The sequence below is a fragment of the Epinephelus lanceolatus genome, chromosome 7, assembly GCF_041903045.1.
Source record: "Epinephelus lanceolatus isolate andai-2023 chromosome 7, ASM4190304v1, whole genome shotgun sequence".
NCBI classification, from domain to species: Eukaryota; Metazoa; Chordata; class Actinopteri; order Perciformes; family Serranidae; genus Epinephelus; species Epinephelus lanceolatus.
In genome coordinates this window covers 22218916-22437035 of record NC_135740.1, presented here as the reverse complement: position 1 = coordinate 22437035, position 218120 = coordinate 22218916, and the positions used below count along the sequence as shown (strand labels likewise).

Sequence of the window (218120 nt, the reverse complement as noted above, 5' to 3'; positions counted from 1 at the left end):
AATAAAACAAAAACAGAACATTTTATATTAATAATATTTTCTTAAATTGTCCATATTGTCTCAATTTCCAAGTTCAAAATTGTTTAAAACTCTCTGTTTTGTCAATGATGCCATACGTGTCAAGCAGTGTTAAAAGCTGCTTAAAATGTCTGCTGATCTAAATGGAAAACTTCATAATATACACGTTCTATAATCTCCAAAATCTTAATCTATAACTTGGCCTAAAAATGTACCAAAAACACTAATTCAGCAACATACGTCTTCAAGTTAAACACTTACCCTCCGCTCAGCTCAGCTTAGCTGTTGGTAATGACCATCAACTGCTGACTCCCTTCAGTGTCTTTATTCTCACCTGACTTCTGATTTTCTGCTACATATGTTCCCACTTCCTTTCCTCTTACTCACATCTCTAAAAGAAAGAGGAAGGCCCATGTTCTTGGACATATCTACTTCCTAAAAGCAGTTAATTAACTGTACCTGTCTGATCTTTGTGTGCCATCAACACAATGGTTTTCTTCTTTGCTGAACAGATCATGGTAATTTCATTTAATTGATTTGATGATAGGGTGCAGCAGTCTGATCTGACCAGGCTGACGGCGAAGGCAGACAAGGTCAACTCATCCACTTTTAATGGAACTCCAGATGCTCCCTTTTAGTAGCAGATATAGGTATCCTGAGATCAGAACTAGCCAAGCTGAAATGTCATTTATTCCTGTGGCAATTCAACCCAACAAACTGCTGTAGGTCGCTGGGCATTATGGGAGGTTGTGCTAACTCATAGATGCAGATTGTGATCATAGACTTTCGTTGCTCTGTTCTAGCTGTGTTTACATTATGCTTATGTAGTTTACTGTGCTGTAACATTGCCCCTTTGGGGACATTCAAGTTTTCTAAGTCTAAGTCTGTCTCCCCTTAATGATAATGTTAGAAAATGTATGGGGAAAGAGGGAGGGAGAATAAAAGCTCAAGGACTAAAGGATGATTAAATAAATGAGCTATTGAAACAGCTGCCATAAAGGGACAGTTCTCCCCCACATATAAAATACATATTCTTCCTTTTACTTGTAGTGCTATTTATCAGTCTAGATTGTTTTGGTGCGAGTTGCAGAGTGTTGGAGGTATCGGCCGTAGAGATGTCTGCTTTGTCTTGAATATAATGGAACTAGATGGCACTCGGCTTGTGGTGCTCCAAGTGCCAAACTATACATTTGTTACTCAAGATAATCCACAGACCTTGTTGTGAGCAGTTAAATGTACAACTTTTTCTTTCTACCTAACTACACCCACCAACTGTATCACAGAAGGAAGTGTGCATCTATTATTAGCTCACCTAGCACCCTCTGAGCTAGCTAACGTTACAGCTCAGCCGAGGACGGCATTGGTGTTTGTATGGTGCATAATCAAAAGCGAGTGCTTCCTGTCCATGAGTAGATGCAGGTTCCTGTTGCATGTTGATACATTTGGCAGGTGTGGTTCAGTAGAAGGAATCTGGTTCCTACATAACTACTCACAACAAGGTATGTGGATTATCTTGAATAACCGGGTCATGGTTTCTGCAAAGAGACATTGTTGTTGAGTTTTTCAAATGTATTTTTTCATGCTTTGAGCACCACAAGCTGAGTGCCATCTGGTTCCCTTATATTCAAGACAAAGCAGACATCTCTACATCCAATATCTCAAACACTCAGCAACTCACACCAAAACAGTCTAGACCAAAAAAGCACTACAGGTAAAAGGAAAAATATGTATTTTTGTTTTGGTGGTGAAATGTCCCTTTAAAACCAGAAACAGATGGCAGAAAATCCAGGACTAAGTGAGCAGCATCAGTGCATCTAATCAGATTTATTTAGGCCTTATTCGTCTATAGCTTCAACAATTATTTGACGTAACATGACCAGGGGTTGAACATATATGTATAATAAGGCAAACAGTGTTGTTAGGAAAACTTTATTTAGCCTTCTTAACACAAACATCTTCATAGAAAAGTCACATCCTCCAACGTTCACAGGCTTTAAACGGTCGGTTCACCCAAATTACAAAAGGCAAAACAAAATACAATATTTTCTCACTAAAGCCATAAATATCTTGCCAGAGTTTGAGTTTTATTTAACTGAGGCTTCTTTGTGGTGCTCACAGCTTTGGCAAACACTTTAAAAAATGTAAACAGTCAGACTCCTTCCAGAAACAATGTCCTTTGTCACTCTGAATAATCAACAGACTTCACTGTCAACAGTTTTTGTTGGAACTACTTTCTATCAGAGAAATAGTTCGAATGAAAACTGTTCCCACTGTGGTCTGTGGATTATCAGAGTCACACAGGACATTGACTCTGTAAAGAGTCTGGCTGGTTATATTTTTAAATATTTGTCAAAGCTGTGAGCACCACAAACAAACCTCCATTTACTTCCATTGTTGTGGGTTGGGAGCAGACTAATCAGAGACGCTATCTTCAAACCTGAACAACTTCCATGTCTGTAGACTGGTAGAGGTGAGGGAGTAGATATGTAATTTGGGTGAACCGACCCTTAAAGCTTTCTTTCAAGACAAATACATTTAACACACATACCTTAATATACCATAGTTGATGTATCTAGTTTAAAATGTCAATGAGAACACCCCAAGATTGTCTGTTATGAAACAAAAAATTAAAAGCAATAAACTGTAACAGGTCTCTACTGATTTGATTTAAAGCAGCCAGCAAAATGGTGAAAATCAAAAGATTACATCGAAGTCCACTAACTGATCGGGAGTCACAGCATTTACCAACTGTCTGTACCCAGCTGAAAATACCTAGTTTCTCATTTCTGCGAAGCTTGATGAAAGCAAACATCCAGTGCTTTATTAGTTTGTATCATCTGGAAAAAAAAGAAAAACACAACATGTGAGGACGTGTGGCAACCAACAAAAGCTTGTCAATAAATATCCAAACTATGAATCCACTAAAAAAAATCTAAATTTGAAGCACTTACCATCAAGGCTGAGGGTCTTCTGCATCAGCCTGGGTGCAAGCATCACGCGGCGAGGATACAGTGAGGCTAAAATGAACAGGGGAAAAAAAAAGTAATTAGAGTAATCATCCACGACAGCTGAGCATGGAAAGCTACAGATGCACCTTTGAATCAAAAGTCCTTTAATCTGTGTCTTTTACCTCTCTGACAGTCAGGGCGGCCGCGCATGCGGGTGCCCTCGATGACAGTGCCAAACTCGTCCACACACCAGCAGAAGCCGGTGGCGTGCCAGCACTGCATGGGCTTGTAGCGGCCCTGCTCGTCACACTGGGGCTTGTAGGAACCGATCTTGGAGGGTCCGGGTGCTGCCTCCTGCTGGCATTTGGTCAGAGGTGCAGAGGCTGAGGGAAAGAGTGGAGAACACTGGGATGTTAATGGGTTGTTTGGTGTTAATAACTGGTGACTGTGGCAAATTAAAAGTAGGAGTGATTTTGGGGATACACACTTATTTGCTTTCTTGCCAAGAGTTAGATGAGAAGATCGATACCAGTCTATCTGTTCAATTCATGCAAAGCTACAGCCGCTTAGCTTAACATAGCAAAGGTAACAAAATGCACCTACACACGTTAAAGCTCACTTTGCTTACTGGTGCACCGAAAGCGCTGTGTTTAAGGTTAACAAAAGCAACAACATTATCCCCGCCCATTTCCCCAAATGTCAAACTGTTCCTTCAAAGCAAGGCTAAATCTTTGTTTCAAGTTACACCCTGTCCTGTGTAGCAGATAACACTTGTGATAAGAGAGATGGTTTCACCCTTTGCAAGACATAACAACCTCTTTTATAAACGCTCCTAAAACTCGCTAACAGTAGCAAAAACAATATCCTGAAGGCAACTGTTAACCTTTCTACACCAAAATAATAAGAGCTATGGTAAAAGTTATCTTAAACAAGCCTCTGGTATGCATCTGGTAAAATCCTGATGGCCAGACTCTATTTTTGCTCAGATCTATCTTACATCAAGTGACATATTAGAGCCATGGTCCTTACTGCCTTTATTGGGAGCGTAAGAAAACCAGCAGCCACTGTCACAGCCCCAGTCTGGATTAAAACATCAGCCACACTAGGCTTGGGTGGTATCAAGATATTATAGTAAACCAAGGTATTCAGAAATCATGCAAGTATGATTTTCAATACAGTTAAAAATGCACATGCTCCTCTCTCTATTAAACTGATACAGAGATGCTGTATTAGGCGATGTGTTGTAATACATGACACGCACCACCAGAGGTCAGTCTCTACTGGTGGAACAGGTGGCTGAGCTGAGAGATGGCAGTTTCAAGTGGTGGGGATAACGTTACAGGACTACTTTAAAGAAAAATGCCTCTGCCCCCGTTTGGAAATATTGCAGCAACTGCCAGTCTACAACCACCATCCGCATTTCATCTCTGTTCAGCCGATATGTCGATATCTGCCACAGGAGCAAATGTCATTGGGTCCTCCGGCAAAAAGGACCCTTATTTTCTATCTATTCATACTTCTATGGGCCCTAAGTATTAAAATCCAAAGACTTGTCTCAGTTGACTTATTGTTTATTAGAAACACAGCATTGTAGGCTAGACGATGACATCATGCTACAATGATTTCTATTACCAGTAGCTCACCCAAGCTTGAACAACACACTCCAGTGTAAAGGAAAGAAAGTTGCACTAACTTGGTTCAGCTGTTGGGGGAGCAGGCGTCTTCTGGGCCATCTGGAAGATCAGCCAGTAACGCATCCAGGACTCAAAGCTCTGCACAATACAAAATGTAAAAAGAACAAAAAATATCACTGACTAATTCTATTTATTTCTTTCTTAGTTTCAGTAGTGTCCATGCAAATGCGCGTGAGCCCTTACCTTCCAGTCGGTCTCATTCACGTGCTGCTTCATGCCCTGCAGGTTGGCCAGGAAGGTCTCGTTGAACTCCGGCAGCTGAGAGTCCTCCTGCGAACATAACCAGAGCTTAGTGACAACACAACATCAGTAATGAGAGGACAAACAGGATGCGGAGTGCAGCATACCTGAAGGAGCTCCTTCAGCTGTGCCTCCACACTGACAACAGCCTCCTTCAGTTTCTGATGAGAGGGAACAGAGGAGTCAAATAATTCAGTATATTAAATTCATGTTGAAATGTACTTATTTTTTATAAGCTATCCAGGAAAATATTGTAAGTCTGAAACAAGTTTGTTGCCACAGAGAGCTAAAAGATTTTTATTCCCAGGAGGCAGGTGTGAACCTACAGTCAGGGGTGTCTTTTTGGGCTTGGTGTCAGCATCTGCGTCGAAGTCCATCAGCAGGGGAAGGCTGTTCATGGGCATGTGCATCCTCACTGGGGCCACGGCTGTAAACAAAAAAGCATATTAATTAGCAAAGAAAAACAAAACAAAGAGAAATGGCACTGAAAAAAGTGTAAAAAAAAAAGTGCAAAATGAATTTGGGAAGAGAATCTGTTCACTTTTACTAACAGCTAATTAAAAAAGAACGAGTGCTTTTCATCACAGCAACTCCGGATGTGTTGAATGCTGGTTAATATACAAAATCATGGTAACTCTATGTGACACTTCTTGGAATGATAAGATCATGACAAGAACAGCAAACAGCCGATTCTTCCCCCTATGAGTCACCAGCAAAACTTTCATTTCTCTGTCCTCAGCTCAAGTTCCTTAAAGCAAACTCTCACTTCCCTGTCCACCTCCTTATTCCTACAACTGCCTCCTCCTCGTCTGACGAAGACTATTACTCATTAATGACACATCCCTACTGGGACCATCCTGCCTGATCATTTCGGACTGTAATGCCTCTTTTTACCCTGGGATGAGCGGGTCAGCTGTCGGCCCAGTTTGTCTGAGTTCCTCTGCAGCGAGTGGATCTGCTGCTTCTGGTCAAACACCATGTAGGCGGTGAAGACCTGGCTGGCCAGCAGCAGACATGCTAGGGTGGTCAGGCCTGCGATCTTCAAGGCACGGCTGTTGGAGCCCCTGAGAGAGAAAAATGAAAATGATAAGCGAGGATAAAGCAGCAGGGGAGAAGGGATTACATGACACACAAAACCAAAGTCTGACTAAAATTGAGATGTTAAATTATCCAAAAACTTCCAAGGTATTAAACTTGTCTGGGGGGATTTCCTCAAGTGCTGTTTGGGCATTTTTAAAGCAGATGTGAAATGAGTTTGGCACACAAAAAAGCCCCATATGTAAACAACAACTTTGGTATTAAACGTATTCAAAAGAAAAAACAAATAATCATCTCTTCAAAGTTATGATAATGTTACTTAAAGTCCTGAAGACAAAAAAATACAGTCAGCTGCTCATAATCAGCCAATGGAATGCGAGCGTCACTTGTTACCAGGCAGACAACTTCTCCTGACGTTATGAGGAAGTACATCCAGCAACTATTTAGAGCTTATTTAAGAGGTATAAACAAGTGTAAAACTTTATTTTTCATCATAAGTAGGTCAAAACTGTATACTTACTTATTTCATAAATAGTTGCTACAAGTGAAACTACAAAACAAAGTCCATATTGCCTACTGTATGTAAACAATGTCATGAAACAGTATCTAATTGTTTTTTTAAAGTAAAATATTAGTCTGTTAGCTCTAATTTATCTTAATAGACTATTATTATTAATTGATGATTGAAATAGGCCTGCAGAAAAATAAAACAGTCAGTGATGTGAGGTAAACAACACACCTTATTTATCACTCACATTTTTTTCATACATTAAAAACACTGTTAAGTTGTAACACTCATGAATTATGTATATTTTTATGCTGAAATGTTGAACGCTGGCTAATGTTTTTCTTTGTGGTAAATTATCAACCAATGGTATGACAGCATCAATAGTTGCTAGGCAGATGTCTTCTGTAAAAGAGTCCAACTGAGGGTTGCTGAAGATGCTTTGAAATACATTTAATGCAAAAACAGTGTGTTAACATGTAAAATATTGGAAAGCACTTATGAGATGCAAAGAAAACATTAGACTTCAGTATCATATCATTAAGGAATAACAAAATATATAAGCACAATTTAAAAAAAGAGTTATTTCTGTATATTAGCTACTAAACTTCACAAAGTTTTAATTGTGATTATTTTGTGCTCATTTTAATGAGCAGTGAGAGCAGAGATTAGCATTTGGAGCCACCACTGAGCAAACAGCTGTTGTTTTGAGTATAAATTCATAAGACAGGTTCCTCTCACCCTCTGGGTGCTGCAGGAAGAACAAGGACTTCTTCGCTGCCCGACAGACTCCCAGCGGCCAGGGGAGCACCTTCTGCAGGTTCGGCCATCTGTCTTGCAAGATTTTCCTCAACTTCTTCAAAGCAACAAACTGGAGAGACTCCGGGAGGTTGGAGCTGATAAATGGTCCCAGAAATGAGGAAGGAGTACCAGACAGGTTCCTCAGAAAGGTGAATGGATGTGGAAAGTCCCCCTGTCTTTAAAGCGCAGTGGGATGTGGCTCAGTGAGGCTGAGAGAGGCTGCGAGCTGTGATTGGTCAGATTATTACACCATCACTTGTTGATAGAGGCAGACGATAGAGAGGATTGTTGGGTTTTTATGGCCTGAGTTTCATCTAACTATTTCTACTGTATGATTTTATCTATGGTTTTTGCCAATTTTGATCTAACATGGTCTTTTTAATAAATGTAGGTTTAAAAATGACCCATTAATCATATTTTTAGTAGCATTATACTTGTATTAATTCTTAATAGAGATACTCTACTAGAGAATAAACTTCATTTGTAAAGTGCTTTTCCTATTAGCAAAGTTATCAAGTGCTTTATAGTGAAATAAAAATAAGCAAACAGTAAAGCAAAACTAGAATATCAAAAGTACATTAGTATTAGAGCAACACATATCTACTGATACTAAAATGCACCTTTATTCTGAAACATTCATCAGTATTAACTATGCAAACATGAACTGTGTTAAGTATTTTTACTTCTGCTATTCAGCATTATTTCTCACTGCAACACCTTTATTTATGTTGGCCCCTGTATACTTCCTGGAGCAACATGGGCTGACTGCTCCCTTGGTACATTTTGGTGTTTTCCCAAACACAGAATTGAAATTTAAAACACATGAGCAACATCTAAGTCCACCTTGGGCTAGGTGAAACATCAGAAGTATATTTTGCTGCTGAACTGTGTAATTTTGAAAGAGATTTGGGTCATTTGCTTCTTGAAAGTTCCTCATTGTGAAGTGAAACCAAAAGACCAAGCAATCTTGTTTTTTCAAGCCAGGTTCAAGCCAGACGGCGACGCACGTTTCTAGAAATCTCTGCACAAAGAGAACCTGCTTGCTCTGAATTCAGAGTGACACTCAATTATACAAACGTTTATCGGCTGTCCTCTCCCCTTCATGGAAGAGCTGTACAGTTCCTGCTGCCTCGAAAAAAGCCCAGAACATTCTGAAGGACCGATGTGACCCAGGACAGCATCTGTTTGAACTGCTGCCCTCGGGCAGGAGATACAGGACGGTAAAAACAAGGACAAACAGCTTTTATCCAAAAGCAATAACTGAATAAATGCAAGGTTTGACTGTGGAAGTATGCTTGAGTGTAACACATTTCGATTTGCGCAACAGGCTGAACACCCTGCGTGTGTGTGACTGTTTTACTTGTATTTTTTTACAATATAGTTTGCTTCTATAAGCTCTTTTTTTACTTATATTAGCACTGAGGAGGTTGCATTCATTTCTGTACATGTACAATGACAGTAAAGATATTCCATATTATAATAAACAGGTAGAAATTCAACTAAGAAAAGAATGGAAAAAAAGATCCAACTACTGAAAAATACAGTGGTGTTTTATTTGCAAATTAAAAAGCACCGACAATATTAGTTACACTGTAAAAATTATTGACAACAATTACAAATCTTTATCATACAGTCCAGGAGATTAGTACCATCATTGCTGTTATGTGTTATCACTTAATACTTTATATGGAGAGACTCAGTACCTGTGTACAATAGTTGGCAGTGAGAGGACATGAGAGGAAACAATCTTAGCGACACACCTCCGCACAATGACGTGACCCGACCTCCCCTCAGTACAGCACTGACATTTCACACTATGGGAATGGGCTGATGGAGAGTGTAAACCCAAACACATTCAATAATTTAGGTCTACCGAGGGTTGCGTACCTATTATGTACATTACAAAGTCAGGAAATAAAGGACCAACATGTGCATTGTTATTACATCAGAACATTGTACAAAACTATTGCAGTAAGAGCAGCTTTTTGTTATCTATGCTTGACATCTAGTTGCAGTGGTAACACCTTGACCAACAACCAAACGTCTTGTGTGGTCTCACTGGGCATACTGTTGGTTTGCCTGGCAACTTTTTCCCAGAGACAGCTTGTTTTTTTTCCTCCACCCCCCCCCCCCCAAAAAAAACCCTTAAAACTCATCTAATAAATGAAATAAAAACAAAATTATAAGACAAAATATACAGTTTCGACAAATAAAAGCCAATGCTGAAAAACAGATTTGAAATGCACAATCTTGTTCTGTACACTATGTGAATCTCTACGACCAGAGTGCGGAACTAAACATACAGTAGCTAGCTTATGATCTTCTTCACAGATTGTAGTAGGATGCATTGTGTTAGTGTGCTTTCCAGTAACCTGTATGTTCAGAATCCATGTTCACTTGAGTGCCTTAAATATTGTGCTTTCAACATCTATCCCGCTGTTCCTGCTTGAGCCGCTTTAATGGTCATGGAACTGACTACGGAGGAGGCTGAGCCGAACAGTTTACACAAATCAGTCTTCTGTACACCTGGCCTATATGAAAGAAAACTGAGCTAATATGGTTTAGTTTTGGTACATTCTACAATAATGCATTGCCATCAGCATTATAGAAACGTTAAAACAAAGTCTGAGAAAACATAAAACTTTAACCAAAAAAAAAAAAAAAAAAAAAGAACCCTCAAAAGTCCACATGGTAATATTTTAATGAAGATTCTGTCCTGGGCACTTGTAAATGCGATAACTAGATTCTACCAAGGCCTATCGAGTGAGGCTACAACATGCAGCCTGAGTCAAGACTCCAGATGTCCCGTTCTCCTCTCATACCAACACTTAGAAACACTTAACTTACGTCAAAGGCATTTGCAACCAATGTCTCTCTGTCAGTCAGGCTCTCATCCATTTTATTCAATGTTATGTCGCCTGTTTAAATGTGCGCCAAACACCGAAACTCACAGCTGGAGACACAGGTGATGCTGTTCATCTCTTCCACTTGTTTTCCCAGAGCTGAAACGATGAAGACTGCTCAAGCTTCAGATGTTTTTTTTTTTTCCTTCCTTTTGATTTTTCAAGATGAAGTTCATGCGAAGAAGAGAAGGTTTGATTACGGAGAGCAGGGATGTGATTATCAAACACTGAAGGTCCCTCCTGCGCATCGCTGAGCCTTTCCTTCTTCTGCAAGACACAGCGGAGGCCGGCGTTACGGCGTCCATTGTCCTGGTTTGTCCTGCAGGGGAGTAACAGCATCTCGAAGCTCAGGGAGAGAGGGTAGCGCTATCTGAAAACAACTACGCTCTCTTCTTGCTCACCGTCCTCAGAGTCCCTGTTTGTTTGAGGAAGATCACAGTTAAGTTTTGAGTTCTGGTTCTTGATTTATTTCAGTCTCGTTCAAAACTATGTGGGATCTTCAATATTTCAGGCCACTCGGCCAGAGTCCCCCCCCCCAGCAGGGTGGAGCAGTGGTTCAGTGTGTGGAGCTGTGGTCTCCCCCCTGTGGTGCTGCTACCTGGTGTGGACCAGCTCTTCTCGGAGCCAGCTGGGCAGCGGCTGACCCATCCTGTAGAGCAGCTTGGACAGCTCAATGTTGTGATCCCTATAGTACTCCCTGAGGACACTCTGGGACTGGAGGAGACACAAGGAGGTAAGATGGAATTAGAGCTAAAAAAAATACTCTGCAATTGTGAAAATTAAAAGTATGATGGCCAGATGTCAGGTAGATGATCATACCTCAGGGTCCATGTCAGGGTACCTGCGCCCTTTACTCTTTCCCAAACACTTGGTCTTTCCTCCCTCCAGCAGCTGACACCAGAAGCCTTTCTTAGGGTCAAACCTATACACAGTAGACACATAATAATGTACCGTGAACCAGAGTCCACAGGTCTGATTTTCAGGTCCTGCTCCTGAACCTCCACTACAAGTAATACTGCCCCTGCCCTGCCACCCTTACATATGTTAGCTCTGCAACCTGACCTAACCTGCCGAAACAAGATCCGCTCACCGACCTGAAACCGCAAATCCTACAATGACTGTGTTGAAATAATATGGTTCAGCAGCATGTTTAAATTGATCATTTTGGGACATTTTTTACATGTGAAACGATGCAAATACAATTCAAATAAATATATTTATCTTATTCTCATAATATTGTGCAGCACATCTCTACAGTTAATGTGCCTGTTGGTACTGCACCTAATTGAAGCAGCTCTCATATTCCAGCTGGCTCCGAAGACAGCACTATCACGACAAGTCAGCAGTCAGAGGATTAAATCATTAAGACATCAAGATTATTATTTGCATTTTATTTCAATGTAATCATCATTCAACACCCACGATCTGATCTACATTTTCCTTCTTTACCACAGAACTGAACCCGGATAAATAAAATAATAAAATAAATAAATAAAATAAAATGAAGACAAAATGCCACCTACTAATCACCTTCTTTGTGGATCACTGGTCACATACCTGCAAGTACCTGTGCTGATGCAGGACTCTGTCGTGAACTACAGAATACTTAGGGTTCAAATCTACTGTTTCCAATTACAACCTTCCTATAGGTACATCTAAAAAAAAGTATTTATTTATGGCCATTTTGTGCTGTTATTAGGTAGCCACCGTAGAGAATAGACCAGAAACGAGGGAGAGAACAAAGCAACAAAGTTCCCCAGGTGGACTCAAACCCCTACAGGAAAGCCTTACAACAGACTAATGGTTTCTACAGCAAACGAGCAGAAGCGGACTCTGCCTCTCTGATGAATAAAACCAAGTCCTACATATTTGCCTTTTTTTATTTGCTTAACATCTGAAACAACTTGTCTGAAACCGGTTTTGTTGCACACACGTGGTAAAAAGTGACAAACAACGACTAATGTAACCTACAGAGACTAAAGCTATAAATAAATCTGTAAGTTACTGCACCATACTCACGCTAGGATCTTGTGGTAGTTGATGATGTTGGTCAGGGCCAGATACTTCTGGATTTTATCCATGATTGAAGCAGGCTCAGTCTTCAGCATCTGTCCATCCAAGACTAACAACTGGGTGAGACACAAACAGTACCCAAATGTCAGAACGGGAACAGAACAGTCTTGTACGTAACAGCTGCGAATCATATCACATCATCATCACGATCATTTTACAAATTTAAATGTTCCTAGTTAAGAAAATGTTTTTTTATTACACAACGGCTCCCTGAAAAGCTCAAGTCTGACTTAAATTATCTGCTAATAGACTATACAACCATATATAGATATGAATTTGGTCAACAGGAGCTGTTTTTCGGAGACTGTCCCTAAAGGGCAGCTCCTGTCTCTCAAGGTCAAGTGGATTTAACACACAAGCCTCCTTTACCCCAAACCCAAAACCTGCTAGCCACCCATAAAGCTCACTTTACACAGGGGGGAAGTTTTCACATCCCACTGGCGCTTACTTGGCTGCTCCGAAATACTTCACATTGGTTCATTTACTGCGGACAGCCCACCACTATGTGCATGAATACACCCGCGGTACCTGGCTGGAGTGGTAGTAGTTAAGCCAGCGCTCCAGATGAATGGCGTACCAGCCTGGCACCAGACATCGATTCTGGAGGACCCGTAGTTTGACTGGCGCGTCATGGCCTGCGGTGATGACGTCGTGGAAGGAGTATTTCAGTGCCACCGGGTCATCGTGGGCTCTTTGGTGCTGGGTGAAGAGAAGTGAGGAGGGTAAGTCTAAAATAAACTCCTAATTATTAGGGCTGTACCAAATGTCTTTTTTTTTTTCTTTTTTTTTTCTTTTTTTACATTCAAAGCTTCTTTTGAGGTTTTCGAATGCTTTGAATGCCTGTTGTCATTTTATTATGACATCATCAACCTAAATCATAAACCTTTTTTAAAATCCTCAAACAAAATCCTCAATTTGAATGAAGTGATTCATTGGATTAAATGAGTCAGGCTCTACAGTTGGTGTCGGTATGAAAACGATGACGTCTTAATGAAGTGTGGAGCGGCAAGCAAAAACAGATACATAGTATGATCCTTTTTTTAACGGCTTAAGTAATTTACTTTGGTAAGGTTAGAGCGAAAATACATTTTTTGTTATTGTGATTATAGAAATGTAATTTATGATGCTGTTATGTTGCTGCCAGACCGCTCTGTTAATTCAGGTGCGTGCCTCCTTTTGTGTGCGACAAGAGCGAGAGCAAAGTGTTCTCTGACAGCAGTGAAAATGTTGTTTTTGAAAGGCTTAATTCCCCAAAAAATACAAATCGAAGCAGAATATTTCATTAAATAAAAACATGTTAATAATTCTGAAAATGATCACATCTGTCTTTTTCAATTAATTTTGACTTTTGGACTTTAAAACACTCTGGAGTTACTGGAAATGTTTGGATTACATGAGTCAGAAACCACTGAAATCTGATTCTACAAATAGTACAATACTAATAATATAAGTGTAGCCTAATCTTCATCTGCAACTGTGCAGGAATGTCAGGTTTCAACAGTGAATAGACATGCAACAATAAAGCTGCACAACATAACGAATTAAGCTTCAAACTCTTTGGTACAGCCCTACTAGTGATGTAATAGTGGCCTTTATTAAAATGTGCCTGTACATAGATCACAAGAGGAGTGGGTGGTGTGAAATGACACACTTTTAAGAGTTAACACACTTTTCATTACGAGTTGTAAGTCTAGTTTAGGGTCTCCTGTGACATACCTGGTACCAAGAGTAAGCTCTGTCCGCTGGGTTGATGAGGATGGTGATGATCTTGGCTTTGGGCAGGAGAGCTGCAGCCCTCTGAGCAGCCACCTCGGAGTCAAAGTAGTTGGCACTCTTCTCAAAGTAGTAGTCTGAACTGGTGTTAGAGGGCAGAGGGAAATACTCCATATACCTGCGGCACAGCAAACACAAACACACACAGTGTTACGAGCAGCCGTGGTTGATCTGGTCATATTTGCTCTGTGTAGATAAGGACGGTTTCTCTGTGCGCTGTGTGGGTGATCGACCATGTGCAACAGCTTGTCACCTCGCATACAAAAAAAAAAGAAGAAAAAACATCTAGCGGCACGTACAATGTTAATATTTGGGCAGCCCACTCACATAAATATCGAGCCTGCCAAGTAAATTTTGTGTTGGACTCTTTGTGCTCTGATGCATGAAGCCGCTCATTGATGCAGATTTTAAATCAATTAAACCTACAGGAAACTCAAAACAGTGGATTTCAAGCTAAATAGGTGTTAACAGTGGTGCTGGTCTCGCTCGTAGGAATTTCACTAATGAGTGTATTTGTTGTTGTGTTCTTGGCATCATTTGCATTTTGATTCTTGATTTAATTTGCATTGAATAAAAACACCGCGACCATCTTGGGGTTTGACATTTAACGAGAAAGTCAGAATAAACTATAATGTTTTTAATTGCTATTTCTTGTTTTTGTATCTTTAAATGCTCTGCACAATACTTCACCCACATTATTGCATAAGGATATGGAAATGTGTTGCCTGTATATTTACATTTTACTGTAGCAATTACTAACTTTAACAAACATAATTATTTGCATTTGTGGAGTGCATCTTTCCTCCATCTGAAACACTTCAAGCCCCCATATGTAGCATTTATAATTATAAATTATATAATATTAATATTACTTTATAATATTAATATTATATTATATTATAAATTATATTATATTAATATTATAATAATTATATTATAAGCAGTATGCAAACATTGAATAAATGGTTTTTAGCAGGACTCTTAATTTTAACAATTACATGTTTATTAAAGTACAGTATTTATCAGCATTTATACCTTCTCCTATGAAGATGTATTTGTCATTCATTATCTGTATACACACCTACAATAGATAGGAGTTTTTACAACTAAATTAGTGTGTTAAAAAAAATGCTATGCTGAATGCTAAATAAGGGGAAATAAACACACCAACACCAAAAGTGTTACTTCCTCAAGCCACAGAGAGTCTTCGCCTTCAAACTTAGTTTCAGACTTAACCCAATTCAAATGCTTGCAGGATTGCTGGAGAAGAGAGTTAATGAACTTGCAAAAACAAGTATACACCCAAAAATATTAAGCCCAGAAGTCATATCTGAATATACAGCTGTTTAAAAGGGGTCAGTAGCTGGTACCTGCTGCCCAGCTGCATTATAAAAGACTGCGGTGTGTGTGAGGTCTCTTACCAGTCAATGCCTCTGTGGTAGTTGTGCCCATTAAAGAACTGGATTTCCTCAAAGGTCTCCTTGCTGGGGTAGTTACTGGTCAGGTCTGGGTGCATGCCGAGAAACAGGTAGAGCGCTGTCGTGCCTGAGAGGGGAAAGAAACAACACATTGTGCAGACAAGATGAAAAAGGGGGAAAAAAGAGCAAGAGGTTTAAGGTAGTGCAAATCCCATTACAGTGAAACCTTCAAAACAAATTGCTATCTGCTCTACCATCTCTGATTTTCAAAGAAAAAATCAAAACCTCATTGAAACCACTTTGCTATTACATGACACGGCTCCTGGCTTTGAACTGAATGATGACTACCAGAGTCATCCTGTAGGGGGTGTCGAAGCATCACGTCTCACCTGTCTTCTGAGGCCCAATGACGAGCAGTTTGGGGAAGCGGTCACATGTTTTCTCTTTGGACCAGATGTCCTTGTGCCTTTTGTCCTCACAAGGATCCTGTGGCCGCAGAAAGATAAACAATCTTTTGTTTAAAGTGTGGTTTCTGAATGATTCTAACAAACATGCCAATTACACAGTACAAGACAAAGCAGGTTAACCTTTGTTCTTCAGACACAGGCGTATTTAATGAAATATGTGAGGATGGGTAACGAAATTGCTCTCACTCCAACAATAAAACAATGTATTACTAATCACCATTGTATTTTTACTCATTACTCATAAAAGAATTCAATCATCATCACCTGCCACAGTGGATCTCTCTCGGAGGGGAACAGGCTGAAGTACTTCTGAGCAAGCTGAATAGGTGGCAGGGTCTGCATCTTCAAGTTGGTCCACGTCTGGAGGAACATCACCAGGCTCTTAAAGGTGTACAGGCCGAGGCGATCATTCCCATAGTTGGACAGGTGGGTCATGAAGATGCTAATCTGTGACAGGGAAGGAACAAGCAGAATAAGATTTACTACAGGGGATGAGGGCGGTATGATCTGTGCAAATGACACTCATTAGAAATATGTGCTGTATCAATTTAGCTTGAGCTGAAACAATTAGTCGACAACTTGATTTGTCTATTGACAGAAAAATGCCAAACATTTGATTGTTGTGGCCTCTAAAATGTGAGAATTTTATTCGATTTTTTTTTCTTTATTCTGAAATAAACTAAACAATAAATTGATTAATCAAAAAGCAGATTAATAAATAATCACAACAATCATTACTTGTCCACCTAAAAAAGACAACCATTTCCATCACTACACAGATTTAAGCTGCCTCATCAGCATTAGGGCAGCACAACTATTAAAGGTTAACATATATTAAGTCTGGTTCATATATTCACACTGCATTAAGAGCTCATTTCCTGTTGATTCTGTCCTTGTTTGTTCCATCGCTGACACTGTAATAGCTTTAGAAACTGATCTCTTCAGAGTCTGTATGAACAGGAGGAAAGATTACAGCAAGATAACCTGTTGCAATGTTCATATGTGCACCTGACTACTGTTTTACGACAGACATTAAGATGTGTGAACCTGTTCCTTAACTGAGACGGTGTCACTGATAAAGCACTAACAAAACAGTAGGAACTGTAGATAGGAACTTAGATAGGAACTGTGCAAATTTGCAAGAAAGCCCAATCAGTCTTTTTTCAGCATTGGCAGTATAAAAACAAAATCAGGGAGTGCGGCAAAATGGCGCCTGCCTACTTTTGTTAATACAGAATGCGCCTTTTTCGGGGCAATGGGGGGCGTGAGTAAGTAACAAAACATGTAGCTCAGCATGTGACGTAAACAGTGACGTGGCAGGGAAGCCGCAGCTGGTCAGGCAGCGATTCTCTAATAAATCGACCTGTTCTTCACCGTCCCCGTCATCTGACAGTTAATGGCCTCTTCGTTTGTGAGGACAAGGAGGGTGTGCAATGCCTTGTCTCCCCAGTCACTCATCTTTACAGTGTCTTTACAGTTTCCCTCTTGCTACTAGCTACTCGCTAATTCCTGCTATCAGCTGTTTCCTGTTTATCCACCGCCAGTGGGTCACACGTGCGGCGTCATCAACAGCTCCTCCCACAAGTCTTCATCAGCCCCTCCCGTTGCTGAAGGCTGCCTTGGGCTGTTTAAACTAAAAGGGTTCCGCCAATATGACTACCCTCCGAGGCGGAAAATTGGGCACCTCGGATCAACTCGCCAATCCGCCTCTCTGTGTCTAAACGTTCGCAGCTGGCCGGCAAAACAGCCCAACATTCGCAGAAAATCTGGCAGTGTAAAAGGGGCTTATGACATCATACTGTAGCGAGAGTAGAAAAGACAGTTGGAAGCAGAGTATTCAGAGCTGTCTGAAGCCTGAGGTGTGCGCTCACAGGGATTACTTTTACATACGCTACTTCATTGTTTGAAACTTTGGCCACACTTAATATGAATATCTGACATTGTAAAATTGTATATGACAGAAAATAAGGGAAGGCATAATAGGTCCACTTATTAAAGAGTTGTGGAGAAACAGATATAAGGGTAAGATCAAGCAATTATGAGACTGCTTTAACAAAAGATGCTTAATTCCACAGTTTGGATGTTTGGTTTCAAAAGGTCTGACACTGAAAGAAATACAATCATTTGCAGACAAACAAAACATACTGACGAATGCAGCGTCAATAAAAGAAGCTTTTACAGTAGTGTAAAAAGAGAAACCACGATGCCGACTATTCCGCTGCGTGAGTCACTGAGTAGTCATTGTCCCGTCCTTCGTTTCTATTTCAGTTTACACCACCAGTTAAATGGGTTTCCAAGTGTGCAAGACAAAAGCTCTGCTGTGTTTTGGATGCGTGTTTTGACTCACAGGGTTCAGCAAAACAGTGAGGAAGAGTTCTCCTCCATTAATGAGCTTGTCCAGTTCATTCGGACTGCCTGGGTAGTCTTTATAGAAGATGGTGTGTGTGAAAAGCCCGCACGTCTGCCTGGGCAGCACCTGTAATATAGACAAACACTAAGTTACCAAAAGGACAAAAAAAACCAACTGAAAACATTCACACACACATTAAAAAGAAATCACAAAGTAATGCATTCATACGTATAAACACACACGTACACACACACACACCATCAGATTTCCACAGAGAGCAGAGCTGTCAGTACTCCAGGCGGTTACCCCACACATTGTTTGCTCTCAATAACATTCATATTATGCAGCTCATCTAGCCAAAGCAAACCTCTTATTCACTCTGAGTCTATATGGAAATTCATGGAAATGCGTTTACAGTTTGGAGTGTCTGGGGAACTGAATATCAATCATCAGTAAGCAGTGGAGACTGTCCATTCAGACTGCGCTATCTCAAGGACGAGAGTAGAGCTCTGAGACCACACAGGCCGACTGAATGCCAGTACTACAAAGGAACTGGACTGAGGCGGCACTGTTTCCCATCAGCGCTGAAGGTCAACCTGGGAAACAAATAGATAAGAGTTTTTCTTCTTCTTTTGAACCTCTTGAATGTAATCTATTCAACTTTAATTCTGCTCTCGTAACTGTATTATTCAGCATCGACTACAGCTCTGAAGTTGAATAGAGCGCAGGGTTTTTTTTCGGGGTGTTGACATTTCAGCGATTGGTTGTGTGCAGACACTTGCTCGGCCGTTGCCAAAGATGTCAGTCTTCGTTACGGAGCTGAGGCCTGCTGGGCAGCGCTGCTCAGACAGGTGCCTCGTGCAAGACCGCACTATCATCTCACAGTCTATGGAAGAATACAACAGCCCAGCAAGCCTAATGAGATGATTGCCTTTTTCAGGACTTCTGTTGTCTCAGTGTTTTACGCTAAATGAAAATAAGACTCCGTTCAGTATCTTCGGGGACGAGAAAGCAGAGGCGGAGAGGATGGACAGGATGCAGAGCAGCCGCTGGCCATGAGAGAAGAATAAGTACAAAAGAACTGGAGGAGGTGGAGATGGAGAGATAATTAATGAATGAAGGATAGCCTATGTAGATGGAGATAGAGAACCCTGAAAGGGATTATTAACTGAGAAGGCAGTGGATGTTGAGAAGCCAAGAGGAGGCAAAGCAACGGGCCAGAGGTAACAAGATAATGAGGCCTTACGGATGCCTGCTGTGTATGAAAAGTAGCCTTACGCTGATGCCGCTGTGGATGAAACCTCGCCGGAAGCGGGCAGGCTTCAGGTGTGGGTATTCCTCTGTGCTGGTCACCTTGATGCCCCAAACCTTCTTCCAGGCATCGTACAGTTGCATGTGGACAGGGTAGACGCCAGAGTGGTGGGGCGCCACTGCATAGCCCATGTTAGTGGGGATCCCATGCTCCTAAAGATTGAGAATACATGAGTGAGAGTTAGGAGGCAAGGCAATGGAGATATAAAGTTCAATCCATTATGTTCCTGAGATATTAGTTAAATAATCGTTAAAATTTTCATGAAATCAAACCCCCCCCCCCCTTTTTTTTTTTTTATCTCCACCAGTTTTACGCCTGGAGGGGGTCATTCATTAAGTGGTGGGTGACCTGCATATGTGTATCTGTCTGTCCGCAGCTAACCTTGCAAACTACTGGATGCATCAGCCTAATATCTTTTGTGCACATTTATGACTGTATGCTAAAGGACCTGTCATGGTTACGGTTATTCACAACATCACTTGCTGCTGACTCTTGGTCCTCTTAGTCAGCCGATTCAGGCCACAAGTGATCGATAAAATCACACAACAATAGGCATTTCCAGCAAACGGCTCAGATAAAAACAGTCCTTAACATTTGTTGCAGGCCACATTTTGGCCTTTGTCATGGCTCAAAACCTGACATCCATAGAAAATTTGGTCTCATTCTGAACTAGAAGATCTGCAGATTAATTCCATACCCGATATGTTATAATCCTCTAAAGTTAATCACAATACGAGATGTATAAATCCCTGCTCTCGTTATCTCCACCCGATCTTGACTGTAACCCCTGGATTCCACCGGGCGCAGCTGTACTGCATTCCGGCTGTGACACAGTCGCCGGAGCTAATCGCAGCAAATCTATTAACTCTTCTTTGTTTGGGAGGGGAGAGGGAGGTGGGGAGGCGTTTTATTGGACACTTTGTCTGAGGTTTTATAGCCTGTCAACTCTGGTAACCTCGATAATGTAACCTGCATTATTGTCTCCTCTTCATTCCACTACTGTCATGCGCACACGCTGGACACACAGCCTACCCTGCACTCCCTGCTCCCCACCCACATGTCCCCAGACACACCTGGCAGAGATCTGCACTCCGCTGACTACACTTTCCTAGTTGATATTATTTATGCTCAAGCAGATTTTCCACAGCCATTTAATGCATTTACATTAAATTATCTCTCTATACAGTAGTTTTTATTGATAGTGGCAGAGTCCACCACTCCCACACTGGATTCAGATTGTCTACATAAACACAAGGGATTCACAGGAAAATGATGCATGCCTGTGATCCAGCATAATTGCCCCACTGTTTACTCTCTTACAGCTGTAAGCTGTATTAATTTACTGCTAATGCAAATGGAACGGCCTGCTGTTGCTACTTCATGTTAAATGCGTTCAACAGGCGAAACACGGAGTGAAAAACATGCCCATGTTCGTCCTCTCTCTGTCAGCGGATCATATTTAATAATTGCAGAGGGAGTAATGGAACAAGAAGGAGCAGCCACAATGAGCTGTTAGATGAGGAGCTGCAGGCGACAGGCTGCACATCTTCAACCTCAGCAAGCTAACAAACTCCACTGTGTCCTCCTGTTGTGTGGAAAACTTCTTGTTTTAGGCAGAAAATCTGATCGCAGTTGCAATTATTTTTTATTAAACTAAAGCATTTAAAACGACAGACTTTGTTAGCTGCACTGCAAACAGATGTTCTTCCTGTTTTACTGACAAAGATGCTGTTCAAGTAGTGTTTTCTGTACTTTTAAACCACTTGCTGTTACCTCGGTAACCAGAGGCATTGCCAAATCAGCCAGGACAGAAATCTTACAGATCATAGCTTATTAAAAAGTGTGAACACTTTGCTTAAAATTGCCTATTTGAACAAGGAAGATAGGATAAGCAAGCACAGCTCTCATCACAGTGCTCGCTCAAAGCTGTGATCTGACCTTCGCCCTCCTGTGACTCACCATGGCAAATTTCTTGTTGAGCAACATCTGCTCGGCCAGCACGGATTGGTTGTGGAATAGATGGGGCTGCATGTGGCTCCACATGTGAGGAAACCACCAAAACTCTTTCACGTAGGAAAGCAGCAGGTCGTCTCCCAGGTCCTCCTCATCAGATCCTGGACATGGCAGAGAGCGTGCAAGGGAGGAAGGAGATGGACGGAAATGAGAGAGGTTAACAGAGAAGCGAGAGGTAATGGGTGAAAGGGAAATGGAGGAGATAAAAATGGCCAATGGCAGAGAGGAGGCAGAGGTGAAATGGGGTCAGGGAGGAAATGAAAGTCAGAGAGGCAAAGGGAGAAGTGAAGCATGTGGGAGATTAACAGCAGAGGAAATAAAGACAGGGCATGAAGGAGAAGAAGAGGAGTAGAGAAATTAAAATTATGTGAATCAATACATAGAGGTGTTATCTCTTTCAGTTTAGTGTTCTTATCTCTGCTTGAATTAACAGTAGCAAAGGTTCTCTTCATGGGCTGCATCTCACCAGCGTGAAAGAATTTCCCTGAGAAGCCCAGATTGAAGGTGAAGTTGGGCACATGGGTGCGCAGTTCCCTTTGTGTCTCCAGAAGGGCCTGAAACGGTGGGAGGAAAGAGAAGTGAGTCAATACACGTTGTGCTCATACTGGTGCACGAGTGCATTAATGAGGAAGCGTGAACACCCAGGCGCACGCGTGCCCACATACATATTTCATTCTGCAAGTTTCTTTCAGTAAACATCCAACATCCACTCCCAGTTGCCTCACTCCTCTCCTTCATTCTGTTTGATATTTTTCTCTCCTCTGATTCGGGTGTTTGTTTCATTTGATCTCCACACTGGATGAGACTCCCAGTACACACCCTCTCTCACGCTTGCAGATTTCTCCATCTTGTCAGGGTGTGATTCGTTCCTAAAAGCTTGCTGTTGCGCTGCCAGTGAGGAGGCTTGATGCTTCTTCCATATATCTTTTTCGTACACCCTCTGCCTCCACATGTGAGGGGGGTCTATTCTGCTCTGAGGGGACGCAAGCAAGGAGGCTTTTCAACATTCTTTGAATGTCTCTGGGCCCCTGAAATATTCATTGCTGTGGAGCTTCTGTGACAGTGTGAGCAGTGGGGCCTGTCAGCTTTGAGCGGCCTACTGGGACGAACGCATTCAAAAGGAGAAGAGGAGCAAGAAGATGGGGTTTCTGTATGACTGGCAGAGGGTAGCACATGCCATGTGTGAGGCAATTTTTTATATTTTAGCAAAGAGTTGTTGAAAATACTGGTTGATGCATACGTAAGTGGAATCAGTTTGTAATCTGATAAAGGTTTTGTTCACTCAAACTCATGCACAAACTCACCTTTACATCAGGCACCTTCATGCGTGTGCCCTCTTTCCCCACAAAGATGTCGTCTATATCCACCAGGATGTAGCGCTCCAGGGACAACGAGAGCCTCTTTCCTGTCAGAAAGGCCACAGCGTCCACAAACACCAGCTTGTGCAGCCAGAAGACCAAGTTGTTGCCGAACAGGACCCTTTGGATACCATCATGGAGCCCCAGGTCCTGCACCACTGACGGGAGCAGAGCGGCATTCTGCCCCATCGATGCAATGCTCTCAGCTGATTGGGTCTTGGCCAGCAACACGGGCTCGTACGTTGAGTGGTTGGACTGGAAAACAGTCCAGTCATCCCCAGGGAGAGGACCTGGCAGGGGCTGCCCGGATCGTGTGATAAAGAGCAGGGGGGACTTGGGGTTGACAGTGCAGTCCTTCAGACCCAAGTTAGAGTGAAGAAAGAGCGGGAAGCCTTTCAGCTGCGCACTTAGCAGACTGTTTTCATTGGCCTGATCAACACAGAGAGACAGAGACAAGAGAGAGAAATCACACACATTCATCATACACCAGAGTGATGAAGACAGAAATGTATTGGATACAATTCCCCAATTTCTCCAATCATGTGTGAAATAAGGAATGTCAGGCCTACTCAGACGTGAAGGCATGCGGCAGCTTCTACCTGCTAAGCTCAATCTGCTGAGCTCCGAGATTGCAGTCAAAATGAATAACCTCCTGCTGTGTCCTCTAACATTCAAACACCCAGGGTTTCAGTGATTATTCATTGAAATTTCCTCTTCATAATGTGTCATTCTCCGATCCTCTCACATCTCTACTGCCAGGGAGTCCTACTTTCTCCTGCACTTTTACTCACTTGAAATTTAGATACAGCATCATAAAGTTAAACTTTACATGCACTGGGTGGTGGGCAAGAATGTCCCTAGCCCAAAAAATATGAAGAAAATAAAAAAATACAGGCAGAGGGCAGAGTTTCTGCAGAAAAATACACTCTCACACACACTTCTAGTGGGTCAAAAGTGATGATGGAGAGGGAGTACTTCTGTGTGAGTCTATTAGTTGATTTTTTAAATATATTTATTTTTAGGAAAATCTTTAAAAGGCATATTTAAAAAAACTAAATCAGCTATTCTTTAAACCTTGTTTTTTTGCAAAATTTACCAATTTAATTCGATAATTATCTTTTCTCCTCTTCTGACCTTATCAAAACATAATGTTTATTATATTACATAATATTTTAATTGCCACAAATATGACTTGTCTTGGACATTTGGACATTTAGAAAATTTGGAAATGACCATAAAGCACTGTTAATTCACCAAATAAGGGAAAATTTTGTATTTTTAATATTTTATGGGCTATGTGTTAACAAAATATATTCTTCTTAGACAAAACATAATTCACAGACAAAAAAAAAAATCTACGTAGTGACATTATTGTGTAGTTAATGTTTGGGTTCAATTAGACTGAGCTCTTACTCTTACTAAAGCCCTACCCGGACGGGATTAGTTTAACGTGGAGACGTGGGTTAAAGTAATTATTACCAGGGATTTTAGTCCCATCGAACACCCCATGTCTGTAATCATTTTACCTTCTGTAAAATGGTCCGGAGAAAATACCTTGGGTAATAATAATCCTGTGCGAACACGATCCTCTGTAAAAATGTAAGTAAATATTTCGTCACGTCCTGTTTACAACAATTTTTTCCGCGTTTACGACTAGTTTTCCGCGTTTTTTTGATGATGGAGGCGCTTGAAGAAGCATTTGGTGTTGTTGGATATTCTTCTAATGATCGTATTGCCCTACGTGGGAGACCAATCAAAAAGGTCGAGAAGACAGCACTTTTCAGAGCCATGAGACTTCAGGTTGTGTTAGGTAGGCCTAATATAAATCCATATTGCTAATCGTTGTATACACACAATCCTGGGCAATATTTCATATTGGGCTTATCATTCATTATTATTATCCTTCAGCTGATGCTAACAGGAAGCAACATGCCGACAGGGAGGTGACGCCAGGGCACAAACCGAGTTACCATTCCCATCTCTGGTAGAATTACGGAGATTTCTTTTCCTGTGCGAATCGGCCATTTATATTACAGACATCCTGTGGTAAACTGACATTAGTCCACATCCCCATGTAAAACTAATCCCATCCGAATAGTACTTAAGAAACAAATACACTTGGTGGGGCACAGATAGAGTATATGAAGGTGTATTCAACCATGTTTTATGGCTGGGATCCAGCTAATAAAACAATGATACATATGGTTTTTGAGCTGGTAACGAGGTCCTACTGTGTTTACCATAAAACATGGTGCTTAACATACACGTTTTGGATGCTTAAAATCTGCCAATAAGAATTGTGACCAAGGTATGAACCAAAGGCACTATCTTAAAGTTGAAAAATATCCCTGTAGTGGCGACACTGTTTACCTCAAAAGTATCTGCTGCATTTCTGTACACAACTTCTTACTTACTTATCGGCAAACACACAAGCTGTAGAGATATCTGTAATAAGCTATAAGCTATGGGCGTACAGGTATCAGTTGGCCTCCACTGCAAACAGTTTGGTTCAGATAGCTGAGCAGCAGCGCTGTGTGTCCAGGTCATTGGGATGCACACCCTCGCTCTACTTCCTCCGCTCCCAATAGCCGGTAAATCCCACCAGGCTTTCGTTCCTAACCTTCACCTACACCGCCTAACATCAGTGCACCACCATCCATGCCTCCACATCTCTTTCTATATTCTTCCCATGGCTCAGAGATGGTGATTAAAACCATAAGACCTGAAAACAGGCCTCGGGCAAACAGGCTCAGCTCGGGATTACTGAGAGAGAAAGAGAGAGAAGTGAGAGCGAGAGATAAAATGAGAGAGATACAGAAGAAGAAAGAGGTACAGAGGCTGCAGACTTTAGACAAACTAAAACAAAAGGAGAGAAAACAGAAACAAAAAGAGAAACAAGAAACTGGGCGAGAAGAGTGAAGGAGACCAGATTACAGAATAAAGAAAAACAAGAAATAGATAGAACACCAGAGAAACAGTGCAGTGGGACTGAGTGATATTAAACCAGGCAGGTCTTTCCAACCCTGTGAATCCCATCTCCTTAGAGACGGTGGAGCCAGATGGACAGGGCAGAAGGTGTGAGTGAGAGGAGGGAGGAAGGGAGGGGAGAGAGGGAGGGAGGCAGAGGGAGTGTGGTGTTGTCCTAACCTTGAAGAAGCCAATGATGCCCACTCCATATTCCACACAGTATTTGTCCAGCAGCTCTCGGTTCCAGGCGTCCAAGTTAACGTACTTGAGAATGTTCTCATAAATCACCAGTGTGAAACGCCCTCTCTCTTTGTCTGTCAATGTGGGCATGTCTCCTTTACCGGGAGAGATCTCAGTCCGGTACCTGAACCGGCCAGACTCCAAGATGGCCACGATTTCCTGACCCAGTTGAGAATACTGACTTTCCACAAACACCAGAACCACAGGATCTGTCCTGGCACCTCCGGGATCCACCCCCGGGCCCCCTGAGACGCCCCGCAAAGGTAGCAGCCGGGACGGAGTGACCCTTGGGTCGTCGGAGTCGGCGGATGCTCCCTCGGCCCCGGACACACCCCCTCCCGAAGGCTCCAGCTCCCGCTTGACGCCATAGAGGAAGTAGGCTGAGATGAAGACGCTGACAGTGCAGAAGAGGAAGAGGAGGAGGAGGGAGGTCTGCAGGGGGAGGAGACGGACCAGCCGACGGAGGCGTGTCACGCATCCCAGCATCGTCTCGCGCCACACCGCTCCGCCCCACCAGCCCAGCAACACGGGGACAGTCTCTCTCGGTGTGGGTAAAAAACAGCAGGCAGAGATTATTCACGACAAGGTCAGTCTTGTTATGGAGCTAAACACAAACGGCGTTAAAGTAGCAGCTGCAGCAGCTACTGGAGAAAGAAATGAGACGGTCTCACGTTGGCTCTCCCTCATATTGCAGTGCCGCTTATGTCACCATGGCAGAGAAATGGGGGGCCTTGGACCGCTGGTACACACTTATGCCTCAGAGGGAGGGCTGGCAGGCCAAGTCACTGGTGGAGAAAGATGATGGAAGACTCCATCACCTGTCCATCATGTTAACCCGCCAACCATGTCCCGCGTAGATTTCTCTCCGCTCGTTTGATTGGAGAACGATCTCTTGAGAAAAGCAATGTCGCACAGGTCATCTCAGCAGCACCATTCCCTCGGGATCGAATCTCCTCACCTAGAAAAACAGCAAGACAGAAGAAAATGATGTCAAAATCTGAAAGCGCAGCAGCCGCTCCTATAGAACAAACGACATATTGCATTCTTTTGTTGTGTGGGTTTAGCTGTGTGTGGGAGACGTGTGTATACTGTCAGTGCCAACACTCCAAAAGTTCATTCCAAAGTAGTCCTTGCATTCACCTACACAAAGTAAGAGCTGCCAATTTCCCCCTACACACACGCTCCTAACCCGTGTGCGCAAACATAAACGCACACACGCACACACAAAAACCACTCGCTCACGCAGCCTCCACACAATCAATAGGCAGAATGTGATTGACAACAAAGCCTCGAGGCGAGCCAATTCCAGATTCAGTCCAGTAGGACTGTGCGACTGCATACAAGTGAAGCCATCACCCGCGGGGACACTCGCCTTCTATTTCCCTCAAATCCTCAACAGTATCGAGACCGAAATGGAGTGCGGCAGAAGGGAGAAAAGCAAGCTGATAGAAGGGAAACGATCCAAGAGCAGAGGAGTGGAAGACAGTGACAGACAGACCTGGCAACAGTGGTTCCTTTACTCTGGGAGAAAACCCCCTCATCACACTCAATATACATCCCCATACCCTCCGCAGACCTATCATAATATACCAGCCCTTTAGTCAGTCTCCATCAAGTGGAGTGAGAAAAGTACAAGATGCAGCATGAGAACAGTGTGAGCTAGTCACTTACAAATACATCATTTCTCCATTTAGGGGCCTGGTGGAGAACCGAGATGGAGCATCATTACCTTTGCAAGGAAATGCTCTGACCATTAAGCTGGAGAGCTATCGAGATGCACACACACACACACACACACACACACGTAAGCCTTTATAAAACCCTAGATACCACATTAGATTGAGTCACAACCCTCTCAACCCAAAGACATTAAACAGTGACCACCAAACCCATCAAGACTCATCAGACACAAATTAGACATAAAATGGATTTGATAATGCCATCAAAGGGTTTATTAGCAACACTATAAACCAAGGTTTAATTAAAGGTGAGTAACATTAAAAATACAAGAGAGGCCATACTATGCTCAGTGCTGGGAATCTTATGGGCCGCAATCATCCATCTGATCGCATTCTAATCAATAAGTTATTGATTTTTCACAGCCTTATTGGAGATAAACTTCACATCATTGCATACATTAGTTCTAACAGAACTCCCTGCAGGTAACGCTTTGATTATTGAAGTTATCGTTCATGTAAACACGGTATTGCATGGGAAAAAAAATCCAGCCCATATAGTGTCCTTTTAATGTAATCAAGGTCAGCATTCTGGCGAGTAGCGCTGCCCCCTCGAGCCTCCCAGCTAAGCTTAACAGGACGCCTTAAATCTCCCTGCGAGTGCGGTGGATAAAATCACACTTCTTTTTCTCTGAGTCGTGTCCAAGTTTCCTCTTTGCAGGGAGGCAGAGTCTAATGTAAAGAGAGGCCGTGAAAAAACTGTGGGCGTTCAGAGAATGTATCGCAGCCGAGCAGACAAAAACCAACAGCCCTGGTCGCTTGAAGATCCCCCTGGTACCTTGTTTGTTCGTTCGAGGGAGCCAGGGTTCGTGTCATGGCATATCAAAGTATGATTAGCCACAGGAAGTGACTGCTGCTGCAAGCAGTCAAGCAGAAGAGGAGACAGGGCAGACAACTTTTAACACGACACCAAGGCCTAATTAACTTTCATTGATGAGGTCTTTCATCACCAAATGCTAGTTATAAGGGTTGGGCATGAATTTGTATTTTATATATATATATATATATATATATATATATATATATATATATATATATATATGTATGTATATATGTATGTATGTATAAATAATAAGATATCGAAGCAGAATCTGAGGATGAAATGCATAATTGTGTAATCTGTTGGTATTTTAATTGAGTAATTAATCAATTTATAGGGATGCGCAATAATATCAGCACATCATCGGCTGAAATTGGCTCTTTAAAATCAAATATCGGAAACGCGCTTTTTCTTATTTTGCACAATGAATATATATTACATGAATTGAAAAGCATTGTTTTTTATGTCTTTATCTGCGGGTACACCATCACGATAAGAGTATGCATGCATAATATAACATTAATTCCACTACAGGAGAGACCTGATGATCACTAAAATTAGGTAGGGATGAAGGTGGATATATCAATATCGGTATTGGTTATCGGCCAAATAAGTTGTAATATATCGGCATATCAGATACAGCAAAACTTATTCAAACTAAAAGGTGCACTGTAGATTTTTCTTATAATCAAAGTTTGTTGAAATTCAATATTTCCGACGAATACGCACTGTGTGCATATTTGACATCTAACAAATCAGTTGAACATATTTCCGTCCTTATAAAACATGACGTTAATGGAGTAAATGGAAGAAATAACAACCTTGTAGATGATAAAAAATATGCGTTTATAGATTTAAAAAAAAAAATGAATACCGTAGATCATGACATATCACTCAAAACAGAAAGGTATAGCATCAGAGGGGCTGTGCTGAACTGGTTCAAAAGTTGTATAGGAATCCGGCAACAATTTTTGCAGACAGGTGCAGTATAATGTCTTAAATTATTTGTTGTGTACATAAATGACATATATAATGTATAAAGAATATTAAAAATTGTCTTATTTGCAGATGACACCAGTATTTCCTGTTCAGGGGAAAACATCCAGCAGCTTTTTGGAGGTGGTCAAAACAGAAATGAGTCAATTCAAAATGTGGTTTGACAAAAAGAAATTTCATGAAATTTGAAACAAAACTTAACTCATGTTTGGAAATCTTAACACAGCATTACAAGTTATGATTGACAATGTTATCATAGAAAGAGTACATGAATATACATTTCTGGGTGTGATGTTGGACCACAAAATCTGCTGGAACCTTCATATAAAATATGCACGAGCAAAGTTGGCAAGGAGCGCTCCAGTTCTGGGAAAAACAAGAAACGTTATAGATCATAAAGCATTGTACACTCTGTATTGTTCACATGATTTACTATATCTGAAGTACTGTGTGGAGGTATGGGGCAGCACCTACAAAGCACCCTACAATCATTATGAATACTACAAAAAGAGAGCCATAAGGACAGAACACAATGGTGGATATTGGGAAACATTAACAGCCTGTTTTTAAAGTCCATTGAAATTAAGGGATCTGGAGGAATTTAAGATTACACAAATTATGTGCAAAGCAGGAAACAATTCACTTCCTGGCAATATAAAGAAAATGTCCTTGGACAGAGACGGGAGCTATAACTTAAGAGGAAAATTTGATTTGTGGTTCAAATCAAGAAAAGTATGTGCATATCAGTTTGTGGGGTGATCTCCACTGCCTCTGCTGGTGCACTGCTGCATTTCTTGGCGCTCCACCGTCACCTGTACATCAATGGAATGCTGTAAAACTATCACAGCATGAATGTGTATCATGTCGCAGAACAGTTCCCCACTCACTAAAACATCACTCAATAGCACTAGTAAGCTCTAAACTCTGTAATGCCACAGGGGTATTGATGATAGATTTCAGCACTAGCAGCAGAATCATATCACGCCATGCCATATTCATTTCCTCTTTGGAAACTTTCTTTTGTTCAAGTTAATAATTATGAGCAAGTAACCTTTTTTGTTATTCACAAAAGAGCTTGTCTCATATTAGGCACAACAGTGAGCCGTGGTTTGTTACTTTGGTCATCTGCTCAACAAGCTTACATGTGATTTTGCATTTTGCATATTGTATATTGATAAAGGAGAATAATTTATTGATAATGTAAATACATACAGAACATATATAGACCCTATAATTAAACTCCAGAAAAGAGTTATCAGAATAATAAATAAAGCTTCCTATCGTGAAACCACTAACAAATTATTTACAGAGTCTCGCATCTTAAAATTCTTAGATACTGTATACTTGAAAACATTAGAAATACTATTTCGAGTAAAGAATAAAAGTCTTCCCACCTGTATTCAACAATTTTTTAAATTAAGAGAAAAAATATATAATTTAAGAGGGTTGAGTGTCTTTGAAATTAGTAATGTGAGAACTTATGTTAAATACAGATGTGTTTCATTTTTGGGAGTTAAATTATGGAATGGGGTTAGTGATGAGTTGAAATTTTGTAGATCTCTGTTGAGTTTCAAAAAAACATTGAAAGGTAAAATAATTAAGGATTACAATGTAAAATGACTGAATTGTGAAATGATTAAGAAGAAGAAGAAGAAGAAGAGTAAATTTTATGTTTTTTTCTTTGTATTACTGATATTCTGGGTTATCTTATGGATGGTACAGGATAAGGAAAAATAAGCCTCGGCTTCAGCCTATTCCTTTTTCGGTTGCAGAGCTTGTTAAATTTTGCTGTGAGAAAATGTGTAGTGCAAATATGTATGTAAATGTTTTGTCAGTTGATTGCGCACAATTTAAGTATTGTATATTGTAACTGAAATAAACTATTCATTCATTCATTCATAATGCAATAATGATGCACTCAGCTCCACTCTTTAAGAAAAAAAAAGTGATCTTAAAGTCATTTTCTGTTAATGATTCATCAGAATGAAGACGTGCTATTTCCGTCTGCGGGGAGACAATGAGCTCGGCCATGACTCTAATGACACTGTTGACAAGGCTCGGCAGCAGATTAAATAGTGACACAACACAAACAGAGCAGAAGCACAGAAAAGCCTCACTTCTTGCCCAATTCGCAGCAGCGATGACCGCCTCCCAATGTTGACCTTCAGACTGAGATACAGAGAGCAACTACCAATGGAAGGGAAGGGGGGCGAGGGTGACAGCCTGAGAGGGGGAGTAAAGGAGCAGCTGACACAAATAGAGGGAAAGCTCAAGGCCCCAAGTGTGAAGCTAGTGTTTGAGATCAAGCCAGCTAAATAGAGAGAGTACAATACATTAGACTATAATGGAGATGAGAATATAGCACTGACGGAGGAGAATAATGGCTAATGGATCTCAAATGTCTGCATGCCCATCTCGCCTAATGTGTCTCTTACTCTCTGTGCCATGTATACCTTAGAAGAAGCCAAGATACAACCGCAAACATCTCCGTCCTCCTTCCGCCAAAATAATTGATGCAAAAATGTAGAGGAGGAAGAAAAGAGAACATGAATATTTCATGTTTGGCTGATGAGAGGTGTAGCCAGTAGACACATCCGCAAGGTAAAGAGCAGCCAAAAGGTGCGCAGAGACCGGAGTGTTTCACTCTGCCAAAGAGAGTCAGTGTCTTAACTCATGCATAAAGGGAGAGGCAGATGGAGACTAATGCGTATCTGTTCGTCAACCTTTTCATTCTCAAAGATGGAAAGAGCTCAGACTGAATATTGAGCTGTGTAATTGCACACGTGGACTAAAAGTCTCCCTAAATGGAGGTGGCAGACAGACCAATAAGGGGAAAAACAAAGAGCAACAAAGGGAGAGGAGAACATGAGTGGAAGGGTGACAAAAGCAGAGGAAAAGACAAGATGATTGACTACCAAACCTTGATAAAAAAACAGATTGGTGGGAGAAATGAGCGAGAAATTCAGCCCTGAGGCGACTATCCATCTCTAGGCTTTGAAAACATCAATTAAAATAGTCCCCTCGTTATTTTATAGCTGCTGAAAGATGGTGACAGAATGAAGTGGAGGCGTAAACAATAGCAGGTGACGGCTGAGGGGATAAACTAATGCTTTTCCTCGGGGTGGGTGGTCACTAAAACCTGCTTCCTCTACATCATGGGAAGCAGGCCAGAACCATACTGCTAGATTAATGAGAGACGATGAGGAACAGGGGGACTGGAGCCTGATCCTCAGCTGTAACAACTCTCTGGATAAACAACGCTAAGGTTGGCCATATGTAGCCTTGCACGTCCTGTTCACTCTTCCCCCACCCTCCCCGACACTGCTGTTGCACTTCTTTTAAAGTGTGAATAAGACCAAGTGTCCCGGGGCTTGTGAGGAGAGTCGGTACATTAACACTGTCAACCAAAGTCAGACTGGCCGTGGGTGATCCCTTCGACAAATAAACTTGTAAAGTAGAGCTGGACCTTTGGAGCCCCTCGGGACCCAACAGTATCCCCTTCTCCCCCTGCTGCCCCCTCTCTCCCCGAATCCGTCCCCTCGCCACTGACTGACAGAAATAAACGATGACCCTCTGTGTTCAATCACCACAGGCCTTGGCAACCGCACGTTCTCCATGGAAACGCCGGAGTTGCGTTGTGCTCAGAGGCATGGAAACTGTGCAGAAGGAAATAGAGGGAGGGCAGTAATCCATAGGACACTCATCAAAAGGCTACTGTCACTTTCCTGTCTTTGTCCGTGTATTGATGTACGTGCACCACGGTGGCTCGATCACAGCGGAGACAGACCCGAGAGACTCATTAGAAGAATCCAAATCACCTCGCAACAAAGCACGTGGGTTTTGTTTGTATTTATTCCTGAGCAAATATTACTGAGCTTTTGTGCAAACACTCCAGGTCTTAACAAAAGACAAAAACAACTTTGGCCAAACCATTTGAATTGTTCGCCGGGAGTATGGGTCAAGGTTAACAATGGGTAAGAATGACGCCAGTGTAATCCCTAATCTGTAATCCTGTTAATCTCGACACTGCAAACAGTACCAAATGTGCTTATGCCAGCTCTGTTACTGTGTGAGATGCCTTGAAGGGATTAAGAAACGAGACACAATAGAGTGACGAGGGCGAGGATTGAATGCCGCATTGAGACAGAGGTCGAAATGCATCTTTACTCTTAGTTTTGTAAGAAAATGGTGCATGCATTACTCATCCACCATCAACAGCTACAAGACCAGTGAGCTGGAATTCTCCACCACAAGCAGCAAGAAGCAAAGCTAAAGCAAATTTCTGTATTTGCATTCAGCCTCCTACCCTTTCTTGGGAGAGATTAAACTTCAAAAAGCGAAAATTTTCATATTTCTTTTGAAGCACATCTAAAGCAACAAACAGGCACATGAGAGGAGCAAGGGCTCGCCTTCTTAAAGAGGTTACATTTTAAAAAAAGCCACAGTCGCAGTTTTTTTTTTTTCCCTCGTTCCTTAAGCCAGCCTTGGCATTCATCAATATAGAATCAATCATTCTGAAATTTGAATTCCATTTTATGCATCCATTGTGGCTGCTGCGATTAAAGGCTTAGGCCATGAAATAGCGTGGAACGTGGCGCCGTATTTTCACTCCAGCTCGAGCCTCCCACCCTTCAGCCAATCTGAATGCACAAGCAGGTAGCTTCATTTTAGCTGCAAACATTTACACCGACACTTCCCTCTCCCTCTGTCTCATCAATTCATTTCATGCCACTGCGTGAAGGACAGAGGACTCGGGAGGGAAATGTAGTTTTGCCTTCTAATTCTCCAGAAAGTGACTTTCAGACCATTTCCCCTACCAAACCATGCGGCTGAATTATCACATCATTTTTCAGCACCTCAATTTACTGTCCCCAAGACTGAGGCAATTTCACAGAAGAAAAATGCCTTTCCTCAATTTGCCCGTGCCCCTCCAATTACATCTCAAGGCCCTACTTGAAGACCTCGGTCCCGGCGCTGTCGTAATTGAAATGATTGCAATGTTATTCGTTGACACAGTAATGGGACAAAGAGGCAGAGGCTCCTCTTCAAATCCAGACAACGGAGTGCAATCTTTTTCCTAAGAGCAATTATGAGCAGAATGGAACGACAGCTAAAGTGTGTTCAATGACAATTAGAGAGGATTGGGGCATTTCTGTACCACGGCTGTACTGTATATTCAGCACCACAAAGACAAAGATCCCACTCTTAGATTCCCATTAGGGGAGATCATGTCACATCCCATCAACACAGATATCATCCTCCATGACGATAACCTGAGCGGGCATGGCATAATAGCATGATTACACATTCACATTATGTGGGGACGATTAGGACCGGGATGAATAAAAACACAGGGCAGGGAATGAAATATACATGGCGCTCTCAGAGTCTTTTTCATCTTAGAATAGGCTCCCAAACCTCCCGTCCTCTTTAGATCTAGGATCTCAAGCAGGAGGGATCTGAGAGCAGCAGGAAGTGTAAAATGGATTACCTCACAGTGTGAAAAGCAGTGTGGATGAGCTGTGGGAGCCATGGGAAAACTGTGGCGAGGTGGAGACCTAGCAAAGAAGAGTCATTAGGGAACGGTGGAGCAGAGATGTGAAATGGAGACTCTCCTCAACGGTATTACTCCTCTGGGTGGTGGGTTAGAGTGGCGAGAGCGGAGCCAACACCTTCATCAATAGCCTCGATCACCTCCACGCAGCACATAAAAAGCACAGCGCGAGCACACACACGCACACGCACACACACACACACACACACACACACACACACACACACACACACCCAACTGCTGCTGGTAACCACCGGCAGCTCGCTACCACAGTGTATCTATTTATAGACACTCTGTGCCCCATTTACAGGCATGGGGACACTGGATCTGTACAATAAAAAAAAAACAAAAACAGGGGAGACCATGGAAGATATAATTTGTATACTGCAGACTTTTATTAGCAGCTGAGAAGGAGTCAGGGACGGCACGGAGAAAAGACACAGAGATGCTTCAGGAAGCTGAAACTCCATTAAGACAGAGAGTCGACCCATTATCACTCACAAATGACGACAGATCCAAACAGCCAAGGTGTCACGTCTAAATTAACTGCAATCTTATTCATGTTACTGAGCGGTGGACAGATTAATCAGAGAAAAGAGAAATCACTGACCCCACTTTGGAGGCTCTGCATATATGATTTCATCTTTGAGTGGCATCGCAGGCTATTAGCCAGCAGCCACGGGAGAGGAGATCCTACGGTGTGCGCAGTTGAAATACATAATAATTTCCTTCATTGGTCTTTTTTGATGGTTTGACATCATACATATGGATGTCCTGCAGGCTCGAAATTACAGCAGTGGCATGTTTATGTGTGGAAATTATAGAAAGGACCTGAGGCAATGAACAACCACTCCTACAAAAAAAAAAAAAAAAAAAAAGAAAAAGCACACTTCCGAGGAAAGGGGGGGCCCTCAGTCTATTGGATTTCTGAGAGGAGAAATAGGCTTGTAGTGCATCGGACAGCCAACGCGAGGCACAGGGAGGTGGCGGCAGAGGGAGGAAGGGGTTGATCATTTATCATTTTTGTCAGTCCTGCTAGAAAAGGGAGGTGGGGCACGGGGGCTTTCATATAAATTGAGTGTAGGTGGAATCAATGTGGCGTTGTTGGTGAGAGGAGGGGGGGGCGAGGGAGCCGGATCAATGCTGGTGGGAGTGACTGTTTGTTCCCATTGTTTATCTACTGTCATCTCAGGACGCTGCTGAAGGACAAGGGAGCATGGCAGGCAGCACAATGTCTCCATTGGGACTCAGGATTCGTAATGGGTCTCTCCTTATACACACAATGGACATCACTCTGAGGTGAAAGTCATAGTGTCCATGGATAAGGCACGTCTGTTTGTGTGTTTGTGTGTGTGTATAAGTGTGTGTGTGTGTGAATGTGTGAGTGAGCGTGGGAGTTGGGGTGGGGCGGTGGGGCGGTGGTGGGGTTCTGAGTGGAAGGGGCGAGTAAAGATAACAGTACTTGTCAGTGTGGTTTCATGCTGCAGGGTCTGCCGATCAAATCAACTGCCTATTCAGCGGAGAAAACCTATCCTGAGCTGCACAGAATCTCTGACTAAAGCACAACAGTTTTATTAAGACTTTTATACCTGCAGCGGAACAGCAATAACAGATCTGCTGACCTGACTTGAACCAGAGATGCTATCAAACAGCAACGCTCGTGATGACCGCAGATGAATAAAAGAAAACTATCAAACTAATAACAAAATCCCCAGGGCATGTTGTAACACGGGCTGTGGCGTGCACACACACACACACACACACACACACACACTAACACTTTAACTGTCTAATGTAGTCAATCAATCTGGGAGAGACTGAGGGGGGCACAGCCGAGCAGGGCATGTATCTCGGAGCATAATTGGTATAAATACAATACCTGCTCATGAAATGATGATGAGCTGGATTCAAGATGCCGCCCAGTGAATTTCAGGTATTATCCCTCCCAGGGGAGCCCTGCCTCACTCCTTCTCTTTCCCTTTTTCTCTCCCCCTTTTTCACACCTCCCTCTTCCATCTTCCCTTCTTTCATGTCCAGATAAGAAACGGCCCGCACTGATCTGACTGTGATTCGCACAGCAGAAATGCGTTCCCATGGGAATATCACGGTGCGGAAGAATAGCTGACACAAGAGATGAGATTCTGTTGTGCTGCCCATATTTTGCCTGCGAGATCAAACGGATAGGATTTTTCCTCCTGCATGAAAACGTGCTCGTAATCATCAGCTTGCTTTCAAAGCACAATCAAGAACAACAGATAAATGGGCGGCGGTGGAAATTTGTCTGGAGGGCTGTATACAGTACGTTTTTACATAAACAAACAGTGCACACTTGACACGTGCCCCCATCGCGGTAATTTCAGGCATTAAATGTGGGAAAACTCAGACTGCGGAGAAATACCCAGCCTCATGATTGGTTTATCGCAATAACAATAATTACACTCCAAATTGTAGCCCCGTTCATGAATCCTATTACAAATCCTGTGTGTTTTTTAAAACTGAGGCTCAGCTCCAGCTTTTCTCTTCTCGCTCTCTCTCATACTTGCTGCCTCAGTCGCGGTTTTTAAAAACACAACCACAGTCGAGCTCCACTACACTCTCCAGTTATCCAACGTGGCAGTACTCACCCCCCTTAAACCATTTCTTCTCTGTTGTATGACACTAATTAAACTAAAAACAAAAAGTTTTCAGAAAGTCTACAAATTGATCAACAAATCTAAGATGGCTCAACAGCACGACAAGCTTAATGAAGGGAAGGCAACTGGTACGTATTAACTCTAAATGTGGTATGTTGATAGGTGTGGGAAAACCGTTACAAAACACACACACGACTGATTTAATTAAACATAACCAGTACATCCAGTTTTCAGAGGATGCATAAAATGAAATGAGAGCAGCTGTGTGTAATTAAGGGGTGTTAAACACACCTGTATCGACATGAACAGCTGACATTTTCCTGTTAAAAACTACATTATGAAATGTCAAAACAAAACTTTAAACAAATCCAAAAATACAGTGGAACATAGACGCCGAATTATCTCTTGTAGTACAGTAAGGTCAGTCATTAGAGGACTAAATCTGCCAGCTGTGTACTTGCCAAGAGACAGCTAAGAAAACTGAGCATCTCTGCATTGAAGGACACAAGTGTGACGGCCACCGAGAGGCCTCCAGCTCTACATGGTTTCACGGCTGAGAGATGGGAGACACTGTGCATTCAAAAACTGCTGCCTGGGGAATTCACCATCACAGTTTTACAGCACACTGGTAGAGAAAAAGAAGCCACTGTTAAAAAAAAAAACCCTCACATGACACCTCAGTTAGTGTTTGCCAGAAGGCATGTGGGAGAATCTGAAACAAAGTTGAAGAAGGTTTTGTAGTGTGATGAGACAAAAATGCAGCTTTTTGGCCGGCATACTAAAAGCTGTGTTGGGTGTACGCCAAATATGACGCATCACCAGAAACTCATCATCCCCATAATTAGGACGGTATGATCCATCAATCTGGGGTCGATGCATGGACTGAATGATCAATAATCCAATATCATTGACGCAAAATTAAAAACAGCGATCCATGACATCATCTTTTAAATACCCTTTATGTTAGAATTCCCATCGCACGTCTGTGTCTGTCAAAAAGTGCCAGGCAGATAACGGCAAGCAGCCAAGAAAAAATATAAAGACTATGAGGATATTTACTCCCCCTCTCGGGAATAAATCAGTAGCGCCGAAATATTTTGGATTTGGACAAAAAAGAGGGGTCAACAGGCAAAGCACATGCAATATTCAAACAATGCCGTTATGAGACGAAATACTCAGGAAACATGATGAACCTGGCCGGGCTTCTCACTCCGCTAACTTGTTGCTCTCACTGTGGCAACATTAGCTGCTCTGCTTCAATGATATTAGGCTGAAATAAACATGCATGCAGGCTGAAATTCAACTGTGCTGTTTCTGTCGGGTGATGGAGTGACTTAAACCAACTGTTAGTAATGCTGTGTACACACTACCAGCAACATAGCAACAGGCTACAGGCCTTTCAGCGCTCAATCATGTTTTTTTCTTTCAGCTGTGGCGCTGAGATATTTAGCTTCGTTAGGTGATGCTATGCTAGCTTACTGTGCATTGCTTTGCACAGGGAGATACAATGGGGCAGGTTAATGTGTTGCTAAAATAGGGCTCATAGTGTGAATACAGCATTAGAAAAAGTACAAATATTACATGTAGTTTGTTAAGTGATGGGTAGAGGGAAAGTCAGCAACTACCAGGGTAATTTATGTAATTTAAAAGAGCTTAAGCCAATAATGGTGATTGTCAATTTAAGTAAACTTAACTGCGCATAACTGGTTACAATACAGTTATTCATGGCTTGTTTTATTCTTTTAGCCAAAAGCAAAAAAGGAAAAGAGTGGCAGCTTCTTCTGTAGTCAACTGTGTTAAATGGGCATATGACATCGTCTCACATCGATCGCAGGCCCCCGAATTAAATCACATCAAAATCATATTGTGACTTTGTGATATCAGCGAATACTGTATCATTGTCCAAAAAATCAATATAATATAACAGATCATGTTGAAACTAGTGATTTGCACTCCTGCCCTGCAGCATGACAGCGAGGAACTGTGGAGAAAGAGTAAAATAATTGCAGCAGGAACCTATAAGAAGGAAAACCCACTGAAGACTGTGACTTGGAAGACAATTTATGTTTAAGCAAGACGTCAATCCTAAACACAGGCCAAAAGCTGCACAGGAATGCCCTTAACACAACATTGTTAATGTCCTGAAGTGGCAGGGTCTGGACCGTAATCCAATCCAGGATCAGCTGCAGGACTTCAAACTTGCAGCTCATGACGCTTTGCAGGGCCACACCGACACAGATCTATCCCTGCCGCCAGACTTTAACTACTACTAAACATAAACTTGAGGTGGATGAATATTTATGCAATCACTATTTTGTTTTTTACATATTTGTGTGTATTTTGATTACCGTTAAAAAAAACGCTGTATCCAATACATCTTTTATGAACAGTCAAAGGAGAGTGAATAATTTCTTAGGCATTGTACCTGCCAGGTCTCCTCTCCCTTCTCCCTCAAGTCTCCCTGTGTTCCCCGAAATAAACACAGCTCCGCCACGGCTCACCATTATCCCTCTCCGGGCTTTAGTCTAAACTCCGCAACCGGTCGAGAATCTCTGTCTATTTCAGCCCCTCGCTGAGGCGCTCTACCTGTCGCCAGCCAAGCTGCTTTCCTTTCCTCTGTTCTCGTCCTGGACCAGAGGGTGAGGCATGTGTGGGTGTCATGGAGCTGACAGGTCTATCTGGGCTCTGTCTACTGTGCTGGCTCTTCCCATTTCCCCTCTTTACTGCCACCTCTACAGCTGCTGTGTATCCTACCGTGACACCCCAGCGCACACACACACACACACACGGATATCAGTTTACAGAAGGGGGTAGCTGGGGGCCTTTGCACGGGGTCAAGCCTCCACAGGGCTGCATTCATGGTGTATGTCCTGGAACACAACACTTTGTGATCAAAACAGAATTTCATTATCTTTTTTTTTTTTCAAAGAGAGGAACACAGGCCAGGGGAGAGACAGGGAGACGGAGAGAGGTGCATTTATGTGGGAAGAGAGCTATGCTTTTCCCTGTCAGTTCAAGGAAAGCCTGTCAGAGTTATGGATTAAATGTCACTATGCGGCATTGTGTACACACACACACATGCTGCCTGACAGTTTAATGGTGTGTATATACATATGTGTAGTCATGTGTGTAGAAGTGCACACATTTACGCAGTGCTGGGTGCATCCAGCTTGGCGTTGGGTTATGGGTCCAAACACCCAATCTGAAAAGCAGACTGTCATGTAGTGTGTTAGTCATGTAAAATCTAAAATGTGTCTCCTGCCGCCCATCCATAACCGACCAGCAGCTGCCAGAGTCAATGCGGTTCAGGCACACGTCGTCACCATAAACCCTATGTAACACATTTCTCATTTGCTACGCCTCTCAGCCATTTGCTCTCCTGAGCACACAAACAGCCGTTTCCAGTCTCTCTCTCTCTCACACACACACACACACACACACACACACACACACACACACAATCAATTTGCACACACACAGACACAGATACACAATTCCACACACAGATTGGTGGGGTGTTTCTCCTCCCGCTGGCTGTAACAGGTGTGTGGGGGTAGGAAGTAGTAAGCTGATCCCGCCATGAAGACCCACTCCTTCCCCTCTCTTGCCAAAACATCCACAGTCCCACTGCTATCCTTCACCTCCTGAAGGGAAACTTCCAATCAGTCCAGCAGATCAATACGCCCTAGCCTCGGGATATGAGGCTCTAAAGTTAACTAGAAGCACTTAAGGAAGAGGGGGATCTGTATTGATTACAAAGGGTTAATGAGACCTTTTGTGCTGGCTACGCTTTTTTTTTTTTTAAGATTGGAAATGCGTGACTGTCAGTTAATTGATACAAATTGGTAACACATGTACAAACTTGACTGCTGTTGAGGATTTAATGCGACTATTCTGCAGTCTGTTGTTTGTGTTTTGACACTTAACAGTATACACAAAGGTGAAATAAGGCTGAATTAAATAATGATAATAGCTCCTCGGTCAGCGGAGAGCACGGTGCCGCGATGAATCAGTGCAGACTGAACTAGACGGCCAGAAAGAAAGCAAACTGGTGAATCTTTTATCTGCACTGCAGGTAAAAAATACTGAGTAGGATAAGGTTCGGGATGCCACGACATCTTTGCTCCAATATCAATTATTCAGCATTGCCTTTTCTAACCCTTTAATTATACATCAGTGTTAGAATAACAAAGGCTAGGGACGCTCACTGTGTTCCTACTTACAAAGGCCACAACAATGAAACCGGATGGGGGTACTTTAGCCTTTAGGTGGAGGTTGGTGGAAGACGGAAGCAAAAAGGCCTTCGGGCTGCTTTGCCCTGCTGTCGAGCTGTCATTTATGATGTGTTCGCCTCACCCACTGTGTGATCAGAGATCAAAGGGTTAACTGAAACTCTGGCCTATAGCCTCCGTGCTTACATTATTCAACAGCTTGTTACAACAGCCTGCTCCCTGATCTCACACACAGGGAGACGGGAGCTGGAAACTCCAGGGAGGGGAACACTAGGGACGAATAGCCGGATTAAGAAACAGGGATGACAGAGAGACCGAGAGGCTGGAGAGAAGAAAGATGAGGGGTGGAATTGAGGATGTTTATAAAAAAAAAAAAAAAAAAAGGTGAGGCATGAAGAAAATGGGTGATTCAATAGGATGAAAAGAGGTATTGAGAAAAGGGAAGGATGAGAAAGTGGTGAAAGATAGTAAGGGAGCACAGGTGGACAGAAGAGGAGGGCTGTCCTTCCAAATCTGCCTGTTACTACGGGAGACTGATCAGAATCACTGAATATGGACGCTTAACCTTTGACCACATACCTCATTTGTTAGCTCAGCTCCACATTTTGTCCGAGGGAAGCAGAGGTTTTAAACATCTAAAATGTTTTATCCCCGGCCCTTTCACAACACAGTGGCAGAAAATGCCACAGTCCATTTACTCACATCTCAATTATGATGTAACATAATGGTGATGGAAGGCCTTTTCTCACAAAAAAAAATTCAAATCTATCTTTTTCTTTCGCTGCTAATTCTCAATAAGAGACAGCCGAACACTGGCTGGTCGTGTTTTCAAAAAGGTAGCGCAGCAGTATCCACTCGCTTTAGGCTCCTCTGAAGTAGTACTCATAGATACGCGCAAAACAACAAAGCAAAACAACATCCATCAGATGAGCACTGAACTGACAGCGACCATGTTTTGGGAGCGCCCTGTTTATAGTCCCAGACTCGCGCCGCTGCTCAGTGAGCGGGCTCCTTTGTTCATTAATTGATTGGCCTCCCCTGCTGGGCCTCAGTAACTAGGTTACACAGATCCATGAAAAGAAGAGGGCTGGCTCCCCCGGTGAAAGGCGGAGGACAGATAGACGACTTCGGGGCAGGAATCCGAGTGTTAATATAACTAATGGAGTGAGGACGACAGTAACTTTATTGAAATCACCCTCATCTAATTAGAGCAAGCAGCTGATGAGAGCAAAGAGGGACGGGAAGGAAGGTTGGATTCCATTATGCAAGGGTGAAGTCACCGTCGTGTCAACTGAATGGGCGAGGCTGCGGAAAGGTGAAGCGATGGCTATGAGAGAGAGAAAGAGAGAGAGATGCCGTGATGTTCATTATCCAGCTGTCACAGGCGGATCTCCCACTGGCACTGTCACTGTCAGTCGCTAATATAATGGAAGCAGGTGAGGGAAAGTGTAGAGACTGTTGTGAACATCGCGCTGAGGTCACCGTTCGCTCTGGCTGAAGCAGCGCCTGGTAACATATTATTAGCTGGGACAAAAGGCGCATTTCTACTGATTCACTTTTGGTAACAGGTCCATTTCTCTCTTTTGTTTCACACTGCCGATAGTACCCCTCAGTGTAGGCAGGAGTCTCAGCAGATCATGTGAAACCTCTGTGATGTCATCGTCCACGCAACTCTCACTGAATCCTTTCATCGGCAACCAAACAGAGGAACGTCTGCACTTCGTCAATTGTATGGTGTGGTGTACGCTGCACTATTGCGGGCTGACATTTTTTTCAAATCTGGGTTGAGTGAATTAAAGAATTAAAAAAATGCGGTCGCGATTGATGGTAGCTTGCTAATTTAAAATGGCAGGTTTGTACAGGATTTCCTGTCATACAAGTGACAATTCTCTCTGCAGTGTTTTAACTCTAGTCTACTGTCAAAACCACTGATTTATCAAAACTGTTTTTTTAATATTTAAAATGGTTTCAATACTCTTTTTCCGCTGTCTTGATACACCGATAACAGCTGAACATTCACACCCTCTTACTATTATTGTGTACGACAGTCATTTGTTCTGCTGTTCTCTGAAACTAACCAAGAAAAGAAAAATTGTTGTCATATTATAGCCTTATCTTTTAATAAAAAAAAATAATTGTATGCTTTCAATGTCATTTTTTTCCTAACGGTATCAAAAATACTGTTTATATCGCTATTGTTCAAGATATTGTATCAAAGTCAAATATTCCAGTATGGTGACTTCACTACCTTCTAGTATCTGCTCAGCTCGACTGAGGTGGTACCACAAATAATCCCAGGTACTATAAACAACTTTGCTAATGGAAAAACCAAAACATCGAAAATCGAGAATTGAGTTGAGTACAGCTGTGTCGTACCATGCAGTAGAAATGCGGCATAAATGACCTTCAAGATGAGGGGGAAAGCACGACAGCCAGAACACAAAGGTAATCATTTCCATTCATCACTAGAGGTTTGACCAGTCGTCTCAGTGATCAGTGAAAATTTGCCCTTAAAAACTTCCTGAACACTAGTGAAATTAAAAAATAAAAAGTAGAAATGCTGGATTCCCTTTCATCCTGTTTATCTAATAAATCGACCTGTCGCATAGTTTGTTAATGTACAGTATGATTTCCATTACTGTGACTCCTGGGAGCTCATCACTGGCTGATTTTGTCCAACGTGTGGGTAAAAAAAAACCAACAACAATTTTGTTAATTAGTTTTTTGGTCAGAAAACGAGCGTCAGTTGTTTCAAGTGTAGAGCTTTAAGCAGTGGGGGGAAAAAACTGGCACCCTGCCCTCAGCAGTACAAGTGGGCTGACCTCAAGCCACCATGTCCAACAAAACCATAACCACCAACCAGTGTTTTCAAAAAAATGTCACACAAGAGGTTAAAGATGGCTGCTTGGGAATAGACGATACAAAAAGTCCTAGAGGCTGAAATTAAATGTTAATTAATATATAGTTAAATTAAAATGCCCTGCAAAAGCACCACCATGAATCTAAATTCTGATTTAAAGAGGCATGAAAGCCTCAGAGCAAACCTTAAATATCTCACCCAGCCCTGTAACTCCTGCAAAAACAGAGACGGAGACATGATGTGGCCTCCCTGCCGGCACAGGGCTCAACAGCTGAGCCAACGGAGGGTCTGCATCTGCCCCGCATACCTCAGAGGATACAAGTTTCCACCACAAACTTTATCCCTCAGGTGACAGGACTGAGATTCCGCCACTAAGTGAGATGGACCGGGTGGCGGGCAATGTGGCAAACAGCGGCGCTATCAGCCTGATGAATACTGGCCCTGTGTGTGCTAACAGTCAATATGGGATGAGTGGTGTGGATGTCATTGGCAATAGGTCGAAATCCAAAATAAAATCAAACAAGGCCTCAGGCAGCCTCTGGAAAAAAAAGCCTATCAAGAGTATGACTCTGCAAAAAAAAATTTGCTGGCGTAGTACTTCTCAACTCAAGTGGGGCGTGACAGCTCGCAACATAATCTTAATATATTATTTGATCCTCCCACCCCTAAGCGATGGAGTCATAATGCATTACGAGCTCCAGTGAGGCTCGAGACCCGCAGCGGCATAACGGTTGACCACTCCTCACAAGAGATGACTTCTAGGTCACACGAGGACAACGCAGCAAAGATGAGGTTAATATTACTGTCACCGGTAGCCAGAAGGAGAGAGAAAAAGAGGCAGAGGAGTAAAGAAGAGAAAATGAAAAAGAAATCTAAAGCATTTCACTTGTATTCCTTTAGACTGCAAATTACCTACTCTGCAAATTGCAAGGAAAAGGCAGTCCACCTCCTCCCAACAGCCTCTCTAATGGTGTTGTCTTTAAAACCTTTATCACTAATTCATTACTTCTGATTTTCCAGCAGCAAGGGTTGAAGCTTTGTCTTGTGTCTAATTGAGAGCCGGTGGCTTCAGGCCCTAATCAGTCAAACCTACTAACAGCTTTCCTCGGGGGAGGATGAAGTCAAAAAACAGCATTATTGTACCAGTAGGCCATTTGCTCTGTGTGCAACTTCAAATGACTTTAATTTCAGACTCTCCAAGATGGTGTTTTGTGGAGTGGGTAAAATGTCAGGCAGTAATGAATGTTGAGGTTTCCCCCCAGTTGTCCCTCATCAGATGCTGTCATTAAGCGGCACGACATTCAAAGAATATGCCACATATTCGAGACAGGTTTTTGAGTTAACTTTCAGTGCCCATTCAATCACTGAAAAAAACTTTCAAAAGGGGAAAAAAGCCATTTTCTCTACTCGCTCCATCTCCCTTCACCCCCACCTCTCCCCTCACACATGGAAGCGTACACAAGTCTAATTAGCTGTGTCGTATCCCTTGATGACTCCGCCATTTCCTCTCACTGGGAAGATTAACCACCACCACCACGCTAATATCAGCCTCCACATCAACACAATTAGGTGAAGAGTGAAATGCGAGGCATGTCGTCACATCTCCCCGGCTTCATTAGGGCACACAAAAGACAACTTGACGACAGACAGGCCGCTGTGTCTGCAGGTTGGGGAGGCGCTGGGCAGGTGTACTTGGCAACCCAGACGATCGCCATGGGATGTGGTTAGAACTTGTCCTAGATAATACAATGTGGCCGGGTTTATTGTTGGAGGTAGAGGTTACAGAGAGAGCTCAAAGGCCACTTCAGATATGAAAAACGGACTCCTGTAGTTTTCACTTGGCTTATCCATTAAAAAAGCACAGAGCAGTGACCAATTTTGATAAGTAATGATAACATTTATAGGGGTATATATATGATTCTATCAGATCAGTTAGATCTTTATACTGTAAAGCTGTTTTCTCAAATGAAATCCAGGCAATGTCTAGAGAACCAGGTCCAGACATTGTTGGGAATTGCCCTTTCACACACGTAGCACATAACAGGAGACTTCCTGTGTCAAATGCGCTCTCACCTACTGGAAATACTTCATTTGGTTTAGGTGAGGGGTGGCACCAGGGTGGAGCGTTTAGGAGGGAGAGCATGACACAAAAAGTACACTGCTGAAACGGCACTGTTTTATTTGTGAAAGTGGTTCGTAATTTGGTCATAAACAACCCAGTCTCTTGTCGTTTCTTGTATTTGTCTGATGATTTCAGCAACAGAAGTTCCTGTCTCTCCAGTTAAAACATTTTCATTGCCATCTTTGTGTAAATGACCCTTCCTCTTCACCCTCGGATGTTTGTATTCTTCCGGTCACGCCACTCGCATGACAGAAATGTCATCAACACGCCCACTCCCTCGATGTGAATTCTCCGGACAATGACCTGCTGTATTCACACATGGCCTCAATCGGACATTAGACAGACTTTGTCCTAGGAAGCTGGCAGGATGAAGTCCATTTAACGTCCAGTCCAACGGATTTGGACATTTGCGTTCTCACATACAGCTCCTCTGGGTAATGTCTAGAGAAGTTCATGGATGCAGTGCATGAGCGAAAAGGGGCTTAAGTGACTAGATTATATCATTCAGTAAAAATCCAATATCATTAGGCCAATGCTATTCACAGCTGACACGACTGGAATGAGGATATGATTTTTTACTCTGTCAGGTTTTGGTGTGGGAGTCTATAAAATCCTCAAAAAAACTGCCTCCTTCTGCCAATCCGCCAAAAGTTTTTGAGTTTTAAGGTGAATATCGAATCAAAGAACGGCAAGTCAATCTTTCGATGTCATCCAACTCCTTCCCAAGTTTGTCTCAGGAGGCTGAAACTCAGGAAGGAGAAGCATCCATTCAGTTTGACATGGAGCCTGCTGAAGACAATCCATTGTTTCAAAATGTTTCCAGATGCTCCGTACTCTAAGCTGTTGAATTTTCTGGCCAGGATTTGTCATTCTTTCAGTCAATCTTGGGGCTTCCTATTAGTTCCCGTGAGCCAAGTCACCACCCTATGCATCCTTAGCGAGCAAGTGGACTTCTGAGACATTTGGGTGCGTTCATCTTTTGTTTCTGTTACGAGAAATCCTTCAGCTACTACTGGAAATTAATTGCTCAGATACACAACCTAAGAGAAACCCACAATTCCCCACGGTCCTCATGCTGTTTAATAAACAGCTTGTTTATGCCAAGAATACATTTCTAAAAGAACACTGAGTGTTTGTCATTTCAAGGATTTGTTTTTGGCATGTTAAATCGTCAAAATTACATATGAGGCTGAGAAAGAAAAATCTGAAAGACAAAAAGGAACTTCAGCTGCATAATATCCCACCATAATCAACTTGATATATTACAAAATATGACCAGTTTTGCTAATGATGTCGTTAATTAAAGCCACAATTTGTCATCCAAATGTAAACCAAAGACTAGCAGCCCCATCATTAAACATCAAAACACGGAGCTGGAACCTATAACTCATCAACTAACAAGCCATACACAAACTACAAACAACGGCAACTCAATCTGACCCATTAATGTTTGCTGATGTCATGCTTTTTACATCATAAAAAAAGGTATATACATATATACAAAGCTGAATTAATGACAGTAATTTTGACAATTGATGAATTGTTGAAGTCGTTTTTCAAGCAGAACTGTCAAACATTTGCTCGTTCCAGCTTCTTAAATGTGAAAAATGTGTCACAATGTAGTAAAATAAACATTTTGGGGTTTGGAGCAGTTGATTGGAAATCATTAGAGACATTAACTCGGGGTTTGGGAACATACGATAGGCCGACCTGTGACAAATGTCTAAATGAATGAAAATAAACAATACTCGTCACAGAGCGCTTGCTTTCTTCTGACGGTCGCGGCTATAGACCGCAGGCGCAGCTAATCCAGTTAATACGGCAATAGCTTTACTCAATTAAGCCAATCAAAATCAACTGTTTACTGTGGATGGAGCAGCGTACGCGAGACGTGAGAGAGATGACGGCATGGAGCATGAAGCAAATGCACTTCTACTTTCCGGCTGCGACTGTTTTCTCTGTTCTAACCAAAGTAGCACTACACACCATGACCATGTTTGGAGCGACATACAGCTGTGAGTCAGCTTCCTCTGCTATGAACACTATTAAAAGCAACTATGGTTTCAGGCTCACCAATGAACAACTATAGGCACGACAACGGCACTGACAAGATTCAAACCAAAATCCATACAACTGGCAGGGTAGTCGCAGGCCTTTTCCTCTCACTGAGAGAAGAAGGAGAAAAAGATCTAAGTAAATTAATAAATAAATAAGAGAAGGGAGCTGCTCAAAGCTCAGTTTGCAGTTTTTCTTTAAAAGAAGGCACTTGTTATTGATTTTATTCAGAAGATTCTGTCTTGCTTTCTTTTACTTGCAATGTAGGCCTTAAGTTTGTTGCACTGGGACTAGTTTTATTTATGGTAAACATACCTTTTTGTTGCCCATACAAGTGCCATACAAGTTCAGTTTGTCTGTATGTTAAAAGTATGCTACTTTGAAAATTGACATTATTGTTTAAATGATATGACAATGCATGTTGCTGATTTCATTTGATAGATGTAGGAGTAGGCTATAGTACACAGTTTACTAATTATGAGGTTCGCATGTTTGCTGGGAGGAAATTTAAGTCATTGGACCTCTTTCCAATTTAGTTTAATATTCCTGTTTTTCATCCAAATGTTAAAAAAAAGTCCAGGTACATTGGAATAATACTTGTCATTAAAGATGTTCGTGACAGTTTTTTTCCCCCTTTTCCTCGATATTAATACCTGAACTTGCATATCAGTTGATACCGAGTACCAATGTGACGGCACTGCCTGGAAATAAATAAAACTAAAATTCACAGCTGTATACTACTGACCCTGTATGGCTGTCAAATGATTGCTATCACTATTTTATGGCATGGCTCAGGATAAACTCTTTGTAAAACATGAACAAATACATACAGAGAATGAATGCCGTAAAACTCTCTTTTATTCAGTGTAAAATACTGCCAGATTGCTGACATTTTGCTAACGGCTAACGACAGACTATTGACCAAAAATCAATTCTTCTTCACTGCTCTAAAACAATAGTTGCCAGTGGCTGCAAATCCTAACTTGCTGTGTAGGCAGCTGTTTTAGAGCAGCAATAAAGAACAGATTTTTGGGGAAAATGCAGTTTTATTTGGGTGTGAAACTATGTTAAAGTTTGTTAATAAGTTACTGGTATTGGATCGGTTAATAGAGTGATCCAGCATTTTAGGCTCCGATAACGGTATTGCTGTCATTATCAGTCACTCTACTTGTGATGTATATTTTCCAAAACTAAAATGCTTACTTGGATGTTTAAGAAAATCTCAGACTTGGTAGAAAGTTTGTTCCTTAGGGCACCAAAAAGTTCAATCTGAGTATATGCAGCGAGGTGCTCCAAAACAAAATCAGATCATCCACCTCTATCTATAGGGGGAATCTTTGCCGCCTCGCATGTTTGTTTTTCAGCAAAGTGACAGAAACAGATGCCACCATGACAACACAAAGTCCTGCCATGTGCTGTGATGTTAACAAAAATATCTGGATCTGCCTTGAAAAGTTGACGTTGTTGGGACCTTGAGTGATGTTTTCATTTAGGCCTTCAGACCACCTAAAGGTTTCCTGGCGGGGGAAAACTCTTTTTCACTGCATGAAGAATAGACACGGACATGAAGACAGAGATATCCTTATGATCGGATCTGCTGTCAACTGACATTAGAGCACGCAGCGGATATTTACAGCTTTCTGGAAACATCTGTAGGCTCATGGAGGACTGTCAGGCAGGCAGGGTAAACAACATGCTTACTAGAATCTCACACCCCCATGCTAACCAGGCCTGTCAATCACATGAATCAAGCTAGTGGCTGCAATTCAGATGTGGATGAAAGAAGAGAGCTGCACAACGGATGGTGCAGGAGCCCGGCAAGCGGCTGCGCCACATGAGCAACAAATATGTCAATTAATTGCAAAAGACAAAAGAGAGAGTTTAAGTCTCAAAGAAACCAACAAAAACACAACAAATACTCCGCTAATTGAAATGTTTTGCTCAAAGGACTGCAGCAGATCATTTGGTGATAGCTTGAGCAGCGAGTTCAAAAATATGTAACAGAAGGGAGAAAAAAAAAAAGATGCGAAATCTGCCACTGAACACAAGCACACAGAACAGAGCAGAGAGGAAAACATGCAAAGGGGAAAACAAGAGAGCTAGAACAGAGGAAATCTAACAAAAGACAACAGAACATAGACGGAACACAGTGGAGCCGAGCACAACACACCAGAACAGGCTGTAATTGTGTTGTGCGGGACTGACCCCAGCGCATCCCAGCAGGCATTGCATGATGAATGGGCCTGGCGATGACTACATCCCACATCCCTCCTCCTCCTCCTCACATGCTCTTTTCTCTCCCTCTCCTCTCTGTCGCCACTATTAGCCCTCCTTCTGTCCCTCCCTTTGCTCCCCTCCTTTCCCCAAAACCACACTCTATTCAGCTGCTGCCATCCCACAAGATTAATTTGCATTCAGTGCACTTAGTCCTCGTATTGTGCTCTGACACAATGACATATTACAGTGCATGGCACACCTATTAAACATATAGTCTAGCTCCAGGGTCGATGCTTTTTTTTTCAAGATGGTTATGGTGGAGTACAAATGTGTAGAGCAAGAAGCATGAGGCTTGATCAGCTACGAACGCAAAGAGACCCTGACATGCAAGTCACAGCAGAATCATTACAGGAACAGTTAGATAACCTCGATTAATGATTCACTAGACCCAAACTAATAAACTGGGTCAGATTGTGTTAGCAGTGGTAGCAAGAGCAGGGAGACCTTCAGGTTAGGCTGCGTGAGAAGGAACAGCAGCAGCGAGAGCGAGACGGGGAGGGAGCAAGAAAAAGAAAATTAAAGAGAGGAAAAAAGGCGATAGAGGTGTTGGTGTTACTCCACTATAGACCCTGAGGAAAGAGACAGTAATGCATGGGAAATGGGCTTTTTCCTCCAGATTTCTTTGCTCCTGCTCTCCTTCTACTGTTCTATCGTGCCCACGTCCAAGGGGAGCAAAAGAGGGAGACCAAATTTAATTTGCTACACCGTCTCTAGCCATCACCCTTTGTGCCTGGGGACAAAAGAAATGGATTCTGGAATTTAAAAAGATGAGTGAAATAAAGAAATAAAACAGGGCACTCAGGAGAAGGCATGAGAGACAATAGCACAGAGGGTGGCAGCGAGAAATGAGAGCACAGTTTGTGGGGAGAGGGGGGTGGGGGTGGGGGTGAGAAGCTGGGCGAGCGTTATGTGGGCCAGATATTAACTGTATGGTTATCATAAACCAGCTCAGAGGCCTGGCCATCTGGAGAGGCCACAGGTTTACTCAAACAATCAGATCAGGGTGGTGATAGCGGCCACTGCTGACGGTATGACGTCCAAACACAGAGGTGGCTGAGGGGTTAACAACCCATTACCTCACCCTGCTGCGCTCCCCGGGGAGACACAGTATGGAGTTGTGGTAGCAGTGTGAGTGTGTGTGTCTCCTTCAGAACCCAGAGCGCACCTTTAGGCTGTTACTCAACAAAGGAGAGCACGGCACAGTGACATCACCAGAGACTACGCCTGTGTGCAGGAGGCAAGTGGGAGACAAGGGCGTGGAGGATGGAGACTGTGGACTATGTGGGAGTCACATTACTCGCCTCTAGCTCTTCTCTACCTGTCATATAAGCACTTTGAGGACTCAACAGTAAAGCCAGAGTCTTGACAACTTCAAACGCCTGATTTGCTGGAGTAGATCAGAGGCAACGGAGGGATAAAGGGAAGAATAAAGGAAGAAAGAGGAATCTAAAAAGCACCAGGCTTGCTCAGTGTGTAGCCTCAACATTGTGTTGTGGGATGTCTTGAATTTCATTATCAGATTCTTGACTCAAGTTCATCCATGGCCCAGTCCCACAGTAGAAGAACAAAAAAAAAAAAAAAAAAAAAAAAAAAAAAAAAAAAGGAGGGGCCTCCACCCCGGCCCATTGAGAGCCAATGAGCTCTGGTCGAGCTGCAGCAGAGAGTTGGGGGCCATTACGGAGAGAAAACAAACATAGACCTCTGGCCAGGCACACACAGCCCGGCCCAGACACCTGTGTCCCATTCACCAAACATATCCGGCCACTTAACACTTCACAGAGGGGGTAGGGTGGTGTTTGTGTTTGCAGGCTTGCACACCCCACTGTGGTTCCTTTAGTTTCGCTTCTTTACCAAAACAGCCTCCCGAGCTGCTCTGCGAAGACCAAATGCTTGCGGCTGTGGAGCCTCCCGCTGAGAGCAGCCAGCCGTTACACCACCTGACCATCACAAGTGACCCCGTTCGAAGCTGCACTGTCTGAATAAAACTGGCCAAAACCCGGCAAAACAAAGCTCATTCATCCTGCTGTCACCCGCAGTCTCCAGCTGCCCTCCTGTCTAGGTGCCCCAGCTGCATCTGGACTGACCTCGGGGTTGCCAACACCTGTCCTGCACAGACAGGGACAGGCGTGTACACACAAACACACACACATACACACACACACAGCTCCCTACCACCCAGGATGGATGAGAGACAGCAGGCTGGGCAGACACGGCACCGCCTCGGATCAGTGGAGGGGCACACTTGGAGCTGCCAGGAGCTAAACCTCAGGTCGGCACCATTACAATTCTTTCCACCTCAGCAATTCAAAATGGAGAAGAGGTATGCCATCAGCTGTGGTCAGTTTGTTACGGTAGATTCTCAACGCCTCCATGCAATTTAATGAATTGAAATGGAGATGACCCATAACCCTGGCAATGCACTCATAGTTTCCACCCAAAGATTAAGCGAGATAGCAGAGCCGAGCTGTTTAGATGTAGCGAAGGCCACTCGCATGCCGCAATGCTTTGTTTGCAGTTTAGCCAAATCACAGATGGGAGCCGACTGGACACCAGATGACTTGCTGTGGTGTGGTGGTGTGGTCTGCTTTGAGGCTAAGAGACAGGAGAGAGAGGGGAAATAGAAGAGGACAGGGGCACTGGGCACCAGATGCCCTGCTAAAGTTTACCCAGTCCGGCTGCCCTGGTGGGACGCCACGGTGCTCCAGCCTGGTGACTGATCTCAAGGCCGTGTCACAGACGTGCCTGTTTTAATGTTGCACCATTATCCTGGCTAACAACCGTCTCTATCATCACGGGCTAACAAAAGAAAAACTGAAACCTCTACGTGACCTTGTGTAGGTGTTCACTCCTCTCTTTCCTGCAGTATCACCACGTCTCATGACAGCACTGTAAACACAAACTGTAGTTGGTAAACACCGAACATGGTCCTCGTGACAGCATCGGGCCACAGCTGTGATGTTGTCTAAGCTTCAGGGTGAACAGTCAAACAGTGCAGGCAAAGACAGCTACACTTGTTAAGAAGATAAGTACACTGACTAAACACTTAGCTGTCAGTTAGCAGGTAACTTAAACAACAGCTCTGCAGAGGCTCCTACCTTCATGACGGTTTTAACGTTGTCTGAATTGTTCATCTGAAGGTGTAACAGTGGGTCTACAGTTCATCTCGGCAAGGTATGGCTGAAAAACTGTCACGTGAATGTATATTTTGATCAATAAATGTTTCCCAAAGCCCAAGTTGATGTCCTCACAAATTTGTTTTCCCCACAACCCAAAAATATTCAGTTTACTGTGATAGAGAAGTAACAAAACCAGAAAATATTTACATCTAAGAAGCTGGAAACAGAATTTTTACTTTTTTCCTCAAAATATTACTCAAACACAAAAAATGATTCTCAAAGTAGTTGGCAGTTAAATTAATAATTCACAACTAATTGATTAATCATTGCAGAGATGCGTTAGTTAAAGGGATACTTCACCCACACAATGACCATTTGTATGTTGATTAGTCACGCCGTGTTATCTCAAAGTCATGTGGAAAACAATTTTTCTCGCAAGCCTCCACAGAAAATGGCGAACATATTGATTTATTGATTGTTTGAGGACCACATTTAGCAACAAAACTATGACAAAACATCCATTTACAGACTCTCGCACAACTTGTGCAGCATAATACAAGTCTCATTTATCCAGGTGTACATTCAGTATCTCCCAAACACATGCATTTTCACTCAAACCTTAACCTTTTAAACTTAACTTTCTTCAAAGCAAGACTCCACTACTAAGCTGTTTTAGTAAAAATGCATGTGTTTCAATCAATAAATCAATATGTTTGCGGTTTGCCGTGGAGGCATGTGAGAAAAACAAAGTTAACTACATGAAATCAAGGTAACACTGCATCACTAATTTACTAACAAATGGTCATTTTGTGAGTGAAGCATTCCTGTTAGTGTTTTTAAGCAAGGTATCATTCATAATATACTATAAAAACTACTGAGAGTTTTGTTTTTGTATGTCTTCAAATATGAGTTTAAACATTACACTAAGAAACCTAATTTAATACAGTGTGTTCCTCAAAGGAAAACTTGTCAATAGTTTACACTCTCCACTTATATACTGTATGTATGGTAAACAACTTGAGGCGTGCGTGACTGTGGGTGTACACACACCAGCTCTAAAGTAGGTGAGACTATGTGTGTGGTATCCGTGGTGCAGCCAGACCCCGCCGAGGCCACCAGACAACTGGGCAAACACACAGACACCCCTCCCGCACTCCCCTCCACCTGTCTGCCCTCCATGCTCACATCAGTGAGCTTTAAACAACAAGCCATAGTAGCAGTGATGTAAGGCTGATGGTAACATTTACACTGAACAGTCTTTATCACAGATTTCCTGTTCACCTAGTAATGGTACAAATCCTTGACCCAAATACAACAAGCTCAAAGTTCCTCGATATAAATGATATGTACTGGATGTTCCAATGCAATACAAAGGCAACACAAACACATACCTCTGCAAAAGAGCCTTCCGCATGGCTAAGTGGACAAAGGAGGAAAAAACACAAACCTAATCATATCCGATGACTGATAGCACTTATGATGAGGACAAGGGGTTAGAATATCCCACAGTGAAGTGGTGCGTTCCCATTACTGCATCTCTCCATCTCTGAAAATGGCTTCATTAACAGGCCAGCGCCGAGAGCTCCCTCGCCGAGTGTATGAGCGCGCTGTACCCCGAGGGTCCGCCGGAATGGCTGAGGTGAAGTCCATTAACACCCGACAGCTTGTTTTTTGACCACTAAATAAAACAGGGTATTTTTCTGTGTCTGCAGTATAAATAGCCTTTAGCTTAGGAGCTGGCGGGCACACATTTCTGGGGTTGAAAACTCCGAGAAGAAAATTAGATTGGGCTGCCGATACGGTGTCATTGCCGCTGCTGAACTACACCCAGGTGAATATGTAAAGACTACATGAAGCACAATGTCACATCGTTCTCAGAAACTCCTGGACCTAGAAAACAGTTTTGTGTCATAACTTGTCTGAAGAGTAGCCGAGCAGGTTCTAATGACTTTTTGGTTATTTGTCAGCAGTCATTTAAATGCCAGTTAAACTGCCTGTGTGGGTGTAAACAGAACACAACTGAGTATATGATGTACCAGAAACAATTGAGAGGTTTTTCCTACGCCCTGTTTATTGTAACTTGGATCAAAGCGTCACCGGAACGCCTAAAATGATGTAAATGTCTGTATCTAAATGGTGGCAAGTGGGCGGGGGCGTGATAAGTAGAAAAGCTATAAAAACCATGCTGTCTTCTGCTGGGGATAAATCCATATCTCATATAACCTGTCCCGTTCTTCTGGCATACTTCCCGCTCCCTCAGGCAACCAGAGCTGGCTACCTCTGAGCCTATGACATAGCTCCTACTTTCCCAGCACTTACGCTCCAATCATGTGTCATCTGATGAAACGCTACACCCTAGTCACCATTATTCGTCTGGATACAGGAGCCTCTGGAATGTATCGGATTCCTGCCTCAGGGGGTAGGCACCTTGGAAACATGGGCCTACCTCCACAGGCTAGCCTCTCCCACTTTTCCTCTCACCCTCTGTGTCTCTCTCTCCATCTATCTTTCCATTCAGCAAAATGCTTGATTTACACTGCCTCATTGCCCATCTGACATGTGTTCACATTTTTGACACAGTAGAAGGACATGTGAGGGACAGTTTGGAGTTTTGGGACTGTTTTCCAGCTGTCTGCTGCCTCCTTTATGTCAAAGTCCCAGCCAAAGAGTAAACATCACAATGACCGTTAACCCTTTCCTATAGTCCTACAGTCACTCACTACTCTAGAAGCACCAGAGCTCGACTTTAAATTCAAATTAGAAAACTATTTTGTCCTCTAGTGCAACAATAGCACAGCCACTCTCAACCTATCTCCTCTCTCCAGAGAGCAACAGTTATGCAGAGCAGTACTCAGGCCTGTAGTATTGAGTATCTCTGAGTCACTGGCCTGCGTAATTCAGTCTAGGGAATTATGACAGTGGAAAATCATTTCCCTGGGCCGGGGATAGGAGGCCATGGCTAATCGTTCAGTAATCTGATCTGCCTGCATACTGTAGCATTCAGCCGCGCCGCTAGCCTAGCCAGCCAGTCACACATGTGGACACCCCCAGTGCCTGCCAACTATCTGATGGAGGCTAGCACTATTCAAAAACAACTCTCCAGGTTTTCCCGAGGATTACAGATGCTATCGGATCATTTGCTAATACTCGGTTGTGCTGTGCTGTTTGAAATGTATTTACTCTGCTCCTGCTCTCCAATACCCCTCCGATAGCACAGCCTAAGCCAACAAATGCCGCAGCCACATTCCAGGCAGAAAAAAGGCACTTCAATGCAAACTACCTTACAGGCTACAATGGTACAATCTGCTTCTGGCATTCTGGCGTATTAATCCAAAAGCTTGACTTAATGAGGAAACATCTGAGTTTGTCTGTCAAACAGCAGGCTATTTTGGGTACACTTCCAATTGTAGATTCCAGTATCTAGCGGAGCCAGTGGTGTTGTAGTAGTATATGAATAAGAACCATAGGGAGCAGTACTGTGGCACAAAGCAGTGTTTATACCCAGCAGAGAGGCTTGGGAGGGGGGCTTGAGTTTTGGAAAGATGCCTGGCTTCAGCGCCACTCTAAAGAGAGGTCTGCCCCCCACACACTGAGTGTGGATACAAGGGGCACTGACATGGAAAAATACAAGAGATGGCATGTTGTTGGGCACTGAAGTTCCCAACAGTTATCTTGTGAAGCATTAAACACGATGGTATAGTTAGTGCTCTACAACGAAGATTACATCTGCCTCCATGTGCAGATAAGTAGCAGTAAAACAGTCAGCGCTGTGATTGACATTCTTCTTACTCTTCCCCATTCAAGCCTAAAATCCAAAATGACGAATTGTGTGTGATCATGTCTCATTCTGATAAACGGCCAAACACCGCTTGGTGATGCGATCTGTCATACTCTGTCATGCCTACAGTATTTTATCAACCTCCATGTGTAGGCATTGTAGCCCAGTCGCAGCGTTTCACAGGCATATCTAAGTGAGGAGATGCTGATATATGATCAAATGGCTGCGGCAGCAGTGGCAGCCTTCATCAACTGAAAGCGCTAGATCACAGCATGTTTGGCAGCCAGTGGAAGCAGTCAGATGGAGGGTTAGAACAACCAGACAAACAGTTGGCACAGATAAATAGAACGCAACTTAAGATTCAGCTCTCCACAAATTTGACAAACAAATGACAGCAACCACACTCTTTTTTTTTAATCTAATCTGCAAATGGAATAAGCCCCTACATTTTTTTTTTTTTTTTTTTTTACAAATGATGGGTGGAACATGTGATAAACAACACATGGCTTGAGAAAAGCAAAAAAATGTGGAGCACTGGTCAAATAAATCTCATGATACATAAAACCAGAGGGACAGCACTTTTCAGTCGCAAGAATGTCTTCTGCAGCTGAGGCGAAAATGCAGGGAAAGTCCTTATGACTTTACCAAATACATGCAGAGTGTGAGTCATTCTCCTTTAGTAATCTCTTACTCACAGAGGTGCACGCTTGCACGCGCACACACCCCAAGGCAACAGATTTCAGGCAGGTCTGGACTGCCCCTTTTTCTCTCTCTTTTTTTTTTTGCCACACAGCGGAGTCAAGTGTTTATAATATTTAATACATACAGCTACCTCTGTGGAGACACAAAACAAAGAGCAACAAAGCGGCCTCTTGCAGCAAAGAAAGATGTAAAAGAAGGGACATTGCATCATTGGTGCATTGTGCCACTATGCCACATATAAACAACATATAGCCTAACACTTGCATATCTCTGTTGAGTGCATCCCAAACTGCCCTACTTTTTGGAAACTAGAACTAGAGACTGATATGGCATAGTCAGCAGTATCCTTTTGAGTTTATGGGTGGAAGAGACAGTGTAGAAATCTTCCTAAGGAGCAATATTAGTGACAGTCAGCTTGCAGATGATCCTACAGGTAGCTACATAATAATCTGATGCATCAACACAGAGCCTGTCATCTGATAATTACCAAGTTCCCAGAAACCATTTGGACGAATTGAATAATGTGAAAGCGGTCGCTGCATTCCCATGGTGATCTTTTATCTCCCTCTGTCATGTGTGCTGCTGTTAGATTAGGTGGCAGACAGTCTTATCGACCTTTAATTATAATTTGCACACAAAATCGTTTGGCCTTTCCATTGCAAGACTGTAGCGTTTGTGGCTGATCGCTATACTGTTGTCAAATTGTTGAAGCTAACTTGATGCGAGCATTTTTTTGATAAATACAATGTACATGGCTACAAAGTTACACAAACAAGTTCCTCGCTCGTGGCTGGCACCGGGCTGCAGCACGGTATCCGGCTGGATAAAGGAATTCCGATATTAAATCACGGAGCGGAGCAGTCGGACGCAGCTCTCTGTCTATCCCGAGCGCAAACTTCGACCTGACCTGCTTCAAAAATAACGTTAGCCTGCTTCCTGTGCTGCCAAACGGACGGGCTGGAAGCTGCACCGAGCCTCCACCGTCTCACCGGGGCTTTGTGTTTCCTGCCAGCGGAGACTCAGGCCGAAAAACTGGCCTCATTCTCCGTCTGCGCCAGACAATGTTCACTAGCCTGGCCTGGGAGACCGAGCGGCGGCGGGGCTCTCTCGCGGTCGTGTTACCAAACATGTGCGAAAACACCGCGACCACACTCGGGTTTGTGTCGATGTACTCACCTTGTTTGAGTCTAGGTGGATTTGGGACAACGCGGTCCGGTTGGGAAAGCGGCGGGGTTGAAGCACGCCGGGCGCATGTCGCCGTCGTCGTCGTCGTCTCGGTTTGCTGTCGGCCGTGATGTGGAAGCGGCACAGCGGACTCGGCTGGGAGAAATCGGGAAATCTGAGAATGCCCCTGTCTTTCTGCAGCTCAGTGCACCGGCAGTGGCCCATAACTGTCGACAGGAGGCGCCAGCGCAGCACATTTTTGCCTCTGACACACGCATGCATGCATAGTACACAACTCCTCAAAGAAATCACTGTGCGATCATATTCCTGCAAGAGCTTTATCTGCATCCATCCTCTTCAGTGGGGAGATTATGGTGGCGTTGACGGGCTGCGTGGCACTGCACTGCTCGGAGTTTAATTGTGCAGCGATGCTGGGATTATCCCGGAAGTTTTTATCATTCATATTTCTCAGATCAGGAGCTCAGGGGTAGTCGTGATGGTTTTGATTAGTCACCACACCGTGCAGATTATACAACACGGCCCATGCAAAAATAACACTGCTTTAAAATTCTAATCAGTGTTGCATCAAAGAGGCAATCTGATTATATATATATATATATTTTTTAAAATCACTTTGATATTACAACCACAATGTCATTCATACTCAGTCATAGTGACTTTACAAGAGCCTACTCAAGGTACTGCTATGATTTTCAAGAGAACTATGCTTTTATTGGATATTTTCATCATCTTCTGAGGGGAATATCTCCAATTGAATATAACACAAATATAAAATTGATGTCACTAAACAAACAACTTCAACCTTGACTTGGATAGAAAACTCAACCCACTTTTACCAGCTGTCTTTTTCTTACAGTTTCAGGACAACAAACAGCCTATAAATGAGTATGAAATACAAGTATATTTTTAAATCAACATATAATTTGTGCATACAACAGACTTTATGTCACATTGCACCACATACAGGAATATATAACAACAGAGCCATCCATAGGCCACAGCTTAAATGGAGCACTGCAACATGGAGCAGCTGTGAGGTAACAGTACACCTACACGTCCTCTGACCTCGTGACTCGTGAGGTTGGTGATTCTGATTACAGAGTGGCCAAATCTGAGACAAAGCCGTCATTCAAAACAGCTTTAGCTGTCTCATCTGCATCACATGATGAAGGAGATAGGGTCACACGACTCATTGACACAAAGACAGAGACGGCTGGAAGGTTTACCTCGGTGTCCCACTAAACACAGGGCAAGACATAGATTGTGCACCCAGATACAAGACACATGGGCTGTTTAGAGCTTTCTCATGGAAATATGATCCCACGAGCAAATGTCAATCAATAATCAGTGTCACCCAGCTGATGAGCACAATGCAACGAATCTAACTCAGACATCACAAGCTACAGGAGAGACTGTTTAACATTGAAAGTAGCCTTAAAGCACAGCACACATACTTTTCTGCCTACCTTAATGGCAGCTGCATTTTGAAATAGTTTGCCAGCTCTTCCGGCCTGGATCTAATCCCTGTCCTCTGACTCCTCCACAGCCTCACCCTGACCTTAAATAAACATTAGGGGCTTAATGTCCATCTCAAACATCCTACTCCCCGCTAATTGGAGTTTCACACAGCAAAGACACCCTGACCTGAATTGGAACAGGTGGATAGATAAACTGTAAGTGGACTACACAATTGGCTTATGGGCTACAAGCTCTCACACACACCAGCCAGTCAGCTTCACACACATGCGGCGGTGAGAGAGGTAGCCTACTTACATCCTTCATTTTAATTAAAAGTAGGCCTAGGCTACGCTACCAGAATGTATAAATACTCTGTTACAGGGGAGAGTCCTCAAAATCTATCTTAAGAAAAACCCCAAAAGCATTAAAAGCATTTTGAAGAATGGCCACTCTTACATTGCAATTTCAAGGTGTATTAATTATATTAGGCTTTTTTTAACGGATGCATTACATATAGGCTACATGTTAAAATTTAGATATTGTAGCTGGTCAGTGTGGAGGTGTAAGTAAATTGTAATTCATGACAGAACATTGCATTATATTTTATAAACTGATAATATGTTGTGTATGAAGGCCAAATAACTAGAAACTATGACTTTTAGATGAATGTGACAGAGGAAAAAGTACAGTTACCTCTAAAATGAAGTGGAGTAGTAATGTAAAGTAGCATCAAACACAAAATAAGCCACACTAAATCCCTCTGTGTAACCTATTATGAGAAATAGCCTGAACCTGCTTCAGGAAAATGGTAATTTAAACACTCATGTAAAGACACACACGCATTTATACGTAAACTGCCAATGCCAGAGTTATTTGTGGTGCAAAGCCAATATTCACACTCTCCTAATATTTACATTTGCTTCTTATATTTACTTCTTTTTCCTTAATTAGATTATGCGTGGTAGTTTATTGAAATAGGGCGACACCCTAAGGTGGAAACGTGGCTCTCTCCGCCGCGGTGCATTGTGGGCTCATTTGGCTCACTCTCTGCAAAATGGCGACATCCCTAGGATCCAACACCTACAATAGACAGAACTGGGAAGACGCGGTAGGTTTAATCGGCTTTATAGCTTACCGGGTTGGGAATATGACTGACAGAGTGTCTTTTTCTCTTATATTCAGTGAGTTAACATGATTATGAAACTGCCAGCTTGCTACAAATCTGGCCGGTTTGCTTGTTAGCTTGTTAGCCAACCGTTAGCTAACGTTAGCTAGTAGAAGCGTGGCTGCTGCCATTATAAAATGTTTCTGTTAGATTCAATGTAAACGTTAATTCATAAAACAGAATAATATCATCTGAACACAACAATAGTGAGCTACAGAAGATTGTCAATAACGTTAGAAATTAGGCTCAAAGCAAACACTCGGCTAATGTAACATTAGCATGTTTTATGCTAACGTTAGCTCCATGAGCTAGTGAAGGCTAGCACAAGCAGGCTAACAATAATAAAAGTGAAGTTACCTCACGTATGAGTTAATCCAAACCGAGCCAGTCCGACACATACGTTTTGCCTGCTGTTTTAGGTCAGCTTGGTTCTTGGTGTGTTAGTCATATTTCTGTAAACCTGTATTATAACGATTTAATTGTATCGTTAGATTAGCAGGCGCTCACAGGAAATAACCAAATCCGCTTTCCTGACAGGTTAATCTCAATTTTATTTTACGATTTATGAAATTATCAGAAGAAACATGGTCTGTGTTGTAAACGGCTTTCAGTTGTTTTATTATTTTAACCATGCGTGTCGCTGGTCATTGTGGGGAAACGAACTGATGTGACTTCGCATTTGAGCCATGTTAAAGTTAGCACAACTACCAGATTTGAACTCTTGTATTTGTGCATCAAGCAACTGTATTTTTGTTTCTCTTAAAAGGTCTACACATTACTATATAAGGTATCAAACCCGTTTCCTCTCTTATACCATGACACATCAGGATCTTCAGCCAATGTTGGTTTTAGTAAGACACCAGAATATAAACTTTGCAACCTTAGACTGCGTCGTTAACGCTTGAGCCCCAAGAGCTGCTTATATTTAGGTGTTTGGCTGATGCTGTCAGTTGGATGGATTAAGGCGAGGTCATTTTCAGCAGCCAGCACGTAGATTGAAACAGCATCCTTTGACAGATGGAAAAGGAGTGAGCAAGTCCCATTTCACTCCCTGTAGTCACACATGCAACATTGCCAAGGCAAAGAGAAACTGAGAATGTTACTGCTTGAGATAACTTGTACCAGGAGACCATTGGGTGGATAACAGATTTGGTGCTTGGATTTTACTAAATGAATATCTGTTTGTCTTTTGTCTTTGCAGGATTTTCCAATTCTGTGTCAGACATGTTTAGGAGAAAACCCTTACATCCGTATGGTGAGTGTCATCATAATGATTTGGAGGTTATTTTCTCGTACTGTTGATACCAGTCGATATGCAGATTCAAATTTATCTATGCTTTCTTTTACAGACAAAGGAGAAATATGGGAAAGAATGCAAGGTATGTTTTGCATTGATACTTGAAAATTTATTTCCACAGAACACTACATGACACAGATTAAACTCTGAACACCATGTACCCTGCATAATAATTTTTTATTCTTTGCATGTCAGATCTGTGCTCGTCCCTTCACTGTGTTTCGGTGGTGTCCAGGGACACGAATGCGTTTCAAGAAAACTGAAGTCTGTCAGACTTGCAGTAAAATGAAGAATGTTTGTCAGACGTGCCTGCTGGACCTGGAGTATGGTAAGTCTCTGCAACTGACTCCTTTTTGTTGTTATTTGGCCTGTGTGCATTGTTTATGGCTTGCTGAAGTATATGTAATAGCTGTGTGATTTTTAATCCTCTTGTCACATCTCTTGTTTATCAGGTTTGCCTATCCAGGTCAGAGACACAGGGCTGTCAGTGAAAGATGATGTTCCCAAGTCAGATGTGAACAAAGAGTACTACACACAGAACATGGAGAGAGAGGTAATAATGGCTCTCTGATTCAAACAAAGAATTTTTTTTAATGTTTATTGTGATTTTCATGCAGATACAACAGCTAAAACTAGTATAAATTGAGTATCTGCCTGGCTTGATTTTTATTTTAATGATATGTCTTTCCTAACCAATAGAAAAGATATGGACAGGGTTGAACATTTCTTTAATTTCACAATTAATAACAAACTGAAGTGTGGATTTGAACCGTCAGTAGCAGTGGTTTAGTGGTTTGATTAACCTGTAAGATTTAACTTAGATAGGGGACAAAGCGGGACATCTTTAAGTAGTCTATGTGTCCCTCTAAGGTTTGGATTTTTTTTGTCACTGATCTCTTGTGTCCATTTGGACCTTTGTGTTCCCAGATAGCCAATTCTGATGGTACTCGGCCCGTGGGCCAGCTAGGTAAAGCACCCAGCTCTAGTGATATGTTGCTGAAACTTGCCCGGACCACTCCATACTACAAGAGGAACCGGCCGCACATCTGCTCCTTCTGGGTGAAGGGAGAGTGTAAAAGAGGGGAGGAGTGTCCCTATAGGTGAGTGACAGGCCACAGTTTCAGTTCATTAGGTGTCAAACTTGGTGTTGTGGGGTCAGCAGTGTGCGCTTATTGTTTCTTGTCTTGATTTGAGTACTTATTACTATAGGAAAAATAGAAATTGGTATGTCCTTTTTGTTCTGACTGTAATTTCCTTATATTTGTCACAGTTGTCGCACTGTCAGCATTTTCTCAATATGGTTCTTCATTTCACACAGGCATGAGAAGCCAACAGATCCTGATGACCCTCTAGCCGACCAGAATATTAAGGACCGTTACTACGGCATTAATGACCCAGTAGCTGACAAGCTGCTGAAACGGGCCTCAACTATGCCCCGACTGGACCCACCTGACGACAAGTCTATCACCACCCTCTACATAGGGGGTTTGGGAGATACTGTCACTGATGGAGATCTCAAGTAAGTATTTCTGTTTCATAACAACTGTACATCGTCCTGTGGTCGTTTAGGGCGGGGTCATAAAAGAACTGTTGTATAAGTTTTAAACCTCTAACTTCAAGTGTTTTGGGTCTAATGAACTTTTATCTGTTTCATTGTAGGAGTCACTTTTACCAATTTGGCGAGATTCGCACCATTACCATAGTACAGAGGCAGCAGTGTGCCTTCATCCAGTTTGCCACTCGGCAGTCAGCTGAAATGGCTGCTGAGAATTCCTTCAACAAACTCATCATTAATGGACGGAGGCTCACTGTCAAATGGGGAAGGTAAGAAGCAAATCAAAAAGGGAAGAGTGTTTCATTCATTAGGAATGCCGTGGTGAGAAGATTTTTCCCACTGATTAACAGCTTGACAACACTGGTGTTACCGATTACACTGGGCATTTTACAAGAAAAGATATTTGTTGATGGTGTGTGTGTGTGTAGATAAGAGGTGTTGCCTCCAGATACTGCCACCTTCATCAGACAAAAATTACAGTTGGCCTCCTTAATGTTTTCAGGTTTCCTATTAGCACTGGGTTTAAACCTGAAATTTTTGCTTCGCCTCTGACACCAAATCTTTCGCTTTCATCTTGTCAGCCATCTCTTGTTACTCTCGTCACTTAATAATCCTGCTACTCTGTGATGCAGCTTTACTTCTTCTGGTGTACAGAGCAGACTCTTTCACTTGCTAATTGTAGCATCTGTCATCGGACTGAGAATTGATGACAAGCTTAGCCACAAATCACTTTTTTTATTTGATAAATGTGGCTGCTGGTTTGTGAAACTGAACTAAATGGGTTTTATTTCTATTTACAAAAACTAAGCAAAATTACAGTGGGCTGCCCAAACACTATGTAACACCAACTACCATGGCAAGCCAAGCATACAGTAGATGCAACCCAAAAAAAAGCACTCCTGCCATCAAAAATTCGTAGCTTTCATACAGCCCTACTAAGTGGAGCCACATGGGAGGAGAAGTGAAGATTTGTAGCGATAATTTGCGTATTAAATGCCTGGTGGTGTTCAGAGTGCGTGTGTATTTGAAAGTAACAGCCTAGAATAATGCTAAGGTCACAACTGAGAGTAAACTAGTAACTCCAGTGCTCTGAAATATTATTACCCACACAATAAAAGCTTTACCACAGCAAGGAATTAGTGCACGGCAGGTCACTTCAACTTTATTGTTCTGGACAGAATTCTTCTGCTGCATACTGTTAAGCGGAATTAAATAAAGTGTTGTAATTTGATATGAACAGTAGAACATGAATTGTTTGTCTTTTTAGGTCTCAGGCAGCAAGAGGGAAGGAAGGCATCAAAGATGGTGTCAGTGAGATGGGCACCAGACTTGATCCTGTACCTGGACTGCCTGGAGGTGAGTCTGTAAACACAGGGAGAGCTGGAATTTTTGTGTGTGCTTGTGTACGCATTGTAATATAGTCATGTGAGTGCAATTTAAAGTTGTCTCTTATGTCTATAGTGGATTAATAGTGGAAATTAAAATAGTTGAAATGTATTTGTTGTTTCTATAATTCTGTTTCTCTCTGTGCTGTAGCTCTTCCTCCACCACCAGCTTTGGATGAAGAAACTCCTGCAAACTACTTCAACCTGGACCCCAGCACCTCTCCTGCGATCATGAACATTGCTCTGCCCCCACCTCCAGGCATCAACCCGCCTCCTCCAGGTGAAATCATAACCATTGATGCAGCTTATATCACATGCACAGTAACATAAGTCAAAAATAAAACAGTTATTTAGAGCAATCCCATTAAATTTATACTGCTATTACAGTAACTGTGGTAATCTCGATCTGTTATTGCACACAACGCATTTTTGCAAAGCAGCTGAAAAAAATTTATTAATCAGATAGCATGGTGTGAATTATGTAAACACAGTGATAATAGATGCCTAATGGTGTATTGTTTTTCTTTTCTTTTGCTCAATCAGGTTTTGGTCCTCCGATGTTTCACCCCATGGGTCCCATGGCTCCACCTATCCCCCCTCCAATGAGCATGAGACCTCCTGGTCAAATCCACTACCCCTCCCAGGATCCTCAGCGCATGGGTGCGCATGCTGCACATGGCTCGCGTCACGGTGATTAGCTGCTAGAGTGAAGTCACACAGCCGACAGGTGTCATTCTTTTTCTAATGTCAGACCTGGTCAGGTGCTTTCACCTCAGATGCTGTCAGCGGGCCTGAAACCTGCAGATGACTTCTGGGAGAAAACACAGTTATGTCTTACAGGATAACATCTGATTTATCATGCCACCTGCAGTGCAGTGAACAAACTGAACAAGGACCATCTGTGTTTCGGGAAAGACAACCAGGATCTTACAAGACGACGCTGTCACTACTTGCAGTTACTAAGTACTAGATCAGCATCAACAGACTTTCAGAATGAGAGTAGTGGCCCAATGTGATCAGGACCATGTGGTTTTTACAGGCTCCTGCGGTCGGAGCCGTTGTACATATAAAAATGTAAACTGTCAGTTTAAGCTTGTATTTGTCACACTGTGCAACATGGAGTAGAAATCTGAGGAGCAAAATTTTTTTAAAGCTTTTAATTTTCAGTTACTTTTTTATTTGACACAAACTTAATATTCCACAGCATATTGACTTTGTTTATTGTAAGGCTTACTTTGTTTTCACTTGTCATTAAAATGACCTAATTTTGTCATTGATCATGTGCGAGTTCATGTTGTTCATTAACACTCCTGCTGAGTTATCTCCTACAGTTGCCAGGGTTCCCACGGGCCTTTGAAATCCTTGATTGTTTGCGAATTTGAGGGGAAAAAATCATGGCCTTGAATGTTTTTTAAATAGCTGGCACAAACATGAATCATTGAAAGTGCTTGGATTTTTTTATTTTGTGCAAGAGTAAAAAATGTAGTTCTTCTGATATTGTCAGTCATCACTGTATCAGCACATTTGAGAGGCATTCATACATTTAAGCCTCTCTGTTTTTAATTGTGTAATTAACCTTGATCCATGTTTCAAGCTTTTCCGCGTTGGGTCTTAAAATGGGCCTGGAAAGTCCTTGAATTTGATGTTGATCAAGGTGTGGGAACCCTGATTTGCTCTTGCACAGTATTACTGGACAAAGGGGGAGATGAAGATGTAAAGTTACAGCGTATAAATGATGAGATGCAGACTGGGAGAGGGGACAGAAGGGTGTCAGGTATTGACTGATGGGATCAGATACTGCGAAGGATAGCAAAAGGAAAGCTGTTGAGCTTGTGGCAGCGTTGTCAGGGACTCGACTGTAGTGATGAACAGATTCCAACAGTCAGGGTTTACCTCGTCTGGCCAAGCAGCAGCAAACCACTTTATGTATCATGCAGGAGTGTTTCTCTCTCTCCTGCAGTGCCCACTGATTAACAGAGGTATCATCTTTGCAGAAAGTGAGCAGCAAGCATAGATCAGTGCTTTAGTCTTAAGCTGATCAGCCCCCTTTTCATAGTTCATTAGATTCAGGGCAGTGATCAGTGCCCCATCCCCTGGGTGCTCTGTTGAAGTTGGGCCGTCGACACATGCGCTCCAGAGCGATGCCCGGCAGGTTCTGGGATTCCACCGCCTCAAAGCCAATCACTGGGATGACCCTCCTGCTGGCCATAGCTCCTCCGAATGGCATGGCGGATCTGAGAGACAAAAAAGAGTTGTTACTAAGCAGGCTGAGTGCGTTGTGTTTCATGGTCCTGACAGAACATGACCCGAGGTATCACATGGCTCAGCCTCCTTCCCGTAAAGGGGGAAACTTTCAAATAATACATGATATCCAATCTGGTCAGCTCTGATTTGAACCAGAAAGTCAGCTGGCATTTAGGATGACTCAAACTGGGTGTGGGCTGAACTTTTACTCCTTGTGTAGCCGCTCTGACCATTAGAGTTTAGATTTAATTAAGGCTTCACAATAATCTTAAGGGCGTAAACAGATCCGTCCACAGGGGGTACAGTTCCAGACTGGCTGGCAGAAACCGACTGATTGACAGCCTTAATTGAGTAAAGTCAGAGTTTGTCTTCCATACATTCTCCATTTCTCCATCTGCCCAAGCTTAACCTTTGTGGTGCCTCGCTGCTGCGATGCGATTCCTTGTGTGCCAGGAGAAAGGTGATTCCCTTTCGTGCGTAATCTGTCTTGTGAGGGGCATTAAAAGCTGGCAGCCCCCTCAGTGGATCATCTTTCAAGAGCCAAGGTTCAAAATAGCCATCACGCAGCAACACTCCCAAGGAGGTGCAGGCCAGAGATTCATTTTCAAACTGGAAACATGGAGTGGAGCCGAGGGAGGAGATGATTGTGATGGATGATACGGTTAGGTCATCTGCGGGTCTATTTGAGGATGGGTGGGTCTGACCGCCTGTTCCTCCGACTGAATAGGATTTAACAAATCAAAGGCAGATTTACCTGTTGAAGCACCTGTAGTTGGCTGGTTGTAGCCCTTGTGGGAGCTGGGGCAGCTGGGTATAGATGGTGTTCAGGAGCTCTGTGTTGTCTCCCAAAGCCTCTCTCCATGGGGAACTGAAGGATTTGGGGATTATTGTTGTGTTGAACTTCTCATGAGGAATATCTTTGAGAGGACCAGAATATCCTGATAAAAACAAGTCCAATGTCAGTCAATAAAAATGACATACAACTATGGGTAAAATCAAAGCTTTGTTACTTTAATTTGGGGTAATTTTTAAATTCAGTATAAGCTAAATAAATCTCCCCTTTGTTCAGAAAAAAAAGATTCCTTTGGTTTTAAAACTAATAACCAAACCCATTAGGTAACTTCAGAGAAAGCAAGCCCCAACAAAGCACCAACAGATCTAATATTCATATAAATCTCTTTGATGTCACTCCTGTCAACAATAGCAACTACAGTAATTAGATCTCAGTGTGAATCCCGGATAATAAACAGAGCTCAGCTCGCTGTCAGTCAGACTGTAAGCAGTGCCTTCTGTCAGGACTAATACACAACAGCACTCAGCAAAGATGCTCACATAACTGCTTTCTGCAAACTGCCAGCTCTCCTGGCACTGATAATAGGAAAAGTAATTTATTTGCTCAATAAATTTCCATATGAAAAGTGAACACTAGCAAAAGTAAGATGCAGTGTCCATGCATTGCCAAAGCGTTCGGCATGGTGGTGAGTTAGTTCTGTGGCAGTCTGTGGCTTTACGTTACCGTGTGTTACCATTTACCTGGAGCGAGGACATCAGGACTGCCCTTCTTTGCTACAGTCTTCTGAAGGTTCATGACCAGGCTATGCTTACCAGGGATGGAGAAAGTCTGGTTCTCTTTTCCTCCCTGCAGCTCTGGGATGACCTGTGGGGGAGGAATGGCTTCTGCATGGACCTGGGAAATGGACAGTGTTGGATATCTGTGAATTTATGTCAATATTCAAAGGTTTATTTGTCGCATATTTTCAACATGTGCAGTGAAGGGATGGCATACTATTTTTATTATTTAAATTATAAATATATGTAATATCATGGAGGTAGGAAGGTGTTTCAAAAGAAAGCCTGCATTAAAAACTTAAAAGCAGTTAAAGACACCACTGAATTGTGTTACGGGAAGTTAAAGCTTTTTTGGATCTTGTCCCAAACTGAAGACAAAGAGTTATTCATCAGCCTCCGCTGCTCCCATATTGTCCATTTGTCTCGCTAACAAGTGCATTACTAAACTGCTGGAGTACCCCTGTAACATTTCCTCTTAAAAAGGGTAATTGGTTATTAAGGATATTCCTGTCTGATTAAAAATAATTTCCCATTACTCATGTATATTCACTCATCAAGGCGCGTTTTGCGCGTGCAGCTATTGTGATAAGATGATAAATGTCTGTTAGTGTACTCCAAAGACAGAAGACAGCAGACACTGAGAAAGGTCACATAAGAGTCAGACTTCGCTGGCCATTAATCGTAGCTCTTTGATCAATACTGCAAGGAGCTGTTATTAAGAATTAAAGGACTACTTCACCCACAAAATGATCATTCGTATATCAATTATTCAACTGCTCTACTTGAATTTGTGGCGAACGCTCTCACATGCCTCTATGGTGAACAAAGAATCCAAAAAACTGAGGAAATTCATGATTAATCGGATGAAAAGGCATGTGTGTTTAACTATATCAAAACATCTATTTACAAGCTCTCACACAACCCATACAGTGTAATCCAAGTCTCATTTATCCAGTTGTATGCTCAGTGCTTCCCCAAAGCATGCATTTTTGCTAAAACCCTACTATTTAAAACACTTCTGCATAAACAGTCTTGTGCACAGACAAGCAGCGTCCCAGGGTAAGTGCGCTACTTGTATGCGGAGGTGTTTTAAATAGTAAGGTGTTAGCAAAAATGCATGTTTGGGAAGCACGGTGCACACAACTGGATAAATAGATCGTACTGCATGAGAGTTTGTAAACAGATGCTTTCTGCAGCTGTTAAATTTGGCCCCCTCTTACTCCACTTCATCAAGACTTTTCTCAGTTTTTGGATTCTTCATTCACCGCGGAGGCAGTTCTCTTCACAAACTCAGTGTTACGCGTGGTGAGTAACTAATACGCAGATGATCATTTTGTGGATGAAGTATTCCTTTAACCACATCTCAGAAATACAGGTGCATTGTTCTGGGTGTGTAGGTCGCAGTGAGGTCAGTGGATAGGGGTCGTTGTGTGTTATGCTCCATCTCTCAGTTCCTCACAGTGTTGGTTTTGTAAACAGGACCATTTGCAGCATCCTCCAGTGTGAACTTCTCCACCCTCTTCTGTCTCTCCTGAAACATGCGAGAGCCCCGATTAGACGGGAGGTTGAGCTCCTCCATCATCACGTCCTTTGGAACGCTGATCTTCTTCCCAAGGTTCAGACCCCCTGGCACAACATGGCAGACAAATGACGATGCTTTAATAAGTCATTACATTTAATCTCCTCATGCATTTTCAAAATGGAAGTATCAGAGCAGAGATGTCTGTTTGCCGCAGGTCTTTATGCTGTGTGGCGTAGCATGGGGTGAAGAGGTGACTCTAACCTTGCATAAATACATCATGACATTTAGTTGTTAGTGCAAAGGCAATGATAACAGCAACTTCCAGACATTCGGAAAGAGAAGGGAAGTAACACAGACTAATAAGGACCTTTGGCACAATGTCTCCTCTGATCTTCTTGTTTCTGTCGACTTTAAACAGCTGAGGGGCACTGATATAAAAAAAGCCAAACTGTGTGCAGCATTACTAAGTTGGTATCCGCACAGCTTTTGCTCAAGGTCTCTTCTCGTGTTATATCATGGCACAGCGGAGGGTCTGAAATAGCCTTGAGATGATGTCAAGGGGTGTGTAATGTTTGTTGTGGTCCAGGGTTGCATGGGTAACTGGGCATATAAATAGGATCTTTGGATGAAAGACTCATGTAAGAGCGGATGGCCCTCTTTCTCGCACATAAAAAAAAATGTTAGGAGAAGTCTGTGCATGTGCCGCCCTTGAGGCGCTGCCTTTGATTGTCCTGAGCAAAATTCAGTGGTGGGAGTCAAATTTTGCTGAGTTTAGGAGACTTGGTTTCAAAGCTGGCAGGCAGTGCTAGAAAACAAACAAATGGGATAGTCCCTGCTGGAATGTTTGGAGAAATTCAACAACACACTGGCACTCCTGGGATTTTGGGTGTAGTGCCATATCACATGTGTCCCCACTCTGGGGTTACACACTTTGATGTTTGGCTTAATTACATCTGACAGCCTGGGCTTGTGATCACACAGTATGACTGTTTGAATATGGGTTTAAATACATGCAAGAGCATACCAATTTCTTGACACAATATGTAAACTAATAAGTGCATTAGCTTACTTCCAAATATTGCAGATGTGTGTGTCAGTTCTGTTTCAAATTAACTCATCACACCCCATTGACACTTACCTCCCCTGGCCCCCTTAGACAGAGCCTTAGCCTGCAACATCCTCTGCTTGGTCATGTCATCCAGGCCTGACTGCATCATCATTATCTTCCTCTGATGGACACAGATGTTGTCATGTGAATTATTTTAAGGAAATTACTATTTCATAAGGATTTTTCTAAATTGTTTTATGATACTTATTTAGTGTCAAAAGCAAGAAAAAGTCTCCTGTATCTTAAACTCAGATATACCACAAGTCCTAAGGGCACCTCCATTATGTTGTGAGTAAATTACATCAGTCATGTGCTTTGACGTCATGTCTCCAGGAAATGCCTGTACTGATATTTTGCTAAAAGGGACACTTCAGTCCAAATTCAAAAATACATATTTTTCAGTAGTGCTATTTATCAGTAGATTGTAGAGATATAGACATAGAGATGTCTGCCTTCTCTCCAATATAATGGGACTACGTGGCACTCGGCTGGCGGGGCTCAAAGTGCCCAAAAATAATCCACAGACCTTGTTGTGAGCAGCTTCACGCTCAAACTATTTTCTCTCTACCAAGCTACACCATGCAGATGAAAGCTGCATCTACTGTTAGCTCACCTAGCACAAATAAGCTAGCTAACGTCGACGCTTAGCCAAGGTTGATGCCGTTACTGCTTACATCTCGCATTGTCACAAGCCTCTCGTCCATGAGTCGATGCACGTCTCCTTCTGCGCGGTGATCTGGTTGGCAGGTGTAGTTTGGAAGACAGAAAATAGTCCCTTCATGAAACTGCTCACAATAAGGTCTGTGGGTTATCCTGAGTAACCGGGCCATGATTTCTGGAAAGAGACATTGCTGTTAAGTTTTTAAAATGTATTTTTTTTTGGCGCTTTGAGCACCACAAGCCGAGTGCCATCTAGTTTCATTATATTGGAGAGAAGGCAGACATTTCTATGGCTGATATCCAACAACTCACACCAGAACAGCGTAGACTGATAAATAGCACCACAGGTAAGAGGAAAAATATGTTTTAAATTTTGGGCTGAACTGTCCCTTTAAGTTTCTAAAATCAAATTATTTATTTTCTATTTTAAGTAAACTGCCTTTTCTGCATTCATTTCATTATAACAATATAAATTAAAAGTGTCACATTGTAGCAAAACCACTGTGCATCTTCCTCTCCAGCATTTCCCACCAAGTTCCCTGTTTACAGTTCATCTAAGGACCTGGTGGCTTCCCCAGTTTACTCTCTGGTCAGTCAGACTATAAGTAACACCCTCTGTCACTGCTAATATTGAACATAATAAAGGCCTACATGTCCCTCACCTCAGTCCTTACCTATGTCTCCTGCCTGCCTGTATGTCGGGTGCTGGAGCTGGTCTGGATGGTCGTGTGGTTTGTCCCGTACTGGAGCTGGGATGCTTTCACGCTCCACTCAGACTCTCCTCAGCAAAGAAGGAACAGTCTGTATAAAACTCATCGCGGGATGCCTCGGGTACTTACCTCACTGGGTTATTTTAGCAGAGGGATAAGAGGGTGGATGGAGGGAGCGTTTAGGGGGAGGGTATAAAAGGGTAATCAAGGCGAAGGGGCAAGTATAAAGATTTACATCCTGACCTCAAGTCTCTTTGTAATAAAAATATGATCCCCTCTCTCTCTCTCTCTCTCTCTCTCTCTCTCTCTGTATGATAACAGCTGCTGTCCAGACAGTAACACTGAGCTCTCAGAGAGGTCAAACATCCAGCCTCTCCACTGCAAACGGGCACACACACACACACACACACACACACGCACGCACACACACACACACACACAATTTCTATTTCTCCCCTCCTGTAAAGCTCTTTGTTACAACTCTGCCACATAGCTGCTTAAAAGCACGCTCACCATATGTTTCCCACATACACACAGTTTTACAGAAGCCGCTGTAAAATTAATGAGGTCACTGCGATCAAAGGTTGTGATTCACTTTAGCAGTTTGAGGTCAAAGGTTTAAGTCTGTGACAGTTTGCTCCTCCATTTTTGACGGCGTCAGACTGTTGACATCGTTTTATGTCACCCTGCTGTGAGTTTTGGGCGTTCTTCATACCTCTCAGTTATTCAGCTGTGTAAAAGATTGTCATAAATAACAATGTTTTTGCTTACCAACTGCTGAGAAACCGTGGTTGTGAATTCTGCATAAACTCACGTTTTGTGCTACATGAGAAGGGATGCCATTTTAACTTTATATTTGCTCGGCTTTTTTGAACTCAAGTTAGTCTTTATCGAGCAGCTTTTTCCCCCCACAAATTGATTCATTGAGCTCAGCAGGAGCTCGGAGGGAAAAAAACATTTTCCTTATCCCTGTTGAGATTGGATATCGATTTCGCACCTGCCCTGCTCCACAACACTGCTATATCCCCCCCAGTGGGAAGCCTCCTGGCGTCTGAAAGAAAATGTGGAGTCATCCCGAGTCACATAAAAATCATCCGCAGACACACAATAGAAGTTGAATAGTTGCTGCCCATTAAGGGTTTATTTAAGAGTGTTTGTTTAGGAGCAAAAGCGAGTTTGCCTTAGAAAAAGAAAGCACAGTGGGTTAGCAGCCTCCTTTTAACAAAGCTTTTGTGTGGCACTGGATCACACTGAGCCTTAGTGATTCGAATCAATTTCTCACTTTCATTTTATTTAAAGCGTTTTCTTCTTAAATTTCATTACAAATGGGGTTATTATGACAAAATGTCTGCGATAATTCAATGATTTACAATGTAATGTCTTTAAAAAGGACAGTAACAAGATTATTGTGATCTGTGACTGGTGTCATCTGTGTTTGAGAGGTAGCTTCCACAGTGTGTTCATGTCACATAAAGAGAGGTGCCACCAGGTGCTGACAGCTGACACACGAACAATAGAGGCCCATTCAGACTCAAGGGCTTGTGCCATTAAGGCACCTTTAAAACGTTTTGCCCTGTTGGCCTTCAGATGAAACCTTATCTGGCTGACTAGTCTGAGGAAGTTCCAAACTCCACAGGTAACGTTGAGAGCAAGGGAAAACAAAAACAGCAATATTCAGCGTACAGCTTTTTATAACTTCACAGCTGAGAGCTAAACGCATTAAAATTCAGCTCGCAGCGCTGGAAAAGTCATCTTTCGGAACTTTTGTTATTCGCTTGCAGGTGCCTTTGGGAGGACTGTTGGAAGTCAATCAGTTGGGGAGCTGTCTTGACGGTGCTCAGTTTGAGCTCCAATCCAGAGAGACATAATGTATGGGCTGCTGTGTGAGAGTCTTCACGACTTCATCAAGGAGTCGTACGGAGACGATGTGTGGAAGCTGGTCAGAGAAAGAGCCGATGTCAGGTTGCACTCTTTTGTCACCCACCAGGTACAGTGTCTGACACGAGTGATATAATTCCGTCTGTGTGCACTGAATAGTAATATGTGCTGTCTGTGCGCATCCACATCAACCTGTCTGCAGTTTCTGTCACTCTGTCTGCTTTTGTTTGAGGCTTTATAGTCCTGATGTCAAAAGAAATATTTTTTTTATAAGATAAGGTCTGTGTGTCTGCAGGTGTATAGTGAGAGTGTGATTCCTCGGATTGCAAAGGCAGCCAGTGGAGTGACAGGGACGCCCTACAATGAGCTGATGAACTCCTGGGGTGTCTACTTCCTGGGCTTTGTTGGAAAGTACGGCTATGACAGGATCCTCAAGGTGAAGAAAGATCTCTCGCTCAAACCTGTCAGAACTGTTTTGTCTTTGGTAGATGTGTGAGGAAATTCTTAAACACCCAGGGAGCTATGTATCCTTAAAACTGCTTTTGTGCTAGTGGAAATGTTTTGGTTTGTAAATCTTTGCATTTATTATTGTCTCATATATATATTATAGTCAATGAGGAAGGAAGATGTGACTCAAAATCTAAAGTATGTGGTTTCTAAAATACGTGGTCAAAATGTCTGCAGCAAAGTGCAAGATATCCTGATTTGTAGTCACTTTTCACCTATTTAAATTGAGGTGAGCTTTCTTCTATCGATACCTTCCAAGACCCAGCACTACAGGGGTGCCAGGAGAATTCCCCCCAAAAGAAATTTTAAAAACCTTAACAATAAACTGACCAATTTGGAGCCTTTTGAGAGAAAAATCTTAGATCATGAGTTCTCAAAGTTTTGATGGCTGAGTGCCGTTTTTGAAAACCATCATATGATTGAGGGCCACAAAGGAAAAGTACACATAGATGTTTTAATGACATATTATACTATAACTTTTTCAAAATTATATTTTTATGACATACGAACACTTAAAAAAAGAAAACTGTAATAATTAACAGTGACAAAACCAACATAGCTTTCATATTAAAGCCTGTTCATATTCTGAAGTTGTTGAATACCGCTGCTTTGTCAGTGATTTCGGTGTCAGATACCTGATGCCAAAAGCCACCTCTTGTGGAGATAGAATACATGGCCAGGTGGCATCAGTATGTAATGCAGCTGGACATAACTTTTTGCGTTGTTATGACACACTGCTGGTCAGCTGGATGGCACCTGTCGCAGCGGTATGATACACCGCAGGATGGCGTCAAGTTGAAATGCTGTCAGTAATGACGAATGAACATAAGAAACTAGAAAGTCCCTATAGGGTGGAGGGGGGGATGGTGGATGGGTTCAACAAATCCTGGACTTTCGCCTTAGAGCCTGGTGTTTGCTTCCCAAATGCCAAACCAATTTTTTTTTTTCTAGACGTAACCACATGCTTTTCTTGCCTAAACCCACGTGCTTCTGTTGTCGTCCAGTTGGTATAGAATAGAATAAAATAGCTTTATTGTCATTGTACATGCACAACGAAATTGAATTCAACTCCTCAGTACAAGAGCTTATAAAAACAATTACAAAATATATGGTAGAAAGTAAAAAAGTAACAAATATGAAACTGAAAAAACAGGCAGGGTATTCCACCTATTGGCACAAATCCCTGATATTGCACTGAAGCATATTGTCACAGTCAAACCTTAGTGCATTTATTCAAGTGCAACTATTGCTTTGGATCAAAGCTGTTTTTTAACCTGCTTGTCCTTGTTTTAACTGTCCTGTATCTCCTGCTCGAGGGCAGCAGTTCAAACAGATGGTGTCCTGAGTGGGATGGGTCCTTGAGAATGTTTTGGGCCTCTCTGAGGCAGCGGGAACTGAAGCAGGTCCTGGAAAGTCAACAACAGATGCAGGAGGATACCTAGCGTGTAATATGTCCTCTAACAAAGCAGCAATGTGTGACAACTTGGGATGAGAATGTGTTGCATATTACATGCTAGTTTTCCACTTTTAAATACATTTTAAAGCGATTCAATAGAGAGACAGTGATGGTACCTACTTTTCCACAGCAGTGAGCAAGGGCTTCAGCTGGGGTACGACCATGCCACTTGCACAAACCACACACAGAGCTGCAGAACACCATTATACCAGAATCAGTAGTAATAACAATGGCAATTTGTTAAAAGTTAACAAAATGATAACATTTGCTATAGTGGGGGAGCTTATTTGAATATTGGGGGGGATTTGTCCCCCCCTAGTATATATTATAATTGCCCTGGCTTGTATGAGTCAAGCTCCAAAAATACTCACCCTAATTTTGTTTTAATGATTTGTCCCTGAGCGTAAGCTAAGACAACTCTGATGACATCTATAGGGTTCTTTTTTTTCTCTAGTTTTCCCCCAGGACCTCAGAAGACATTATGCAACTGCTTTTACAGGCTGAGTAGTTCAGCTCATGACAAGAAAACTGAACATTGACTTTAAAAGTACTATCATAAAAAGGTAGGACAACTACGGTCTGTCACCAGTGGTGTAGTTGTAGTTGCTGAGGTGGGTGTAGTGCGAGGTAAATGGATACGTTATTGAGGAGGAAGTGGGTTTACACTCCCATATATGATGGCCTTTTGCCTGATTCTTTGACTATAAAAGGATGTGGGTAAACCCTGTGTATGTGCGTATACCCTCCACTACACCACCCCCTGTCTCTGCCTTCAGGTGCTAGGCCGTCATGTACGTGACTTTGTCAACGGCCTTGATAACCTCCATGAGTACCTGCGCTTCAGCTACCCCAAGGTGCAGCCTCCAACCTTCTTCTGCCAGGAGGAGTCAGCCACTGGAGTCACCCTGCACTACAGGTCTGAGACGAGGAAGGACGAGGAAGATGGCAGAGAAATTGATAGAATATCAGGCATCAGACATAAGAACAGGGCACACAGAGAGAAAGCTGTGATCAATTTACTTCCAGTGATATTGAATTTTCTGCCTCTGTGACCGGCAGGAGTAAGCGCAAAGGCTATCTGCACTACGCCATGGGTCAGCTCAGGCAGATGGGGAAACAGTTCTACGACACCGACATCCATGTGGAGGTGCTGTCTGAGCAGATGGTCGGAGACTACTCCCATGTCACCATGAGGTACACACACACACACACACACACACACACACAAAGCTTTTTTACACTCAGTGATGGAAAGTAACATTTACTCGACTCCTGTTCATAAGCAGATTTTGAGGTATTTTTGAGTATTTCTATTTAATACTACTTCATAGCCCACTACATTTAAGAAGAAAATATTGTATTTTTTTATGCCACTATCTATATTTATCTATATATAAACAAAAAAAAACTAACCCAGGAGTTACCATTCTTTTTGGCTTGTGACCCCTTAAGAAGAAAGCAATGTCTAGCTGGGGTCCTTTGTCATGTTTCAGTTGTTAGCACCTTCACCAAATAGATATTTCCCTCTCAACTTCTGAGATGACCTCATTTAAAAACTGTTTAAGTCCTAAAGAGGCACAGTGATTTAATGGTCAACAAAAAAATGGCAAAGATTATTTAAACAGCCTAAAAATGACACATTCATGTAGCAGAATTATGTTTTATCTTCTGTACTGCCCCATGAATCATCTCATGATGCCTCACATTTATCTTGTGATGGTTGTAGGTGCCTGACCCACAGTTTGAGAACTACTGGACATAACTACCAAACTGTATATACACAGTGGTTAAAGGTAGCTATGCAAGATGGTACATACAACCCAAAATTTAACTTCATTACACTGGCTACCTTAAAATCAATTTTAAAATTTTAATTTTAACTTTGAAGGCCTGGATGGGACTGACTTCTGACTATGTCAGTGAAAGTTTAATCCCACATGAAGCTAAGTGTGAAGTCTAAGATCCAAGTTAGAGGTTCCAAAATCTGGCCTGAAAACCAAGGGGCAACCGCATCTTTGCTATCAGGGCATGTCGCTCTGGAGTGATTTGCTGGAGGAGGTCAGGGAAGCCACATTGTTGTACTCTTTTAAAAATGCACTTTTAAAATGTGTGTCTATTTAATTCCTTGCTGTGTATGTCTATTATTGTATCTTCTTTATATATCTTATCATATCTTTTTTTTAGTTTATTCTTACTTTTGTGCTCTTTTTATTTTGCTTTTTTTTTTTACTATCATTGTATCATCATGTGATAATAATTATTATCATTATTTTCATTATTACACTTGGGCTAGCACTAACCACAACAGCATTTTAAAAATATCAAGATATATATATTGTTTATCAAGATATAGCCTAAACATATCATGATATAATTTTCAGGACATGCCGCCCAGCCCTATCAGGTATCAATCTAATAATGAAACATATAAAGGTATGCCACTTACAGGGACAGTTTTTTTGTGCAGACTGAATACTTAAACTTCTGATACTTTACGCACAATTTCTTCTTGATAATTCTTCTCTACTTTTACTCAAATACATTTTTGAAACCAGTAATTTTACTTGCAGTATAGTATTTTCACTTTAAGTAAAGGATCTAGATTCAAGAGTCATTCAAGATTAAAGACTTTCATGTCCCAGAGGGGAAATTTGCTTCACAGACAGTATTCTGACACAAATACATCAAATCATATACAACACATCTCCTACACTGTCACCACGAATTATGGGAAAAGACAATGCAATGACAGCAGGTGGAACAAAGGTAAGTCTGCATCTATTTGGATCAATCTGGATCTGGATACAAATACTTTTCATCAATCTTTATAAAACATAATGATCTGTGTGTCTGTGCAGACTGAACTTTGACAACTCAGCCTACCGCTACATCATGAAGGAGGATGAGGAGGAGCAGGAGATTCTGCCCATCACCTCAGACTTCTTCTTTGAGGTCTTCCCCTTTAACATCGTCTTCAGACAGGTGATCCTACTGAGCTGTCTTCCTAAACTCACCTAATGAATGAAATGAAGCATAAAGGAATTTATAATCACTGCAATTTTTTGATTCTTTAGGACATGGTGGTGCATAATGTTGGCTCAGGCCTGGCTACTGTCTTCCCTGATCTGGATGGGAAGAAGATCAATGATGCCTTTTTGCTGGCTCGCCCCCTAGTGGAGTTCACCTGGAACATGGTGAGACACCACTTTACATGTTTCCCTTTTAGACAGGGAGAATTCAATGTTTCCAGCTGACTGTATGTTAACACATTAGCTTTAGACTGTGTGCTGACAAGTGCTCAGTATACTGATGTGGTGATCTGTGCACAGATCATCTCCCACCCCAACAACCTGTTTGAGATCATGTCCAAGGAGCCTGTGAAGAGAGAGAGGAACCTTCACAACCGAGTCCAGAGTAAGAGGGGGAGCCATGCAAACACTCGCAGGGGTGTGTGTCTGGTGGGCGAGGACTCTCTGGCTCTTGGTCAGATCAATTTCACCGCAGTCAGTCTCAGAAGACACGCTTGATTTCAGTTTCATTAAGTAACAAAATAGAGCAGGTGTTCAGTAAAATGGATGTCTGTTCTTGTACGATAGCTCCAACATCAACATTTCTGAATTATAGTTGAGAGTTTAGGAGGTCTTGCAGTTGCAGAAATTGAATTGTTTGATGTCTTGATTCAAGTTAAATTGATTGAGTTCAGTGGAACTGATCCCAGCCCTGGCTGTCATGGGTGGAGGGTGGAAATGTGAATGTTTGTGGCTCTGATAGTTTTACCCTGTTTTCCCACAGATTCAGACTATGAAAATGCCAATCGCTCTGCTGACGTAGACGTGGAGCTCATGGCTTTCCAGTCCATCATTGGAGATGATTACAAAGGTCATAACCTTTTCAAACAGCACGCAGTGAGATCTGAGCAGACACTAAACTATAGGCTGGCTGACATTATTAATACAATAACAATATTAAACTGAACTAGTAAAGACACAGACACATTAAACTAAAAACGTTTCACTTCAAATGAATAGTTTGACCCTTTGGAAAACATAATTATTTGCTTTGACAGTTGCTGAGTTGATGGGAAGTTCCATTCATTACATAACCGCTCTCATGCCTGTACGTTCTATACGAAGCTGGAGCCAGCAGTAGGTTAACGAAGCTTAGCATAAGGATAGGAAAGAGCTAGCCGGGCCAAAGGTGACAAAAATCTGCCTAAAGCTCCATTATTAACATTTTATATCTTGTATGTTAACAAACTGTTTGGCTGCCAGGTAACCAGTGGATACTCCAGGAAGTTAATGCTCCCATCCAGGAAATAGTCCAGCACAAAACCTACTGAAAGCCATTAAATGTTGTTACCTTTAAGTCCCAGACAAACCAAACCTATATCAAAGTATCAATGGTGATGAAGGCCAACTGATGTATTACTTTACATTGCCAAAAAGTTGCACTTGAACACACCGCAAAGACCACAGCCAATGGCCAACTAGCACGTACATTCTGTGCTTGCATGAGTAGAAATAACTCAATAGAAGTCTGCATTTGTCTCTCAAAAAGGGGATGTGGAAGACCAACGGGGTGAATTCAAGATGCTAGTTAGTCAGTTAGCACAATACAACCTGATGTTGAAAGAACAATTGATACTACCCATGTGCTAGCGAACTATAACACAAACAATTACAAACTGTTTGTGCTAAAGAGCTCAATGGCTAAAGAATAATCTTACCCAATATAACCAACACATTCTCACTCCTACCTCATCACATATTGACATTTGGTCATGGACTTTCCACGTCCACATACGACGTGCAAGGTACCCTGGGTGTGTTGGTTGTTGACGTTCTGGGACAAGGTGTCCAGTTCTGCCTGTTAAATGCATTGTCTTCTTTCAAAATACACTTCCTTTTTGTCAGGAAATTTAACATTTATATAAATTCTCTTTCAAAATAAACGCACTACATCGGTAGAACACCGCAAATTCACGTTTTTTTCCTTCAACAACAAACCCACGTGGTTAGGTTTAGGGAAAAACAACAGGGTTTGGCTTTGGAATCTTACGGAACGTGAACGCCGCTCTCTCTGGTGATAGTCTGTGTTTGATGGACCCATCCACCACCCCTCCCAGCTGCCCCAGTCATACTTTCTCCACCTTAACTTTCGTCCTTGTCCCACTGCATTTCCCCCTGATGCCGTAGGGTGCCATATAACTATATCGGCAACTGGCAGTGTATCATGTCGACATTAAAGGACGCCTTTTTCGTTGGTTTCTGACGCCATGAGTCAATGCCTAAGCACTGGATTTTGACGACTTTGGGGGTGAGACCCAGCTCATATAACACATTTGTTTTGATCTCATGCCCTTTTGACTTCAGTTGTTTATCTGTTTTCCTCACTACCGTTTTTATTCTTGTCCACTGAGCTGAATTGCCAGTTATTTTACTCACCAATGGGCTCTGCCGTCTCCGACTCAACATGCTGAATCAGCTGACAAAGGCCGACTAGTGTCAAGCTAGGGCAACAGGTGCTCACCGATGGCCTGACATTGACGGACATTTGACAATTGGCTTGGTACGTCAGGGCCTTTAGACAGAGCCAGGCTAGCTCTTTCCCCCTGTTCCCACCCACTTACTTATGCTAAGCTATGCTATGCTATTCTACCCTCAACCACTGGCTCAAGCTTCACATTGAACACACAAATACGAGCAATGCTATCAATCTTCTCGCCTAACTGTCGGCAAAGAAAGCAAATAAGCGCCTTCCCCAAAATGTCGAACCGTTCCTTTAAAAATGCTACACTGCCAAATCCATTAGACATAGTTAACACAGCGCAGTTATTATCTACTGCTGAAATTGAACCTGAAACACCTCTGTAAATGTTTGCTGTTGGCATTTCATCGTGCTCCTCTTTTAGACGGTAACAGTGCTAATGCGATGGAGAGCTGGGGCGATGGGAGCCGCTGCCTGAAACTAAAAGGACAAATGAGATACATGCCAGAGTGGGAGTCTATCATCTTTCTGGGAACCCCTGTGTAAGGCCCACACACACTCACAGAAACACACACAGAAACACACAGATAGACACAGATCTTTATTAAAACGCTGCAGTTGAAAAGTAAAACATTCTAAAAAGCAGCAAGAGCTAAACTGAATTACGAGGCTGGAAATAAAAGCCTGGGCAGTGAATCAAATCAGGGGCCCATTCTAACAGCACTTACCATGCATGAAATGAGCTGCTAATTAGCTTGTAATCAGACAGTGCAGCTCTTGTGAGCCTAATGGGAACCCATTTGCAACTGAGAGTGTTTTCCACAGAGTACATTACCAAAACATCTCCCTCCTCTTCTCAAACATTTTGTTTTGCAAGTAAATGCCCTTATGCCTGTATTGACAAAACTACTGAAATGTTAAACGCCACATCACACTGCTTACAGCATTTATACTGTCAGAAACTAAAAATAATACCTCTTAGAATTACTGTCTTTTAATTCCCAGATTTTTTACTGCCATTGTTATTTCTAAATGGATTCCGTAATTGTTTTAGTGCATATTATTATCATTATCGTCGCTGTAATTTGTCTATTATTTTTCTCTCTAACTGTGTGTGTGTGTGTGTGTGTGTGTAGGATGGAGAGTCTCAGTGCCATGTTTAAGACTGGCCTATACATCAACGACCTGAGCATGCACGACTCCAGCAGAGACCTGGTGCTGGCGGGCACACAGCAGTCAGAGGAGCTGAAGAGAGCTCTCATACAGGTTCACTCTGCCAACGTGCAGCTGCATTTTATATGTGTCATCAGCTCACTTGTCACTCTGCATTATGCAAAGTTGCTCTGAAGCCCTTCTTTCAGCCTGGCAGCCCCAGATCACCTACCGCCTGCAGACCTGAGATGAAACAAACTCACAGTGTTATTATTCTGTCTTGTTGCCCGCTGTGAGCGCAGGAGCAGAAGAAGTCCAGTAAGCTGGAGGAGAGCATGAAGATGTTGGACTATGAGATGAAGAAGACCGATGACCTCCTATACAGGATGATTCCCAAGCCGGTGGCTAAAAGGCTGCGCAAAGGAGAGCCAGCTGTGAACACTTGTGAGGTCAGGGTTGTAGATAGTGCCTTATATTCTTTTCACCAGGATTCATAAAGGTGCAGTCAGCTATTCTAATCCAGTACACCTTTTCTCAAATTTAGTATCTGCTCACAGTCTACCAGGTGTTCTGTGTGTGCACTGAAAAAAAAATCCCATGTTCATACAGAGCCCTATTTGGTTGCTCCTCTGTAAATGGGAAACAAACAAAGTGGCCCAGACTGAGCCACACAACACTATTCCAGCTAATCCGCAACAGGGGGCCTTCGTGCTATTGCACAGGACATGGATGTATATAGAGAAAAGCAGTGGGAGCGAGATGGATGGTAAATCTGGCACATGCTAATGTGCTGAACTCCAGAGCAAATATCAATAATCTCCCTCCCGAATAGCCAACTCCACCTTTTAACAACAGAAGCAAGCGTTTCAGTCATCCAACATTTGCTGCTCTTTGAAACATGAGTCCAACATTGTGGGACATAAAATCATTCCCTTTCTTCTTGTGAGTTAGATGAGAGGACTGATATCACTTTTGTGGTTGTATGGTAAACATGAGACTACAGCAGCTGATCAGGTTAGCTTGACACAGAGACTGGGAACACAGGGGAACAGCTCTGTACAAAGGGAAGGGATGTAGCAGTGCTGTCAAGTGGGTTCTGCTACCTTTGGACAGAACCAGGCCAAGTGGCAACTAATGTGAAATGCCAATAACTGCAGTTCCTCTAATGGCCACTTGAGGCTGGCTTTAAAACTGAGCCAATCCCCATAGACCCCCATGTTAAAATGACCAACTTTACAGCAGAAATGAACGTGTTTACAGCCTGGTACAGAAACTGTTTTGACCTCTCTCTGTACAGAAGATCCATTTTTATATAATTCACCCGTTCAAATCTTTTTAAGGCTTAAATTTATGCAGAATTAAAGGCGTGGTTGTCTGCAAGGTGTTTCAACAGTCTGTGAGTCAGATCCACCCCTCGCTACTCAAGATCTCTACCCTCTTGTCCAATTATGGTCACTACTGGCTCCGAAATCCAAAATGGCACAGAATGCCAAACTCAAGGCTTCAAAACAGGAGTCCATAAACCAGTGGGTGACATTACGGTGGCTACATCGACTATTTTCATACAGTCAATGAGCCAGGCTAACTGTTTTCATGGGTAAGATCTTCCCCCAGTTTTCAGTCTTTTGGTTAAACTAAGTTGATCACCTGCTGGCTGTAGCTTCAATTTTATCATTCAGACATGAGAGACATACACAGACACATTAGCCTTCTCAAACAACTCCCTTTAACTCACATTCATGCACCAAATCACCTAAATGTTTGGCACAATTTTCTGATTAAAGGTTGAATGTTGTCTATCACAAGGTACAAACTAAGGTTTTTACTTGCCTAAAGCAGATGGTGGCTGACTGAGTACCTAAACACACAAACACCCACGCTGTATAAATCCTCTGAATTGTAACCATTGGAGACTTTTCGCCATAGTAAAATTCAGGTTGATGGAGTGCTGCTTCCTGATGGTGCATAACAGCCCGGGCCCATGAATACCTGCCTCCCCCACCTCTGTGTGTGTGTATGCAGAATATCAACCTGCCTGCTCATCAACTCTCTTATCTCTTCTCTCTCAGGTGTTCCCAGATGTGACCATTCTCTTCAGCGATGTCGTGGGATTTACTCGCATTTGCAGCCACATCACTCCAATGCAGGTGGTCTCTATGCTCAACACTATGTACACACTGTTTGACACGCTCAGCGAGAAGCACCGCGTCTTCAAGGTTTGTGTTAGTTTTCCCCACTGTTATCTGTTAAGTGCTGCCACGTGAGAGCTGCTCTTCCTGTCTTTTCCAGGTGGAGACGATTGGAGACGCCTACATGGTGGTAGCCGGGGCTCCGGAGAAGACAAAGTATCACGCTCACAACATCTGTGACATGGCCCTGGACATGGTGCGCTCCATTGATCACCTGAAGGACCCCTCGAATGGCAACAACATACAGATTCGTGTTGGTGGGTAGAACGTGTGTCGGCCTATTTGTGTGTTTATGTCGGTGAGCTAATGTGTTGTTGTGGTTGCAGGGATCCACTCTGGGATGGTGGTGGCAGGTGTGGTGGGACACAAGATGCCACGTTACGGTCTGCACGGTGACACGGTCCACACTGCGTCTGCCATGGAGAGCAACGGAAAGGTAGGAAAGCTCAATCCGTATGTCTACTATATTCATGATGACTACAGTGATTATGTGATTTTGTTGTAACTGCCTTGTTACCCTTTATTTCATTCAGGAGATGCACATTCAGCTAAGCAGCGCCACCTACGAGCACCTGAAAGGAAGTCATTTTATTTTCGAAAGGAGGGGCACCATTACCATCAAGGTTGGGGGTCAAAGCTGTTACCACAGCAACTACACCCACCTGATTATGTGCATTCACTCAGCCACTGTAACAATATGTATTTAATATGATTTGCTGTCAGATATATGAGCAACACACAGTGTTTCCCCTTCATGTTATCTGCACATTATACACGATCAACCTGAAGCTAAACATCGAAGCTTTTAAGTCTGTGTTAACGGCAGATTTGTGTATCAGCAGTCACACATTAGAAACAGTTCTGAATCTAAAAAATACATGAAATAATAATAACTCTCAATGTTTTGGCTCTGGGGACTCAGCACACTTAGCATTCAGAGCTGGTGATCGCAGCTTGCTTGTTGATTTGCCAGTCTATTTATCACTGAGTCTGACTTTGAGGCTGTACATTCAGTGATAATGCTGGCAAAGTGACTCCCAAAGGTTTCTAAGGCAGCTGATTACAGGCGGCAATCTCAAGGAAGCGAGAGCGACTCATTTTTCATCAGGGAATTCTGATTATTAAAAATCTGCCACCTGCCATTTTCCTCCCCTCCGTAACAGAAATTGTGCCTGTGAGCATGTCTTTGAATATTTGTGCATAAGTCAGGCACCTCTGTGTCCTTGAACCTCTGTATCACTTTTTTTCATCTCTGTCTGTTTTTAGGGGAATGTTGAAATTGAGACCTACTGGCTGAAAGGAAAGAGGGACAAAGACGGGAACGCTCAGGCGGCATGTCCTCAATTTGAGACTCAGACCATCAGCAAGGCCATCAGCAAGGCCAATATCTCAGGCCCTGAGGCCCCAGGAGATGAGGAGGGCCTGGTAAAAATTCAACCAAGACATACTTGAATGGCTTACACGCTCATTTGCTTCATTGCCACCATCATCATCATGATCATGATCTCTGATTCCCTGAGTCTCCATCTGCCTTTGCCCCCAGGTGTTCCCACTGGTGGCGGGAGAGGACGAGGATGATGTCAAGTCTATTCGCTCTCATCGTATCAAGATGGAGATTTCAGGTCATTCTCTGGAGGAGTCGATGGAGGAGTGCCGGATGGAGGAGATGTCCGTTAATAAGGTGGGAGGTATTACCTGGTGGCAGGATATCTAGATTGTTAGACTTTTAATAACTCCGATTTAGATATACTATGCGGGATTGTCTGTTGCCATCTCCTCCTATTAGCTGTTAGTGCTGTTGTACACGTGCTGTTTTGTTAACCATGCACAAAACTGAACTGTTCCTTCCCCAGTCCCACTTAAAGGATGCTTTGCAGGACGGCCTTCAGGACCCTCACCTGGAACTGGACTCACCTGTGTCTGACGGCAGAGACTCCATCATGGACTCCCGTGCCAGCTCCTGCGACTCCCGCTGCTCCAAGAGTGCCACGTGCTCCGTGTCATGAACCAGACAGGTGCTAGCTGATGCTATAGGCAGGGAATTTATTTGTGTGACTGTTTCTAAACCGCTGTTTGTACAGCTCAGTAAATGTTACACCAGACAGGGATGTCATTTTTGCTGTTATTTTGGCACTCTTGTGGTGATGCCTTGACAGTCTCTCATGGTGTATTGTTACATGGCCTAGACTGTAATGCTTGATATTTCTAGTGGCCTTGTGTGGTGTTATGTTGCTCAGCAAAAAACATCAGGTCTTATTTAGTTCAGAGAACACAAAAATAAATCGCAGCTATCAGTGTGAAAATCACACTCAGATCAATTAGCAGAGTAGTCTCCTCTTTAATTAATACCTCACATCTGGTGATTCAAGGCTAAAACTTTGTACCCACTGTATAACATGATTTAATACCAAAAAGTGGTCACTGCCACGCGGTTCAGCTGCACACCAGCTCAGTAATTTCCTGTTTGTTCTGCTGCACCTTGTAGATTTGACATCTTATTTTATCCTTTGGATAAATCCCTCTGTATCTCTCCTCTGTCCCTCTCCCTCCTCCCTCCTTCATCCTGCACGTCTGGATTCATTGTTCTATATCAGTCTTGTCAAACACACAGCCACGGCACAATGTAAACGCTTGTCAGCTCAGTGAAAATAAAGCAAGATGACTGCTGAGCCGTGCGTGGATCCGTTTGTTATTGTTTGTCTCATCACTCAAAGGCATTGGCATTCAGACTTGCATTTACATTTATTTTACAGTTTTTTTATTGAAGACATTTCTTCGTGGACATGTTTTTATTGTGTCTGTGTGTGCTCATGTGGCGTGCATGCATGTGTACCTGCAGGAAACCAAGCACACAATCTTTTTATGCCCTTGTATTTTAGCGTCAAAATGCATCACAGCTGTGTTTTTGGTGGTTATGTTGTTTGAACAACCCTACTACCGTCATCAATCAAACACAGGGACAAATCACATAGCAAGACATGGCAAATCAATAAGCTCAAACAGCTCAAATTTAATGCTTTGGTTTAAGAAAGGTGTAATTACTCTCTGCGTTACACTGCTGTGACATCCAAACATGGCACCATAACAAGAACACAAATACATTGATAGTCACATATCAGTCATCCTGGCCTAGTGTCCCCATTCAGACAATGTTCCCCACTGACTGGTTATCAGAGGAGCTGCACTTATAGGTGGCGTCCTCACGGTCTAGGCTGCATCTGTTGGCTGTGCGTGAGTCTTTAGGCAAAGAACCGATGGAGCAATGGAAACAGAAGGCGTAGAAGAAGGCAAGCAGGAGCAGGAAGCAGACAACGCAAAAAATGACCACAATCAGGATGGTGTGCACCTGCATGTGCACCTCCTCCCATGGGAGCGGTGTGGTGGTGGTCAGGAGGCTGGAGGTCGTCAGGGTTGCATTAGGCTTCATGGAGGGCAGGTGGGCGACTTCCGGCATGATGGGAAGCCTGGGTGGCTTGAGGATATTTTGTTTCAGCTTCAAGGAGACAGTTGGATTTGCATGCACAGATAAACACGGACAGTAATGAGAAACAGAAGTTATTTTAATTCAAGTGGAGTTAATTATATCAAATGATGAATCAGCCTGCTGAAAACTACAGAGAGCACGGGCATAAAAATAATGACTTTGAATGATTTTCACATTCTTAAACCAAGCCAGGACAATGATAAGCCAAAAAGAACATTATTAATCAACTTCCAAATATGCTCAATTAACCTGCTGCTTTTAAGCAGGTTAATCATCTCTCTCACCGACAAGCAAACACAGACGTGGCTTTTGTTCCTACCTGGAATGTGTTGTCGTCCTGAGCAGGCTTTCTTTTGATGAGCGGAGCTTGGGAAAATGAAAGAAATGGAGGATAAGAGAGGGAGGGCTGGATTGAAGAAGTGAGGTGGCTGGTGGACCAGGAATAACAGGCAGGGTTTCCATGGCAACACTAGCTGAGGGGCCACTTGAATGGAAGTGACATCACAACACCTTAGGATTGTGTTTTGAAAGTGTACAAATGGGAGATATTAGGAGGTATTAACAGATGACAGTAAAATTACTTTGAAAAATGTACAGAATTAAAACCACAATATGAACATCTAAATCACCTGTTGTTTATATAGCTTATAGATAGGGAACAGAATTTACCTGCTCTATTAAATCCTGATTTCTGGAACAAAATAAATGAAATTAGAGTGTGTCAGATCACTTATTTGTAGAGAGCAAAAGCCTCGTCATTAGCCCTGAGATGAGTCAGGCTCTCTAATACTGCCCCCTGTTGGTAGAAGAGGCAGCAGTGAGCAACACACTGCAGACTGCAGCCTCACCTCCCCACCAGCTCAGCTCCTGTGCCGTCTGGTCTCTTTCAAACAGCCATAATGATCCTTTAGTACAAGTTGTAATTGGTCCTGCACCCCCCGTTGTGCTCGCTCAACAGGAGCTGATGCCTAAAAAATGTTTTAGGACTTGCACCAAATTTTAGTTGCCATGGAGATAACTCAATATTCACTAATTTTTAGCAAGTAAACCAGAGTGCTGTTTTTCCTTTATTTATTTTTTTTCCAAAGCCACTCATAAATACCAGACAAAAGACAAGAAAAAAATATTCATTAGCATAATTTCATGTAGAGGAGGACACGGAACAAAGCCCGCCAGCTGATGTGATTTTAGAGTGCTTTCAGATGGTTAATTACAGCTCCAGACAATAGAAACAAAAAGATCCATTAAATCCAACTGCAGCTGAGTAGAGCCAAAATGGCTGAATGGAGGACTTACACACCAAGGTCAGTGTAAAGGACAAATATGTGAGGGAAGACCTCAGGGCTGTGCGGGCCTTTAAGTCTGGGGGGGAGGTTTCTGTCTGCTGTCGTCCCAGTGGAGATGAACCGTATGTGGGTAAAGACTGAAATCAATGATCTGCACAATCTCTGCTGCAGGTCTCAGAACAGAAGGTGAAGAGGGATTTTACCTCAAAGTCGCTCACACAAAGTAGGCTATTTGTATCTCTGCTGGGAGAACGAGCCAGTGCTCACAGCTAGACATTAGACGTGTCATATGGCCAACTACCTCTGTGAGGAGGGATCCAGACAGTTCTAACGTCGCTGCCAGAGAGACTGCACGCTATGTAATAGTCCCGGAATTTACATATAAAACAAACATTTTGAGAAAAAGTCTCTCTGATGCAAATTAGTCAGCCTCTCTGCGTGTAATTTGCTGCACTGTTTGCTCTGCTGTGCCTTGAAGATTTGATATCTTGTTCTGCCATGCAAGTGTTTAATTGTGAACTCTCGTCTCTCTCACTCTCGCTCTTTCAATTAGTCTCTCCCTCACTGTACAATGTAAGTGCTTGTCATCGTGGTGTGGAAATAAACTAAGTTGACAGCTGAGCAGGAGTGGATTGGCTTGTTATTGTTCCTCTTGTCACTCATGGAAGTGCTGACATTTACAGTCACATTCACGTTTCCACTGGCAGCTTTTTACAACTATCATTTGACCATTAATATCTTGTTTGTTTGTGCGTGTATGTGGACAGAGAATTTGATTACTGATGTCTACATAGGAGTTGAAAACAAGAAAACAACATAGCAGAAATGACTAAGCATTTTATTGTCAAAAACCTCAAAACACACACTTTACACTCACACTGAACTGGTGCCTATGTAACTGACAAACCCCAACACTTCTACATGGCTACACACTCAGCTTGGTTTTCTCAGTGTTTCAGAAAGCACACAGATTCACCAGACAAGGACCCGTGGGATAGGGGGGACAACAACACACATTACTTAGGACAGAACAATGATTAATAAGTGGCTAATTCACTTATCGTAGCTAAAAACTGTCTTTACAGTAGCTACATTTGCAAAATATTCATAAAAATGACAAAAATTGTAAAAACAAAATTATTATTAGAATCTGTGAGGGGGCAGGATCTGTCATAGGTGAGGTGTGTCGACATTAAATGAAGTGACATGTTTTTAATCCCTTATGTGATGCTGGTTCTCGGTTTGACTCTGGTCAGTGTTGTCTGTGTTGCTCTGTCACTTCTTCTTATTCACAATGTTGTTGCAAATCCAGTTCATGCCATCCTGTCAGGGAAATAAAACAGTATGAATCAGTGTCATATTCAAAGATAAAAAATAAACCATCAAACTAAGCAAGTCAAAGAGGTTGCTGGTAGAAATATGGTCTCCATTAAAGCTGTTAAGACTGATTTTCAGCACACTATTGTACAGCAGGAAGGAGCACTTTTATTTGGTTAATTAGGTTCCATGTGAGGAAAAATCAATAAATCAAGGTTGGCTCTAGGTCTGACCTGAACTCCCTCTCCAGACACAGCTGAGCAGGCCTGAATCTGCCACTCACGGTCCCTGTACGTATGAAGGTTGAGTCCCTCGGCGATCTCACTGGCCGGTGACGCTGTGGCCAGGTCCTGCTTATTGGCAAAGATGAGCACTGGAACGCCCTTTAGATTCTCCTCATCAATCAGCTCGGACAGCTCCTGTACATACAATCACATGGAAATGTTAATGATTAAAAAAAAGAGATAAAACAACAACTATCATATATTAACTTGAGGTAGTTTTAATATGATTCTTGTCAGAAATGACATCAAGCTCACCAGCCCCGTCTCCTCAAACCGCTTCTTGTCCGCGCTGTCAATAACATAAATCTGAAATAACAAAAGTGCTTATGTAAATACATGTGATAAATATATGCAGATATGTAAAATTCGCTGACAAGCAAACAGAAAATTCATGGACAAAAGTTTTCTTTTTGGCCTCGACGCTTTAAACTCCTGAAGGTGTCAGTGACTCTCTCAGTACACAGCTGCTGCTCTTGTACGGCAGCCAAAAAGTCAATGTTAATTGAGAACAGGAGTCACACTTGTCAACCTCTCAAAAATGTTCCACAACATTAGAGTTCTGCCAACAAGCTCCGTCATCAAGATACAATTACACTGCTTAATTTGTGCATATATGTGATACGTAAATGTCATGGATATTTATTGCTTCATATTCTTTTTGTGGTGTATTCTCAGTGATCAGTCAGGACTCCCGGGTGACACACAACCACTTTGTAAACACTAATTTGGATCCAAGAGGAGAATAAAGTAAATGTCTCCCTGGGGAAGATTTTAATTGATTTGAATTAAGTTCAGTGACTCACCAACAGGTCTGTGTTTTCCAGGTACTTTTTCCAGAAGGGCCTGATCTTCCTCTGTCCTCCAATGTCCCAGACGTTGAGTTTCATGCCATGAGAGGCAACACTCTTTATGTTGAAGCCCTGGAGTGAAGCACAAAGCTGGAGTCACTGCACTGCACATCACTGCCTTCAATTTAACACAGTTCCAGTACGCAGCACCTGGAAAGCCTTGCAAATGCTTATGAAGCAATTCATTTAGCTGCGAGGCACTAGAGCACAGGTGCGTGTGTTAAATGAATCACTGTTTGGTTACTCTGTAATGTAACCTTGTTACATATCAGCAGGAGAGCAACATGTGCTCTGAGCACTCCTAAGGAAGTGGTCACTGTGTTAATCCGCCGCCGTTTTTTTCGCAACGCGGCTCCTTTCTACTGCAGTCGGCGAGGTTGTATAACAACTTTATCCTGAGGGCCAGCTGAGGAGCAAATCTGAGGATAAGACTGGAAGGATCAAGTGCAGTGTATGTGTTTATGTGTCAAGTCTGGTTTAGCTTTGTGTTGACTTGTCATGCTGGACTGCATCCTCTCCGCCTGATGTCTGATGAGCTGTCACACTTGTCCAGGACCTGGCACTACATCTGCTCTATGTCTTGCCTTGTGAGAGTAATGCAAGGGTATTAGATAATAATATTAGAGGTTAGATAGTCACATGACAAGAGGGTGATAAAAAAAAGAAAGGCCTCACTACAACGTTAGGATCCTCTCAGAAAATATGTGGAGAACAAATCGGGACGGTCGTTTCCTGCTGAAAGGTTATTTAACATACGACTTAACGGGATGACTGGACATCCTCAAATCATTATTTTACTGATTGATGGTAAAAGCATGTGTACTGTAAGGCCAATTGTTTTTATTTCACGGCGTGTCAGAAAAGCAAAGGTCGTCTAAATCACATTACTTTGAGCGACAGCGTGCACTGGTCCAGCTGGTCTCACAAGATTAGATACAATCCCCCTGCCTTTTACAATGCTGCGTTACAGCACCATGAAAATACAGAATATCTTTTGGAAAGTGTGAATTAAACGAGATAAATCCATCAGTGTATGGCTGCTTTTGCAAAAGGAATTAATCACAGTGGGCAAATTATCTTTAAAGAGTGGCAACTTGGGGGTTATCATAATGTTGGTGGCATATTTCTGGCAGATGCACACTGTTTATCTAAAATACACCTTATAATGAACATCAGGTGAGAACAGTATAAAGTGGCTCAGCTGTTCACATCATATCATATGCAAGCGACACTTCTTGCCTTATTATGCTGTACACTAAGTGACGTTCCTTCAGGTCACAATGTGTTTGTGTGAGTTTTAACATCTAACTTCCTCTCACCTGCGTCGGTGTGATGGTGTTCACATCTTCAGAGGCGAGGCTCTTCAGCAGGGTGGTCTTGCCAGCGTTGTCCAGCCCCAGAAGCACTATCCTGACCTCCTGCTCTGTGGATCCCTTCAGTTTCTCAATGACAGAGAGTAAGCCCTGCGTGTGGGAAGGAGGGTGGGATGTGGAGGGAGAGGACAGGTCATAAACTTATTGCTGCATTAACACAGCATCCTTTATTGTTTGTGAAGCATCTCCTGTGGAAGTCGACCTGGTTTACAGTGGTTTACAATACAAAAGCATGTGAGTGCCCGTCTATTTATAACATTATATTTTTGAAGGGGTGCAACGTTTCTTTGACACACTCTGGAACATCCAACATCGTATCGGGAGATATATATAAAAATGCAAACATAGTTTTCAGGCGTACTTTACACTTCTACACTGATCCCACTGACCTCTTTCTGATTTGAGGTCAAAGCTCCAGTTACATACAACACTGCTGACCACACTTGCGTGCCTATTTTGCTCCACCCACCAATCTCCAGCCCTCCTTCTCTTCCTACTGTATAGCTCTCACCTCTCTTCTGTAAAAAAAATTAATCTGTTCCTTCATTTAGAAAAGCACTGGTTTTGATTAGAGCTCCATTCATATAATGGTGCACTGTTTAATGTGATTAGTCTGAAGCGAGGTTGCGCAATCGCAGACTGACACACTGCTGACAAAAGATGCGCTGTAGCTTTAAATATTTCATTCAAGGTGACAGGTAGCTACTACAGTGTACGTGTGATTAAGTGTAAATCAAAGAGCAGTAGAGGTTCAGTTTAGATGTATAGTCATTATATCAGCAGTGTATCAGCAGAGCAATTTAGAGAATCCAACCGTCTCAGCAGAGCCGCATCTTAACATCTACTAAATAATGTAAAACAGCTATTTGTACACACTTTTGGAGCCATAACTACCTGTAAATAGTTCCTTGTATCAAACAAATACTGAAGGTTCACATTTGGGTTTATAAGTCCTGTTCCTCCAGATCAGGTCACTTACCTTTTGAGCTTCTCCCATGGTGGCGTATATCCTGTGGCTTGGCTGGAGGGCTGCAGCTACATTCTCCAGTGAAGCTCCCACAGGTGTGTTAGCTATCCAGGTCACCCAGGTTAGCTATCCAGAAAAGCTTCCAGCAGCCTCCGTCTTCTCCTTCTTCCTCCTCTGTAAACTTGAGTGGGTTAAGTGCTATGTGTGTATGTGATAGTAATGTCTACCTGGGCGTCAATTGCTCCTCACTGTCGCCGTGGAGTTAGCAAGCAGGAAGAGGGGGAGGGTGGATGGGACTGGGATTAGGAGGCCCGAATTAGCCCTAGTCATCCATGCAAAGGCCACCCCCCCCCCCCCCCCCATCCATCCCTCCATCTCCACTTTGCAGTGGCTTTACCTGGATTATCCCTTAGCCACCTGCTATAGGAGGAAACTGAATAAACAGTCCTTCCTGACACACTATCAAACACGGATATTATGAAGAGAAAAACAGATAAAAGTTCAGACATGTTGCCAAATGGCTGAGGGGGGAAACCTGCTGTTAATGCAGAGAAACAAAGGCACTGTGAGCAGCATGAGGAGTGACAGTGTGCACAGAGCTTAACACACGAACTCCAGAGGATTATATCATGTTGTTGAACCACCAAACTTATTATTTCTGTGTTCATAAATCAACTCTCAAATCCCACATCCATCCCTCTCTTGGAGAGGAGTAGATAGCATTATCATCCCATATATCCATTACATGCCTGCTGCTGTAAAGCTGCTCTGTGTGGGTTGTCTGTAGTGTGTGCGTTCCTGTGAGTAGAGCATTCAGTGGGATTAGTTTGAGCGCGCCTGTCCTGTGTCTGGATTATAACGTTTCTAGACTCTTTTCCTCAACTGAGCAGGCTTTCTGGTGGGCGTGGTTAACATTAATGCTGCGTTGAACGAAGGATCCACCCTGATCTGGAAATGGCTATACATAAGCTCGTAACCTCAGCTGATCACACACACGTAGCCTCAGAGACAGAGATTAAAGACAGTTTATTTCTATATTACATTAAATCACAGCAAATTATGAAACAATACAGCAGAATTCTCTTAATTTTTTCTTATATTTTCTCTTAGTTTTCAGTCAAGAGAAGAAATATGAGATGACAAATCCAGATGCATAAAACATTTTTAGCCATCCGAATTTGCTCTTACCCAGGTGGTGACTGATGAATCCCAAATGATCATAAGTAACCTAGTAGCACAGGTAACACCCCTTAAACCCTCCATAAGGGTAGGTGTCGTGCTGTGTTCAAAGACTTCGGCACATGCCCAAGAACTGGGGAGATGCCTTCTGCAGTTGTAAAATTACCGTACTATTAATTAACTTGTGATTTTCCAAGGTGTCAGACCTGTCGGCTGCCACTGGCTACTGGAGTAACTTACAGCTATGGAGCGCTTCTATCATCTCTTCTAGTTACTGAGCCTCGCCACCATTTCAGCAAATATATTACAAAAATGTAGCCCCCCCCCCCCCCCCCCCCCCCCCGGGCCAAGGGCTCCGGGGGGGGGGGGTGGGGGGGGGGGGGGGGGATTCACATGAACGTACATGAACGCGCAGCCGGACCGGCTTGTAAACAGTGGGCTGGAGATCAACACAGAGAGAGGGTGTGTGAGGTCATGCTATACTCCAGATGAAATTACACCTGTAGTTCTTCACATAGCAATTTTTTAATTCCTTCAATCTAGAAATGATGAATTTCGCTTATTGCTCCTTTAAGTTACAAATATGTCAGTACAATCAGGAAAATGTATTTACATACTTAAAGTAAAAGTAATCATTGTAGAACATTTTATATAAATGTAATCAATCAAAAATAATTAGAATTTTTTTTTTTTTAATAAAAGCAGAAACTGGAACCATGAACTATTTTTTTTGCATGAAATTTGTCTTAAAAGATCGTCAAAAAGGTTGCCAATTAATTTTCTAGCCAATCGAATAATCGTTCCAGCTGCACTTCTAGTTGTTATATTGTTTGTGTGCAAAAATCTTGACCTGTAAAGTAACTACAGTTATCAGATAATTGTAGTGGAGTAAAAAAGAATAATATTTCCCTCAGATGTGTGTAGTAGAAATAGAAAGTGGCATGAGATTAAAATACTCAAGTGAAGTAAAACTACCTCTAATTCGTACTTAAGTACAGAACTTGAGTAAATGCTTAAATGTATGTTACATTTCAGCACTGGTCAGCAGAGGGTCACGCAGTAACTGAAATTACAGTAATGGTGATGAGTGGACTAAGTATTGTAGTATTTCTTTAGCATATAAATTTAGTAATATAATAATATTAATTAAAACATAATAATCTACATTTCTTGGTAAGAGTGCCACACGTAAAATTGTCTCACCTGAGAGAAGAGCAAAAATAATAAAACATTGGTGAATCCCAGAAATAAATGGTCACTGAGAAAACATGAACAAATCATGGATGCCAAAGAAACCTCATGTTTTGCCCAGAATCACTATCAATGAGTTTTGAAGGTGATCGGCTGTTTTTTTTTTTAGGACTCTCTTGGTGTGAACGGAGCTGGAACCCTGCTCTGCTCGTCCTTTGCCTTCTGCCTCGCCCTGTCTCTGTGTTTAGCTGCAGAGTGAGAGAGAGAGAGGAGGTGTCATACTTCATAATGCACACAGAGAGAAGTCAAATCTGTAATTCTTTTAAGGTAGCAATTTGACAACCTGGCGAATATGTTTGTTTGCTTTCCTGTAAAGATAAGAGGATCGAAAGCACTGTCATGCCTGTATGCAAAATATGTAGCTGCCAGTTAGCTTAGCTTAGCATAAAGGGGGAGAGAATGAGCCAAAGTCCACCTACCAGCATCTTAAAATTTCACGATATAGCTCCTTTGTTTTACCGTCACAAAGTACAAAAACTCAAAACCACTCAATAGTTTGCTCAGTGGTGAGGAGTGAATTGAGATTTTGGACACTTATCAATCATCGTCATTTTTTGTTGGCATCACTGACAGCTGTAGAGTGGCACAAATGGAAAATTTCTGGACTTCTGGACACCACACTTGCAGACTCACAGACTTTGCGGGCTTGTTCCCATGAAGTCTGAGAGTGCTGAGGATGGGCCAAATCTAATGCAACACAGACGTGACATAGTTTTTTTTCAGCTGCCAACTAAAAACACTAAACAACCTTATTATCGATGTGTAAAAACAACTGCTGTATTAAAATAGTACTTAAATCATGTGGGCCAAAAATAAGATTCAGCCACATCATGATACAGAGTATAAGCTCCACTGCAACGAGAGAAATAGACCTGGGGCCTTGCAATCTTGGGCCCACAGAGACTTGACGTGACGACAGTGAACACATCACAGTACATATGACTAAAGTCCAAGAGGACTCAGTCCAGGATGCCAGAGTGTGGACATTTGGATTGAGCCCGCAGAATGTGATGCATGACAAATGGATACATTTTCACAATTGAGACACTCAAATGAAATGGTGGACAGTTAATATGGTACACTATAAAGTAAATGTGGAGTAATATTGGGCACAGCCTAATTCTTGGCAAGTGGTAGTAACATCTAAGAGTCTCTGTTGGTTGCATGACAACTGCTCCTGTCCAAGAGATATGAAACCACCTGTAACACTAGCCATTTTGTTTCTTCAGTTTTTGTACGGATTAAACAAACCACATATAACATGTTAGTAATGAGTGAGCTTTAGTGGTTCTGGTGAGGGACAGAGCCAGGCTAGCTGTTTACACCTTTGTATGGTTTTGCTTGCAGCCAATCACCACACGTGTTCTACTACAGCAGCAGCAACAACCCATACAATCCGTGGCTTGATGAAGTCGAGCGTGGTGCATTTAACAGAGTTGGCAGTTCAGAGAGATGGCAACAAAACATTGGAAAGTATGGCTATACTACACGCCTGTAACATCTGGTGGCATGATGGGTTTCTATAAAAATAGAACAAATGCTATAAATGAAGTACTCTATTGGTACCAGTATCACTTTAACAATACTGGTGGTAGTGTTTTCATTTAAAACAATATCCAGCCCTAATCGTGAATTATTAAACACACACTGAAATCAAGTGTTAATTTATACAGATGCATAAGCAGCCTGTCTTTAAAATACCTGCTCAGGTGTATGTCACTTGTGAAACCGGTTTCATCGGCCATCATCATCATTTGCATTCAAGGTGATGCATCTAAGACAGAGGAGGTGCCTTGGACCCCTGTGTTATCTAATATTACAGATCAACCACAATTGAGCTCTTACCGTTGTCTCTTTTCAGCTTGAACTTTATGGCCAGCCCCAAAATCACGACCAGGGCCAAGGCGGAAACACCACAGATCACCAGGAGCACCACAGTGTTGTCTGGATGGGGACACAATGACAAATACAGAGACATACACAGGCATTAAAAACACATTCTCTCAGGGGTCACTGAGGAGTGGTTTTATTATTCATATCTCTATAAAAATGTTTCAGCTCTTTTGTTTTCAATTCAGGAATTGTACAGTGGGCTGGTTCAGGTGCTAAAATCCACATTACACAGGCACATGTAATCTGTGGCTGTGTGAAATAAGCAGGGAGATGTCTACTTACTGTTTACAGTGACATCATGTGGCGAAGACTCGTATATGCCACACCGGCTGCCCACAAAGCAGGTGTACTTTCCTGCTTTGTTTGACAACACCTTTTTGAGAGACAGCTCAGTTTTATTTATTCCGTCCTTGACTGTCTTCCCATTCCTCTTCCACCCAAACTTCAGAGTCAAATTGGGAAGGTTGTGTGTGCATGAGAGGTCGATGTCTTCGCCCTCTTCTACCTTGGATTTATTGCTTTTGATGGAAACCTGAAAGTCTGATGGGCAGGGTAAATATTTGAGGGGAGGGAAGCAAATGTATCAGCGTTAGGTAATCAGATGGTCATCACTCTGTGTGTGCACTGCCACAGATGGGGGCGTTGTTCCAGGTTACCTTTTTTGCAGTTCTCTGGAATAGCTGAAGCTTCTAGAGAGAACAGCAGAAACAGAGCCTATATGACACATCCCGTTTATTTTAAGATAAAAAATAAAGTTCTTTTTGAGAATATTTATTCACCCACTCTAACTTATTTACACAGCAATAAGAACAATCAAATTTATAGGCATTTGCATTATTTTTCATGTTTGCCATGTTCGATTAACCCCACTGTGCCATCACACGCCAACGTCAATTGCTGCATCTAATATACCATATGTAAAATTCACAGGATTATCTTTAAGTAAACAAATGGAAAGAAAGACAGGCACTTACTAGTGATGCACGATGGTGGATTGGCTGAGCAGTTGGCACAAGGATCTGCAGGGAAAACAGAGGTGGAAATAATAGCATCAAGAACATTTTACCTTTGCCTCTCACCTCGCAATTATTTAATGGCAGACAATGTTCGAGTACATTAGCTGCTACAGGACACTTCCAGAACGGTACATGCAGTCTACATGTTTCTGTCTTTCATTTACCTGCCCGAGTTGCTCCTGTGGCGTTACAGTTCAGACACACCATAGGAACACAGGTAGAGCCAGCGCCAACGCCAGCTAAAATAAAGTACAAATAAAATAAAATGTAAATGTGTAGAGCTGAACAGACATATGGAGAAAAGAAAATATGTAACTGTAAAAAAGTGGCTCCTTACCAATGAGGAGATGACTGAGCAGGAGATAAAGTGATATCTCCCTCATAACTATTCTCTGTTGGAAAAGACTCGTATTAATAAATTGCTTTAACCTATGAATAAGTTCAACGGTAGAATGAGACTCCTCGTCTATACATGTCAGAGTTTCTAAGAATAAAAGCTATAAACATTTAAACAAATTAGAGCAGGTCATAGCACTCACACATGTAACATCTTGCACATGAGGTGTTAAATATCATTATAAAAGGTAGAAAAATGTTTTTCTAATTACCTGTGGTGCTGTTGTCTCCTCACATGCAGAGAGGTTGAATGATGACCTGCTCTGTTTTGCCTAACCCAATGGTCTTTGCGTCAGAAAAGGCACGGCAGAGCTGATTATAAACACTGATACCAATGCAAATAAATTCTTTTCTGGAACTTAACGGCACAGACAACACCGACTGTTTGTGTGTTTTATAGACGGTTGCAATGGCAACGATGACTGTAAGGCTGCTTTTTATGATGTTGAGTGACACTAAGGTTAAAGTTATGGTATTTTTACACTTAAACAAAGATAGATCAAGAAATATAGTGACAGAAAAAATAAAGAAAAACAGAGAGATAGAGGTATACTGAAGTATAACCTGTTATAAACAAAACAGTGCTTTACCTATGCAAACTACCCACTGCCACTGCACACACTGTACACTGTGACACATACCAGGAATAATTTTGCTCAGAATCTTTATGGTCAAATTGACTGAATTCAAAGACCTGAAGCTTGAAAATACAATATCAGCCTTGACTGAAGTCATCCACGGCCCTCATGCACAGTATTTATTCTCACAGTGACCAGCAGAGAGTGCTGCTGATCATCCATCTTTTTCTCTTAACACTCATCTCTTCAGGGTCATGGGGAGCTGGAGCCCATCCCAGCATACACAGGGAAAGAGACAGGGTGCACACTGGACAGACTGCCAAACATAAATCACAATCCTAAGCCTAACAGCCAAAAGGCAATTTAGAGTTTTATTTAATCAAACCTGCATGTGTTTGAGCTGTGACAGGAAAACAGAGCATCAAAACAAAAAGCAAAAGAGAACAAACACACACAAGGTGAACATGACCATGCAAACGTCACGGAAATAACCAAACGGGGTTTGCGAATTCAAATCATCTCTGAATCACTTCCCCACATCAAGGATAATGTACTATAATGGCTGGTGTTGTTTCCCCATCGATTTCTGTTTTCTGTTATCTCAACATTACACTGACCCCACCTCTAACCTAAGGCTGTACCCTGATAATGAAGGGCAACAGTATGGGGAAACATTATCTGAAGGGGAAACAGACTTTAACACAAGACCATGGCCTCAGATATTCTCCCTAACTGTAAACTCTTTATTGTTAATTATAGCATTAAGATGTTTTAGAGAAATATCAATTTGAATTTAGTGCTCATCACAGCATTGAGCCAGCTCTCGTCAAAGCTGTAAATAACCTGACATAGTGTATGAATCAAAAGAAACTCCCACTTTTACCAAAGGAATACATCCACAAAATGACCATTTGTATATCAGTTAGTTATGTTGTGTTACCTTGAATTTGAGAGCACAACTACACCAAAGCATCCATTTACGAACTCTCACACAACTCGTGCTGTATAATCTGAGTCGCATTTATCCATTCATGTGCTCAGTACTTCCCAAACACAAGCCGTTTTCTGGAGGCAGACAAGCAACACAATGTTTTCTTCACAAAGTCAAGGTAACACAGCATGACTCATAGATATACAAATCATCATGATGTGGGTGAAGTATTCCTTTCACACAGGACCAAGGTCTGAGCTGTTCTGTCTGCCTGTACACACTTTGTTATTATTTATTACAATAATCTAAGTGGCTCTTTGTTTATGAGAGAACTATCAACCTGTATTTTATGCTTATCACAGCATTGAGGCAGCTTTAATTAACACTATGATCTCACAAAGTATATGAGTGTGTGTACTTGCTTTTACCACTTGACTATGATATACTGTATGTTTCAGTGTGGGGCATCGCTAGCAGCTAGGCTTGGGCTGTATCAAGGTATTATCGTATACCAGGGTATTGAGAAATCCCAAAGATTTTCAATACTATCACAAACCAGACCTCTTTCTATTTAACTGGTACAGAGATGCTGTACTGTATTGTAGTGCACAACACACACCACCAGAGGTCAGTCTCTACTGGTGGAGCAGGTAGCTGAGCTGTGAAAGATGGACTTAGGGTTGTGGGAATGCGGTGGTGGGAGTGATATTACAGTACTAGTAAAAAAGAAAAATGCCTCTGCACCTGTTTGGCAGTATTGACACATGTAACTTTATCTGAGATGACTTCTTCCAACCACAAAAGCAGCATATAAGCAACATGTTCATAATTTCCGCTCAGCACACTGGTGTCCACCATGGTAACAAGTGTCATCAGGTCCTCTACGAAGGGTGTATTTCCTATGTATTCATTATTCTATCAGCCATAAGTATTTAAACCCCAACAAGCGTTGTCTGAATTAGTTCACTGCTTATCAGAAACACAGAATTGTAGGCTAGACAATGACATACACGCTACAACAGGTATGTCCAAAGTCCACCCGGCCCGCGGCTTGTCGTTCAAAATATACTACTTATTTTTCTGTTCGCCTCATGATCGTAGGATTATCATACAATTTGTAGACATGCACCAAGTAAGAACTCCACAGGTGGAACTAATGAGTTCTTATAAACAGACGTAATCAAGCAAATCAACAGTTACCCAACGGCAAATGTTTCCTGCGAGGTAGCAGACATAGCCACAGCAAAGAAGCCTAATGTCGACAGAGAGGGCTGCCATTTTTGGTGGAAAGATAATTACTTTCTCACCAACTTTTTCACAGTTGCATTTGTCTCATTTTTATGTGTGTTTTTTTACTAATACAAATTATGTGAGAAGCAGCTGCCCAGGTATTTCCACATTATCTTTTCTGGCCATCATTCAAAAAAGATTGGACACCCTACCTCGGTGAAGTTTCACCAAGGTAATAATATATATATATATATATGTATATATATATATATATATATATATATAAATAGATTCAGCTCAAGCCTACTAGCAATCATATCTTTTCAGTTTAGTATTTTTGTGGTGAGCCATGGGTTCAATTTTTGGCAGCAAAATTCTGCATTCTTTGCTGTACTCTGATGCTAACGTTAGTATGTTATAATGCTAACCGTTAATTTACTAACATGCTAATTTAACATGCTAACATCAGTGTTAGCATAATAAAATTATAACTTTAGCATGGTGCACCAACTAGCTACTGTACACATGTTCACAAGTTATCATATTAAACCCCAAATAAGATGCTATTGTCAGCATGCTAAAATCCTCACGGTACTAGACGTTAGCATGTTAACCTAACAGCTTGTGTTAGCAAATTAGCAAACCGTTTGCACGTTAGCAAGCTAATGATAGTAAACAGTTGAAGGTGGAGTAACTTACAGGTCAGGTGATAATAACTGTGCCAGAATTGAAAAAAAATACACTTAAGACTGAATTTAACATTGTGGGAATTCAAAGGACACTTTTGAAGTGTGTTACATTCAGAAATATTCCTCTTAATTTCACAATAGTCTCTGGACTGGACCAGATAAGGCTAGCAATTATACATTAGCTACAATGCTAAAAATGCTGCAGAACAAAGTGCTACTATTGAGATGTTTATGTAACTATATGACATATCACCTGACACCACAAGTTATGCTTTCTCATTTTGTCTTGCTGATTCCTTTTATTATTTGAAGGCTTAACTGCATTGCAAGTGAATACTATTTTTAGTATTGTGTAAACTTTGCCATTTTAATCACAACTAGCTTATCTATGCTATGTGCTGTAATGTCACTTCTTAACACAGCCACTTTGCAACAGGCTTTTATATTCAAGAAAAGTCACTGAAACATTTAAGTCAGAGCCAAGCTACTTGACATTTCAAAGGACAAAATTTTGCACTGTTAATTAACTGTCCTGCATCACCTGTGTGGTGTGCTTCTGCGCATGTCAGGACTCAGGTAACAAGTCATGGCAGTTGATTAACTCTCACCTGTAAACTTCTTCATCGCTCTCGTCTTCACTCGCAGTGTGTTTGTTTCCGCTGAAGATGGTCGCCCTTAGAGGACTTTATCACAGTTTCTCCCGCCTGGCAAAAGTTACTGCAAAGAAGCAATTGAGGAGATATGACAAATGGTGCACCATAGCCACTGGCATCGTGGCGGACAGGAAGGTACGACAGTCATTTCACACACAAGCTAATTTGAGAGTGTATGCATGCTCGGCAAAAAATAAAGTGTGGTGTACAACCATGGGCGTATCATGAGACAATGGGCCCCTGTGCACAGACATGTAAAAGGCCCCACCACCTCCCCTGCATGAGACTGTGGTGATTTTGGCTCTTTTGTCAATCACTTTATTTAGGCCTATTTGTTACATGAAACCATAAAATATGATCTCAGTCAATTTTTTTTATAGAAGTAGACATTTTGTGTCTTTTTTTTAATTGCTTTGTGTCCCTAAAGTAATTTCATGCAGTTTTTTAATGGGAGGGGGGTTGATTTTGTGTCTTTTTGGTTGTTTTGTGTGTCTTTGTAGTCAGTTGGTGTCTTTTGAGGTAATTTTATACTTAAGATATAATACTGTTTTTTGGGGAGGGGGTGCTTTGCGTCTTTTTGGTCGCTTTGTGTCTCTTTGTAGTCATTTGGTGTCACCTTGTAGTCGCTTTGTGTGCCTTTGACTTAATTTTGTGGGGGGTTTATTTGGGGTGGGGTGTCCTTTTTGGTCATTTGTGTCTTTTTTTAGTGTTTTTGTGTCTTTTTAAGCTAATAATGTGGGTTTTATTCAGATAATTTGGTGTTTTGGTTGCTTTGTGTCTCATTGTAGTCATTTGGTGTCACTTTGTAGTCATTTTGTGTGTCTTTGATGAATTTTGTGGGGGGTTTATTTGGGGTGGGGTGTCATTTTTGGTCATTTTGTGTCTCTTTGTAGCGTGTTTGTGTCTGTTTGAGGTCATTATGTGGGATTTTTGAAAATAATCGTTTTGTGTCTCTTTGTAGTCATTTGGTGTCTTTGTTGGTTAGTTTATCCCTCTTTGTGGTTATTTTGTGTCTCTTTGAGGTCATTTTGTGTCCTTTTGTGTTTGTTTTGCCCATTTTGTAGTTATTTTGCATCTCTTTGCAGTTGCTTTGCATCTCCTTATGGTCTTTTTGTGTCTCTTCTCATCTGTATTAATTTAAGTGACATTTTGCAGGTAAAGGCAAGGGGGTCACCTTGCACTTTGAGCCCCTGGGCCTGTGCCTGGCATTAATCCATCCATGTGTACAATTTGCACTACGTATATTAGCCACAGTGAATATATATATCTACATTCATTTAATTGCTGTTGCTGCAGAATAATATTCATATAAAGTTAATTGTGAACTTCTGATGCTCTGTGTGCCAACCCTCATGGTAATCTGCTTGAATTTGTTTTTACAAAAGGAAGCCAGTTATTGTTAGAGAGATGTGAAGTTGAAGTTAATGCTCCATCTCAAAGTTTAGTAATGTTTGGAGAGTGCAACGAGTTTGACTTTTATATTGTAAGGCAGGAAAGCCCTCTTAAAATAAGTGAGGAGGCATTGTTTTCTACTTTAAATGTCTAAACCTCAGTGACTTCCAAGTAAAAGGAAACTTCAGTGTGACTTAAAAGGAGAAGAGAAGTGTCACATGCTTAAAAACATTCTCAGATGCAGCGCTGTTACTGCGAAACTGCCGTCTAGATTGTATAATGGCTGTAAGCTGTGTCAAGTAACTCGCACAGTGACTGTACATCAAAAGCAGAATGAGTGCGTTTGTCTTGTCTGTGTTCCCACATCATAGTGTTTCTCAAGACGTAGGCTGAGAACAGTTTGATCATAGTAACCATACTTCCTCTTTTGTGGCTTGTTGCTATGGCAAGACTTCCCTTCCAGGCAGGAAGTGACAGGACGACCCAAGTGATGAGTTCTTGAGTGTGTGTGTGTGTGTGTGTGTGTGTGTGAAGAGTGTGTTGGGTGTTGGGTGGAGCACTTTACTGTGTCCCCTGACAGTGTGCACATCGCATAAAAACTTCAGCTTGTAGTCTGGTGTCTGAGCCACCATGGCGAAGAACTGCAACGCTCTAGGGATTCCTGTTGGCCACTTGGTGAGTTGGCAAGCCTCTTGATAGTTTTGGTTTTGTTCTGCAGCTGTTGTTTGGGTCTAGTGGTTTGTTCATACATTTTTGCTGTATAAAGGAGGATTTATCAGCTCTTAGACGGAGTTTTTCAAGACTGGAAGCGTAGTGTGAGGAATAAGTTGTAGTTAAGTGTGTTGAATACCTGTCACCTGTAATGATTTGGCTCACAGAAATGTCTTTTTTTAAGTTTTAACTGCTTTTTCAGTCTGCCTTTTTAGCTGTACTCATGCTGTTGAGTTGACTCCGAGGTCAGAGTACCAAGAGAATGATAGTTTCATGTGTTAGCTTGAATTGTCTGCCTCGACTCCTCAGAGGTGCCAGAGCCAATCAGGCTGTGTGGCTAACAGTTGGTTGCTCTTGAAAACAGACCAGGCCTGCTTGAGTCAGAAGCGGAAACCAAGCCATGCCTGTGTGCCAATCTGTCATGTGTAGGCCGACTTGGCTCCGGTCAGGTTTGTGTGAAACTGTTACGTTTCTTGAATTGGTTCAGTTCTGCAAAAGGTGTGAAAGTGTATATAAAGATATACTTCACGCAGGCAGAGAAGTGCTGGGTGTTTCTAGAGTTTTTAAAAAAAGCCTGTCTGTGCTTTGCATTTTGTCTGATTGACAATGTTCCTATAAGTAGTGCTGCATCAAACTCTTCCCTCACATAGTGTGTTTGCATATTTTGTCTCTCCTTTAAAGGATTTGCAGAGAATCCTAATCCTTTAGACATTGTTCTGTGTTGCAGTGTGTGAGAATGAAAGGTGTGCGAGCAACACTGTGATGAATCATTTGCTGTCATTACAGTTAGTGGATGAATGTGTATGTTGGCTTCCCCTGTGAAGTGTGTCTGTAGGCACCGACATGTTGTGTTTTTGGAGCCAGAGTTTGAGAGCAAAAAAAAAAAAAAACGTGAAGAGGTGGAGTCACAGTGGAGCTCGCACCTGCAGAAACTGCCAGCCCATGTCGGCCTTATATGGACAAAGTTTATCAGTTGTGAACAGCGGTTGCCTTTGAGCTGTTGTCAAGCACTAACAGAAAATGACACTTTCTATTTGCGTGCACTAAAAATCCAACACATGCAGTATACTGTATTTTCTCACTGGCAATTTGTTTTATAGTGTGGGTGCAGTGCTATTGTGTTAAAGACTTTTTGACCATCTATTTCTACATAGGAGATAGGTCTTACTCTTATCAATACTAATATAGCTGACTGGACTCAACAGCATGCTGATTTTTGAGTCACATCAGTGGGTGCTGAGAGTTTTCTCTCAATCTCATTATGACATGTAGTTTTCTCTATGACTCAGCATTTGTCTCCGTTGCGTTTGATGTAAACGCTTTAAGGGTTATTCTAGAAATTAGGTTAAAATAAGGTGATCTCTATGAAAACCTTGACTTGAGTTAATCTAAAGAGAATATTTTTAAAAATACTTTTACAAAGCTAACCCAGAGCTACACTGATCAGGAAAGTTGAAGTCTGCTTTCTACAACCAAGAAAGCTCCATGTACATCAAAGACAGATCTTATCAATTCACAATAATGCAGATATAGATAAAATAATATTTCTGTGTAAGCACTCAGATTATGCCGCCTGATAGGTGGCAGATTTTTTAATCTTTCTTAATCTTATTTTTACCCAAATGGCATTCAGAGCGTGCATGACAATGTTTCTTCCAAGTCTATTTTTACACCCAGTGTACACTGTGTAGGCTAGTCTTCTGAGTCGCAACCTGCCCATAGACAGACAGAAACGCTCACATTCACACCTCTGGGCAAATTTTAGATGTGTAGACGGTGGGAGGAAACCCAGACAGACGAAAGGTCGTGAACTTGACACAGAGAGGCCTTGGATTAAAACCAAGGACTGTTGTCTTGTGAGCCACGTTTAAATGATATTTCTGTATAACTGGATTCTTGAGCAGGGTCTTGCTTGTGCCATTTTTGGAACTCAACACCAGTTAAAACCGATCCAGTTAACCTGCTGATTCTGTTTTCTGAAACAACTCCTGGGGGGTGTTGATCAGTGTCTACTAGAGCTGCAATGATTTATTTGTTGTCAACTATTAAATTAATTGTCAACAAGTTTGATAATCATTTATTTTTCTTAAGACAAAAAGTAAAAATTGTCTGATTCAATCTTCTTTAAATGTGAATACTTTCTGGTTTCTATGACAGTAAACCTAATTTCTTGGAATTGTGGACAAAACAAGACATCTAAGGATGTCTTCTTTGGCTTTGGAAAACACTGATTGATATTTTCACCATTTTCTGACATTTCATAGACCAAAGAGCTAATCGACTAATCAAGAAAATTATAACTAACATAATCGTTACTTGGCAGCCGTAATATGTAGGCCCCATGATACCTGATTGGTGTGGTTACCAGCACTGGTTTGCAGAATATATTGGCAGTATTTAAGTGTGAACTGAAACAGAACTTTTACAAGATGTGGATTTCTGTAAGCTCTAAAGCTGAATGAGAGCCATTGTCATCAGTGTCACAACCACTTCCTGTGAAAACAGCCTTGACTGATTGCACTACATTGTTACATAGAGGAAAAAAGCAAAAAACATGCAGCTGGTTTTCACATTTCACTTCCTAAATGTATGCCTCTGTGCTTGCTTATATGCGTCAATCTTCAAGTTCTATTTGGGGTACACTGTACAATGTGCATTAAAAAGCTGTTGCTGTAATGTTTAAATGTTTTTTGTTGTTGTTGTATGATTTACTTTTGATTGCAGTTTCGTAGAGAATAAATGACTTTAAATACAGTTCCTCTTTTGAGTATATTATCCATGACAGCCTCAGCGAGGTGTTTTCCATTTTATCAGATGTTTTAGTTTATTGTCGTTCCCTACCTTACCTCTCTGTCTCTCTATTCACAGAGCCAGGCAGTGTCAGACGGAGGTAAGCATGAACAACCAGCATGTGCTCCGACAGTCCTCTACATCTCGCAATCCTCCAAGCTGAAACGTGTCTGTGCATGACAGGAGAGAATATCTGATTCAGCCTCATTCTTGGTCATGCTTTTCAGTGCTGATAAATGGGTGTGTTTTGTGTCTGGATGTGTTTGTAGAGTTGAACATGTCTGCTCGCGGCTGTGGAGGCAGCAGCTCCAGTCTCCCAGGGACTCCCGGCGGAGACGTCACCCCAGCCAACAGTGTGCTGAGCTGGGCCGTCTCATTTGAGAAGCTGCTGGAGGACCCCTGCGGCGTCCGCCACTTTACGGTGAGACACACTCAGCAATACATGGCGTGTTATGTTGTAACTTTCAACAAGCTCAGGGATAGGTGTTAATAAGTGCTGGTGTTTTCAAACAAATTCTCAGGAAGTGTTTCACAGTTCTGTGTCTTCCTCCACAGACCTTCTTGATGTCCGAGGTGAGCGCGGAGAACATTTTATTTTGGCAGGCTTGTGAAAAATTCAGGAAGATCCCAGCCAGCTCCTTGAACGAGGTATGATGGGACTTTTTTTTACTCTGTACATGGTTAATCATCTTACCTGTAATTTGTGATTCATCATGATGTGTGTTTACTCAGCACAAGCTCCCTTTATAAATACTAATCTCTGGAATTTTCCTGAAACTTATTTTTGTAGTTGTAGACAACATGTTGAACGTTTACAATGTGAGCAGCTTGGTTGCTATACTGCTGTAATTGTGCCTGTGTGACAGTCAGGAGGTGCAGGTTTATTTATATTATATTACTGTTATTATGTTACAGTATTTTTATATGTAGTTAATCAGCCTTAAAGGTCCAGTGTGTAGGATTTAGGGGAATATATTGGCAGAGATGGAATGTAATATAGTAGGTATGACTTCTTTAGTTTATAATCACCTGAACACAAGAATTGCTGTGTTTTTGTTACCTTAGAATGAGCTGTTAATATCTACATAGGGAGTGGGTCCTCATCCATGGAGTTTGCCATGTTGCACCGTCATGTTTCTACAGTAGCCCAGAACAGACAGACCAAACACTGGCTCTAGATCGGGCCATACCTGTTTTCGCATCGGTCACTGTAGTCGATAGCCCCCATCTGCAATGACCAGTGTCGGAAAACCACTGATTTCTTTAACATGAACCTGCTTATTCAGTGCTTTTACCGGTTTAAATCACCAAGTCTGTTGTTTCAGACAGGAAGTGACATCTGTGGATAATTCATCTCACGGTAAAAACCTCATGAATGTCTAGAACTTAAGTTATCAGACAAAAAAGGTGAGCCGCATTAGCAGGGGTTGTGCTGGCTTCTCTGCTATGAGCCGAACAGTGTCAGACAAATGCTGATTTTTTTAAAAACTGCTTTAATAAGCATTTTTACCGGTTTAAATCCCCAAGTCTGTTTTGGCGAGGAGGAGACCTCTGTGGATAATTTGGCTCATGGTAAAAACCTCCTGAACAATGAACACTGAAGGAATTCTAGGCACATCAGAGAAGTTTGAGCAGGTTGCAGTCTGCAGTCCTCACTGCTAGATGCCATTAAATCCTATGAATCCTACACACTGCTCCTTTTAAGTAGCATTGATAAACAGCTCAGTAAAAAATGTATACATTTCCTGTTGACCTCAATGACGGATGAAGCTGTTGTTCAACCATCGTTCTTGTGATGTTTTCCTTCTTTTACACCATTTATTTAAATAAAAGTAGCCCGCTAGGAAGCTTAAAAAGCTGTATTCATCTTTTAATCTATTTTGTACCTCCTGGCAGACTTGCTGTTCGGTCAATTAAATTCTATTGTAGAAACAGGAAGTGCAGAAATTGACAGGGTTGTTGACTGTCCATGCATCAGTCGAGTTTCTGTGGCTGCTCAGCTCTCTGTGAAATGAATTGCCTTTTAGTGACTTATTGATTGAATGACTTCCAGTGTGGTTCCTTGGAAAGGGTCGATTTGATTCTTGGTACACTTAACAAGGAAAGACACCAAGTCGGTATACATATATACACACACTGAGTGGTTTTGTAGATTGGTTAATGAAAGCTGCATACTCAGCTAAATACTCAAACAAAATCCAAAGGGAAATTGGTTCAGTGTGTCACTGGGGTTTGGTTAAAAAGATGTCTCATTAGCTAAGAAACAAGCTGTTCTGTTCCCAGCTGAAAGTGTCAGCTCGCTCCATCTACAACACCTACCTGTCTGACAGCGCTCCCTACTCAGTCAACATCGATGACACAGCCAAGACAGAGGAGAAGGACCTGGAACAGCCCACACCTGACATGTTTAACAAGGCTCAAGCACAGGTTGGTGTGCAGTCCACACTCCCATATTAGCTCCGTAATACAGTGATACGTTGTCGGTGCCTCTGCTGACTTTGTGTGTGTATCCATCCCTGCTTTGTGTCAGATATTTAAACTGATGAAGATGGACAGCTACAGGCGCTTTGTGCGCTCTCCTCTCTATCAGAGCTGCACCTTGGCAAGTGTAGAAGGTAAACCTCTACCTCAGCTCTCCAAAGGGCCGGCTCGCATGGGATCCTGGGAGGACATGGCTACCAGAAGCCCCTTAAATGATAAAAAGGTGAGAGTGAGAGGGACAAAATGCACTAAGGGGAGGAAGGGGGAAACATGCAAGGTTTTCTTGTTTTAGTTATGCTGTTATGACATTTCTGGCGTCACTGTGTCAAACAGAACAAGTCGGACTCCAACAGCTTGCCAGGTGGCAAGAGTGCCTCGGAGAAACAGCGGCAGAAAAGAGGATCCTGGGGAGGTAGTGCCTGTCAAGTGGCAGATCTTGTGCTTCTGAGCTATGCCTTGATATACATCCTGTCACTTCATCTCACAATTTCACCCTGGCTCTCTTTTTGTCCTCATTGATAACAATAGATGCATCCGACATCCATGGTTCGGTCTCCCGGAAAGATTCCCACATGTCCGTCAAGTCAAGCAGCAGCGTGGAGCTCGGCTCCCTCCACAGGCAGGTGGAGGTCAGTGCATTTGTGATATCAGGACACACGGGGATTAAAAAATACTGCTCAAAGTCACAAATCTTACAGTTTAGAAAAAATTCATCCATAAAGTAAATTGTAAATTGTTTTGAAGTATATTTTTAAATCTTGGACCTTCTCCATCTGTGATGTAGAACGGCAGATCAACTCCAGAGCAGGGTGGTGGTGGTGGAGGTGGGAGTCGAATAGGAGTGGAGGGGGGCTACTGCTGTGTATACCTACCCGATGGCACTGCCTCCTTGGCCCCAACACGTAATGGCCAACCCATCAAAGACATGCTGGCTAGCCTGTGTGAGAAGAGAGGCTTCCCGCTGAAAGATGTCGTCATCTACCTTCACGGCAAGGACAAGGTGAGATCTTAGCTGCTCTTTCTGCAGCAGCAGCTGCAGCTTTAGATCAAGAAGCTGTTAAAAGATATCTACTGTACCCGACTGCAAAGTTGTTTTGCAACAGGCGGTATGAGAAAGATGACTACCCTCTTCCTGTTCTAACATCCTCTCAACCTCTCACTCCCTCTTTTCATTTCTCTAACTTATTTGAAAGTATCTGCAGTTGATGCTGACGTCTCTGAAAGTTACTTCTCTCTGTCTGACATGCCGTTTGTTCTCTTTACAACAGCCCTTATCACTGGACCAGGACTGCTCCGTACTGAGAGATCAGCAGGTCTCTCTGGAGCTCAGGGTGATGTTTGCGTGAGTCGACTGTTATTTCCTTCACTTCCTTTTTTTTTTTCTCTGCCTTTGTCACCACAGCAGGCTTTCCCACCCCCGTCCCCACTTCAGCAAGCCACTTGTCACCATATTAGAGGGAAGTCCTTGTGTTAACACCAGACACAGAGCCTGGCTCTCTGCGCTGTAATCATTTTTAGTCATCATTTGAATTACATGCATTATCAAATTGCCACATAAAATCACATGTGGATTTCCTGCTAAGGTATCATGGGGTGGCAGAGACAGGCTTCAAATGATTAGATTCAATGATACAATACAGCACTGCATTCACTGTTTGCGTTTACTGTGTGAGGGAGGTCATTGAAATGCATGTGTGTTGCAGGCTGGAGATTGCCTTCACTGGTAAGACAGTGGGGATCATGGTGAAGTCCAGTAAGACGCTGCAGGACACACTCTCTGCCGTGCTGCAGAAACATCACCTCAAGCCACAAGAGGCTGTGGTCACCATGGTGAGTGTCTGTATGTATGAATGGGACCATAATATGTCGTCAGCGCTTAAGTAGTTCCACCGAATAATCATAATTAATTCACGGTATCTGCGGGGTCTTAAAAAGTATTAAAAATTGATAAATCAAATGTCGGAAAATTAAGGCCCTTAAAAAGTATTAAAAAGTCTTAATTGCGATTTTATGAAGTATTAAATTTTCTTGGCATTCAGGCTTTGACAGAAAGTATCCATGAATGTATAATTTATTTTCCTCCTCGCGACTGTTACAAAAAACGATGTATAGGTAGGCACACTCGGACTGCCTCTCGGGGCCGTGTGCATACCTGTGCGACATCACGCGACAGCTCACGTCCAGGCGCCAAACAACAAAAGACAATAAAAAAGGAACAAAAGACAATAAAAAATCCTTCTCATCTTATCTGGGTTCTGTTGGATGTTTGTGCTCCATATATTTAATTGCAAACTACAACTGATTAGTAATTTAAAGATGCGTTGCTGCTAAGGACAGCTTGAAGTGGCGATGAGGTCTTAAGGTTTTTTTGGAAGGTCTTAAAAAAGTCTTAAAAAGGTATTGAAATTAACCGCAGGATTCCTGCAATATACCCTGTAATTCTAATAATTATAATAATTTTCTGCCTGTTGTAAAGGAATAATTATTCTAGTTCAATCAAACAAGTAATAATCTTATATATCTAGTAAGTACACATTTACACGGACATGAATAACCTGTTTATGAGACTTATCCTGGTTATGATCATATTCAGGATATAGTGTTTACATGAGCACAGAGAAATCAGGTTATTTATGTTCCCTGTATACATGAATACTAGTAACCGGGTTACTGACTACTGCAGTCTATTTGCAAAGGTGATGTAGTGTTTACAAAAACAAGCTGGCAATTGGGACAGGAACTGTTAAACAGTACACTGTACATTTACTACGGCTTTACAACTTAACTGCTAATTTCTTTTAGCTCTGCACGTATCTAATTTCTCTCTTTTTTCCTCTTTTATCCGCACACACAAATGTACACTGCGTAGTAACTCGCCTAAAAGCAGCTACACTACTCTAATAACAAAGGTCATCCACACTGATGCCAGCCTGTCACATCACTGCGTATAGCACAGACGAGCAGTGGAAGAAGACAAAACTCAATTTCCTCAATGCTCCAGGAGTGAGACCCTGTCGCTGCCGTCATGTTTTGTATTTCTCTTACGCACTTAGTTGAAGCCGTGCCTGCGCAGGTAGTCGGCTGCTCTCAAAAACCTGGTGCATAAAGCAGCAGTTTCCCAGTTGGGATAGGGTCTTATCCCGGTGTCAGAAAACAGGATATGGTGTGTACATGCTTACACACACATAAGAAGGATATTCCCGATCACAAACGGGTGATTCATGTCCACGTAAACGCACTCATTGATGACTCACCTCTACTTCTCAAAGCAGCAGACTTGTGCGACATTTTTAAATGTACCACTATTTAGACATTCTGTCCGTCTGTCGTCTGCCTCTCCTGCTTTCTGCAGCCGTTGCTAGGCAACCGTTTACGCGTCACCGTGCATGTTAATATTTATATCAAATCTGTAATTTTAATGTGAAAATGTAATGTCGCACTGCCATGTTGGTGGAATAAGTGACGAGGATGACACCATCTTTGTAATGCAGGGAGTTGTGTTTTCTCTGTCATGCATCATTTTCTGTGGGGTTTCTTCTTTATCCCCACAAAACTGTGCATCTGATTGTGAGTCAGCATCTGTCTGAAATGTCTTATTTCCTTGTTTGTTGTAGGTTGGAAGCGACGAGCCCGTGAACATGACAGGCCCTGTGTTCAGACTGGCCAATAAGACGCTACGGCTCGACAAAACTAAAGGTTAATACACTTGACCTTTTTAAAACGCAGTGTTTCTCTTTAATGGGACCCAGGGAGAATCATGTTTACATATTTTTAATAATAACTACACTGCTCCTCCAAAAGCACAAGCAGCCACAGGATGAAAAGAAACCCACTTGGCCAACGAGTAAATTAAATGAGTTCAATCAAACAGAGAAAGGCACATTCAAGCCCTCCAGCCACTGTTAGTTGTCGAAGATGTGGGCGATACATCAGTGCAGCTTTGTGTGTTCTCTTGTGCTGCCTGAGCCCTGCCTGTGCCTTCTTATTCGTGTAATTATTTCTTAATGGGTCCTTGAAGTGTTCCTGCATTTCTTGGTCTCACTTGCTCTTAGCTGGCGGCAAGGAGAAAGTCTTTTCAGTGTCCACTTTAGTGCCCTGGTTTTTCTGCGTCACTGTCTGCATGTTCCTTTTTGCCCACTCTGATTTCTTTGTGCGTCTCTCTCCACGTCTTCATTCTTTTCTGTGCGTTCGGAATGTCTGAGTCCATTTGGTTTGTTGAGCGCTGTGTCAATTTGAGTTCACTCACCTCATTTCCCAACTGCTGAGAGACCAGAACCAACTTCACTTTGGATCAGTGCTCCTCACCTCAGCCCCATTCTATGCATTAAGGAAGAAGGGAATGGATTAGATTGGAGTGGTTGCATCCCAGCTGGACCAGTTTAATTGTTGTCAAGAATATTTTATCTGGCCAATATCAGTGTTTAACACAGTGGGGAAGTAAGGTTCTGTTGCATCATCAGCAGTCCACTGATTATCTTTCTACTGGAAGGGAAGGTTCTGTCAGAAACTGAGGTGTATTTTTTGTGTGTGTGGTTTTAACAGGAAAAGACCAGACCAACATTTCCAAAGGCAGCGGGTCTGCTGCAGCCACACAGGTGAGCCAATGTTAACGGACTGCCGAATATCAAAAATAATGTTGTTGCCATCGTAACAAAACAAAAAAACATACAAGGAAAACTGCTGAGATTAGAGCTGCAACAATTAGGTGATAAATCAATTAGTCGTTTGAAATAAAATTAAATGGAAACTTTTTTGATCATGGAATAATTGAAATGAATGAAATATTTTGAATATTTTTTAAAGCAAAAAAGCCAAAGATTTGCTGTTGCTTGCTTCTTAAATGTTAGAATCTGATGCATTTCTTCATCATAAATGATAATAAACTGAATAATTTGGGATTTTTGGACTACTGGTTGGATAAAATATACCACCTGAAGACGTCACCTTGGGTTCCGGGAAATGACACAGGGCACTTTTCACTATTTTCAGAAATTTTATTGATAAAATCATTGACCACATTATCAAAAAAGCAATTGGCAGATTAATCGATAATGAAAATAATCATTAGCTTCAGCCCTAGCTGAAATGCTCTTGGTTATTATCAAAATAAGAACAGAATGAAGGTTTTCATTTGAAAGCAACGGCTTTGCACGAACAAGGGAGTGATGATTTGCAGGCGACCTTGGTGACAACCTTTGTTATATTCTTATTTAATTACCAAAAACGTGTCAGTGTCTTGCCTTTTTTGTAATCATTCAGTAGATAATCTTTTTTGTTGGTTATATTGGGAATAGAGTAGGAAATATTTTTGCATCCAATGAAATGTGACACGTTGTAGAACGATAGCAGAGAGTCATGTACAACTATGGACACTTTATTCCCATTACGGAAAATTTACAATGGCTGGCAGTATTGCACAATAGAACAGTGTTGTAGTCAAGACCACCCAAACCGAGACCAAGTCATGACCAAGACCAGGACAGAGAGAGTCCCACACTGCACTGAAATGTGGATCACGCCAATCATAGTCACTCCTCAAACTGATCCAACAGATCCAATTTCCCACTTTCCCTTTCATTCACCTCTTTTGTTGCCATACTGTATGTGCGTGTGTATCAGTGTACCAGTGTACAGTGTAAAATGATCAAAAGGCATTGCAGAGGTTAATTTTATGTGTGGGAATTCCCCTTTGTTTTCTATGAGCAAACAAATTCAAACACATATCAGTTTAACCATCTATATTGAACACAACTCACACAATAACACTTGTGCACAGGCAGTTTAGTGATATCCCCACTGGTCATGAAATAAAATCCATAGTCCTCTTTGTCTGAAACAGACAAGACCAAGTAAAAGTGCGGACTCAGTAAAGACCTACAAAAAGTGGTCTTAAATGTGCTTGGGACACATCTTCTGGACACCACCAAAATCACTGTTGAAAAGCATCAACATTTCTCTGACAAAATGTTTTGATTATGTGATTTCTAAAATTTGTAGTAAAGAGTGTTACTAGGATTTAAAACCTTGGAAACTTTACTTTGAACATTAATAACGCTTGAATCTTTTGGTCGCAGGCAGGAGCAGTGAGCGCAGGCGGAGGGGAGGCCCGATCAGTGCTTCAGACAGACAAAGCCAAGACTCAGCACAAGCCCAGTAAGAACCGCGACATGGAGGGTAGGACATCTCAGCAGCATCTAGTAGGGTTAGGCAACATGGCAATATGCACTGTAAGAGGATAGATGTTTGATAACTGTCACTGTGTTTTCCGTTCTATTTACAACAAGGAATCTATGGCAAACAGGATGTTTTAATCAATGTGGGGACATACCTTGACCTCTTGAGGTCGAGGGTTCTTTCTAAGAATCACTGTCGTATACATATTGATTAATAATAACATAATTGTTATTATTCTATATTTCTTAAACTCATTGAGAATACATTGTGTTGCCTAACCCTACTCCCAACTATTAAATGTGAATGCAGGAGGCAGATTAAAAAATAGCACAGTGTTATTTATTTATTTATTTGAAACAAATGTCAGAAATAGCATGATGTTTTTGTGTGTCAGTGTTTCTGGACATGCTGACGAGGGCTCAGGGCTGCAGGGTTGATGACCAGCGAGGCCTTTTGACCAAAGAGCAGCTGGAGCTGCCTCTGTTCCTGCAGCTGCCCTCAGACCGGGGACAGGACACAGAGCCAGGTGAACCTGGTACAACCAGCTCCTCCTCTGCAGACTCCAAAGAGGACAATGTGAAAGAAGAAGAGACGTCGAGTTCAGGTGGTGCAACGGCGGAAACCTCGAACTCTGCTGAGCCTGAGGCCAAAAACTTACGGGAAACAGCAGTTTGAAAGACTTGTGTGTGTGTGTGTGTGTGTGTGTGTGTGTGTGTGTGTGTGTGTGTGTGTGTGTGTGTGGGATGGACAATATCAGAAACTACGGCAAACATCTTGCAATGTCATGTGACCATCATGTCAAAAGATGGGAAAAATGGTCAAGCACTTTTTATAACTGTTTACAAATAAGCTCTGAGACAGCAGTGTGGTATCATCTCTCCTGATAACTTCCTCTTGAGGCAAAATGAAAGACGAAGAAGAAGAAGAAAGATCATGGCAAACATTAATAGTGTCATTTCAAAACACTACAGGTTAATTGGTAGAAAGTTTGCCATGAATTGTTTAATGTATCAAAAATGTTTGAGAAGAAGTTTCAGTTCAACATTTCAGCCTGAAGCCAGTGTGTTTGCTCGAGTGTTTCCTGACGGATTAATGTTGTACAGTTTGTAGATTACTTTGCTTTAATTTCTCACAGTCTCACATTTCAGGCTTTTCTTTGAACTCTAAGCAAAGACATGTTTCTGCACAGGACTGTCCAGAAGGGCGTATTGAAGTGTATTGCACTTTTTTTTTTCTCTTTATTCGAATTAAGATTATTGAATATTTTACTGAGATGAGTTTTAAATATTTTAAATTAGCAGTGTTCATTTTGTGTGCTTACTTAATGTTTTCAAATGGGTTGTTTTTTTGCGGTACTTCTCCATCTTGTTTGCTGTGATGGCACTTTGAGAAGCCCTGGTCAAGTCCTGTTTTCCCTTCTCACCTCAGACTACATCTCAGGGTCCAGATCATGAATTAGTAATCTGATATTACAGGGAATGAATCAGATGATGTGATCATCAGAAAATATCCCACAGGGTGTGTCCAAAGAATTAAAGTGTTTCATGATGAAATGTGATCCTTTCCATCTGTATTTGTTGTTGGGGGAAGACATCAGCTTTCAGCTTTCAGCTCTCTGTGAGAGGAAGTTTTTTGGGTGAATCACTGAGGTCAGTTTCTGGCTTGACAAATGCTACGTGATTTGATTTTATATGTGGGGCAGCCAGACCCCTCTGCCCCTGTGGAAAGGCTGCATGACTCATGCAGTGTAAAACAAGCCAATGTGAATCTTGCAGTGAAGGTGTCAATTGTAACTAGCTTTGATTACATTATATTATCCTGGGCGAGAAACCCAAAATGCCATCATGTAATGACGTCATTTTTGCACAGTGACGGCTGATCGTTGCAGCGCTGTGATTGGCTCTTTGTCCAGGCTTTGTAGCCAATGGCTTGCCTCATCTGTACACCGACTTGTTGCTGGAAGGTGTTTGTCAGGAGCCTAGGAGAATTGTTATGGGGTGCATCTGGCTATTGTATAGGTTACAAAACAAATTAGATGAGTCATCGATGGACTCATCTCCAACGATGATGTCAGCAGCATGTATATATCAGAGTACGTGACAGTATGTGGTGTGTGAATCGTCGCATTCACCCACTTTGTAGATTGGATTGTCTCTGAAGTAATTAACAATTAGGCAGTTAGCAGACGTGTGGAGGAAAACAATATTGTGCACTATATGATACCTGTTTGTCACGCCCACAGTTTCCGTCTGCCAGGCTGAAAACATTAGCATACAGAGCTGTGATTGGCACACCTGGCGTTTATATGTATGTGTGTGTGTGTGTGTGTGTGTGTCCATGCATGAGTGGTGCGTTGGCGGAGCTATGAATGGGCAGAGAGGGGTGTGCTCTCACAGACACCATAGCAGCAGTGGGATGAGGAGTGCCATCTACTCCACTGCACGTCTGTACTGAGAGAAGGAAGGAGGGAGAAAAGGAGGTGAGTGTCTGAATTTCCCCCAGGCGTTTGACTAATCTCATTTTTGGGGGTGATCGCTGTGCTTGTTCAGTCAGTAGATGTGTCTGCCTGCCCTTTCTCTCTCTGTCACTCCCATCATTCATCCTCTCCTCCTGTCTGTCACTCAGTGCATTGCTGTGCTTGATTAAACGTCTCGTGCTGTCTTGAGATAAACCCTCCTTCATCTCTTAATTCATAGAAAATCTCACATGTTATGCCAGTGCCTTTCTCCTATCTCTGTTTGCTGCTGTCAGTAATCGACATTGGGATGGATAACAAACAGCTTTTGAATATCTGGGAAGTGTTTATTTTCTGAACTCAATCCTCTGCTAATGGGAGCTCTGAATGGTGCTCACTGTGCCTTTGAGAGTCCTGCAGAGGAATACATAAGTGGTGTAAAACAAAACCCATCCATCAGATCAATGCTCGCACATTTACTGTGCGCTGAGAGATGCTGCTCAGCCAGTGAAGGACAGACTCTGCTCAGCGTGTTAAAAAATGAAAATGATAGTGGATTCATTAGCTCTGACTCAGTTATCAGGTGAGAGACACATGGTCGAGATGTGATGCAGGCTGGGAGCAGCTGTGTAGGTCGGCTGCTGACTGAATTCATCCAGCTGCAGGGAGTTGGTGTGTGTGTGTGTGTGTGTGTGTGTGTGTGTGTGTGTGTGTGTGTGTGTGTGTGTGTGTGTGTGTGTGTGTGTGTGTGTGTCACACCTGAGTGTGGCTGAACAGACAGCCCATTATCATCAATTACAGGACATAATGTCCTTGGCACTGTGAGCCGTCTTATTGTGCTCCCTACCGCCGGTGCACCCACTGTCCACATGCTCACCTTGGTGCTCCATCCACTTCTGTGTGCATGCATGTTGCTATATAATTATACACATCATGTGCATGTGATCTTCTGTGATTAGCAACAGCAGGGATGTAGCGAGGCGGCAATGTCAGGCCAGGCTTCAATTTCACCTCCTGGAGCTGAATTCTAAGGTTTAGTTGACCCAAAGGAGGAGGAGTGGAAAGTAGGGTGTTTATCACTCATGTCACAGCTGAAAGGACGTTTTCTGTCACCATTGCGAGATGAATGGATGAACACTGATGAGCCTCAGTTGGAGATACCATCGCAAGTCTTCAGTATTCACTGTCAGATAGGCCGACCTTTCAAGAATCAGACGAGATCTGCTCACTGTATTAAAAGCTCCTAGCAATGCCTAGTGACGTGGGCTGACCTCTTTGATTCATGCCTTAATCTGATATTTTCATTCAGCACCTGTAAAAGTTCCTTGGATGTGCGTACCCTCCACCCTGCTTGTTTCGACCTTTCAAGAAGACAACAGGAGCAATGATGTTGATGCAACCTGACCGTACTGTTCACTTTGATTTCTTTCCTGTCCTTGTGAAACTCCCTCTCTCTCTTTCACACACACACACACACACACACACACACTGAAATGAAGCTTAAGAAATCCATGCGATGTTTCTCAGTTGGGGAGTTAATTAGTGTTGACCCAACATTCAAAGATTCGAGCTGGGCCGATCTCGGTCTCTGCTGGTGTTTATGGATTCAAATCTTCAGGGCAGATTTTCTTCTTATGCAATGCAGATGCTCACATCAGCATTTTATTTCAGACCGTAAAGGCTAATTACTCCTATTAAACTTTTCTGCCTCAGTTTTATCATCCTCCTCTTGCACTGTCTCAGTCAGAAGTGAAGGTAGAAGGAGGAGAAAAGTGAAAAAAGACTGCGAGGCAAAATATTCAATCAGCTCATCCTTGCAGAAAGAGTTCTTGAGTAGCTTTTAAGGCCAAAGTCTCGGCTATATGCCTGTGTCCATGTAATAATGTATGAGCATTTTGGGCTTTTGTGTGCATACCACAAAGTGTTTTTGAATGTGTCACCTTGGCTGTTAGCTTGCTCATGTGGATTAATCGATGGAGAAGTGTTTCGCGAAGCTTTTCTACCTCGGCTACAAAGGAGACGCACTTGCACCCGCTTCAGTCTAACCTATGCGGCCCATCACCTCTTTGCCTCTTCTACAAAGGAGAGATTCCTCGTTTCACCAAAGACGGACAGACACAGTGACAGAGGAAAGCATGGGGAGTGACAGGGTTAGGCAAGTAGGCAAATCATTCTCATTTAGGTCATTTCCCTCAGCGAGCAGGTCAGAGAGAGCACTCAGGACCCACTGAATGCATGCCCTTCCATCAAGGCTGAGATTATCCTCCTCTATCCCTCAAATAGCTCTAATGCACATTTTAGAGTAAGTGCATGAGTACAACAGTCTTGTATACCCCTGGGTGTGCCAACTGAACCGACATGTATGTGCACAATAGGCCTGTACGAGAGAAGCTGGGAACACTCGACTAGGTCAGTCCCTCCGGTACAAAGCATTCAGTTCTAGCAGGTAGGCCTCGCTGAGGATCACATATTCCAGTCCAAGTGGGACTTTGTCATGGGGTGCCCCCGCAGCATCAGATTTGGCGCTGACGTCAGCTGTCACAGTGGGTGATTGAGCTGCTGTCGACTAGGAGCTCACTCACCCACTGTGAGTGAGCGAGCTCCTGTCGTTCAGCTCCCATTTATTCTTCATGAGCCCTGGACTCAATTCTTCCTGTGGAGCAACAAAAGATCAGGGTGGTAGATAAGTCTTTGTGAATTCAGTCAGATCAGTAAGTGACTTCCTATGTTTTATTTTGTCTTGGCTCCGTGGACACTTTTGCCTCGCCAGGCCAGACCTTGAGAGACTTCAAAATTATAAACATATTTTACAGGGAGAAATTATTTTATCATCAGCACTGTGTCTCTTGGATGCCTGTTGCTTATGGTCTGGCGCCTGGTTGCTGTCTTTTTGTAAAGCCCCAACCTCATCGCCCTGAGCACAGAAAATAAGAAGAAAATAAAAAAAATCCAGGCAGAGACTAGAGTCTGTGCAGAAAAACACACCATCACACACTTCTATTGGGTCACAAGTGATGAGTACCAGCCGTGCAACGACGCAACAGCTTGTATTGTTTTCACCTTGCGAGTGTGTGTGCGCGTGTGTCATCATACAAATTGTGGTCCAGGCAACACCCGTTGCAGTGGGATCTACCACAGAAGTGGTTTTGAGTATTTTGACAGGTGTCTATATGTCTGATTGTCTGTGAACAGATCTTATCAGCAGGATAGCCTCGCAACTGTGCAAGATGCAGTCATGAAACTCAACCACAGGTGTAGAGTTGGGATCAAAATGAAGGCTGACATTTAAGATGGGTGTGGTCGGAGGGGCCATTGGCTCCTCACATTGGTTTCAAGTTGCGGATTGCTGTATTGTGAGTGGAGTGATCCCATCCCAAGGTGGTCTCTAGTTGACAGGGATGAGTAAATACCAAGCAGCAACCCCCATAGAGTCCTCAGCTTCTCAGTCAGCTCCACCCCGTCCTCCTTCACACAGCCAGCCTCTGGCCCAAATATGGTCACTTCTGGCTCCGGCTGAAATGCTGAGCTCGAGGTTTTAAAATGGAGTCCACAAACCAAAGTGTTGTAGCTATGTCCATTATTTTTACAGTCTTATGGTCCATACATTATATCTTTAAACTCAATAATTAATTATAGTTTATTTGCTCTGAGGACCCTGAAAATGTATTTTCTCAATCAACTTGATGATGTTGTCCTAAATGAAGCAATGTCTTTCTTTCTTTCTTTCTTTTTTTGTTTTTTTGCCAAACTTAAAACAGTTTTGATTATTTAACCTGAAAGATTTCCATATTTCTATTTGTCTCTGTACTCTTTTTTTTTTTTCCAATCGACTTTGTTGAAAAAAAGACAGCCATCGAAGATTCCACAAATTGTCAAAAAAAAAAAAAAAAAAATACAAACGATAGGCTAAAATGAGCCATCATGGAAATATAAAATAAAAAGCGACAGCTGATGTATGGTGGATAAAATTATATTATTATTCACATGTTTCAGAGACTCCGTTAGATTAAAAAATTCTATCAAAAAACCTTTTTAATCGGGGGATGATTAGGCAAATTCAGATTTGTGGTTTCTCATAAAAATAAATTAATCAACATTGCTTACAAAATAAAGAAAGTTTGTCTCTGTACTTTCTAGGCTCAGTGAGACACAGATGATGTCACAAATTTCTGTGCCCTAATCAGGATTAAGCAACATTTAAATTGAAATTGAAATGTTTGTTTGGTCTCTGTAAATCAAAACTAATCAAACCATGTGCCCACAGTCCTGATGAAGCAGATTAGCTGAGTTTTTATTCAAACTCTGCCTGAATAATACCTACAGATCTGTTAAGCTTATTTAGTCATGAATATTTTATGTTGGAGAGAATACTTTAAGCCAGATTTTAAGGGGCTTTAACATGCTTTCACTTTACTTTGCCATAGTAGATGCCATTACTCAAAGACATGAAAAGAACCTTTTAAAAAAATGGCAAATGCATATTCCAATTTGTGACAAGTTTCAGGAAACCTAATGCAATCAACTAAAGCAAGGTCAGCACAAGGTCAACTTACTTGGTGTTTCTGAAGCTTTCAGCGACACCATGTGGACTTCCTTGACAGATTAAAAGAGCTCAGCACTGACAGCCAGAGCTCAGTAGGCACCCCTCTGGTGAAGAAAGCCACAAGATGCAGCCTAAAGAATCAGAAACACCAAGTAAGCTGACCATGTGTTGACAGATTTTTTTGCCAAACTGCTTTTTCCAAGGTCTAGAATGAGCCTTCACATTCACCTTTTTTTTTTTTTTTTTTTTTTACACATATCACTGTTCAGGTTCACTGATCAGTGAACCACGTCTTCTAAACTCTCTGACGCCTCACACTTCCATTAGGATCTCATTTGTCTCTCCACCATTTAAAGGCCCTACAGAACAGGAAACCAGTAACCCCCCCCCCGCCCCCCCCCAATCGACTCTGAGATGCCAGGAAGTATTTTGATTGATCTGATCCAACTGGTCAGATGTCAGACAGAAGCCGACTTTGACGAGGCAGCACTGAGATCAGTGGAGTATAAAAATCTGTCTCACGCAAATGGACCCAGCCCCAGAGGTGTTTTGTTCCCAGCCACCGGGGCTCCTGACACCAGCTGTGACTGTTGGCTGGTATTCATTGTGGCCTTTCAGTTTTGCAGACATTGTTTTTTGTGTCCTGCCTGACTCCCACTGGGTTTGAGGGTGCTGATATATTTCTGGCTTGAAGGGGAAATCTATTTCATCCCTTTATTTATACACATGACGTTTCTTTAAAGATTCATCTGTTGTTATTAGAGGAACTATTTGTCAATCTCAGTTTTATATAATCTGATACCCTGTGACGGCAGTGTCAGCAGGAACTGGGACAGTTTATTTGGCCTGAATCTGGGGCGTCATTCATCCCAACACTCAGCCAAGTCGGGCAAGCGGGCGTGGCCCAATTTATTTCTTCCAATGTGCCAAATTTGGGCCGATGTTGGGCCAGGTCATGCTGTGATAGTAGCCTTGTAATGGCATTGTTGGCAGCCAGAATGGGGCCAGTTTATTTAGCCCAAATCTGGGGAGTCTTTCAGCCCGACTTATTTCTCCTGGCGCTCCAAATTTGGGCCGATGCTGGGCCAGGTTGCTTTGGCTACCTGGGTAATTATTTTAAATTGAACTGGACCCATCTTTACATTATAACCTTCAGTAACATTAATATTTGTAAGGAAACAAAATGAGAAGCGTAATCATCAAGAAAAGACATTTTAACAGCAGCTCTGTTTCTGTGATTTCTAATCAACTTCAGGTGAAACAGGTGTGTTTTTCTCTCTCTTTAAAAACCGAAATGAGAGGCAATCACGGGAGCTGCTCTGTGTACTTCTCAGTATGACAATTAGCACCAAAAACATTTAGGTAAAACCCCTGAGGAAAATCATTCTGCAAAAAATTCAGATCAGTGAAAAGGCTGCAGCGGTGGGTCCCTGAGTCTGCGTTGCCATCTAGTGAGCAGAGGACATAACTGCAGATTTGTCAGCTTGTATGTGATCTCATAGTGACTGGTGCTCATGATAGCAAGATAAGGGATCAGTTTAGCTTTTTGTCCACATTGAAATGGTGCTAAAAATGAATGTGAAAGTTTGTATCAGTAAACATAAAGTAAAGAATTACTAAAATATCTTGCATACAACTGCGTGACTGCAAAGCTTCCTTCTCTTGTCTTTCCAGTTGCGCAACCACAGTATTCCAAAAGATATCATCTAATCCTATACCTGCATCTACACTCCCCCCTCTCCTGAGATAAATCTTCAAACCAGCCATGGAACAGAAGGCGAGTGAGGTATGTGGAAGCTTGAAAGACACAATCTTTGAGTCATGCTGGCGCTGTCTAATTTGATCCTCCCTGTGTCTTTGTTTCTCTCCAGTGTCCCTCCACCACCTCTCCTCAGAAGCACATGAAGAACAGGTCCAAATCCACAGAGGAGATGCAACAGACGAAGAAGGTGAGCTGCAGCCTGTGTTTCAAAGCTTATTTTTCACAGTTGCATACTTTTATACTCGGCTCATCTAATGTGACTGTCCTGTCTCACCTTACAGTCCTTTTCCTCACAAAAATCCCTACCAGGCAGACCAGAGCTGGAGAGAGTGAAGGTGAGCTGTTCAGGCATATTTCTGAACAGAGTGATGCTGTCATGCATGTATTTTTATGCCACTGTTTGATACATGTATTTTACATATATTTAAAACATGCAAATGTAAGCTGAGTTGGAGCTGTATTGCGTCTCCCTGTTTTTCAGGAGTGTCCCGACGGCTCTGACACGCCGTCGTCCTCCACGGAGGAACTGAAGGGATAACTGGAGGGACATATGAGTTGCCATCAAGTGACAAGATCATCATAAACACTACATACATTAAAATGTACATATGTACACAGGGAAACATAAAAACATTAGGAAAGGTAGTTGTGAACTAGATTATAAAAAAACACAAGCAATGAGCTTCTGATTGGTTGAAGGAAACGGTATAAAGACATGGTAAACTGAACACACAGACTCATGCACATTGAAACAATCGCATGTAAACAAAAGGACACCCGTGATGATGCTGTTTCATTGTACTGTGAGTATTGTATACATACCACACTGAACGTGTACTGACAATAAAGTGATGCTGTCGAGTGAATGTGTCTTTACTTTATGTCTTTTGATGTGATGCCAGGAAGTTGTTTTTGTGTTAGAGTGCGTGTGCATTGATCATACCTTAATCAGGATTGACACAACATGGGGACAACTAATGCTAGTTCTGAAAAGTCTGTTTCAGATCACTTCCTGGGGAGGGGGGTGGCTTTTAGAGATGATGTTCCCCTTTGGAGCCACAGACTGGGCCATGACAGGAAATAGCACAAACAAACCCCAGTTGAAAATATAAAACAAACATAGTGACAGGATGGGTATAAAACACAGCACACTACTAAGAAATGTAAAAAATAAATAAATAGTGGGTTAAATAAAAAATAAATAAACAAAGCTTAAAACACAAAATAAAATACAGCGGAGAGAAAACTGCAGTTCACTTTTTCTGTTTAACTTGCTATTTACACTTAGAATTAAAGCCTTCTAAAAAATACTTTTAGTTGTCAAAGGCACCTTATAGCGCCCCCCAGAGGTTACAGACTCACATTAAGGAAGTAAAGGGTTAAATAGAAATGTCAAAGCTCATGGCTTCTCCCGTTTGGCTGACAGTATACAGTCACTTTAAATCATACTATAGTGTAGTTTACTCCTTCTTACAACTGAGGAGTTATAATGTTGAGTGGAATCAAAAACAATTTAGCTTTTTTTTTTCTTCCTAAGATTGATTGTCTCACATGAAGATGAAGTTGTGTGCAATTCTTAAAAAACATATGGTTAAAATCTCCAGATACTGTGCCAAGATATTCCAACAAGTGGTCTGTCAAATGTAACAGACCCTGTTATCAAATCCTGCTTGGCACAAATAATAACATCTGTAGTCTTCTCGACATTAATCTTCAAATTAGGGCTGCAGCTACTACTACTACAATTCAGTTTGATTAAATTAGATTGAATTTTATGTATAAAGCCCAATATCACAAATCACAGTTGGCCTCAGAGGGCTTTTCAACTTGCATGGTCCCTGTGTCCTTGGACCCTCACCTTCAACAGAAAAACCCCTTTAACAGGAAAAAAATGGTAGAAACCTCAGGAAGAGCAACTGAGGAGGAATCCCTCTCCCAGGACGGACAGATGCACAATAGATGTCGTGTGCAAAACAGATCAACATGATAAAAGTGCAGTAATCCATATGACAAAATGATGGATGGATGCACAGCAACAGCAATAATAACAATAACTATAATAGAAATATGAATAATAGTGGTAGTATATGAAAGTGTATATGTTACATGTATATATTAACATATGATAGCATGTGACAATGATATATGTCTATAATAATGATAGAAGCAAGCATATTAGGGAGGACCACGATCCAGGCACAACTGTGATCCCTGGGAGCTCGTAACGTGCATTAATGGGACATAAAGATTGCAAATATAGAGAGAAGGAGAGGAGCTCAGTGTGTCATGGGAGGTCCCCCGGCAGACTGGGCCTGTCAGCCTAACCAGGGGCTGGTTCAAGGCAAGCCTGAAACAGCCCTAACTGTAAGCTCTACTTACAGAGGAAATTCTCAAGTCTACTCTTAAATGTGGAGACTACTACTAATTTAGTAAAGGCTAACATAATATGCCAATTATTTTAAAGGTCCACCAGTGTGTAGGATTTAGTGGTATCTAGCGGTGAGGTTGCAGAACAGAAACAGAAAAAGTTTGATTTGTCCATTCTGAGCTACTGTAGAACAACATGGTGGACTCTGTGGAAGAGGACTTGCTCTGTATATAGATAGAAACGATGTAACAACTGGTGAACCAGGTGAGAGTGGACTCAAACGCACGACTCTGGAGACAGTTCAGGTAAAATAACACAGTCTTTACTGGTCAAAGGGTAGGTTTGGTTCACAGAAGGACTGTCAGTGAAGGCAAACAAATCCAATAGGGATGAGGCAGAGGCAGAATTTATTGCCAGGCTGAATCTAAAAACCAAAAAAAGGACACTGGGAAACAAAAGGCTGCAACTCTATGACAAACTGGCAGTGAGAGAAAACAAGACGTACATCAAATACTCTGGTGAGGGGAAGGACAACAAGACACAGGTGAAGCAAATCAGAGCGGGACAGACAATCAGACACAGGTGAAGTCATCAAAAGGGAGGGAAAATACACAGAGGCAGGAAGTGAAGTGAACTGAAACGAGAGGAGATGTGAGTTTCAAAGTAAAACAGGAAACAACATGAATGAATTCAATAAAAAACAACCTAAAAATCACAACAATTCTTAGTTTCAGGTGACTGTAAACTAATAAATACATAACTATAAATATTGTAAACCATTTCTGCCAATAGATGCCCATAAATCCAACATACTGGACCTTTAATTTATTATTTTTTTGGTATATAAAATGTCAGAAAATAAGGGAACTACCCCATCACAATTATTTCGGGGTCCAAAGAGATGCCTTTACATAGTTTGTTTTCCAAACAGTCCAAAACTAAACATACTCACATCTGTCAGTCAGAGCTGGTGGATTTCTGTTGTTTTTTTAAAGTACTTAAACGATTATTCCTTTTAGCAAACAGTTGCAGCTAACTTCTCTGTGGATTTACTAGTGGATTAATTAACTAAATGTTTCAACTGTATTTCAAACTGCAGATTTTTTCACCAAGTCTGGAGAGCTTGTGATTGGGCAAAATATGCAGCCTCACTGAAGGGTGCAGTTTTCATGTCAATAGCATACTTGAACAAACAAAACCACAAACATTTCTTTATGAAAAGAAGTGTTGATGTCTGTGTATGACCTGCCATATGTCCAGAGATAATTAACTGACATGTTTCTATGACTCCCATCAATCAAACAGCAGACTGAGAGCTTACTGAAAGAGCATCATATGGTATGTCTCAGTGTAAGATTAACACAGGATAACACAACCACCAGAGGAGGACCAACACTGTGTACCTACTGCTCTTTGATTGGCAGGTGTTTTGAGTGGCAGGATGGTGTACGATGACCCGGTGGCCTCTGTTTGCTTCATCCCCAGGCTCCCTGTGACTTGCACATCTGGAGAGGGGATTAACAGCATCATGGGAGGGAGGGGGGTTTACCAAAAATCTCTGGAACAGCGCCAGAGATTTAGCCATGTGTGTATAAGTGATTACACATGTGTGTCAGTATGTGTGTGTACATCTCTGTGTTTCTTTCCTGCTGCTTAATGCTGCACCAGATCTAGAGGATTCACCCCCTCGCAGCCACTGAGTCCAGCTGCTTGCACAACAACAAAGCTGTTATCTCTCTGACTCCCACTTCTCATAACAGTTTAGAAAGTAACAGCTCTGGTCTAGTGGGTTATTAAGTTCTGCTCGTCTGCGTTCATGGATGCAAGTCTGAGGTCAGCAGGTTTGGCAGATTAGGTTGAGAGCACTGCTGATATGACAAAACCGTAGCTGGACTAATTGTTAACAATTACCCTGTTGCTCAGGCCATCACAATGTTCTCCCATGGCGAGGAGGACATTGGCTGTGGGTAGTGGGGTGTGTAAGTAAATGTGCGTACGTGTGTGTTGACAAGATCTCAGAAAATCTCCCTGATAGCTCATTTCCAATCACAACATGCTTGATCTTGAGTGCTGGCAAAGTACTTAAGCATCTGAATGTTCTGCACAAGTCAAGCAGATTACACTGTACGTGTTTGAAATACTTCCACTGACTGATCTCATGCAAGAAATGATCATTTAATACCCTGGCTTTAATCTGTGCCAAACTACAAGTACGTGATGAAAACAGCTATGTGAGAATATGAGTGGACTTGAGAGGCCTGTGCAGGAATGTTTTTCTTCCAACATTTACCACTAGGTGTCAGATTTCTCCTGCTCTTGCACGTGAAACTTGAAGCGCCTCTAACAACAGGGATCATTAATCCCATCAAACAGTCCTCTTCATCTTGGATTCTTTATCTAGCATCTAATCAGGTGAAAAATAACTGGTTGAACAACGTAATTCATCACCTAATGCACGAAGTGCTCTCCCAAGTCATGCATCATTAGCTTGAAGCTTTGTGTTATTGATTAACAATGAGACCTCTGATGATGGAGCAAGTTAATCGACACAAGAGGAGGTGTTACCTGGGAGCTTATTTAAAGATGATTCACAGTTTGGTTTGATGCTTTTCTGTCTGGGGGGGGGTCACACACAACACCTGAGACTGTTTGAGGCAAGGTAAGATACTTAACTGCATATGCCAATATCAAATATTTATTAAAAATAAAAGAAGAATCAGTCAATACCAAAGCTTTCGGTTGTTATTTGAGATGAATAATTTATTTCAAATGGAAAACTGGCCTTTTATCTAAAGCTGAGGGACCAACAGCTCATACATCCTTTAAAATGTTGGCACATCAGCCATCACTCACTGACAACTAAATGTTTCATTAATCCTTTTATTTTTCTTCTTCAAGTAAAACTCAAGTAGAAAGATTTTGGAAGGAAGCATGGAGATACATACATGTGAGTCACAGTGACTTTAAGGCAAACTCACAAATAGTACAGAGAGAAACAGATGAGAGGGGACAGGTAAATTAGATGATAACATTCAGCACACACACACACACACACACACACACACGCGCGCACACACACACACACACACACAAAGTACATTCAGAGTGTATTCAGCTGCAATCTATGGAACTTGTCTCACACCCTCCCACATAAGAACCGACGTACATATGCTAACAGGGGCCTCTCATGCACATCAGAACCTGCAGGAGGATGCCACACAGAATGGGAATGATGTAGCGACTGTAATCACTATAATTTGGACAGCTGTAATTACTGAACTCACTTCCATCCTCTTTGCTTTACAGAGACGCATTAGTACTCCCTCCTCCACTGGAGTCCCCAAAATATGGCAAAGTGGCTGACATGAAAAGGGGGAAAAACGGCTCTCTTTAAACCGAGAGCGTGAAAGTCTTTGAAGGGAGTCGCTGCTCTATAGACAGTGGAGAGTCCCTTTAAGATCCGACTTGCAGCTGCAGGAAACGGGGGACAAGACAAGTTACATGGATGCTGATGTTTCCTTATTGATTCTGACAAGGCGTTCATCTGTTGAGAGGCGAGACGATGCCTCACGGTGTATTTAGTTTAAGTGTGTGATTTGACCTCAAATCAAGGACAGATGCCAATTACAGCCAACATAGGCCGCCTTTGTTCCCCTCTAATTTCTTGTCTGTCTGATCTCAGTGGAGTGGTGAGGGGTGGACTTGCCTTGTGTGCAGATATATTGGTCTCCTCTGGTTTCTTTTTCCTGCTGCAGGTGGCTGATAAACACAATCAGTCTCGCATGTTCCCTCTCCAACAGTGTCATCCTGTGATTTTAATTGCCTCCATGTCTCTTCACAGCATCCAAGGTACCATGTCCTCTCGATCTATAACTATAGTGTCCTCTGGGCGGAGCACAGGACTCAACTGCAATGGTGACTCTCAGTTCCCATCATTCTGTTTTTTGTGTTTTTGAAATACTTCAGAGCTGATCTTCCCCCAGTTGTAAACTCTTGTTATCTGTTATCAGGGGTGAGGATGCATGGCACTCAGCTCTCCTCACAGCCCAAGCTCCCGCAGGAGGAGGACAGGGAGTCTGGTCTCGGCTCCACCCTTGACCTCAGTAGCAGCTTCGAGTGTTCCAAGCAACATACCAATCATGGCTCCAGCAAACCTTCGCTCAGGGAGGCAGACATGCTCCCTAAAAAGAAAGGTACAAGAGCGGTGTGAAGAGGAGAATCACGCGTTCACGTCCTGGGTTGGCAGCAGGTCTGATCTCTCTGGAAAGGCAAATAACAAGAGCAGAAGCCGAACCGCATGCTCATTAGATAAGGACATGCTCAAAAGACACACAGGGTCAGTGGGATCACGCAGTCTGGGCAACAAAGGCAAAGTCCTGCTGTCACTCAGCAGTATTTGACTGCATATGGGTAATGTAGTATGTCAGATGGCTCTGCTCTCTATATGTGTGAGTGCTTACTGGGGCTATCGCTCATCTGCAACACACAAATCACAAGAATGAGAAATAGGGCAAAGTAGTGTCCAGACACATAAACATTTTTGTCTCATCCGTGGTATAGTTTTTGATAACTTTCCACTCCACTGTAGGAGACCTTGTGAGAGTAAAGCATCTCACTGTTTGTTGTTGTTGTTGTTGTTTTGAACAGACAGCTCTCTACAGACCACAGGAGGGAGTCCGCACAAGATCAAGCAGCTCCTTATCAATCTATCCAAGATCCCTCTCCTCCTCATCCTCCTTTTTCTCTTTGTATGCTCTTTGGACACTCTGAGCTCTGCCTTCCAGTTAGCAGGGGGTAAGTACCATAACCCTCACTGCCCCCTCAGCGGGTTGATAGTGACTCAGCCGGCTGATGTTTGACAAATAAGTGAGTCACTGCAGAACAGTTCACACTGTCCTGCCGGAGCCGTGCTCTGTAATTTACCGTAAAGCTTCATAGGTTGACCTTTTTGGATTTGGGGAAACAAGCAGTTTGAATCTTGTTTAACATTGCTCTTGGCAACCTTGTCATGTCTGAGACCAGCATTTTTTTTTGTGTGTGTGTGTTTCTTTGTGTATGTGGGCGGCATATTTAACCAGGTAAAGTGGCTGGGGACATTTTCCAGGACAATGCGGTGCTGTCTAACCCTGTGGCAGGGTTGGTGGTGGGAATCTTGGTTACTGTGCTAGTCCAGAGCTCATCCACCTCCACCTCCATTGTCGTCAGTCTCGTGGCCTCCGGATGTGAGTAGACACATAAAAGTGTGTGTATGTGTAAATGTGCAAGCACCATGTATCATAGCACAAGTTATTTTAGGTTTTAAATAAGACTCTGAAATGTCTGGCCTCATTTAGTCTGATATATATGTTGTGTATGTGTGTGTGTGTACTGTATACACTGTATGCCTGTGTCTCTCTAGGTTATTATTTTACATGGAAACATATAGTAAATAGAAAAACAGTAACACAGTAATAAATACAGAAAAGCCCCCCGTGGTGTATACGTGGCAATAACAAATAGATCTAATTAATTTCTGGTTTATGGTTATAATCTTGGTTTTCTGGCTCCCTGCCCCATGTCATGCTGTGCTGGGCCTATGGAGGATAAAGCCAATTATGCTACATGATTTGCTGCGAAGCATTAAGGACCAAATTAGCAAATATGGTTTTGCTCAAATGCATAAATATGGGCAGATGAATGTGTATTAAGACAGAAGAAGATTTAGCTCTGTAAATATACACATAACCTACATTAGCGTTCACCAGCAGTCAAGTTTAAACTAGCAGACGTGCACTCTCCTTGTAACATAATTTAAAGGACAAGGCTGGTGTTATTTTAGATTTGTCGTATTGTTAACAAATCCCATGATTTTTCAATACTTTGCAACTTCCTGTCTGTGGTTCTCAACTCCAGGCCCATTTGTTCTCACCAACGACAAAATCTTGTGCTTGAAATCCAAATTTTCAGTTTTAAAAGGGCAAAAAATGATTTCCTGAAACACCTGGGCACTGTAGTTTTTATCAAACTTTAATCAAACAGGAGTAAATACAGCATTTGTCAGGGACTATTTTCAGATGTGGATTAATACACATTTGATGCTCTTGTATTTTCAGTAGCCAAAAGGTGTATGTGGGACTGACTCAAAATAAACTACAGTGCCTGTGTTCATCAAAAGCAAAGGGGAGCATGTCAGGTGGTGCTCATGGCTCATGGCTCACTGATGTGTCTGCAGCTCATCATAAACTGTATAAGGTTTGGAATACATTATTATTTTTTTTTTTGTCTTTCAATGGGATCTTTTTGACAATAAGAAAAATTTAAAATATCATCAGCATTATCCTCTACATTTAATGAAAACGACTTAATTATTAATAAGATAAGATAAGATAAGATAAGATATACTTTAATGATCCCCCAGAGGGGAAATTCAAATACCACAGCAGCACTAGACAAACACAAAAAGACATTAAATAGAATAAGACAAAAGAGAAAAAAATGAAATAAAATGAAATAATAGCAAATGAATAAAAAGATAAAATTAACGTAAGCCACCACCAGTTTCAACCAAAAATATCATGACATCCACCCATCAATCAATCTGCAACATTTAGCCGAAAAGAGCTAGTTACAGAGCTAGTAACAGTATGCTAAGTCCATGTGTGTCTGTTTCCCCAAAATTGTTATGGGCCCTCTGGCTAGAAGGTATTCACTTGAGGAAATGGTGTGACATCTATCCATCCATTCATTTTTCATCTGCTTATCCGGGGGCCAGGTCACGGGGGGAGCAGGCCAAGCAAAGCACGCCAGACGTCCCTCTACCCAGCAACGCTATCCAGATCCTCCTGGAGGACCCCAAGGCGTTCCCAGGCTAGATGAGATATGTAGTCCCCTCAGTGTCTGATCGCTGAAATCTGTGACAGCTTTTCGGCCGATTGAGCATGTTGAATCGGTGGCGGAGCTTGTCGGTGAGAGAGATCTCTCTGATTGGCTGTTCAGGTTTTACTTACTCGCCCCTGTAGCGAGTGAATCTGCCTGTAGTGAAACCGGGGTGCAGTGCTTCGTCCTCAGGCTCCACTTCACTCAGCTGCCCACAGACCCGCTGCTTCTTTCCATTTTAACCTGAATAACAAACTGGAGCTAGCTGGGAGTGGCTAGCGGAGCGTTAGCTACAGCATGACCGGAGGGAAGCACAGCCAGTTAGCCTCCGCTAGCCTCTGAGCTAGCCCCGGCTCTCCGTTTGGATCCAACCGAAGCATCGAGTCCTGGTTTGTTATTCAGGTTAAAGTGGGAAGAAGCAGCGGGTTTATCGGGCAGCTGAGTGAAGTGGAGCCTGCGGAGGAAACACCGGGACCGTCTGGATGTAATAGTCCGTGGAGGGGCTGCGGTGCTCGGCTGCACAGATAGGAAACCCCTCTGCTGACAGGATGTATCACACTCTCACTCTGCTCTCTCTCACCCAGGCGCAGAACATACGTGCCACTTGGCTGTCGGATGTAGTCCGTGTAGTGTGTTCAAATGCAACTGACACAGGGTGACGCGAGGTGACATAGACGACGCAACAGTTGGCTTTCGTCCCCGCTAGTTCTTTGATGTCGGTTTGGTGTGTCAGCATCTTTAGGATTTTGGAGCCAGAAGTGACCATATTTGGGTGAGAGGTCTGAGCTGTGAAGGAGCGAGGGGTGGATGTGACTGAGAAGCCAAGGACACTATTGGCAGACAGCCTGTCACTCAAAGTGGCCATGCCCTTAATTATGTGCAGTTATGGCACTTCCTGTCGGCTTCATGTTTTAGCCCCAGTGTCTGCCGCTTGGTGTGTACCCAGCAGTTCTCTGTAGCTCTACTGAACTCTAAGCCCCCCCACTTTTGGTGGTCCAATCAAATACGAAGGATTAATTTAAATCCACCTCATAACTTCAACGCTCGATTGATTAGGAAATACCTCACAGTATAGAAACTAAAGAGACTCTAACTTCCGTTTTACGGGACTTTAATCTTCCTTTCATGCGATTCTTACCACACACTGACTGACTGGCCATTTGTAAAAACCAACTGAGAATTATCGTAATCCAACAGGTTGGATTTGGGGTCAGAGAAATAATGAAATCAAACAATTTCACACCCTGTAATCTCCCACCATCTCGGTCAGTCTAATTTATCATGCCTCATATGACCATTACGTGGCGAGGTTATGACCTGTCTGTTTCTAATGAGCGCAGGCTCTGAGGTCTCTCCTCCTTCGTCTACGTGGTTAAGGTGAATGATATCAGTATGCAGTAGCTGCCTCTCTGCTTCTAAATCCTTTCTGTAAGAGACCTTAGGAGAGAGATTATATGCAATTATCGAAGAGAAAGAGACCGAAAAGGCATGGATGTGTGTATGAGCGAATGTGTCCTGTAGGTCATCATCATTAAAGGCATTCTCAACAATGAACATCCCTGCAGAGTGTGAAGGCTAAGCTGCCTCCACTTGTCTGCAAATTACGATCGCCTTTCATCCCTATTAAAACTCCTGCTCCACACTGAATTGCGGAGGGTCATGTCTTATTAATACGTGCGTGATGCATTACCATTCACAATGAAGGCAGACATTTACCTGTTTGAAATGTTTTCACTGTATATGCATATACTTTTACGAATAATAACTTCCAAGTGAAATGTATGTGTGGTCTCACTTCACAGTGCTAGAAGTGCGGTCAGCCGTTCCGATCATAATGGGGTCCAATATTGGGACTTCAGTCACGAACACCATAGTGGCAATGATGCAAGCAGCAGAGAGGAGCGAGTTCGAGCGGTGAGTGAAGTAAGGTGGCGAGGCAGAGGATGAGTGCAGGGGAAGAGCAGGGAAGAAGAAATTGAAAAAGAAAAGTGAAGAAGATAAGTGGTCTAGATGGAGGAAAGGAGGATAAAAGTGTTGAAAGTGCAAGAGAGAAAGCAGAGGAGGGTGAAGAGAAAGCATTAGCAGCTGCTCGCTGCCTCTTTGCTTCAGCCTCCATTTGAGTGTAATTTCTACAACAGTGACAATAATGGCACCGATCCACATTGATCCCACACCAGTAACCCTTTGGCATGAAAATATAAGGCACTGAACAGATGGCATGTTGCTTAATCTGTGCCTGGTAAAATAAGCATGATTTATTAAACTTTCATAACATACTCACACACTGAGTCAAAATAAAATGCTCATTACATCACACACTTTCAAAAAAGTTGAGCCACGAAAAGCAGATTAACAAGCAATCATTTGGAGTAGTTGATCACGCTGATGGCCGACCTTAGGTAACACAAAAAATAATTGCAATCCACTGCAGTGCCTTCGCTGGGGCAACAATCCACGACTGCTTCAACTGGCTGTCGGTGCTGGTTCTGCTGCCGCTGGAGGTGTTGAGTGGCTTCATGGCTCGGCTGTCACACCTGCTGGTCACCAGCTTCAAGCTTCAACCGGGGGAGGAAGCACCTGAGCTGCTCAAGGTCATCACAGAGCCAGTCACCAAGCTCATCATACAGGTAAAACTAGCAGCCCATTGATCAGTTTCGTGACTGACGATTTATTAAATACCTCCTTTAAACAGCAGCCTAATTGTCCAATCACAGCTTAGCAACCATAACTGTATGGCAGGTCTGTCAATCTTTGGATTTTGTAGAAAGAGTGATACTGGGTGTCTTTTTTTACTTTCCAAAACCAAAAACACAGAGGCATAAGTGTAAGGATTTGACTTTACACATTGACTTTATCTGCTCTAACCACAGACTGTGTATAAAGATGGACAAGGTTCCTCCACTTACTCAGACTGTACAAAAACCCCCCAAAATATCCAGAATACAGCCGCTGCCATCTTGTGCTGATGACATAGGTTGGAGTCAGAGTCTGCACGGTAGTGATCTCCGACCTGATTGGCAGGCGTAGGTGTGAATCATGACCCCAAATTCCCTTTCTATAGCATCAAATAATTAATTAAAACCAAAACTTGTAGGCCTATGTACAGCAGTGCAATTAGAAGTACCTAAAATGACAGAAATCATCTTAGGATTGACTTACTTACTTTAACTTTTTAGTTTGGCCCATATCCTATCTGCTAAAGTGGAGGGGGCGGGGCTTATGACCTTTATTGAAGTCAGCTACCAGACGGTAATTGAGATGTTTTTGGTTGTCATGTCATCAATCTTTGTTATACAGTCTATGGCTAACTAGCTTACTGCCTACAGTCACAGAGTGGCTTTGCAGGCCAATAAGCATCAACCCAGTCTCACTTGGTTGGTGACTTCCGGCATCAGACACTGACAAATAAAGCCCTCCTTTCACATCGGCGTGATACACGTTAAACAATAGCAGTGCCCAGCGGTGTCAGGGGGAAACGCAGTGGGACAACATTGAAAGTTAAGGTGGCAGAAGTCCAAGTAGAGCGGATGGGAGGGGTTGTGGATGGGTCCAACAACTACTGTCTTTCACCCGGAAGGCCGGTGTTTGCTTCCCATAAGATTCTAAAGCCAAACCCCGTTCTTTTTTCCTCTGCTCAACTACGTGCTTTTGTTGCCTAAACCCAACCATGTGTGTTTGTTGGCAAAACATAACCACGTGTGTTTGTTGTTGAAAGAAAAAAACGTCAATTTGCATTGTTGTACCAACGAGGTATGTAAAAGGAAGAACTTAACATAGCATCCTGGAATGTCAACAACCAGGGAACCCAAGGTACCTTGCATGTCATATCTTAACATGGAAAGTCTATGACCAAACATCATTTTGTGGCAAGGTTGGCGTGAGAATGTGTTGCAAGCACAGGTTACCTTGACTTGTGGGTTGCAGATTCCATTATAAAACTAGCACATCCACTGTGCAGTATTTCCCCACTATGCAGAGGCCAGCTGTGGATGCTAACATTACAGAGGTTAGGTTAACCTGCTCTTTTAGCTATATAGGCATCAAGTTTATTTTTTTAAACCTCTACAAGAGTGTCATTTTATACGGAAGCGCATTGCATTCACTTGACAAATAAAAAAAGCCCTGTTTTTCGGAGTAATTTATTTATTTTTCTGTTTTTTCATGGTAATTTTTCTTCTTGAACGAGGAGACGAGATACTTAAATAATTATGTGCCTTACCCTTATTGATCCCATAGTTGAAATTGTCTAGGAGCAGGAGCACGGATGCATGACCAGGAGTTACCATGGATGCAGGGATCACTTGCAGGTGCCATGTGGGAGCTTCTCGTGAGATTTTGAAGTATCTCGTCTCCTCGTTCAGGAAAAAAATTACCACGAAAAACAGAAAAAAATACCACAAAAAACAGAAAAAAAATTATCACGAAAAACAGAAAAAATTACACCAAAAAACAGAAAAATAAATAAATTACTCCGAAAAACAGAAAAAATACTCCAAAAAACAGAAAAATAAATAAATTACTCAGAAAAACAGGGCTTTTTTAATTTGTCGAGTGAATGCAATACACTTATGTAATTTTAAAACCAGTCAGCTGGAAACATAAAATTGTCAGGTATGCCAAAAGAAAGTGTTCATGCACAGCGAAAAAGATCCAAAGCAACAGAACACATGTTATTTTCTAAACATAAACTTTTTTTTTTTACCAAAAATAATATATTCAGATGTAACCTCCTTGTTATCACCAACATCCTGATTAGTAACATTAATTACATTTTTTTTAGTAACTGTAGCAGATTATAGTTACATTCATTCTGTAATTTAAATGTATCCATTATCAGACAAAGAAATGTAAAATTGTGACTTTAAATGCATTGGACTGAAATGTCAGGCTCTCCTGAGTAGAATGATGTATGGTACTTGATGCTGACTGCTCAAATTAGTTAGAAAATCAAAATAAACTCAGGAGAGTCAGGTGACCCTGAAATTGTTCAGGGTTAATTACATTTAACTAGTTTTTAAAGGTGCTATATAAATAAAGTTAATATTATTATTATTATTATTATTATTATTAGTTACTCCCCAACACTGCCTGATGCTGAGCTCACAGCATCAAAGTTGAGCTGGCCTCGACTTTTTCCAGCGCTCCAGTGATGCAGTGTAGTATCAACCAGTCATATTTTTTGTCTCTAGCTGTGGTGCTGTGTTATGTAGCAAAGTTGGCTGAGGCCACACTGTAGCTGTTGGCCCATAGTGTGAACACAGCAGCAGTGTCTAGCACAGCTGTGATGGGAATTGAACTCAGGCTTTCTGGTGGAAAGACTGAAGGTTTTAATACTTTCACCCTGCTCTCCTTTGACTCACTGAACTTTAAGGATGAAAAATATTTCTCCTTTCACCTTCAGCTGGACAAGTGTGTGATCACAGGGATCGCCATGGGAAATGAGGACATGAGGAACAGGAGCCTGGTGAAAGAATGGTGCCAGACTGACCTTGTTATGGTAATGGCCCCGTCTCCGCTGCTGTCTCCTGCACACGCAGACACATTGTGTCACACATTGGCGCCAAATAGAGCCTGACGCTGTCGCCAGTGAAAACTGTGTTGCTAATTTGTGTTTTCCTCACAGATGCTTCTATCTTTCTTTCTTCCTTTCTGCAGCCCACTGATAATGTGAGCACTGCAAACTGTGGCCCCAGTCATGACTTGTCCCAGTCATCACTGAAGTGTGAGTTCAAACTCAATTTTATCTGTAACACTCCCTCTGTTGTGAATTATACAATTTAATCTAGTAGCATTTTCTTCTTAAAAATTAAAGAAAATGTGTGTTGTTGGATAATTTCCTCATGATTGCTGTTCCTGTCACTCTGCAGGTAAGCATTTGTTTGTGTCTTCCGGGCTGTCAGATCTCACAGTGGGCCTGATTCTACTGGCAGGCTCTCTGGCTGTCCTCTGTACCTGTCTGATGCTTCTGGTCAAGCTGCTCAACTCTCTCCTTAAAGGCCAAGTCGCAAAGGTTATCCATAAAGTCATCAACACAGGTGGGCGTGCTCTTGAACCGCTCAAGATTTTACACAGTGTATCAACATGTAGCAGCTGAATATGCAGATGCAGTTTTCAAATGAGCAAACAAGCCAAGAAAACCTTTATAAGCTGCTTTGGATGCAAATTACAGCAAACAGGCTGTGAAGATACAAGTACTGATGTGTTTCTTTTTTGTGCACTGATGTGGATAATTTCAGTCTCTCCTCTCTTTGTCTCAACAGACCTGCCATATCCATGTGGGTGGCTGTCAGGGTACATGGCCATGTTTGTGGGTGCGGGGGTAACATTTGTGGTCCAGAGTAGCTCTGTGTTTACTTCAGCCATGACTCCCCTAATAGGTGGGTGAAATATGCTTTTGCTTATGACAGATTATACACTATATTCTATGGAAATTAAGTTAAAACATACAAGATACAATGTCAACATGAGAAATGTGTAGTTGATAAAACTCATCAAAGCCTAAAAGCATGGACATCTATGTGCAGAAAATACATATGCCACACAATAAACATGACATTTTGTTATGCTCTGTCATTAAAGCCTCATACATTTGTTATTTCGGTGTGTTAAACTTGTATAAAGTATGATGACATGAGACATTTATTATGACACATACCCTGCTGTCACCAAAATGTTATGTAGTACCAACATCTGTCAAAACTAAAATGACAGATTCGAAGGCAAATGAATAAACAGACACATTTAGCATTCATTATAATCAATTTAAGTACATTTAAGTGCATGAGCAACACTTCCAATGCTTTTTTTTTCTTTCTGCGAAACCGTGTGGTTTTATTCTACAAAACACCAGAACTGAGAATAAACAACATAGTTAAAGATTCAGCGATGACATGCAAAGTGAGTTCACAGTGGGTGACTGCTTCCAGCAAAGAGAGCAAAGTGACTTGTAAAATCACAGTATTTATCGGCTGCTGCAAGATTTCACACAAACGCTCTTTGTTCTTTGTTGGATTTGTTTATACTGTCATGACATTTAAGGATAGCATTAAAACGTCATAAATTCTCAGTGACCTTAAGCACTTAAGGGTTTTCGCACTTATGTCCATCTCACTTAAAGCTACGGTTGGTAACTTTTATGAAAATATTTTTTGTCAGATTTGCTTAGACTGTCACTATATCCACACGGTAGTACATAAGATAGATAATCTGTGAAAAAAAAAGTGTTACACTGCCTCCTTGTAGTAATTCAAATGGCACTACTGCACGTGAAACATAGACTGTATATAAAGATAGACAACACGTCTCCACTACTATACAGAAGTGAAGCTAAATTATCCAGGATACGGCCGCTGCCATCTTGCTCTGGTGGCGTCATTTGGAGCCAGAGTCTGCACAGTATCAACCTCCGCAGTATCAAGTACCCCTCCCATACACCTGTCTGACCAATGTGTTGTGACCAGCAGTACTGAACGTGAGCCCACTAATTGGCTCACACAGTTGTCAGTGATGTTGTAAAATGGCCGTTTTATAGTATTAAATAACTAATTAAAAACCAAACTCATCAGAAAAATGAACATTTGAACATACAGCAGTGTGATAATGACACAGAACCATCTTCAGGAAAAATTAATGTGATGTGTACTTTTAGTTTTAGTGGGCCAGTGTCCCATACACTAATATGGAGAGGGTGGGCTTTATGACCTGTACTGCAGCCAGCCACCAGGGGGCGATCCAGATGTTTCGGCTTTACTTCTGGGGAGCTATAATGTCATCTATCTTTATATACAATCTATAGCCTAGCCCTTTTTAAACAGGAATTGTGCAGATTTCCAGGAAAGCCCAATCAGTCTTCGTTCAGCATTGGCAGTATAAAACAAAATCGGGGAGTGCAGCAATATGCCGCCTGCCTACTTTTGTTCATAGAGAATGTGCCTTTTTCGGGGCAATGGACGTGAGCAAGCAACAAAACGTGCGGCTCAGCATGTGACGTAAAAAGCCTTGCTCCGAGGGAAGCTGCGACAATTCTCTCGTAAGTCGGCCGTCAACTTTTTTCAGCTTCATACGCCACTTAGCAACTCCCATAGGAATGAACGGGGCCCCACCTCCGACGCCGTATCTAGTTCTTTTTATATATTTATGTTTTACAGCTAAACAGTGCACTTCAATATGTTTGTGAAAACACTTGAGATCAAAAATAGGCTCTGATTGGTTGTTTTCTGTGAGCTGTGGCGGATTCAAGTACATGCCAGAAGCACACGGAGTGGGAGAACACACTTGATATTTTCTCAGACTGTCTGTCTCTTGTACTTCTGTGCGGATGTAGTGACACTTTCAGCAAATATGACAAAAGTTAGTATTTTATAAAAGTCACCAACTGCATCTTTAAGTGGCTGCTAATAGCCAAAGTGTGAACACAGCAGTAGATCAAGTTGCTGCATGGCTTTGTTTTAGTGTCTTGGATGTGCAGTATCTTCCTTCCTCATGACCACCACCCACCTCAGTGACCACAGGAGGTCAAACCATTTTCAAACACCCCGAGCTATTAAAAGCTGAACAATATCAATTTAACCTTGTACAGTGTCATCACCTCTGTGTGAGTGTGAAACCTGAGGCGGCGTTGCTTGGTTATTAAAGTGTAAGAGATATATGAGTGATGTTAAATGACTAGTTGATCCCTGGCAGTTGTCCACCACTTTATTCTCTCTGAAGAAATACTTGCAGGCAAATTGGATGGTTAGTCATAGCAGCCTGACGGGTAATTGGTGGTACTTTCGTTGGTTTTACATCAATATATAGATGGAAACCAACCTTAATTGCCATATAAGATTTTAGTAATTCATAACACTTTATAGTCTTTCATTGCAACTTTACTTTGTGATTCAGTAGAAGTGTACAAGGCTTCAAAGTGGGAGTCTTGTGTGACTAATGCCAATGTGACACATTATGTCTATGTGCTTTCTGTGTGTAGGATCAAAGGATATGGCACTGTAGATGAAGAAGGAACAAAGCAAATTCAAACATAATTCACAGTGCACCAAAGCAGTGAGCTTGTTCATACTTATGACTTTACTTTTCCAATAACGTAACCTCAGGTGCTCGCTGCCCACCTGAGTGCCACACCTGTTTCTCACTGTCCAGCTTGACTCTGCTGCTCAGTTAGTTTTCTCCTGTTTGTGTCGGCTGATCCTGGTGTTTATGATGCGGGGGCGATCCCAGCACCTGCCCAGTCTGAAGGTTGGACTGATGTTAAGTTTCTTCACATCCTGACCCCACAGTTATGTTTTATTTGGTGCAAGCCTTCGTGGAGTCTCTTGTAATGTCTTATTAAACTGGACTCTAAGTGTGCAGAGTTTCAGATCTCATCCTTGAGCTGGCCAGCAATGTGCAGAGGTGGCGATCAATCATGTTACATGCCTGAACTATGCTTCTGGCATTTGAGATTTGCCACTGCGTTTGAGAGCTCAGACGATCTTTTACATGCAGTGTACTGTATGTCAGTTTGGGATCACTTTGTTTTAAAGGTCCAGTGTGTAGGCTGTAAGGGGATATATTGGCAGAAACAACCTATCCAACTCGTCAAATACCGATGCTTGGACAGTGGCCCTCTGTGTCAGATACCAACGCAGAACGGCACTCTTTAGCATCAAAATGAGATGCACTGGGCAGCGGCATATTTTGTTGCTCAAAGCAACTGCTGTAGTACCAAAAGCGAAATAAGTCAGCATAAGGTGGGAGGTAAGAGGGGTGGATGGGTCAAACAACCTCCGGACTTTCACCTGGGAGACTGTTGTTCTTGCCCCGTGAGAAACCAAAAGTTATTTTAATAATAACATAGCGTGCTAGTATGTTTAGCATACTACACTAGTGATGTAAGCTATGTCACATGACATGTGTGACATACACTGCCTGGCCAAAAAAAAAGTCGCCACCTGGATTTAACTAAGCAAATAGGTACGAGCCTCCTATTGGATAATTACTGCATGGGCGATTATCTTTCAGCTGGCAACAAGTTATTTAACCCCAACTGGTGCAATGAGTTGCTTCTCATTTCCTAAACAACCATGTCGAAAGACACATCCCGTGGTCGTGGAAAAGATGTTAGTCTGTTTGAGAAGGGTCAAATCATTGGCATGCATCAAGCAGAGAAAACATCTAAGGAGATTGCAGAAACTACTAAAATTGGGTTAAGAACTGTCCAACGCATTATTAAAAACTGGAAGGATAGTGGGGACCCATCGTCTTCAAGAAAGAAATGTGGCCGGAAAAAAATCCTCAATGATCGTGATCGGCGATCACTTAAACGTTTGGTGAGATCAAATCGAAGAAAAACAACAGTAGAACTCAGGGCTATGTTTAATAGTGAAAGTAAGAGCATTTCCACACGCACAATGCAAAGGGAACTCAAGGGATTGGGACTGAACAGCTGTGTAGCCTTAAGAAAACCACTAATCAGTGAGGCTAACTGGAAAAAAAGGCTTCAATTTGCTAGGGAGCATAAAGATTGGACTCTGGAGCAATGGAAGAAGATCATGTGGTCTGATGAGTCCAGATTTACCCTGTTCCAGAGTGATGGGCGCATCAGGGTAAGAAGAGAGGCAGATGAAGTGATGCACCCATCATGCCTAGTGCCTACTGTACAAGCCTGTGGGGGCAGTGTTATGATCTGGGGTTGCTGCAGTTGGTCAGGTCTAGGTTCAGCAACAGTATGTGCTCAAAGAATGAGGTCAGCTGACTACCTGAATATACTGAATGACCAGGTTATTCCATCAATGGATTTTTTCTTCCCTGATGGCACGGGCATATTCCAAGATGACAATGCCAGGATTCATCGGGCTCAAATTGTGAAAGACTGGTTCAGGGAGCATGAGACATCATTTTCACACATGGATTGGCCACCACAGAGTCCAGACCTTAACCCCATTGAGAATCTTTGGGATGTGCTGGAGAAGGCTTTGCGCAGCGGTCAGACTCTACCATCATCAATGCAAGATCTTGGTGAAAAATTAATGCAACACTGGATGGAAATAAATCTTGTGACATTGCAGAAGCTTATCGAAACAATGCCACAGCGAATGCGTGCGGTAATCAAAGCTAAAGGCGGTCCAACGAAATATTAAAGTGTATGACCTTTTTTTTTGGTGGTGACTTTTTTTTTGGCCAGGCAGTGTATGTCATGTGATGCTAAATTACATTAGTAACAAACGTACTTATTTAAACCCAACCATGATGCCTTTTTCCAAACCTAACAATGTGCTATTGTTGCCTAAATCTATGGAAGTAAACCTAAAAACAAAATGTTTTACCTACATACAAGACCGTCACAAGCATAAACTGTACATTTCCTGCGAAAAAGGAAGTTTATTTGGAAAAGATACGATGCATGTAACAAGTGTAAATTGACATGGGGTCCCTGAGCATCCAAAACTGACACTCGAGCATCATAGTTTGACGTGTAGGGCCACTGACCAAGCCTGAATGCATTGGCAGAAATGGAATATAATATTCATAATATGTTTTCAATAGTGTGTAAACACCTGAAACTAAGAACTGTTGTGTTTTTGTGACCTTATTATGAGCCATTTATAGCGACATAAGGAGTTGGTCCTCTCCCATGGAATCCATCATGTTGTTTCTTTGGACAAACCAAACACTGGTTCTAGATAGGGCCATTCACATTTCACATTTTTGTGTCAACAACTGCAGTTCTCCTACACCAGGGGTAGGCAACCTGCTCCTCCAAAACCCTATGTGGCTCTTTAGCCCCTCTCCAGTTTCTCCCTGTGGCTTTGACAGAAAATGAATAACCGTTTTTTTTAATTTTTTTTATTATTATTGTTATTTAAATTTTAATTTATTGTTGTAGGCCTAAAGTGATTCTTACATTCTTCAACTGTAAAAATGCGTAGCCTTTACACTGATTAAAATAAATGTTTTTAAACATTTCGTCAACTAAAATGTGCATCATATGTTGGGCCTGACGCCATTTCCTCTAAAAACATCACTAGCAATTGCTGCAGTCGTCTTCAGTCTGCCTAGCCAGGCTAGCTGTAGATTCCAAATTGAAAGAGGCAAAATCAAAATAGAAAATGTAACAATGCCTGGACAAATTTGTTTGCTTTAATTGGCAACACTGCAAAGTAAAGTAACAAATAATAATAAAAAAAGCCCACTTCATGTTGCCACCTTTTGCTAAAACATATTAATGAATGCTTATTTAGATCTAATAGTAATGTTGATAAGCTAAATTTGACTTAAAAGGCTGTGTTACCTTTATTTTGAGGCTCTAGATAGTAAAGGTTGCCGACCCCTGTCCTACACACATGGCACCTGGGAGAAGTTTCAGTGGGTTGTAATCTGTGGCCTCACCACTAGATGCCTTTAAATCCAACACACCAGATCTTTGGAGTTGGGGTTGGAATTGGGGGGTTAGATCACCACATGTTTCCTGAGCGCGGCACCGCTGCTGCTCACCGCTCCCTCAGGGGATGGGTCAAATGCGGAGAACAAATTTCACACATTCAGTTGTGTGACAATCAGTGGAACTTTACCTTTACCTTTACCTTAAAGTTGCCATAGCAGAGAGAGAACGACTAAAAACAGCAGCAAATAATTTTTACTGTCAATCAAACCTGGAAGAATTGCTGCTGTAAATCAAGCAGCTCGTAAAGTGGGCTGCTGTTTCCAAGGCCACTGTTTTATCCCCCAAGTTATAAATTCCAACACCACAACCTCTAAACAGACATTTACTGCTACAGTTATAAATTATTAACTGTACATTGAACAAAGGTTTACCCAATTGCTCCTGTCATGTAATTAATGACTAATTTAATTTAGTGTGTCCTCATACTAGCAGGAGAATACCTCAGATTTCCTTGTTTGCTTACAGCTCATTTTCCATCTAGATGGGGCCAAATAAGGACATAAATCTGCTTATTTCCACTGATTGAGTCTTGTGGAGTTTGTAAGAACATTTTGCAGAACCGGCACTGTATGCCACTGGCTAAATGAAGCACATAAAATCAGTGATGACTGAGTCATCAGCCTGCTACTCACTGATAAATGTGAGATGGGAATCATGTTTCATTTTAAACAGGAATAGTTAGAGGCCTGGGAAGAAAGCTAAAAGGCAAGAGGCATGGATGATTTCCAGTCTGCAGATATACTTCATTAAATATTTCTGTTAATTTTACTTTAGATTATAGCTTCACCTCCCCTTCAACCACTGCTGTCACATCACGTATTGAGAGAACCTTTAAAATAAAATAAAGAGTACAATTTCGGCAGTTTCAACTACACAGATAGATGCTAAAGCAGCATCGACCTACTTTGGTTGTCAGTTGCTGTCAAGCAGCCACTCATTTGATAGTCGTTAGTCATCTTATCTGGCAAAGTTATATTTCAGCCTCTATAATTCCTCTGTTGCTTTTGAAAAAAAATTGGCTTTTGTTCAGTTTAAACACCAAGTACAAATGATTTTATATTTTGTCTGTTTTTCTGTGATATAATTTGAGTGGTATGAACAGTTCAAATTGTTCTTTTTAAAACATTTTCTGCATTTCTGTCAGCGCTGTGGTTTTACACGGCTTGTTATCCTTGTGAAAGCAGTGAATTTAGATTTTATCGACTGCTCAGAAATGTAATCCCAGTCAAAGATTTCCATTTTACAAGATAGAGCAGTGTAGCGTTGACACATTTATCATTGCTGACACTTGTCTTTGTCACACGTCTTTTATCGTGGCTGCAGCTCCGAAGGTAGAGCAGGTTGGTTACTGATTGAAAGATTGGCAATTTGATCCCAGCCTCTCGCAGTCCGCCTGTCGAAGTATCCCTGGGCAAGATACTGAACCCCAAATTGCTCCCTAATGTGCCATGGGTGTGTGTGTGTGTGTGTGTGTGTGTGTGTGTTTAAGCTGAAAGCAGGTGGCACCTTGCACGGTAGCCTCGGCCACCAGTGTGTGAATGTGTGTGTGAATGTGACATGTAGTTTAAAACTAGTTTCTGAGAAAGAAGTAAATACTACAAAAGCTACATGTGTAGCACCTCCTGATTATCCATCTTTATTTACTGTCCTTGGTTCCTGTCGTCTCCCTCAGGTATCGGTGTGATCAGTCTGGAGAGGGCCTATCCTCTCACCCTTGGGTCCAACATCGGCACCACTGCCACAGCCCTGCTGGCAGCCCTGGCCAGTCCTGGGAACAAGCTAGCAGCTGCCATACAAGTAAGCCAGTGTTTCATACAACCAGCCATTTAAAAACTGCAGGAAAATGAGAAAAAAAAGAAAAGTAAAGGCACCATTACCACTACCCTCCCACTTTGAAGGCAAAATGTATTTTCATGAATATATTTTCCACTGATATGCCTCTCAGAGGGGAGGATGCACACAGACAGCGAGACAACACTAAGGGAGCCCCACAAATATAATTTTTCCCTACTCGAGCAAAAAACATGGGAGAATTATCTGCAGATGGTAGATTATGATAATGTTTGTATGTATATTTATGAACATGGGTTTATGCATAAATAGGCTGGAGGCAACTAAGTGGACGCCTCAGGGAAAACTGTTTGTTAGTCTTCTCGTTGACATGAAACTAAAAACATCTCATGTTACTGGTTTATAGAATTAATGATACATGATGACAAAATAGTTCATGTAGACTCTCTGAGGATGTACATACCAACACACACTGACTGTTACTTGCATCCTGCAGCACTCACACAGTTTCTCTCTCCTTTCTTTGCCTGCAGATTGCTCTGTGTCACCTCTTCTTCAACGTCCTTGGCATTCTGCTGTGGTATCCTCTTCCTGTCACGCGCCTGCCGATAAGGATGGCTCGAGTCCTGGGTGAGCGCACTGCCAAGTATCGCTGGTTTGCAGTCTTGTACCTTCTCCTCTGCTTCTTGCTCCTGCCCTCGCTTGTGCTGGGCCTCTCGCTGGCAGGCTGGAGGGTGATGGCAGGTGTTGGGGCTCCTTTCCTTGGTGTGACCGTCTTCATCGCCATGGTAAATGTGATGCAGACTCGTAGTCCTCACCACCTGCCTACTAAGCTCCAGAGCTGGGACTTCCTGCCCCAGTGGATGCGCTCTCTCAAACCGCTCGACCGCCTCATCACCAAGGGGACTGCATGCTGCGGTTCTGCATGTAAAGTGGGGCAGGGAGAAGAAGAGGAGCATATATCGACACAGACGACATCTGATGACATGCAGAAAGAGTCGGCACAGAGGAAGGCACAGCTGGCTTATGACAACCTGGTCCTGGACTACCTGGACGAGATCAGACCAGGTGTAAGGGTACTTAAATTAAAAGGGTTAGAGAGGTGCAACAGCACTCCACTGTAGTCAGAGTGACAACTTTTATGCTGAATTTTTTGTCAACATCATAATTTGGAAATTAAGCCAGTTTTTATCATTAATTAATAATTGGAAGACAGCCTGCCAAAGGCAGGTTAAATATCATGAGTGCAGCATGAAATTTTCATCCATGTTTGATTTTCGTCCAACTGAGCAAGCTCTGCCTATTGATGAAGATCATCTGATATGATAAAAAGCCCCCAAAACAGTTACTGTATGCACCTTGAGTTAACTTGTCACTTGTTGTCAAGATCAAGAATGAACTTTGAAATTCAGTTGATGATGAACTGCAAACAGATTATGAGTCTGTAACTGCATTAAAGGTACCTTGAGGAGCTTTTGACCACTAGTGGTGCTATGGAGCAATGTTTTTATGAGTCATTGCCTATTCTGTGTGTGCACAGGTATGAACAAGCATACATTCTGCGTTTGGTTTCCTGCCATTTCACTGATTTGCCAAAAAATGTAGCAATGCACCAACAAAGGCAATGAAGAAGAAGAAGAAGGCCAGCAGTTGTAGTGAGAAGCGCAAAATGTAAACTTAACTAGCCAACAACATTTCTTGCAGCAAATGTGTAAAATGGGTTTATATTAAATAAGTACTGCTGGAAAGATGGTCTTGGCATAAAACTAGGCTGTCTATGCAGTAGAAAGGTGCAAATACTTTTGAAATTGGTGCTAAATGACCAGAGAAAACAGGAAAAAGGGCTGTGGAATTTGCTTTTGCTCCTGAGGTATAAAACCTACATCTCCCAGAATGCACTGTGCATTACCTGACCAATAAATGCTCCCACTGGTGGATGATAAAATGCAGGCTTGAAACATAGGTGCAGACACATTCCCTTTGTAGCGTACATGCATGCGCGCAGATGGCACTGGGGACGGGGTGTCCCCCCCAGATTTATAGTGACCCCGATCCGTCCCCCCCACTGTCACCCCCACACATAGGTAAAAAAGAGGATCAGTGTTCTGTTAGTTAGGCTAACTTACATTGCAGCACAAAGTTGAAATGGCAGCAGCCTTGTCAGTGATCAATCCATATTACACCGATTCAAGAAGGGGAAAGGCTGGAGCAGATCCTTGCTGAGTTGGGAAAGCAAGGTGTTCAATTTTCCACGTAATTCTCGGTTAATAAGACTGCACAGCTGATCCATTGATAGCCCCGTGTTTGTGCTACGACTAATGGTTCGTTCAGTTGTACTCGTAAGTCGGAGTTTTGAAGTCGGAAAAGCATTGAAATCTAGCATCTACAAGCATAAACGTTGGGGTTTTCGTTTCATTTCATTAACTGTCAATTTTTTTTTCGAATTCCATGTTCCATGTCCCAGTTTTTAAACTGGGAAGTGCTCAGTTTGGAGGTTACATTGTTCAGAGCTCCAAGTTCCGACTTCCAATGTAGGTGTAACGCACCATAAGGCACGATTCTCGACCCCGGGGTCCTAAGAGGAGCTGGTAGCTGTGCCTGTGCCTGTAGCGGTAACCACAGTGATCATATACAACTTTGTAATGACCGAGCTGGTGATTTTTCTGCCACATGAAGTCAGAGAAGAAAGAAAAATAATCACAGCGTTTTTTTTCAAGAACCAAAAGATGTAAATATCCTATGCCTGTTGCCTGTTGACTTTCCCAGATGTGGCAAATATTCGTTTTGTAATGTTGAGTAGCTAGTCTGACAATAATAAGAAGGCATTTGGACTTACCTGAAGTAGGCTAAATGTGAAATAACAGCATTCTAGGCTGTAGGTGAATATCTTTAATGTTGTTATTTTTATGTATAATGTTATTTTAGTAAGCAGCAAGTTAACTGAAATTTCATTTCATATTTCATGCTATGTAGGCTTTACTTATTTTTATTTATGTGAATCTGTTGTTTAAGTGTTTATACTTCCGTTTTCATACACATTGTTATGTTTATAATCATTTACATGAAGGCACGAGTGTGAATCATTTCAGTTTTATTTTATTATTAATTTTTGCACATAGATTCTTTGCTTTTTTTCTCAGAATACAGTTAAAGTTTCTGTGCTGAGATTCTTCATCCTGTTGAGATCAGCAAATGTTTAAATAAAACCCCATCTGCGCCCCTGCGTACATGACACGCCCCTACAAATCACACCCACCACTAGTACAAGACAAACCCACCAAAGCAAGGGCTATCTGAACCCTGCTACAATGCTACACTGTAGTGAAAAAATGAGACCAAATGTTGCAGTAACATAAAACATGAAGATGTGATTCATTTTATAAGTAACGAGATGCAACCCTTCCCATTACCCTTATCTTAACCTTAACGCCTCTCTTTTAATGTAATACTTCATAGTGAGCTAAGTGCTGATTTAGCATTAGCATAAGTAACAAAATGTGACCTTCCCATTACCCTTATCCTAACCTTAACACCCCTCATTTAACGCAACACCTCATAGCTAGCTAATCGCTAACTTAGAAATTTTGTTGGGACTTCCCCTTCTGGTCCAAGAAGCGAAGAGGGCTGATCATGGACTATCCTGTCGGTTAAAGTGAGCGAGTCATGTAGCAGGGCAAGTCACGGAGCTGCAATAACAATATGGCAGCTAGCTGGTAACAAACAATTTTGAGTTACAGTTAAATGGTTGACCAAAACATGTTTCTAAAAACCTTTTTGGCGAGAAACAGGCAATACAGTTGCAGAGTATTAGTTCATGCTTAGTTTTAACATTTGATCTCAGTAGCCTATTATCAGCCTCTGTTTTTACATTACAGGAAACAGTATGGTGCCACCTTTGTAATCACAAATGCTGGTATTGTAGCCAAAATGTGGAGTTAAAGGGAAATTTCGGTTTATTCCAACCTGTATCCGATCATCCTAAATTTGTTTCAAGTGACTAGAGATTTCAGGCACGGTATGAGATCGCTGCTTGTTCTCGGGACATTTCGGCCGCGCTTTGGAAAGCAGAGCTAGAGGGATAAACAAACATGGCAGCACACCGGTAAGGTAAGACAACACGTTTACATGTCGTTTTCTATATGTTTTCTGACATTTATCCTAACGATATGAGGCGGTCTTTGTGGAAAAAAGCTTGTTTAGTGGACTAACTTTGCACTTGAAGTATGCTCGTTCACTTACGTTTTAACAGGTCTGACGCTACTATGCGCCCCAGCTGTATCTAGGCTAATGGCTAACATGCTAACTATTATTTTTATGTCACTAGTCACTTGAAACAAATTTAGGACGATAGGAGACAGGTTGAAATAAACCGAAATTTCCCTTTAAGACATTTTAGGCGAGAAATAGGCAACACAGTAACAGAATCTTGGTTCATATTTGATCAGCACTTTACAGTTGACCAGAGATGGATGGGGTCTCTCTTGATCCCCTTCTGTACTGCTCGTGTCCGTTGTGGTGGGAATATGAAAATGTATACTTCAGGCAACAGCTCTAGAGCCAGCAAAAATCTGCTGATAATGAGAAACATGTCAGAAGGAAGGGAAACAAGCGCTGCTGTTAGCCCACAGTCTAATGATAAAACAGTGTTATTACCGGGTGGGTAAATGTTTGATCATTATGTTAAAATAACATGTACTTACTTGTTACATAAGTGTTGGTGGGCGACTGAACACAGACACTACAAAGGATTCAAGCAATGATCATATTAGCTTCTTGATGTTATCTACAAAACAGTGTATGAATGTGCTGTAGCTTATGTGTGCGAGCACTGTTATGTTTAAGTGGGAGACTATGCAGACTCAGGAGGTGTTGTTGAATGTGTGAATATGTGCTGTGTTCTGTGTTGCATTGTGGCAAATGATCATGTGTTTAAGAAATGTTGCCTCCCTGAAGTCTTTGATTTAATGAGAGAATAAAGTCTGGCTCTTTCACTTTTAAGGTGACAGACTTTGAAGAGTGCTTTGCAAACAGGATGAAAGTACACATTAAATAAATAACTTCTCTGTCTTTGCTGGTAAAATTGCAGCTTGGTGTTGGGAACTGCCAAAAAGAGAGATTTCATTCATTCTTATGTGTCTTACTTGAAAGAACTTTCATTTTTTTTTTGCCCATTCAAGGACCTCACTAATCTGCAAGTGTACACTCCAGCCATTTTTTTGTTTCAACAAAAGCAGCTTCGTCTCATCATACTCCTCTGATCCTGCCATGCTCTTTAAAGTTTTTGGGTTTTAAATGAGATGCAGCCATCTCCTACACCAGACATGGCAGTCTGGACGGAGTTTGCATCACCCTGCTGAGTCCAATGTGAATCCCCGGAGGCATTTGAGAGCAGTCTGAGAAGGAAGGGGAGCCAGAAACAAGAAGCCACCATGACACTTACCCCTGCACACACTCACAAAAATACACGTTACACAGCACCACTCTTATCTCCGAATGAGAGCTGATCTGAGTGCTGATTATCTGCAGTGTGGGATTGAGCAGGGGGAACTGCAGTTTGGATCAGTGGTGGAGTCCAGCAGGGTCGGGTTAGAGTCCTGCCAGGCCTTCGCATCCAGGGATTCGCAGTGAGGACCTGCCAGAGCTTTCTGGCGTTATCACTGTTTTTCAGCCTGGCAGATTAACACTGATTGACATGTATATGCTCCTGAGTTATCCCTTTTTTTCGCTTATCTAAAATCTGCAAAAAATGTTCTATCTATGACTGTTTGCATTTCTGTGTAATGTGATTATTGTGATCCCATTATGTGGAATCTTTTACCAACCATGGACTGTGAAAAAATAATGGATGTAGCCACTGTGATGTCACCCACTGGTTTGTGGACTCCAGTTTTGAAGCCTTGAGTTTGGCATTTCAGCTGTCACCATCTTGGATTTTTGGAGCCAGAGGTAACAATACTTGGATGAGAGGATGGTACTGTTGAGGAGCGAAGGGTGGCTCTGACTGAGAAGCCAAGGACACTTTCAGGTTGCTGCTTGGTTTTTACTCATCCCTCTCATCTAGAGACCACCTTGGGATGGGATCACTCCAGTCGCAATACAGTTATTGTCTTTAAAAATACACTCACCAGCCACTTTATTAGGTACACCTTGCTAGTACCAGGTTTGATCCCCTTCTGCCTTTAGAACTGCCTTGATTCTTTATGGCAACAAGGTGTTGGAAACATTCCTCCTCCTCTGCTGCACATCCATGATGTGAATCTCCCGTTCCACCACATCCCAAAGGTGCTCTATTGGATTGAGATCTGGTGACTGTGGAGGCCATTGGAGTACAGTGAACTCATTGTCATGTTCAAGAAACCAGTTTGAGATGATTTGAGCTTTGTGACATGGTGCGTTATCCTGCTGGAAGTAGCCATCAGCAGATGGGTACACTGTGGTCATAAAGGGATGGACACGGTCAGCAACAATACTCAGGTAGGCTGTGGTGTTTAAACCATGCTCAGTTGATACTAAGGGGCCCAAAGTGTGCCAAGAAAATATCCGCCACACCATTACACCACCACCACCAGCCTGAGCCATTGATACAAGGCAGGATGGATCCATGCTTTCATGTTGTTTACACCAAATTCTGACCCTACCATCTTCTATTGTCCAGTTTTGGTGAGCCTGTGCAACTTGTTTCCTCAGTTTCCTGTTGTCAGCTGACAGGAGTGACACCTGGTGTGGTCTTCTGCTGCTGTAGCCCATCTGCTTCAAGATTGGACATGTTGTTGGTTCAGAGATGGTCTTCTGCAGACCTTGGTTGTAACGAGTGGTTATCTGAGTTACTGTTGCCTTTCTATCATCTTGAACCAGTCTGACCATTCTCCTCTGACCTCTGGCATCAACAAGGCATTTTTTTAGAGAACTTCTGCACAGTGGATATTTTCTCTTTTTGGGACCAGATGGTTGTGTATGAAAATCCCAGTAGATTTCTGAAATACTCAGATCAGCCCATCGGACACCAACAACCATGCCATGTTCAAAGTCACTTAAATCACCTTTCTTCCCCATTCTGACGCTCAGTTTGAACTTCAGCAGGTTGTCTTGACCGTGTCTACATGCCTAAATGCATTGGGTTGCTGCCATGTGTTTGCTGATTAGCTATTTGCGTTAACAAACAGTTGAACAGATGTTCCTACTAAAGTGGCAGATGAGTGTCTGACACTTATTTGTTTTTGTTTTATTTGCTCTAACACTGTGTCCTAACTGAATGCGACAGAGAAAGCCAAAGATTGACTGCACTGATTTCTATTATAATGTTCCAACTGGCCACGAGTGACACTTATAATCCAAAGTATTTAGATTAGTTTGAGTAATCAAATGCACCACAGTACAAATCATATTTTAGGGCACATTTTAGTAATCTGTAGCAGTGGAATATGTTTTTAAAAAAAATTAACCCTCCCAACACTGCTGTGGTGATGCTTTGTAGACACCCTGTCACTCAAATAGCCACATCCTTAATTATGCGTAACTTTAAGCCTTAATAACATGTGAACAGATGAGATATATAAAAATTTACCCCATTTACAGGTGTTATGAATGATGAAATCAGCTATAGAAACCAAAATCATTTCATCTACCAGGCTGTAAACATGTTTATTTCTGCTGTAAATTGGGAATTTTAACATGAGGGTCTATGGGGATTGACTCATTCTTGGAGCCAGCCTCAAGTGGCCATTAAAAGAACTGCAGTTTTTGGTACCTCTGTGTTGGCTTCATTTTTCAGCCCTGGAGACTCCTGCTTGTTCCCAACATACACTCACTCACACTCATTTCCCGTACATCCCTCTCTTGGAAGCATGAAGTTAAATGTGTGTATGAGAGTTTGTGTTTTTACAGTCTCCCTTCAGAGACTAAAAAGTAATTTTGTTCTGCCTTTTAGGCACAACTTGCCTTTTTGCAGGGCTGAAGTCACATCCCATTCTTCAATAGCTAATTTCATGAACCTTCTAAACCCTCGAGCGCTCAGATTTTGCTTCCCAAGCATTTTGCTTCACTACACAGGTGCTGACACAGCAATAATCCATCAACAGCCATTTCTTGCAGTGTTAGAGGCTGTCGGAGTATTCCTCAAAGGGATTACAATACACTTAATCAAAATTATGATCTAGAGACATCATTACTGCTGAAACAACAGAAGAGTTTTGTGGTAAAATGAAACAAACTGTACTCACTGTGTGTGCAGGGTTTCCCCCTGGGGAGCCATGTTTGCATAAAAAGTTTTTACTGCGCTACTCCCCGTAATAATTACAAATAGCTTTAATTTAAAAGGCTTAAATAGCATTAGTCATTGCACAATACTGAATGTCTAACAGCAATTAATAATTAAGAATAATGGCTAAGCTCACTGATAAACTATCAATACAAAGCAAATAAAGCCAGATTGCTTGTTGAACCAGGAAATGCACCAGTTAGAAGCAGAACTAATGAAGAAAATAATTAAGTTTCTCAAAAACAGGTGGTCAAATGCAGGAATAATTAACTTTTAATCAGGTTTTGACTTGGCAGTCATGACCTATGTACCCCTGAAGTGTAATAGAAAAGCTGCAAATTAATTCCTTAAACACAGAAACATAATTAGGAAACAAACAAGATTCTGTGCTTAAAAAAATGCTGTGATGATGTAACAAACTAAAGGGTGTAGACGATGCTCTCTTCAAAACTCAGATATTTATTTCATTTCAATTTATTTTATTTTATTTTATCCAATTTTATTTTATTTTTACAAAAGCTTAACAAAGCCGGTCACCTTTTCATGGTTTCTCAAATATGAACCACAGTAACAGAAGTGAAAATGATGCATTATTATTCAGCCCATCATAAGAAAAAACATGGCCGGTGGCTGTTCTTAAGTCGGCACTGTGGGGGTCTTTTGGGACAATGTGTTTACCCAAAACTGCAGAAAGTGCTGCACTCATATTTCAGTCATATTCACAAGGCCAAATGTATTTTACTTTTATCCAGTTGGCCACTACTGCAATATTTATGTAAAGCATATTTTGTTTAATGTGTTTGCCTTTGTTCTAACTAAGGTATGGCCGTGCTTAATGGAGTCGTGAGGATGCATTTAAATGAGAGTCTTTGTTTTGATACAATGATACATCCGCATGTCTGCACATACCACCACAGGATAAGATCTTGATAGCTGTGGCAAAATGCATTAAGTGTAATATCTAAAGCTCATTTGTGCTTTAAGAGGAAGCATAATATCAGAGGTGTGTCAGCCACAGCTGGGAAGGTAGCTCGTTAAAGAGTAATAGAGGTGACGACTCAAGCAGTGCAGTTCAGATCAGCTCTAACTCCTACAAGAACAGAGATGTTAGAGGATGTTCAAATTTTTAATTAAACTGACACACAGGGACCTAATAATCACTGAAATCTTCCTTTGCCTTTAAAAGTCCAGTGTGTAAGATGTAGTGGCATCTAGTGGTGAAGATGTAGATTGCAACCAGCTGAAACTTCGCCAGGTTACAATTCCTTAAGTGTTTGTTGTTGAGGGGGTTTCGTCCAGATCTGTCCTTTTTGTGGAAGCTGCTGGGAGATGCTTGTCCACACCGTGTCTTCAAACAGAGTCCAGGTTCTAGTGCCCACACCGCTGGCTGGTTTAGACCCCAACACCCAGAGCCACACACTGAACCAGGTCCAGATACTCAAAGTTGGTGAGAGATGTTATGCCCGAGACAATCATGAAATTGTTCTATTCAATTCTAAGAGTCTCATCATTCTCTCCATGTTGCGTTTCCATCAGGGTGGAGGTTTTGCTTCCCTAAATGTAGCACTAAACGTTACAGATGATCCTTTGTTCCATCTAACCAGCGGTGACCATTAATGTCCATGATTCATCCCTGACAGTGTGTGATTCTACATTCTGTGTGTTATGTATTGTACAGTCTCTTTTGTTTTACTCATGACTATTATCTGTATCCCAACTTGCCCCTTGAGGACATGAAACTTTTACCTTACCTTACCTTATCGGTGATTCAAATCACTAAATAACAGTGAATAAAGCAGTTTCACGTTTCTGGTGGTCTCATTACAGAGGAGCTTTTAGCTACAGTCACGACACAGAAACATGAATGACCTTATCTGGGGCCGGTGTTTGGTTTGTCTGCTAGAAACAAAGCTTTGCAAAATGGTGATCTCCGTGGATGAGGACCATTTCCCTATGTAGATATCTCTCATTCTAAGGTAATGAAATCACGACAATTCTCATTTTCAGGTTTTTCTTTATACACTAAAGAACACATACTTATTTTATTATATATCATATCTGCCAATATATCTCCCTAAATCCTACACCCCGGACTTTCAATTCAAAGTTCTGAATAACTGTGTTATTTGAAAGACGGCTCTATTTTTTGGCTGCACAATCTGCACGCAGACAGAAAAGTGGGCAATGATAGCTCAGGGTGATATAGAAAGTGCCGGCATTCAGCACAAAACAGAATATCACAAAGATATTCATGAATTTTGAAATGTGGTCTTAATGTCTAAAAGTATTTGTGATATTTTAAAGTTCTCATAAATAAAAGATGATTGGTGTCAGAATGTATGCAAATGCTTGAATGGAAACTGATCTAAATCAGCCAGAGATGTTAGCACTGCTCTTTATCTGTGCTGCACTCATGTAATTACCTCCTTAGCAGCACAAACACATTTGCACTGAATGCAGCCGAAATAGAGGAGAAAGACAGAGAGAGACAGACCAAAGTTTTTGGGGCAAAACAAGCTCTCTCCCTGCAGGGCAAAGTGGGTGGTTGATTTAAAATATGCGTGTTAATGCCTTTTGTGTTGCTGCTGTTACTGTGTGCAGACTGCTAGTGACGGCTGTTTTTACAGCATGTTTGCTATAACTAAACACCAGCTAATGCATTCATACTTCACCTCAGTTACTAAGCATCCATAGACTGTGTAATTTATTCTTGTTTAAACAGGAAGTTGATTTGAACAGCATTTTTATCCCTATTTAGAGCCATTTGTGGCCATTATTTTTAAACTATGCGTCACATTAATGCCTACAATTTCTCAAATGTTTTGATAAATAGGTTTGTTGCTGTGATGAAATGTAGAATTACATACACACACAGTGAAGAACACAATAACAACTGTGTGTGTGTGTGTGTGTGTGTGTGTGTGTGTGTGTGTACGCGCAGTGGGAATAACCTCTGGGCCATGCGCAATTTGGGCTGTGTTGGGAAATAATTCAAGCTGCGGATTGACAATAAATCTTGCATAATGAGTTGATACATTCCATTAATTCCAATATTTGTTTTGTCAGGCTCTCCATGACCGGTGTTTACACATGCCAACATTGTTCAAATATAATGTTACATTGCAGCAAAAACAAGGGAGCGACATTTCGTCGACAACCACAATGAAACACATTTTTTCTATTTGCATAATATGGGGCAAAAAATACGAGTGTTTTCAGTAAAAACACAGAAATATGCAATAAAACAGGAGTGAGAAAAGAAGCTAGTACCAGGAATCTGACATCCACAGAACACATTGGCTTAAAGTTTTGAAATTCTGCCATGTGTTGCTTGGTCATCATGACATGCAGAATGTCAGATCATAAATAGAAGGACTGGAGGGAGAAGTAGAAAACGACGTCAGACCAGTGGCCTGATTTCCAGACAACAGCATACAACAGAGATGAAACAAAAGCGTAAACAAGTGGCCTCAGATCTTCTCTGACGTCCAGCAGTGCCATCTGACGTCTGAGTGCTTTTTTCTGCAGTTGGCCTCCTGTCAAAAACACACACTGATGCGTCAGCCACATTTAATACACATAAAAACATGACATAAAACTATTTAACTCAAATTGAATACATCACATTATATCACCTACATGTGGAATCCTGTGATGAGGTTATGGTTTTGGTATTACTAATTCAAGATGTGCCATGAACTCAGCGACCCAGTGCCCCTGAGATGGTTGAGTTGTGTCTCGGCAGCTGAAAATGATTAACCCCCTAATTAAAAGTGAGAAGAACCCACCAGGCCTCTGCCAGATAATATTAAATCTCTTCCTCCTGCCCCAAATACTCCCTGTAAATTGGAGAGTGTTGAAGATGACTGAGCTTTCTGGGACTTTAATTAAACTGAACCAAACCAAAACATGGCTGATAGTGAGAAGGGAGAGGGGCAATATATTTTAACAATATTACAATATTGAACCAACTTTATTATAAGTGTCTAATCAGATAAACAAAGGCAGCCAATAAACTCAAATATCTCCAGTGTTTAACATTACCCCTATACACAATGTAACACCTGTATCCCTCAAATATTTAATTGCTCACTGACATAAAGCTCAATTATTCATTAAATAGTATGATTTGGAATATTTATCAATGGGCTGATCAACAAGGGGACTTTATAGTGGCCAATATTTTATGATATTTAATGTGAAAAGATCCTTTAAATCAATCCATATTCCATTAACTGAGCCCTGACTTAACTTTGACTAAACTTTTTTTCTGCTTTAAGGACACTGAGCTCCATCAACTGAGAAATATGGGCTTTGGGTTTATTGGTTTCATTATATTACAGTCTTCAGGGCAGATGTAAAAGTTAAGTGATTTGTAATGCAATTTGGGATTAATTGAGTAGAAATGAATGTGAATGTGAGTTTATTTTAGGGGTTTGTGGGTCACAGAGATATGATAGCCAACAGCCAACAGTTTGTTTGTCGCAGCTGACACTGATGATGACTCCAGAAAAAAATTAAATAAGTCAAGTGTGTGTTGTTTTAGCTATAAATCAGATTTTCAGATTATGTACTGCATATGAGCCAGAGCATTTTAGCAAAAGAAACATAATCCAGCAGTCAGTGAGCCAAAGCGTGTCAAGTGGACATAAACTGCGGTTGATTGTTTGGTCTTTGGACCAACAGCAGAGCGTGGCTGAGCCAGAGTGATCCCGACTTAGCTGATGGGAGGTGGCGCATGCTAACCAAACAGAACTGATCCAATAGACCTATGCGACAGTGACTTTTACTCTGGGGTGTTTATTTTTGTTGGCTGTTACTCACCACGGCTGGCTGGAAAGTGTCTTTAAAGATAAACAGAGAGAATGAACCTCTGCACACAGTCTCAAAAGAAGTGCATCAGTGTCAGTGCCTCAAAAACGTCACACAAGAACTATCTTTGAAATGTGTTGTCAGTGTAACATGAAGCAACAGAAGATGCTGTTTTTTTTCTGCAACAAGAACATTCAAAAGAGGCATTGAAACGGTCTGTATTAAATACTCACCCCATGTAACGCTGAATGATGACCCTGCCTTATCCTAACCACTGACATTTATTTATTACTACCATCAGCACAAATTCAACGTAACATGGGGTGAGTAATTGAAATACAAATGGTCATTTGGGGGTAATAATCATCTGTCATTCCCGCAGTGGGGAAATTTGCAGTGTTACAGCAGCAAATGGGAAAGTTTAATAACAAGAAGCATCACTGAGATGTAATTAAAATGTAAACAGTCAAATAAAAACTCTGCTGCCTTTTATTTTCTGTCTTTCCTCTTCTGCTCTTCATGCGTATACTCCGTCACAAATGAATACGGGTGGCGATAGAATTCAAAGCCCTGAGCTAAACTGTCAAAATCATGTAACTAATCATCCATGATATTAAAAACCTTTTAGACAACACTAAAATACATTTCTATAAACTACTCTGGTTATTATACTCTCTCCAAATCTCACTCATGTTTCCACTTGTCTGACTGCAACAAGTGACATATTACAGAAATAGACTTCTGTTTACCGAGACAATAACAAACCGACTGGGTCAAGTGAAAGGTGAAGAAACACTTCAGTCATTTATAATAACACTCTAAACCTGTCTGTGTCAAAAACAACCACTTCTAATGGGCATACAATGACGGTGTTCAATTGCCCCATCTGCTCCCATTACAGCCTGTTGCACAGCTGCCGGTTGCTGCCCGCTCACTCAGTATTGAGCCAGTTTCAAAAACTGTTGTTCACATCAGTCTCTTTGACCAGTTTACACGGGGAAATAGGGTCCAGGTTGAAAAATGCCAAAGTTATCCTTTAACATTACGTGTATGTCAGCCTTAAAATGTGAGACACAAAAATGTTTTCTCAAACCATTGGAATGCTGATATGTCTGCATTTTTTTTAATAAAACAGTGTTGACATCTGTTATCGGAATATAAATATAGAGCAGAGTGTGTTAGAGTATTGCTTCATAACTGGCCTTGTTCTAGCTGTGACCTTTTCAGCAAGATTCAGCTCAACAGTGGTGATAACTAGGTGACTGTTATCCTCCTTTCATTCTGCCTCTCTAAATATTGCTTTTTACTTTTTTGTCTGCATATACATTTGTTTAGTTCTCTAAAAAAATACTATTTTAATCATTCCTGTGATATAATACTGGATTTTTCTGCAACAAGAACATGAATCTTGGCAAAACTATGATTTTCACTTTGGATCTTGCCAGCATGTGATAACAAAAGCATCAAGAAGTGCCAGGTCTTTTTAAGATACTACCGAGTCTACTGTAAAATAACTTCCTGTTATGTGAAGCTAATGTAATGTAGTTTATTTTCAGCAGTGAGTCAGAATACAGTTTCAGCTGTGTGAACTGGATTTCTTCACTTGAACTTTGTCGTGACCAGCAGTCATGGATGAGTTTGCCTCAGCTCGTTTGTTTTTGTGGATAGCCCTCTAATCGCAAGCACATGCACACAATCAAGCGAAATCTGGAAACACACAAAACCACACATACACAGCACAAACCAAATGATCCATCAAATTACTAAAAGGGAAGCAGGACAATGTGTTTGTTTATCCTCGGGATCTAAACAGAAATAAATGGCCACTTTATCACAGTCGTCCTAACGCACACAACCATCCATTCCTTTTGCCAAACAACGGGCAAACACACATAGATACAAAAGTTTGCTCCACACAGTAAAATTTCAGGAACAGTGATAAATCATTAGTGCTGCATGTTTAATTCCACCAGGGTGTTAGGAGTCTCCAAAGCAAAACGTTTCTTGCCGATGGGCAAAGTCTGTAATTGATTAGAGTAATACTATGCAAGTGCTCCCTGTAACGGCAGAGCAATAACTACAAGCTGAAATCTAGAGTTACTGGGTGGTGAAATATTATACATGTATTATTTCTATTCAGCTCAGGATCAGTTCAGGACTGTGTTCGGTATTATCACTTTGCACTGATCATGTGATTCCAGTTGACACATGAAGACAACAGTCTTTTTATTTCTGAATCTGCCTTGGGCTGTTTCTCCTCCAACATATAGAAAGGACTTTGTCTTAATGATGATTTTATCTTGCTAAAGTCAAAGAGCTGTTCTGACGGTGTTTGCTTCCTTTGAGACATGTCTCATATTTGACAATGTAACCTCTCATTTCTCTGCTCTGACAACGTGCAGATATATTTTAAATAAGTAACTTCAAAAGCCGGCCACGCTCCACAAATGATCATCATGAAGAAAGAATGTGCCACAGCTATTTACAGATGAACTTTAGCTCTATTCGTTCAGGATTGGTGTCACCAAGGGACCTTGTGATTTTGAAATTGCCCCCCATGTTTGTGTTTTGTGCATGCAATAAGCAAAGTCTGTATTTTACTCTAATTTGCTGACATTATCTCCCAGATATCAGACTCTCCCTAACATCAAAAGTACCCAGTAATGGTTGAACTTGTCACAAGATAGAAAAGTGTTCCTTGCGGCATGCTGCCATGCATGCATCCATCTCATCATCTTTTGCTCTTTTGATGGATTTAAGCTTGCTCTTTCTGCGAATGGGTCTCAGTACTGTCTGTCGAGATGAGCCTCCTGACGTGGCACCACAAATGCTGTCAGAACCTTCATTTATAACTGCCATCACAGCGTCAATACTCTTGACCAGGAAAGAGGCAGAAAAAAAGGTGCGTCAGGAAAAAGGATATATATGAAAATTAGAATATTATCAGATGACCTCTGATTTTTGCAAAATATGGTGGGCAACTTAGTATTACTTGACGAATTACAGATATAGTCGGATTGAGGTCAAGGACAACCTCTACAACTGTTATCAGCTACTCGAGGACCTCAGGTAATATTAGTTCTGTGTGAATAGAGCTTTTGACACAGTTTAATGGCCTTCATCACTTTACATGACTGCATCCACTGCTTGGTCTCCTTACCCCTGACATCACTTTAAAACTGCATTAACAGATTTTGTGGCCACTTGGGGGCAGCAGAAACAAGTTGTGTACACAATACTGGCACATTATCGTGGTTTTCAGTTGATATTATCAGTAGACAAGTGCTTATTTACACATCCAGCAGTTAAGGAGAAACATAATTCACTCTGAGTTTCTCGTTAATGCAAGTCCAACGTTTACTCCCACGTCACAGCAGCAGTATACAAACAAAACCACACTGAGCAATGTGATAATTTGTGAGCTTTAGATGTGCTGCTTGGCAGATTCAGTTACTTTTAGACGTAGTCAAACTAGCTCTTTCCACTTGTTTCCAGTCTTTATACTAAGCTAAGCTAGCAGCTGCTAGCCTCATATGGTATTTAAAGCAGTTTCATGGAGTTTATAACTTGTCATGAAATGGTCTCAATTTAATACCGATGTGTCTATATGATCTACATAAGCAAACAAGACCATCAGTGAGAGGATTGGATGTTTCTATATACAGCAGTTACTCTTTGATTGAGGCAGGATCAGTCTAGCAAAGAAAAAATAATCAGAATCAGAATCGGAATCGGTTTTATTGCCAAGTAGGTTTTCACATACAAGGAATTTGGCTTGGTGTATTGGTGCATAACAAAGAATATAAAATATATAAAAAATATAGAGTAAAACTATAAAAAGGAAATACTATTAACAATTTCATTTATGAAATATATTGCAAGATGTGGTTTTACATCAGTGTATGAATTTCTGCTTTGACACCTTGCCATGGTCACACGGTTCAACAAAAACTCAAGTTTTTAATAACTTTTCATGTCAAAGGTCTCCAGATGGTGCAGACAAAATTTGAAATTGATTGCATTTAATGTCTCGCAGCGGTTTGTTAAAATAGGACCCGTTTAAATGACCAAAAATGCATAAAATCTGTTTTGTAAATTCAAAATGGTGACTGCTTGTTGGGTTTAGGATGTGGCTCCAAGAGACTTTTTTGTACGTCTTGGGATTTTACATGTGCCTACCAATTTTGGTATATCCAGAGGAAACTAGCTCTGGGGGCTACTTCTTTAAAAAAAATGTATCACATCTGCACCCGAGACCCCAAAAATATAAACATTTTAACCAATTCTGATGCGTGTGCAAAGTTTCATGAGTTTTCAAGCACTTTAAGCCTCTCAAAAAAGTGATTTATTTCTAGGAAGAAGAAGAAGAAGAAGAAGAATTCCTTCAGTTTCAATAGGGCCCTTGCAATGCCCTAATGAAAGTTCCAAGCAGTTGCTTTAACAAACAGTAATGAAAATGATATCAATCTTGTTGTCTAACTCCCTGAGTGTACGGTGTATTTCCCACGAAGCTGAACTCCTCTTTAAAGTCAGAGGGTCTTTTTAAAGCAGTTTATAATTATTTTGTCTTTTTAGTAACAACAAGAGAAACATTTTCATTTTTAGCTCAGCTTTCAATCATCATGTGCTGTCCGGCCACTGACCAGGACGAAGCATTATTTCCCACATTACCTCAGTTTTGTACAGAGCTTTTTATGGACTGGAGCCAGATTATATTAGTGAACCGTTAACTCCCCGCCGTCCTCTTTGGCCTCTCAGGTCCAGTGGTTGTGGTCTCTGGCTGTTTACAGATGAGGTTACAAAACAAAAACGTACTGTATAACTATCTGGAAAAGTTTTCCTTTTGGTATATAGATCTGCTGACACTGCATCTGTTTTTAAATCTTCCTGTTTACTGTTTTATGATTCATCCAGTGCTTTGCCATTATCTTTTTCATTTCTTTCTTTTTAAATAATCCTGCTGTTTGAATATAGATGTGTCCTGTTTTATTGTTATGCTGATGTTTTGGCTTGTCATTATAGTTCCCTTCCTATGACAGCTGGTTGACAAAACCATCCCAGCCCAATGCCAACATTTTGTTTCCTGTACTTATATGGTATCAGAATGTACACACAGTGCCTGCTGTGTATAATGCATGTAAGATGAACAAAAAAAGATTCAGTGTGGCAGCAAAAACTGGAGAAATCCGGCATTAGATTGCATAAGTATGCCCCATTTTTGGTACATTTTGAGAATTATAATCGTACTCCATTTGCATGACCAAAAAAAAAAAAGTAATGGAATTATTATTGACAATTTAAGTGCTCTTTGGCCTCAGCTCTCATGAATATCTACTGGCTTAAGTGTTGTTTTCCTTTTTCAACAGAGTGTGAAGTGCTGTTATATCATCCAGCATCCGTCAGCAGCTAAAGGAGAGTGCTCTTCATTCAAATGGATCACAGGTTAGACCACATGGTTTTTGATCTTTAAAAGTCAAGTGGCTCTGTCTGCCCATCTCGCTCACTCATATCGGGGTTGAGAGAAAACTCTGGTGCAGAAGTGCATGTTAGTTTCCTCCTCACACACAGCCAGGAGACAAGGGGGAAAGATAATGAAATACAGAATGCAAATGCAGAATAATGACACAGACAGGCTATTTAATAATTTTTAGGCATAATTTATTTTGTGTAGCTTAATACAATGACACGCTGAGAAAATCCACGTCAATCAAGTCCAGTTTGTGATGCCACCTCCACTTTGTAACAAAAGACGACAGACTGCAGACACGTCACTCCTGTCTTTGTGTCTGAGATTTCCATACAGATATACAAACAGACAGATGGAGCGAGAGATGTGAAGTTCTCCTCAGTCCGAGCATGTTGCTTTTTTTGGGTCCCTCTCTCCCTGTTGTTGACAGTTTGTTGGCAGCTCCGGTTAGACGGGGAATTGGATATGTTTTGCCAAAAATAAGGAAGTTTTCTACTGGGACCTGGTCGTGGTGTGAAATGCCTAAATTGAAATCACCTTCTATTAATGGAAATGACTGCTTATACACAATATCTTATACAATGCTGTTTCATATACATTTTCCCCACACCTTGTGACAACCTAAATATTTAATTTGTGAACATTATTGTGGTGAAAACGGCATTGTGTTTGCCCTGCGTCACCCCTGATGAAACTATAAATAAATAAAAGACACAAAACTGCACAAAAATAAACACCCAAACTTTGAGATTATCCATCTTTGTAAATGGAATTTAAAACCAGCACTCCTCATTGCATATTTATACCCTTATTTACTGGACCAGCAAAGTATTAGTCAGTATTATCAGTCCACTCAAGCTGTTTGTTAATTTGAGGGGAGCGGAGCGGTGCCACACTCTGCAAACTCAAGAACATCATGTCCTGTTGTACAGCTCACCGCTTTTTCCCCTCTGCTCCATGCTGGGAAAAAGAGGAGGATTTGCATCATTATTGTTGTTGTTTTTTTATTTAACCTTCATGCCCAATCCCAGAGTGGTGTCCTGCTCCCACATGACTCTGTTCAGCCTTTTTTAAAATGTTATTTTGACAGTTGTTGACCTGCTGGGTGGTCCAAAGGCAAAAATGAGTTTTGAGCCCTTTGCTCCGACTCTTTATATTCCGTATTGATCCTGTTGGCAGCATGGCAGTACAGGTTGAAACCAAATAGTGCTGCTATGAACTGCCCCAAGACTGCTGTGTGTCACTTGGTTTGTGGTAATGTGAGTGATTTGATTCCTGGAGCGGCAGGATGAAGCAGGGCAGGGAAAGTGAAATAGCGGCACGATTCTGCTCTAGTGGAGCTGCTCAGTGGCCAACAGGTCAGACGGTGGTTATACCGGGCAGCTTCCAGGTGCGAAAGTGTGTTCCTGCACTAAGAGAGCTGGGCTAGCAGGGATACCTCCCTGAATGAAAAAGGATTTTAGAAAAATGTAGGTTTAAATTAAACTGTGCAAAGAATTATTTGGCCCAAACAACTTTGCAATTAATCAAATTGGCACCAGCTGATTACCATGGTGATTCTTGGCTCTGCTCTGCCTGGCTGATGACCCATTGTTTTACACTGGGGTCACAGAGTTTAAGTATTATGCTTCTTCCCCCTAACCAGCAGTGTTGTAGTCCAGGCCACCTAAACCGAGAACAAATCATGCTCCTGTTAAGGGTCGCGGGGTCACCCTCTTGCTGCGAGGCAACAGTACTAACCACTGCACCGCTGTGCCGCCCCTGCATGAGACAATAAATTGTGGAACAAGGAAACCACAGGCACTCCTGGAAATGATCTGAGAGATCCATCAAAACACCCACTGAAATAAATGAAGATTCCTTTTAATTCAACTTTTTTTTGTTTGTTTTTTTTGCCATACTGTATATATGTGCGTATGTATACGCAACACATTCTCACTCCAACCTCACATACCGACATTTGGTCATAGACTTTCCACGTCCAGATACGATGTGAAAGGTACCCTGGGTGCATTGGTTGTTGATGTTCTGGGGCAACTTGTCAACTTCAGCTTGTTACATGCATTGTCTTTTTTCAAAATACACTTCTGTTTTCACAGGAAATTTACTGTTCACATACAGTCTCTTTCAGGATAAACACTACATCGGTACAGCATTGGGAATTGACGTGGGTTTTTTTTTTCCTTCAACAACTAACACATGTGGTTGGGTTCAGGAAACAATAACACCTGGTTGGGTTCAGGAAAAAAAGAACAGGGTTTGGCTTTCGAATCTTACAGGTTGCGAACACTGCTCTCTCTGGTGAAAGTTGGTGTTTTTCGGACCCATCCACCACTGCTTCCACCTGCCCCAGCTGGACCTTCACCGCTTTAACTTTGATTCTTGTCACACTGCATTTCCCCCTGATGCCGCTAGGCACCGTTAAACTATAACGGCAACTGGCAGCGCATCATGCTGACATTAAAGGACAGCTTTTTTCGTCAGTGTCTGGCTCCGCAAATCACTGCCCAAGTGCTGGATTTTGACGATTTTGGAGTGAGACTGGGTTGGTATAAGTGTATCAAAAGAAATGTCTTGATAAAATATTAAAAGGCATTGCTACGGTAACAAACTGCATCGGACTTGGGTCGTTTTCAGGCAGGTAAATGCGGCCCAAGCTGCACTCTAGTGTGCTCACCTGTGTCTGTGTGTTTGTGTGTGTGTGTGTGTGTGTGTGTGTGTGTGTGTGTGTGTGTGGTGTAAATAAGATAAATAACATAAGGCTATTTAGTTTGTTTAATAAAAGGACAAGGTATAGACATGTTCTATAGGAAAGGTAACCTTAAATGACTTCTGATGTTATCTGGCGCTACATAGAAAATAAAATTAACTTGACCTTCAAGGGGGGCGCCTATAATGGTAGGGGAAACACCGCTTGTGGTTCTCAGTTCAGAGGTCAAATAATAAAACCTTGTCTAATGCTGTGGGGGATTTTTTTTGTTTGTTTTTGGGAAGGCATAGGGGGGTGTCGCCCAGGGCACCATTTAGGCTAGAATCGCCACTGAGTGGTCTCAAGACCAAGACTGATCTTGAGTACCACACCGCTGGAAACCAGAGTCATATAGCTCTGAGAACATGCTTTATGATCATAGGCTGAATCCCCCGACCTTTAAGAGCTCAGGTCTCCAGCTGGTTACAACTATAAGTCACGCAGGACATAAATCATTCATCAGCAAGGATCCACATGCAGCTGGCATCATGTTGAGGTGTTAATACCATGTGGAGTCCTGGCATCCCCTCTATAGGGTCATTACTGTGGGAAAAAATGGGCTTGTTATACTTGGCTAAGCAAGTGTATGCAAATCTCAGGGCACTGCCCCACAGACAGGGGTGGTCCTGCCTTCAGAGACCATTAGAGGGCTCCTCCTGTGATCACAGAGCTTGGGTTATGTGATATGTATCCTCTATACAGGCACATTAGGAGGCATGCTGCTACTGAGGATACTGAGGATGTGTCCTCAGTAATTATTTAGGGAATTTGGAGGTTTTAGTAATTTGGAGGAGGTTTACATTCTACAATAAAAAATGTACACATGTTGGGTATTTCATAGGCTGATTTTTTTTTTAAATTAATAACCAAGGGATTCAGTATTGCTCCAAAAGATCATTCCCGGCAGTGTACAGAAGGCATTTAGACCACAATTTGCAAATTAAAGTCCGAATGATGAGGGAAAAAAGATACTTGTTTGGTTGGCAAGGGATACATTTGGAAAACCTGGATTTTTCTATAATCCTGCTAAAGCTCAGGAACCAGACAGTGATGAAAAATAAACGTGGCAAGCTGAGCAAACAACGGACAACAAAAGTCAGTGACACACCAAGTGTTCAGAACAGACTGAGCATCACAAATAAACCTCATGGTAAGAGCATGTAAGATCAGTGGTTTCCACTTCATTTCAAGTACAAGGATGATTACTGAGGATGGATAAAGGCACAGTCATTAAAATCCCCCAACCTCAATCACACAGCTTACTTCCCCCTGTTCTACTCCCACTCATTTCCCCAGGAAGTTGTTCATGCTGAGCGTGCGTGTGTATGTGTGTGTGTGTGTGTGTGTGTGTGTGTAGTGTGTTTGTGTGTGTGTGTACCAAGCCCACAGGAACTTGAATTCTTACATTTTAAACCATCATGCCAATAATATTTAAGAGCCACTAAGAGTCTTTTTTCATTCATGTGTACAGGCAGTGAAGCCAGAGAAAGACTGGTGTCATGAGGGCCAACAATGAAGACGACTAAAAACGTGGGCGAGATACTTCCACTGAGAGCGGCAAGGGCGTAGAATCTGGTACACATCCCTTCCAATATCCAGCAACTACTGAATTGTCCCTAGCACCTCTAATCAATGTAACAGTTAACAGATCTTGATCTCGACCACGTGTCATGCTTCCTTAACACAGTATTGTCAATCGGGGTGGATTTGGCATTTTTTGCTGATGTGTGTGCGTGTGCTGTCTTTCCTTGATACGGTTGCTATGTGTCGCTGCATCTGTTTCCACCACACTTATAGCAATATATATACCAGAATCACAATCTGTGTTCTGTGTCAGTGTCAGACTGTCTGAAGGGGTACTACCATATCTACAGAGCAAAAACATAATGCAGCAATATCACACTATAGGACAGGTAGATTTGTTCTTAAAATATTCTGACTACATTCTCCAAATCTCAGAGAACACAGATATGTGGGATGTGTTTTGAATGTGCAGAATGTTTTGAACACGAGAAAAGATCTTGCTGAAACACATAATTAATGTCCAGGTGTTTTTAAATGAATCAAAATTACAAGGCTATTATTTAAACAAATAATTGCCTGGGCTATTATTCAAACAAAAGAGACAAAGGAAGATGGAAGAGTAAATCGTACCTACATGTGTAATGACTCAGCTGGGATAATATTAAATGAAAAAAGTTGATTGACAGGAGAGTAAAGATTTAAAAGCACCACAGAATGCTTGAGAGCCTTATTGCATTATATTACTTTATATTTTGAATCGTGTTGCCTGAATTTTGTTTTTCTTTCTAAATATATATATATATATATATATATATATATATATATATATATATATATATTTTTTTTTTAAACATTTACCAGAATGCAGGAATTTAAGTGTTTGACCAATTTCTCACCAATGTTGAAATAAAATCTATGCCCTTGGAAAGAAGCACCCTTGGAGCTCATAGTGTTTCCATGAAGAAAGGGGGCTGGTGGTGGAGGTCAGAGGTTGCCATGACGATTTCATCAAGAGTCATCTCCAGTCACTGTGAATATGTATGATACTCCATAAAAGACTAAGAGCACCTTCACTGGTGAATAACTGATCGTTTTCACACGCACTCGTGATGTCATTCTATGAATACCCTCTCCACTCTTCTCCTCTCCTCTCACGCCATCCTCGCACTCTTCTCCTAAGCCTTGTCCCCCTCCTTCCACTCTTCCCTGGGTTGAAGGAGGCGCACCATGAGCAGAATGAATCCATTTTAATTGACAGGTTCCTGTTGCACTGTGGCCTGGCTATGTACAATGGGTAATGCATGAGGGACATACCTGGTTTGGTTTCCAATGAGGAATGACACTGTCAGGCACTAATGGCGGGAGTGTGTGTGTATGTGTGTTTGTGCACGCACACACATGCTCGCCTAAGCTGGCTTCAAATGAGCACTGGCAGAGCCAAATGTCCGTCAGACAGACAGCTTACATGTCAGAGTCTGTTTATGGACTCATTTGGCTCTGACTGTGCGCCTCAGCGGGCTGGAGTCATGAGCAACATCACACACGGAAACACGTCGTTTTGTTTCTGGAAATGATCAGTTTCTAAATCATGATCTTAATCACTGGAGAACAAAGCGGAGATGGCAGATAAGTACACGGTGAAGTGAGGAATTAATCTGATGTCAAACAGAGAGTGAATCACAGGATAAAGTCCTTGTTGCCTATTCAAATGACATAGGGAATTTAAAAAAGGACATTATGATAAGTAGGAGGAGTGGAATGAACACAGTGACACTCTTTGAAGGATAAAAACTGATGTAGGTAACAACAACTGGGAGACGGACGTGAGTGCCATTTTCTCTTTAAACAATGTCAGAAAAAACTGGTATTGTGGTCCACATTCATGTAAAATTAAATTCTCAGAATCTCTACAACACTTCACACCACTGGGCTGTGCCTTACAGTAAAGGCAGAGATAAAGAAGTGGATTTGCATAAACCAAAAGCATAAAAGATTCATGCGATTAAGATGGGCTGATAGGCAGAAAAGAAAGGAGATGTAGAAGCAACCCGGCTCATTTCACATGACAGTTTCTACTCTTCTGTGACAGATTTTGCATTTGTTTGCAGGTCTGGAAATGAGCAGGCTTCAGGTTTCATGAGTCACAGTTGAAACAGGTGATGATGGGGCTCTGCTTCACCTGGCTGTATACCCAGTGATGAAACTCAACACCTCAAAGTGATTGCACCAGCATGTTGTCTAAGGCACAAGTCGCTCTGCAGGCTGACATTACAACAACAGAGACTGTGTTTTTCACACATTGTAAACAGCATCTTGGTTGAAATATAAGCCGAAGGTTTATTGGGCTTAGTGCTTTGAGCTCGCAGCAGGCTACCGATAGAGACATGAGATATGTGAAATCGCACAAAGAAGGAGCTAGAAGTGCACTGCTGGGAAAGAGCGACGCTTTAAAGAAGAGAGACGGAGAGGTCGACGGTTGGACGATTTTAATGATACACACAATGCACTCATCTTTTTCAGACAAAATGAGTTTTCTTTTGGAGGTGAGAGTAGCGATTGCAATTGGGAGTTTTTTCGACTCGTTTCTTTTATTCGTCACATGAGGCACATTCGACAACAAACGGATCCTTGAAGAGGGGGAAATTACTTTTTAATATTTGCCCAGAGTTCTACTCTTTTTATCACCTTCATTATTCAAACACTGTGAATTGGGTATGTCAAGTTTTTTGAGGCGACCAAAGCTGTTACGTTCACTCACACACAGTCAGTTGAAATGACTGACACATATAACCAGTGGCACCCTCAGAAATTTTGTGTATGCCAGTGAAAGTCTTAGGGTGGCACCAAAACAAAAAGTGTAACTGAATTTCAGTACTTTGATTTGGCTGTTGTATCCAGGCTAAGTGAAAACTAATGAAGTTAATTTGTGAACTTAGGTTCAGGAGCAGGGCCACGCTTCGACCACACATCAAGCCTGCTCATGCCTGCTCAACCCATCCAGCTCTGTTTGTCCCAGATTTCTCAACCCACTCTCCCTGTCCCATCCGTTCATCCATCATCCTCCCTACCTACCTCATACCTACCAACAGTCCTTCATCCTCTCTTCCCTTCTCCCCTCATCTCTTCTCATTCAATCTGGTGCATACCTCTCCCATGTCTTATTCTAGGTACCGTCTGGAGGGCCTGTAATCAGCTGAGACAAAACCCATGACACTGAGTCTCCCTCTGCCCGATCTCCAGTACATCCTCCTAGATCAACCCATCCTAACCTCGACCCCCGCTTCCATCCATTCACCAGTCCTCAGTAACTAACACCTCCTGAATTACAATTAAACATTTAAACGACATATTGTTGTAGCGTGGTCCTTGCTTGTGAATGTCAATATGAAGAGTTAAGGAACTGCATACTTATAGTTTACAGTTAATATTACTAATTCTTTGATGTGCATAGACTAACACCTATACAGTTTACAGACACCTGAAGGCGGGGCATGCATTTAGACTTTCTGTGACATTCATTCTTATGTGTGGGCCGTGGAGTTTGTGCTTCTTAGCTGATGTAAAGTGCTTGTTCGCAGTTCTGCAGTCTCTCTCTTGGTTTAAGTTCCTACTCGCTGACTCTGGGTTTCTTTTTAGAGGAATGAGAAGCACAGGGAGCTGTTGAACCATTCTGACCTAAGCTGGTGCGTAAGAGTATTTCTGAGTGGGGTGGGGGAATTATTGATGCAAGGTATGTGAGTCTTTTTTCATTGTTGAATGTGCTCCGAGGGGTTACGTTTGGAGACAGACAGAAGTAGAGATGACAAAGATTAGCTGGGCTGAATGTCAAGCAGTGAAAGTACTGTAGTTCTTGGGCAGAAAACACTGGGTACACTAATATTCCACTATTACTGAGAATATGGAGAGCTTTCAGAATTTGATGAGTCATGTAAGCAACATATTCCATTTGGATGTTCTGAATTACACCTTTTTCTTAAGAGAGTGTCTTACCAGTAAGACATGTAGGATATGTCGAATTATTTAGGTTATTTAGGAAATTTAATGTTTACATACAGTCTCTTAAAATAAATGCACTACGTCAGTACAACACCGCAAATTAACATTTTTTTCCTTCAACAACAAACACACATGGTTAGGTTTAGGAAAAAATAACAGGATTTGGCTTTAGAATCTTAGTGGAAGCAAACACCACTCTCTCAAGTGAAAGCTGGTGTTTGTTGGACTTTTGCCGCCTTAACTTTTGTCCTCATCAACGTTTCCCGCTGGCGCTGCCAGGCACCGTTGAACTGTAACCACAACTGGCTGCGTATCATTCCGACATTAAAGGATGCCTTTTTTTTGTTGGTTTCTTAAGCTGCAAGTCACTGCCCAAGCGCCGGACTTCGGAGTGAAGCAGTGCTCCAAATACACATGGTTAAGTTTAGGAAAAAGAACAGGGTTTGGCTTTAGAATCTGTTTGTTTAACCCATCCACCACCCCTCCCATCCTTTGTTCTTGTCCTGCCATGTTTCCCCCTGATGCTGCTGAGCACTGTTTAACCATACCAGCAACTGGCTGCGTATCATGCTGACACTAAAAGACGGCTTTTTTCGTCAGTGTTTGACAACGCAAGTCACTGCCCAAGCACCGGATTTCGACAAGGAGTGAGACCAGGTTGGCGACACACGGCCTTTTGCCTGTTTTCCGTCAGCTCTGTGCGTTGTCATGGATATGTTGTACACAGACCAACTCACCAACAGTTTGCAAGGCTGGTGTAGAGATGCATGCCCCAAAGAAAAGCCCACATTTCTAAATGAAAAGAGAAACACACCTACTTGTCACTAAACATTGTGAAGGATCTGAATATCAACAGGTTTTTGAATATGCACAAATATTGTAACCTTGACTTTTTCAAGGCGGTGGTTAAAGGAATGAAAGAGGGAGTCTGTGTTTCGCCACTGGCACAAGCAACAGCTGTTCCACTTTTCCATATTTTGACTTGACATGTTAGCGCACATTGATCAGAGCATGGCTGCATGTCACCTGCAATATTGGTGGAATATTCATTTTCATTAGCCATGGAAACAGCTTAGCAGGTATATTTTCCTTTTTGGAATAAGGGCAAAAACTGAAATATTTAATGCATGTAAACGCAGTGAGTGATCCCTTCCTCGGTTATTACTAACTGTGATCAGGAAAGTATTCCTTTAACAGCCAGATATTTCTCTCAGGAGCTGGTGGAGAGCAACAGAGAGTGAAAATTGGACTTCATTTCACCAGGTGGACCGTGACCAGAAACATGACTTCAAATGAATACTAATGTCACTCTGTGTCTGCTGGGTGTTCAATTATTCAGCTGTCTGTCTTATCAACTTTATGAGGAAATAATGTGCCAATGTTGTGTTTACAATTTGTTGTGTTGCCCCAAGTAGTCAAAAACTCAATTAAAAACTCTCATCCTGCCGACTGGGGTACCAGCAGACCCCAGAGGTTTACTTTTTGTCATATCTCACAGGTGCTTTTTTCTTTTTTCAGTTTCAGTTTATTCTTGGGGTCCCCAGGAGTCGGTGGGCCTTGCATGTTAAATATGTTGTGAGGACGATGGTTAGTGCAGGTATTATAATCATCCTCATCATTACTGTCTTTCATCATCAGCATATTTTGCTGATAAAGACGCTAATTTTCGAACTGCAGTTTGCTCTAACAGTCTAATAATAATATGTCAAGGTCTGAACTGGTCTGAACTGACCATGCCCTGAATACATTAATAAACTCAACATCAACCACCGGAGGTTGGTCAAACAAGATTTCCAGCTAGCGTTGGGTTCAGTTACTCTTTACAGTCCAGTTCACTGGGAGGCATGAAAGCAAAAACGCTATATGAGTTATTGTGCAGTTGCAGACAGCCTCCGCTTCGTCCAAATGAGTACAGAGGTCAAACTGACATGTTCCACAGCAAAACCCATTTTGAATGCTAAAAACATCAGAGGGGCAACACAGCTTTTGTTGCTATGGCTTCATCTTAGTGATGAAATCAGCGGGGGAAATTGGAAACTGACACATGCCTGAAACAGGATATGTTGATGCCATGTCCTGAGGTACTGGGTGTATTTTTTTGCACAATATTTTATTTGTTCAATCTCCGTAGTTGATATTTTTACATTACAGGTTTAAAATATTTGTATACATTGTCGTGACATTTGTGAAGCAAGACAAAGAAACATCATCAAATACAAACATCTCACCGAGAAATAAATGTCATTTCATCAGCCTCTGTAATTTTGCTAATGAGCACACTCCTGTGAAAGTGGGCGACTTGTGTGTGTGTGTTCCTGTAATAAGAATTAACACAGAGGAGTATGTTTACTGTACAGCAAAATGGCAAGGTGTTATCCCCAGAAAACACATCCATTCTCACAGTGACTAAGCACTGTCAACACTATTGTTTGGCAATTTTACGTTTATATAAGAACTGACTCTGAGTTATTTATGCAGAGCGGCAGGATTGACTCAACCTTCATGGCATGGCAGTTGCGTGAGAAATTATGCCTTTGAGTTAAAATGACACTAAAAATCAAAAAAGCTGCCAACTGAGAAAATGAAAATATTCTCCTTTCATTGTCAGGGTTGTACGGGACATAAAGACATGGTATCCCATTAGGAAAAAAGAAAAGCAGAGGCTTAACACCTGGCTCCCAATCTTTTGGAGAATATGACACACACACACACACACACACACACACACACACACACACACACACACACACACACACACATATATATATATATATCCAGTTTGTTTTGTTCTCCTCTTCTCTACATCTTCCTCTCTAGCAGCCAGTTCTCCCAGGAGCAGGAGGATCAATGTCTCATCTGCCTGTGTAAGACATACACCGTGACCTTCTCTGCTTCGTGGGACAGGTAGCCAGACCTCCTCCCTTGAGGTCGTAAAGATTATATGGACATGACTATATTACACCTTCCTCTCTCTCTCAGATGCACACAATGCACACACAAAAGCAAAGACACCAGTTCCAATGAAAGATACTACTCTAAAATCTATATTTACATATCACTGACAACTGGAGGATTCAGATAATAAGCTTCAAGCTGAAATGTAATCGTCAGGTTTTTTCTTGCACAAAAAACAGAAAAGAATGTTAACACCCGAGTAACACGCATTAACGCTTAAACAGTGGAGGAGTAAATGTCTCTACTTTCAGAAGTGCTACTTGATCTCATACATCCAGTAATTAAGTGAGGCTTGAGTCACATTCATATCTTCAAACACGCAGAGACACTTCGCAGCGTGGTGGTTTGCTCTGTGGTGTTTTAACTGTTGCCTACAAGCCGAACTGTTTCTTTCATTGCCTTTGAGTAAGATAGTGTCCTTAAAGCTGCTCTGATCAGTGTGTTTGTACTAACAACCTGCCGTACTCTATCTGCCCGGCACCAAATAACAGACACAAACGCTAGTACTTACCTGGTACATTTAGAAGCTCCAGAGTCAGATAGTTTGGTTTCTTTTTTATTGGAAACTTAACAGAGACAAAAGGGACTGAATGCTGAGCTTCAGTCAAGTGGGCAAAAACACGACTCCAAATGAATACAAATGTCGCTTGGTTTCTGCTGGATGTGTAAAAGGGACATGTTGGGTGTTGTTACAGGTGATTCACAGACACTTCTGACCACAGTGATGCTGGGTGTAGTCTGTGGTGCAACTGACTTGAAACTCCCAACCGAAGAGGGCAGTGAGACATTGCTTTACAGTCAGGTGATAACTTCATGGGTCAGGAGGTGTCCCTTTAATCAAGGATTGACCTGCTGAGGGGCCTTGAGGCAAATATGAGCTGCAGGATCCATATTACATTACCATTTGTTCCTCTCTCTGTGCAATGCGTACAACACACAGTACAGCTTTCTTTGCTGAAATACTACCTGGGCCCAGATTTGCTGTGTGGTACTTGAGCCCGGTCTTGCTCCAAAGTCGTTGAAATCTGGCACTTGGGCAGTGACTTGCGGTGCGACAAACCAATGAAAAAAGGTGTTCTTTAACGTCAGCATGATACGCAGCCAGTTGCCATTAAAGTTTAAAGTCGGGGGAAACGCGGCGGGACAAGAATGAAAGTTAAGGTGGTGAAAGTCTGACTGGGGTGGCTGGCAGGGGTGGTGGATGGGTCCAACAAACACCAACCTTCACCCAAGGGAGCGGTGTTCACATCCCGTAAGATTCTAAAGCCAAACCCTGTTCTTTTTTCCTAAACCTAACCACGTGTTTTTGATGCCTAAACCCAATCATGTGTGTGTTGTTGGAGAAAAAAAAAATGGTATCACTCATGGACGAGAGGCCTGTGCCTGTGGCAGAGTGAGATATAATAATGAATGGCGTCCTCCTTGACTGTAATGTTAGCTAGCTCCGTGGTGTTAGGTGAGCTAGCAGTGGATGCACGCTTCCTTCTGCGCAGTGGTACAGTTGGCAGGTGCGGTTTGGTAGAAAGAAAAAAGTTCCCACATTAAAGTGCTCACTACATGGTCTGTGGATTATCTTGAGTAATCAGGTCATCACTTCCGGAAAGAGACGTTGCTGTTGCGCTTTGAGCACCACAAGCTGAGTGCCATCTAGCTCAATTATATTGGAGAGAAGGCAGACGTCTCTACAGTCGATCTCTCCAGCACTTGGCACTCACATCAAAACAATCCAGATTGATAATACTCCCACAGGTGAGAGGAAAAACATGTATTTTGAAACCAAGAAGCTCTAATTTATATTTTCCCATGACACACACACACACAGCAGACATATCCATTCATCCGCTCTAACCTGTGTGAACCGCAGACACTGGACGGTAGCCCAGAGGCTTCTGCAGCATTAGCATGTCCATATGGGCTTGCTGTCAGGATGAGGAGGAGGCCTGCGCCCTGATCTAAGCCCCTTTCTGCTCCCTCTGCTCTGCTCCAGCAGCTGCTTTGTGTCTCTGCTCACTTCCACTTCTGACACCAACAGAGCAGAGTGAGAGCTGATGTACACGTCTCATTGTGAGATTGAGATGCAAAAAGGCTGAGATGTGTTTGTTCAAGTACGGTAGCCTAAGGGGATGACTGTGTATGTTAATGTGCATGCATGTAGCAATATGTGCCTACAGTATGTGCTCTATGTGGCTGACTGGTTTAATACATACACAGTTCTTATATAACACTATTGTTTGTGCAGCTTGTCTCGAATCTGTGTCATCCTGCTTGACAATGTGCAGGTGAGAATGGAACCAAACCATCATTTTCTCTGAAGAAGCCTTTTCTTTGATGATGGTTGTTCAATCCAAAGTCAGAAGACATTTTACAAGACACTGTGTCAAAACAACAAAGCTAACACTTCAGCTGACAAAATGATGAGAGAGGACTTTGGATTGTCCCAAAAGTAAGACAAATGAGAACTTGTGGCAGCTAAAGCTTGAATCAGGGTGCAGGTGCCGGCTCAGTTGGAGTGCTGAGGAAAAACAGACAGCCTGGCCAACATCACTAATAACCAAGTGCCAAAAAGCTTGAAAACTGTGACACTTAGGCTCATATATAGCATAATTGATATACAAGAACATCTGGAGATGCTTTAGATCTGATGAGAATTCCTGTTTAGGGCCAGTTAAGTACCACATCAATGAGTAAGGCGAAGCAAAAGACGAGACGTTCCATAGTCAGGCAGCCAAATGATGTTCTTGCTTGGAGCAACATGTCTTATCATGTTTCAATCAATTTAGCTGTGACACGACTGCACGTAGACTTCATTAACCTTGACAGAGACAGAGCAGCTCATGTCTTATAGGTTAAAGAGAGGTGTGCTGCGGACGTTCAGCTGTTGTTGAACTCTGGGGTTTGATACAGTTGCCACTGAAGGCTGCCTGCTAACTGAATGCAGATGCAGTGGTGCGTGTGTGTGTGTGTGTGTGTGTGTGTGTGTGTGTGTGTGTGTAGGAGGTGTATGAGAAAGGGGAGAGAGACAGAGAGATTGTGTATCATGTTTCTGTAAAACAACATGACCACAAATACTTCAGCTTTGGGTATTTTGATAAAAGTCAAGTCTAGATGCAAGTCTAAATGTCACACAGTAGTGCAACAAAATATTTGTTCTATACAGGCCTGTTATATTTTCTCACAGACTGTGTTGTCTAAACACACTGCAGACATCACTTATTGTAGATTGTAAAATACACAATGATGAGTAATTAATGTGGGTATAATGACCTTTCAGTTATTGCTGCAAGACCACACAGTGCCTTTACATTTGCCCTCTGCCCTCTGGTGCCTTGTGTTTTTTTCCTTCCCCCATTTGTGGCGCCTCCCATGAATGACGGTGCCCTTAAAATTTGCCTATACTGCCCATGCCACACAACCTTTTTTTGGCCCTTGAGGGAAGTGCAGCAAGAAACAGAAAATTGGGATATTATCACCCTACACAATTGATAAAGCTAATATGTTAGCAAAGACCTGCCTACATACACACTTGGATATACTCATCATTTATTTGAAGTGTTTCAGGGCACATAATGAATTTAAGTCTAATATTCAGTCTACAGCACTTTTAGGTCTGTTTTTGTCTCCACCACCTCCTGAGAACTACATCTTTGGCTGGCAAACACTCCACTATGTTGATCAGCTAGTTGTTAGCTTCCATTTGGTGGTGATTAGGTAGCGTACAGTGGGTTTACAAGAGTTTTTTCACCGCAGTTGGAAACAAAGTAGATGAAAGTCATGACAGAGAGCCAAAACTGTGAACAAAAACAATGAGCTGAAAAACACAAATTGTCCGCAAACCTGAGGGGAATTGCAGAGTTGGGTGATAATTCTCTGTGGTTTTGTCACCGTGGGATACCCACATTGTATGGGTTCGAAGGGTAGGGGGTTTGCATGTTCTCCACGTGTCAGCGTGGGTTTTCTCGAGGTACTCTGGCTTTCTCCCACAGTCCTAAGACTTGCAGGTTAATTGGTGACTCTAAATTACCCGTAGGTGTGAATGTGAGCATGAATGGTTGTCTGTCTCTATATGTCAGCCCTGTGATAGTCTGGCGACCTGTCCAGGGTGTACCCCGCCTCTCGCCCAATGTCAGCTGGGATAGGCTCAAGTCCCCTGCGAACCCTAACAGGATAAGTGGTTATGGAAAATGAATGAATGAATGAATAGCAACCCCCCAAGATGGTTAGGTTAAGGAAAATAATCATTGTAAGGCATGACGTAACTTAGAATAACCTTAATGTTAATATTTGGTTCACATGGGACATGTACAGCAGTCTCCTGGGTCAAAGTCCTGTGTTTGTTTGACCCATCCATCCACCCTGACGCCTCCCTACACAGACATTATCGCTGCTTATACTATGTCATCATAGTTCCTCCTTTGCTCTCAACAGTCTGCAGTGCATAGGTCACATGATCACAGCCTCCTGGTCTATTATTACACTGGTTTTGAACAAACAACAGTGCATTACTTTTCGTAGGTTTAAGTACAAACAATGACTGAGAACAACCTACGTAATTTCATCCACTGTTAATATCAAAATATTAACTTGGCCAGCTTTAAGGCCTTTTCTAACGACACACTTGCTTTTTTCGGTACACTCCTGCATCACAATCACACATTTCCACGCATTCACATTTCCACTGTCGTCTTACAGTTTGAATCTTAATTGTGGGCTGCGGGCTTCACTCTTTAGCCAAACAGAATTCACAGTTTCCTTCCAACCAAATGCTACAGCAGCTGAGTCCATTAATTGGGCTCCATCGGCTCAGTAGTTATCATTGTGCTAATCTGTGAAATCAGTTGCTTTAATGTTCAGTTGGAATGGAAGCCACAGGGTGACTTGACTTGTCGACAGAGGAGAGGACGTTTCACAATAATTCATTTGCTGTCTTTAGTTTTCTCGACTAGTTTGTTTATGTTTTATGGTCGAGAGGCAGTGACATTTTTGGACAGAACCTCTGCTGTGCCTGATGGCCCTGAATTATTTCGAATCTGTTCTCCTCTCGCTGTCTGTGTCTGACTCATTCTCTCTTTCTGCATGCATCACAATACTGTACATGAAGACTGCTACAAAGCCATGGGTCGTTTTGGGCTGTCAATTTACAAATGCTTTTTGATGGGTTTATGTCAAACAATGAGAGGCCCCATGCATCAGCTTCCCCCACCTCGTTTTTCAATAGTTTTCATCAGCTACATCTGCAGGGGAACCAAATTCAATCTGGGTGAGCTCCTCAAGCTGTAACAGCAACCCCAATCGGAGGTGCATTTCAAATTGAATGCGGGCATCGGGGATAAAATGCTACGAATTTCTGCACTGCTGTCATTGTCAGGTATTGTAGTCTGAGCCGCATGAGTATTACATAATTCATAGGTAGAGCACAGGGACCCATCACTGTAATAAGCCAGCGTGACACGAATCCTCACCTCCGCCAGCAAAGAACAGGATGAAATGTAAAAGAAAATCAACTGACTGACGAGCACAGTGTGCTGTAGATGGTGTCATGGTGAGTATAAACACAGAAGCATATCCTAATAAACCCAGGACACGTACTTTATTTCACTCACAGAAAACTTTCTACAGTTTTAAACACACGGACACTGTCAATATGTTGCAGCCATTATTTTTAGCCTTGCCAGTAGCATGGCTCGAGGCGTTGGTCTGTTGGTCCAACAATTTGGTCTAGAAAGAAATATCTTAACAACCATTGGATCGACTGCCATGAAATTCTATATCGACATAGACACTGGGGAATGAAGCTTATTGACTTTTTGTGATCCCGACTTTACATTCTTGGTTTTAACAGAAATGTCTGACAAATATTGAAAGGATTAACGCCAACAATATGGGTTAGGAGGGCACAATTTATAAAAGAGAGGACGAAGGAGAAGAAGACGAAAGTTGCTGGCCCAGTGGGAGCATGGTAATTAAAGGTCAGAATCTGATGTTTGACAAACATCAAACTACCACCAACATAATTCGTGAAACACACAGTCGGTTCCCTTTACTAATTAAAATGGATCATCCTAATGAGGGCGCATTAACTAAAGGTCACGTTTTTAAACTCAACATGATACCCCAGACTCCACTGCTGAGTGTTTGACCCAAAAAAGGGTTTGATGTTCTTTGGTTCTATACAGTCGAGCCTCTGGGAAGTGTGAAAATTAGAGGTCAGGTGTTTTATTTATTTATTCATTTTTACAGTTTAAAGTTACATGTACAGGGATAGTGCACAATCATAGACATTTCTGTAAATGTGCTAGTTTAGCCACCTTGGCTAATTTTCAACTGCAGTCCCTGACAACCCCAGTCTCACGCCAACTAGTCAGATACTGACGCTTGGTCAGTGGCCCTTAGGGTCAGATACGGATGCACAGAGGCACCCTTTAGCAACCGTGGCTTTGGGGGCACCGTGAGACATGCCACAGTGGTGTAGTTCGTTTATAGCCTGACGTTAGCATTTTACTTCTGGGGATTGCATTTACAAATAAATATTGATAATATAATATAAATATTTAAATATTATTACATTATTTATTTATGAAGATCATCTTGCTGAGCAAAACGTGTAAGTACCATAAACGTTTGTTTCCCACAGAGTTTGCAATAATCCAAAATCCAGTGGAAAAGTCCCATCGGCTTTTTGACAAGGGGAACCAGGGCAATGCTAATTTATGTGTCGACCTACAGAAAAACGTCATCCCTGGAGCACTCTATAGAGATTAGAAGACCTTACCCTTCCCCCCATGGGACCACAAAGTGAGAGAGTGGTGAGAGACAAAGACCTTTCTGATCCCGTTTCAATTGTGCCATGAATTACACTTATGGTGTTGTGTCAACAAAGTTGCAGCTTGCCGTATGTTTGTTGTAGAACTTTAATTTTGTATGAAACTGCTCAGTGAACTACACCTCTTGTCTCGCACAATATAAGTCACGAACACCAGCTAGCTAGCTTGATAACTTAACTATGTTTCCCGATATCTTAGCTGATGTGTTTGATCTCGCCACTCCTGGTCTTTTTACCAGATCCATTGCTCGTGTGAGCAAGCCTACATCCCAGTACGAAACACAAAGGCATTGTAGCTTCAGTGAGAGAGAAAGTTATGACGTTTCAGGTCTTGTGTAATTTTTCTAATTACTTATTTCCACAGTCTTGTACTGTTTTACAACAAATTGTGACTTTCTTGACTCGCAAACTCATCTTTTAAAGTGACTAACGTTATATGTGTAATTCATGGCGCAATTCAAAAATGTATTTGACTCTTTCCATTAACATCCATACGTATTTTTTCCAAAATAAGTTCCCATAGCAGTCCACCAGAAGGCGAGGCACTTTGCTTCTCTGTTTATCCAATAGCTGTTAAGTTGTTGGACCGACTGACCAACATTTTCATCCACAGAGCCGTGCTGCTAGTGTAGCTATGAAGCAGAAATGCAGCAGTGAGCTGGTTTCCACAAATTTAAATACAGATAATCAGTGTCTGTCATATGATGCTGGTCATCACACGAATTAATCTCCAATAATAACAACAGGGATAAATTATAAACATCATATGGTTGCAAAATCTTAAATAACTCAAAAAATGTGATCACTGAAGTGTGTGTGTGTTTGTGTATTTTCTCTCTCACATCCATCCATCGCCTGACTGTTAGGTGTAAATTCATTTACTACTTAATCCCCACACAGCCTCTCTCCTCCTCTGTCATTCTTTTATGTTTACCTTTCTGAGCATCTGAGTGTGTTGGCAGATCTGCCTCTCTCTATATATTTCTGTCTCTCCTCTCTGTTCAGCATCCTCTCTCTGCTCCGGGATGAACTCCTCTCCACCATCTGCCTGCTAATCGGAGTGCGCAGGCTGTCCCCTCCCCGCACCTGTTACCCCCGTCATGGAGCTTGGTTCCCAGAAGCAGCAGAGATACTGCCTACTCATTTAGCCAGCAGTCAGCAGAGCACCTACATTCACTTCACAACAACATAACAAGGTTATTGTCACCCACGTCCGTGACCTGTGCAGGAGCAATTCTTAAAGAGGATTTGTGCCTCATGTGACTGGAGGTATGACACAATTAAGTCAATTTTTGCTCCGTTCTTATCACTGCCAACAGTTTTTACTCAATGCGTAGCTTCAAAGAATTGGAGGCACATTCAAGGCAGTGGCGTCCAACTTTTAGCATCTGACTCATTGCAGCAGATCTTTGGTTTTACGCACTGAAAATTGTACACAGAGGAAGATCAGAGAGATTCCATACTGTGATCAGCTCCAACTATATTTCCTCTGTGCATGTGTTATCTATAATAGATTCACAATATATGGCGTTGTGAATGTCTTGAGGCTATGTTCCCCGGTTTTGTTTTAATAAGCTGAAAGACTGCTGATGTTTTCTTGGGAGATAGTATGAACGCCAACCCCCATGGTAATAACCGACATTAGATCCCCAAGATACATAAATACAAGCATGAACACCCATGAACACAACAGCCAGTACACATACAGATGCAAGCACACACATGACTCCTACACATGTGTGAGTCATGTGCTTTAAGTTTATCCAACTTTTACACAAAGAAAGTATGTGTCACTCAGCACCTTTGCTCCCTGTCTCCTCGCACACATGAACAAAGGGGGGAGTAAAAGTTGATCAGGGACCAAGCGGAGACATTGGGGAGTTGAACTGCCTCACTTATGCAATGTGCGCATGTCTTATGTAAGCACATGACACACATGAACACACATACACAACATACAGAACAACCTGATGACAGAGGGGCCTCTAGGTTTTCCTGTTCCACTGTGTCACATTTGTGTAGGGACTGGTAGACACAAGAGGTAAATTGGTCTGTGGGGAGTTCATCACTGGTGCTATCTGACATGAGCCTCAACCATGCTCATTAGCATTGTACCAGTATATCCAGTGTGGTTAATCTAAAATAGCATTCCTCAGTCCATTTGCAACCCAGTGTTCAGCAGCTTAAACCCCTGTGGACCTTTTTCTTGGGCTCTGGGCATCCTTGACTACACATTCCCTTGTCCTTAAAGACTGATTTCTGATTGAAAAAGAAACAGAGACAGAACACAGTGACCTCAGAGTTGAAATGTTCTGTGTAGAGTGCGGTCCAACGGTGTTACACTGGGCATTACAGGTTTTATATCCTAGCAGATGGAAAATTGTGAGATGGAATAAAATCGTAAGTGTCCAACAAAAACTGTGGCCCCGGTGGAACATTGATTTTGTAACAGCTCAGGTCAGGACCCAAAAGTCGACTCCTCAGACAAGACACGGGTGGTTAAAAGGCACTTTATACAAAGGTTATGCTGACTTACAATCTGTAACATACAGGCTGTCACTGCAGGAACACAGGAGAATAAAAGAGGCAAAACATCACCAAAAGGTGGGTTAAGAACATGTTCAAGTAATTCTGACAACTAAAGATAATAGTATACAGTGAACATATTAGTCTTCCTTTCCATTTTTAGTATGGATTCTAAGCATTGTTTTATAAATGGGACCCCTGGTGTTGTTCATACTGGCTCATTGTCACACTGTCATGGTTTACTGAATAGAGCAAAACCATGATTAATGTTATTAGTATCACCTGTCAAACAACAGAGATGAACTGCCCATCATGTGCACCAAAAGGTTGACAAGACAGCGAGGTGCCACTGTGCACACAGGTGATCATCAGGAGCAAGCAAACTTGTTGATGACATCTAGTGGGCAGGTGAAGCATGGCAGAGTCTGAAAATTATCAACAGATGGTGAGTACACAGAAATCACACACTGTGTCCCAGTTTAGGCGTGAGACCCTCTGACGTCCACATTTCCACACTAGCAACAGTCCCACAAGGCTTGTCCCATTACATTTTGGATAAATGCAGCCTTCTTTCAGCCAAGGCAGGAGGACTTGTAGGATGCAGTGGTCAGTATGCTCTATCAGACTGCGTCAACAAAAACTGTCAGGAAATATTACACCAGTGAGGATTATATATTTAGGTTGATTTTTTTTTCTGGAAGAAATGTCTAAAAATTCATGAATTACTTACTCAGCCTTTCTGCTAACCCTTAATCTAGATTGTAAGTGACAAAGCAACCAACAGTGCTGGTTTCTAACATGCTCTCACCCCAAGTCGTCAAATACAGTTGAATTGTCACACCCCTTGGTGTCTTTTTGTGATGCAAAGGCCACACAGCTGACATTGTAACAAGTAGTTAATGTTGTGAACCAGTGGTGGTTAGGTTTAGGCAGCAAAACTACTTGGTTAGGTTAGAAAAAAGATCATTATTTTGGGTTAAAATAGGTATGTTCATCACATAACATATGATGTAGATGTTTGATGTAGATGCATCATCTAAGTGATGTCAGTGCGCAATGACCGTATGTTAATTGCATAACATTATGTTAAAACAGCACTAACTTTTGGTTTCACACTGGACAAGAAGTGTGGTCTGTTATGTCCAGTTATGTTTGGCCCATCCACCTTAACCTCCCTCCTATCCTGTGTGTACTCTCCGGCTCTTTATACCACGTCTCTTTCTTCGATCCTTTTGGCCCTGTCAGCCATGCACTGTATTTCATGCTTCTGTTGCCCGATTTCATTTTGTTTCATCCCTGAAGTCTTTTAATTCATCTCAAAATTCTCTCGTTTGTAATGTCAGATGTGATTTCTCTCAGCATTTCTTTAATACAGGATTCCTCCATGTCTGTCAGTCTCTTAACTTTAGCCACTCTTGTTTTTGCTTTAATCTTTGTCTCTATGACCCAGAACATAGATCCATTCCTTATTTAAATTGATGTCAAGTCTCTTTCATTATGTTTCAGTTCAAGTAGTGTTATTTTAACATTTCAGGTCGATGCTTAGGAGAGGATGAATGATGAATGATTCTCTCCTTGCAACCGGAAATCAATGGACCAGGCATGTGGACTCACATCAGGTGCTTTCAGTGTCAAGTATTGCCACGGGGCATTTACAGTCAGCTGAAAGCCCAGTGTGTCTCATAAAAATGCTAACGGCTGCTTTCGTTGTTAATATAACACACAAAGGGCCGTGACTAGGCGGTGGTATTTGACGCATGTGGCTATTTTTTATGTGGGGAGAACAAAAAGAAAACTGAAAGAGAATTGTTGAGCACAAATATGCAGGAAATGAAGCCTACCCCATGACCAAGCATTATAGACAGCACCATGGATGTAACCCAGACTCACTCAAAGGAGGTATAGAGGCCATAGAAATGTCTTAAGGCCCTGACACACCAAGCTGACAGTCAGTTGTTGGCCAACGCTGGGACGTAAGTGAGCATCTATCGCCCTAGTCTTTGTTGGTGTGTTCCACATAGTTGGTCCTCCTTGGCTTTTTCTCAGCTGATTCAGCATGTTGAATTGACATTGGAGATGCCGGAGCCCTTGGGTGAATGAAATCACTCTGATTGGCAGTTCAGTTCAGCGCACAAGAAGAGAAATGGAAGTGAGCAAAGTGAACAGCTAAAGTAAAGAGGGAGTGAGATCAAAACAAACTTGTTACATAAGGTAAGATTATCTTTCTTTTGCCATTGAGCTCTTTAGCAGAAACACTTCCTGATGGTTCGTGTTATTGTTCACTGCGGCACGGTAAATACAGTTTGTTCTTTCAACACTGGATTGTATTGTCGGGTCCATGTCATTGGTTCGACAGCCCATTGGTTCGACATCCTATTAGTCCGACTGTCCGCGGTGCTGAATGGCTCGCGGCGGGCATATGGTGCGCCGCGACCGGCTTGAGGCGGAGCAGGCTCACGGCTTATGTGTTTGTCACTTTCTTTTTCATTTTAACCCATACCATGATCTTTTCCTGACCCTAACCAAGTGGTTTTTGTGCCTAAACCTAACCAGACCTTAACCACAGGGCATCATGATGATTTCGGAATGGACTTCGGAACAATGAGTTTAATATGGTCGGAACAATGGGATGTCGAACCAATGGGCTGTCAAACCAATGGGCAGTTCCCGTATTGTCAATGTGCTAACTGGCTAACTAGCATCCCAAAACTGTCCAGTTTCCCTTTATGAATGATGTGGAGATGTGGAGAGTTATATCCTCTCACTTAGGTGCAGAACATACGTGCTATTTGTCCGTCAGCTGTAGTCTTAGCGGCATGTTCATGTGCAACTTTTCTGGCCGAGACATAGGCAACGTAAGGGGATTAAACGGCGGCTTTTGTCGCTGCTAGTTCTCTGATGTTGGTTTGGTGTGTCTGGGCCTTTAAAGAGAAAGAAATAAACTAAAGAATCAACAAAGAAACATTTTGGATCATCCAGTTAAGGGCCACCAAGAGCCCAGGCTTGAATGAAGAGCTGGACTGTGTTCTGTATCTGTAAATACAGTCAGGTCCATAATTATTTGGACAATGATACAGTTGTCGTCATTTTGGCTCTGTACACCACCACAATGGGTTTTAAATGAAACAATGAATACCTGCTTAAAGTGCAGACTCTCAGCTTTCATTTAAGGCTTTTTTCAAAAATGTAGTATGAACCGTGTAGGAATTACAACCATTTCTTCACACAGTCCCCCGACTTCAAGGGCTCATAAGTATTTGGACAAACTAACATAATCATCAATTAAACAGTCAGTTTTAATACTTGGTTGCAAATCCTGTACAGTCAATGACTGCCTGAAGTGTTGGACACATAAGCATCATCAGATGCTGGGTTTCTTCCCTGGTGATGCTCTGCCAGCCCTTTACTGCAGCCGTCTGCACTTCCTGCTTGTGTTTTGGGTGTTTTACCCTCAGTTTTGGCTTCAGCAAGAGAAACGCATGCTCAATTGGATTCAGGTCAGATGATATGACTTGGCCATTGCAGAACATTCCACTTCTTTGCCTTAAAAATGTCTTTGGTTGCTTTTGCAATATGCTTCAGGTCAATGTCCAACTGCACTGTGAAGCATCGTCCAATGAGTTTTGAAGCATTTGGTTGAATCTGAGCAGATAATGGTGCCCCAAACACTTCAGCTTTCATCCTGCTGCTCTTGTCAGCAGTCACATCATCAATAAATACAAGAGAACCAGTTCCACTGGCAGCCATACATGGCCATGACATAACAGTACCTCCACCATGCTTCACTGATGAGGTGGTGTGTTTTGGATCATGAGCAGTTCCTTCCCTTCTTCCTTCTCTTGTCTTCCCATCATTCTGGTAGTTGATCTTTGTTTTATCTGTCCATAGTATGCTGTTCCACAACTGTACAGGCTTTTTAGATGGTTTCTGACAAACTCTAATCTTGTCTTTTTTAAGGCTAACCAATGGTTTGCATCTTGTGATAAACCCTCTGTATTTATTCTAGTGAAGTCTTGTCTTGCTGACAAGAGCAGCAGGATGAAAGCTGAAGTGTTTGGGGCACCATTATCTGCTCAGATTCAATTAAATGCTTCAAAACTCATTGGACTATGCTTCACAGTGCAGATGGACATTGACCTGAAGCATATTGCAAAAGCAACCAAAGACATTTTTAAGGCAAAGAAGTGGAATGTTCTGCAATGGCCAAGTCATATCATCTGACCTGAATCCAACTGAGCATGTGTTTCTCTTTCTGAAGCCAAGACTGAGGGCAAAACACCCAAAACACAAGCAGGAAGTGCAGACAGCTACAGTAAAGGGCTGGCAGAGCATCACCAGGGAAGAAACCCAGCATCTGATGATGCCTATGTGTCCAACACTTCAGGCAGTCATTGACTGTAAAGGATTTGCAACCAAGTATTAAAACTGACTGTTTAATTGATGATTATGTTAGTTTGTCCAAATACTTATGAGCCCTTAAAGTCGGGGGACTGTGTGAAGAAATGGTTGTAATTCCTACACGGTTCATACTACATTTTTGAAAAAAGCCTTAAATGAAAGCTGAGAGTCTGCACTTTAAGCAGGTATTCATTGTTTCATTTAAAACCCATTGTGGTGGTGTACAGAGCCAAAATGACGACAACTGTATCATTGTCCAAATAATTATGGACCTGACTGTATATTTCCATAGCCTTCACTGAAGAATCATCTTTAATGAAATAGTATGAATATCTGATGTTATTGATTATTTGTGATGGGTTTGCTGGTCTTGAAGACAATGGTGCTTTGTTGGACCTGGTTGTGTGCATATTCACTTCATTGACTGCACATTGTCCAGTGCTGCTCTGATTGCCTAGCACCTGACAACAGCCTTGATTTGTAAGCTGCCACTTGTTTTTATACGCCTTTATGAAGGCTGTGAGTTGAGACGTGTCGGCGTTAAGCCCATTTATTATAGGCTTTTTAATTTTTGCAGAGCAGTGTGTCTTGGTATTTGTAGGTTATGACTGTGATCACAAAACAAAATACAACCCTGACCTCTCCTTTTTTTGTGGTCTTATACATCCATGGATCCAAAGAGCTATTGTTTTTATAGCTGTATGTGTGAAGCAGCACTCCTCAGCCTATACACTTTACAGGGCTGGGTGTTCACTTCCTGTCGAATGACGAGCAATAAAATGGTAATATATTGTACAATTGTGGACCTTTCACTTGCCTTTACACCAGGTTTTTTTTCATACATGCTTTCATTGAAATGTTCTGAAATGATATAATCATCACTATTCACATCATTGTGATTGTGACAGACTGGACATGGCTGCTATTTCAGAAAGGCTGAGTTTAGAAGAGATAAGCTGGAATGCTTTGAGTTCTTTTTAAAAGAATTCAACCTTCAAATGTCATTTTAAAAAAGGACTTGACAAAAGCAGAATCATTCAAAGTCAATGTGAGTGAATCTATTTTGAAAAATAAAGCACAGCTTTATAATACTGAACTCATATTATAATGAAAATAGGTGAGGTGTGACTTTATGGGAAGATGAAAAGCTTTTATTTTTTGTTTTCCCTTTTGCATTCATGCAGCACTTGGAAAAGGGGGGAAACAATAAATGATGGAGGAAGTACTCAGCCTTGAACAGCTCCTTCCTCCACTGGCCTCCTGTATCGCTTCCAAATCGGAAAGACTGATGTGCTGTCAAACTAAAGAGAGATAACTAAGACGCGTGGTCACGCAGAGTCTCTCTTAAGCTACACCTGAAAATACCTTTTCTAAATACCTCCCTATATTTCCTAAAGTCAATTACCGAGTTGCAGTTTATCTGGGAATTCCCTGCATATCCCCAAATACCAGATATCTATCAGCTAAAAGTGCCCCACTTATAATGAAGCAATTTTTTTTTCTTTTCTTTTTTTTAGCTGAATTTGAATTTCCGCTCAGAGATCTTACAGTGCAGTGTGATAAATCTTCTAATCTACACCCTGACAAATGCACAGTCGGGGCCAGAATTTAAATTCTATGGTTATTCACTGTGAAGTGTTAGTATTACTTCTTATTAACTTTATGTGGACTGGGTCTGATTGAATATTTTGATTGATAATAGTTTCTCTTTTTGGTGATGAAAGTGGGATCAGTTCATCATGCTGAAGTGGAATATTTTCCTTAATGATGAAATGAAGTCTGAGTAGATCCTTTTAAAGGATAAAGTATAAAGTGCAGAGTTTAACTATATTTTCATGCTCAGAATAAAATTCCACGTGTGACCCCGAAAACACAGTTTAGCAGAGTGGTCCTGGAATGTAAATATAGCAATATAAACTTTATTTTGTGAACAGAGGGGTAAGCAAAGAGAGACTGGGGTGAAAAGATACAGTAGAGAGGGGTCAAAGGTTATGAAAATAAACACTCCCCTTGTTTGGACTAGTTTCTGTTGTTCTCTCTGTGGGATGTTAGTTCATTTCCTCAGGGTGTCGTCAGCTGATGTTTCATTACTCACGTATTTTTCCTCTTGCTTTTTTTTGCTGCTACAGAGGGATTGTGATCTCCATTACGTATGAGCGGCCACTATCTCACACAGCTGTTCTCTCCTCGGCGATCACTTTCAATCAGCCTCTTTTTGTGATTTATTACTTCCTGTTGTCCTCGGTTATGCTGAATTTCACTACACTCTGTGTGTAGCGACAATTTGAAACCCTGGGTCCTCTGGCGCTTGGGAGCGCTGACCGCAAGGCCTGGATGTGGGGTCTAAAATAGTCTGGAGCCAGGGGATGAGATAAAAGGGTTGTCGGGATGGAAAACAAAATGACTCTCCTTCCTGAATTGAGCAGGTTGGAAGCCTGTGAGAACTTACCAACTCAGGATGATGGTTGTGTGTGTGGGTGACCCGAGTGACTTCTGGCCCCTCGGGGAGTGGTGGGTAGGGGCAATACTTGAGTAATTGTTCTCCAGTGTGGATTAGCATGGTTAAAATAGCGCATAACCTGCGTATCAGGCTGTCTGTCCACACTCATGGTGATAAATGAGAGCAAGAGGCAGATACATCTCTGCTGGGTGATTGTCTCGTGGAGCAAGTGTCAGGCCTCATTATGCCGCGTTCAGCTCATGGTCACTGAGACTGAGGTCAGGGCTATGGTAACCCTCCTCCACCCTTCCCCTTGCACTTCCTGTCCCAGCAGCTGGCTCTTCCCCAACCTCTACAAAAGTGATAATTATCATTTAAGTCTAAGTTTTGATGAAGATTTTGTATATTTTATTGTATTTTTGAGAGAAAATGGTGGTGGACTCAAACCAAAAACACAAACAAAAAAACGATGCATTTGAACACCACCCAACTGGTTTGTTTATCTCAAGAAGGCAGAAAGTAGGTTTTTATTTATTATGTTCTTTTACAAAGACAGTTTTATTATTAGGGATTTTAGATGTTTTCATCTCTTTACGGGCTTAGGGTAACATTATATTTATAAATGTCTTCTACTATTGATTGTCACTGTTGTTGCACCAAATAGAAACGTCTGGAAGGCAAATTCACAAAGAATGTCACACTTCAGTTCAGTAGCAGTCTCAAATGCAGAGAAGTAGGCAGGCAGGTGGTTTTAACAGCAAGTGAGCTTTAATCTAGCTGGTAAAACACCACGAATATATGAATACAGACAAACCGACCAAGGACAAAGTCAAAGACACAGGTATGTGTACACAGAAAACTAATCACAAGAATACAGCGGGGGTGGGTGGGCACGGGCAGAAGGAGGGAAACACAGGGACTGGCAGACAACGAATGGTAGGGAACACTAGCGTGGAGCAAACAAGACTAATACAACACAGGTGCATGGGGAAAAAAATCTGGAAATCGGGAATGACTAACAAAACTGATAGAAGGCAGGTGAAACAAACAAAGGTAAGAAGTAACAAAAGTCATGACACATGAGGAGAATGACCTTTAAAAACAAAACAGGAAATTAACTACAACAAAAACCAGGACCATGACTAAGAATGGATTGCATCACTTGCAACCACCATCTGTCCTGTCTCAAGGTCCATTTCACAAAAATTATTCACGTGGCAAAGTATAAATGTTGCTTTACGCCAAAACACAGTTGGCAGAGCAACAGCAGACAGATAAAAAAGAAAAGACCTAAAATTTTCCAACCAGGAGCTACATGTCCTGACTGAGGAGGCGCAGAGGCATTCCTCAAAACCTCAGGCTCACTTAAGCCCTGTTTCCACCTTGCAGTGTAGTACGGTACAGTTCAGTTTGGTATGCTTTTTTTTCCCGTTTCCACTGTGAAAAGTTGTGGATGGTACCGTCCCCTTTTTTGGTCCCCCCTCTGTTGGGGTACCTAGCACACAGATCTGGCACTAAAAGGTGGAGCTGTGAACACTGCAGTCTGTTGACTGGTCAATAGAGGACGGTCACTCTGCTCAGGGCTGTGAGTTGTGGCTGGTTTTGAGGCTCATGTAATCACTGTTCATAGTGTGGCAAATTTTACATACATTAGAGTGATGTTTTGCTGCCTCTCGCAGCAGCTGTAGTCTGAGAAAAAAATAACTGAATTCACTGTGCCGATGACCAGCAACTTTCAAGGTAAATTTAAATATGACCATTCCATTAGTTTTTATTGTCTCTCTTGGATGATAAAAAAAGGTTTCATAAACCCACTATCTGCTTGAAGATCCAAGCAGATAGTGGGTTTATGAAACCTTTTTTTATCAGAGTTGTAGAAAGAGTTTCACGCACATTCCTCCTGGATTCTCACATTTAAGCCCCTTAATATGTGTAGAGTACCAAATTGGTCCAGCTACCCACAAATTCTCAGAGTGATGCCAATTTGATCCTACTTTTGGGGACAGGAGTAAAAGCATGTTATCCTCTTTTTACTGTAGCTTAAAAAACATCCTATCTCTTCTAGGATTAGGAGACTCAGAGAGCTGTATGAATGTATCAACGGTGCCAAGCTGATGGCTACAAAGCAGTGACATACACACATTTTTTGGAGAGGATTTATATATTTGAAATGTTTAACAACAAGAAAAAAGTCTTATATTAAGATTGGACACTTGTGACTGTGGACAGCCATTTCTGCCAATGTGATGAAAATATCCTTTACAACATTATAATGAGAAACTTTCTTAAAATTATGACAGTGTGTTTCAAAATGATTACTTATCATCTCAAAATACTAAGAAACTGTTACAAAATAATGAAACCAACTCATTATTTTTGCGCTATAAGTCATTATTTTGAGAAACTAATTCATTGTTTTTGTGATACTAAGCCTGTATTTTGAGTACGTTTCTCATTATAATGACTTATAAGGCAGAGTGCTCCATCTACAACAACGTCAACCATGATATTTTGTTCAAATTAAAAACTATGGTTTCTACGGTGATACACAAGAGGTTAACTAATTCAGTGAAAGACAGCAATTTGTATCAATAAATGGCTGTGCTTCAAACACAGTTCATATTGCAGGTGGTGTACCACAAGGATCTATTTTAGAGCCTTGATTATTTCTTATTAAAATGAATCATTTTTCAGTAGTTTGTAAGGTTTCTTTCTCATTTTGTTTGCTGATGATACCAACATGATTTTAACACATACACACTCTAAAAAATAACACAAATGAGAAAAAGGTGAGAGCTGCAAGATGGTTTCAACTCAATGCACTCTCATTAAATGATAAAAAATCTAATTTCATTATATTTTTTTGCGTCAAGTAGCAGGAAGTATGATAGGGATTATGCTGGAATGTCAGTAGATGAAAAAGAAATTTCTCAAGTCTCTAACACTTATTTGTTTGGCATTTTAGTTAGGCATTTTTAGCAAATTCATAATACTAGACAGGTTGATCAGCTTCACCTCCCTTTTTATAAAACGAAACATGGCCAGGACTCAGATACTGTGGTGTACAGATTTGGAACACCAAAGTAAATGTTACCAAGAGCTTGGCATCCTTAGAAAATGTTTATAAGGAAATCATCATTACATTTAGTTCATGATGTCTAATTATTTCTTGACGTGTATAAATATTTTTTTTCTTGTTCTCTTTGCATTGGGTTTTATGTATTTATTGTTTTTTATTGGATTATTGTTCACTGACTGGTAACCTTTTCTGCTCAGTGTGCTTCATGTTGTATCTTATCTTTTGTTGTATTTTTTCTGTATATTGTTAATTTATTTTATTGTTTACTTTTCCCTTTTTTGTAAATGTTTGTTATTCTCATTAAGTTTAGGGAAAGTCTGTGGCTCCTTGACCTCTCCTGACACTTTTTTTCAACTATATAAACATGAGCCTGCTCTGTTCTTGTTGCAGTTGTACGTTTAAAAAACAAAAAAATAGATTATGCTTTACAGTAGATCATCTATCACTGCTTAAAATGGTCCTTGTTTCTTTATCTTATTTTCTGTTCAACATGATATTTCAGATTAGAGTGCTCATGTGCTGACTGTGCATACAGCATGTTGCAGTTGCTCCTTTTAGTTTTTGTTTTTTTCTTATTTATGTGTCTTATTTTTCTTACTTTTACCCACTTAGCTTTCTTTGTACTCGTTAGTTTTTTCTGTAGCAAATTATTAAGCCATGCACTCTAAACATGCAACTAGAGAGAGTCCTGGTTTTCTTTTTCACTGTTTTTTTTTTTTTTTTTTTCTTAAGTTCCCCTCAGGAATCAATTAAGTGTTTCTGATTAAGATTTTGATATCTTTTCATGCAGAAGATTCTTGATAATGAAAGTTGATCAGTTTGAGGCACTTTCAAAGATGAAGCTACTGTGCAGGAAGTTAAGGTTGAAAGCATTGTTACCTCTCACATCCCGCTCACTGCAGGTCCCATTCAGTGTGACTGGGCTGAATCCAAGATTCAAGACAACTTCAAATCTAAAACAGCTCCTGCTGTGAAGCCCCTGTGTCCCACCACTCACATACTTGGAGGCCCAAGGCAGAAGACAAGCACGGGGCCCCTTTAATTACACCCTCAGCATTTTACACCCACCCTTCCAACTCATCTAAACTGGGTCAGGGCAGAGCTTGCATCGAAGGTCTGCTATTGTTAAGAATGTTGAGCTGATCTCTCCAGCCTGAGAAAAATACACACACTGTACTTTTATGCTAATGGGGCTCCTTATAGTTACCCTCATTATTATTATTTCTAATAACCATTCTCCCTTGGCTCGTAAAAATTTGTTTCATGGCTGCAATTATTGCTGCTGCAGATGCCTGCACTAGAGTTCTTTGTTAGATGCAGGCAGTTGATTTTTTGGCATGAATTTTTTTTTAACAAGGCTTCCACTCCTGTTTTCCTGTGCCAAGTAGCTTTGGTTTGTGAATTTATCATTCTTGATTGTCAAGAAAATGACTAGTTAGGTGTTCTTTCAAAGGTGATTGTAAATAAGAATACAATATTTCACAATATAGTATTTTCTGTGCCCTATTTTTGCAGCAGTGACCAACCTGCACATAATGGTAAGTACAGTGCATTTCCTGGTTACAGATATAAGAGTTTCCACGGTATCACAGGTCATAGGTGTCCTTTTAATGGTGTGGCTGCCATGCCACAAAGTGTAAAAATGGATAAATGCACATCAGAGTTCAGGAGGTGAATGTATGTGTGTGGGGTTTTTTTTGAGTTATGAAAGGAATACAAAAGGGACTAAGGATGCACTATGGTCCAGCAGGATATCATCCCAGTACTCTGCCTCAATACAGCAAATGAGAGAAGCACCAAGAACGCACCTTCCATCTGAGACTGTGAGAGGAAAAACAGTACACAAGATTTCCCTTGAAAATGAATCAGCTCCACGAATGTTTTGTTTGGATTTGAATGTCGCCTGCAAATGCCCGCTAGAAACAAAAGAAGATTTAATCTCACACAGACTGCTGAGGAAGCACGTTCACTTTATGAAAAGAGAGTGTAGGGATGAGAACTCCCTGTGATGTGTAAAGACAAATAGCAATGCAATGCTCAGGAATAACAGAAGCCTAATTGTCCGCCGTATATGTGTCCATCTGTACCATCTGTTTTCTTTGAGGGGTTCATCAAGGTAAATTGCACATGGGGGGCTGCATAAATGCCTTGAATGTTCAGTTGTGTATGCAGTAGATGAATGGTGAATAATTTGCAATTTGCAAAGAGTGGAAAGATATCGGAGGGAAACATTTTTGCATACAAATCCTTTTTAAACAAACATACAGTGCTCATTAAGGACTAAAATGAAATGATAAACAGGAAGACAAAGGCACCCTGTTTATTCAGATCTCTCTTTGAATAACTACCCTTTGCTTTCAGAACTATTTTTGCACCTAATGCAGGATAAAAAAAACCTAAAAAGCAGGAAACAGAACAAGCGAGGATAAATATTTAGATTAAGTAACCTGGTTGTGCCTAAAGGGAGTGAAAGTTTTGCAACACACTGCAAGTCATTGATCACATCCCAAAGTGGTTCTCTCAGTCCCAAGAACAAAACAGAAGAACACATACTTTTGTTGTGTTAAGTGTTACAGCCACTAAGCTTAATCAGTGTGTTCAACCCCAGCTTGTAGGTCTGCTTTCATACAGATTTCTTTGTTTGTTGAAGAGTTTTAAACAAGTGGCAACCTCCGCGACTTTAAAATGAAGCCAACACAGAAGTGCCAAAAACTGCAGTTCCTCAAACAGCCACTTGAGGCTGGCTCTAGCAACATAATCCCCCCAATGTTAAAATGCCCAAATTTACAACAGAAATAAATATGTTTACAGCCTGGTATAAAACAGTTTTGGTTTCTGTAGCTATATCCACCTTTATTGCATCTGTCATGAGGGGTTCCCCATTAGCATTTTATTAAAGCAGGATTTATACTTCTGCATTGAATCAATGCCATACCTTCACCGTAGGCTCTGCATCAATGTAGAGCCTACACCACACCCTACCCCGTAGCCTGATTTGTATTTCCCCAGAAGTGTAACAACACTTTGCAGCAAGGCAGACCTCCTGTCTATTTTTGTAAGCTGAAACCATTTCCCTCAGTGGAAACGAAGCTTTTATTTACTTTAATTTCACAGATAAGAAACAATAAATTGTGAAGACAGTAAAGCTTCCACAAAATAGCATTTTAAATCTTGTGTGTGATTTATCCTGGCTTCATATGAATAGAGGAGATCTCTGCTGGTCACTAGGCTAATTTATACAATGTAAAATGCCACAGGCTTGTGCTAATAATGTTAGCATGTTATATTTGTTTGGAAAACGTGTTTGTTTTGTCAGTGAACCTTGTGAGTTGTAATGGAACCGAACTTTCTAACGTTACCTTTGTTAAATGTTGCTGTTGTCTGTGGCTTCATATGAGTAGAGGAAAAGTCCGCCAGCTGCCAGGCTAATTTATACAATGTAAAATGCCACAGGCTTGTGCTAAAAACAGTAGCATGTTGTATTTGTGGGGAAAATGTTTCCAGCAAAAGACAAGTGTTTGTCTGTGAATGCTGCGAGTTACAGTGAAGCTGATTTGTGTACTTTGTGTTTGAAATTATCGCTATTAAGCCATGTTTGATGTGTGTTTTGAATCAACTAAAGTTTACAGCACTTCACAGAAACCCCACAGCTGACTAGTGTTTTGGAGGTGTAACTTCAGAGTGACACAGACACACTTCCGCACAAGTATAAAATGCTCACAACCACATCTGCCATTTGCGTAGGCTATTGCGTAGGCTCTGCATAGAGCTGACGCACAAGAATAAATCCCTCTTAAGGCTTGAATTTACACATAATTAAGGGCAGTGACAGGCTGTCTGTCAGTAGTGTTCTCGGCTTCTCAGTCAGATCCACCCCTCACTCCTCCATAGAGTCAGCCTCTTGCCCAAATATGGTCACTTCTGGCTCCAACCAGGATGGTGATGGCAGAATAGGCTGAACTCGAGGCTTCAGAACGGGAGTCCACAAACCAATGGTCGGCGTCATGGTAGCAACATCCATTTTTTAACAGTCTTAAAGGTTTTTGGTTTTAAAGGATGAGGCTGGCCATATTCCATGTCCTAATTTTTTGACAACAAATCCCACAAAAAGACTAAAACCTAGAAAGCATCAGATTGTCTCTCAATACTTTCCGACTTCCACAACCTGTCTGTGGCTCTTGTCCCCAGACCATTTGTTCCTACTGAAGGCATGAAAAAAAACAGGTCACAAATATAGTTTTAGTATCTTAAAAATGGTAATACATTTTCTAAAACAGCTTAGCACTGTAGTTTTTTGCAAATTTTACTCAAACAGGACTACACAGTGTGTGCTTTTTATAACATTTGGTGTGCCCGTGAGTGTTTACAGCAGCAGGACGGTGAAGACAATACTTGTCCTCAGAGAGGAAATTTGTCTTGGACAACAAGGCGGCTGCGGCTCACAATTTAGAATACAAAAGACATTAACATTTGAATTATAAACAGCATTCATAGGATCAAATCATGGTTCTCTTTTCATTGGGGCTGAAGAAAAATGTATAGTATCACCTTACTTTTTTCTCTGAAGCTGCAAATTTCTTGCATTACAGCCTGCACAGTCTGTGACAACTTCTGCAGCACAGCTTCCATGCCTCGTTTGACAGTAAACATTGTTTTAAAATAGAAATGTCTGATGCCATGGTGATTCTGCTGCTGAGTAGGATCTACACCCGCTTGGGCTGTCAAGAGGCATGGAGGATACACACCTGCATACGTGTGCCTGCAGAGACACACACACACTGAGGCCACTAATCTGACTGTCATCTTTAAGTTAGTGCTGCAGTTTACTGATTTCCTCTGACACCTCCAGTCATACGCTGACTGTGTGTGTTAAACGGGGCTATATGTTAGAACAGCCGAGAGGCACCGAGCTCAGTTCCACCCTCGCTTTGACGTGACACCAGCTGATTTACACTAATGACAAACCGGCTCCACTTCTCTTCCTGGGACTGACGCCAGTTTTGGCCTTGCTCGCCTCCAACCCTTATCTTGTTAGAGACAATTGAAAAAAAAAAACCAATTACCTGCAGATGCCGCATTGTGCCTGACAAACAAGGTAATAGCAGAGGACAACGAGCAACTCCTCGTCGTTCTCCCTCTCTCATCCTAAGAGGCTGCACCCATCTTGTAACATTTATAACCACATCTCCTGCAAGCATTGTGACTGCAAATAGCCCTGCCTGCACTTCTGACCCAAAACAGCCCTGGCAGCCATCTCTGACCGTCCACTCTTCCTCCTGTTTAAAAAGGGCCAGAATAAAGCTTTCCCTCCAGCATCCCACACCAGGAAATGTTTTGACTCTGTCCAGTTGGTCTGTTGCTCTCATTAAGCCTTTTGGGAGGTTGAGGGTCGCCGCAGCTCAGCGTCTCTTCCTGAACAACTTTGTTTACAGTCTGGGATAAATAAAAGGCTCGGTAGGAGAGGCCTGCAAATCAACAGAGGAGAAACAACGCTGATTTTTGTCTTGAATAAAAATGCAGTTAGCAGAGCATTTACCTCATGAATAGAGAGGGATTTTGAGGGGTCTGTCTTGTATTAAAGTTCTTCTAGGAATGAAAATGAACATTACATAATGTGCCACGCCGCTCCACATGTAGGTCTCTCATTTTAGACTCTGAAGTGTGCGAGGAGACATGCCTAGAGAGATCACACATGACTGAAAGTAACAGAAAACATTAACTGCTAATTAAAAGAATTGTGGCTCATTCTTGCTGCAACAGAGCAGTTGATTAGAAAGATAATTGAATTGGGAAGTGAGATTTAACAAGGGAGTTGCATGTCTCATTGGAAAGTAATATGTATACCATCAGGAACAAAATAACATGACAGTGTACATGGAAATATTTCTGCCTCGATAATTACGACAGGTATGACGAGAGATGGCCGCGCCATCTGGAGAATTCAAGTTACATTTAACATGTGCACAACAACATCAAGTTACACATGTCCCAATCACCATCACTCTAATCCCAGTAATTCAAGGAGATACAAAGCTAATTTTACCACCTCCTGCGAGTGTGACTCAACCCAGACATTTCATTTGTTTCAAGAGTTCCTTTGAGATAACGCTTCCTTCCTCTCGACAGCCGCACTTCTCTCAGACTGTCTGAATCCTCCTCATGAATAAAACGCGCGGCACGTCAAGAGGAAAAGGAAATATTCAACCACCTTCACTCTCATTTCCCTTGATGATATTTCAACAACACCCTCGTGAATATGGGCGCACTTCACAAAAAAACACTTCATTAAACTTTTTAAAAATTTCCTTTTAACCATGACACACCTCAAACGGGTGATTATCATTGGCAAGGCGCCAGCGAGCCGTAGGAGTGCTTTGAAGACATTCCTCAGAGGATATAAATAGTGTATCTATCCCCAGCATCCCCATGCAGACAAAAGGCTGATAAGAAGCTGGTCAGTCTTCTATTTCCTCACCAGAGTTTCTCCAGGAACTTCTCATATGTACTTCTTCATATTGAACATTTCACACACACTTTACATCCCAGATGCATCATCAACTTACTGCAGACTGTATGGGAAACAGTGCAGCATCCTTGAAACTAACCACAGCATCTCCTTTTCATGTCTTGTAATAAGTTTGTGACTATATATATATATATATTTCCCATAAAGTGTAAAGACTTCTCCCCTCTGTAAATTATTCCTACATATCTTTAGGAAGTTAAAGTCGAGCTGAAGTGGACTTTTTCCTAATAAAACAGCTTTATAAAGCAGAGGATTACAGCCATAGGCCCAGCTTGTAGATATTAAGCTTTTTTATTGAACCAAGGAGATTTGATGCTGGATGGAAGTCCAGCTCTTTCTGCAATATCTGAGTCCAGAGATGTTATTTTTAAGATAGAGGGAGGAAGACTGTTTTGTATTTTGGCTGTGTCACGTGTGAGCTAGCCTTCCTCTGGCATGTACAGGAATGTCACAGTCAGTCAAATCTACTGGACTTTCTTTTTTTCTCACCTTCCCAGTATCATTTTTATTTGTGAGAGAATAAAGAAAAAAACATTTTTACAACACAATGAAATGAATATTTGCTGGATGAAAATACCCAGATCTGATCTCCCTTGAATGGTGATGTCACACGCTTTAAATATTTACTGACAAAATACTGAGGTATTGTGAGGTGTTGAAATGAAACACACATAGATTTTGCACATGCAGGCCTCAGCTTGGCCATTGTTCTGGTGTGAGCTGGTGCGATGGTGTGGTGGGGGTGTGAGATTAGACTCTTACGTAAGTTTGGGGGTTCACTGATAAGAAATGACTGAGAGGTCTTGCTGGAGCTTTAACTGCAGCGAGCAAAGATATATGTGCGTGTCTGAATTACCTGTAATAATGCCAAACGCTGCATGCAACATTAAATCAGATTTCATTTCCTTTTTTTTCCCATGACACACATTCACAGGCAATACTTGTGTGCCTGCTTATCCCCATGCTTGTATCTTATGGGGAGATTAATCTTCTTTTTATCTTTACAGAGAACACCCACTGTGAAGCAGCTACATTTATGACTTCAGTGTTACCCTGAAGTAGCTCTTTCCTGCTGCTCGCTGCAACATTAGAGATTGATCCAACGCAGAGATTTCTTCTTCAGAGGTGCATGTTTGCAGGACTCATTATACAGTGACCTACATATTACAATTTATGCTTAAATAACTGACCATGTTTCTTGCAAGTTTGCAACACTGATGCATTAAAAATATCCTTTGTTTTGCTTAACTTAACATTTTATTCATAGACTTTTAAATGTGCACACAATACTGGGTCTTTTTTTTCAATATGATGGAGTTACATTTGAATGAATTTGGGGAGGGGAAAACAGCCAGCCATGAAAAATGAGCTCTATTAATATAATACCTTCCCAGCATGGAGTGAGACAGGCAAAACAGATTTGTCCCAGCATCCCTTTCTGTGTTCATGTGCGTTTAGAAGTTCTGCATATGATTTTCTTGAAGGATTTCCTGAAATCCCTGTTGAAAATAGTGTATATTATGGGGTTCACAGAACTGTTGCAGTAGCCAATCCAAAAGAAGAGGTTAAAGAGTGCGCCGGGGATGTAGCAGCTGTCTCTGCAGATGGCATGAAGACTGTATGTAAAGAAGAAGGGGAACCAGCAAAGCACAAACACCCCCATCACCACCGCCAGCACGAAGGTGAAACGTTTCTCCCTCATCTGGGCCACTTTGGTTTTGTTGGCTGCGGCCAGATGTTGTCGCCCAGCTGGGTTCTTCTGCTCCGGGTAGAGCTGTGACGCCCGGGCTGAAGCCCAGGAGAGACGGCAGTTCTGAGGCGGGCAACAGTCTGACCCCTCCACCTTTCTCCGCTTGGTGAAGCGATTATTGCGGGGTTTAGTATCCGACGGACAGCAACTCTCCTCCAGATCGATGTCATCCAGCTCCCCTTGCCTCTGCTGGTGGCTGCCGGAGCTCTGGCTGCTGGGGCTCTCCGTCTCGAACCGGTCCTTCCTCACGAAACAGGTCTCGGACTGAGAGGGCTGCCTCTCCAGGCCGTTCTTGGCCACGAACACGGTGGAGCTGCGCTGCTTGGCCACCTTATAGATTTTACAGTAAACCAGAATCATGATGAGACCTGGAGCGAAGAAGGACACAATGCAGGAGGAGAGGATGTACCAGGTCTCATCGTTCAGCAGGCACTCCCGTTCATCATGTTTGGTCATGAGAAGAGGAGGGAAGGAGATGACAGCAGATATTACCCACACTACAGCGATCATGGACTTGATGCGCTTAGGTGTCCGCTTCAGGTTGTAGCTGACCGCCTTTGTCACTGACCAGTAGCGGTCCAGGCTGATTGCGCACAGGTGCACGATGGATGAGGTGCAAAACAACACGTCCAAAGACAAATAGAAAGCGCACCAAGTGCTTCCAAAGTACCAGTAGCCCATGACTTCATTGGCGAGGGAGAAGGGGATGACCAGTGTGGCCACCAGGATGTCCGCTGATGCCAAAGAGACCAGGAAAAGGTTCTGGGGCGCACGGAGAGCCCGGCTGGTCAGCACCGCTACAATCACCAAAACGTTACCGACTATGGTCACAGAGATGATCACAGTGACCACAAGGATGATGAGCGCAGTAGCTGCCCCCGTGTGTGGCAAGCCAAACGGTGCGTCCGTGGTGTTCTCATCACTGGAAACGTTTTCCACCAACAGATTTAACTGGGTTAAATCCATTCTGGCTCCAGTTTGTCCTTTTGTATCATGTTCGTTGTTTTGCACCCGTTTGCTCTCCAAAACAGCTAAAACTGGGTGCGCTGAGCTGCCTTCCACTAACGTACGGAGATACGTTGCGCGTAACGCTCCTGGTCAGAGTGTAGCCCACATAAGACGCAGCACCTGCATAAATACATCTCCTCAAACAGAAAAGCCCTTTCTTAGAGGTTCACCGAATTATCTCGATGGTCACACGGGGTTCTGAAAATATCACGGAAAGGACAAAAGAGTTCACAATCCAACGCTCCACGAGTTAAGTCGCTCCTCTTCTGTCATGTTGCCATGCGTAATGCTGCTTTTGCGTTTTGGTGAGCAGCATCGCTTTGGAGACACACTGCTGATGGAATGAATGCCTACACAGGAGGGAGGCGGTGACATCACTCCAACCCATCTCTAAACTTAAAGGATAGAGAGAGTGTGTGTGCGTGTGTGTGTGTGTGTGTGTGAGAGAGAGAGAGAGAGAGAGAGGCAGACAGACAGACAGAGAGAGAGCTTTGTTTAGACAGTTGGATTTGAGATTTCTTTGAAATTTTAAGTGTCTTCAGGCGAGCCTTTGGGCTTATTGTGTTGTTTTCTTTCTTTTCATATTTAACTTTTCTCAGCATTACATGTGCAGCATGTGGAGAGTGAGAAAAATACAGCCTTGTGTTGCACAACAAAATGCACCATTGTAGCTTTATATTTTAATCATTTGAAATGATTATTTTATGACACTGGCAGCACTGTGACGGGGATGTTTAAGGTGAAATGGCCATTAAGAGTCATTGATGGATATGTGGGTGAAACAGCACAGCAGGAGGCTTCTCTGAACTTTATCAGCCCTGCAGGGCTGCCAATTAGCAAACCGTGGTGTTCAAAGTAAAAAGCTTTCATGCTACAGTGATTGACTGATCTGTACTTGCATTTTGTCTCTGAAATTCAGTGTTACATTTTTTATGGTCTACCTCTCTGATGGAGGCCTATACTTTCCTGTATGCACCCTCACTCTTTTCCATTATTCATACACTATAATCTAGCATGGTTCTGTGCTGGCACATGGAGGTGACCATAATACCTGTTACTGAGAAGCCTGCATCTGTTTGCTCTAAAGGTCTGGTTATATAACGTGTGTGTGGCGGCATCAGGCAGGCAGTCGTAGAGCCAGAGGATATTTACCAGTCAGGAGTGATACAAAAAGACGCACACACTCATGGCCAGCCAGGGGTCATTGTGAAATAAAACTATGAAATGAAATTAATGCTGAGCTGATGAGTCGTCTGCGCTCACCAGATGCACTTCATTAATTTGGGATTTAAAAAATAAAAAATCTATTTGTGAAGTAAAAAGCATCTGCCGGAAGCCTGTCAGTATGGGATCATGCAGTCCAGCTAAAGCTGCTCAATGGATGCCAACATTAATGTTGGTCTATGTGTGTGTGTGTGTGTCTATGTTCATCCTCGAGAGTGAGTTGTCTGGAGGCTGAGCATCCCTCAGTGGCTGCAGTGAGACGAAACACAGAAGTAGATTTGGAGGAGGACGTGGAGGAGGATTCGGACAGCTTCGCTTCTTTCTCCGTTTCCTCGGTCTCTTGCTCTGATCTCACTCCCCTGGATGAACATAAAAAACAGTGAGGATCATCTAAAGGGTGACTGTCACCATATATCAGTGGTATGTAGACGTTCCCTTAAGGCCCTACCTGCATAAAGGCAGAAAGGAAAAACACTGACCTCAGTAACCAGCATCCTCCAACACAAACATGCTATTTACAAGCAGGAAAAACAGCGTTCTTTTGTGTCTGACTTTATAACTTTCGGGGGATTCACGAAATGACATACAATTATAGTTATTGCAAATGAGCTTGTTATGCAATCATTTGCCAGAGCATGCAATTACACACATTTTCTCTGTTTTATTAAATTATTTCTTATATTTTTCATTTAAACATTAACTTTCAACTAAGATAGATAGATAGATAGATAGATGTCTTTCTATGTGTTTTAAGTATGTCATTATGTGTTTTTTATCATTGCCCTGTCATTTGTCAGTTTTGGTGGTTGTTTTTAACCTGATAAATCTGGTTAAATAGCTAGGAGAAATTAAAAATGCATACCAAACAAAAGTTCAGGTCTCAGGAGGATATGAATATAATATATAATATATATACTTAAAGTGATGTTGCAATACCCGTCTGCACCTGTAACTTTTACAATGCCAAAGAAACAGAAATTATGCAACAGCTCCAACACTTCTCTTGTCCTGCTAGCAGGTGTTGACATCATCTAGTCAACACAACAACGTGTTTTGTCTTATTCGTGCACCGGCTCTACCTTTGTTGAAGACATTTGTTTGGGAGAGAAGAAGCAAAACTGTCTCCTCAATACTCTTGTCCTTTCTAATCCAAAATTTGATAAGTGCAGAATTTACAGTTACATAACGCACATTGCTAAATATCACTCGAAGCTGAAAGTCACTGCAATATGCTTTGTGCTATGAGGTAATGCACAACTCATTGGCACAGACACCCACACACCTTCCTCCATTCATACACATCATTAGAAAGTGCATATGTGTTGAATTATGTGCTGCACATTTAGTGTATGATTTTAGAAAGAAATAAAGAAAGAAAAGGACACATGCAAATATCCATAGTGTATTTATAGACACATGCATGTACTCTTTATTGTATACTTTATATCTTGACATAACAAGCTGTTGAAACCATTCTGAAGTAATCACAGAAACATTATTTTGTGATCTGGGGGAAACTGAAAATGAAAAATAATTCCGCACATGTACCTTCCAGCCTTTTGTACCTACTATTCTGAGCAATACAAACAATACCCAGCATCCTGTCGCTTTGGATCCAGTTTCCTGTTATGATGCAGTCACCACACCAAATGAGGGGTGGGTACACGTCCAAGCCCGTCCTGAGGTTCCCGCCACTGTGAGGCTAAAGGTTTTCCCACAAATTGAGAAATCAAATCACATTTCCCGTCAACCAATCATTCAAACAATTAGTTTCCAATTGAGAGTAAGAAGTGTCATTAAACAGGCAGAACTAATCAGCTATTCGGACTATTACATGTTCGACGTCCTTGTGGCACGCATGACCCCTCTGTGACGCACATGCCAGATTCATTTACTGTCACAAATTTAAAATATTGGAAGCTCTCTGCAGCCAAAACATTTACCGAGTCACCTGAATGGCTTTAATCTCATCAACTCACCAATCACTGTGGTTTGACAACTTGTCCCACTGCCAGCAGGTAATGTTTGAGTGATATGGTTTTAGTGATAGTTACAGCTCCAAGAAATGATTCGTTAGCTTGGCAGTGGTTATTAATACTCTCGCTAAACATCATTTCACTGCCAAGTCAGTGCGCTTATTATACACCACACACACACTTTTTCTCACTTACTTATATATGTTTTTTTAGCTCACTTATAAACAAAAGTGTGTCCTATACATCCAGGCTTGCAGGAGGCTAACAAGAGAGGTTTCTACTTCTGATCAGCCTTTATGGGAAGTAAACATGTGGCATGCTGAGATATGATGATGTTACCGGCCAGACAAGACTGTAGATTTTTAAAAAAAACGACAACAAAAGACCCCTGAGAGGGCAGCCATATTCAGAAGCGACTGATTGCTGTGTTTCCCTCGCTGCCGCAATCCTCTTACCTTCCTGTTTTCTTCTGAGGAGGCTGTTTAGGCTGGTTGTGAGCAGAGCCCACTGCTGCATTATGTAACAATCCAGGAATAAATGGCCTGAAGGGGTGTGTGAAAACCTCATCTCAGGTTGCAGGTGATTTGCTACAGTAAACATTTTATCAAAAAAATTTCAGCCTGCAGAACTTTAGCCAGGACCCCATATGATTACTGCATATGCATAATTATAAGCGTGTGTGTGTTACAAGATCCTTGGCTCTGGTTGATGTGTATACTTGTGGGAGATAGCACACAAGGAAGTGGGAGAGGAGTGTGTGTGTGCGTGTCACACAGCCACACAGTGATTCACTTTCTTTTTTCAGAGATCACACATCTCTCCATGTCTCCCACCTTCCTCAAGTGTTGCTATTGCTGTCAGTAGGCTTGGCAGGTCTGGATAAATACATGACTGCTGACCTTTATTTGTGTCCCAAACAAACAAGATTTCCCCTTAAAGTTTTCCACACCCACACAGGAATATAAAATCACGAGCGGGTTAATGAAGCCTTAAAGGTCGCACGTGTCACTACATTCCCTGGTGCAAGTTTCACCTCGAGTTTCTCCCGAAGTTTGGGATGGCTTTTTATCACCATAGCTACAATTATTTCAATTGGACTTTTTTTTGTTAATTCTTAGCTTCTTTTAACAATTTCAAATTCTAAAGCAGGCGTGCTGCCATTTCTGTAGATCATTAAAATGGCCTTGAATATGTTTGAACTGGAACTGATCAACTTGTTTCATCAGCTGCTCTCTGAATTGGAATGCAGTATAAAGGACTTCATCTCTGATAAAGAGCTGTAATGGTTGTGTACACATTCAGCGGAGGAAGGAGCTTTTAAATTTCACTTCCAAGACTCTAGAGAATAGGCTTCCTGCAAAAACACTTCAGTGAATGAGATCCTCCATCTCATTTTAAGGGAATGAAGACATTTGTAGCTGCTTAAAAATGACTCGTGTTCAGGGTGTTTGGTGTGATTTGGTTAGTGCGCTCGTTGACTGGGAGCTGTGGTTTAAAATGAAGACAAATGGATGAGGAAGAAGATGCAACATGTGAGTGCGAGGGCAAATCAAGCCTTATTTTATCTCTCATAGTGGGATCAATTCACTACACTGTAAGGTGAGGAAAAATCCTTCCTTCTTAAGTATTGTGTCAACAACACTTCAACATTTACCCCATTTACACTGCAAAAGACGAGCGCTGACTCAGAGCCCATTGATGACTCACAAGTCATTATGGTTTGGTTATTGTAATAAACTATTAAATATGAGCTATCAGATGACGTAGATTGGAGGAAACATGAGTCGTGAATGCTTTGCTAACGTGATTTAATTCATTTCATCTTTTAGATGGGGGTTATTTATGCTGAGAATGAGATCCAAGGCGTTGTTCAGTGAAGCAGTGTTCATTCACTGAATGAATGAGAGAATGAACAAAGCGTAGGCCTACAGTTTGGACTCAGGAACAGGAAGAAAAGGTATTTGTTACCAAAATCAAATCTGTTTTTTCTACTTTTGAATTTGATCTCAAATTAAGTGTTGGACAGGTACAGGTTATGGCCTATATTTAAACCTGCTGGTGGTGCTCAAAGACAATTTAGGGGATCACTAATGTCATATATCAGATACAAGGCTGGGCGACCAACATAACTTCAAGGATGAGAACCACTAGGCTATACATCTCATCTCGTCATATTCTGATGCTTGGGCAGAAGCTTGCAGCCTTTTGCGTTGTATCACATGAGCACTGGTCTCCTGGGTTAAAGTCCTGTGCTTGTTGAACCAGTTGTCCTCCCCTCCCACCTGCCCTAAGCAAAGTTATACTTTTCTAGTTATACAAAGATATACTTTATTGATCCCCAAGGGAAAATTCGAGGCACCTCGACAGTGCCCAGGAGGCGAACTGGCACCTCTCCAGCTACCAGTCCACACTCCATATTTGGTCTGGAGGGGGACTTAATCCGGCAACCGTCCGGTTCCAAACCCCACTAAAGACCACTAAAAGATTTTCTATAGCTATGCTAGCACTGTGGCTCTAGCGAGGGCAATGTCAGTCTGTGTGTCCGCTTATTCTGTCCAGACTGAAATATCTTAACTATGACCAAATACATGCAATAAGCAAATGTTAGCAGGCTAAACTACGATGGTGAACATGGTTAACATTGTACCCTCTATGCTAGAGCTTTGATTGGGTCAAAATTACATCAGGCCCAACCTTACATGACATTTCAAAGCTTGAGTCCAAACCATGGCCGCAGTTTTGGGTCTGAGCCTGATTAAAAACTGATATTTCCACTGCAAATTCTATATTAAAATTTTATTACAAGCTTAATTTGACATTGTTTTCAGTGCCGTGACAGACATTTGTGACATTCGTAAATAGCCAAATTTGGGCACCAATCTGGTGCAAGCTGGACTGTTTGTAAATTTGAGATGTTTATATGATTCAAACCTGCAGAAATGTTGAGAAATGAATGCTTGTCCCTAACTTGGCACGATGGGTTGGGCCCGATTGAGTAAGGGCAGATAATCAAAGCTCTACTTTATACATCTTAGCTTAGCTTAGCTTTCGCATTCAGCTCAAAGCACTGTGGCCAAGTACAGCCTCACATAGCTGCTAGCACAACTGTAGACTCTTATTCTTGCTATAAAATGCCAAAGTTTTTACTCCTGTTACTTTGTGACACAAAGAAAGTTGTCTAATACCACATTAAGTGATTTCAAATTAGGCCTCATGGTCCCTGTCCTCCAGTGTCAGCTGTGAAAATGAAGTCATTTACCTTGCAGCAATTCTTGTTAACTCTTAATCTCCACAATTTGCCACTTCTCTGATTCTGCTGCTGTGTACACATCCCAGCTCTTGAAAGTGAACTGTTAGTATTCAAGGTATCCCTCTGCAGCTTGCAAGCCGGCCAAGTGCTTATTAGAGCATTCACTCTGAATTTGACTTTGGCCTCGTTCCCTGTTATTCTTGCGTCAGCCTGCACTGTGCAATTGTGCCTTTTTATTATCGCAGAAAACATCTCTGTTTATTAACTATAAACGTTTTTCTTGGCACACAATGCTGCTCTCTCAGATACAGCACATTATTTACTGGAATGAAAAATGGGGAAAAGGAAAAGGAACAATTTCTGGCTTTTTTTAATCTTAACTTTTAATCATGATTGATTCACTAGTAGTGTTTTTTTCCTATTGGTTGAAAATCAGTTCCATTTAAAATCTCCTGAAAGCCACAGGACACACTAATATTGCATTAGAACACTAAGTACATTGGCTTTTTATTTCATACAGTAAGATCCATGATTTCATGTACACTTTATTAGAATCTTAAAGGGTATCTGGTTGCTATCAGATTTCTAGTATAACCAAGGCTTCCACTCGTAACTCACAAACTTCCAACATCCATGAAATGAATGCTGTGCTATATTTGACTTAGCTGTGCTAGACTGCGCTTTAATGATGGACTATGAGAGAAGAAGCTGCATCCCTG

The 218120-nt window shown here is 41.9% G+C and overlaps 10 protein-coding genes and 2 long non-coding RNA genes across 21 annotated transcripts; 5 read left to right on the top strand and 7 right to left on the bottom strand.

Annotated features, from left to right (window-relative positions):
- Positions 1-1931: 1931 nt before the first annotated feature.
- cd74a (CD74 molecule, major histocompatibility complex, class II invariant chain a) lies at positions 1932-7417 on the bottom strand. The gene is made up of 9 exons (XM_033633845.2): positions 7185-7417; positions 5795-5964; positions 5227-5327; positions 5008-5061; positions 4844-4930; positions 4660-4738; positions 3149-3349; positions 2970-3035; positions 1932-2855 (listed from the first exon to the last, which is right to left on the bottom strand). The coding sequence occupies exons 1-9, from the start codon at positions 7271-7273 to the stop codon at positions 2842-2844; spliced, it is 861 nt and encodes a 286-aa protein (XP_033489736.1). The 5' UTR covers positions 7274-7417; the 3' UTR covers positions 1932-2841.
- A 2859-nt stretch (positions 7418-10276) lies between these two features.
- Positions 10277-60352, bottom strand: LOC117260971 (bifunctional heparan sulfate N-deacetylase/N-sulfotransferase 1-like). Its single transcript, XM_033633128.2, has 15 exons — positions 60176-60352; positions 26059-27076; positions 22858-23340; positions 22020-22107; positions 21500-21654; positions 19507-19692; positions 18226-18354; positions 16143-16325; positions 15801-15897; positions 15415-15538; positions 13937-14111; positions 12749-12919; positions 12167-12276; positions 10967-11069; positions 10277-10861 (listed from the first exon to the last, which is right to left on the bottom strand). Exons 2-15 carry the CDS (start codon positions 26602-26604, stop codon positions 10742-10744), a joined length of 2670 nt encoding a protein of 889 aa, XP_033489019.1. The 5' UTR covers positions 26605-27076; positions 60176-60352; the 3' UTR covers positions 10277-10741.
- Positions 60353-62666: 2314 nt separating this feature from the next.
- Positions 62667-68324, top strand: rbm22 (RNA binding motif protein 22). Its single transcript, XM_033633382.2, has 11 exons — positions 62667-62750; positions 64009-64062; positions 64157-64186; positions 64300-64432; positions 64557-64657; positions 65032-65204; positions 65423-65623; positions 65764-65928; positions 66927-67015; positions 67196-67324; positions 67588-68324. The coding sequence occupies exons 1-11, from the start codon at positions 62697-62699 to the stop codon at positions 67740-67742; spliced, it is 1284 nt and encodes a 427-aa protein (XP_033489273.2). The 5' UTR covers positions 62667-62696; the 3' UTR covers positions 67743-68324.
- A 165-nt stretch (positions 68325-68489) lies between these two features.
- LOC117261133 (myozenin-2-like) lies at positions 68490-74961 on the bottom strand. 5 transcript variants are annotated; one of them, XM_033633384.2, is made up of 7 exons: positions 74822-74960; positions 74162-74322; positions 73518-73608; positions 72317-72483; positions 70822-70975; positions 70043-70226; positions 68490-69278 (listed from the first exon to the last, which is right to left on the bottom strand). In XM_033633384.2, exons 2-7 carry the CDS (start codon positions 74315-74317, stop codon positions 69095-69097), a joined length of 936 nt encoding a protein of 311 aa, XP_033489275.1. In that variant the 5' UTR covers positions 74318-74322; positions 74822-74960; the 3' UTR covers positions 68490-69094. The 5 variants fall into 5 exon arrangements, with proteins under 5 accessions (XP_033489275.1, XP_033489276.1, XP_033489274.1 ...); XM_033633385.2 differs by having other exon boundaries at positions 70894-70975; XM_033633383.2 differs by having other exon boundaries at positions 74810-74930.
- A 1469-nt stretch (positions 74962-76430) lies between these two features.
- On the top strand, positions 76431-90195 carry LOC117260503 (soluble guanylate cyclase 88E-like). 2 transcript variants are annotated; one of them, XM_078169301.1, is made up of 19 exons: positions 76431-76493; positions 76639-76844; positions 77031-77171; positions 79475-79614; positions 79758-79892; positions 81557-81680; positions 81773-81892; positions 82028-82112; positions 82491-82577; positions 84610-84727; positions 85322-85451; positions 85640-85786; positions 87407-87553; positions 87627-87783; positions 87853-87962; positions 88060-88149; positions 88793-88951; positions 89070-89207; positions 89380-90195. In XM_078169301.1, exons 2-19 carry the CDS (start codon positions 76725-76727, stop codon positions 89530-89532), a joined length of 2301 nt encoding a protein of 766 aa, XP_078025427.1. In that variant the 5' UTR covers positions 76431-76493; positions 76639-76724; the 3' UTR covers positions 89533-90195. The 2 variants fall into 2 exon arrangements, with proteins under 2 accessions (XP_078025427.1, XP_033488343.2); XM_033632452.2 differs by having other exon boundaries at positions 76432-76493; positions 82028-82145.
- Positions 90196-90261: 66 nt separating this feature from the next.
- Positions 90262-91516, bottom strand: LOC117261412 (uncharacterized). The gene is made up of 2 exons (XR_004502030.2): positions 91330-91516; positions 90262-91019 (listed from the first exon to the last, which is right to left on the bottom strand). It is a non-coding gene; the product is annotated as an uncharacterized LOC117261412 (long non-coding RNA).
- Positions 91517-93117: 1601 nt separating this feature from the next.
- Positions 93118-97365, bottom strand: arl3l1 (ADP ribosylation factor like GTPase 3, like 1). Its single transcript, XM_033632765.2, has 6 exons — positions 97098-97365; positions 96065-96208; positions 94701-94817; positions 94153-94203; positions 93847-94032; positions 93118-93619 (listed from the first exon to the last, which is right to left on the bottom strand). Exons 1-6 carry the CDS (start codon positions 97113-97115, stop codon positions 93572-93574), a joined length of 564 nt encoding a protein of 187 aa, XP_033488656.1. The 5' UTR covers positions 97116-97365; the 3' UTR covers positions 93118-93571.
- Positions 97366-98654: 1289 nt separating this feature from the next.
- On the bottom strand, positions 98655-103102 carry LOC117260583 (uncharacterized). The gene is made up of 8 exons (XM_033632567.2): positions 103033-103102; positions 102762-102816; positions 102589-102663; positions 102383-102427; positions 102065-102097; positions 101691-101948; positions 101361-101459; positions 98655-99703 (listed from the first exon to the last, which is right to left on the bottom strand). Exons 2-8 carry the CDS (start codon positions 102805-102807, stop codon positions 99621-99623), a joined length of 639 nt encoding a protein of 212 aa, XP_033488458.1. The 5' UTR covers positions 102808-102816; positions 103033-103102; the 3' UTR covers positions 98655-99620.
- A 3735-nt stretch (positions 103103-106837) lies between these two features.
- On the top strand, positions 106838-122007 carry rgs14b (regulator of G protein signaling 14b). Of its 3 annotated transcripts, none has more exons than XM_078169296.1 (15): positions 106838-107036; positions 111873-111894; positions 112064-112215; positions 112350-112442; positions 114078-114221; positions 114325-114498; positions 114609-114687; positions 114804-114904; positions 115060-115275; positions 115544-115617; positions 115979-116105; positions 117890-117971; positions 118818-118870; positions 120350-120428; positions 120844-121309. In XM_078169296.1, exons 1-15 carry the CDS (start codon positions 106914-106916, stop codon positions 121122-121124), a joined length of 1800 nt encoding a protein of 599 aa, XP_078025422.1. In that variant the 5' UTR covers positions 106838-106913; the 3' UTR covers positions 121125-121309. The 3 variants fall into 3 exon arrangements, with proteins under 3 accessions (XP_078025422.1, XP_033489770.1, XP_078025423.1); XM_033633879.2 differs by having other exon boundaries at positions 106839-107036; positions 120350-120449; positions 120844-122007; XM_078169297.1 differs by lacking the exon at positions 106838-107036 and adding an exon at positions 108820-108968 and having other exon boundaries at positions 120350-120449; positions 120844-122007.
- A 751-nt stretch (positions 122008-122758) lies between these two features.
- Positions 122759-130075, top strand: LOC144463803 (uncharacterized). Its single transcript, XR_013491799.1, has 5 exons — positions 122759-122928; positions 129122-129233; positions 129319-129396; positions 129491-129544; positions 129691-130075. It is a non-coding gene; the product is annotated as an uncharacterized LOC144463803 (long non-coding RNA).
- A 4121-nt stretch (positions 130076-134196) lies between these two features.
- On the top strand, positions 134197-154129 carry slc34a1b (solute carrier family 34 member 1b). Of its 3 annotated transcripts, none has more exons than XM_078169295.1 (13): positions 134197-134236; positions 135419-135492; positions 135588-135770; positions 136225-136371; positions 136656-136799; positions 140235-140346; positions 140864-141059; positions 143834-143929; positions 144088-144154; positions 144363-144467; positions 144693-144809; positions 152526-152650; positions 153178-154129. In XM_078169295.1, exons 2-13 carry the CDS (start codon positions 135432-135434, stop codon positions 153766-153768), a joined length of 1944 nt encoding a protein of 647 aa, XP_078025421.1. In that variant the 5' UTR covers positions 134197-134236; positions 135419-135431; the 3' UTR covers positions 153769-154129. The 3 variants fall into 3 exon arrangements, with proteins under 3 accessions (XP_078025421.1, XP_078025420.1, XP_033488518.1); XM_078169294.1 differs by having other exon boundaries at positions 144333-144467; XM_033632627.2 differs by having other exon boundaries at positions 144300-144467.
- A 54391-nt stretch (positions 154130-208520) lies between these two features.
- adra2db (adrenergic, alpha-2D-, receptor b) lies at positions 208521-211326 on the bottom strand. The gene has a single exon (XM_033632629.2). It carries the CDS (start codon positions 210907-210909, stop codon positions 209638-209640), a length of 1272 nt encoding a protein of 423 aa, XP_033488520.1. The 5' UTR covers positions 210910-211326; the 3' UTR covers positions 208521-209637.
- Positions 211327-218120: the final 6794 nt, after the last annotated feature.

Excerpts from the sequence above, each read along its gene's own strand:
- rgs14b (XM_033633879.2), top strand. The coding sequence starts at position 106,914 with ATGGTCGCCCTTAGAGGACTTTATCACAGTTTCTCCCGCCTGGCAAAA. Across the intron at positions 112,216-112,349 it reads GCGGCGTCCGCCACTTTACG|ACCTTCTTGATGTCCGAGGT; the intron begins GTGAGACACACT and ends CTTCCTCCACAG. Across the intron at positions 118,871-120,349 it reads GGTCTGCTGCAGCCACACAG|GCAGGAGCAGTGAGCGCAGG; the intron begins GTGAGCCAATGT and ends TTTTGGTCGCAG.
- LOC117260503 (XM_033632452.2), top strand. The coding sequence starts at position 76,725 with ATGTATGGGCTGCTGTGTGAGAGTCTTCACGACTTCATCAAGGAGTCG. Across the intron at positions 79,893-81,556 it reads TACTCCCATGTCACCATGAG|ACTGAACTTTGACAACTCAG; the intron begins GTACACACACAC and ends GTGTCTGTGCAG. Across the intron at positions 89,208-89,379 it reads AGGAGATGTCCGTTAATAAG|TCCCACTTAAAGGATGCTTT; the intron begins GTGGGAGGTATT and ends TTCCTTCCCCAG.
- LOC117260971 (XM_033633128.2), bottom strand. The coding sequence starts at position 26,604 with ATGCTGGGATGCGTGACACGCCTCCGTCGGCTGGTCCGTCTCCTCCCC. Across the intron at positions 18,355-19,506 it reads TCATCCACAGCGGCATCAGC|GTGCTGCCCAGGCAGACGTG; the intron begins GTAAGGCTACTT and ends TCTATATTACAG. Across the intron at positions 15,898-16,142 it reads AGAGAGATCCACTGTGGCAG|GATCCTTGTGAGGACAAAAG; the intron begins GTGATGATGATT and ends CTGCGGCCACAG.
- adra2db (XM_033632629.2), bottom strand. The coding sequence starts at position 210,909 with ATGGATTTAACCCAGTTAAATCTGTTGGTGGAAAACGTTTCCAGTGAT.
- cd74a (XM_033633845.2), bottom strand. The coding sequence starts at position 7,273 with ATGGCCGAACCTGCAGAAGGTGCTCCCCTGGCCGCTGGGAGTCTGTCG. Across the intron at positions 4,931-5,007 it reads AGCTGAAGGAGCTCCTTCAG|GAGGACTCTCAGCTGCCGGA; the intron begins GTATGCTGCACT and ends TTATGTTCGCAG. Across the intron at positions 3,036-3,148 it reads CCGCCCTGACTGTCAGAGAG|CCTCACTGTATCCTCGCCGC; the intron begins GTAAAAGACACA and ends TGTTCATTTTAG.
- arl3l1 (XM_033632765.2), bottom strand. Across the intron at positions 94,818-96,064 it reads ACACCATCACACCGACGCAG|GGCTTCAACATAAAGAGTGT; the intron begins GTGAGAGGAAGT and ends GCTTCACTCCAG. Across the intron at positions 94,033-94,152 it reads GGTTTGAGGAGACGGGGCTG|GAGCTGTCCGAGCTGATTGA; the intron begins GTGAGCTTGATG and ends TTGTATGTACAG.
- slc34a1b (XM_033632627.2), top strand. The coding sequence starts at position 135,432 with ATGTCCTCTCGATCTATAACTATAGTGTCCTCTGGGCGGAGCACAGGA. Across the intron at positions 135,493-135,587 it reads CACAGGACTCAACTGCAATG|GGGTGAGGATGCATGGCACT; the intron begins GTGACTCTCAGT and ends ATCTGTTATCAG. Across the intron at positions 144,468-144,692 it reads CCATAAAGTCATCAACACAG|ACCTGCCATATCCATGTGGG; the intron begins GTGGGCGTGCTC and ends TTGTCTCAACAG.
- rbm22 (XM_033633382.2), top strand. The coding sequence starts at position 62,697 with ATGGCGACATCCCTAGGATCCAACACCTACAATAGACAGAACTGGGAA. Across the intron at positions 64,658-65,031 it reads CACAGAACATGGAGAGAGAG|ATAGCCAATTCTGATGGTAC; the intron begins GTAATAATGGCT and ends TTGTGTTCCCAG. Across the intron at positions 65,205-65,422 it reads GGGGAGGAGTGTCCCTATAG|GCATGAGAAGCCAACAGATC; the intron begins GTGAGTGACAGG and ends CATTTCACACAG.
- LOC117261133 (XM_033633384.2), bottom strand. The coding sequence starts at position 74,317 with ATGGCCCGGTTACTCAGGATAACCCACAGACCTTATTGTGAGCAGTTT. Across the intron at positions 72,484-73,517 it reads GTCTAAGGGGGCCAGGGGAG|GGGGTCTGAACCTTGGGAAG; the intron begins GTAAGTGTCAAT and ends ATGTTGTGCCAG. Across the intron at positions 70,227-70,821 it reads TCCTGATGTCCTCGCTCCAG|GATATTCTGGTCCTCTCAAA; the intron begins GTAAATGGTAAC and ends TGTTTTTATCAG.
- LOC117260583 (XM_033632567.2), bottom strand. The coding sequence starts at position 102,807 with ATGAGGGAGATATCACTTTATCTCCTGCTCAGTCATCTCCTCATTG. Across the intron at positions 102,098-102,382 it reads TCCACCATCGTGCATCACTA|AAGCTTCAGCTATTCCAGAG; the intron begins GTAAGTGCCTGT and ends TGTTCTCTCTAG. Across the intron at positions 101,460-101,690 it reads ACATGATGTCACTGTAAACA|ACAACACTGTGGTGCTCCTG; the intron begins GTAAGTAGACAT and ends GTCCCCATCCAG.